At 37.8% G+C, this 284,476-nt stretch overlaps 5 protein-coding genes and 1 non-coding gene across 9 annotated transcripts; 5 read left to right on the top strand and 1 right to left on the bottom strand.

Moving 5' to 3' along the window:
* Positions 1-11,686: 11,686 nt before the first annotated feature.
* Positions 11,687-15,086, top strand: sox7 (SRY-box transcription factor 7). Its single transcript, XM_007256634.4, has 2 exons — positions 11,687-12,230; positions 13,420-15,086. The coding sequence occupies exons 1-2, from the start codon at positions 11,996-11,998 to the stop codon at positions 14,376-14,378; spliced, it is 1,194 nt and encodes a 397-aa protein (XP_007256696.2). The 5' UTR covers positions 11,687-11,995; the 3' UTR covers positions 14,379-15,086.
* Positions 15,087-36,069: 20,983 nt separating this feature from the next.
* On the top strand, positions 36,070-36,152 carry trnal-cag (transfer RNA leucine (anticodon CAG)). Its single transcript has one exon. It is a non-coding gene; the product is annotated as a tRNA-Leu (tRNA).
* A 15,636-nt stretch (positions 36,153-51,788) lies between these two features.
* rp1l1b (rp1 like 1b) lies at positions 51,789-66,495 on the top strand. The gene is made up of 2 exons (XM_049482496.1): positions 51,789-51,959; positions 52,288-66,495. Exon 2 carries the CDS (start codon positions 52,449-52,451, stop codon positions 64,590-64,592), a length of 12,144 nt encoding a protein of 4,047 aa, XP_049338453.1. The 5' UTR covers positions 51,789-51,959; positions 52,288-52,448; the 3' UTR covers positions 64,593-66,495.
* A 19,362-nt stretch (positions 66,496-85,857) lies between these two features.
* Positions 85,858-100,222, top strand: blk (BLK proto-oncogene, Src family tyrosine kinase). Of its 3 annotated transcripts, none has more exons than XM_007256635.4 (14): positions 85,858-87,756; positions 88,392-88,473; positions 88,698-88,782; positions 88,902-88,935; positions 89,411-89,504; positions 89,779-89,877; positions 89,994-90,097; positions 90,817-90,966; positions 92,324-92,476; positions 94,736-94,915; positions 95,268-95,344; positions 96,031-96,181; positions 97,798-97,929; positions 99,857-100,222. In XM_007256635.4, exons 3-14 carry the CDS (start codon positions 88,699-88,701, stop codon positions 100,057-100,059), a joined length of 1,461 nt encoding a protein of 486 aa, XP_007256697.2. In that variant the 5' UTR covers positions 85,858-87,756; positions 88,392-88,473; position 88,698; the 3' UTR covers positions 100,060-100,222. The 3 variants fall into 3 exon arrangements, with proteins under 3 accessions (XP_007256697.2, XP_007256699.2, XP_022519472.1); XM_007256637.4 differs by having other exon boundaries at positions 88,374-88,473; XM_022663751.2 differs by having other exon boundaries at positions 88,344-88,473.
* Positions 100,223-121,866: 21,644 nt separating this feature from the next.
* On the top strand, positions 121,867-186,869 carry fndc4a (fibronectin type III domain containing 4a). The gene is made up of 6 exons (XM_007256639.4): positions 121,867-122,546; positions 142,363-142,478; positions 149,419-149,623; positions 179,517-179,606; positions 180,936-181,069; positions 184,055-186,869. The coding sequence occupies exons 1-6, from the start codon at positions 122,471-122,473 to the stop codon at positions 184,094-184,096; spliced, it is 663 nt and encodes a 220-aa protein (XP_007256701.2). The 5' UTR covers positions 121,867-122,470; the 3' UTR covers positions 184,097-186,869.
* A 3,130-nt stretch (positions 186,870-189,999) lies between these two features.
* On the bottom strand, positions 190,000-272,537 carry si:dkey-71h2.2 (low density lipoprotein receptor adapter protein 1). Of its 2 annotated transcripts, none has more exons than XM_007256640.4 (10): positions 272,200-272,537; positions 235,155-235,297; positions 230,350-230,462; positions 213,947-214,061; positions 211,754-211,826; positions 210,344-210,418; positions 208,998-209,122; positions 207,793-207,827; positions 196,373-196,401; positions 190,000-193,213 (listed from the first exon to the last, which is right to left on the bottom strand). In XM_007256640.4, exons 1-10 carry the CDS (start codon positions 272,282-272,284, stop codon positions 193,167-193,169), a joined length of 840 nt encoding a protein of 279 aa, XP_007256702.3. In that variant the 5' UTR covers positions 272,285-272,537; the 3' UTR covers positions 190,000-193,166. The 2 variants fall into 2 exon arrangements, with proteins under 2 accessions (XP_007256702.3, XP_007256703.3); XM_007256641.4 differs by having other exon boundaries at positions 196,364-196,401; positions 272,200-272,535.
* Positions 272,538-284,476: the final 11,939 nt, after the last annotated feature.

Genomic DNA, 284,476 nt, shown 5'->3' with positions numbered 1-284,476 from the left:
ACAGAAAATTAGATGAAACAGGGCGTTGCTCCTTAGACTGTTTGTTTTTCATTTAGCTAAAATAGAGATGAGTCTTGCTTAAATTATTTCTTCTTCCTGGTATGATGAGTGAGGCATTGTAGCCCACACCTCAAAAACTCACTGTTACATTTAAAGTCATTTTTGGCCATGCATCACTTACACAAAGTTGTCAAACCTGCTCTTTAACATTGAGTATGAAAACCCACAACTTCCGTTCAGATCCATGATTATTATTATTATATTATATTATATATATATATATATATATATTATATTATTATTGGCACTAACATATAAGTTTTTTATATATATATTATTTAATAGATTTAGGGGAAAATGGTGTAGTATTAGTTTTTTTATCTATAAAAAATATTGTGGTAATTGGTAAGAAAAAAAACACAATCATTTTAAATCTCTCAAATTTCATAGACAAAGGTTTACCAGAATAAGAAAAACTGAGCGTAAAAAATTGCCACTCAACATACTATTGTGAAGACTTAAAATAACCCACCATCTACAGTACAATATATTAAAAATAAATCAGAGAATCTGTTAAAAGAACCTGTGCATAAGGTACAAGGCCATCACTCAGTATTGGATACTGCTGATCTTTGGGCCCTCAGGTCAGGTGGCACAAATTCAAGTTAAAGATGTATTTTGCAAAGAAGAAGCCATATGACGACGCTTCAGAAACGCTGCCGTTCTCTCTGGGCCAGAACTCATTTAAAATGGACCAAAATTGAATACTGTTCTCTGGTTGGATTAATCAAATGTGGCATTTTAAATGAGTGTTGTGGAAACTCTCTAAAATTTTCATGAAAAAAAAAATAAGTCAAAGGCACACTGCTGGGGAAAAATATTAAAAAGCCTTTAATGTGTCACGGCAAGTCAATTTAAAAACATTGAGGCCGAAACAATTTTTTTTGCCCTGAAGTAGGCCAAGATGGCCGCAACACATCAGCCTCAATGTTTTTAAATTTACTTGCCATGACACATTAAAGGCTTTTTAATACTTTTTCCCCAAAAGCGTGCCTTTGACTTATGTTTTTTCATATTTAAATTTTTGCCCGGCTTCAAAACAGCACCTGTTGGAGAGATTCACAATTCTAATACTCCTAATAGCGCTTCTTTGTCTTTAAAATGCTCTTTTTATTCACATATATGAGTTATTTGCAAATGAGTTTCGCTTACTTTTCCAGCCTTTTGTTCAAATCAAATGGAGATTATTTTTAGAACATCATTTACAACTAATGTCACAAAGCAGAATTACAGGGATCTGGTAGCAGGATGAAAAATCTAATAAAACTCCCTGTGAGTAATAGTGGCGAGCTGAAAAAGTAACCTTGAGAGTAATCAAGACTACCATGGGGGTCCATAATGGTAATAAAAAGTAATGATGGATCGATTTGATGATAATAATAATAGCAACAACCGCAATAGAAACAATTAGGATATTTTTTGTTTTCTTTGAGTCCATGTAAATGTAGGTGGGGAACTAATCCAAGACTGGTGTAATAAACTGGACGGTGGGCAGCCGGTCTGTGGCGGGTGACAGGGTTGCCAAATGTCCATTTTGGAAAAATGTATATCAAACCCAATAGCCTATTTAACTCATTTTAAAATATGAACTATTTACATTTAGATTGCAGTTTACACTTTACCATGCCGGATATGCCCTTTGACAAACACATCACACTGTAGTCTTTTCTGGTGATTTGTAAGTATGCTGTGGATCTCAAACATAGCTATTGTAAAATGAATCTCATCAGCAGTGCTAAATAAACAGTGCTTTCTTTGGAGGATTGATGGTGAAGAACAGGGTGTTTGCCTTGGTGGACTGTGTAATGTGGCTTAGAGAAATGTTTTCAGTGAGATTGGGTGGCTTATCTGACAAAGAATATGTCATGTGTCTAAAGTCTTTTCTGCTAAATATAGACCGAGTCTTATTTAGCGGAGGATGGCTAGTAACAAAGACAGCGTGGCAGCTTGATGACTTTGCCGAATGGTCAATATTGGTCCTCCAGTTATCCTCTATACAAGTGGATGTCCTATTTTATGAGCTTAATCGAATTCAAGGGAGCCGTAGCTCTTAGCTGTAACGGTTATTCATTACCATCCATCTCCTGAGACTTACTCAAAAGGAGCTTGTCCTGAGCCTAGACAAATGTGCATGTTTTTTTTTTTTTCTTTTTGGAGTAAATAATGTCGGCCTAGACTTGACATAATTGTGCAAGATGGTGTATTTGAAAGAGTCACTCAAGATGTCACAGAAATCCCAACAAGATAATCTTGTTTACAGTTTGAGTGGGTGTCTTTCATTGAAAACAGGGAAAAGGAAGAAGACACTGCTTATTTCACTGAAAATAATGATGCATGCAACACACACCAGCAGCTTAGTCAGTTTGTCAGCATCGCCTCTGACAATGATATTTACCTCATAGAGAAAACAGGGAGGAAATCTCTGAGCTGTGTGGTTGTAATAATGGTATTAACAGCCCACTTCTCTTAGTGTTTTTTTTCTGTGAGCAGATAAGAGGGAGGACTATTGGGTGGATTTGGTAAATCAGATGGGACTCAAATGTAGAAGAGTTTATAATAAACAGAACTGGTACAAATTGTTTTGGTAGCGCAGCAAATAGTGCTTTAACCTGGGCCACAGGTGGAATGAAATGGTCCAGAATTTGTCACCACAACAGGTAGATATCTCCCCAACAAAAGCACCAAGAAGTTAGCACCAAGCTACCTGAGCTTTATTTGAACAGTACTGAAAGATGGAGCTTATATAAGTAAACATAAGTTCAAAGATGTAGGAGCGGGTTAGACACTGGGGGGTGACACATTTGCTAAAATGAATTGAAGCTACCCTAAATTGACTTAGAACAGCATTTGCGGAATTACTTTAATGACAAAAAAAAAAAATGAAATACATTTTTTTCTGTAATTCTGTTTATTATTAGTTAAAGGTGACTTTACAACCTAAACATGTTAATCCACATTACATTTACTGCTGTTAGAAAAAATCTGCATGCAGTATCTGAATTATATACATGTATGACAAAAACTGATCAGTTATCACCTAATATTTAAAACAACAACAGAGTTGGTTATTTTTTATTATTTTTAATATTTATTAGCATGTTAATTATGTTGTATACTTACAATTTCTCCGTTTTGGGCACTGTGTTTTTAAATTACATTTCTGAACAGGCATCTGATCTCAAGCCTAAAAAAAAGTGAAAAACCACATAACAACCAGAGCCAGTTGCTAACAACAAACACGGCATGCAAAACGGACTTTCAAAATAAAAGTTTATTTTTTAAAACAATTTCTGCTTTTTCTGCAGTATTATTTTTGGAGGGCACCAATCCACCTATCTCTGATATTCATCCCTCCCCCAGTTGCTACACTAATGCATAAGTAGTAAAATTTGGTAAACAGAAATGTACATTTCTTGCTAAACATTAAGACTAGCCACCCATTATTTTTACTGAACTCATCAGCTGCAGAGGATCAGACCTTTAAAGATGATTTTGGAGATGGCTGTCTTATTTAAACCTCAGGCATTAGTTTGGTTTGACTAGATCCAGATCCAAGGTAAGTTTTTAGGAAAATCACAGTAGTCAGAGAAGTGGTGGGATGTCTGTTGTAGCCATATATCTATCAATCCATCCATCCATCTTTTCAACTTCCTGGTCAGGGTCATTGTGGGTCCTGAGCCTTTTTACAGGATATCACACACATTCACTTAATCACACCAAAGGGCAATTTAGCATAGCCCTTAGTTCTGGGAGGCAGGAAACTGGAGTACCTGGAATAAACACATAGAGAGCACAACAGATGCTAAGACTGAGCCCAAAATACTTCCAGAATGAATAACTGAAGATCTACTTAATGTACAGATTAATTTAGACTCTGTTGTCCGGGACTTGTACAGTTAATGGTGACTATATATTTTCTATTTCACTTGATAAGTATTCTTTTTTGTTTTACCTCTTTTTTACATTTTTTATTTCTGCTTTTTATGCACTAGCATTTCTTTCAGGAATATATACAGTGCTGTAAAAAAATATTTGCCCCTTACAGATTTCTTTTGTTTTTGCTATTTTTTTTTATCATACTTGAATTTCTCAGACTAGCAAACACATTATAATATCAGACGCATATAGCCTGACTAAATATAAAAAGCAGTTTTTAAATGATAATTTCATTTATTAAGAAAAACATCTATATAAACCATTCTGGCCCTATGTGAAAAAGAATTTGTCACCTAAACATAATAACTTGGTTTGCCACCCTTGGCAGCAACAACTGCAAATCAAGCATTTGTGATAACTGGCAATTCTTTACAGAATTGTTTTAATTCAGACACATTAGAGCGTTTTCCATCATGAACGGCCTGTTAGGGATCACAGCATCTCAATCAGACTTTGTCTAGGCCACTCCCAAACCTTTACTTTGTGTTTTTTTTAGCCATTCTGAGGTGGACCTGTTGCTGCGCCTCAGATCATTGTCCTGCTGCAGAACCCAAGTACACCTGAGCTTACAGTCACAAACTGCTAGGTGGACATTCTCCTTTAATTTTTTAGAGGGCAGAAATCATGGTTCCATCAATTACAGCAAGTTGTTCAGGTCCTGAAGCAGCAAAACTGGCCCAGACCATCACACTACCACCACCATTTTTGTCTTTCAGTATGATTTTTTTTCTCAAATTATGTATTTGTGTTCTTTTTGGTGAGCAGTGGTTTTTGCCTTGAATATTTCCCCTGGAGAACATTTTTGCCCAGTCTCTTTTTTATTATTGAATCATTAACACTGACCTTATCTGAGGCATATATGGCCTGAAGTTCTTTAAATGTTGTTCAGGGTTCTCTTGTGACCTCCTGGATGAGTTGTCCAACTTTTGGAGTCATTTCGATCGGCCAGTCACTCCTGGGATGATTCATGTCCAGGGAGTGTTGCATGTTTTCTCTTTGTGGTTTTCTAGAGTTCCAAAACTTTACTTAGTAACCTCTTCCAGACTGATGTCAATGAAATTTAGTTAATCCCAGTTAATTACATTTATTTCACATAGAGTCAGGTGGGTTTGGATTGTTTGTTTTTTTTTACCTTAATATATGAAGTCATAATTTTAAAAACTGATTTTTGTATTTACTCAGGTGTTTGTCTGATATTAAAGTCTGATATTAATAATCTGTAAAATAAGTATGACAAAAAAGCAAAAATGACAAAAAGTTATGTTGAAAATTGTTTATTTCTTTGCACAAAGGGAACAAAAAATTTAGTATTACAGAAAATACTTTGTTTAGATATTTTGTTTAGATTTTTTATAAAATTATTGGCAAGAATAAACTCTCTTTTTAATAAAATCACTCTTAATGCACCCTACCTAAACAGTACCAAAAAACATAATAATAGTTGTAATAGTATTACAATAATTTTTATGGTAGGACTGTACTCAATAATAGAGTTACCTGTTACAGCAGTGATAGCATCAATTTCAGAACAGATTTTGACCACTAGATCTAGTGAAAAGGTCCAGCAGCTGTGTCTGGCCTAGTTTTTGGTCATTTATTGCGGATGTAGGCCAGGTTTGGCCTCCAGCTTTCCTGTCTGAGATCTTACGCTCTTTCTGATAATCATAAAACAAGTTTACTCAGGTCCCTTTCATAAAATTGGATAATTAGCCATCTTTGGTGGCCCTGTGGTTACATGGCTGGTTATTTGAGGACAGATGAGGCAGGAGATTTTTTACAGATTTCACCATGTGTTGGCCTCCCTCCAATCAGAGCCGTCAAGCTGCAAGTGATCATGATCTTCACAACATGTGCTAAACTGATGCACAGCTGATGAACTGGACTCTAGATTGATAGCAGGCCACATATAAGCCGTATCTCAAACAAAGCCCTCAACTGGAAACCTGTTTGTAATCAAGGGTGGTCCAGCAACTTTCGAGGAAATCAGTACCACAACATCTAATAGTGAAAAGGAAAATTAGTCACATGTGAGGTGGCAAGCTTTCAGCACCAACGTGACACCCACACACACACACACACACACACACACAGACAGACTGTCATTTCTAGGCAGGGCGATGAGAGCAGGAAGTGAACAGCTTTATTTTGTGGTAAATTTGCACAATCTGGGACACTAAGCTCCAACTTCTCCTCCTGCAGAAAACTGATCCCACATTCTAATGCCCCAAGGGTTCAGACACACTACAAACAGATTGCTCATAACGCAGATCCAGAAGCAGTTTCATCCTTTTAATCACTGAAACAGACAATGTGTTAGATTAGGCTTCTGAACCCAGGTCTCACAGTGCCCTTGTCCTGCATGGTTCAGTGTTTTTCCTGCCCTGACACACCCACTTTAACTCAGGAAGAGCTTGCTAATGAGCTGAGCAGTTGGATCAGGTGTGATGGAGTAAGGAAACACCAGAATATGCAGGACATGGCCAGGAGTCTTGGCTGGAAGGTTTTACAAAAAAAAAGCTTTCCTTACATTGGTACATTGTGGAAAGCTTCTTTAAATCTTAAGAATTTACTCCACATCTACAGTACCAGTCAAAAGTTCTCATTCAATGTTTTTCTTTATTTCTATATTTAATTTATTTTCTACATTGTAGATCAATATTAAAGACATTAAAACAATTAATGGACACATATGGAATTATGTGTTAGTTAAAAAGTGTTGGTCCTGATCTAAACCTGATGATCTGAGATGTTGATTTGAGGTGATTTGCGATGAGCTGGATCTTCTCAGCTTGAAGGAAAAGCAGCAGCTATTGTTTAGCTCCTCCAGTAACTCCTTCAAGATCTTGAGAAAACTATTCTAGGTGATTTTACCTCATGAAGACACGGAAATTAAAATACCAAGAGTGTGTAGATCTGTCCTCAAAGATAAAGGTAGCTACTTAGAAGATTATAAACTATAAAACATATTCTAGTCTGTTTATCTGTATAGCTTAAATGTCTTAATTTGTCAATAAATCATAAAGAAAGAAAACACATTGAATGAGAAGAGAAGTGTCCAAACGTTTGACTGGTTCTGTTGTACAGAAATGGTATTTTGTTTCTTGACAGTTATTAGAATGTTTGGTAACACTTTATTTGAAGGCTACCTACACAGGGGCTTCATAACGTATTCATAAACATTGAACAATTTATTTATGAACAACTTATGCCATTACTCGCAACATGTGGATGAAATAAATGAGACTGTATTGATATAACATGCATGAATAGATACAGTTATTTTAGGCATGGAAGAACATTTTTGATATATAACATGTCTACAGAATTCTGCTTTGAAGCTGTTCTGAGTGGAAACTGAAACAAACACTTTAGTTTAAGAACCTTAAAAAATGATTCATAGTTATATTGCAAGTAATAGAATGAGCAAGTCATATATATCCAAATAATGCTTTATAAATACACTATTCAGTGCTTATGAATGTGTTATGTAGCCTCTAAGTAAGTAGTCTTTAAATAAAGCATAGCCAAATGTGAGTATTCCCCCTGCCCCAACACAAATGATGCAACAAATCCATGCAGAGTTTCCCAAAAACAAATTAGCACAAAGATGATTCTTAAATGTGTCAAACTGAGCACAATGTTTAGGAACTGAAAAAATCTTATTGAAAATATACACTGTAAAACTTAATAGGTTCACTTAACTCAAAACTTTTGTTTTAACAGATTACATAAGAAATTTAGGTTAATGTAATAGCATTTTCAAGCACAGTTATCTTAGCAAATATATATACATATATTTTTAATTAAGATGTTTGTGAACTTATTATTTTATTTACAAAATTATTTATACTACGTTGGTTTAGTATTAACCAGAACATAAAACATGTGATTTTCAAAACTCAAAAATGTAGTGTTCCTGAAACGTTTCACATAATTTAGCTATAGAGTAAACAGCATCGAGAGCTCAGCCAACAAAGAGTTACTACAGCTCAGAAAATGATGTTTGCTCTTACAGCCTATAACACAACGGCCAAGCAGCTAATCACAATGTATGATCTACAAGTTTACATAAAGTAGCCCAGGGGAAAAACTGTGCATCTGAGTTATATGTGATTTACAAAAAATCTCTGTTACAAATAATATTTTTAAAAAAATTCTACATAATTTTCACCTATGGTGTTAAATAGTATAATGGCTTTACAGTGTGATGTGTGTAAAACTCTCATAAAGTGAAAGTAGATCACTCCATTCCTTGTTACCTGCAATTCGTTTGCCTGCCTCTCTTATATTATTGGTCATGAGGCTTTCGTCTTCATTAAGGTAGCACAAGCCTTGGCACTACATGTAAGTAATGCCTTTAAAATGCTGCTAATTAAAGGTAAAAGATGCGTTTTAGGGGCTTGAAACTTAACGTCTTAAGCTTTTAAGGTGGAACAGAACATACAATTAGAATCCAGACTTAGTTTTATGTGGACTGTTTGTCATTTCTGCACATCATTATAAAAATGTGTTAAACTGACACTGAGGATTTTTTTTGTCTTAAATGAGTAGTTCTACAGTAAACTTAAATAGTCATGCAGTAAATCATGTGTGTGATGTGTGTACATTTTTATACTATATGAAATATTATTGAAAAGTTACTTTATTTCAGTAATTCAGTTTAAAATGTGAAACATCTTCTAAAAGTATTACACACGGGTGATCTACTGTAAGAGTTTAATTATTTTATTGTTGATGATTATGGACAATGAAAACCCAAAAATTATTCTCCGAAAATTTGAATATTAAATAAGATTGGTACTTTTGGCAGTGTGGATCAACACCAGCAGATGAAATGACTCTCCAAACCATCACTGATCATCAGTAAATTTTACATTTCATTTGGAAAACAAGGGAGCAGAGTCCAAGCTGCTTGAGGTCTAGTGTGAAGTTTCATCACAGGTTTACAATCAGTGGTGGTTTGGAAAACCTTTTTGTTTTTCACGGGGCCTGATAGCAGTTTTGAATTTTGAAGACCAATATATATATTTTTTCATGAACAATGAGTTCATGTCTTTAGAGGTTACATAATATCTTCAGAGGTCTAGACTCAAGATCATTTCATGATAATGATAAAATGTTTTGAACAGGTTCTCGCAAAAGTCTCACTGTGAATCATTTTTTTGACACCAACTATTGTCACTAAGTCTGCATGTCCCTTCAGGTCCATTAGTTTCTTGAGTTATAGCTTAAGTTAAAGATTACGTGTCCAAAGGATCATTAATATATGTCTGACCTGAACTTGCCTTTAACCCTTGTGTGGTGTTCATTTTTTTGTTACTCGTTTACTTTGTTACTTGTATTTAATTCAGCAAAATTAAGCAATTTTACATTAAAATGCTTTACACATGCTTGCTTCACCTAAATTGCAAGCAATAATAATATATATGAAAAAATAGGTCCCACAAACCCTACACAAGGGTTAAAACATTGAATTGCTTTTCTGGTAGTATACAATTAAAAAAAAGTCTAAACAAAATTTGCTTAATGAAGTCTATATTCTTTTTTATTATTGTCATATGTTATATGGCATTTTCAGGATAATGAACTTATACCTAATATTTATTTGATACATTTGTTATTGTATAACTGACTGAAATATTGGTGAAGTTTGTTTATTTGTAATATTGAGGTTTTGTCCATTTATTGGACGAAACGTTATTATCACAATTATTGTGACAGGCCAATGGACTATCTATAACAGTGTGGTATCTAACCAGTTGGACTTGGATCTAGAACAGTATATTTTCAGTTCAAGTTCTGGGATACCACTGACCCACACATTATAAAGTTTTCCCTACACCACATATTAATTTAACCACCTTATTAACCTTCACCTTATGAACACAGAGTTTATTTAGGTTTCTTGGAGGAGTACACTGAGCAAAAAAAGCAGCACTCAAGGGCCAGGACTGAGAACCGGTTTAGTTGGTCAGAAGCCACTCTCCTCAGTGTCTTTTGTGCGGTTTTGTGGTATTCTCTCAGCTCTTCCTGTCTCTCCCACAGCTTCCATAGGGGCAGCCGCTGATGGAATGTTCTGTCAACAGGAACCCTCTGTCTGATAGGGACCTGCGCTGTCAACTGTGGGGAAACCACCTCCATAAAGAGGCACAGCGTCACTCCAGCACATGCATTCATCTCTGACCAGGCCCATTTTTTCAGGTCTCGGTAAGGATGACTTGTCACCTTATTTTCCAGGAAGTTTGTAGAGACACCTTCTTACCTAATGTTTATCCTGAAATATGAATGATATTAATAAAGAGTGCATCCTCCTTTGTTGCAGTAATGCTCGCAAGCTTTGGAAAACCTTTACACTGCAATGAGGAGGAAGAACAACTTTGTTAGCAATGGATGCCTCTTAAAAGTGGCATTAATGTCTCAGGGTATGGTAGGAGCACTGTTCTATTGATCACAGGGTTGTGGGTTTGATGCCTGTGGTGATACCAGTCTCAAGTCTCAACAGCTGTCACTGTTGAGCCTTTAAAACTGTCTGCTCTATGGGAACATTAACAAAGCTGACATTGACCTTGACTGACCCCAGCTTTCTAATAATAAAAATAAAAAATAAAAAAGTTATTAAAATAGCACAGTACCAATACATTGCCTAATGATGATAAGGATGGAAAGTCCTTGTGCAATATGGCTCGTCACTGTCTGGTCTGAGAACACAGCAGAAACTGTTTCTGTGTGACTGAAGGGGAAGGGGACAAAAAAAAGCTTTGCTGCTTCACTCCTCACTAAAGTCACTCAACCACATCCGTGACGGCATAATGAATAGAGGTGCTGAAGTTTGTAGTGCGCGTGACGTCATCCACCGGCTACATTTTTTTTTTTACAAAAGTTACAAATACAAACACAGGCCAAAATATACTAAATACAATAAAAAATCTAAGTTGACAGATGTTTAAATTTAAATGTAATCAGAGTTATCAGGTGTGGGGCAAAAAGTCATAAGAAAAGTTATAAGTTTTAAATTGCGTCGGCAGGAAAATGTGGCTGTTTTTTACTGTGTAGATAGACAGGTTTAAGATAGATGGATAGTTTTAAGAGTTCAGAAATTAATATTTGGTGTAATATCCCTGTTTTTTAATCGCAGTTATCATGAATCTTGGCATGTTCTCCTCCACCAGTCTTACACACTGCTTTTGGATAACTTTATACCACTTCTGGTGCAAAACGTCAACCAGTTCTGTTTGTTTTGATGGCTTGTGATCATCCAGCTTCCTCTTGATTATATTCCAGAGGTTTTCAATTTGGCAAAATCAAAGAAACTCGTAATTTTTAAGTGATCTTCTATTTTTTTCCAGAGCTGCATAGTAATGTGATTGATTGCAGAGCACTGATCTATGACCCAGCTCATCAACAGCAATCGTTCATTGAAAGTAATACTTGTTTGTGTAACAAGTGTTTGTTTAGATAACAAATTAATTCAGCAAATTGCACGAGTGGTCGTGAAACAATAGCGTCTGTCAATGGGCTCCCATAATCAAAATAACGAGGCACGGATTCGCAACCAGGAGCTAATGACGTGACTGTGTAGAGGATGGTGTTGAAATATTTTCCTCTCCTCTTTTTTCCTTGTCGCAGGTCTCAGGTTGCAATCAAGGAGGAGCTGAGAGTCCTGCGGGGCCTCGAGCTGGAAGCTGCTCTTCACATATAAAGCGCTTCCCCCCAGCACGCGGGGAAAGAGTGAATCACTGCTTTCTAGGAGGAGCCGCTCTCGCGCTCTCTCTCTCTCTCCAAAAAGATCCCTGCATCCCCAGCAGCTTCCCACAGCACCGGCTCGAGCCTCTTCAGCGTTCAGCGCTCCCGGCTCACTTCGCTTCGGTTCTGTTTTCTTGCTTCGCGCGCAGGTGATCAGCACACCTGAGTGCAGGTGCTCCTCGCGCACACACAGCCTACACGAGCTACGCGCGCACACCGTTCCACAACTTTGGCGGTGAACAGCGTGAGCGCGCACATGGCCGCGCTAATCACCTCGTACTCCTCGTGGCCGGAGAGTTTCGAGTGTCCCGCCGCGGGAGATGGAGACGGCGGGGACGCGCGTGGGGGCCAGCGCGCTCCCGCGGACCGGGCGCCGGAGCCGCGCATCCGCAGACCCATGAACGCGTTTATGGTGTGGGCCAAGGATGAGCGCAAGAGGCTGGCGGTGCAGAACCCGGACCTGCACAACGCGGAGCTCAGCAAGATGCTCGGTAAGATTATTATTATTATTATTATTATTATTAATAATAATAATAATAATGATATTATTCGACAATGCGTATTATGCGGTTTGAGGTTCGCTCAAGTTGCTAATAAAACTTTTCAAACCTTTTAAAACTTTTAAAACTTTATAGACATCACGGAAATAATTTACTTTCTTGTAAAGTTGTAAATGATCAGTTCATAATAGTACATGCATATTATTAATAACATTTATTGTGTCATTAAAATAATAATAATAATAATAAATACAATAATAATACAATATTAATACTACTTGCAACAATAACAATAATATATATTTTTTTATTATTATTTTAAAAGCGTGAAAAACAGATTTTTTTTTCTAGAAGACCGAAGCTCTAATAATGTAAACTCTTTGCACAAGTTTGACTTCCTGTGAAAAACAAATGCTTAATAATACTATTGAAGCTGTTGCGATGTTTAATAATAAACTTTATTTTATTTGATTAATTTTTTTATTTAAAAAATAAAATAAATATTTAGCAACAACAGTGAGGAAGTGGCCAGGCGGAACCAGCCGGTAATCAGCAATGGTACTGAAATGCCCTGCGTTACAAAAAAAATAACACACATATGTAACAGACTCTGTTAATCTATAATTTATTATAGATTGATTATATTAGATTATAAAATAATAAACCATAATGTTAGCATTTACCTTAAATGTTATTTCGCGTATTAAAAGCTTGTGCCTATAGGCAGTACAGAATCTAACTTTTACTCAATATACAGTTTGTTTGTTTATAGTATGCACTTGATTTAATTAAACCTCTCTGTTATGATTGACAAATAAAACAAAAAATACATTTCATAATGTTTTAATAAAAATAAATACCCATGAATAATTTGGATGGTTTTCTACTGTATTTAATCAACATAAGGTTTTTAAATCAGTGAATTTAACTGGACCAATAAGCAGGGTAAAAAGGAAAGAACAATGAAATTCAGGTATAAAATTGCTGCTAATTATTGATATATTAGTAGGAAAGCATGCATTAATAATATAAAAACATAAATTATTAGTAAATGTGAACATAATACAAAAAAGCATCACTGACAAAAGTTCTCCATTTTATTTTTTTCTGAAGTTGCTAAAATGTGATGTTGTTCATTCCAAGGATGGTCCATAACATTACCACTTTTTCTGTTTTATAGGAAAGTCCTGGAAGGCCCTGACTCCCTCACAGAAGAGGCCATATGTTGAAGAGGCAGAGAGGCTGCGGGTCCAACACATGCAGGACTACCCCAACTATAAGTACCGTCCACGCCGGAAGAAGCAGCTGAAGCGAATCTGTAAGCGTGTGGACCCTGGCTTCCTGCTGACCGGCCTGGGCCCTGACCAGAACTCTCTGTCGGATCCACGTGGCTGCTGTCACTCCATGGACAAAGATGATGAAGGTAGTGTTGGTGGCAGTGGTGGATTCTCCTCAACCAGTGCAACATTGCCTGGTGTGAGGGTCTTCAGGGACACTGCCAGCACCGGCAGCTTTGACACATATCCCTATGGCTTGCCTACACCACCTGAGATGTCTCCTCTGGATGCGGTGGACCACGAGCACCCCTCCTACTATTCTTCCTCCAGTTCTATCCCCAGCAATTCCTGCTCAGCCTCCAGTTCTGGCCCAGATGATCGACGTCCCACGCCGGTTCACATGAGCAGCCCGCCGCCATACCATCCTGACTACTCCCATCAGGCACCTCTCCATTGTGGTGGCACACACCTGGGCCATATCCCCATGCCTCACCAAAGTAGTGGACCGACCCTCATCCCCACACCTCCACTCTCCTACTACGGCACCCCGTTCCCTCAGGTGCCGGTACACCACAGCCTGCAGGGACACTTAGGCCAGCTCTCACCGCCACCTGAGCAGGGTCACCTGGAGAATTTAGACCAGCTAAGCCAGGCCGAACTGCTGGGTGAAGTGGACCGTGATGAGTTTGACCAGTACCTGAACTCCACCAGCTATCACCCAGAACAGAGTGGGATGACAGTGACTGGACACATCCAGGTAACTCCGGCATCTACCTGCCCAAGCAGCACCACAGAAACCAGTCTCATCTCTGTTCTGGCTGATGCGACAGCTGCTTACTACAACAATTACGGCATTTCTTAAAGAAAGAGACAAAGTGACAAAAGACACTATGTGTGGACAGAGACCATGGGCACTAAGTGGGTCATCCATGTAAACAAAAGGAGGACAGAAGGAAAGGAAGAATATACGGGATGTCAAGGGACACCTCAGGGATGCATAGATAAAGCTCTAAAGTTCATTCCCATCTTTGTTTCCAGGAAAAGAGAGGGCAAACTGGACAAACTGTCAGTCCTGCTGAAATGTTCTCAAGACATTGTTACAGATACTTGTACATTTGCTCTGCAGCTTATTTATGTATCTAATTTTTTGCGTATCTAATTTTTTTTTTTTTTTGCATTATTCCATATTGTATTGCTGTTTTCTCCTGTCCTAATAATCATGCCTTTATTACAAACCTCAGTTGTTTTACCTCAAGACACTGTATTTAAAGTGAGACTGGACTCTTCCGCAGATCTTCCATAGGACTCATGAAGGAAATAGTCTCCTTTTTTATAAATACCCATATGAATATATATATATATATTGTACTCATAAATTGTTACCAAGAAAATAATAATGATGGATATTATTGTATGCTGATTTAGGGGTTTTGTGACATTAATTTAATTGAAATAAAATACCAAATTTCTACTTTGATATCTCTGCAGATATCAGTGTCATATGAATGTCCGTGACTTTAATTATGTAATTTGAAGATCGACATTAAATGATGATGTTGAATGAAGGACATTTACGCATATTTGTGTATATTGTTTCAAGAGCACCACAACTACAGATCCCGCTGTCCTTCTGGACCAGCTAAAAATAATTTAAAGATACTTTGTAGATTCTGTTTATGGTCATTTGTAAAATATTAAATTAGATACAAAACGGACGCAGGGAATAAAAATAAATATAACATTTGGGCAGATTTAAAATAGACACAAGTCTCAAGCTTTGATAGTCACGGGTAGAAAGCCGTGTTTTCTTGGGGATTTCGTTTTTGTTTTGCGTGTTTTAGCTTCTTTTCTCTCTTTTATTCCGTTCAAATCCAGCGTGGATGCTCCCCTTTTTTTGTTAATCGGCAAATTACGCAGAACAGTTTTAGAGTTGCTTTCAAGCGAGTCGGTTTGTGTTGTAGGCTATAATTCGAAAAAGATAAATTTAGAATTGATATTTTATTTATTTTTAATTTTTTACTTTGGCTCTAGGGAAATGTCTACACTTCTATTTTCTTTCTTTCTTTCTTTCTTTTTTTTTTACTTGGCGCTTTGATAGCACATTACGCAGTGCTGCTGTGCTGGCGCTTGGATCAGGTGGGAGACACCCAACCCACCCGAGCAGCCCCGTTTTGCGCGTTCCCGCGTTTCCCGCTGTTAACAGCCCGTCTCGCGCTCAGTTTCACTCCTCCACAGTTCAGGGGATTAGTGTTAGAACAGGCTCGGCTGCCGCTGCCTCGCCGCCTCCATCTCTGCTGGCCTTTTGTTTCGCCCTGTCTTATTCTGGGTGCGTGTCTTTAAGCAACGTGCCCAAAAACACCCCCCCCCCCCCCTCCCATAACCCCCCTAACACCCCAATCTTCACCCCCACCCACCCAACCTTCTTCATCCCCCTCCTCCTCGCTCCTCTATCTTGCTGATGCAGACTTTCGTAATCTCTCCGCGAAATAAATAAGTAGGCTACACCTCTGTTTTACGCGTTCATCGTTTTTCTTTTCTTTCTTGTTCGCTTTTTTTTCTCTCAAATTCTTCATTCTCTTCTTTTTTCGATAAAAGGAATCTGGGAGAGGGAGGGGGGAATGCAGGGAGAGAAAGCGGGTGGTGGTGTTTGCGGGCGTTTGACAAATCCTGGAGTCTGGCTTGGTCTTCCTGCGTTTTTTGGGAACGGTTGAGTCGCGTTCCTTGTAAAGAGGATGTGGCGGAGGAGCAGTGTTTCCTGCCTGATAAGGGTAAAGCCTCTCTCCGTCAGGATGTTTGGGCCCCGGCCGGTCCCCGCATTAAAAGAGCCCGTGGCGAGGGAAAAGGGAACCTGCTGTTCGCTTTAGCCGGGAGGAAACATGGCTCTCACTGATTAATATCTCACACACCGCGGCTTTTCAGACCTCTTAATGTGACCCTTCTTTCTGGCCTGACCACACACATATACAGTATATATCGGACTTCCAGCAGCACAGGTCCTCCCTGGGTTCAGATCTACTTAAAGACTGGCCACCAGAGCTCTGTTGCTCGCTTCTTTGCTACTATAGTCAATTGTGCTTTTGATTCCCATCTCCTATATGCTCACCTCTGGTCAATCTGATTAAAGGAAATGAAATGATAACATTCATCATGTGCCACCGCCTGAAAGCCACCCTGTGCTCCACTGTGTCAGATCGTTATCCCTCTCGCCTGTGGCTGTGTATAAAATGCTTGATAGAGGTGGATGGCGTTTAAGAAACAGAGGCTAAAAAGGCCGTGCAGTTAGGCAGCCCTCAGGCCAGGGTCTCGCCTCGCCTTATCCCCCTCAGAGTCAGGACTGGGGGTCCCCCACTTTAACCCTCTGCCCTAGGGGTAGGGCATGGAGACACATGCTAAACAGCAGCTTGTTTTCTCAGTCCTAAGACTGGCCCACACTCTTCCTCTGCTTTAGTCCAGTAATTATTGTTTTGCATATTCAGCCTCTTTTGTTGTGAAGCACAAAGTTATCAACACACAGACACACACACAGTATTAATTGCCTAATTGTTGAAGTTCATTATTTATTATTCTGTTAATAAATGTATAGAAATGTAATTTTCTTTTGTAATGTTTATTTATTCATCTGGAACTGATACTCATTTCAGGTTATTATGTAATCAGGGTATGAAAACCTTTTTTAAATATATAATAATTGCTATATTTAAATTCTGTGACAATATAATATTATACCATTAAAATTAAGTTAACAAAATTTGATTTGAAGTTAACAAAATTTGACAATATATAAATAATTTCAACAACATGCATAACTAAAAAGGTTCATTTTGAGTTTATGTAAAAAAAATGATTTAATAAAATGTTAAATTTCCACATTGTTATAATTACAAATGTATTGTACATAATATGCTATATATTATATATTGTTTTATTTAAATTAGTGTATTTTTAAAGTTTGCTAAATTTACTGACTCTTCAGTTTTTGTGCTAAGACTCCCTTAGCATCTGAAGATCTGAAAAAGAAAGTAATGAGTAGGTTAGGGTGATGTGCTGTGCTGTTTAACGGTTACAAACATAATACTTATTTACAAATCACAAGAAGGAAACTTTATCTATGACTTTGTCAGAGAATTAACATTTCATGCCAGAACATCAAGACAGGCCTGAAGATATTTAGAGGTTTTTAAAGTCAAAATAATCAGCAAAGGTATGTTTAGAGAAAAAAAGGATCTGCATTTCATAGAAATAACACCCTAAAAATTGTGATTGTCACAATAAAAGGTTGGGTGATCTGTCATGCCTTGGGTTTGTTTTGCAACCAGAGGTGGCAGAAGTATTGCCCAGATTGAAGGTAGAATAGATTCCATACCAACAAATCCTGTTTGCAGATGCTATTTGTTAAATAAAAACTGTGAAATAATATCAGGTAAAAAAGGAGGAGTGTTTATATGAAATTACTTTGTGCACGGAGTCCAAACTTGTACATGGCACATTCACATTTTATTTGTTTCAAAAACTTTGTCATAAAAACGTTTTATGTTTATTTTTTTGTTATGCTACTAAAACTATGATCACTACTAATTAAAAACTAAAAACAGGAAAAAACTAAAAAAAAATAAATAAATTTGGCCAATGAAGCTCAAACATTTGCAAACACTGTATATCAACATTCATTAGAATTGCTCTAGAAACATGTAGTCCATTTGTGAACATATACGAGTGCAATTGTGCTTCACATAGAGGAGGCTGTTGACTCTGAGGAAATGAGGGCAAACATTCAAGTCATCTGCTCCAGTCCTTTCCTGTGTGAGGCTTGAATCTTTCTGAGCTTGAGCTAAGAATATACCGTTCTCAGTGTCGCCCAACCAGAGGCCCCTATTTCTATTCTATTTCCTAAATAGGCTAAAGTGATAGGTCGATCCCAGCTAGGTTGCTGAAAAAGCATGCTAATTGCTTGAGAGTGTGGCCTATATAATGTTCCACAGAAAGCAAAGCTGTGTAAAATTAAACTGATCTTATTAACTTAACTTTTTCACATATATGTTTTCTGTCATGTTAGACAACAAACTTAAAACAGTAAAACAGTATTTATTTTCGTGTATTTTTCATGTTCACATGTGCTGTTTTTACTGGAACCCTCAAGATGCACAGTACTTGTCTCTGCAGGAAACAGGCTGAGTAAACAAATTTCCCTTTTTTTAATGGCCTCTTCTTGTTTTTTTCTCCGTGATTGCTCCCTGGATTGGGTCCAGTCTCAGGTCAGCGCTGTGGAACGTGGCCATCAGGTAGTCTCAACTATTTCCTGTTTCCCTTGTGGTGACGTCTCATCGCCGGGCAGATAAACAAGCTAACCTTTGCGGTGCGAGACGTCCCTCCCATTGCAGGTATACGATGCTGTGACAGTGTGTGGGCGGCCCTGGTGAGCACATCTGGCTAAAATATTAAGCATCCTGAGGGAGAGGAGATCATACTTAATGACGTCCCTTATGGAGACACACTGGCTTGGGCTCTGACCGCCGAGCCTGCCCGGGTGTGGACAAAAGCTGCACGAACGCATTAGACCTTGTGTGGAAATGAGCATGATAAACATCATACGTATAGTGCCAGTCTTAAAGGAAGTCTGGAACTTAAAGGAAGTGACTTACTGGAGGTACGTGTCATGAGTGTAGTAACTTGGCTATTTTACAGATAAGGGGTTTAGGATTGACGGAGCATATACAGTATATCCACATAGTACAGCTAGTAACCTTGCAAGCTGTTTTCGGGTCACATTGATGAGCAAATAAAAATCTGACAAGGAGAAATGCTGCTGCTGTTTCTGAATGACATCACAGAATTCAAAGTTCTATGTTACAAACAGTCTTTTTAGGTCCACATTAATACAGTGCCATCCTATTCAGTCACTCCAGCAGAACATATCTTCTCTTCCAATCCTTCCAACCCGAACAGTAGCCTGCCTGGTGTGGTCACTCCGCAGACCAGCACATTCAGCCACCTGGGATGCAGAGCAATAATAACCTGCTTACTATTCATACTTGGCATCGATTACTGGTGGCTGGCGATTATAGGTCTAGCTATTCTCCTGCTCATTGTGGGGGAACAACAGACTCGGCAGGCAGCGGTGGTGCAGGCGTGGTGTAGGGTTGGTTGAAGAATGGAGCAGATCCGGCCCAGGGCCCTGTGCCATGTGGTGGAGCCAGCACACCCCTACAGATGGGGACCCCTGGAAAACTTGAGGGATGCTGCAGCCGGCCAACGGCCACCCACCTGTACCTGCATATGAATACGCCAGCAGTATGGAGTACAACACCTGTTTTCTGCAGATACCGGAAGGTGCCATTAACCAGGAAAATGAGGCTGGTTTTCTTCTGCCAGTCTCACAAATGGGAATACAGCTCTTCATTTGCGGCTTCAGAGGAAAGTGACTCCAACATTAACAATGTATACGCCTTGTTTGCTACTGTTTATCCAGTAGTTTTGCCATGCATAGCAATTATGGGATTATTCTGATTTGGGTTTAACATTATGTAAAAAAAAAAAAATGCATAATTACTATGGCATAAAAAAAGAGCAATGTATAGAACACATTTCTGAAAAGTAACTGATAACACCAAAATTAGCTTTGCAAAAAAAGGCATTAGTAATCACAAGTAAACACACCTTTGACCTAATGCTAAAAAAAGCTGTCCGCTAATCTCCGTGACGTGTGTGTCAGGATCTGCCTCACTTTTGATATGAAACACACATGATGAAATGATGTGTGTAGATAATTAGTGGCTCTGAGCCATACACATGGCAAATGGCTGATAATACTAATGTGCACCTCCTACCAGGGTCAGTGTGAGTAAGCAGCACAGACTGCAGGTTTGTTTTTGTGCAGCAATGAAGCTCCCCGGGGTGCCATAACTCTTAACCCCAATGTGGAGGAGGATGTTCCTATTGTGCTTCCTAATTGCAATGTGGATCTTTCATTTAGTCTCGGCAACAATCTCGTCACATCCTGTTCTACCACTGGCAAATAGGTCTTGGTTGAAACTTGGTTGAAAAAAATTGCAGTAGAATTGCGTTGACTGGCTGGTATTGCAAATAAATTAGTGGTTCTTTCCAGAACACATTTATCTATTAACCAACCAGTGTGCATAACCAATAAGAATGTTCACAAGTGAAAGTTTTTCTAAAAATCCAAAAGTTGGATCATTCCCATGATAAGTTCTGATATGTTACTAAACCCTAAACCACATATTTTTCATTAATGTATAAAATGTGTTTTTTTGAAGTTATAGACATATAACATATAGTCCTAATAAATAATAAAAAAAATCCTAACCTTTAAAAACGCTTTTATTGTGGTTATTTCTGCATCTGCGGCACCCTCTCAGGGTTAACTGTGGTGTGAATAATTTTTCATGTACTTTGGTAGGTGGACACTCACAACATGCAAATCAATCAATTATACCACCTCTTGCTGACGTCCAACCATCTGTCTCACCGCTATTAGAGACACACTGCTCAGCCCAATCAGCTCTCCCTCCTGCTCCGCCCCTAAACCCATACATCACCCAGTGCCCCTCCCAAACTACTCCTCTAATTTATATATATATTTTTTATCACTTTTCAAATTTAAGCTGAGAGTGAAGTCAGCCTAAATCAGGGGGTTTAGCTACTTTTTAAATGGGTAATTCTCCAGAAACGCACATATTTTGGAATGACAAAATGTCTTAAATTCTTTTTCCCTTTTCTAACATTTAAACTTAGACTATGTTATTACATATTGGCTGTACAAATAAGCAGGAAAGACAGCTTAATCATTTTTGCCTTTTTTGTGCATTTATTTAAACATTGTTGGTAACAAAGGATGGTAACACCAAGGTCAGTAACTCCAGATTTTGCATGCAACTGACCACCAAACCATATTATTATTTATTTTCTATTCTAGTTGTATTGAATTTGTACACAGTTTCCTTAAGAAAGTCATACCAATAACTGCAATTAAAAGCTTCACATCATTAGCTAAATTAAAACATTTTAGATAAATGAAGAGAGTCAATAGGTTTTATTTTACACATGTTTAGAAAAAATGTAAACAGAAATCAAGTAAATCAATGAATTATGAATGAATTAAATTTGCCATATGGTGGATGACTCCACAGGACCACAACATTCCTAATATTTGTTTATGTCCTATAAATCACACATTTTATGTATGTGCAGATTATTGTAGCAAACATTTTTAGAAAAACATGTGGATCATCAAATATGGATTCCCTTACACATCACTGCGAGGAAGAGCACATGTATTTCTTGGAATAGTATAATAAAAAATGTAATTTATGACTCAAAACAGTTTAATTGTTAAAATATTTGTTAATTTTATTACTTTTTTAAATATAAATAACATCCCTAAACACTATACTCTGCTCAAAATCTACGAAAGCATTCATACAGAGGAACAAGTACAATGTTCTGGAATGATCATCTTAGTTCCCAGACCAGAATATTATTGGAAATCTGTGGTGTGATTTAAAGCTGGCTGTTCATGCTCAGAAACCATCAAACCTGACTGAACTGGAGATGTTTTGTAAAGAAGAATGATCCAAAATACCTTCAATCAGAAGCCAGACTCTCATTAGAAGCTATAGAAAGAGTTAAGATGCTGTTATATCTGCAAAAGGAGGATCTACCTAAATCTGTCTAATTTGATTTAAATAATTATTGCACACTTTATGTAGATCCTATAAACTTTATGTCACTTCTCAAATATCACTGTGTTCGTCTGTAATATGATATATGTAACTGAAATTACTGATCTGAACATCCAATTATTTACAAAAGGAAAATCATGAAAATGATCAGGGGTACCCAAACTTTTTAATTTACCACTGTATTTGTAAAGGCTGACCTTTAAAGTTCAGTCATGTCACACGTCCACACAGCTTCCTGTAGTAATGGACATCAGATTCAAACCCTTATTGCCTACAAAGCCAAATATGGAGCAGACCACTCTTACCTGACAGATATATTATCTAAAACATTTTCATATTTAGAGGCATTCAAGCTTCAAGTACATCATAGCTTGACTCATCATCCTTCAAATCCACCTTCAACACAAATATTTAATTATGATTCTTTTCTCTTTAGGAGTCTTAACCCTGATCAGCAAAGGGCTGGCCTGAGTGCAAGTTTAATTTAAGTTATTTAATCAGTTGGTCAATCTTTAATCAGCTGATCACATGAGCTTCTGCTTGGCTGAAATGAAAACCTGCAGCCACATCAGCTGGATGAGATGAGATGTGAAACCCCTGCTCTGGACCGTTTAAAATCAGTGTTCAGAAATGTTCAGGGAATAAAGGAGTGAATGTTGCTTTAAGCAAATGAGTAAAATTGAGTTCAGACAACATTTTCAAATTCAACAAAACAATCTGTGTTCACTCAGCAAAACAGGGCATGCTTAATCCAGTGAGCATGCAGACAGGAAGGAAGACCTAGGCTTCCCATCATTCCTCTGGGTATTATTAGCTACATATGTAAGTGATTTTTATATATCTTTATACATTTATATATCTTATGTTTTAATTCTAAAGAATTAAAAGTGTATATCACAGTGGTGCTTTGTGGTTCAGTTAATCAGTTTAAGCTAAAACAACATAAGACATATTCTACTTCCACAATGCATAAAGTATTATACACTTTTCTTTAAAACCATAATGAGGTTTCGAGATATCAATATTATTCTTACTTGCCAAAACCAAATTTCTAAAAGTGTTTTTTTTAGATGAAAAACTGCACATTTGCCATTCAGCCATATTTACTGAAAATATGGCTGAATGGCAAATGTGCAGTTTTTCATCTAAAAAAATACTTTTAGAAATTTGGTTTTGGCAAGTAAGAATAATATTGATATCTCAAAACCTCATATCTTGAAACCCTTGTGTCGCAACAACAAAGCTAATGATTCAAGGCATATACCTCTGAAAGTGTCCTTTAGTATCTGCCACCTTTATGAAAGCAGCAGATTCTGTAAGTTCTGAAATTTGGATCAATGGTGGTTAAGAAATATAAATTAATTAAAAGAATAAAATACAAGAAAACCTTTAAATGCTTTAAAAACTAAATGTTTATGCAGTTAACTATCTGAAATGTATTATAACAAAATTTTAACAGAACATTTTTGAACTAATCAGCTAAAACATACAGTTGTAAAACAATGGTTGGTTATATTATATTAAATTAAATTATATATATTGTATATTATATATATTATATATATATATATTTTTGAATGAAAATTATTTTTAGTTTGGGATATTAACACTTCCTATTATTATAACTATTATTCTGTGATGTTGGTGCAGGCTTCTTGTTAATAAATATTCATTTGAGAGTATCACCATTAATATAACTTATTATAAATAATATTGTGCTCATTATTTCTTTAATTTGTTACATTTCTCATCATTTACAAATATACGTTGCCGCACATTTTTAAATGTGTGTCCAGGCACCTCCCTGGACTAAAATTAAATACAAAAACAACACTTCAATCCCTTATATTCCATATCTTCTGCACCATCCTGTTTTTAAAGAAAGGAAAGAAAATGAGCTTTTGTTTACACAACTGATTTCCTGAAATGGTAGTAATGATCATGGTGAGTGATGTCTTAAAGTGCTCCATCCTGCTGAGTGTCTATCACAAGCAGCACCATTTCTTGTAGACATATCAAACTGGCAGTGTGACCTAAGTGCTAAACAAGTGCTTTATTTACTCCTTTCCTTCTGAAGTATGTCTAAATCAGATAACTTTAGGTACGAGCAGAATTATGTTTAAATAATAGTCACAGTATGTACACAGTATGTAAGAACTCCTCCTTAACATTACTTAAAAAATAGTTTTACAGTCCAGAGCAGTAAAAAAAAGTAATTTCCAGCACCTTGATCCTACGTTTTTATGTGTGGCGACAGCGGGAGGAGCAGTAGCATGCTGACCTTGGCTACTGCACAAAGTAGCAGCACTTCCCCACATGTGTGCGGACATTTCTGTATGAATGTTGTTGATGTCTGGATGTTGTTGATGTCTGTTAGGAATCTCTTCCTGGTGGATGCTCAGTCTCATTTCCTTTAAGACTTCACATCAAATGAAGCTCCTGGAAATGACTCATATGTCCCCAAAGCTTGACAGTGTGTCATGACAGCATCTTGACAGGTGCAAAACAGGATGTTCAGATTTTTATGCATGCTGTGAGCACCATATGCAAGATTACTTCTTCTAGGAGTGAGAAAAGTTTTTTAAATTAGTGAAAATAACTGTTTGATTAACAGATTATACTTAAACACAATGGACCACCACCCACATTTTGCTTAATAGTTCAGTTTAATGATGGAAAACAGAGATGTAAAACACTATTGTTTGCTGTGGCCCTTAAAGGTCTCCTTCCGCTAAAATTTTTTTTTTCTTGTTCTATGTGAAATACTATAGGTCTCTCTGAGTTGTATATGCATTCTGCATATGAAACTGTTCCACAGCCTCCATTTTGTGCAGTAGGTAGTAAAAGTAAATGTTCAGAAAAATGAGTCGATCAGGAAAAGCACCCATGTCTACAACTACTGTTGGCCAATCAAAGGCGATATGTTTGCATGTATGAATACTCATGAGCAAGAGCCAAAATACTACATCCCTGCCCCCCAAACCTCTACCGGACTAATGCAGTGTTTTTCACAAAAAAACAGCTCACATGGCATTCAATTATAAAAGAGATCACAACTAGACATTTTAAAATTAATGGAAAAACGATGAAGGACCTGGGTTAGACATCATGGCTGCAGTTTTCTAGTACAAGCTCTAAAAACTTGCTTGTTTATTTCCAGAGTGTTGGTAGGTTATAAGTTCTTAAATTAGTAGCCCAGTGGCTGAATTACTTATTAATGCCGACCCCATACCAAGCACCTTTTTAAGTAATTTCACAATTTTAGTCTCAGCTTTCAGCCAAAGGGTTGTGTGCTAATTCTGCAGTGCTTTTTTTGAATGCTTGCATTGTTCAACACTTTGTCAAAAATCGCCAAAAGTTGCAGTCTAAAGAATTGTTATTTTATACAATTCTCACTCTTTACAAAGTAATGACGGATTGCGTTTAAATGTGAGAGACTGTCAGACTTTAGTTTATTAAAGATTTTTTCTGGGTCTTCTGGTCTATAGTTGGTTTTAGTCAAAGGAAAGACTCAGACAATTGATTAATTATTAATTAACAGCACCTGAAGAAGCCTGAATAATTAATAACACCTGAGAAAGGTGACAGAACGGAATTGTTTAGCTGCTTCTCTTCAGGTAGCATTGCTGTCTTACAAAACTGGTGAGTAAACTTCCATAAAATAGATTTTTTTTTTATTTGATTTGCTCTTAATATTTAGTGCATTGTGGGTAAGGTTTTGTTCCTTGTTTATATATTTTTTCTTTGGATGCACTTAAATTCCTTTTTCAGAGACTTTTTTCATGCTACCCAAGTAACCTACAACCTTGTCTTTGAATGGCAGTTTCATTTGGCAGAGCAGGCGTCAACATTCATGCATGAGTGGGCATGATAATAATAAATATGACGGTGGAGTATGGAGTATATTAAGGAAATTGAAGATGAGTATTGGGGTTTTGAGAAGATGGGCAGGAGCATTGAGGAGTTAAGGTGAAGTAATGTGAAACTAAGCAGATGGGTGGGGTAACTGTGTATAGGTATGATTATGATTATATTTCACTCCAGCCTTAGTTACTAACCTCAGAACATGGGAATGCATCTATTGGCTCAATGCTAGCTAACAGCCAAACTCAATATAGCAATATAGTCTTGGAGCATGTTAGCACCCATGCTAACTGTTTTTTTGAGATGAATTGATCGCTATTTTTTTTTCTGATTAAATCAAAATGAATGCATTAACGTCAGCCCTAGTTTAAATACCTATTTTACTCGTATGATGCACTTTGACATGATCAGATAGTTGAAGACTGTGGATTAAAATCTGAAGTGCACTACTTCATGCAAACTAAAGGTTTTACAATATTTTTTTGCAATTCCTAGACCTAGACAATCACAGTGCAAGTTGATCACTTGTATGGACCAGTAGTGGCCTTCTAAAAAAGGAAAGAAAGAAAGGAGAGAAAGCTAACTAGCTAGTCAGTTTCAGGTGTGTGCTACATCAGGGCAGGTTCGGTGACCAGTTAAAGCTTACTGCTCTTCTAGGAATAAAGAAACATCTACAGAAACATAATGTATTTTACCTTTTAGTGCATGTATTTGAACACTATGGATATCAAAGAAAGGTAACACAAGTAACATATTTATAGAAATGCACTTTTCAAAATGTCTGTATCACTTGTTGTCCACCAAGATTTATCTGCTCAAATATGTTATTTAAATTAGTACTCTATTTTTTTCAGTTCACCAAGAGTAAAATTGGTTAAACCAGTGACCTAATAAGCATTGTATGAAATTATGAGACAAATGAGAAAGTGAACTGAAACAGTAGTAAAAGTTAAATAATGCCATCAGTGTGGTTTTAATTTCAATTTTTTTTTAAATCTGCCTGAATTGACAGTTCAGGCAGTTGTACAATTAAGTTCTTGCTTTATTTAAAAAAATAGAAATAAATGTTAACTCTAATGTGTATTCAAGTGTAATATATCAGTAAATGCTAGGGACACAAAATGAACACTGTAATTCTAATATAAAGGAAAAACATATTATTTAAGTGACTCAGAAAAGTGTTTTTTTTTTTTTTTAGATTAATATAATAAGAAGTTGCGCGAACATTTATATCTCGCTGAAAAAACGTTATCTCAACACCAGGTGCTGCTACCTGCTACGAGGCTGAAGTTGGTTTGATATTCGCAGCTCCAGATTCGTTTGGCTCGATATTCGCAGCCTCGTATTCCCCGGCTGAAGTTGGTTTGATATTCGCAGCTGCCGCTTCACTGAACCACCGTGAACTAAAGGGAGCGTTCACAAACACCCGCTGTTTATATTAAACACCTCACAGATCAACACTGAAGGAGATAGAATGAAGAAAAGCAGTACATCTGTTTATTAACAATGTAAATATACAATATATTATTAAATATAATTTTGTATATTGTAAAATATTTATTTTAATTACTGAATTTATAATTATATATTACAATAAATAATTAAATATATATTTAATAAAATTATATTTTAAAAGCCATTGCGCTCAAAAAATATGAGGCAGATTTTCATGTGTGATTTTGAAGAACTTTTTCATGTTGGGCCAGACCAAATACACATGATCTGAAGAGTACTAGTCTTCTACTTTAAGAAAAACCTGGAATTAGCCTGGCCCAAGCTGATTTTATACTTTAAAATGAACTGGCAAACTTTGAAAGACTTTTTCATCTTGGGCCAGAACACATACACATCAGATGAAGAGAACTACTCTCACACTTTGAGGAAAACCTGGAATTAGCCTGGCCCGAGCTGATTTTATACTTTAAAATGAACTGGCAACATAGCATACCAATCAATAATGCACAATTTTTTTATGTAAAGCTGATGTTCTAGTGTGATTTTGAAGGACTTTTTCATCTTGGGCCAGACCAAATACACATGATCTGAAGAGTACTAGTCTTCTACTTTAGGGAAAGCCTGGAATGAGCCTGGCCCAAGCTGATTTTATACTTTAAAATTAACTGGCAACATGGCCTACCGATCCATAATGCACAAAAAAATTTACAATTGTTTTTATGTAAAGCTGATGTTCTAGTGTGATTTTGAAGGACTTTTTAATCTTGGGCCAGATCAAATACACATGATCTAAAGAGTACTAGTCTTCTTCTTTAAGGAAAACCTGGAAGTAGCTTGGCCCGAGCTGATTTTATACTTTAAAATGAACTGGCAACATAGCATACCGATCCATAATGCACAATTTTTTTTTTTATGTATAGCAGATGTTCAAGTGTGATTTTGAAGAACTTTTTCATGTTGGGCCAGACCAAATACACATGATCTGAAGAGTACTAGTCTTCTACTTTAAGAAAAACCTGGAATTAGCCTGGCCCAAGCTGATTTTATACTTTAAAATGAATTGGCAACATCGTATAACGAGCCATTTTGCACAAAAAAGCCACTGTTCCAGTACAATTTTGAAGAATTTTTTAATCTTGGGCCAGAACAAATACACATGATCTGAAGAGAACTAGTCTTCTACTTTAAGGAAAACCTGGAATTAGCCTGGCCCGAGCTGATTTTATACTTTAAAATGAACTGGCAACATGGAATAACGATCCATAATGCACAAAGAAATTGAATATAAAGCTGATGTTCTACTGTGATTTTGAAGGACTTTTTAATCTTGGGCCAGAACAAATACTCATGATCTGAAGAGAACTAGTCTTCTTCTTTAAGGAAAACCTGGAATTAGCCTGGCCCAAGCTGATTTTGTACTTTAAAATGAACTGGCAACATGGTATAACGAGCCATAATGCATAATTTTTTATGTAAAGCTGATGTTCTAGTGTGATTTTGAAGGACTTTTTAATCTTGGGCCAGACCAAATACACATGATCTGAAGAGTACTAGTCTTCTTCTTTAAGGAAAACCTGGAATTAGCCTGGCCCGAGCTGATTTTATACTTTAAAATGAACTGGCAACATGGAATAACGATCCATAATGCACAAAGAAATTGAATATAAAGCTGATGTTCTAGTGTGATTTTGAAGGACTTTTTAATCTTGGGCCAGAACAAATACTCATGATCTGAAGAGAACTAGTCTTCTTCTTTAAGGAAAACCTGGAATTAGCCTGGCCCGAGCTGATTTTATACTTTAAAATGAACTGACAACATAGCATACCGATCCATAATGCACAATTGTTTTTATGTAAAGCTGATGTTCTAGTGTGATTTTGAAGGACTTTTTAATCTTGGGCTAGACCAAATACACATGATCTAAAGAGTACTAGTCTTCTACTTTAGGGAAAGCCTGGAATTAGCCTGGCCCAAGCTGATTTTATACTTTAAAAGTAACTGGCAACATGGCCTACCGATCCATAAGGCACAAAAAAATTTAATATAAAGCTGATGTTCCAGTGTGATTTTGAAGGACTTTTTCATCTTGGGCCAGACCAAATACACATGATCTGAAGAGTACTAGTCTTCTTCTTTAAGGAAAACCTGGAATTAGCCTGGCCCGAGCTGATTTTATACTTTAAAATGAATTGGCAGCATAGCATACCGATCCATAATGCACAATTTTTTTTTTATGTATAGCAGATGTTCAAGTGTGATTTTGAAGAACTTTTTCATGTTGGGCCAGAACAAATACACATGATCTGAAGAGTACTAGTCTTCTACTTTAAGAAAAACCTGGAATTAGCCTGGCCCAAGCTGATTTTATACTTTAAAATGAACTGGCAACATGGCCTACCGATCCATAATGCACAATTTTTTTTATGTAAAGCTGATGTTCTAGTGTGATTTTGAAGGACTTTTTCATCTTGGGCCAGACCAAATACACATCTAAAGAGTACTAGTCTTCTTCTTTAAGGAAAACCTGGAATTAGCCTGGCCCGAGCTGATTTTAGACTGCACAATTAATTGGCAACATGGCAGCACAAAAAAAATATTTCCAGGCTTTCCTTAAAGTAGAAGCCCAGTACTCTTCAGATCATGTGTATTTGGTCTGGCCCAAGATTAAAAAGTCCTTCAAAATCACACTAGAACATCAGCTTTACATAAAAAAATGTGCATTATGGGTCGTTATACCATGTTGCCAGTTCATTTTAAAGTATAAAATCAGCTTGGGCCAGGCTAATTCCAGGTTTACCTTAAAGTAGAAGACTAGTTCTCTTCAGATCATGTGTATTTGTTCTGGCCCAAGATTAAAAAGTCCTTCAAAATCACAGTAGAACATCAGCTTTATATTCAATTTCTTTGTGCATTATGGATCGGTAGGCCATGTTGCCAGTTAATTTTAAAGTATAAAATCAGCTCGGGCCAGGCTAATTCCAGGTTTTCCTTAAAGAAGAAGACTAGTACTCTTCAGATCATGTGTATTCCTTCTGGCCCAAGATTAAAAAGTCCTTCAAAATCACAGTAGAACATCAGCTTTATATTCAATTTCTTTGTGCATTATGGATCGGTAGGCCATGTTGCCAGTTAATTTTAAAGTATAAAATCAGCTTGGGCCAGGCTAATTCCAGGTTTTCCCTAAAGTAGAAGACTAGTTCTCTTCAGATCATGTGTATTTGTTCTGGCCCAAGATTAAAAAATTCTTCAAAATTGTACTGGAACAGTGGCTTTTTTGTGCAAAATGGCTCGTTATACGATGTTGCCAATTCATTTTAAAGTATAAAATCAGCTTGGGCCAGGCTAATTCCAGGCTTTCCCTAAAGTAGAAGACTAGTACTCTTCAGATCATGTGTATTTGGTCTGGCCCAATATGAAAAAGTCCTTCAAAATCACACTGGAACATCAGCTTTACATAAAAAAAATTGTGCATTATGGATCGGTATGCTATGTTGCCAGTTCATTTTAAAGTATAAAATCAGCTTGGGCCAGGCTAATTCCAGGTTTTCCTTAAAGTAGAAGACTAGTACTCTTTAGATCAGGGGTCACCAACCTTTTTGAACCTGAGAGCTACTTCTTGGGTACCAATTAATGCGAAGGGCTACCAGTTTGATACACACTCGTGAAATTACAAATTTTCTCAATTTACCTTTAATTATATGTTATTATTAATAATTAATGACATTCATCTATGTGAAGACACAGATATCAATAGGCAACACTATTATTATAAATCTCTGCAAGTGTTTACATTTTATATTATATTTTAATATAATATTACATATTATATTACATTATATTGTATAATAATATATAAACTATAGGCTATCTCTAAGCTAATATTAATGTAATATAATCTAAAATTACATCAATGCAACTGTGATTTAAAAAAAAAAAGAATAGCAACAAAAATGCTATTTTTAGACCAGGCCTGCGGGCTACTCATAAGGTCCTTGCGGGCTACCTGGTGCCCGCGGGCACCATGTTGGTGACCCCTGCTTTAGATCATGTGTATTTGGTCTGGCCCAAGATTAAAAAGTCCTTCAAAATCACACTAGAACATCAGCTTTATATTAAATTTTTTTGTGCATTATGGATCGGTAGGCCATGTTGCCAGTTAATTTTAAAGTATAAAATCAGCTCGGGCCAGGCTAATTCCAGGTTTTCCTTAAAGAAGAAGACTAGTACTCTTCAGATCATGTGTATTTGGTCTGGCCCTAGATGAAAAAGTCCTTCAAAATCACACTAGAACATCAGCTTTATATTCAATTTTTTTGTGCATTATGGATCGGTAGGCCATGTTGCCAGTTAATTTTAAAGTATAAAATCAGCTCGGGCCAGGCTAATTCCAGGCTTTCCCTAAAGTAGAAGACTAGTACTCTTTAGATCATGTGTATTTGGTCTGGCCCAATATGAAAAAGTCCTTCAAAATCACACTGGAACATCAGCTTTACATAAAAGAAATTGTGCATTATGGATCGGAATGCTATGCTGCCAGTTCATTTTAAAGTATAAAATCAGCTCGGGCCAGGCTAATTCCAGGCTTTCCCTAAAGTAGAAGACTAGTACTCTTCAGATCATGTGTATTTGGTCTGGCCCAAGATTAAAAAGTCCTTCAAAATCACACTAGAACATCAGCTTTACATAAAAACAAATGTGCATTATGGATCAGTATTCCATGTTGCCAGTTCATTTTAAAGTATCAAATCAGCTTGGGCCAGGCTAATTCCAGGCTTTCCTTAAAGTAGAAGACTAGTACTCTTCAGATCATGTGTACTTGATCTGGCCCAAGATTAAAAAGTCCTTCAAAATCACACTAGAACATCAGCTTTACATAAAAAAATTGTGCATTATGGATTGGTATGCCATGTTGCCAGTTCATTTTAAAGGATAAAATCAGCTCGGGCCAGGCTAATTCCAAGTTTTCCTTAAAGTAGAAGACTAGTTCTCTTCAGATCATGTGTATTTGTTCTGGCCCAAGATTAAAAAATTCTTCAAAATTGTACTGGAACAGTGGCTTTTTTGTGCAAAATGGCTCGTTATACCATGTTGCCAGTTAATTTTAAAGTATAAAATCAGCTCGGGCCAGGCTAATTCCAGGTTTTCCTTAAAGTAGAAGACTAGTACTCTTCAGATCATGTGTATTTGTTCTGGCCCAAGATTAAAAAGTCCTTTAAAATCACACTAGAACATCAGCTTTATATTCAAATTCTTAGTGCATTATGGATCGCTATTACATGTTGCCAGTTCATTTTAAAGTATAAAATCAGCTTGGGCCAGGCTAATTCCAGGTTTTCCTTAAAGTAGAAGACTAGTACTCTTCAGATCATGTGTATTTGATCTGGCCCAAGATTAAAAAGTCCTTCAAAATCACACTAAAACATCAGCTTTACATAAAAAAAATTGTGCATTATGGATTGGTATGCTATGTTGCCAGTTCATTTTAAACTATGAAATCAGCTCGGGCCAGGCTAATTCCAGGTTTTCCTTAAAGTAGAAGACTAGTTCTCTTCAGATCATGTGTATTTGTTCTGGCCCAAGATTAAAAAATTCTTCAAAATTGTACTGGAACAGTGGCTTTTTTGTGCAAAATGGCTCGTTATACCATGTTGCCAGTTAATTTTAAAGTATAAAATCAGCTCGGGCCAGGCTAATTCCAGGTTTTCCCTAAAGTAGAAGGCTATTACTCTTTAGATCATGTGTATTTGGTCTGGCCCAATATGAAAAAGTCCTTCAAAATCACACTGGAACATCAGCTTTACATAAAAAAAATTGTGCATTATGGATCGGTATGCTATGTTGCCAGTTCATTTTAAAGTATAAAATCAGCTCGGGCCAGGCTAATTCCAGGTTTTCCTTAAAGAAGAAGACTAGTTCTCTTCAGATCATGTGTATTTGTTCCGGCCCAAGATTAAAAAGTCCTTTAAAATCACACTAGAACATCAGCTTTATTTTCAATTTCTTTGTGCATTATGGATCGTTATTACATGTTGCCAGTTCATTTTAAAGTATAAAATCAGCTTGGGCCAGGCTAATTCCAGGCTTTCCCTAAAGTAGAAGGCTATTACTCTTTAGATCATGTGTATTTGGTCTGGCCCAATATGAAAAAAGTCCTTCAAAATCACACTAGAACATCAGCTTTACATAAAAAAAAATTGTGCATTATGGATCGGTATGCTATGTTGCCAGTTCATTTTAAAGTATAAAATCAGCTCGGGCCAGGCTAATTCCAGGTTTTCCTTAAAGTAGAAGACTAGTTCTCTTCAGATCATGTGTATTTGATCTGGCCCAAGATGAAAAAGTCCTTCAAAATCACACTAGAACATCAGCTTTACATAAAAAAATTGTGCATTATGGATCGGTAGGCCATGTTGCCAGTTCATTTTAAAGTATAAAATCAGCTTGGGCCAGGCTAATTCCAGGTTTTTCTTAAAGTGTGAGAGTAGTTCTCTTCATCTGATGTGTATGTGTTCTGGCCCAAGATGAAAAAGTCTTTCAAAGTTTGCCAGTTCATTTTAAAGTATAAAATCAGCTTGGGCCAGGCTAATTCCAGGTTTTTCTTAAAGTAGAAGACTAGTACTCTTCAGATCATGTGTATTTGGTCTGGCCCAACATGAAAAAGTTCTTCAAAATCACACTAGAACATCTGCTATACATAAAAAAAAAATTGTGCATTATGGATCGGTATGCTATGTTGCCAGTTCATTTTAAAGTATAAAATCAGCTCGGGCCAGGCTAATTCCAGGTTTTCCTTAAAGAAGAAGACTAGTTCTCTTCAGATCATGTGTATTTGATCTGGCCCAAGATTAAAAAGTCCTTTAAAATCACACTAGAACATCAGCTTTATTTTCAATTTCTTTGTGCATTATGGATCGTTATTACATGTTGCCAGTTCATTTTAAAGTATAAAATCAGCTCGGGCCAGGCTAATTCCAGGTTTTCCTTAAAGTAGAAGACTAGTTCTCTTCAGATCATGTGTATTTGATCTGGCCCAAGATGAAAAAGTCCTTCAAAATCACACTAGAACATCAGCTTTACATAAAAAAATTGTGCATTATGGATCGGTAGGCCATGTTGCCAGTTCATTTTAAAGTATAAAATCAGCTTGGGCCAGGCTAATTCCAGGTTTTTCTTAAAGTAGAAGACTAGTACTCTTCAGATCATGTGTATTTGGTCTGGCCCAAGATGAAAAAGTCCTTCAAAATCACACTAGAACATCAGCTTTACATAAAAAAAATTGTGCATTATTGATTGGTATGCTATGTTGCCAGTTCATTTTAAAGTATAAAATCAGCTCGGGCCAGGCTAATTCCAGGTTTTCCTCAAAGTGGGAGAGTAGTTCTCTTCATCTGATGTTTATGTGTTCTGGCCCAAGATGAAAAAGTCTTTCAAAGTTTGCCAGTTCATTTTAAAGTATAAAATCAGCTTGGGCCAGGCTAATTCCAGGTTTTTCTTAAAGTAGAAGACTAGTACTCTTCAGATCATGTGTATTTGGTCTGGCCCAAGATTAAAAAGTCTTTCAAAATCACACTAGAACATCAGCTTTATATTAAATTTTTTTGTGCATTATGGATCGGTAGGCCATGTTGCCAGTTCATTTTAAAGTATAAAATCAGCTTGGGCCAGGCTAATTCCAGGTTTTTCTTAAAGTAGAAGACTAGTACTCTTCAGATCATGTGTATTTGGTCTGGCCCAACATGAAAAAGTTCTTCAAAATCACACTTGAACATCTGCCTCATATTTTTTGAGCGCAATGGCTTTTAAAATATAATTTTATTAAATATATATTTAATTATTTATTGTAATATATAATTATAAATTCAGTAATTAAAATAAATATTTTACAATATACAAAATTATATTTAATAATATATTTTACATTGTTAATAAACAGATGTACTGCTTTTCTTCATTCTATCTCCTTCAGTATTGATCTGTGAGGTGTTTAATATAAACAGCGGGTGTTTGTGAACGCTCCCTTTAGTTCACGGTGGTTCAGTGAAGCGGCAGCTGCGAATATCAAACCAACTTCAGCCGGGGAATACGAGGCTGCGAATATCGAGCCAAACGAATCTGGAGCTGCGAATATCAAACCAACTAATACCGTTATTTCTGGTTAAAAGTGAAGGGTGAGGACGGTTGTCAGGACTCGTCTTTTCAAACCCTGGGAACATTTTTTAAACTTCCAATTTAAATCGGAATGTAGTTTTAACAAACAGAACTGGCGTGTCAACATCTTCTGGAGAACCTACAAATTCCCACACTGCCAAAAAGTTAATAACGTTAAGTTACTGCTTTTAACAGTTACTGCTTTTTTACTGCTTTTTAACTTCAGCGTACGTTACTACTACTACTCTCTAGCTACAGGATTACCGACTGGCTGAGCTCTCCTGCTGTATTTTAATACGATATAATGACACTATGTAAGCAAAACGATTCTTAAATCCCCACTTATAAAGCAAATACTTCATAGAGTTGTACTGCGCCTGCGCAGAGCAGTTAGGATGGCCGAGCGGTCTAAGGCGCTGCGTTCAGGTCGCAGTCTCCTCTGGAGGCGTGGGTTCGAATCCCACTTCTAACAGTCCATAACTTTAATTATTTTTTCTCTATAAAAAAATACCAGGATAAAAAAATACATAAATAAACTCGAATTAACAGCCAAGCAACAAGAAAAATATTTTAGATAAATATTTTAACATGTTTATATTAGAATATAGTCATACATTTGAAATACTGATTCTGTTACTTTTTATTTTGTTCAATTACTTACGAAAGCTGCAAATTAAGCTGAGAAATATATTTTAAAGTGAAATGAACCAAAAAAAAAAAAAAAAAAAAAAAAAATCCACAATATTTAACTAAATCCAGGAGAAGTTTACTTTACACACAAAATTGTTTTCCATATACAATAAATTTCTCATCATGAAATAAAAGGACAGTGATCATCCAGCCTTACAGTCAAATCTGACATGTTATTGAGCCTAGTTTTATACATTATTTGTAGTCTTACTACTGCACCGACAATCTGTGTACATGTGCATCTCAAAAAAAAAAAAAAGAATATCAGTAAATTTATTTCAGTAATTATATTCACAAACGTACTCCTTGTCAGCCTCCCTCAAAAATGTTTTCTTTCAACTCAACTTTCCGTTAATATGCTTGGATACAACAGTCAAAAGCTGCCTTCTGGACAACAGTCAAGTGTTTCCCATGATTGTGTAGCTTACTAAACCAGACTGAGGGACATTTAAAGAACGTCCCTTGAGAAACTTTGGCAGGTGTTTTGAGTTTGTTAGCTGATTAGACTTACACCGTAAGTTTACTTTTTTTAAACATTTTCTAAGATACTTATTTTTTGCTAGTTTTTATTGGCTGTGAGCCATAATCATCAATATTAAAACAAATAAATGCTTGAAATAGACCACTTTGCATGTACTGAATCTATATAGTTAATTTTTTTGAACTGAGCTACTGAAATAAATTTACTTTTTAATGATATTCTAATTTATTTCAAAATGCACCTGTACTGCTCAAAAGGAAAGTAATATATTGAAGCCAATAGTTTTTGTAAACGTGTTTGACTTTGCTATTCCAAAACTCTCATTTTTTTTCGTTTGATTCACTGCTAGGTGGGGCTGCTCCTAACCGGGTTACTTCTGCTCTGTGTTGATTGTACTGATGAAGGAAGACATCAGTAGATTGGGCTTTCAGCCTGCATAAAAAGCACACAAGACAGACAGGCTTCTTTTAGCCGGTGTGCTCTTTTTTAAGAAAGGAGATTGTTTTTTTGGAAAGGAGAAACAGTACGTATCATACATAAGGACTGAGTTTTCATTCACCTGGTAGTGCATTTGTGAGGTCAGAGATGTTAGACAAAAAGGTCTGATTTGCTGTCTCTGTTTTAATTCAAGGTGTTCTACAGTCTACATGATTGAGTTCAAAGCTTGAAAGTGTCCATATATATGCAAAAATATTAACGTCTTCTATTGTACTAGCCTGTGCTTCTTAAAGGATATTAACAATTGCTTACTAAACATATTAATGGAAACAATATATTTAAGACATATTTTATATGTACTAAAAACATTGAAAATATGCAAATATCAAAGTGCATGCAAATTATATTTATTTTAGTTTCACTGACTAAATCATTAACTGTATCAATCACCACCATTTTTTTTTTGATTACTCATGATTCAGTTTCTTTAAATGGTCGCATTTTCCCTGTATTTTTTAAGGGAGACTGTAATAATTTGGAGCATTGTCTGCAATTTGCAGTCAGTCTTGCGATGAATTCCGCCATCGTGTACAGATTAAACACTCCTGTGATACAATAAAACGAACAAAATACGCTGCACTGCCGGTGTTCTGTCGAGTTATGCTACCCATCGATACGTGCTTCCTTAAGGTACTGCGCATGCCCTGACCTACACTATTTTTTGTATTTTTACAGTTAAATATACACTAGCACGGTTTGACGGGAAACACAATTCGACAAAACACCGGCTTGTGTTGTTATATTAGGCCAAAAATGTAATCCAATAAAAGGACTAAGTTGTGCTAAGAAGTCCAGTAAACGGTTAACATTCAAACCCTTATTTCTTAATTAGCATTCCCCCATAACACAATTCGCGCCAATCAATGAGTAAAAACCTACTAAAAACATAAAACAGTGCTTTTACTTGGACTGAACATAACCAGTTCAGTCCAATTAACTGCTTATATGTTGAATTTAGAACATATATTTCAGCTTTTGAGTACAAAATCACCGAGCTGCGTTACCTTCTCGTAAGATGGAATTTACCAGAGAGGGCGAGAGTTAGGAACAGGGTTGCCAGGTCCAACCAAAACATCCAGCCCAAACTCTAGTCTAAAACCCACCCTTCTGGAGCTTAAACTCACCCAAAATATATGTCTGTCTCACCTTCGAAGCAAATGGCAAAACAACTAGGGTACGACTTAGTAATTTGTTTAGAAGGGATATACAGTCATTGCTATTTAAGTCATTAATAATATTGTAACATTAGTGTTTTATTAGTTCTTTTATAGCAATCTTATACCCCAGTCAAAAATATTGAATAGTAAAATTGTTAGCGAAAAAAGAAAATTTACTTCTACTTATCCATTTCTGTTCTTGCCCCTCCTGAACTTTTTCATCTCCTCTTTAATTTCTTTTTATCGTCTTGTGATTTCTGGTTACATGTGATCTCTCTCTCTCTCTCTCTCTCTCTCTCTCTCTCTCTCTCTCTCTCTCTCTCTCTCTCTCTCTCTCTCTCTTTTTTCCTTTTCATGCTGTTCTCCTTTATGTCGTTATGCTCACCTGGTTCTTACATTCCCTTTTTTAATTATATTGTTCCCACGCTTAATTATATTGTTCCCATGCATTAGGAATTGGTTCCTAAACCTTAATTATCTTGTTCTCACGCCTTAATAAGTCGAGGTCACGCTTTTTTTTTTACTTGATGTCACCTTTGCTCTGTAAAAAATTAAATAATATAGTGGAAAACATCACACTGCCACACATGGTCCACCTTTTAGTAAAGATCGTTTCATATTATCCTCAAACACCCTCTGAGAGTTCACAGATCAAAGAATAAATAATACAGATTCATATATTCATTTTGTGCAATACTTTTTACTCGACTGTATTAGTAGTAGTAGTAAAAGTTAAGAATACTGTTAAGAATAACACAATCTATTAGCTAAATTCACTGAATATGCATTCTTTTCATTAACCTGTTTAACTTTCAAGATGAATAACAATTAATGGAAACAGAACAGACTCAGATAAATGCAGTTATTGGTATGAATGAATGAAACAACATTACCTCTGAGCATTCCAGATTATTCTGGATGCTTAAACTCAAGTACAAGCTCATCCCTATGTGTCCTAATTATGGTTTCAAATACACACAGGGCATTCACATACACACATATTCACTAAGCATTAAAAACACTGGCTGGTAAAGTGTGCTGAGCGTGACTATTGTTTTACCGGAAACAATCATCTTTTGCAGCTATTGTGATGCAAATATGGGTTTAAAATTACAACACCTATATTTTGCTAATCCTCTAAGAATGCAACGGCTGTGCAGTGTAATATGAGAAGATAATTGTACAGCTCTGTAAAAACAGCCTTTACTGCATATGAGAAATTTAAAATGGGACGATGCATGAGGGGGTTTAGGGTTCCACCATTGATTTTTATCATACTGCTCAGTATGTATTATCTCTGCAGTATGATGCTTGAGCCCAACAAGGGCAGAAAACACTAAAATGATTGGCGTGTTAACAGTACTCGTAGCCTAATAGTGTATCAACATGGTATTTAATTCAGTAAATTCACAAATTTGACTTGTAGAGCAGGGGTGTCCAAACTACGGCCCGCGCGGCATTTGCGGCCTGTTTCCTTTTTTTGGAAGGGGCCGCAAGGTATTTTAGAAATAAAGTGAAAGTTGGCCCGCTGTAAAGCAGGCTTTTATAATGTGAGATTAAAGGCTTAAACGCTAGGTGTCGTTATGACAAACCCGATTTAAAACGCTCCACATCTCATTTCCTTGCTTCGTTATGCCTACATTAAAGTTTCTGAGCTTTTGAGAGAACATGGCAACTCCAAAAAATGAATGCAGCAAATGCAGAAGATTTCAGCCATGTTGGGAAATGACAATTTTTTTTAACTGAGTTCAGGGGGAAGTGTGTATGTTTAATATGTCATAATAATAGACATTGGGAAACAAAACATCAATTTGAAAAATCAACACTGTCAAAGATACTGAAGTAAAATGATGTGTAAATTATAGTAATCAAGAAATTTGTATTATTACAAGTAGTATATTTCATTATTTAATTATTACAGAGTCTGTGGCCCGTGACTGCACACATATTTCTCTTTCTTTCCCCCAAAAAGAAAAGTTTGGACACCCCTGTTCTAGAGTGTATCTGCTGTACTTTAGTAATCCTCAGTTTAAGAAGAAAAGACAGTGGCCACTTTAACTGCAGCTTGTCAAGGAGGTTCTCAGTAATTAGGATTGACACACCTATAGAGGCGGCAGCGGCTAAGCCCAGGTGTCAGTGTTCACGTGTGGGCCAGAGAATTAGGTCTCCTGCTGATGCTTCTCCGGGCCGCAGGTTACTGTACTGTAAGATCTATCTAGTGTTTCTGTAAAATTATAATAATTAATAATTCTGTCTGTGGAATATTTTTTGTGTTTCATGTGTACTTGTGAGATGTCAGAGGAATTAAAGGAACTCAGGAAGAGGGTTTATCACTGAGAGGGTTCAGCAGGGGTAAGTGCTGGTCAGGACGTCAGCTCCAGTTCCTCTGACTCAGGGTTGGCCTCCTAGGGTCTCGCAACACATGACTCATAATAAAATAAATCCACCAGCTCATTTTGTCTCGCCAAGCTCCTTATGACATACACACAGACGGTGGAAATAATGTTCGCCCTTGGTATGTGTAATGGTTCTTTGTAGGAAGGGGGTCCCTTCATAACACCCCCCCCCCCACCCCACCCTCCGCCCCCCACATTACCACTAAAGACTTTGCATTGGTTTGTTTGGAATGGTCTTGCAAGCTGCAGGTGCCTGATAAGGAGGACATCAACACATTACTGGCCCTGAGAAATATTTACACAGAGCCAGTATTCAACAACAAGCTGTTTCCTACTGTTTTGACTGCTTATGCATGTGGACCCCCAATGCCTCATCACAACTAATTATCCAGTTCAACACATTTACAAGCTGTTCTTTTAAATAAAAAAAAACTTTAGAGACAGCTCTTAAATTGCACTAATTGGCCATTTCAGCTTTTTCCAAATTACCAGAGTTTTAAGTGATGTGGAATCCCCCCAGTCCCTTTCTTATGTCATCTCAAAGTGTCATGCTAGTGACACTAGCAGACTTTTGTGTTGCATAAGGTTGTAAATTACCCCCGATAGCAAAATGATCTTAACCCATATCTTTCCACACTCTTCAAATTTTCCACTTTCATCCAAACAAGTGGCAATTGAGCCACATCAACTGTTTTCATTTAGCCTACTCTGTGATAAAAGTGGACCAGATATGTTTTAAACCATGTGGACTATAATAGTTTTTATACGTGGGCCACCCTTGACTAGCACAGTTTTTTTTTAGTAGTCAGCAGTGCCATATCTGTGCTAGAATCAGGCCAAATATGGTTCAGTACATGTGGACCAAATGTGTGTTTTCAATATGTGGCCCACTTTTAGCTCAAACACAGTTTTCAAAAGACAGCACTGCCATATCTGTGCCAAAAAGTGGAAAAGATATGTTTCGGTACATATAGACCAAATTTGTGTTTCAATATATAGGCCACAGTGCTGACAGTGGACCGGACGAGCAGCGCCATATCTTTGCCAGAAGTGGCCCATATCAACATGCAGATACCAGTCAATTTGTGGCCTAGATATGGCCCACACTTATACTTCCATCCAGTTCACCTCCAACCAGAGAACAGCAACAAAGACTATCTACATTTGAGACTACAACACCTGTCATGTTGTGGGATGTATGTGGACCACATATAGCATTGTTATTATTAACATATATTATTGTGCTATAGCCTATGGTAAAATTTGGCTCAAAGTAAACAATTGACATTACCAAAACTGACTCAAAAGTGCTTTACTTGGTCATATCCGATCCAAATTAACAGCTACCTGGGAATTAGTTGACAAGTTCCCTTTTCTAAATATTGTATGCTCCTTGAATCAACAACGGATTCCAGCTTGCATTAAACACGCCAATAACTTAAGAATACCTCAACTATTCGCTACAACAGCCAGATAAAGTGTTTCACTTCATTGTATTATTTTAATGTTAATTTATACAGCGTGTTTATGTTACTAATGGGCTTGTTTTATGCAAGTCTGCTGACTTTTCCCCATAACATAGTCATGTAAAATGCAATTGTCTCAATAAGTGAGGCTTTTGTCCACTAACCAGCATCTGGGCCACCCACCAGGTTAACAAGATCATCCTGATCATCCTCTAAACTGTGTTCTCTGTTCTGTGGTTGATGTTTTCCAGCAGTGCTGTGTTATTGATATTATTGTTTAAGCCAGTGTTCTTCATGTGTTGTCCTGGAGGACCATAGCTGATTATTAAAATCAGATTAATTTGAGAAACTAAGCAATTGTAGTAAACCCTACATGTGATTTTCTGTAATTCCTCACACATGATTGATATACTGTATGTGTCTAGTACATATACATTGTATGAAGTAATTAAAATTACATCAGTTGCCTGTAAACTGTGATTAACTCACCCTGGTTTTAAACACTGAGTGTACAGGCATAGTCGCAAATAATTAATCTTAATGCATTATAGGAAATAGGAAATTATTATATAGCTGTTCAGTATGGAGTAGAGCTGTCCGGTACATTTGGTGTCCATGTTATTGGGAAAACAACATATTCCATGCTCATACAAAAGCTAATTACATGTCTAGCCTAAATCGTCAATTTAATTACTCAATATGAATTTCCAATACAAATCTATGCATCAGTTGACTAGTTACAGTATTAATTGTGAGGGGTGGGAATTTATGCAACTTATTTTTTATTAGTTTTCAAGATCTTAGGCCCAAGTGTCAATAGTTCACAGAACCTGTAGTAGGACCTCTATGCTAAGTTTGTCTCCTTTTTATGCAATGGTGTATGTCTTATCATGTGTGCAAAGCCTCAGTAGACTTTGATGCAATCAGGGTGATTAGTAAGGCTTTTCGTTCTATCCTTAGCTTCCCAAGGCCCCGATTAGCAAGTAGGCCCTCAGTTGGAGGAGGGCTTTTGAACTGGCAGTTTGCTGCATCTTCTGTTACTCCCAACTCACTCTGTGTGGAGTCAGTTTGGAGGAGCCATTCCACCTCTATGGGTGGTTTCTCTAATTTCAGTTCTTTCTTTGCCAGCTGAATCACTGTGGTTCTTAATATGGTGAGTATTTTAGTTATATTAGTTTGTGTATTTGTTTTTTTTTTTCTCAAAATTGTGAGCTCCAAGTTCACAAATTGTCCAGTATTATCTTTTTTTTTGCTGAATAATTGCTTTTGCAATGTGAATCGTAATGGCTGTAGTGAATCTTTTTCAAACATTTTAGAGCATTATGCAAAACTTACACTTTGGGCTTTGGCATTGGGCTTTGCAGTAAATGAGGCTAAAAGGAACTGAAAATGATTTTAAGAACAGGAAAGATTTATATTAAATATTTATGAATAAGATATATAATAACATTTAAATATAACATAAACTATTATGTATAAAATATACCAACATTGCAGACCCAATTTTCAATTTTTTTGCGCCTAAAAGAACTCAGCATTAAAACCTCAGCACATCCATTTTGAACTACAATACGAGTATTAACAAAACTTTAAGACAGAAAACAGCTTTTTTCGGCATCTGTTACTGATAGAGCCTGTATCCCATACACCACTGACATCACTGCTGTTGTTTTGGGAAACATAATGGCTTTCTTATGAGTTGTGTTTTTTATTGACACTATTCTGTGTCATTGCTCCCATCAAAAGCACAAATCAGATCAGGCCTGTTGGCAATTGAAAGAGAATCTGTGATGTCTCTGCCAGAAGAGGAGGATGTGGATTTTAAGATTCCTCAGATCACCCTTTGGTTGCCAGTCCACCTGAAGGCACGGTTAGGTATTCTGTGAATCTTCTGTAAAGTTTATCCCACATTTTAGTATTTCTCTTTAGCAGAATGAGAGTTTTTAAATGTGCCACACTTGCAGATAGAGATATTTGGGTTTTAAATAATAACTGCTATTGGAGAATTTATGCGCATTACAATTTGAAGATTTTTTTTCTTTTTTTTTGTAAACTGATATAATTTACACATCTTAAATTACAGGGGATACAATTTTTGATGTAAAAATCTATTTGTGCAAGCTGTTAAAATCTAATTAATTTATAGCCTATGAGACTTACAAAACCTTTGAACAATCAGTTGTTAGTTTGTTAATGTCTATATTTGATTTAACAAAAACAGTGTACATTTGTAGGACAGATATTTGAAAAAAATAATTCAATAATGATTGTGAAAGAACAATGTATGCTTTTTTTTATAACTGAACAGCTTGTTGATGTAAAGAATTACAGTAACCCATTATGTCAATTTAAAGTTGAACTTTTTTTTATCTAACTTTTTATTCCCTTTTTAATTGTATCATACTGATTGGTAAATACATGCAAAGCAACACAAACTGGCTGAGGTATTCTGAAGTTATAGCATTGGAGGGAAAAGCCGGAAACGATTAGTGGTTCTTAGAAGTGGTAAAATCTTCTAACTGCAGTTTAAAACTCTGTCAGTCTACTAAATAAATACATTAGTGCTTTATTTAGTGCTTTTATACATTTAGTTTTTAACATTTATTGGTCATTGACTTAAAAATAAAATAAAATCTAACTGAACAAAGTATGGTCAGAATATTTTTATGTTTATAGCTTACATAATATCCTTATAAATCTGTCTGCTCTGCCTCTTCTGAACCCTCAGCTTGTTACCTGGGCACATCCATTTTTTCCCACGCAACTGTAGATAAGCTCTTTACTTTAAGTCAGACAAAGCTCCATGTCTGCTCTTTTTATCCCTCGTTACCTTTAGCCTGATGCTCGTTTGCTGTTTACTGTGTCTATAACATAATGCTCTTGTGTCAGGTAATGTGTACTGTATCTTAAATTGCTTGTAGAATTTTTCTAAACAGATTTTTGTTTTTGCATATCCTGCAGAATTACTTTTAGTGACTTTTGGCCTTGACTTCTGGATAGTATATCTGTATAAACGTGATGTATTAAGAAAAGACTGCATTAAGGAAAATGCTTATTAATAGAACAAATTTTACAATTATTTAGATTTTTTTTGCTGTATAATATTCCACAGTATTTTTTAGCTGTTTAATATAATTAGGTTAAATTAAATTAAATGAGCTATAATTTATAGCCTTGGGAACTCACATAATTTACTCACATAATGTTTATTTAATAGTCTTTTAAAAGAAAACAATCTGACATACCCAAATCTGAGGTTTCTGTGATGTTAACACAAGCGTGTATTATTTATTATTAATTTTACTATTCATTTAATTAACATATCTGTGAATCCAGTCAGATCGTATGCTGTATTTTAAATCCTCTACACACTTATATATAAATATATATATATATATATATATATATATATATATATATATATATTTTCACTTTCTCTATTTTGAATAAGATATAATAAGATAATAATATCCTTTATTAGTCTTACAGTGAGGAAATGTACAATAAACCATTCCATACTGGGAGTTGAACCCAGGCTGCCTGGCTGTTAACCCTGTTAACTGCTATTGTTGGCTCGTACAGGGAGTACCACAAATAGAAGTTGTTTAATCTCGCAAGTGTGGCTAGGAACAGTGTTTCTAATTAAAGATACTATGTTTATGATCATCTAAAATAATCAATAAATATTAACAAATATCTGGTGCAGGAGTTACTCTTTGCATTTAGTGAGAACATGTTTAATATTTCAGTAAGTTGGAGATTAATTTCATTTGTTAAAACTGTTAAAAACAGTCATGTAAAACATTCAGATAAAGAACACATTTTTTTTTACTCATTGTGTAATTAATTATCTTTTTTCAGCAAAGAATGAAGGAGAAGAGAGTGACTGTACGTGGGACGCCAAGCCACAGGTGTGCTGGAGGAAACTAACACCTACGGCCTGTTCTGACAGCTGCCCCTTTGGCCAGTAGCCAGAATGGCCTCTCATAAGCGCAGCTTCCAGTGCTTTGATGCCATTGTGGACAGCTGCCCTCACAAGCCCTCTTTTCCTGTCAGTCATCGTTTTGGAGCACCTCAAAGAAGCTCTCATAGCTCAACACGCTTGGAGCCAGTGGAGGATCATGGATGCTACCTGTGTTCAGAACATCAGCAGCCCGAGGCCTCTGGGGTTCAGCCCACTCCCTGGTATCAGTATCAGCCCCAAACCAGTCAGCAGAACCAGTATGCACAAAGGAGGCCCACAAGGCCCGATGGAGAGCCTGTTGAGAGTGCAGCACACCACCATCAACACCATCATCACAGGCAATCCAAGAGGATTGTGCTTGTGAAGAATAGTGACCCATCCATTCAGAAGACCATTGTGCTGCACCACAGGACTGTGCGAAGCCTTGGTGTCTTTTTGGATGATGTATCTGAACTTATGCAGTGTCTCATCAGGAAGGTGTACACACTGGAAGGCCACAAGGTAAGAAGAACCCAGGCTGTAGTGAGTCTAGCATTTCCATTTTATATGGAAAACGGCCAAGAAAATGAAAAGCTTTCAGACACATCGTCAAATTGTCACCAGACAGCATATGATCCCACCTGCTATGTTGAGTAAAAACTCAACTACATGAAAAGAATTTATGTTATAAAGTTAATTACAAACAATATAGACTCATATATTAACTGTAAGTAACACTCAATGGGATTTTTACTCTATAGGTAGAACATTTAAAATGTATTTAATTTTTGCAACTTTAGACAGTGTTTATTTTAACTAACGTTCAATATTTTTTCCATAAAAGGGTAGTTCTGTAGTGGAGACCCTTATCTAACTTCCAATCCAACACCAAGAGAGGGTGAATAACACTCCACCAGTGTAACCACCACAACTAAAAACATTTTTCAAAAAGCAAATATAACACACACACACAAACCCTCACAAACATCATAAAGCCCACCAATAACTCTATACAATGAAGATTTAGAATTTTTATTTTGAATTTTTATTTTTGCACAAACAAAAAACAACAACAGACACAAACTGCAAACAACAATAAAATACAGTGCAGGTAGAGGCAAAAACCTAACATGGGCTTAAATAAAGGGTTTACCTTAAAATATATTATAACGAACATTAACATAATCAAAATAATATCACATTCCAACTACATAACACAAAAAAACAGAAACAGTGAAATGTTTATGCAAAAAAATATCACATTACATTCATCATATGATATTTTAAACATCATTTATAATGTTTTACAGATGAACATTTTTTTTGCCAAATGGTTGAAATCATTCCACAGTTTTGTCCCCCTATATCTTATCAAAAATTGACTTTTTTACATTAGAGAAATTTAGAAAGAGAAAAAAATATAAAGACTGGCGAGTTGAATATTTATGAACCTCAACATTTTTGTAATAAAGTAATTTATGAATTGCTCTGGGATATTTTCATGATTTTAATACATTTTATAAATAAAAATACATATTTTAAATATAATAATATTATAAATCGAGAGAATCTTAAGTTTCTGAAATAGAGGAGCAGATGGCGTGGATAAATTTGATTGTGTTGCGATACGAACAAATAGTTTCTGAAAAAACAGAATTTTACTAAGACTGATGGGAAGAGGCATAGCCTCTAAGACAAAATACAGTGTGGGCAGTTAAAAAGGCCAATGATTAACTTTGAAAAAATAACACCAACTATGTGGATTTTTAACTGAAATGTTAATGTTTGCACTGCAATTGTGACACTGTTAACTTTACTGCACTGGATTTGTCATAGACTTTAAGGCCTTATTTCTTGAGTAGTTCTTGATAAGTTTTCTTTTTCAAATGTAGATAATATTTGAAGAAAAAATAGTTTTAAATATATATATATATATATATATATATTTTTTTTTTTTTTTAATACATGCATCTAATTAGGACTGGACTACAAGACAACTCAGTGTAATACAGAGGCCTCTTGTGGTGAAAGCTGGGAACATGTTCTACAGTTGTAACTAATCAGTCTCTTGTATTTCTCCGAACACATTTAATTTTAGTGGTGAATTGTATATGTATATATATATATATATATTTAAACTGATGGTGTTATTTGACCACATGAAGAAAGCCATTTGTTCTGTGTGCTCTTGAAAAAGCTTCTGTCTGCATCATAGATCTATAAAAAGGAAAGCAAGCATAAAACAAGAAGACTTACTCACACAATCATGTAATATTTGGTACATGCAGTCTTAAATGGGTAATTTATTAATTGTATTATTTGTAAATATTTTGTTTTTATTTTATTAATGAAATTGAACCGACTTTTGTTTCATGCTCAGAAGAGATGTGACAGGTTGGCAAACTTGGTGACTCACATTTGCGGTCAAAAGTCCTAACTTTTTTATTCATCTGATATGACTGACATGATAAAACAATAATAACTACAGGGAGTGCAATCCATTTATCCAAAATGTATCCAAAAATTTGAGATTAAAATATTAGGGATAAGTGCAGTGAATAATCAGTAAAAAAATATATAGTCAGTCATACAATTTATATAAGTGTTAATAATATAAGTACATAAGAAATAGTCCCATTGGGACAGCGCAGTGGAAAAGACGCCGTTAGGGTTCAAGCTATAAAACATAATAAGAAAAGATTTGTCATACAATTTGTTAAATTGTTCTTGATAAGTTTTTTTTTATTATTATTATCTTTTTAATATAATAATTAGCCTTTAGCTCTATAAAAAGTGAAGTATAAAAGAAGAGGAATCACTAATACAATTATGTAATATTTGGTATCGGAAGTCTTAAATGAGGTCTTTTATTAAGGTAATTGTATTATTTGCTTTTTTTTCTTGTTTTTTTATTTTATTAATAAAGTTGTATCGACTTTTGTATGATGCTCAGAAGTGATGTAAGCCTGTGACTGGTTGCCAAACCTGGTGACTCACATTTGCAGTCAAAAGTCCTAACTTTTTTTTTTACATTTTTAAACAGTAAAAACTATAGAGAGTGAAATTAATGCCAGCCTTTAGCTCTAAAAAAGGGAAGCGTAAAAGAAGAAGAACTAATAAAATTATGTAATATTTGGTATATGCACTTTTAAATAGGGCCTTTTATTAAAATATATCAGAGATATGTGCAGTGGATGATCAGTCATAAAAATATAGTCAATCATACAATTTATATGAGTATTAATACTATTAGTATTAGAATTAATAGTTCCATTGGGACAGAGCAGTTGAAGTTGTAAAATAAAAGTAAAGAATCCATTAGAGATTCAAGCTCTAAAACATAACAATGCACAAGCTGATGTGAGATTTTTGCTTCGTTTGCTTTTCTGCAATTTCACTAATGTTCCTTTAAGTAGGTTTCTTAATTTGAAGCTTTTCTTGAGGTCATCTTGGCTTTTCCTGCTCCTCAGAGCTGAAGTGACCAGGGCTTTCTGGTTTTGCTGAACACTGCGTGTCTCTGCGGGTCTGGTCCAGGCACATCCTTTTAGCTCTGCTACAGGCATGTACTTCCCAGAGAAAACATGCTGTAAGGCAGCACACACCCCTCCATGGGGACCTGGCTGATACAGAGATGCCACTGGGAATGCCACAAGGACAGTACTGCAGCACGTCCTACAAGCACTACAGCTAAGACTTTGTTGTCAGCAGTTAAAAAGTTGAACTTCCAAGAGAACAAGAGATATAACAGAATCAAATGGACCAGTCAGCAAAACATGTGGTGTCCGAGATACAGTGACCACGGTACAGTCCACAGTTCTTCAGGAGTAAAGATACACTGAATAGAAGTCTGTAGGATTTTTTTTTTTGTTAAACCAACATGACTTTCTATATAAATTCAAGGCTACTCTTTCATGTAAGAGTAATATGGCCAATTATAATTTGTTTAATCAACATGACTTCTTAGATAGATAGATAGATAGATAGATAGATAGATAGATAGATAGATAGATAGATAGATAGATAGATAGATAGATAGATAGATACTTTATTTATCCCGAAGGAAATTTAGACATCCAGCAGCACAACACAATACAATAAGAAACATACTCAGACAAATCAAAACACAGAAGAATAGAAAATATTATACTGAACTGAAATATTTTATTCAGTTAATATTGCCTATTGTCTTTACAAAATTTATAATTTAACAATAACTACCTTTACAAACAATAAAATCAAATTAAATTAATTAAAAAGAGGAGTAAGTGGTAACTTGCTCTTACAGCCTTCAACATTGAGAACAAGCAAGCACAATTAACACATTTCAAGTATACACATAAAAAGGAGCCAATAGGAAAGGTGTGAGATTTACGTATCAAGGTTGGACTGCCCATGCATAAATTCTAAGAATAAAGCCACTCTTATGCCCCATTTTAAGTTACACCTAACATATAATGATTCTATAATGACTCTTTATATTGTATTTAGAAACCTTATTATACTGTATGTGTGTTTTTTATTCAACAGCTCACAGTAAAGAATTAACAACATATCTTATAATTGTATAAAACATACTGTACACCCTTGAGATAAAATTATGTAATATAATAATACTCATAAAATACTTTTCAGTATCAGTAAATTTCAATCTCATTTTCACTCAGTATTGCCTGAATATATAATCTTATGGGTCCCTCTGGTTTATTCAGTCTGCTGCATGTCTCATCTGCCCTACTATCTCTTTGAGTGACTTCTTCCTACATTGTTCTAGTCAGAAGCAATCGGGATATTCCTTCACCTGTATTTTTACATTGTAGTGATGTTCCAGCACCCTGGGAATAACTATTAATCTTACTCAAATCAGAGCTATTTTGAACCAACAGAAACAGGTCAATGGCTTAAAAACACACCGTTTGAGATGCTCAGAAATGTATCTTTAACAGTTCCCATTAATAATCTTGAAACTCCCTGAAAATGAAAATGAAAGTTTATCAGAACTGCAATGCAAGCATATCTGGCATGAAACTGGCACTGTGTTAAACTGTGGAATGTCATTTTTGATATTTCTACTCTTATGCAGCTTTTATGGATCTTAACCTGCTCATTTTGTGAAGCAACATAAGTAATTCTCCACTTTTATGCCTGAAATGAAATGGCAACGCTAACATATAAAACCCTTTTTCTCTGAACTTTTGTTTATAGCTTTACAATATTGTTTTGAATATGTTGTTATAAATCATTTGCAAGTTTGATATTTTCTAAATGATTGCCAGAAATGTTTTCCACTCATCATTATTTTTTGGCAATGTAAATAATTTTTTAAATAAAAATCTAAATAAATAAATAATAAAAGTAAAAAAGGACACTGGCAAAACTTCTGAGTACAGGCTGTGGAGCATATTTTGAAGCAGTAGTCAAATATAGGTTTTATAACATGTATGTAATTTTTAAATATTTTTATGCTTTGTTTCAGATTGACAGCGTTCAGAGTCTCTTGCAGTGCCCCAGTATCTTGGTGTGTGTGGGCCGTGAACCATTCCACCCATTGTTGTTGGACAACTTCCGAAAAACTTCTGACAATAAACTCCCAAAGCTTATCTTAAAGTCGCGCTCCAGTGCCTACAACGAAGAACCAGGATGTAAAAATGGTATATTACTGATGTTTTACTGATTTCTCTATTTGAACTGTGTAAAAGTAATGAATGATGAACAGATGCATACTGAATATGTTCTTAATTTCAGTATAGTGACAAACAAAAGACAGCAATAGTGTTTTATTCCATAAATTAATTAATAATTATTAATGAGCTTTCTTTAGGATTAGTAATTTAATTATTTCATCCTTATGTGCACATTAGGGATGTTGTTATTAGAAAGCGATAACTCATTTTAGATACTGTTAGCAGCAGTTTTTACATATATAGCTAATGTTATATATCACCCTCATACTTACATTTATTTGTGTTATATTTATAGCAGATTTTGGACTGGAGACCAAGAAAACCATCATCCATCCAAGATCACATGCAAGTGACAAATCAGCCAGACACACTGCGTCATCAGAAAAGTACTTTCCAAATGGTCTTAGCTCAGTTCCACCAATTCATACTGGTCCTTTTTCTCAAAAAAGGGAAAGTATGATGGATGATGACATTGAAAAGCGGGTTCTGGTCAATAAGGATGGCAGCTTGTCGATGGAGATGAAAGTGCGATTTCGGTTGCTAAATGATGAGACGTTGCACTGGTCCACAGAGATAAAGAAGTCTTCAAGCACTTTAAATGAATCTGTCTCAGGGTATAATGATGCTTACTACCTCCAACATGCCAATTCTGAGAGCTTTTCGGAGGCAGAGTCCCTTCCTGAAGCTGATAATACCAAACTTCATCAGAAGCATACGGGGGAGCCTCACTGTCAGCACTGCTGTGCTCACTGCCAGGAGTACGACATTTGGAAAAATCCAACACTTGGTGAACAAGGGCCTGTGAGACGAATTATATCATCTAGTTCGAGTGAATCCTCACACAAAATAGTCTGCAAAAAGGCTTCGGTTGACAGCATGGGTTCTATGTCTAGTGAGGAGTATACAGAGCAGGTGGTATCAAATGCAACTTGCATTCATCAGAGTGTTGGGGAGGAGTGTGATACCACAGTTAAATATTGTACCATCAGTCGCTGCTCTAATCGCAGTGAAGTGTCTGCAGTGTCTTCAAAGAAAGCCTACACTGAAGAGGAATGTAGAAAAACTCAGAATATTCGAGCACTGACTAGCAATGACAATAAACCTGAGAGTTCACCTACTACTCCCATTAAAAACTTTCAAGCAGACCAGGTAAGTGTCCAAATTACCCAGGTCTTGATGGGAGAACACAGGTCTGTATCTGTTGAAAGCAATTCTTCACAAGTCCTGGCATCCCTTAAAGAAGATCAGGATGAAGAAGAAACTGGTGGCCCTCCAAGTAACTTGAGAGTTGCTACTTCAAGTCCACATTCTATCACATCCTGTAAATCACCTGCATCTCCAAACCAACAATTATCACCTAGACCTCCAAGTAAATCTTCAGGTTCTTCAGTGAAATCAAGATCAAGACACTGCCAGTATCAAAGATCAAAGGATGTGGTTGTGGCTGATGAACATGAACCATCTGAGAGCAGTGCATTCAAGACAAGCCCCCAACCCAATGCAGATGACTTACATGACACCAACATGGAAGATGTTGGAGATGATACTACTACGATACAACCTATTGAGACCAATAAAAAGGAGCGGTCATCAAGTGCCATGTCCACCAGATCAAATGCCTCTGCAAAATCAAACAAATCCAAAGGTAATGTAGTACCTGAAGAGGAACACCCCGATACCAAAGACAATGCTGAGGAGAGAACAGCAAGTGCCATGTCAACCAAATCAAATCTCTCAGCCAGATCAATTCAGTCTGATCTACCAGATGTTTCACTTACAGAAGCAAAGGAAACTGAATCAGAAACAGAAGAAAGAGTACAAAGTGCCATGTCTAATACCTCTGTGAGATCAAGACTTTCAGAAGTGGCAGCTGATGACTTTGTTGAGGACCAAATAGAAGAAAGAGTTCCAAGTGCAATGTCAGCAGTTTCAGCTAAATCACGTTCATCAATAATATCAGAGCTGGAAACCTCCGAATTGAAAGATGAAGATAATGAAACAGAGGAAAGATCTGCTAGCGCCATGTCTATAAAATCTAATGCCTCTGCACAATCAAAGAAATCCTGTTTATCAGATGTAACTCCTGCAGTACTTGAAGAAGCTCAAGAAAGAGTGCCAAGCATTATGTCCACCAAGTCTAATGCATCTGCAGCATCAAAGAAATCAAATAAATCACAGGGAACACCAGCAGACACTGTGGAAACAAGTGGAAAAGAGCTAGAAGAACGAGCACCAAGTGCCATGTCTGCTAAATCAGATATCTCTGCGAGATCAATTAATTCCAACATTTCAGAAGCAGTCCCTTCAGTGACTTATGAGGATTCGAATGAGCACCATGAACGAAAAGCTGGAAGTGCCATGTCACAAACCTCTGGAAAGTCTAGCACATCAAATATTATTGCAGAGGTGGACTCGAAAACTAATGAGACAGGAGAAGAAGCATTAGAGGAACGAGCCCCAAGTGCAAGATCTACAAAATCGAATGCTTCTGCAAGGTCAAAAAGCTCCATGTCTGCTAAATCTGCAACTTCTGAAAGATCAGAACAACACAAAAAGCCAGTCCAAAAGTGTAACAAGACAGAGCAGACCCTGCAAGAAAGAACTCCAAGTGCTTTGTCTATTAAATCCTGTACTTCTGAAAGATCGGAAACGTCTGCAGCATATGGAACAGTGGCTGTTGAAGACCAACCTAAAGAAAGAGGTCCCAGTGCAATGTCCACAAAATCACATGCCTCAGAACATGTTGCAGATGTTGAGGAGGAACAAGCTACAGAACGTTCTAAAAGTGCACTGTCCTCCATATCTAATGTCTCTGCAAAATCAAAGAAATCTAAAGTATCAGAACAAGTTAAAGATGCTCCCGAAGAACAAGATACAGAACGATCTACAAGTGCACTGTCCTCCATATCTAATGTATCTACAAAATCAAAGAAATCTAAAGTATCAGAACAAGTTGAAGATGCTCCTGAGGAACAAGCTAATGAACGATCTCCAAGTGCACTTTCCTCCATATCTAATGTATCTGCAAAATCAAAGAAATCTAAAATTTCAGAACAAGTTGAAGATGTTCCAGAGGAACAAGCTACAGAACGATCTACAAGTGCACTGTCCTCTATATCCAATGTCTCTGCAAAATCAAAGAAATCTAAAATTTCAGAACAAGTTGAAGATGTTCCAGAGGAACAAGCTACAGAACGATCTCCAAGTGTGCTTTCCTCCATATCTAATGTCTCTGCAAAATCAAAGAAATCTAAAATTTCAGAACAAGTTGAAGATGTTCCAGAGGAACAAGCTACAGAACGATCTACAAGTGCACTGTCCTCCATATCTAATGTCTCTGCAAAATCAAAGAAATCTAAAGTATCTGAACAAGTTGAAGATGCTCCTGAGGAACAAGCTACAGAACGATCTACAAGTGCATTGTCCTCCATATCCAATGTATCTGCAAAATCAAAGAAGTCTAAAGTTTCAGAACAAGTTGAAGATGTTCCCGAGGAACAAGCTACAGAACGATCTACAAGTGCACTGTCTTCTGTATCTAATGTCTCTGCAAAATCAAAGAAATCTAAAGTATCAGAACAAGTTAAAGATGCTCCCGAAGAACAAGATACAGAACGATCTACAAGTGCACTGTCCTCCATATCTAATGTATCTACAAAATCAAAGAAATCTAAAGTATCAGAACAAGTTGAAGATGCTCCTGAGGAACAAGCTAATGAACGACCTCCAAGTGCACTTTCCTCCATATCTAATGTATCTGCAAAATCAAAGAAATCTAAAATTTCAGAACAAGTTGAAGATGTTCCAGAGGAACAAGCTACAGAACGATCTACAAGTACACTGTCCTCTATATCCAATGTCTCTGCAAAATCAAAGAAATCTAAAATTTCAGAACAAGTTGAAGATGTTCCAGAGGAACAAGCTACAGAACGATCTCCAAGTGCACTTTCCTCCATATCTAATGTCTCTGCAAAATCAAAGAAATCTAAAATTTCAGAACAAGTTGAAGATGTTCCAGAGGAACAAGCTACAGAACGATCTACAAGTGCACTGTCCTCCATATCTAATGTCTCTGCAAAATCAAAGAAATCTAAAGTATCAGAACTAGTTGAAGATGCTCCTGAGGAACAAGTTACAGAACGTTCTACAAGTGCACTATCCTCTATATCTAATGTGTCTGCAAAATCAAAGAAGTCTAAAATTTCAGAACAAGTTGAAGGTGCTCCCGAGGAACAAGCTACAGAACGTTCTACAAGTGCACTGTCCTCCATATCCAATGTATCTGCAAAATCAAAGAAGTCTAAAGTTTCAGAACAAGTTGAAGATGTTCCTGAGGAACAAGCTACAGAACGATCTACAAGTGCACTGTCTTCTGTATCTAATGTCTCTGCAAAATCAAAGAAATCTAAAGTATCAGAACATGTTGAAGATGGTCCTGAGGAACAAGCTACAGAAAGATCTACAAGTGCAATGTCCTCTATATCCAATGTCTCTGCAAAATCAAAGAAGTCTAAAGTTTCAGAACAAGTTGAAGATGCTCCCGAAGAACAAGCTACAGAACGATCTACAAGTGCACTGTCTTCTGTATCTAACGTCTCTGCAATATCAAAGAAATCTAAAGTATCAGAACATGTTGAAGATGCTCCAGAGGAACAAGCTACAGAACGATCAACAAGTGCACTGTCCTCCATATCCAATGTCTCTGCAAAATCAAAGAAATCTAAAGTATCAGAACAAATTAAAGATGCTCCCGAAGAACAAGCTACAGAACGATCTACAAGTGCACTGTCCTCCAAGTCCAATGTTTCAACAAGATCTAATCTAATTTCAGATTTTTCAGGGTTTGAAACTAGTGACACTGCAGAGGTAGGCCATGACACAGAAGACCAAGCTCCAAGACCAACCTCAGCCAAATCTAACACTTCTGTGCAATCAAAGAAGTCAGCTGTTTCAGAATCTGCCTCTATAAAAACTGGAAAATCAAATAATGGGGGAAATGCAGTCAAATCTTGTGTTATAGAATCATCTGAAAAATACAGAGTTATAGAAGCATCACCTGACATGCTGGCAGAGGAAAATGAAGAATCCGGAGAGAGAGCAGCAAGTGTTGTATCTGCAAAGTCCAATATCTCTGTGAAATCTAAGAAGTCAACAGGCCAAATCGGTGAAAGATCACAAAGTGCACTGTCAGTAAAAACCAATGCTTCTGAAAGATCTACACAATTAAAACCATCAAAGGCTCCTGGGCAGCATGTTGACCATGGGGTTAAGGGGGAAAGGGCACCAAGTTGCATGTCTTGTAAATCTAACAAATCAAAAGTTTCAGACACAGAGGTGAATGAGCCTGTAGAAATTGATAACAACACAGAGGAGAGAGCACCAAGCACAGCATCAGCTAAATCCTGTAAAAAATGTTTAGAGGAAAAAGCTGAGAGATCGCAAAGTGCTCTATCTGCTAAATCTAACACTTCAGTCACATCAAGGAAGTCAAAATTCTCTGATGTGCAGTCTGGACAAGTGGAAGAAAGACCTCCAAGTACTCTTTCTATTAAATCTGGTATATCTGAAAATGAAAAAATTAACCCTGTAATAGTTGACCCTGCTGAATCTGCAGAGACGATAAGGTCTACTGCTTTGGCTGATTGTAAAGATTGTACCAAAAGATCTTCTAGTGCTCTGTCAACTGGATCTGTAAAATCTAAGACATCACAAACTTTACAGAAAGAGTGCAGTAATGAAAGGAACCCTAGTGTGTTGTCAGTCCAATCAAACACTTCTGAAAAACGGAACATTTCAGAAGTGGAAAGATCAATAAGTCCTGTGTCGGCCAAATCTAATTCTTCTGCAAAATCTAAAGAATCTACCAAGTCTGCAGTTCAGAATAAGTCAAATGTCTCATCTAAAGTTGAAAAAGAGAAGGAAAACAATAGTATCTCACAGAACAACACAGAAATCAGTGATACAAGAGTGAAAAGTTCTTTTTCAGACCATTCAAATGCACAAAGCCCAGCTAAATGCATATGTGGGGGCTTGATGAAATCAAATGTATCAGAAAATACATTTAATAATGAGGAGAGGTCTCCCAGTGTCTTATCAAAAAAATCGGATGTATCTGCAAAGTCTAAAGCCAGTTCGGAAAGAGAACCAGCAAGTCCTTCTGTTTCCATTGGGATCGTAGAGGATTATGATGCTGATAATATTGAAGAGGAGACTAGCATGTCTGTGACAACCACTCCTGTTCCATGCATGAAATCCAAAAATGAACACATGCAAACACCATGTGACACACCTAAACGTTCACTGTCAGCAAGAACCAATGCCTCATATAAATCCAAGAAGTCTGAAAGTGCTCGTAGCAACACTGCCCAGCCGGCGTCAGATACTGTATGTGGGATGGAGAGCAATGAATCTGTGACAAAAAGCACTAAGGAAAATGAATCTTCAAACAAAGAAGTTCGGTCATCTAGTAAAGCCTCCAGTGTTTCCCAGTCTAAAGAGAAAAAGCCTGACAGACCAAAAAGTAATATGTCCAGTGCATCCCCTTTTCTGGAAGTAAAAGTCCAAAAGAGTCATTCTAAAAGTGACCTTACAAATGCACAATCAAAAAAGGCACATAATACAGGGAACACACCCACTAAAGGAGATGAAAAAGACACATCAAGACCTCCATCAGAGAAATGCCTCAGTCCTGGCCCATCAAAATCCCTAAATAAATCTAAAAAGCCTGCTATTGTCCTAGGGGGCTCTAATGATAGTGTAGTGTCTCAAGTGGTTTCAGCTCCAGAACAACAGAATGAAAATTCAAAGTATTTGAATACTACAGGAGACATGTCTGAGAGGACAAATGCATCCGAAAGAACTTGTAGTGGACCTCCAGATGCTATTGATTATGGCAGACCTGCCAGTGACAAAACAAGTGAAAAAAGCAGTAAATGCAGAAACAGAAAAGGAAGCAGCTCTTCACAACAGAAGGTAGATGATGAGATCTCTGATTTAGTTCCATCAAGTTTACCGAATGCATCTCCAACTGAGGTAGTGAATGAATGGTTGAATAAAATTCCTCTGGACAGCACTTTATATGACATTGGGGATGAATTCCATGAAAACTGTGAAGAACTAGAAACTCCGAACACAACAAGAGAGCCGACACCAAATGCAAGAGGTCATGAAGCTGAAGGAGATGTTGCTGGTGTGTTTGAGCCTCAAATTGAGAAGGAAGAAATTGACAATAGCAAGGACAAAGAAGGTAACGTTGAAAAAAATACTAAAAAAGACCTTGCTGATGCTGGAAACAAACAGTCTAGTTTGGAAAAAGATGATGTCCCAAAAACTTTCCATACTTCTGTCCAAGTCATGAGAGTTTTGCTGAGTCCCAAACTTGATAGGTGCAATAGTTTACCAGAGGTATCTTCTGTATATGGACAAAAACTCAGCACCTCAGCAAGAGGACTCTTGGACTGTCTTGTAAATCTTCAGTTGATTGATTTTGATCCCAATGATGTAAACGGAAAAGCTGAAAAATACAAGGACCTCATGAACTTACTTCAGACCCTTTGGCTTAGTGACCCTTCTGAGAGGAGGACAGTTACACATAAAAGTGAATCCAAAGATCAGCAATCTGTGTACGATGAATTGAAAGCCAAATCATCCTCAGGGGTCGATGTAAACAGTGGATCATCTGGCTCTGGAAAGAGCAGTGCTAACGATAGTACCAAAACTCATAAATCACAAACCAATGCCGAAGGTGAGGGCTTTGAAACACTGACCAAAGTACAGGAGGTTGATGAAACAGAAGGAGAGGGTTTAGAAGTGGCAGACACAAAATCCAATCCAGCAACTCCAGATATTGCAAGTCGAGTCCAGTGGACCTCTGAGAATGAGGCAGAGGGTACTGTTGAAGAAAAATTAAAAGATAGTAACGTTCCAAACTCAGACGATACAATTAGGAGTAATGATAGTCCCAGAGATCAACTCGAAACACCATCTTCATCCAACAAGAGTTCCGGAAATGATAGTACTGCTAAACAGAATGAAGATGAAACTGAACATCAGGAAGACACAAGTTCAGGTACTCCTCCTTCTGTGCAGAGAGCCCAATTAACAAAAAAGGCTTCTCAAGACCCTGATCCTGTCTGGGTGCTGAATCTGCTAAATAAACTAGAAAAGCAGTTTATGACACATTATGTCAATGCAATGTCTGAATTTAAAGTCCGCTGGAACTTAGATAACAATGAGCAGCTTGATGTCATGATATGTGAATTAAGAGATGAAGTTCATAAGAGGATACAATTTAGCATAGACAGAGAACTCCGGAAAATTCAGGGTCGTGCAGGAAGACCAAGACCCCCAAAAGAAGCCATGTCACGCGAGTCAACTGTTCAAACTGAACAAAGACGCAGACGTCTGAAAGGAATGGTCAATCAGTCAATCGATCAAGCAGCAAAAAGTGATGATGATTACACAGGTACAGGGACTGATTTTAGTGATCAGCGCAGCGATGATGAATATTGCCCATGTGACACATGCATGAAAAAGAAAATGGCATCTAGGCCTGTGTTACCTGTGGAGGTCTTTAATTCTGCTCCAGTTATGATGGACTTTGACTTGAGAAAAATTCTCAATCTTAAAAGAGAAGCTCCCACCCATAACAAAGAAAGAATCTTAGAGGTGACTGAGAATGTGGAGTTTAACACAGACGCTAAAGGTTTGGATGAAGATGTTGTGCTTGAGGTTGTGAAGGAAGAGGAGGAGGAGGAGCTCGAAAAAGCACAGGTAACTGAATGTGAAACAGAAATGGCGAGGTGTGAGGCAGAAATGTGCATTGAAAATATGACTGATGAGCAAGAACATGCAAGAGATATGGATACTGCTGATGATGAAACACCAGAGCAGGGTGAGACAGCTGAAACAGAAAATGTAGAGGCAGCCAAAGCTGATACAATAGCAGAAGAGGAAATCGCTGAGGGGTTACCAGCAGATGAGGAAACAGTGGAGGCCACTGTGGCTGAAGTGGCAGAGGATGAGGAAAAAGTTGATGATGAATTAGCAGAGGGAAAAGGGTCTGTGGAAAGCAAAACAGAGAGAGAAGAGCAAACTCCACAAGCGGAATCTCTAAAAGATGGAGCTGAGGAAGAAGAGGATGAAATGGCAAAAGATGAAGAGGCCAATAATGATGTAATTACAGAAGACAGAGAAACAACAGAAGGTCTAGAAGAGGAAGAAATAGTAGAGACAGCAGAAGATATGGAGACAAGTACAGCTGAAGGTGCAGAAGATGAAGAAAAGGTTGATGAATTAGCAGAAGGAAAAGACAATGAGGAAGCAGCTGATGATGAAACACATGAACATGGAGAGACAAATGATGACGAAACAGCAGAAGATGAAGAAGTAGCTGATGAAACAGCACAAGATGGGGAGGCATCTAAAGCTGACATAGACATAGATGAGGAGAGGGCTAATGAACAGTTAAAAAATGGAGATACAGCTGAGGATGAGACAACCAAAGAAGAAGAGGCATCAGGAGCTGAAATTGCAGAAGATCATGAAGAAAGTCAAATAGTTGAAGATGAAGAAAAAGCTGAAACTGAAACTGCAGAGGATGGAGAAACAGCTGAAGATGGAACAGAACATCTAGAAACAGCAGATGACCAAGCAGGGGATGATGACACAAGTCATGAAGCACTAGAAGATAAAGAGCCAGATGTAGCTGAGAGGACTGAGGGTGGAGAGAGTGCTGTAGATGAAATAATAGAAGGCAGAGAGACAGATGAAGCTGAAAAAGGGAAAGATGATGAAACAGTCGAAGATGAAACAGCAGAGGATGGAGAGACAGCTGATGGAACAACTGAGGATGGAGAGGCTGTTAAAGAAGAAAGAGCAGAAGAGGTAGAGGAAGATGGAGGGGCAATTGAAAATGAAATAGCAGATGATAGAGAGACAGCTGATGAAGAAACAGCAGAAGACGGAGAAACAGCTGATGAAGGAATAGCAGAAGGTGGAGAGGCCACTGAAGGTGGAACAGCTGATGATGGAACAGCAGAAGACGAAGAGGCAACTGATGACAGAGAGACAACTGATGGAACAGCAGAAGACACAGAGGCAGCTGACGAAGGAACAGCAGAAGACACAGAGGCAGCTGAAGAAGGAACAGCAGAAGACACAGAGGCAGCTGAAGAAGGAACAGCAGAAGACACAGAGGCAGCAGATGATGGAACAGCAGATGGCACAGAGGCAGGTGAAGAAGGAACAGCAGAAGACACAGAGGCAGCTGAAGAAGGAACAGCAGAAGACACAGAGGCAGCTGAAGATGGAACAGCAGATGACACAGAGGCAGCTGATGATGGAACAGCAGATGGCACAGAGGCAGCTGATGATGGAACAGCAGATGACACAGAGGCAGGTGAAGAAGGAATAGCAGAAGACACAGAGGCAGCTGAAGAAGGAACAGCAGAAGACACAGAGGCAGCTGAAGAAGGAACAGCAGAAGACACAGAGGCAGCTGATGATGGAACAGCAGATGACACAGAGGCAGCTGATGATGGAACAGCAGATGACACAGAGGCAGGTGAAGAAGGAATAGCAGAAGACACAGAGGCAGCTGAAGAAGGAACAGCAGAAGACACAGAGGCAGCTGATGATGGAACAGCAGAAGACACAGAGGCAGCTGAAGAAGGAACAGCAGAAGACACAAAGGCAGCTGAAGAAGGAACAGTAGAAGACACAGAGGCAGCTGAAGAAGGAACAGCAGAAGACACAGAGGCAGCTGATGATGCCACAGTAAAAGATGCAGCTGATAATGGAACAGCAGAAGATGTTGAGGCAGCTGAAGATGAAACAGCAGAAGACACAGAGGCACCGGTTGATGATGGAGAGACATTGGATAAAGAGACATCCAAAGATGGAGATGCAGATGATAATATAACAGCAGAAAATGAAGCAACAGCTGATCATGGAACAGCAGAAGATGAAGACATAGCTGATGATAGCAGAGCAGAAGAGGGAGAGACAGTTGATGATGAAACAGCAGAAGATGGAGAGACAGCTGAAGATGGAGAGACAGCTAATGATGGAACAGCAGAAGATGCAGAGACAGCTGATGATGGAACAGCAGAAGATGGAGAGACAGCTGATGATGGAACAGCAGAAGATGAAGTGACAGCTGATGATGGAATGGCAGAAGATGGAGAGACAACTGACGATGAAATAGCAGAAGATGGAGAGACAGCTGACAATGGAACAGCAGAAGATGGAGAGACAGCTGACGATGAAATAGCAGAAGATGGAGAGACAGCTGACAATGGAACAGCAGAAGATGGAGAGACAGCTGACGATGGAACAGCAGAAGATGGACTGACCGCTAAAGATGAAACAGCAGAAGATGGAGAGACAGCTGACGATGGAACAGCAGAAGATGGAGAGACAGCTGATCGTGGAACAGCTGGAGATGGAGAAACAGCTGATGATGGGACAGCAGAAGATGGAGAGACAGCTGACGATGGAACAGCAGAAGAAGGAGAGACTGCTGAAGATGGAACAGCAGAAGATGGAGAGACAGCAGATGATGGAACAGCAGAAGATAGAGAGGCAACAGATGAAGTGGAGGAAATTGTTCAAAGTGATGTGGATGAAAGTGATACTACTCAAGGGGAGGAAGAAGGGAAAGAAGAAGCTGGTGAAGAAGGTGAAGGTCAAACCAGTATTGATAATACTGATGGTCATGATGAAGTAACTGAATTAAAAGCTGAAGCTGATAAGACTGATGATGAAGATGCACCACTTAAAAATGAGGGGGATGTTGTTGTACACAGCATTGATGGAAACACAAGTAATGAAGGAAGCAAAGAAGAGCATGCAGATAATTTAAACGCAGAAGAAAGCTCGGTGGTGTTGAGCGATAGTCAAGACAAAAGCCAATATCTTAATGGCCAGTATTTTGTAAATCCCGGCGAATCAGCTGAAGGAGGGGATGAAGCTGAGGATGAAACTGAGCCAGATGTGGAAACAGATGATGGAGAGCAAGAGATGAAGATCCCTGCTGCACCATCTTCTAAACTGAGTGAACAGGAAGATGACCCAACTGATGTGACAACAATGGCATCATTTACTGCTTCAGTGAAAATGTACACAGGCTCTGAAGATGGAGCAGAAGCTGATGTTGAAGATTCTGAAACAGAAGTGCATAATGCGTATGGAAATGATGAGAAGAATGTTGAAGCAGCTGTTGCACACAGCTCTATGGAAGAGAACGAGGCTGAAGGTAGTAGCGCAAAGCTATCAGATATTGCAGAAGATGTTGGTGAAGATGAGGAGGATGGGGAAACAAGTACTGATGGTGGGGAAGGCTCAGCTAAAGATGGCTTGACAAGGCAAATCACAAAGTCCTCCATGGAGTCTCAGCCAGGTTCTCTGGACGAGGTTTTGGATGAGGGGACAAGAAGTCAGGCAAGTTCACGCCACCTCACTGTGAAAGGCAACTGCATGTATCCCACTACAACTTCAGAGGAAGAGAACAAAGACGCACAAGAAAAAAGTGACACAGATTCTGCTGTTACCTCAAAGAAAGATGCAAAAAAATCCAGCAAAATGAAAGGCATCAAATGACACTGACAATAACTTTTTTAAAACAATGCTTGAAAACATTGGTATTATTTACCAAAGACTGAATACTGTGTATTAAGCACTTTATAAATAACTGCTATGGTACTTGCACACATGCACAGCACAACTTACACTGGTAAAGGGAATTACTGAAACTTAATAACTAAAAAAAAAAGTTAAACACAAGAAACACTTACCTTGTAAGTATTAGAGCCATCTGGATTTTTGTTTTTGTATTAAGCTGCATTTACGTTATTCTTTACATGTCGTACTGGTCTGGAGCCTTAGCCTTTATATTGTTTAATCTAGGAAAGGGAAGTATAATAATACTATTCTATAGTCTTATACGTGTGAGTGTATGTGTGTGTGATATGTGTGTCCACTTCATCATTATACTGTATGTAAAATTGAGGTATATATAAACATTTCTTTATCCTTTAAACATACCTTTATCTGTTTTTGTAAATGAACTCTTTATATATAGGAAGAAGTTCAGGATTACAATGCTATTAAGGAAGAAAGGTGAAGATTACCAGAAACAATACATTATGAAATGGAAGTTGTAATACAACTCAAAATGAAGTGGTAGAGGTTCCTAATGGTGTCTGATTTGGCAGTTGTCTTGAAGTGTTTTCTAATAGCATCCCACTTACTTTTAAATTGTTTTTTGGGATATGTTGTTCATGGTCATCCTTATCTTTCTTTTAAATGACATTGCAGTCTGACACTTTATGGTAGCACTTTTTTTGGATGGTCCAATATAGATGCCTCATAGATGCTCATCTGATATTTAACTTAACATTCAACTGAATGTCTATTCAATGCAACTTATCATTGAAGTGAATGTTAATGATGCACAATAGAGCCAAACGCTACATCCAACCCTAACCCTAAGCCTAAACTTAACCATTTATCAAACCTGAAACCCAGCATTAACTCAAATCTTAATCTAAAACTTAATCTAACTTTAAGCCTAGCCTTAAAATACTAAGATCAGGCTTCAGGTTAGAGTTGGTTGTTGGGTTACGTTCAATAGAGAATCATTTACTTTTACATTATAGTTCAGTTGCAGTTAATAGATAATATGCATTTGGATGTTAGGTGAATATTAGTTGAGCATCTATGAGGAGCCTATAAAGGACATTTCTAATCAAGTAAAACCTCCGACACTTCCTTACTTGGTATATATACTTATTATCATTTAGCATTTTGGAGCAGAAAAACAAACTAAATGTATAATAATGAAATAAATGAATAAATAAATAATTTAAAAAAATGCTCCTTGGAAAGAACATGACATTAAGTTCAGCAATACTTACATTTATATTAAGTGTATATTGATCTTAAAATATGTGTTAATCAACTAGTAGCCTGGTTTACTTGAGCAATTAATACATTATATTGACATTATATATATAGACATTACAAATATAACACTAAAACACTACAATGACGTACTTGATTTTGATGAAGAATGATGGGCATGTACAGTTTGAATCCAACTTCAGAAGCCTTAGGAATTCTTAGGAAAATATGCCTTAGATGCTTTGCCACATGCACCAGTGCAAGGTATTATAACCTCATCTATGACCCTCATCTATGCTGAAGAAGGCTGCACCTTGCAATGAAGACTATTATGTCGTTTCTACCATCACACTAGAAAAGTAAAAACAAAATAAACAACATTACTGATAAAAGAAGACAGGAAGACAACATCACACACTGAATTTATATTTATTTTGCCCTGTATTTGCTAATTTGCACCTCACACATTATATTATAGGTGCACTGCAGTGTGTGGTGGCTACACTGAGTAATAAAGTATGTATGTAGGTTGTCCCCTTCATAATCATATTGTACTGTACCAGTACTGCTCTGGATTACCACCGTTTCTGTGACTTGAATGTACAGATGCTCTCAATAAAACACATTTAAGGTGAAAACTATATGTCCTTCAGTTTGTTTTGACACAAAATCAGAACTGTGTTGGTAACAGAAATTTGTGTGACTGAATGGAGTTGTCTATAGAAACAGACAATAATAACAATATAGAAAATCTAAATGTTACATTACAAATACAAATACACTATAATTCAAAACAATTATTATTTTGTGTTATTATACGAATTACATGTAAAATCAGTGATTCTTTACATATCATTTCTCTGATAACTGAGTACAGTGAAACTGAAATCAGGAAAGGTGGCACAATTAGGATTCACAAACATAAATCTATTCATAATCCTATGCTACTGTGTTGCCTACATGTACACTTAATGTTCCTTTTTCTTTTTAAGTGCACACATTTAAATTAATTACACTATGCTTTTTAGTTTGCATTCATATGTTTTAACAAAACACAAAATTAGATATTAAAAAAAAATCCATCCTTAAGCACATTGCTGTATTAATTAATGCACTGGTATTATTATATACAGCTCTGGAAAAAAGTAAGTGAACACTTCAGTTTCTGAATTAGTTTCTCTGATTTTGCTATTTATAGGTATATGTTTGACTAAAATGAACATTGTTGTTTTATTCTAAAAACTACAGACAACATTTCTCCCAAATTCCAAATAAAAATATTGTCATTTAGAGCATTTATTTGCAGAAAATGAGAAATGGCTGAAAATAAAGACGTAGATCTTTCAGACCTCAAATAATGCAAAGAAAACAAGTTCATTTTCATAAAGTTTTAAGAGTTTGGAAATCAATATTTGGTGGAAAAACCCTGTTTTTTTATTACAGTTTTCATGCATCTTGGCATGTTCTCCTGATTTTGGATAAATGTACTTCTGGTACTTCTTTGCACTTCTGGTGCAAAAATTCAGGCAGGTCAGTTTGGTTTGATAACTTGTGATAATCTTCCTCTTGATTAAATTCCAAAGCTTTTCAATTTGGTCAAATCAAAGAAACTCATTATTTTATATATAAATTTATACTTTTTGAATTTGACTTTGTTTTTTTTGCATTATTTGAGGCCTAAAATATTTTTGTTATTTCAGCCATTTCTCATTTTCTGTAAATAAATGATCTAAATTTGACTATTTTCATTTGGAATTTGGGAGACATGTTGTCTGTAGTTTATAGAAAAAAAACAATAATGTTACTGAAACATATACCTATAAATATAGTACATTTTAGTAAATTTAATAAGTCTTGTAGTGCCAAGTCTAGTCACTTGTGTGTCTAACCCTGTACTTATATTGCAGTGTGTACTCTGTCTATTCATATCACTCTGTCCTTCATTTTTTTTCTGACACTGTATATTTCACAGGTTTTAAATAAGGGAGTAATTATTTTGAGAGAACACTTTATTTCTGAACATTCAATAGATCATAGCGTGACACCCGTGACAAATAAAAAATGCTTCCCCAAAACATTGAAGGAGAAAATCAGCAAACTATTAATAATTTGCCCCACCTCATCCATCAGCCACACTCCCCCTAGTTAAGAGTCAATTCCCAGCTATTGCAACACCTCAAGCATTTTTTTGTTTTTGTTCCTTAACTTGGTTGCCTTAACAGACCGGTCAGTTCATTGGATAGGGACAGAGCCCAAGGATCCAATACCCTGACAACTGCAATTACTCAGGGCACCTAGCAGAGTGAGGACATCGGGAGTCCACTGCGATAATGGATGGTCTGTGGAACATTTTACAGAGGGGCGCCTCATCTAACTTTATTCCATCATATCAGAATCTAGCAAACCTGTTAATTTTTAAATTATATTCAGTGTAATTTTAGTTTATATATAAATTAAATGCTATCTAAAGCATTTCTTTTTTTAAGCTTAATAATAAACATTTTCCATTTCATGGCAGCGTTAGATTCGTTGAGAGTTCATTGTTTTTCCTCACACTGTCATTTATATCAATTTAGCTGAAAAGGAGCTACATTATATAGGCTATGCCTATGTATATTTTGAAAGCTTTAATTAACGTCTGCCTCTGACAGGGTAAGTGCGTGGCTGGGTATTTGAAACTGTCCTAGGAGACTTCATTCCCCACCTACGCTGTGTTGGAGTCAGAGGTTTGCAGCCCCACTGGACGAGCTTGATGGATAGTCCTCTCTTTGTGAGTTTCCATCCACTACTTCCGGAGGGGATGTGACATAAATAATTGGTGTCACTTCCATCGACCGAGTGCCACACTTGGAGAAGGGGCTGGAGTGACTCACATAACACCACAGCCCAGTCCCCTCCCCACATCCCAGAATACCTAGAGTGTGCTTGCAGAAAAAGTTTGTGATAATAAGATAGATTACACTGGGTAGAATGCATCACAGTAACAGGTGAAGAATTTTCCATTTGGAGTAGGATAATTGGCTGAGGATTTTACATATTGCAGTATTCTCATTGTCCTTAACAGTCCCATTTAATATGATTGATCACTAATAACTGTGTAGTTACACATTAATGACTTTTGTAACAACCATATAACTAATGGTGGGAAGAAATGAAAACATAAGAAAATTCAAAAACTTCAAATTCAAGAACATAATTTAAAACACATCAAAAATCACACAAATAGTTTGTAGCAAAAGATTTGTGATTGTGTGATTTTTGAGCTTCCTTCTCATGTGTGACTTTATCTGTAAAGAGACACTGGGTTAGGAGCTACAAGAACTCCTTTTCGTGTTTAATCCAGTGTCTGTTTTCCTCATTGATGACATCTCTGGTCTAAAATCACAACTGAAGTTATTCTAAATGTGCATTTGCATCATGTATAATGGAACACTATCAGCAACATTTTACAATTTTCTAGAGTCCAGTACTTTTAAAGAAACAGTTTAGCACAGCAGTAGGCAAAAGTGGGGCTGGAGTTCAGCACAGTTTGCTGATTTTCCTGCTGTAACAGACCTAGCAAAATGTTAATTAACAGGTCAGTTGAATCAGGTGTGCCTGAACAGAATAAGCACAACATTTTGCAGGAATTCAGCTCATTATAATAAGCCCATATAATACAAAAACTCAAATTTGATACCATGATGCAATAATCCTATGTCAAATCCTGCTTTTATTTATCACTGCCAACAATATGGCTGTCACGCGGCCGTGTTCTCCTTCCACGCTACCTGACTCCATTTCCCAAGATCCCATGAACAATAACGTCAACAACACACGTTCACCTTCACCCAATCATGTTACGCTCCGACGCTCAGACTCACCTGTGTTCTGAGTTAGTTCCGGTTCATTCCCCTCTAGCTTCCTGTATTTAAGGCGGCCGCTTGTAAACAAACTCCGCAAGGTATTGTTAACTCATGTTACATACTAAGCGTTTTCCTGTGTATTGTTTTTGCCTTCTCGTTACGACCCTGTTTTCGGATTATCGGTTTATGTCTTTTGTTTTGCCCTTTCTGGATTTGATGTATGGTTGGACTGTTTCTCGGTTACGAACTCGGACTGTATTTTTGACTACGTCTTCTGTCATCGGTGAGATCTTTGTTTGCCTGGCTATTCTGTTAGCAGTATCTGTTAGCTTTACTGCTAATAAACCTGTTTGTATTTTTAACTTGGCTCGCGTCACTCCTCACTCCTCACTACCGTTACAGAATACCTCGCCTGAAGTGATGGCCGAGTTTAATGATCTCCAGCAGGCAGTCGGGAATCAGGGGAGGGTTCTCGAACAGCATAGCCAGCTTTTTGAGAGCCTTGCTAACACCGTTACTGCTCTTACTACCCAGCAGTCAGATCAACACTCTCAGCTAGCTCAGATAACTGCTAGCCTTCAGGAAATCGCTACTCAGCTTGCCCAGCTGAGAGTGGCCACTCCAGCTAGCCTAGCCTCTGCTAACCAGGCCCCGGTTAGCTCTCCTGCTATCGCTCCCTCGGCAGCCGCTTTTCCGGTAAGCAAACCTGATAAATATGATGGTTCTCCAGATTTATGCAGAGGCTTTCTCTTGCAGATGTCACTATTTTTTGCTAATTCAGCAGTTAGTGCCGACGCTGCGCGTATTTCGTTTTTTATATCTCGTCTTACCGGCAAGGCTTTGGATTGGGCTACTGCTATTTGGCCTAGTATTGAAAATAGCCCATACGAGCATTTCCTCAGGGAATTTAAGTTGGTTTTTGATCACCCGCATCATGGACAATCTCAGGGAGAGTTATTGGTTCAGTTACGTCAAGGAAACCGACCCGTGTCTGATTTCGCTCTCGAATTCCGTACTTTGGCTGCTGGTAGTGGTTGGAATGAACCAGCTCTACGCGTGATGTTTCGAAATGGACTCAGGGCTGATGTTTTGGCCGAATTAGCTTGCAAGGATGATGGGCTGCCTTTGGATGAACTTATATCTTTAGCCATCAGACTTGATCAGCTCAAACAGAGCTCAGTACCTGGCCGTAGAGCTGCTGCTACTTCTCCTCATTTTGCTACGCCACGCGCATCTGGATTTACTCCACGGACCACACTCAGGGATGAGGAACCCATGCAAGTAGACGCTACCCGTTTGTCAAAAGAAGAAAGAAAGCGACGATTTCAAGCGGGATTATGCTTCTATTGTGGCAGAGCAGATCATGTGTTGCGAGATTGTCAGCTTTGCCCCTCCCGAGTTCAACGCCAAGATACTTCAGGCTCGTCCTACGGTGGGCTCTCCCATGGTTATCATGGCAACCCGGACCGTCCATATGAGCCATCTGCTACTAACTCGGGAAAGCGTGTGGAGAGGATTCCACACGCTAAAGGGGTAAGCCGACTCAGTCCTGATATGTTTTCAAGATCTTTTATTATTTCTGTTGTTCTGTTCTGCCAGTCTTCTTCATTTGTGTTTCCAGCCCTGATTGATTCCGGTGCCGAGGGGAATTTTATACACGAGCAGCTGACCAGACAACTCCAGATTCCGTTCGAACAATTGGAAAATCCTATGAGACTGTCTGCGGTGGATGGGACCCCAGTTGGCCGAGGAGCTGTTTCCCACACCACCACACCTGTCAAGCTCAACGTCAGCGCTCTGCACTCAGAAGAGATCAGGTTTTTTGTGATGAAGGACACTAATTATCAAATTATATTAGGACTTCCATGGTTGAAAAAACATAATCCTCTGATTTCTTGGTCTAACTGTGAAATTATTTCTTGGTCTCCATACTGTCATGATCACTGCATTACTGTTCCGAAATTAATGATCCAATCTACTACTGTAGAGAGTCCTGGCCTGGAGTCACTTGCACATATTCCTCCTGATTACTCTGATCTGAATGAAGTTTTTAGCAAGTCACATGCTACTCAACTTCCCCCACATCGCTCCTATGACTGTGCTATAGAGCTTATAGACAATCAGATACCTCCCAAGTCACGTATATATCCTTTAACTCAAACTGAGGAACGTGCTATGGAGGAGTATGTGCAGGAGGCTCTATCTCAGGGGTTCATTCGTCATTCCACTTCTCCTGTAGCCGCATCCTTTTTCTTTGTCAAAAAAAAAGGATGGAGGTCTGCGCCCATGTATCGACTATCGACAACTAAATGCAGTTACCAAAACTTATCCCTATCCTCTCCCTTTAGTACCTGTAGCGCTTGAACAACTACGCTGAGCTTCCATCTTCATTAAATTAGATCTCCGCAGTGCCTATAACTTGGTGAGAATTAGAGAGGGTGATGAGTGGAAGACTGCCTTTTTCACCACTAGGGGGCACTATGAATACTTAGTTATGCCGTTTGGTCTCAAGAACGCCCCGTCCGTATTCCAATCTTTCATAAACGATGTACTCCGTGACATGCTAGGAAAATTTGTTATAGCTTTTATAGACGACATTCTAATTTATTCATCTGACTTGACTACACACATTTTCCATGTTCGTGCTGTATTGACCCGTCTTCTCCAAAACCAGCTTTTCGTTAAAGCGGAAAAATGTGAATTTCATCTGTCTACCATTTCCTTTTTGGGTTATGTTATTAGTGCCAGAGGCATTACTATGGATGATAGGAAGATTCAGGCTGTAGTTAACTGGCCAACCCCTAGATCAGTAAAGGAACTACAAAGATTTCTTGGTTTCGCAAACTTTTATAGAAGATTTATTCGTAATTATAGTTCTGTAGCTGCTCCACTGACCAATCTATTGAAACGAAATGCTAGAAAGTTGATCTGGTCTGAAGAAGCATCAAATGCTTTCTCTTCTCTCAAAGAGGTGTTTACTTCAGCTCCCTTGTTAAAACATCCAGATCCTAGAGAGCCCTTTGTTGTTGAGGTAGATGCATCCAGTGTTGGAGTAGGTGCTGTCCTGTCCCAAAATATTGGCTCTCCCAGTAAGATGCACCCTGTAGCCTACTTCTCCCACAAACTCTCCCCAGCTGAACGGAACTATGGTATTGGTGATCGTGAACTATTGGCCATTAAATTAGCTTTAGAAGAATGGAGACACTGGTTAGAGGGAGCACTACATCCTTTCGTGGTAATAACTGATCACAGAAATTTAGAATTCTTGAGATCTATGAAAAGTATGAATTCACGTCAAGCACGTTGGTCTGTCTTCTTTGCTCGTTTCAATTTTGTAATCACTTATCGACCTGGCTCCAGAAACACCAAGGCAGATGCCCTCTCACGAATTTATGAGGAAGATAATGTAGAAACCTCAGAACCCTCTACAATTCTAAAACCAGGTATAGTTCTAGCTCCTATCAGATGGGATATCTCGGAGGAGATCAATCTAATTAACTCTACATCCCCTCCTCCTTTGCAGTGCCCCCCAGACAAATCTTATGTACCAGACCAGTGCAGAGATAGACTCATTACTTGGGCACAGACTTCTCCTACTTCAGGACATCCTGGCGAGACCCGCACTTTTCAATTATTAGAGAGTCGTTTCTGGTGGGAAAATATGCGATCTGACATCCACAATTTTGTATCCTCCTGTACTGTGTGTGCTCAGAGTAAAACTCCCCGTACTCTACCTGCCGGTAAATTAGTACCTCTGCCTGTTCCTGCTCGGCCTTGGTCTCACTTAGCTGTCGATTTTGTTTCTGATCTTCCTGAATCTATGGGTCAAACAGTTATCATGACAGTTATAGACCGTTTCTCTCGCGGAGTTAGGTTCATTCCTTTTAGTAAGATGCCTACGGCCCTAGAAACTGTTGAAGCCATTTTTATTCATGTTTTTCGTGTTTTTGGTATCCCTGAAGATATTGTCTCTGATTGTGGTCCCCAATTTATTTCTCAAGTTTGGTCTGCCTTTATGAGTAGTTTGGGTATATCTGTTAGTTTATCTTCTGGCTATCACCCTCAAAGCAATGGACAATGTGAGAGAATGAATCAGGAGCTAGGAAAGTTTTTGAGAGTCTATTGTTCTAACAACGTCCATGATTGGGCCAAATTTCTCCCTTGGGCGGAACTAGCTCAGAACTCACTGATCAGTTCCACTACTAAAATGACACCTTTTCAATGCTTTTTAGGATATCAACCACCCATCATGCCCTGGTCAGCCGAACCCTCTAATATTCCTGCGGTAGACGATTGGATGCGTCGGAGCGAGGAAGTGTGGGAGGAGACTCACAGACGCATTGAGGCTGTTTTACAACGGCAGAAACAACAGGCTGATCGCCTATGCCGTGAGACCCCCCTTTACTCTCCTGGTGATCGGGTTTGGCTATCTACCAGGGATTTCCGGCAACCAGATGCTAATAAGAAACTTTCAGTTAAGTATATTGGTCCTTTCAAAGTCATTAAGAGAATTAATGAAGTTACCTACCGTCTTGATCTACCCTCTCACTACCGTGTATGCCCTTCTTTTCATGTGTCTTTATTAAAGCCGGTTATCCCTGGTCCGTTGGATGAGACATCGCTTGGGGCGTCTCCTCCTCCTCTGGTGGCTATGGACGGTGGCCCGGTTTATGCGGTAGAGCGACTTTTGGACTCCAGGAGGAGAAGGGGAGCCCTGGAGTATCTGGTGGACTGGAAGGGCTACGGACCTGAGGAGAGAAGTTGGGTTCCGGCAACTGATGTCCTGGATCCTTTAATGGTGGATGACTTTCACCGGTCTCATCCATCCCGTCCTGCACCACGCCCCAGAGGTCGCCCTAGGAGAAGGTCTCCAGGTCCAAGAAGGGGTAGACGCGGTGGTTCTGTCTCTGTCCGGTCCCTCAGTTCGGTCCGCAGTCCCAGGAGGTGTCGTCCCAGGTCCAGGGCTTCCATCCATTCCGTTCCCGTTTCTGGGCCACCTGTTCAGGACTCCGCTGAGGTTGGGGGGGCTGTCTCCTTGTGTCGTCCTCATCCTTCGGATTATTCGGACTCTTTGGAGGGGGGTACTGTCACGCGGCCGTGTTCTCCTTCCACGCTACCTGACTCCATTTCCCAAGATCCCATGAACAATAACGTCAACAACACACGCTCACCTTCACCCAATCATGTTACGCTCCGACGCTCAGACTCACCTGTGTTCTGAGTTAGTTCCGGTTCATTCCCCTCTAGCTTCCTGTATTTAAGGCGGCCGCTTGTAAACAAACTCCGCAAGGTATTGTTAACTCATGTTACATACTAAGCGTTTTCCTGTGTATTGTTTTTGCCTTCTCGTTACGACCCTGTTTTCGGATTATCGGTTTATGTCTTTTGTTTTGCCCTTTCTGGATTTGATGTATGGTTGGACTGTTTCTCGGTTACAAACTCGGACTGTATTTTTGACTACGTCTTCTGTCATCGGTGAGATCTTTGTTTGCCTGGCTATTCTGTTAGCAGTATCTGTTAGCTTTACTGCTAATAAACCTGTTTGTATTTTTAACTTGGCTCGCGTCGCTCCTCACTACCTGGCGTTACAATGGCTTCATTTTGAAGAGAATCTTTATTTAAAAAATATTTTTTAATAATACACCAATACACCAATACACCATAAATGATAAATAGCAAATTACGAGTTTCTTTAATTTTACCAAGTTAAAAACCTCTGGAATGTAATCAAAAGGAAAATGGATGATCACAAGCCATCAAACTAAACTGAACTGCTTAATTTTTTGCACCAGGAGTGGCATAAAGTTATCCAAAAGCAGTGTGTAAGACTGGTGGAGAAGAACATGCCAAGATGCATGAAAACTGTGATTAAAAAACAGGTTATTCTAACAAATACTGATTTCTGAACTCTTAAATCTTTATGAATGTTTTTATTGTTTTGTTATTTCAGGCATTTCTCATTTTCTGCAAATAAATGCTCTAAATGACAATAATTTTATTTGAATAAAACAACAATGTTTATTTTATTCAAACATAAACCTATAAATAGCAAAATCAGAGAAACTGATTCCGAAACTGAAGTAGTCTCTTAATTTTTTTCCAGAGCTGTATATAAAATCTATAAATTAAATTAAATATATAGCTATAAGACTAAAGAAACAAAGCAAAGTCGCTTGTGAATAAATCTACACTGATTGCTGTGGTGTCTGAGGTGTGTTCAGTAACATTTCTAGCATATTGCTATCTTGGCAACGGAAAACATAGGTGTGCTACTGACTGAAATGAACTAGCAGTTAACAGTCAGATGTCCATTGCTATCTTGGCAACGCAGGCATGTTATAAACAGAAGACACAATAACATAGCATGGCTGTTCCCATTATTGATCTGCTTGCATGCCTTGACAGCATAAACACACAGCTTAGTTTCCTCTGCTGAGAAGTGCAGACGCAATGCATAATTAAAATACCAATCTGCCAAAGTCAGAGTGCAACTGGCTCTTAAAGAGCTTAGTTGGTGACATACTGATTATTGGTTTATTTCAAGTTACGCCTAAACACACCCATGACTATTTAAAAGAATTAGTTCAATTTCTAGCTGCACAAGTGCATTTCCTGTTATTACGTTAGCAAAGATGCACTGACACGCCCTAAATCAATCAAGCAGCATGATGCACTGTTGACGGCTCGCTTATATATCTATAAAATAAGGCCCAAAGTCTACAAATTAGCCTATGCAGGACACTGTAGAGGGAGATAGCAATGTAGTCATCCTCTAGACAAGCAGATTTCCTAGAACACTGATTCATCATTGATTCACTCATTATGAGCTTTCGTAAGACACAAGAAAAAAAGGGCATGAACAAGTACCAGTATTTCCAGTATTTGTTAAGCAGTCAAATTAAGACCTCCAAGAACTGTGTACTGAATCTGAAGTCTGAATCTGAAGTGCCTGAAACTGGAGCCTGGTGTCCACAGTTGCCCAAACCTGTCCGCTAATGTAGACAAATAAGACGAAATGCAGGAGGAAGCACCTGCTTTGCTGACGAGGAGCTATTTCCACCCTCAGTGCTGGGAGACGTGGAGCTCTGTTCCGGTGCATAACACACGGGGCTTTCCCCATTTTCCCTGTTTACCATCAAGTGTGGTGCCAGTGGTCAGCTGCACACAGCCGCTATGCAGCAGCCCTTTCTCCCAGGCCTCCAGATGTTTAAAACAAACAAGTGTGCCAGCCTGTTGATTGGGAGGGGAGACATGTGACCCCTCTGCCAGAATTTCCTGCTCTAGACCTAATGCATTGCACAGGTGGATGTCACCACATGGTCACAAGTGTCATGTGGTGCAGTTGCCCATTGTATATTAATAATTGTGCATGTATAAAAAAATTGGCTAAAAAAGATGGATGGATAGTCAGAAGTTCAGAAGCATCATTGTATCTTATTGCAATTAGTCTTACAATTGAACATGTGTGTAGTGCTGGAAGAACACCTATAAAGACACTAATTAAGAAGATATTTATTTTTCTTGCTCTAGAGTACAATTTTGTACAAAAAAAGGAATACCCTAAAGGATAGATTTTTTTTTTTTCATGTAAAGGTTATGTTGGCACACTAGAGGGCACTTTCATGACCCGTTTGGCACTTTGAACTAAACTCTATGCTCTATGTGGTCCCACACTTCAGTTCTTCTCTCAGGACTCTTCTCTCAGGACTCAACAACTTTCCTGAATAATTCATAGAACGTAGAGGATAATCAAGTTTTATAAAACATTTTTGTTTATTCCACTAGACAGCAAAGTCGGGAAACTCTGATGGCCATGCTCATGCACATAGTACTGTTCTAAATTGTGAGATTTGATTTTTATCGTTATGTTATTGTAGAAGCTTAGGTTTTTGGGTCATAAATGCTTTCAGATTGTCAGACGATATTTATTGAAATTGATTCTTGATTTACCTGTGCAGTGTTTTCTGTGCCTATGGCCACCACGCAACTTCAATACATGACAAATGTACCCTTGTGCTTAACAGTTGCCTTTGGTTGTTTTAACAAATGCATCCTCTTTTTTGTTTTTAATTATAATAAAATCAATAACATTTAATTTAATTTAATAGATAGATAGATAGATAGATAGATAGATAGATAGATAGATAGATAGATAGATAGATAGATAGATAGATAGATAGATAGATAGATAGATATCAACCGATAACTAGACAACTGACTACAAATACAGCCACAAACCCTGAATCTGAAGTTTAAAATATAAAGAAAATAAAGAGGTTTTTGTGTTTTTAAGGATGTAAAACAACAACACTGTTTTTTATTATTATTTATTTTTCTCCCTTTGTAAAGCCAGCCTTAAAATGAAAAACTCTGTAATAAATCAGTTTATACGGTTTAATAGGTTCAATTAATTTTACTCCAGCTTGCTATAGCATTTCCTTATGTTACCATTTTTCAAAAGAGCATCTTCCATATTCACCCTGTGTAATTCCGTTATAGATTATGGCATCAAAGCTGGCATGACCTGACCTTCATTTTTTATGATACAGGCCCAACGCCAAGGCCACGTCTTCTTAAGCCATCAGCTCTGGACAAAGACCGATTCCATAGAGGAAGCGCAATGTGTGAGGTTGTCCCGGCAGCCACGGCTAAACAACTGGCTCTGAAAGTGCATTGTCCAGTTTATTGCTGAGTTGATATGTCCACCGTCTCGTGTAATAATGGGCGAATGAATGAGCGAGGCCCTGTCCGGTTTGATGTGTGAGACAGTCAGAGGAGTTTTCCCACACGGTGAGAGGAAGAATGAAAATGGTCCCACACTATGCCGCTTCACCCCCCTCTTCCCATTTAGGAAGCCCCCTGCGTGGCTGTGAATGGGGTTTGTCCTCAGATTGGCACAGTTTACACGAGGTGCGTGAGTATGGGAAGGTGATGCGGATGAGAAAGCTGGGCTTCACTTTTACCATGCTTTTCCTTATTGTTTCTTGAAAGGTTTTGCCTCCTGTCCAACATTCCCAAACACCAGTAGAGCCATTCAGAAAGTTAATAATCATAGTCAGTCATATTTAGAAAGGATGTTTTGGGACAGAGTGCTGTACTGGGAGCTGTGAGGGTTTGCGTTACAGATGTTATACTCACACAAATGCGTGAATACACACACACACACACACCTACACACTCTCTCACACACACAATGGAAAGTAGCAGAAGGACAAATTTTGCTGTGTTAGCACATGGTTGACAATATGGGCAGTCTTTCTTTTTCTCTTCTTTTCTCTTTCTCTCGCCCCCTTTTCTTTCCCAGCACTATTCAGGTTATACAGGGGAACAGGATGCAGCGTCTGGGGACCTGGCTTGTGGGGATGCGGTATCCGCAGACCCTGGGAAAAGCAGGGTGAGAAGAAATGAATACATAACCAGGACACCCTCAACAAAGCTCCCATCACACACCTGCAGCAGATGCTGTCAGTGAGGCCCCTCGTGCTGAACATCACAAACACAGGTGGTCAACCAAAAACCTGCACTTGTTCCCCCACAAAGCCACGCTACTGCAGCGTTGTGTGATCAGTCCGTCAAGAAAAGGAAGTAAAACAAATATAAACTGAATATGAATATAAAATTTCCCATAGGAAACGAAACATGTAGGAAATATGTTTGTTGTTCGGTAAGATTTATAGTTCCTCTTTAATATGATATTGTTCGTGTAAGTTTTCATATTAACCTGATAGATGTCTTCCTGATTTGAAGAAAGAAAAGCACAGACATTTGTTTGGGATGAAAACATTCATGAGAAACTCATTGTTTGATGAGTGTTGTATTTCCTTCCCATTGTTATTCATTGAAACAAATCAAGATGAATAATTTGACATTAGAGCCCTTGCAGAGCCCTTCTTTACACATTCTTAATAAAAAACATTTTATACCTTCTGTTTGTCGTCCCTAAGCCGATCAACGGTTATTCACCAGTGATAATATAAAATTAATACTAAAAACTAATAATAATTAAAACCAGTAAAATAAATATGTAAATAAATAAACAATTCAATAAAATTAGATTAAAATAGATTGAAAACCGTGAGCAATTCAACAAGCAAACTATTCCTAATTTACCATATAAAAATTAAATGACATATTAATTATTTTCAATAAAATATATGAATAAATATACAAGAAAATTGAACCATAGAATAAATACAAGTAAACTTACAAATAATTCCTTATGATTGTGTAAGTGAGTGTGTTCGCTCAAATGCTACGGACTTTTGAAGTCTAGTGGAGTGATTTACTTCACCCTCTATCTCTTTATGTGATTTGTGAGCTTTGCTTCCCTCTAGTGGGTATTGTTCTAAATGTACAGTGCCAGTCAAAACTTGAAACACTAAATTCAGTGTTTTTTGTATTATTATTTTAAGATTTTCTGCATTGTAGATTAATACTTAAGTCGCTCAAACTATGAAGGAAAACATATGGAATTATTTATTAAACACAAAGTGTTAAACAAACCAGAATATTTTAGATTTTAGATTTTTAACAGCTGTGCTGAACTTTAATGACTTGTTACTGAGTTCATGACTTGAATTTCTTGTTCTCTTAATGTGTTTAAGAGCATCAGTTGTAAATTTGTGAGGAGGTAGAGTTGGTTCTCATCAGGAGGGCCCAAGGAAAGGAAGACCAAGTGTTTTCTCTGTTGTAGAGGATTTTTTGATGGTTTGTTTAACACTTTTTAAGTTATTTCATGATTCCTTATGTGTTCCTTCATAGTCTAGACGACTTCAGTATTCATTTACAATATAGTAAAAAAAACATTGAATGAAAAGAGGCGTGTCCAAACATTTGACTGGTACTGTATATTGGAGTGTGTTAAAAGGAAATTCCTGTGACTCAGATTCGCCCATACTCAGCATATCCTTTAGAGGGTGTGGGGAATTTGCAGAAACCTTTAGTCGCCACTTCACACTGTACACTACAAAGATCAGTCACAGGATCACACCAGGTGTCATGACACATAGGCCACATTACATGTGAACTAGTGATTATAAACCCTGTTCTGTCACTGTAGCTCTTCACATTGGCCACATCAGATGTTGACACTTTAGCTGAAGCATCTTGAAATTACCTTTGAAGCAGATTAAATATAATTCTTTATATTTTACGACTGTTTTTAAAGTTACAATTTTGCATACACATGAACTCACCATGGAATGCTGTGGCAATACTGGCCTTTTAATGTTTTATTTACAACATATAACAGGAAAAAAACTAATTTTTCTCCAAATGAAATAAAGATAAAGAGCAGAATTGGTAGCCACCAATATTACTGAAATATTCCTGGCAGTGCCCTGAGGTCAGAACATATTTAGAAAGGTCATTCCAAACACTTAAAGCTCAGTCTGCTTTGTTTATTCCACAACCATTACCAATGTGTGTCTGGGGTCATTGTTTTTTTGAAACACCCAATTATGCACAAATACAATTTTCTAACTGTAGAAGAAGTAAGTTATTTTATTCCATTAAAATTATTTTATCCATTTTGTGCATTGCATCTGGGTTGAAACAGCTCCAGAAGATGTTGCTACTGTCACATATTAGCCTGTCTGTCCTGTGTTTTTCCCTCTTTTGGTTTTCTGTGCTCCTGCCCTGTTTTCCTGTCTTGTGTTTCCAGCCATGTGCTTTTTTGAGCACATGGCATTGTTTTGTTATTGTTCTGTCTCCACCCTAGCCCCGCCCTAGCCCAGCCCTAGCCATTAGTGTTGTCACCTTGTGTCTTGTTTGTAACCCCGCCCCCTCATTACCTGTCTTCACCCTCCTTGTGTATAAATAGCCTCTTGTATGAGTGTTGCCTTGTGGAGTCTTTTGTATCTATGTGACTGTATATTCGTGAGTAGAGGTTGTGTTTTGTGTTACTTAGAATCTTGGTCAGTTGTTTTGTATTTTCTAGTTAATCTTTGTTTAAAGTTAGAGTTTCTAGTTTAATTAGTTTCCTTGCATTTGTCTAAGTTTAATCCTTATCCTAGTCTTGTTTTTTTTGTAAGTTTTTCATAAGTTTTTAGCGTTACCCGTGTTTTGTTTTCTGTATTTATTTTTCTTGTTTATTTAATAAATACAATTATTTATCTGCACTTACGTCCATCCTCTCCATTCCTCTCATTCATGACAGCTACCACCACCACACACTTGTGGTTTAATATTTTACCTATTACTCCACCAAACACTTTCCTCCATATGATGTCTTTTTATGTGCCCATGTGATTGGTGGTAAACATAAGCTTAAAGATGTCTTTGCTGAAGGAAGGGCTGATTTTTTGGGACAGCAATTTCTTAGTCTATAATGACTTGTAATTTGACTGTAAACAGTTAATTTTTTTTTCAGAAGCCTGAACAGACCTGTGGCTTGCCCTGTAAATGCAATTCCCTCTTAACTGAGGGTAACAGGTTACAGTAGAGTGGCTACACCCCCCACAAAAACATTGCGAGACAGAACAATAAGTTGAACTAATTGTCATGCAATGAGACAATAGTTGTTTAGAAGTGTTTGTATGATACATTTCTTACTCGTACAATCAATGCTGTCATATAAACCCTTTGTTTCTGGACCAGCTGTAGTCAATCATGAGTTCAACACAAAAGAATTTCAAAAGTTTTTACAAAAAACTTTCAGCAAGACTTAATTAATTACCTGGGAGACACTTTGAATTACATTGGGTTTTGAAAAGTGTGATAGTTTCTAGATTTTTTATTAAAGGTGTGCGAACAGTTCCAAAATTATTTTAAGCTCATGACTGCCATGACATGATGAGTGATGAGTATGTGTGAACTTCTGACTGTAGCTGTATGTCTAGTTGCTAGACAGACACAACATATTCTAAACAGTACAATAAAACACATGCAATCAAGTGGTGCACAGGTACCCCAGATAGCTTTGGTCGGTATGAAACAGCTCGCTTTTTAGATGCACACCACAATAACGACCACAGAAACAAAGCAAACTCTGTGTGTGTGCTGTTTCTTTCTACTGCTAACCAAACCGGAGGAAACAGCTGCCTTTTACACTTTCAATACACTTGTCTTGTTTGCCCATATGAATACAAAAAAAACCCAATCAGTTATATTTTGTATAGTTCTAGAATGTTGTACACTTTTATTTGCAAATTATTAGTTAATTATAAACACCAAGTAATGTTAGTAGTGCATGAATGTGCTTGGCTTGCAATGCCCCTCATATTATGTATACAATACACAGCACTGGAAGACTGAAATTGGTGATTAATGGCTTTGTTGTGCTTTTCAAAACTCTAACGTGTAGGGGTGGGGGAATACCTAGTTAACTGAGTGTATTTTTTATTTTTTTACTTTTAGAACTATCACATCCCAATAGAGTCACTGCTCAATTTATTGTTCTATAGAATCAACTTAAAATTCACTTAAGCTCTACTGATTCTGAATTCTGTTAATTTTGCAAAATGGTTTGGTATGAGAACTGTAACATTAAACAGCCAAAGTGTCCAGAAGAAACATTTACTTCCATTTACATCCTGTAGGGGGCATTAGAACCTGTACATGTTTTCACCCAACCATGTCCTGAATCATTAAAGCTTTTCAGACTTTTCAGACTTTTTTATTTAGAGCATGTGTAAATTCATAACTCAGTTTGGTTCCCTAAGGCAGACCTTAGATCCCTCCCTTATTTTGTATTTTAACATACATCTTACAAGACATCAAAGATAGACAGGAAAGTTGCTATGTTTCCCATGTGTCTGTGTGGGTTCTCTCTAGGTACTTTGGGTTTCCCCCTACCTTCCAAAAACACAGTCTGCGTTTGTGTGGAACCCTGTGATGGACTGGTGTCCTGTTAGGAGGTGTTTCTGCCCTGCACAATGATTTCAGGTAGGTTCTGATCCCACCAATGATTTTGTTTTGTTCTTGCAAGAACATTGCTTCTTTCAGTTTATCCTGGAACAATGAAAAATGTGTAAAAAATGTTTGCTTTGTTGATTAAAGACTTAAAAATGATAAAGGAACACATATGGAATAGAACTACTACATATGGAAGTTCTACGCTTTCGTAAAAACTCATAAATACATTATATGTTTTACTTTTGTATAATTACAGCTCCAAAATGTACTTACAAATTATTATATATATATATATATATATATATATATATATATATATATATATATATATATATATATATATATAAATAATTCTAGAAACAGAATGTAACAAAAGAGGATATTTTGTTGAAAACAAAACATGCATTACTGGGAAAACGAATGTATACATAAAACAGAACCCCACATAGGTTGGAAAACCCCCTTTTTCAAATATAATTTCGTTCATTATTTTTAATATTTTAAATGTTTCCTGCCACTACTGAGACATATCTAATACATGTATACTGCAGTATACTTTACATAAAGTTGTATTAAACAGCTAATTATAAAATTGAACACACACTGTAGATGTATAGCTCAGCTCAGTTAACTGCTTGGTGGTTAGACAGCTAGCAAGCTAAGTAGCTAACTGCACGGTGATCACCCACACAACTAATGTGATGTTAATTAGAAAAGATGAAAATAGACCGGAGGAATATTCATGAGCGTAGGAAGTGACGTCGCTGTTCCTAGGACACTTCCGTTCAGCGGTAAACAGCGTTCAAAACAGTGGACGTAACTTTTTAATTTAACATGAATGCAAACTTTACCTAATCTGAGAGTCACAAACATTGAAAATTAGGTCAAATTGTTCTTTGAACAAGTAAACTATGGAGGACCAAAAATTACATAAGTATAAATAAATACACATATAAATGTATACATATGTAAACAAATAAATGAATAAATAAATTAATGTTGAAATTAATAAATATATATAGAAATGCACATATAAATGTATAAATAAATAAATATATATAAATAAATAAATACGTGCACAAATAATTGTATAGGTAAATAAATTAATTAATAAATACATTTCTTATTTTTATATTTATTTATTCATTTATATGTGCATTTATCTATGTCAACATTTATTTATTTATTCATTTTTTTATTTAAACATTTATTTATTTATACTTATGTCATTTTTGGTCCTCCATAGTAAACACGTCTGCTTTTGTTTTTCACACTGCTGACCTGCCTGCAGTTACAGTGTCCGCTCACAACTTCTCCCACCTTCTTATCTATAAACCATGCAGAGTACGTTTTGGATAGCGTTTGACTTGCTCCAACCTCACCATACACTATAGTGATGCTTTCTCTACTACAGGAACAAATATTTTTTTCCACTGAGAAAGTAATTATATGCTCCCAAACTGCGGTGCGCTTTCACTGCGTCATTTTCAACAAGGTAGTGATCACATCTGGGAAGCGTTTTAAATCAGAGGAAAAAAACTTCCCTTTTTTCCCTTTTCACTTTTTACTAATTTCTGACCATATGTTTGCTCTGTTTTCGGGAGATTTGCGAAATATGCGCTCTCATTTTGACAGCTATATACTTGAAAATAGCGCCACCGGAAGCGTCGGAACAGACATGCTCAGTAGCTTTGTTATTGTTTTCCTCATTAAAACGGTAAATTTTCAAGTTTTAGGGTCTGTTCAAAGCATACCCGAACTTTATCTACTAGTTAAAAAATGAGCTGGACAATTAGCTATTGTTTATACCTACTGGTATACGTAGCTATGCTAAGCTAGCTAGCTAACTATATAACTATATTTAAACTAATTTTTACCACAGAGATTCACATTTGCAGCTCACTGTCTAGCTGTCTCAGAGTGTGTGAAAAAGGAGAGCCGAATGGGCTTATTCACGCACACAAAAAAGACTTTACCTTTATTTTATTAAAAAACTGATACTTACTGTAAATGTACAGTTATTTTTACAGTGTGCTTAACTGTGTTGGTTTTCAGTTATTTACTGGTTGTGAAGATACAGTTGTTTAAAAAACTGTTGAAATGTTGACCTCTGTGAGTGTCTCATTGAAAACAGCAGATTGTCTGAGATATCTAAATGTCTGATGTAGGAAGTAAGGTTAGAAGTAAAACAAGTTAAGTGAAATAATTTATTTAATATATCATATTAAAAAATTTACCTGAGTACAGTAATGAAGTGCATATACTTCCTCACTTGCCATCTCTGGTCTTTAAAGACAACGGGAAGTCATATCATATTTAAAAGATGGAAGGCTAGCATGAACTGAGTTATATGATGTGAGCCATCACATCTTAGAGAACTGCTGCAATGGAGGGTCCATTAACAGGCTGCACTGTTTATCATTACCTTATTTTTTTGCGCTATAAGGCGCACTGGATTATAAGGCGCACTATCAATAAACGTCTAGTTTCTGGTCTAATTACATACATTCAGACTGTTTATTTATGTGAGTAAAGCGCTTCCCTTTATTTACAGTAAGCTTAGATTTCCAAATTTTCACTATAGCTGGGTGCAGCAGCATTAGCATTAGCAGCTAACCGCTAGTGCTAGCAGGGAATGTTAATCTACATAGATTTCTCTCCTGAAAAATGTTTATTTAGGTGAGTAAAGTGCTTTCATTTATCTACAGTAAGATTAAATTTCCAGATTTCTACTATAGCTGAGTGCAGCAGCATTAGCATTAACAGCTAACCATTAGTGCTAGCCATGGTAAGTGGCTAATGTAGGCCAACAATACCTCTGAACGGCCAAAAAGCTAGCACTTAGCGCGATTAGCAGCTAATGCTAACACTGCTGGAGAACTAAACTGAAACTCCCGTATAAAGCTGTAATGCAATTCTACCAGGTATGTTGTAAGGAGCAGTAAAGTCAACTTTACTGCTCCTTACAACATACCTGGTAGAATTCACACATAAGGTGCACCAGATTTTAAGACGCACTGACGATTTTTGAGAAAATTATAGGGTTTTAAGTGCGACTTATAATGCGAAAAATACGGTATAAAAAAATGACAGGGGAGAGAGAGGGCAATCCTAACAAATTAGATCCACTTTTGCTCGCTGGGAATAATTTTTCTCAATTATTTTCTATATAATGTTTGTAATAATTGCACATTTAAACAACACATAAACATATTTAAACCCTGTTTCTAAAAAAAATATATTTACAATTTAGAACATACTAGGGGTAAATGAAGGTATTTTAGTATAGGATAAACATATCAGCAAATGTACTGTAACTAAAAGAAGAAAACCACATCGGTCAAAGCAGGAAATATATATCTGTGAGCTAAGTCACATCCTGTGATGCAGTGTATTTTAAGAGCTACTGAAGTGGTCTCACTAAAAACAACTTGCTTTTATCTTCATGTCTTTCACACTCCTTCACACAGAGTGGACTGTGAAAAAGAGGCTTATGAACAACTGATTAATTCATCAGCTATAAATCATGACCCGTAGTCGTGGTCAATGTATGATCTAAAAGTAGATCTGTGTAGGATTAGGGTTAAGGTTAGGGAAGTTTATTAGCCACACCAAGAGAACTAAATACGCTGTATAACTCCTTTAGAATTCCGGAAAGCTACTCCCTCAAGGAGTTCCACAGATGGCCAAAAGATATACTCCAATCAAACCAAATATTATGTTGTTATCAATTATAAAATGTTAAAATGATTGCTTTACACATTACAATTGGTTTCTCTAGTTTAGTTTTAAATGTGTCTTTTGTATTTTCTCTGTTCTGTATTTTGTCTTTGAGTGTGATGTAAAAGCTGAGTGAAGAAGCAGCAGAGTTTGTGAATTGAGCTCTGGTGAAGAGGAAAGGGAGGGGATAAGCAGACTAAATAAACACAACAACTGCTCTGCATTTATCTAATTCCACTAATGTGGTCTCCCAGAGCACGCAGTGGGCTTCAGCTGCTTTTCAGATGATGATCATAAGGGTGCATGTAAGCAAGTGAGAAAAAAAAAACAACTAAATAAACAGAAAGTTAAAAAATAGAGACAGAAGTTCCTCACCTCTTCAAGAATTCTCTGACAGAACTGGATTCTAACTTACAGCGAATTTAAGGCGGCAGAAGATGTAGGTAGGTACCTGAATACATTTAATTTTTTGTTTTAACAAGAATCAATATTTTGAAATGAGAACAGATATTCTGGTATTTGATGATTTGGACATTTTCAGACGTACCAGAGGTAAGGTTTCTAGTGTTTGTCAAAAGTCAATTATGGGAAATTCTTGTGATGCTTTATAAGAAAAAAATATATATTTGTAATATCCTTATTTAAGTGTCCCGGATGTTAAATCTCAAAAGTCACAGAAACATGCTATTTAAAGATCTTTTTTTATGGTCCTTATTATAGCGCTACTGGGCCAGAGTCATAATGAAGTTTAAGATTCAGTACATTATATTCACAAGATGGATATATGACTACACATCATTAAAATAATTAATAATATAATAAAGAATAAATAATAATAAATAGTCTCCAGGGCTTTGTGTTAAATATTGGTGCTGGTTATTATTTCCACATTTTTTGACTATCTCTATTGATTTTCTTTATTCTTGTTTCTTTAATTTCTATAAAATGTTTCTTCTGATGTCCCATTTTAGTTACTTTGCTTTTTGATTTAAACTTTGCCTTAAGCTTTGTGTTATGTTTCATTGTGAAGAGTTTGACTGGAGCTTATCCTCATGCTTAGACCTCATTATGAGTGCAGATGCTCATATGGACTACAGAGCTGCGTGCTGACGGGAGTGGAGACTGACATTAAGCATTAAAGATCGGGTGTGAGCTGGCAGGTAAGATGAACTGCTTTAAAATCTAAAACCTTAAAATTAGATTTTAATGTACTGAAGTATGGCTAGCCTAGGTCTGCATGAGATGGATAAGATGCTATAGGGTCAGTTTATCCGGACAGGATTTAAGCCTAGTCATAATCCCTGTCTGGGAAAATGATCCATAGAATTGCAGCTTTAAGAAATACCTAAAACTGTACGCCTTTCTCTTTTTCTGAATTTTTAAGAATGGGCTGTACTTGCAGTGGTCAGAAGAAACATAAAGAAAAGGGACATCTAAACAATAATTCGGCAGCCAACAACAAATCACACGTACGTATTCCTAACTGCTGGTTCAAAAAAGCAAATGTATTAGACAACAAAGAAACATTTATTGCTGTACATGTATTTAAAAAAAGTTTAAAACATTTTTTTTTCACATTTATTTTCAGCCAAGACAACTTGGGCAGCGTTCTGCAGACTATGGTAATGATCTTAAAGATGTTTTCTAAGAGTAAACGCTGCTGTAGATTTTTTTTTACCAATGTAAATGTGAATGTTATTTGGAGTGTGGCAGCTGATCATGTCTGGAGCTACAAATACTCACTATTCAAAGGAGCCTTTTTAGCAATGCAAGGCAGCAGCTGAGTCACATGAACTGCACTATGGTCATTATATCACTGTTTGGTCATTCTGGCCTGAAGCATGTAGTCAATTCTTCTAACAGTTTAGTGTAAGAAAGCATTGCTGCTGCCACACTTTATCAAATGCAATTATTATTGCATGATAGTATAGTATAGTATAGTATAGTATAGCATAGCATAGTGTAGTGTATAGAAGAGTGTAATATACGGCTATGTGTTACATGAAACGGATGTCGATTGAGTCTTCAAAGCAATTGAAGAAAATTATAAGAACAAATGTGTTCATCTGCTCTTCTGCACTTTGATTTTATATTTAGATGAGGATATTGTGATTGCTCAACATGACTTCAAACCAAACAACGATAGCGATCTTCCATTTAAGAAAGGAGAGAAACTCAAGATCATTCAGGAGTGAGTATTTATAACTTAATCTTCATTTATATTTTATCTGCTTATGACTTTTAATCAGTTCTGATGTCCTTAAGATTTAAGATTAATACCACATGTTCACAGGCCTACAAGTCCAAATGCATTTCAGGCACTTCTAGACCTTACGTTAAGTTAAATTAAACAAACAATTAAGGATTATGGATTTAAGGGGGTCACTAACACGATCCATAAAAGAAGAGTATGAAAACAGTGCTACTCCAAACCTGACTAACTGTAACTTCTGATGATTTGTAAGAAATGGAGACTGGTGGTTGGCTAAATCTCTTGTCACTGGAGATGAGGGATACATTCCATGTACCTATGTGGCTCGAGCTCACACTCTGGAGGTGGAAAGGTAAGTTGCTGATTTCTTTTACACACAATTATTCACAGTCACTGCCGTGTAAAGTTTACATACAGTAAAAATCTATTCTGACAAAACAGAATAAGTGTTTTCATTCTGTGTTCCAGATGGTTTTTCAAGGATCTAAGTCGCAGAGAGACGGAGCGTCTTCTGTTAGCTCCAGGGAACAGGGTTGGTTCCTTCCTTGTCAGGGAAAGTGAGACCACCCCAGGTCAGTATCAGAACACTGCTCTTCTTACAAACATCAAGCATGATGTCACTGCACACAAAGGTTTACAGCTTGGCCTCTGGAAGCCACAATACAAATTTGTGAAAACAGATCAGGCTGATACATTCTATAAAAAACAATAAACAAAAAACTTTAGCACTTGCGTAAAAACTCATCAACATTTACTGCTTAGAGTTAGATACAGCTTCACTTTGGTCATATTTAACCTTTTAACTTCTGCTTAATGCATTTGAGTCACTGCATCTAATAAAAGAATGTGTTTAACTGAACTCAACATGATTGTACTTACTCTACCAATAAGTAGAGGTATGTTAGTAGAGGCTAATAAAATCCACTATAGCCATAGTTCAATAATATAGTAAGACTACTATAGTGACTACAGTGGTAGTATTAATTGTTTTCAGTATTGTTCTAAAAAAATACACAATTTTTTATGGCTTTTTTTGTTGGTGATTAGGTTAAAGGTTTAGACTCTGTATTCTGAGCTTCTCTAAGCCAAGGTCATTATGGTGAAGTTCTGGGAGGGTGGTTATTATGCACAGACACACATTCTAAATAAACAATCATCCAAATATGTCTTTCTATAAATATTTCTGATATTTTTTATCTTCTTTATTTCTCTCTAAACCAATATTGCCATTGAAAATGTATAATGGTACTCAGGACATGATGAAGCTTCTTAAACAAGTTCTTGTCCACAGGTGCTTTCTCCCTGTCCATAAGAGTCTCTGTTCCAGAACAAGGCGATTTGGTCAAGCACTATAAGATCCGTGCTCTTGACAAAGGAGGCTACTACATCTCTCCCTCCCTGACCTTCCCCTCTCTGCAGGAGCTGGTGCAGTATTACTCCAGTGAGTAAAATGATCATCTCACTCAACAGTAGCTTTTTTAATTTTAGTCATATCCAGTTTCATCTCAGTAGCTACAATTTTCCAATGATAACACATGAAACAAGCAACTTCTGATTAAACTGCTGTGAACACAATATTAGACAGCTTAACACTTTTAGAGGAGATCATTGGGTAATTGACACCCACACTGGCTAGATGATGCTAGCCATTGTGGGTGTCAATTACTCAATGTTCTCCTCTAAAAGTGTTTAGCTGTCTAATGTTGATGGGGGAGAGGGAGAGTCAGTCTGCAAACCCAGAGAGAGTGATTATTACATGTAATCAAACTGGTCCTCAGTGATACAGAGGCCAATGTTCTTTCAGGATTTATATGGTATTGTCTGTCTTTATATATATAGAAATGTACAGAATTTTCATATTATTTAAAAGTTAGAATTATGGTTATTTAGCTTAACCTAAATTTATGTAATGTAGTAAGAAATTTCACTTATATTATTTAACACAATTAAATACTTAAATTTGAAATCTACCATTTGCAAATCAACAGTCTTATTTTATTGGACAAAAACAATATTTCACAGCATTTCAAACCTCCACTTTTTGCTTTTTGTAGTGAACTCTTTATGGGAGTTTTTTAGGAGTTTCGCATATTTTGCCTCTCTGTATTTATTTTTTTTTTTTAATTTTTGGCAAAATTTCCAATTTTTTGCAATTGGTTATTTCCATTTAGTTACAGTTTGGCCATTACCAGTACAGCAGCAAATCTAGCTAAACAAACTGATGTTGTGTGCACCACAAACCTTTAACACAGATGAGTTGGAACAGTTCGAAATTCAGTAGCAACCGTATATGTCTTCCATTACACTTGATCAGAGTTACTTTGCTTTCGCATCGCATGTCTTGAGCAAGGGGCCTCATCTCTGCTGTGGTGTACGCTTCCTGTGGTATCTGAACATTCACATTTAATCTAAACCACCAGATACGCAGACCAGCATTAGCCTTGGCTCATCTCAAGTGGAAGATTTATTTTTATAGATCTGTTTACAAGTAACACCTCGTACCTCTGTCATCTTCCTGTTTCTGCTAATACTACTTGTTTACACATTTAAGTCTATAAGAAATATGCATGATACAGTTACAGTAATTAATGTTTTCCTGAAATGTGTTTTTTTGCCATTACGTCAGAGACCTACTTTGTCAAGTACATCTTTAATACTCATCAGAAACATCATCCTTCATGCTCATTATGTGGGCTTGATTGCTTAATTATCACAAACATCATTGCAGCGGCAGGTGGAAATTCCATTAAAGCTCGTTTCCATGGGTTAATTTACTCTTGGCTTGAATGTGTTGATAGGATCGGCTGATGGTCTGTGTCAGAGGCTTGGAAGCCCCTGTAAAACTGCTGCTCCACAGAGGCCCTGGGCTCAAGATGAGTGGGAGATCCCAAGGGAAACGTTAAAAATGGTGAAGAGATTGGGTGCTGGACAGTTTGGGGAAGTCTGGATGGGTAAGACACATATATTATTAGGATACATACATTAACCCTAGAACACTAACATTAAAATTAGTAACACCACTACTAACGTTGGGTACACACTGTATGGCAAGTTTTGTAACCCTTCTTTAATATTACAAAAATCACATAAAACAAAATAAATAAATTAAATTGCCCTATAAAAATGCAGTAAAAATATGGGAAAATCAGGTAATCCTTAACAGGTAATGTCCTACAAAATAATAGTAATGCTGCTGGGAACTTGGTCTTTGGTCCACGCATTCCTGGGACATGTGAGCACCTGATTTAAACACACAAACACTAAAATCAGGTATATTATACCCGTAAAAAATGTTTTTCTCTGCCACTAACAGCGGATGAAAATTACCTGAATGCATGCCTTTCGAAAAAAACATAGAAGGGAGGAGGGAATCAACCATAACATTAAAAACATCAATGAGCGCCCTAAAGCTTCCCAGAGTCCCATACAACTCATACAGCAGAAACAATGGAAATCTCATGAAAACATTGTGTGGATGAAAATCACCCAGCATCAGCCTTTTAGGGTTAAGGGGCAGCTTCCCCAACAGGGATTAAGACTAAATCAGAACTACAAAGCATTTTAAGTGGAGTTTTTTATTTAAACATAAATATAATCTAAATGTTTGAAAGTTTGAAAAGTTTGAAAAGACCTGTTCTGTTCGATCAACGTATCTTCTGAATCAACTATGTAATGCTTCTTTGCTGCAGTAACTATTCTAGAATACCTATTACACCAAATGTAGATGTTGGTAGCTGTGAGCATTTGACTGCATTCAGCCACAAGAGCTTTAGTCAGGTCAAGTATCGGTGTCGGCTGATTACTGTAGGTCTGAATCACAAACTCCACTCCAACTCATTTCAAAGATATTGGATGAAGCTTGTGTTGGACAGAATACAGAATACCTTCACTCTAGAAAAGGCAGTTTCAATGTTCCACTGTCCAAAGCTGGGCTGTTATTTATACCCCACTAAATATTAGATGTTGGCCATTTAATGTAATTTAAATTTTTAAAACGTAAGGGCAATGATGCTGAGCCATATAAAATGTATGGCTTGAAAGTCACAAAATTGTGGTAGCATTTCACAGCATCACAGGGTCTACTTATACCTTTACAAACAAGCAAGAGTTCAGTTTAAGATTTATTAAAACATACTTTAAACAAAGGTTTACAAATGAGTTTTCCTTTACTATACTGCATCCACATATTCTATATATTCCCTAATTTATATATATATATGGACACTCCAAAATGTTACACTTATACTGCAGATTAAACCATGTGTTTTCACTGGGTCCAACAGGTCAAAACAAACTCAAAGCAAAGTATGCACTTGCTTTGCTCTTCTTCTGTTTTGATATGTAATGTTTTACGTTAATTAAAATGAACAGTCACTTCAGTAAAGTAAAATAATACACAAAAAGCCCACCACTATGTACTATGAAACAGACCAGGCTGATTGAGGTTCTGGTCATATAATTTCCTGTAAATCATGATGCATTCTCTGGTTACAGTCATGAATATGTGTAAGTGCTCGTGTGTCATGGTAAGTGATGCAGCTGGTTAAAGTGTTTGGCAAGCTAACCTTAATTTAGCTTCACAGTTTTTGTTATCTGTTTAAAACTTTTCTTTAAACAAATAATCAAACAGCGTGATCAAATCAAATAAATCAGATCTTAAAATAGCATCCTAAATATTGAAGAAGATGCTTTAATGCATATGAAAATAATACTTTATTTTAAACAACCCAAAATAATATTTGACATCACTATTTCCTACAAAAGCAAAATTAACATTATTAATTGGTAATGATTATGTCTCTAGATTCTTGAAAGCACTATGTGGTTATTATTGGCATTAAAACAACTAAAGGTCTTAAGACGTATAATGCATTATTCCCACCACTCCTAGCAGGTATTAGCAAGCATGCCAAAGCTTTCACATCTTAGCCTAATTTATCATTTTAAAATGTTTGCTTGCTACACCTTGATTTAGCTTGATTTTACTATTGTCAACATTGCATACATAATTTAGAGTGTAGTCTCACATGTGGTTTTAGATAGATAGTAAAACTGTATATTCATGTTACACAAATAATATAAACACTGTAACTCCTAAATCAGGTAATCATAAAAAAATATATTTGTTTCACATCAAATTACTCTGAAACACTTAACCACTGAATTCTGCAGTAGTCTATGTATTAATTATTGTTTTTTGTTTTTTTTAGGATACTACAAAAACAACCAGAAAGTGGCCATTAAGACTCTGAAAGAGGGCAGCATGGAGCCAGAGGCCTTCCTGCAAGAGGCGAACCTTATGAAGAAGCTTCAGCATGACAGACTAGTGAAACTTCATGCTGTAGTCACTCAACAGCCAATCCTCATAGTCACAGAGTTCATGGCAAATGGTGAGGATGATTTCATCGTCACTGTAAAAGAAATGTTAAAAAACAATATTATCAAACAAACTTTTCCCAAGGTACAATCACTATACCCTTAATTAGCTAAGGACAATGAAGGGTAATAAAGGTAATTAGGTATTTTTGTACCCTCAATGTTCTTGAGGGTCAATGTGCATCTTAGATCATTTTCAGAAAAAGGATATTTTTAAACACACAAGCAAAAAAAAAAAAAAACAGTTAAGACTAGTTAAACAAGTTAATACAGAGTGTACAGAATAAGTGCAGGTTATAAAATGTGCAACAGAACATGATGGCTGTTTGTGGATTTACTTTTTTTGTATTACTGCATTAATTTCAGGGAGCTTACTGGACTTTCTCAAAACTGATGATGGCAAGAAATTAAAATTACCCAAGTTAATAGATATGGCAGCTCAGGTAAGTGAAACTTGACATTTCTCGCTCTGCTCTGTTCTCCTTGAAGTGCACGTATATTATACATGACTCCTATTTTTATAGCAGTTAAATGTTGAATATTTCTAGATGTGTTTGATATGTTGGAAAGTAAAAACATTTTTTATCATGTCATGTCAGTAAGCAATCTATCAGACTTGAATATTTAGATATCCTCTCTCTGTGAACGTGCTATTTTGAGAGTGTGAGCCAGTCGCACAGTAGTCTGACAGAAGTAGCGGAAAACAGTGAATGCTGCTCTCAGTTTGTGGTCGGGGTATGAGTGTCAGCCTCTCAAAACCTCCCCACAACTTGATTATTAACTTCCGGACAGGAAGTGATGTCACTTTTTCCATCTAACCTCCTCCCCTGAGATGGCGTGTGCTCTATTATGTTGTTTGAAAGGCAAGGCCTCGCTTACAGTTCAATTACGTCTGTTAATTTATATGTGCACTGTGAGGAATGTATATATGAGAGAATATGTAATTCTTTTTTTTATTATAAATTATGCATTTGCATATAATGTTTGACATGACTATTTTTTTGGAAAAGTAAAAGGATTTTCTCTAAACCTATATTTCAGAATATCCCAATAAAAGAGTTTCACATTTTTGCATTGATAAACTATTGCTGTATGTGGTTTTACAGCATGTTTATCTTTTCTCTGGCAGATTTCAGAGGGCATGGCTTACATAGAAAAGAAGAACTACATTCACAGAGACCTTCGGGCTGCCAACATACTGGTGTCTGAAACTTTGCACTGTAAGATAGCAGACTTTGGCCTGGCCAGGATTATCGAGTCTGAGTACACTGCACAAGAAGGTACAGCTGTTATTATTTCTGCATTGCATTGCTTTTTCAATTATATAAGTGCTTTTTGTTTTTTTGTTTTCAAAGAAAACAGTTTTAATTCCGATACGCAAACGCAGTACATAAATATTCCACACACTCAAAAATGGAAAAAGCTACTGCTGCAAACAAACATTTCCATTGCATACAAATCCTGCTCCACTGCTAGTGTGGGTTACTATTAAGCTTATAACACTCAGTGTGTGTGTGTGTTTGTGTGCTTGGGCAAAGTGTAAAGAAATAAAAAGTTTGATTAAACAACCAGTAAAAGCACTTATTTTCATACATACTAGGGTGTTTATCATCCAGTTATTATAAGTCATATTTTTTTTACTTTGTCAGTAAGAACTTTTAAACTCTATTAATTTACATTGTTACAAAAAGTATATATCTAGACGCATACTTTGACTCAATGTTTTAAATGGTAATTTTGCAATAAATTTTTTTCCTGTCAGTTTGAGTGGTGGTCATGTACTTGTGTTCAGTGTTCAATGTTTCAACCCAGTGTCACAACCCTCTCCAGTACATTCTCAAAACAAGAAAGGAAATTAATAACATGAAGCAAATTTATATTGCAAGTGGTAAAACGTGATAACCGCGTCAATAGTGTTCTACAATTATTGATCAATTCATTAAGGAGATTATAATAATAATATATTGAGTGGAGAATTCTTTGCTCTCAGAAAATATGCGGTGCTTCATAGAATTAATTACACAAGATGTAGGAAAAGTCATTTTATATTTATTGATCACATCACTCAATTCCCTCAAATCTGCCATCGCTTTACTGTGAAGCAGGACCAGAATCAATCAGTCAGCTCCTCTCTCACACAGGTAACCTGCAGAAGTGATAGAGAGAGAGTGATGGAGATCGCAAGAGTGAGGTAGCTCAGAAAAGAATAGAAAGGCAACAAAGAAGAAAACATAAAAATCTTTCTTCATAACAAAGTGCTGCTTCGAAGCAAAGACATAAAGTAAAAAAAAAAAAAAAACATTTACTGTATTTACAAAGGTTGGATTCTGATTAAGTGACTGAGAAAGCCACAACCGAGTTTATTGCTATGTTCATTTAGCCAGTTTAAATGTTTTATGGTTCAGTATCATGATGAAAGTAGCCTTTAGAGGATGGGATAATTGTTGTCATGAAGGGATGCATAAGGTCAGCAACAATACTCAAATAGCATGTTACACAGTTTCCACACTGTTACAACACCTCCACTGACCTGGAATGATGACACAAAACAGCTTAGGGTCCACAGATTCATGTTGTTGGCAAAAATTCTGATTATGTTTGCAGAAACTGAAACTGATTGGATCAGGCTCTTTTTCCAGTTAAAAACGCTGAAAGTTAAAGTTAGGTGATCTGTGCCCACTGCAGTCCCAACTTTCTGTTCTTTTCTGACAGACTATCTAAATTACTGTAGCCTTTCTGTCACCTCAAACCAATCTAGCCATTCTTGGTTGACCTGTCTCATCAGCAAGACTCATGGAATAATTTTAAATTATGAAACTATCCTGCTTGAACTCAGAGACACATTTATTCATGTTATATCTCTCTCTCTCTTTTCTTTGCCTCTGAATTTGACTAGGTGCAAAATTTCCAATTAAGTGGACAGCCCCTGAAGCTATCAACTTTGGCACCTTCAGCATCAAGTCAGACGTCTGGTCCTTTGGTGTTCTCTTGACAGAAATAGTGACCTATGGACGAGTACCATATCCAGGTAACAGGCTTCACAAAAAACAGCAATAATGACAGTAGATACACAAATAAAGACATGTTTTTTCTTACTTTTAAAAGCAACAAATATAGTTTCTAAAGTAGTATGATAAAATTACCACCAGTCTGAATAAAAATAAAAACTGTATTTAAAGAACTATTGGTTATAACTTACATCTGTAGGCTATAAGAAGTCAGCATAGACTGTGTAGTTTTCAAGTTTTAAACGTTTTAGTAATGATAGTATCAAACGGTTTTCATTGTTTTTTCATCTTAAATGAAAGGGTTTTATTATAAGTATATTTTATGACTACCTTACCCTGCATGTTGAGGTAATTCTAGGAAAACCTGTTAAGTTTTATGCTAAAAATATAATTTAGTTGTTTTTCTCTGCTCTTCAACATTTTTTTTTTACCAATATAAGGAACCATTGTTGTTCTTTTCAGAACCTTTATTTTTAACAGTGTAATTAACGTACTTTAAAGGGGACATGAAACATTTCAGTTTGTACAAGTTTTCTAAGGTATTAAATATAATGGAATTTATTTGGGGGGGATTTTTTTATATAAAATGTTTACACACTAAATTATAATATATTTATGTTTGTTATGTTTGAGCTAGGGCGCCGCCATGTTGCCCGTGCAGCACTGGTGACGTCACGAGGTTGGTTGGTTTAAGATCCCAGGCATATAACTAGAGGAAAAGAGCTTATTGTTTGTCGAGATTATGGATGAAGACGAAGCTGAACTAGGCTAACATGGAGCATTTGCTCAGAGATCTTTCCTGTATAAACCTGAGCAGAACTTTTCAGATGCTTTTCTGAGAGCGAGACGTTTTGGGAGTGTTTATTCTCTCTCTACGTGGAGCCGTGCAGAACCCTGCAGCGCGTCCACAGCAGGTACTACCATCCAGTTAACCAGCTATTTTATATACATTTAGCTATTTAACATGCAAAGTCCAGAGTCTATTAAGACTGAATGAAACGAACATGATTTAAGTGGATATTGAAACATCCAGGCGCTGTTTGGTTGATAAACCGTTCAGTTTAGAAGTTAGAAAGCTTACTGGGTTACTTAGCTTCATCTAGTTAGTGTTAGCTAGTTAGCTAGCGTTGGCTAGCTAGAATAAGATAGCTAGCTAAGTAGCTAACGCTAGCTATGTTATCTTTAAATTGTCATTTTATCTAGATTTTCGGTAACGGTACCTCTCGCTGCTCTGCTGGGTGGGCGTGTTGTTTGGCTGGTGCGGCTCACAGCTGCTGCTTTCATAGTAACGTTACCATCAGTCGGACGGTCTGTACATTCCAGCTGATCAGAGGAAAAATAAAAAACGGAGGTAAAAAGCCTCGGACTTCAGCTTATTTATCCGGCGCTAATGCTCCTGACTCAAACCCCTCTCCTTCACATAGTCCTGGTCTAGAAAGTGCTCGCCACTAACCCCTAGCAGCTAACCGGAGGATTCTCACGCTTCAGCGCTGCGAGCCCCGCTGAAGGTATGAAAGTGAAAGTAAATATTTCTCATTCCTCACCCTATTAAAATTCACTACTCCCAGTATTACTACACACAGGGACAATACAAAAGTGCCCCCCGCTCTGCATTGAGTTTTGGTTTGGATTTTATTATTTATTGAGGAGCTAAATTACAGTATTCTCATAGATCATAGTAGTGAGGCGTGCGAGAACCAACCTCGTGACGTCACTTTCAGCGCTGGGACAAGATGGCGCTGCCCTTACTTAAAAAAATGACATTTAGATTGCTTATTATTTTAATTCCGCTTCACTGACAACTGTTAAACTTATAAAATTTGTTAGAGTGAAAATACATCTTGTGAATTAAACGAAATACTTGAAGTGTTTCATGTCCCCTTTAACATACAATAAGAACAGCTAAGATTATCTGTGAATTTTGAATTCACCTGTGTTTTGCTACAGGAATGACAAATCCGGAGGTGATCCGTAACCTGGACAAGATGTACAGGATGCCATGTCCGGATGACTGCCCTGAGGAGCTGTATGATATTATGCAGATGTGCTGGAAAGAGAAACCAGAGGACAGACCCACATTTGAATACCTGCAGGACACACTTAACGACTTCTACATCGCTACTGAGGGCCAGTACGAAATGCATCCTTAAGCTTTGAGCACTCTTACAACTGGACAAAGAACTTAAAAACATAAACTTAGATGTTGTAGAGGATTCAGTGGCTCACAAAAGCAATTGATTCATGGATGCAGCATGTGACAGATGTGTGCTGATTAAGGGGAATGTGTTCCCTGTGACCGGACCGATTAATGGATTTCATGCAATGGATTAATGCGTTTCATTCCTGAGTTCCTGTGGAAATCTTTGACCACTGACCTGACTTCTTGGATGAAGGTAGTGTGTGGTAACTTGTGGTACATTTAGCGTTATACAGTGTGTAGTCTGTATTACACATTTTTAAGCTACAAATCAAATACATTGCAGGTTTAGCAATGTATTGCCATCAATCATAGGATAAAATGTGCAACAATCCCTGTAAACCAAGCACAGTGCTATCAAATAACTTTGACGATCTAACCAATCAAAACACTTTGTTTTTTTGTGTAGCACTGGAGATCCCAGAGCTGCGAGACTGGTGTATTTTTACCCTTAACTTAACCCTGAGATTTTGTTTCATTTTTACGCCCAGAGTTTTTGCTGTTACATATTTCTCTCACTACTAAATGTTTGAATATATATGAAACTTTAGTCTATTGACACTTGAACAGACGGTTTTTCCATTTATTTGGTTGTTAATTTTTTGGATTAATAAATTTGTACAATACATTTAAGTCTGTTGATGTAAGTTTACTAGCTTTGTATATTATTGTAAAGTGATTTCCACCCATTATTCCTTTGGCTCAATGGCCACAGTTAAAAGAATTGGAACTTGGAAAAAAAAAACTTGGAAATCACCCTAGTTAACTTAATAGAAGAAGCTGAGTCTTGTAGTTTCTCTGTGTCATTTGCACTTTGCTATAGTTAGATGGAAATCACTTTGAGCTAAGTTTATAATGGCATATTGCTAAATTGCTAACAGCTTAACATTTCTGGATGGAACGATTATGAATTTGGATCTACATCAATCTTCACCCGTCTGTATATTCTCACAAGATGAGAGTCTAGCTGAAATAACAGTGACATTCACAGCGCTTTGGAGTCCAGAGACCAAAGACTCTAGTTAAAGATCAGTGATTAGAAGATTTTTGCAACTTGTGCAAGAAATTGTCATGTGCTTTACTATTCCCATATTTACTGTGAACAACTATATCTGATCAACCAAGTCTTTGAAATTTTAGTTGAAAGATGCTCATAAAATAAATACTTACTTAGAATGTTTTCTACCTAACAGAAAGGATTCTTTGCTGACATGCCATATAAGAACTCAACTAATTATTAATTGACACAAGTTACTAAACATTGATAAATTTTAATGCTCAGAAATGCTGTAAATTATATTATAATTAATTGAGACTTTAGTTAAAAGTTTGTTATGACCAATAGTGTCTTCACTACTTTCAATTAATAATAAGTTGAGTAATTCTGTCGTAAGCACTGTTAATTAATGTACCCATAGTAAAGTCTTACCAATATTTTCATGGAAGCATCTTTAAAAACAATAGGCTACGTTAACCATCTTCTTACATACCTAACTACACATTCAACAATGTTTTCTCATTTCATAATTGATCAGTTTATGGATAACGGGCCTTTTATAAACAACATAAAAGAACTTTCTCTCAAGAACACAGTAAAAAAATCTGATAAAAAAACATACTGATAAATGAGACACAATGTCTGTGAAAGAGATTTATAAAAGTTTTTTTTATAATATTTCCTAGTGCATCCTGCAAATGAAGAACTATTCAGTCTATAGACATTCTGTTTAAGAGTTCTCGGCTACATTCTGGAAAGGAAGCCATGAGGGCAGGAAGAAGTGTATGTCAAATTAGTGTTCAAGGCACACCTAAAGCACCCCTCCGTCCTCTTTCCCTCCAAGCTCCCCATGAGCTTTAAATGTTTGCAGATAAGCGAGGGAAAATGATACCAACACCCTAGAGTCAGTCCTGAGGTTTCCTGCTCAGCTGAAACAGGAAGCAATGAGTAAGCATTCCTCTCATACCAGTGAGAGAGAGCACACACTCGCTCTCTACCGATAAAAGCTGCCCGCCCTGGAATTCCAAATAGACTTGAATGTCTTTACTTAACATTTAGAAAATGAATTTGCTGTATGGTTAACAGAATGTGCTTGTTTTTATGATAGAATTTGAGAATTTAGGAGGGTACTATCCTTAATGAGATTCAACATTTTGAGTGTGTGAAAGAGAAAAATGGGGCCCCACAATGTACTGTATTTTTCGTACTATAAGGCATACTTAAAATCTTTTAATTTTCTCAAAAATCTGAGTGTGCCTTATGTATGAATTTTATCAGTCAGGTTGTGAGGAGCAGTAAAGCCACTCTGCTGAAGTCCAGCTTTATAAAGGAGTTTCAGTTTAGTTTTCCAGCACAGGGGCTGGAGTAGCATTAGCATTATTCATATACTGATATTTCACTGTTTAGAGGTGAGTATTATCTGCCTGTACCCTGCTGCTAACCCTAGCTAGCACTGCTGGAGTAGAATTAGCATTACCAACTAACCGTGCTAAGAATTAGCTCTTTCGCTGTTCAAAGATGAGTGTCCCGGACTGTAGTCTGAACATTTACCGTGGTAAAACAGGCTACGTGGGACGAACCGCTAGGTAATATCGCCCTGGCTTAGTGGAACACTCAGGGTTCCTCAGTGTAATGCTGTCAGGTGGCATTAGCCACTAACCGCTAGCGGTTTGCTGCTAATGCTAATGCTCCAGCCTTAGTACTGGAGCTTTACACAACCAAATAAACTGTTTTCAGGAGAGAAACCCCCCCCCCCCCCCCAAAAGGAACATACACCCACCCCACTAAGAAAACCCTTAGTCAAGTCACTAGATTCTAGTTAGGAGAATAAGTGTGACAATGCAAACCAGAAACTTAAACAGGGTAACTTAAACTTGACACAATATGCTGCAAAGTGGAATCCATGCTAGACTAAAAGCTAAAGGTAGGTGACGCTACCATTCCCCCTCTGTTTAATGTCGTCTGATGACTACCAAAAAAGTGTGAAATAGTACTGAAATATTTTTTTTTACCAGTCACATACGGCTCTTCGTATCACATCATATATTTCTGCTTGTATTACATCATTATAACTATTTTACACCATGCGACTTCTTTGAGCTATTTTGGAGCTACAAAGTTAGAATTAAAAGCTAATTTTCCTACAAGTCTTACATATACAATAAATCAGCGTGATTCTTTCTGAGATAAAATAGCATGGTTGTAAATAAGCTTGTTAAAGAACTAGGCATTTTCCACATATGTACTATTTATACATCAAAAAAACTACTTAATAATCTCAGTGCAGACAGTCACACTTTTAAACCAAGCAGTGAGCATCCTATTCATGTAGTTTTCAACCTTCATGTGGTGGGAAATATTTAACCTTTGTGAAGCAGTGTTTGAAAAAGTATTCGCAAAGGCGTAGGAGCGTGTTTGACATTGGGGGGAACACATTTGCTAAAATGAATCAAAGCTACCCTAGTGGCTTTCATTTGCGGAATTACAATTTTTTTTTCTGGACTTCTGTTTTGTTATTAGTTAAATCCAACCAATGGTGACTTTACAACCTAACAATGTTACCTCACATTACATTTACATTTAAAAAATTATGTGTGAATGTGTGAATTATATACATATGACAAAAACTGATTAGTTATCACCTAATATTTAAAATAAATAAAATTTGGTTATTATAATTGCTATTATTAATATTATTATTATTATTATTATTAATTTTATGTATTGGCATGTCAATTCTGTTGTATACTTACATTTTCTCCACTCTTTTTAACATTAACTCAGTAGCATTGGGTTCTGTGTTTTTAAATGACTGCAGGACATTTCTGAACAGGCATCGGAACTCAAGCCTAAACAAAGTGAAAAAACACATAACAAACAGAGCCAGTTGCTAACAACAAACACAGCATGTTAAACAAACTTTAAATATAAAATGTTATTTTAAAATAATTTCTGCTTTTTCTGTGGTATTATTTTTGTGGGGACCAGTCTTCCTATTTCTGATATTGGTTCGTACGTCAATGAGTATATGAATTAATTTTCCAAACAGCTAGGATAAGCCCTAATGAAATGATTGAAAATTGTGAGTATGTTCCACTGTCATACTGTTCAACATGTCATTTGATGTAATTTTGCCAGTGTTTCAGGCCACAGCTCTGCACAGCAATACTTCCTGACTCAAGTAACATTAAACAAGGCAGAGATAAGTGTGTGTGTGTGTGTGTGTGTGTTTACTCCTTGATCTTCTCCCAGATAAGATGAATAGAGGGGTAGAGCCTGGTTGGTAAGCTTACTCTGTGTGGAAGCTCCATGATTACTGAGCTGATACATGCTGTATATTCCCCAGGCAAACGATTTTAATGAATGCTGACAAATTGCTTATCTTTAAAAACTCACCCAATTATAGTGATTAAAGGAAATCTCTACTTTGAAATATAAACAATGACCAGAGCTTTGATTTAAGCATCCATATAAATATTTTCTGTATTTTCCCCCAAAAGTTCATCATTTGCATTTGTTCCCACACTGTCTGAAGTATTCATTATTTAGCATTTATAGAAAAGCCTGTGGATGCAGAATTTATTCAATTTTCTGTCCATTAAAACCCAAGGGCCTGATTGTAGGGTCACACTTTATTTTCACACTTTCCTAACTAAATAATGTATTTGTCTCACAGGACTTAAGAACTAATTTATACAAGTTGCTAAGTAACATAACTTCTGCATAGTTTCATCACTGATATGGAAACAACTTTATTTTTTTATGCGGTGATAGGAACTCAAATCACAATTTTTTTTTTATCTGAAATGACTGGAGAAACGGAATGCATATTCTGGGTTTTAATGTGTGATAATGATGACAAAACTTTCATAGCACAACATCTACAACTATTCAGGATTTTTCTGAACTTTAACCTTTTCCATTACTCGTAGCTGAAGACGTTTTTTTGTTTCTGGTTAGAGTGTTTACATTATGAGCAAGCCAAAGAGTGGACGTTAAAAAAAACATGGCCAAGAATACTATGTTGTACGGGTGTTTAAAAAACTTGTGGTGACTGTGTTTTACCAGAGCCCCACCCTTCCACGCTCTCGAAGTGGGTAGATGACATGTCTGTGGCTGAAGTTAGCTATATTGATATAGTGAACTACATGGTCTTTTCTAAAGGGCGTAGATGGAGAAGAGCTACGGAACTGTAAGAGCACAGAGTCATAAAACTTCCTTTAGAGCAACAAAATAGGAGCGGTATTGTATAAAAAACACAGTGACCATTTTTTTGTAAGCTGAGGTACACTCTAAAAAACAGAGGTATGATATGAGTACTTTTTTTGTACTCAAGAGTACATTCTTCATTATTGTACCCTCAAAGGTACAATACTGGTCTTTACAGGGTCAGATTTGTTCCCTCTGAAGTACAAAGTCATTCCTAACAGCAATAAGTACAAAATTGTACCATTTATTCGGCCAAGGTACATTCAGTATTCTGTATCACTGTACTAATAAACAATATATATTAATTATACATTTTTTATTTAAAAAACAGACAATTTTGGATCATCAAGTTCTTGACACATATTCAGTTGATTATAAAGTTTATAATCTTTATAATCTTTACTGGCACAAAAACCATGGGTACAAAAAAGGACTTTCACTGAAAGGTACTTTTTTGTACTTCAATATATAAGGTACAGCCCCAGCGACAAGCTTTGTACTCTTTTAAGTACAATCTGTACTTATATTTCTTCATCAGGCATGGGTAATGCTAGTCAAGCTAGTGGGCTGCTCATGCACTGCAGGGTTGGGGAAGTCCTGCAGCCATACAGCAGCTGTTTATTATAATAATATGATAATTAAATATAATAATAATAACACCAATTGTGCCAATTGTTTAGTTGAGACAATTAATTTTTCATATGTATAAAACGGCAAATATTAAGTCTCACCAACTTAAAAAATTACTTTATGTTTTTAGTTGGCCTAATTTAAGTTCTATGAAATGCAAATTTAAGTTACTGCTAACCATCCTTTATGATGAACTAAAAAATAAATAGGTTGTGTCAATCACACATTTTACATTAATCAATTTTTTATGTAGTGGATGCAACACTATAACTTCTTGTTCATTTAGCTTAGCAACTTATGACCACTTTGTGTTGGACTTATCGTCAGTCATATAAGCGTGCAGTAATGCAATTGGGACCAAATGAACCCAGCCAGCATAAAAAAAGAAAAAAAAAGAAAAACAAAGCAACTTGCTATTATAGACACTCACAATACGCAAATCAAGCAATCGATGATAATAGGAAGCAATCAATAAAAGCATCTCACTGCTTTCAGAGGCACACTGCTCTCCTTCCTGTCCCACCCATAAACCCATACATTACCCAGTGCCACTCCCAAACTACTAGTCCCTTTTTTAGCATTTTAAAATTTTGAGCTGAGGGTGGAGCTAAAATCAGGGAGTTTACTTAACCTTTATGTTTGTTTTTACAATGAACCTACAGTAACAATCCAGTTATTATATTTTCACTGGCTTTTGCAACACTGGCTGCTTGCAATATAGGCTCTCAAAAGCTACTTGATGAGAGATTTTTGAAGTGTTGACTCCCATTGCCATTTTATAGCAAGACAATACGTGATAAAACACTGCATGGGTTTCCCAGGTAGGTCTCTGCAAGATTGCAATACTTCCTATGCCTGCCTGATCTCCAGATTTATTGCCAGTCAAGCAAATGTGTGTGCAGGATCTGTATGTCCAGCTGCAACATCAGGGGGCAAATTTATTCAAGTATGCCACTCAGAACCAACAGGGTACTAGAAGCTCCTGTCAAGTAAACCTTTTTACCTAACAAACCTATAATTTTAAGTTGTGATCATTATTACATTCACACATATAACGTTTAATTCCATCCCAACAACTCCTTCTTAGTGTGTTATTTTTTGTTAAGAGTGTATTACTTAACTTCGATAACTTCAGTGGTCAAGGGTTTAACATAGAACGCTTGATTTCATATAGAACATATTTGATATAGAGTGCTTGTTTCATCTGTAAAAACGAATACTGTTTCTTGATTTCTGCACACAGTGATTCTGCTTAGGCACTGAACCCATGACAACCCTGCCTAGGAATAAGCAGTAAACAGTATGGATGAATAGATAAGTGACTGCAGCTGCTTCAGTGTTTAAACCTCAACATCATACATGTCCAGCAGAGGGCAGTAAAGTATAAGCCCATAGATATTGAATTATGGTTTGAGACATTGAAAGAACACACTGAGCCCTCCACTTTATGAACATGCTATAATGCTTCTAATTTAAAGAAAGTAGACTACATTAGACCTATAATAGGATTACAAGGTATTACAGGTAAAAGTCATCATTCAGCATGTTTAAGGTTTACATACTATATGATTTTAATCACACTGAAGTTCTAAGCTCCAGATGATACTTGAATGTTTTAATGAGTTTCTACATTTAATGCTTTCTCATTCCCGCAGTAACTACGTCACTGGCAAATTCCCACACAGAGCAAGTCTGACTAACTGGCCATTAGAGAGAGTGCTTTGACATGGTGAGAAAGGTCAGGGCATAATCATCCCCTCACATACCCTGCATCTATTTTACAGATATCTCAGCTTTTAGCATAAAGATGAGCCGTACTCCTTCCCCTGCGGTTGAAGCCATATCTACCCCTAAGCTCCCCAGCTAAATGAGTATGCATTAGTGTTGCTGGAAGCCATTTATTTTCATTTCATCTCTGTGTCTCTGCTTCATATTGTGCATCTGAAAACTACTTATCTTTTTGCCACATGTCATATTCCTAATGGGTTCTAATGGGTGTTATTATTATAACACTGAGAATTATTATTACAGTAAAGCAGCTTTTACAGTATTTCGGGTACAAAATTGCCTTTTTGTTGATACACAATTAATCAACACCGCTCTGGATTTTTTTTTTTTAAACCAAAGGACCTCAGCACAGCAGTGACATCTATGAAGTGTTTGTTTTTTCAGATACAGGAGTATTGATGTTACTATGCTGAATGCAACACTGGTGCATTGTAAATGAGTAACATAACTATTTTCTCAAATAATATTAGTGGACTGCATTTATTTTATTAATTTTCCTAATGGTAGTGGTGGTGGGAGTAAACAAAACTGTAATTTAAAAAAAACAAAACAAAGTCAAATGAGCGCTGGATGTTGATCTACACAGATTTCTTTCCTGAAAACTGTTTATTTGGGTGTGTAAAGCGTTTATTTACTGTAAACTTAGATTTTCAGATTTCCAGTAAGGCTGGGTGTAGCAGCATTAGCATTAGTGGCTAACAGATAGTGCTTGCCTTTGTTAGGTCCACATAGCTTGTGAACACACAGGCTACAATCTGATATACTCGCTTCTAAACGGTAAGAGCTAATGCTACGCATGAGTAGCAGCTAATGCTAATGCTGCTCCAGTCTGGGTGCTGGAGATCTAAACTGAAACTCCTGTATAAAGCTGTATCTTCAGCAGAGTAGCCTTACTGCTCCTTACAACCTGACTGGTAGAATTCATACATAAGGTGCACCGGATTGGGAAAAATTTGGGGGAAAAATAAAGGATTTTAAGTGTGCCTTATAGTGCGAAAAAAATGGTACCTAAAGATATTTAAATAACAAGTTAATTTCGTGGAGTTATGTATCCATAACTAAGTTTTGGGAGTTGATCCACGCCCTCACTGCTCCCACTTCCTTCCCTATTTAAACCGTCACTTCCTCTGTACCTGCTCGTTGAACAACCTCGCAGTTGAACGACCCCGCGATTGATCAAGCCTTGCCTGCGGCGTTGACTCCCGCTCCTTACCTGCACCACGATGGTACTCCTCTATGTCTTCTGCGGCTGGAGTCCAACCTCGCACGACCAGCTGTTCTCGTCCACACCTACTCCTCCATCGCCACTGCTGCCGGCTGCCTTCCTTGATTACGATGCGTCTTTCCCCAACCGCCGCGGCTGGTGTCTGCTCTCCTGGCTCCTCGGCCCGCCCAGGCTCCTCAGCCCGGTCTGGCCGCTACCGGAAGGTTCCCTCCGGTCTTCTTTCTCTCTCTCTCACCTCTGCCGCTCCCGGCACCCTCGCCGTTCCTGCTGCCGCTGCCGCTCCCGGCACCTTCGTCGTTGCCGCTGCCGCTCCCGGCGCCCACGCCGCTACCAGCGCCCACGCCGCTCCCGCGGCCGTTTTTTTTCCCCCTGTTTTCCCTTCTAACCTGCGTTCTTCCGCCCGGCCCGCTGGCGGGCCGTGACTCCGCCTTCCTGCAGTCCATCGCCCCTGTCTTCCCACTCCATCTTCCCACTCCGTTGCCCCCTGTCTTCCCACTCCATCGAACTCCATCTTCCCACTCCATCGAACTCCATCTTCCCACTCCATCTTCCTACTCCATCGCCCCCTGTCTTCCCACTCCATCGAACTCCATCTTCCCACTCCATCTTCCTACTCCATCGCCCCCTGTCTTCCCACTCCATCGAACTCCATCTTCCCACTCCATCTTCCTACTCCATCGCCCGCTGTCTTCCCACTCCATCGAACTCCATCTTCCCACTCCATCTTCCCACTCCATTGCCCCCTGTCTTCCCACTCCATCGAACTCCATCTTCCCACTCCATCTTCCTACTCCATCGCCCCCTGTCTTCCCACTCCATTGAACTCCATCTTCCCACTCCATCTTCCTACTCCATCGCCCCCTGTCTTCCCACTCCATCTTCCTACTCCATCGCCCCCTGTCTTCCCACTCCATCTTCCCACTCCATCGCCCCCTGTCTTCCCACTCCACCCCCCCCTCCCCCCCTCCCCTCCTGCTACGTGATGTGCGTCAGTGGCTGCTTTTTGGGGCTTTTAAACTACATGTACACCATGTGCATCTTTCCACAAAGTCGTTCAACACCATCTTTCCACTTCAACTGCTTTCTGACTCCTAGGACCTCACCCTCTATGCTGTTATTCCAGCACACTCCCATACTTGAATAGGCTGGCAGCACCTTCAAACACTTGAATTAATTCCCTACCTTTCTTTCCTTTGACCTCCACACTGCTTTCCTCCATCAGCTTATCCACTGGCTTTCTCAAAGACTACAAGGTCGCACTTCCAACACTCAGACGCTGGAGTTCCCAAGCCTTTCACAGTCAGACCTCTTCTTAAATCCTTGCAGTGGTCGACAGTTCGGGAAAGTGAAGCTGCCCCGAACTCCACCCCAATACCCTGAGTTCGCTCCCCCTCTTTTCTTCTTCTCTGCCCAGTCAAGGGTGTGGGTCAATACTAGCAAAGTGGAGTTATGTATCCATAACTAAGTTTTGGGAGTTGATCCACACCCTCACTCCTCCCACTTCCTTCCCTATTTAAACTGTCACTTCCTCTCTACCTGCTCGTTGAACAACCTCACACCCACCTCCTCCCCATCTTCCTCCTTCTTTAATTTTATTTAATTTTTTCTCATGTTTCTCTTCATGACGGGGGGGCTTCGGCTTTACGCTTTACAGCGAAGCTGCCCCGAACTCCACCCCAATACCCTGAGTTCGCTCCCCCTCTTTTATTGTTCTCTGCCCAGTCAAGGGCGTGGGTCAATACTAGCAAAAAGTTCTTTAGTGTACAGAGTAGCAGCTCTGAGTTTTTTTGGTAAGTTATTAAACTTGTGAAATGATATGTCACACTTTGTAACTTGTAGCTCAGTAAAGTATATTTTAAAAAATTGTAGCATCACATTATCACATGTATCTTCCCTACTGGTTCTTCACATCATTTATTTGCATAATGGGAGTGGCCTCCACCACTAAGTAACAGTCAGTGTGCAGTCTTTCCCCTACCACTGCTACCTTCCTATGTGTATTCAGTTCATGGGTGGTGCCAGGAAGGGGGTTGGTTGTAATGCCACCCTTGGGATAGCCAATATTCATATACTTTTTTATTATTTTTAATGTGTAAATACCATAATGTATAATTTGAAAGATGAATAAATTCATGTATAAAACAAATGATTGTTTTAGGCCAAGACAGGTAAACATCATGTTTGACTTTTAGTATGATATTCTATTTCTGAAATTATATTTTTTAAAACTCCTAGGAATTTTGGAGTAATTTTGGTAGGGCGAACCTCCTGGGAAGGTTCACCAGTTTTCAGTGTTGTCTCCATTAGTGAATAATAGCTCTCATTTAGCAGTTTTCCACCAAAAGAACTCTGGTTCTTGATCCAGTTCCGTTCAGACTTAAAAGAACCGCAGTGTTTTTCACGAACAGGCCCACGTTTCCACCAGTCATCTGGTTAGCTGATCTACTGCCCAGCACGCTGTCCAGCACATCATAAAATACGGTACACTTCCATGCCCAGCTCCACTCCATTTTTAAGCTTTTTCAGCTTGTTTATCACTTGCTCTTTCGTTTAGAAATGACTGTGTAACATTTTCCAGACTGATAGATGATCAATGACTTTCTCATCTGTTTTTGAAATTCTTCAGATTGGGGCATAATGTGTTTATTTTTGAGATCTTTCATCTGCTTCATGTTGTCAGGTTCTATTTAAGAGATTTCTTGATTCCACAGGTCTGAGTAATCAGGCCTGGTTGTAACTAGTAAAATTTAACTCCACTTATTAAAAAAATTAAATCTACAAATAATTTTATGGGGACAATTTCTTTTTCACATTGGGCCAGGTTGGTTTGGATTAGCTTTTTTCCCCCTTAATAAATAAAAAAAAACATTTATATATTAAATGCATTTTATATTTTCTCAGGATATCGTATTTTTATAAAATAAAAATTTGTTTACTAATCTGAAAAAATTTAAGTATAATAAAAAAGCAAAAACAAATACTTTTTTACGGCACTACATATTATGTAATGGTTGACTGTCTGGCCACTGTATTGTAAGCCATAAGTGCATGTTACCATTTGCAATGCTTAGATGAGTAGAAGCTGTTGTGGTAAAGACCACACACTGATAGTAATATAGTGGTAGGGGGTACACACCTTTTATGCAAATAAATGATGCCAGGAACCAATAGTTATATTATCTTTGGTTATATTAACAGTGGTAGTTTCCAACACTTAAAAATTGCAATTTATAGTTACTATGTTATATAGCAGTAAAAAGAAGATATTTTAAGTAAACATATTTTGAAAATAACAGCTATTTCTATTTAACTTTTGCAAGGCAATTCCAAATTCTAATAAGTAAAATCAACTTATCAGATTTTCCAGTGTGCTGTAGTTAGATAAAAGGACACACACTAAACAGTGACCTAAAGTCTATAATGGTGCACCTGCAAAGTGTCCCCAACCAGATATACAGTATAATTTACTAAAGAAGAGGTAGTAGGGAGTAGAGAGTAGAGAGTACTAAAGATCGAAGTAGTCTATCCCAGATTTTGCAGTAGATGTGCTGTTAGCATGTCTATTAATTTTGTACTGTTCAGAAGGAAGAAAATGTTTACCAGAAACAAATAATTATTATACATTTAGGCTGATATAGGCAATATTTATTGAGCTACACATATCGAAGCATTGTGTAATGCATGTGTAACACAAGCTGCTAGTTTTCATGAGGTTGTAGAGGTTCCTAATGGTGTCCTCTGACAATCTATGCCAGATTTTGCGATTTGTTTGTAGATTTGTTGATGGCATGTCTTGCAATTTGGCACAATACCAGATCACCTGTGGTCTTAATAGACCTATAGAAATGCTACAGAATGTCATTAGCCTAAAACGATTTAGAGTAATGCTTTTTTAATATTCTACAGCAAACAACTTTACTCTCTACACAAAACTCTCTATCTATATGAGATGAGAATTTTCCACCAGCTGAGCCACAGTATAATAATATTCACACTAGATGAACAGAAACTCCCGACTGTGTTCAATTTCAGTGCTTGCCAGGGTCACTCATCTGCAGTCTTTTACCACTGAGCTCAACAGAACTCAGAGTTTATTCAGAGAAACTGCCTTCAGTGAATCAGAGCTGAATGAAGAGTCAAACATTCAAGCCATGCCAGTGAACAGACAGTGTTTATGGCTCATCTCATCTCTGTAAGTGAAAGCACTCCTGAAACCCATTACTGCAAACAATACTGCTTTTATCATCACCTTGTTCAAATTGATTCATGACTAATTAAATCACAGGCTCCCATAGGAAGAGTATAAGGAGACACTAGGCTGTTTCCAGCTCGCTTAAAGATTCTTTTTGCATGATAGCTTTGTCCTTGAGGCAAAGTCTCAACACTTCGTTCAGTTGTGCTCCCCAGACTAAAGACCAAAATATTCCTTTCACAATCATTCTGTTCCTGGAAGGGGTTTCTCTGCCGCCCCCTCCCGCCACCGCTACCACCCCCACCCTCTGGGCTGCTGTCACCATGGAGAACTGGAGATGAATGCCAAATGGGAATGAAAAAAAAAGGTGGTTGAGTAGAAAGGAATTCATTATATCTCCCCAAGTGTACAGATTTATACTGCATAATGTTGCTCTTGTTTTTATAAAGATTCGCTAATTGAGTTTTCTTAAGTGAAGCCATAATACTCCTGACCTGATGCCAGTTTTGTCCGCAGCTTAGAGAGTCCAAGGGAAGCTCGCCTGTCTGGTAATTTACTGGCTGACTGACATTTTTATTGAACCTTTTAGGGCATGAAGCAATAATGCAGAATTTTATCAGATAACAGTTCACTGCCAAGAATTTATGAATCTGCAGCGTTATTGCCTTATTATAAACACACTCAAACTTTAGGAACAATGGATAATATCCCCAACGCTCCATACACTTTAAAGAGGCCTGGTTAACCATCACTTTTATGAATTTGCATTGGAATCCCTGCCCAGCTACCATGTTTAGCTGAAGAAAAAATACCTTAAACCATCTTTTTCCAACTTTTTTCCAAATTTTATGACTTTCCTAAAGGCACCCCATCAGTAGAAAGAGTGATATTTTGTTTTTGTTTACGTTTTCATGTGGGCTGTACACCAGTAGTGTACAAAGATTGTCTTATGGTTCATTTGTGACCCATGAATTATAAAAACATTTAAACACCAGAAAAAAAGTATAAAGGCCACACACACAAACTCTCTCTAATACACACACACAGACTCTTTCTAATACACACAGCATCAAACGTCATAAGAATGACTCCAGGGCCAACAGTGTATTCAGCTGCCCATGTCCAGCACATTTCATCCCATCCACCTTTCTTCTGTTCATCACACCAGCCATCCAAAAAATCATCCTGGAGAAAAAAATTTGGAGGATTCAAAATTCAATTAGCCTGCTTTATTTTGGGGCTTTGGTAGGGCGGGTCATTTTTGACCCTTTAGGACAAGAGGAGTAAACAGAATGTTAAGATTGCACAAGGGTTAAAGTGCACTTGTGTTCAGTCATGTCTCAATGTTTAAGTGGCATTGTGTGACACTTAATCCTGAGTAAAAAATGACACTGTAGGACTTGCCTAGAACACTGTTTTCAATAAATATGGTTTATGCATATAAATATACACAATGGTGCTTGAAAGTTTGTGAACCCTTCAGAATGTTCTATATTTCTGAATAAATATGACCTAAAACTTCATCAGATTTTCATTGAAGTCCTAAAAGAAGATAAAGAGACCCCAGTTAAACAAATTATACAAAATATTATATTTGATCATTTAGTTATTGAGGAAAATGATCCACTATTACATATTTGTGATTTGCAAATGTATGTGAAACTTTCCGTTCAGTATCTGGTATCTAAGTGCTTCTGATAACTCTTGATCAGTCCTGCACCCCGGCTTGGAGGAATTTTAGCCCATTCCTCTACACAGAACAGCTTTAACTCTGGGATGTTGTTCAGTTTCCCCACATTAACTGCTCGTTTCAGATCCTTCCATGACATTTCAAAACATTAACTTTATTTTGTGGAAGAAAGACTTGTGTGCTTAGGGTCATTGTCTTGCTGCATGACCCACCTTCTCTTGAGTTTAAGTTCATGCTAATCCTATAGGTGTGGATCTGTTCATGTGGACATGATGCTGTTCATAAAGATGTGCAGAATATGTGTCCTTGTTTATTGGATCTGAAGCTAATCTAAACAACTTTTTTATATCCCTTGTTTTAAAATATGAACTGCAGATGCATATTGAATGGTTTCTGTCTGTTTTTACGTTAATTCTTTACTTCTACACCAACCGCTGCCTGAGGAAATCCAGAAGGATCATGAAGGACCCCTCTCATCCAAGCCACTCCCTGTTCTCACAGCTGCCGATGGAAGGAGGCTTAGAAGCTTGAAGACCAGAATTAGCCGGTTCCGAGACAGCTTCTTCCCCCAGGCTGCCAGGCTGCCCAACCCACCCCACTGATACCCATACAAACTCTGCACCCTGCACTTTACTTTACAATGCATCTATCATCTATCAGACTAACATATTATACAGCATTCTGCCCCTTGTACTTTCCCACTCAACTCATTCCTTACTTACTCGTTACTAGTTATTCTGTCACCTACTGGACTTTCCTTACTTCCACACACACTCTAGATATCTGCATATCTACATAGCATCATATATTTACTTATTCAGTCTTACTTAACATATTTTTGTGCAATATTTGTGTATAGTGTAAGTTATGTGCATTGTTAATGAGTGTACTGTGTATATCACAGTACTGTATATCTTTTTTGATACTATATTTCATTTTATTATTCTTCCTGTAAATATTATTCTCTGCACATTGGTGGGAATCTGCACTCTCACATGTCAAATTTCACTCACATGTACACCTGTACTCTGTGACATGACAACAAAAACCTTATTCTCCATAATCTGTCTTTAAGTTGTTAATATATTGAAAACCAAAAGACTGATACAAAATTGCCTCTGGAAAGCTCTTAGCCTCACAAGGCTTCCATATGACATGCAGTACGCTGATGCTGTAGGGCTGTTACAAGGGCTATGTTACATAGTCATGGTGCTTAATACTCTTCTGTATCTTCTGAGGGAGACAAAAGCTCTGCAACACTGCAGAAGGGACTTGGGGCTGGATTCCGCCTGCTACTATTCTCTGTGGATATTCACAGAAAATGTTCTGCCTTGTCATGTGTGAATTATAGATTTTTGGCACAATCACCTGAAGAATGGCTGCTGTGTCAGCTGGTATGTTACATAAGACCATATCGAGAATGAAGCCATGACGTTAAAGTGGTGCAGTTCTCATTTCCCCAACGTCCTTTCCATTTGTGTCTGGTCTGAAGGTTTCAGGACCTGGTCCTGACCTCTACTGACAGCCTGTCAAGTTAAAAGGCACTCCTCATTACTGCCAAAGCACTGCCAGTAGTTAGTGAGCCCAAAATCAATCTATGGGAATAATATTCGCTGCATAAATATTCATGTTTCATTGACCTTGAGAGCTGTCTTCTCTCATCGTGCAATTGACCACAGTTGCTTTCTTGCTATTACTGTGAAATAATTGGAATCGTTGAGGAGCTTGTTGGGAGTAAAGTCAATAGCTGTACGTGCTTGTTATTTCAATATTTCCCAAAAAATAAACAAGGCTACATGTACTGCGCTTCAGTGTGTACATAAAAGTAAAATCTATCACCTAATCCTACAGCTAATCAAGATCTTCAGAGGCAAAGGATTAGCAATTTCAAAGGTGCCAGAGACATTATTTGAAGTTATGCATTTCTTAGAATAACTATTGGTTCTCTATATAATTATTGTGTTTATGATTGATTAAAGAGAAGTCTGTGAATTAGGGCATAGCAGGGGTGGGGGCTAAGTGTTATGGTGTACAAGGTGGGCAATTTCTACCCAGAAATGTCAACTGCCTTCCCAAAGGACCCACTGGCCATTTTGGGAAAAGTTTCTGTATCGAAAAAGGATTTGTTAATTCAAATCTGTGAAAAAAGATATGGACTGGAATATTAGTGGAATTTAAACAGTACAGTCAGACACACCTCTTTTTATTCAATGTGTTTTCTTTCTTTTTATGATTTTTTTACATTGTAAATGTAATATTTAAGACAGTAAAAAGTGCTAAAAAACAGAATATGTTTTACACTTTAGATTCTTTTAAGTACCACATTTATCTTTGAGGACAGATCTGCAAACTCTTGGTATTTTAATCTCAGTTTCTTCATTAGGGAGTGTCACCTGGAATAGTTTTCTCAGCATCTTGAAGGAGTTCCTGGAGGTGCTGATATACAGTTACTGCTTTTCCTTCATCCATCTCAAATCCGAATCACCCATGTCAAGACCAAACAGTTTTTGTTTACTATATTATTTTATATGTGTCCCTTAACTGTTTTCACGTCTTTAATATTAATCTACAATTTAGATAATAACTTAAATAAAGAAAACATTGAGTGAAACAAAGCTGTCCAAACTTTTCACTGGTACTGTATGTATGCCAGTATTAAAGGCTTTGCTTTCCGCTATGAAGACAATCTAGATATGTAATATTTGATAGTATAATTGAATAATATGGATAAAAATGAATGAATTTCTTTAAAAATAGCAATACGATTATGTCATATTAAATCCTCCTCTTAAGCTCTATTCAAAGTCCAGATTGGCAAAAGAGATGTCAGGCTTGTGAAGCAGTAGAAAGGAAAGGACGTGGAGAGCGGACGCAAATGTGAGGTATTTATAATAATAAAAAAATAACTAAATACAAAAATAAACAAACAAAGAACCAAGGCACACAGAGTACATAGAAAAACACATGCAACCTTAGCAGAGGTTGAAGCACCATCACTGGAACTGGAAACACACGGTCTATAAATACAGACAGACAACAGGAAACAGCTGATGACAGGTAACGACTGGGTGGAGCTACAAATGAGATGAGGTGTTAACACTGAGGGTGGAGACAGGAGGATCACACAGGAACTTGTGGACATGAGCACAGAAAGGAGGACAGAAACAGAACAGGCCCAGGACGTGGCAAGAGACCATTAAAGTGTATAACACTCTTTGCAATTACAGCCAGTGTGTGTACACTAATGTTTTGCATCATTTACTTTAATTAACGCTTTGTAGGGTATGATATATTTTTCTTAATTATCTGTCTTTTTATATGAGCTCAAATGAATATAAATGGCTCTGAAATACTACACTTTGCCTTACGGCAGCTCTGACTTTCTCAGCAAAAAATAATGGTGCTATAAACTAGCCCTCACTAAACATTATTAGACAGGCTGCTACCATAAGCACTGCTAACAGTGTAGGACTAATGAAAATCTGACGTTTTTTTCTCACCATGTTCGCCTTATATTTGAGCATTATGTCTGGATAATAAAATGCTTATCGAACTGTGACAACTACAAAATAAAAGACTCCTAGATTTGCCCACACAACATATTTAAATGCTTCTGGTAAAATGCTCCATACTGCATGTGTGAGTGTGAAAAACTCTTTTGAGGTGTTTAAAAGAGCTCCAGGCAATGTAGCGTTTCTATATCAATTTCTCTTGTGCATATAGAGTAATAACAACTTAAAAATAATTAAAGATTCCCAGGAGCAGTGGGTGCAAAGTGTGCAGGTGTAATGAAGTGGTGTAATCTAAAATGTGCCCAATTAGATAATAGGCTGTGTACAGTATTTGATTAAACTTTATCATATACTCTTTTTACAATATTCAACACGTGGCCACCTGTGCCTAGTTCCCTTCTGTCAGCATGGACTGTGCCATGTAACCAGGATCCATGTGATTGATGATTCAGTTATCCTTGCCAAAAAATTCCTTTTAAAACAGCATGCTTCACAGTGAGCCCTCTTTCACAATGGGTTTCAGAGTATAAAGCCTCAGATGGCAGTACGGTGGATTAACAGAGGTTGCTGCAATATTGAGACGAAACTGCACAGGATGTAGTAAATAAAAAAGCTTGCTATTCAAAAGATTGGTTATGATTTACACTAAACCCTTGCCCTCTGTCCTGCTTTCAAGCTGTATTTCATCATTTCCTATCCTTTCCTGAGTGCTTATATGAGACACTGAATATAAATCAGCTTGAACCAGTCTGACCGTTTCTTCTATGCATGTACTGTATAAATGCTTATGTAACCAGAGACGATGTACAATATATATGCTTTCATGTGATTATTGAGGTAACATTTGCAGAAGCATAGTGAATCTGAATATGTAGTCATAAAAAGGTCAGAAGCCAGAAACCAGAGAAAATGGGCCCCTCTCCACAGATGTTTCATTCAATCTTTTCACTGTGAAAAGATGACTTAATGCTGATTGACCACAGAGTGACTGACCTCAACACCACTGAATGTGCTACAGGTATTACTTGAAACCTCTAAGATTGGATTGTGGAGTTATGGCAAAATAAACCTTTGGAGAAGTGAAATCAATCTCCTGAAAATAATGTAAGCTGTAATAATGGTAAAGGTATAAACACAAAACACTGAAACATCCAACACCATGTTTAGTTTTGAGGGTTTTATCTGTATTTTCAGATAGTTCAAGTGTCTGTTCTGTTCCAAATATAAAAAAGTGGTCGGGCTGAGTTTCCAAAATATTCCAGTATATTTGTGTAATAACTACTCATTATTCGCAAAGTGCTTTTTTGGGTTTTGAATACTGTTCAAAATGAACAAAAATAGAGGAATAGTAAATATAAGTTGTATTCTCCCATCATTCTGCACTCAGAACTCAGTACAGTTATAAGCATCATGTCTGGAGGAAGCCAGGTACTGCTCATCACCTGTCCAATACCATCTCTACAGTGAAGCATGGTGGTTGTGAAGGACATTAGTAAGACCCAAAAGTTTAATAGTTTGCTGTATTAATTATATAACCACCTTTGTGGTGTGTTTGAGATCACTGTGCTTGTAGTTACATTACATTACATTACATTACATTTGGCAGATGCTTTTGTCCAAAGCGACTTACAATAGTCAAGTACAATGTAAAATAAGTTTAAAGGTAAAACATCTTTGGATAGGGATAAAAGGAGGTCAAAGGGGAATAATAGGATAGAGGAGTGAAGGAGAGGAAGAAGGAAATGGGGTTAGAAGTAGTTAGTGTGTTAGAGGTGTTAGGAGAGTAAGTGCTCTTTGAAGAGCTCTGTCTTCAGGAGTTTCTTAAAGATAGCGAGAGATTCTCCTGATCTGGTAGTGGAAGGTAGTTTGTTCCACCATTGGGGAACTCTGTATGAGAACAGTCTGGATTGCTTTGTGTGAATGTTTGGTAAAGCGAGGCGACGTTCATTGGAGGAGCGCAGCGGCCGGGAGGTAGCGTAAGCCTTCAGGAGCGAGTGCAGGTAGGAAGGAGCCTGTACTGTCATCACCTTGTAGGCGATTGTAAGAGCTTTGAATTTGATGCGAGCATCAACTGGTAGCCAATGGAGCTCAATGAGCAGCGGGGTGACATGTGCCCGTTTGCTGGTGCCCGTTGGCTGGTTGAAGACCAGACGTGCTGCTGCGTTCTGGATCATCTGGAGTGGTTTTACTACACAGGCCGGGAGGCCAGTTAGCAGGGCATTGCAGTAGTCGAGGCGTGAGATGACGACCGCTTGCACCAGGAGTTGGGTGGCCTGTTGCGTCAAGAACGGTCTAATTTTTCGGATGTTATAGAGCGCAAAGCGGCAGGACCGAGCAACTGAGGCCACATGGTGCGCCCAGTTTTATCAAAATTACAAGCATCTTACTAATTAGTTATTTATGTTGAAGAACCCTAAAGTGGTTTTCCTTTGTTATTTCATGCACTTCATGCAAAGTCCATGCTCTACTGGCAGCAAAAGAAAACACACCCCAGAACATCCCATTAAACAGTAAGGTGATGCTTAACAATTGGTACAGTGTTCTTGTAATTAAGTGATATTTTACCGTCAGTCCTCCAAACATCTATTCATATTTGCTCCATCTGACGATAAACATTTTCTTTACTTGTGTAGTCTGTTGCAAACTGAATTTAACATAAAAGTTGTTATTTTTGGAGCTGGGAATTTTAATCTAGTTTTTTAATCTTTAATTTTTAATCTTGCATCTAGTTTTGTTAAACTAGGGTGATTGTAAACAGTGACACTGGTGGTTTCAGCAGGCATTCATGGCATGCAAATTCATGGCGTGCCTATGTCTTGAAAGCTATTGGGTTGTTCCTTATCATCCAAACCATTTTAGATTATTTGTAGAGTTGTACTGCCAAGTTACGAAGTATATTTAAACACTTGAAGTCCAAGGATCCTCAACTATCAGTTAATGATATGTTTTACAAAGAGCTAGATTGGTTTATGTAGTTTTTTTCCCTTAATATACTAAATCATCATTTAAAAAGTAATTTTTATATTAAAGCCTAGTGTTGTCATGACATTCGTGTCCATCATCAGAACGACCTGTTAAAAGTTTTTTTTTTAACTTTAAACATATTTACATATTTACACTCCCTTCATGGCAGGAAGAATCTACAAAAGTCTACAAAATGTTGTGAAGGTTTTGGGGGGAAATGGATGCTATGGTATTTCATCATGATTTAGGCCATGTTTACTGCAGTGTGCTTTTAATGTAATACTATTCAGACCTGTCACAGGTTGCACATGATTAAGATGTGTTACATCATCCACATCTTTTTTTTTCTTTAAAAAATAAATGAAAAACGAGTTAAATGGCTTGATTTTTTTTTGTTATTTCAGTAAATGTTGGTATGTCGAAAACTTTGCGTTGAGTTTTTTTGTGGGTTTTGAAGGTGAAGTCAGATGAAATCGTTACAGTCTTTCACCTTGAACTGGTTTGATAGGCTGTATTGAGACAAAACGTGTTTCTGTCTGTGGGTTTGAAGCAATTGGTCGCGTCAGGATCGAGTGACAGCAGCGGGCAGTGACGCTGGGCAGCATTCAACGGGAACGGGAGCGTGATTGAATGCGAATTTGAATCGGCTCCGGTTTTGGGTTTATATGCAAAGTGGAGGAGCTGCAGGACGGCGAATAGGTGACGTCCTTAAAGCACGCTTCGCCCCAGACTCGCATTAAAGAAGCTCAGCCCACCGTGGAGCTGACCGCGGTGCTGAGGAGAGAGAGAACGAGCAGCGCTGCTGAGGAGTTAACATCATCATCATCATCACCGGTCTGTACGGATACACCATCTCAGCTCCATGAGGAGAAGAGCTAAAGAGCTGAGATAGTGTCAGTCTGACACTGCTGTTCTCCCTGATATGTGGTGGGGGAACAACCTGCAGCGACTGCGAGGCTTACAGCCGGACTGAATCCAGCCCTGGAAGATTTTCACCTGGAGACTGAAAGACCTGATTGAATTCCCACATATGAAGCAGCAGTCCGGTCGACACACCTGAGGAGGAGCCGTATGAAGCTCAGAAAGTGCCCATGAGGAAGAATGACCTCTGGAGAAGTTGAGTGACTTTCTTTCATTCAACGCGTATCAAGCAAGACATGGCTCGCCTCCTCCTTCTGTTTAACTCCGCCGCACTGTTGCTCCTCGGCACTGACATTTTTTTGGTCGGAGCAAGTAAGTTCACACGCGCACACACACACACGCTTCACTAATGCAGTTTTAATGTAGTCCACACAACTGACCTTCAACGTTGAAATGTGGTTGAAATATGGTGGAAGTAATGTATGTTGTTGTTTCAACATTTAATGTTAAATGCTTGTGCAGACGTCACAATTTTAACATTGTGTCAACACAATGTCCTAAACCTTCTCCTTTTTCAATTAGCATTTTACATGTCATCACCAATTAAAAAGAAAACGGTTGGATGGAGGAATGAAAAAGTGGTTTTATTCCATTTATTCCATTTGCAGTAACAGCTTTTTAATTAGGCACCAATTCTTGTTTTTTTTTTTATCAGATTGGTAGTGGTGGGTAACATTCTTTATACTCATCTTTATTTATTACAGTAATGTAAGTTAATTACTAACACTGTTCATCATAGGATTTTCTTATTTTAGTGAGCTATGGTTTGCTATACCAACGTTGATTCAATTTTCAAATTGAACACCAAATCCAACGTTGATTCAACCATAACATCAACGTTGATTCAACTATAACATCAACGTTGAAATGCCAGCTGGGTCGTTTCTTTCATTTTTCTTGCATTCAGCCACAAATCCAAATGTTCTGCTACACGTGATTGTAGCCTTGTTGAAACGTGATTGCGAGCGGTCAGCTGATTCCCGCTTCAATGGACGCTGGAATGCTGGAATGGTTCGCTCGCTCTGGGTGCACGATTTCTGGTTACTGTGAGGGTTCCATTGTAATCTGATTGTAATGAGGGGCTTTATTTGAGGCTCAGTAACAGCACAGTGTTGATGAGCTGTATAAGCTGGACATGCTTTTTTTGCGCATCGCATTGCTGGAGAAGCATTTATTTAATTTTTCTGACTATTGAGTCATAGCGTCAAATGTTAAGCCACAGAAGACCATTGATTTTTTAAAGGGTTTGTGCCTGTTGATATGTCTGTTTATTAGACAACACAACAAGTCTAAAAATATTAACAAAAATACATCTAAACTAATCCGTATTTTTAGATAGATAGATAGATAGATAGATAGATAGATAGATAGATAGATAGATAGATAGATAGATAGATAGGTAGACAGATAGACAGAAAGACAGACATAGCTCTGAAAGAACACAAAGGGCCCCTTAAAATGATGAGTTTCTTTGATTTTACCAAATTGAAAACCTCTGGAATATAATCAAGATGAAGATGGAGGATCACAAGCCATCAAATCAAACGATACTACTTGAATTTTTGCACAGGAGCGACATAAAGTTATCCAAAAGCAGTGTGTAAGACTGGTGTAGGAGAACATGCCAAGATGCTTAAAACACTCTTAAAACGTTATGAATATGAACTTGTTTTCTTTGCATTATTAGAGGTCTAAAAGCTCTGAATCTTTTTTTATTTCAGCCATTTCTCATTTTCAGCAAATAAATGCTCTAAATTACAATATTTGTATTTTGAATTTGGGAGAAATGTTTGGGAGAAATGTTTAGATAGATAGATAGATAGATAGATTTCACTTTTTATGAATCAATATGCGTGGACTAGACAAAACCTTGTTATATGGTTTAAAATAAAATAGGCTCGCTCTATATATAAACTGGCAGTTCAATTATAGTTGTTCAGGAGGGCAAATAAAATGAGGATTATGCATGTAGGAATATAAAATGAAGTTTAATAATAAATTGTATATCTGTTAAATTTTATTTTTCGTCATTGGCAGCAGTGGCAGCAGGGTTAATGAACCAGTTCAGATTTCTCCTGCCACAGTCATCCACGCATTTTTAATAGACAACAAGTTCCTGGCTCTTCCCCCGTCTTGCTCTGTCAGAGAGCCCCCCGGGATCTGGAGCTTTTGATATGGAGGAGAATCGCGCGCTCCGCTCGCTCCAGCTCCGTCTGCGTGCTGTTTGAAGTCCTCGCGCTCCCCCGAAGTGAAAAGTCGCACGCGCTGTATTCAGAAAGCGGGGCAGGTGTGCATCTTTAATCTGCTCCTGGAAATATAACACACCCCACGAGCTGCTGGCAGAATATGTAAGCATTCAAATCCGATATTTCACCAGCATGTCATGCACTTAGTGATAAAGCGGGACTCGTGTATTAAATGATGGGATTTGGCCTCCAAAATAGGATGCTGGATGTTTGAACATTGCATTAGAACATTTAAGTAAAACGCTGTGGAGAAAATGTATTAAGGAAGCATTTGCAATGCAGTCCAATACATGCAAACAAAGCTGCATTCACAATGCAAGTGCAAATGCATCCAGACAGCCTCTTTGCTTTGTGAATCGTCTACTTTAAGGTGCACACATTCCATGTCTGTTCAGATGAGATCTCAATAGAAAAGCATTCAATAAAATAGGATGCAGCATAGAAAGAGAAACTCCCTATTAATAACTATTAAATACAAAAATATTGGATGAGCAGGTGTCTACATAAAATTAGGGTTGTTGGAAGCTGAAAGTTTCTGAAACACTTGTCATGGACATTAATGTTATGGAAATACTGGTCTTTTATGTGTTTCTTAGAATTGTTCTTTTCCGAGGGTAGAATACAAGACAATATATACAGCTATGAAAAAAAGTTGAGACCACTTCAGTTTCTAAATCAGTTTCTCTGATTTTGTTTTGTATAGATATATGTTTGAGTAAAACAAACATTGTTGTTTTATTCTATAAACTATGGAAATATTTATTACAAATTCCTAATAAAAATATTGTCATTTAGAGCATTTATTTGCAGAAATAGCAAAAAAAGATGCAGAGCTTTCAGATCGCATATAATGCAAAGAAAACAAGTTCATATTCATAAAGTTTTAATAGGTCAGAAATCAATATTTGGTGGAATAACCCTGATTTTTAATCACAGTTTTCATGCATTGGCATGTTCTCCTCCACCAGTCTTACACACTGCTTTTGGATAACTTTATGCCATTCCTGGTGCAAAACGTCAAGCAGTTCAGCTTGGTTTGATGTTTTTAATTAGGTAAAATCAAAGAAACTCATCATTTTAAGTGGCCTAATTTTCTTTTAAAAAGTTATATATATATATAAGTTATGGTGCGACTTAATTAAAATATAACGTAATTACAAAACATATTAGATATGCAGTCACCAAGGTCTGGAAGAATACCAAACCTGCCGCCCTCTGACAAGAGGGAAATCGTTCAATGGTCAGAAACAAACCACAAACCACAAAGGCACAGACCTGCCATGAATTGGAAGTTGCTGGACCATCAGTGTTACTGTCTACAGTCAAGCAAGTTTTACATCCCCATGGAGTGAGAGGCTGCTGTCTAAGAAAAAATCTCCCGCTCCAAAAATTTACACTTTCAGGCTCTACTAAAGTTTTCCAACCACAAGAAAAGTCTTTGAAGGAAAGTTCAGATGAAATGATAGACAGTGACAAGACAGAGATGTTTAGAAGAGTAGACATGAGGCATTCAACCCCAAGAACACAACATCAACTGTTAAGCATGGTGGTGGTAACATAATGAAGCTTGTACATTGTGTAAAGTAAACACAATAATAAAAAAAGATGACTATGTTCAGCTAGGTGGTTGAACTTGTCGTGGTGGTTGAAGATGTGTGTTCCAACAACTTAATACTGTATGTGGACTTGAGAATCAGGTTCTTGACTACAAAACAACACATTTACTCCATCAAATCTGTGGTCGAATTTTCAACCAGAATTCTTCCCCAGAAATGTGTTGATGTCTACTAGTAAAAGCTTCTGGTAAAATTGTGTTTCACTACAGGACCAAAAATTTACCATTAAAAGACCAATACAACTATGACATTCATGAACATTTTATGCCTCAATTTGAACACAACTGTGCTTTTGCACATGGAAGATATTCTAAATAAATCTTTATTAGTTTAGACTTAGTTTATATTCATTCTATGACTTCTATTTATACCATATTCGACTTTTTCTCTCTGTGTCTCTCATGCAGAGAAAAGCAAATTTTCTTCCTGATTATTTTAAAGGTGACAGAGGGCAGGAGGAGAGATGCACAGAGGAGTGTTGTCACTGATTGCATTAACCTCAGCTTGGCACCTTGTTCCATCTGGGTCCCTTCTAGAGAGGCATTTACATGCCACAGATAGAGCGAACACACACACACACACACACACACACACACACACACACACGCACACACACCGGCCTCATGAGTCAGACTGCACCAGAGGTCACTCATCAAAGAGGAGATGGATTTATATTTGTTCAGTGGTGCATGGTGGTATAATGGAATATTGTGTCCAAGGAAAAGCACACATATAGCCATAAGGGAAGGCTGGATGATGTTGTATTCATAACATCATCATGTAGAGTTAAGCCTCTATTAATCAAGGAATATGACAGTAACTCAAAGTGCATTACACTCTTAAAGGTACCAGTGCAATGACTGGTCTTTGGAATAGGGCTGCAACTATTAGTTAATTTAATCGACAATGTTGATTATTAAAATTTGTTGACTGCAAATTTGATTGTCGACTAATCGTTTATTTGTTACAGTACTGCATTACAAAAAGTGCTGGGGTTAGAAATGCAATGGAAGATGCAGTAAAAGCTTACTTACACAGTTTACATTTAACTCAGACTGTGTCTCCAAAAGTGCCCAAACACAACAGTTTAAATATTTACTCACTAAACATCAGTACTTTCCATGTTTAAACATCATTTAGACATTTAAATGCCTTTTACATTTCATGATCAGCGGTTTCTATTGCTTTTAGAAATGAAGAACATGGCAGAAATAATCGTTGACTAATCGACTAATCAAAAAAAATTATCATCAAATTAGTCGACAAACAAAATAATCATTTGCAGCCCTACATAGGAGCGATGCCAGCTCTCCATTCAATCCTACACATCTGTAGCACATGGTTATATTTGTGAAAAATCTTTGAATCTGTGGTCATATTCCTGGGTTCATTACACATTTTCTTACTCACAACTTCATAACATATGATATCAGTCAGCAGGATCAGATGGTTTCGAATCATAGTGATGTCCAAAAGAAGATCCTCAAGTTGTAATCTGGGCCAACAAAAGATCCCAAATTCTTTCCTTATAACATTTTCCCTCTCAGAGTGTGTGTTCTGGTCTGTGGTTTTATTCTTGTGTCTCTGAGTGAGTGATGAATATAATTTGTCAACTATTTACAAAAGTGGTGGCTCAGCAGGAGACTATGACACCTGAGGTGTAAACTTGACCTGAGATGTGCCTGTATACCAACTAAGAACTTTTGAAAAAAAAAAAAAAATCATCTCACACCATTTAAAAAAAGACAAACACAGACAGACAAGGGCGTCTAATATTTATAGCATGGCTGCAAGTTTTTAGTCCAAACAAGTCAAAGAACCTTCAGAAGCATATCAGTACCATTTAAACTCAGCCTTTAAAAATGTTAGGTATTCTGCTTTTTTTTTTAAATCCATCCTTGTCCTTTGCAGAAAACAATATTTGGTACTCTGTGCATGTTTTTAATTTTTAAAATGTCTTATATTTTTAAAAAAGTACATTAATTCAAAGCACAATTGATCTTCATTGTGGTTTATTTGCTGAATTAATGTAAACATTACATAGTGCTTTTACTTTTACATCATTCTGATGTTCCACTGACCTGTAACAGGGAGATAACGAGAGCTATTTAGAAAGTCTACTCCAAGATTAGAAAGTTAGAAACTGCACTATGTAGGTCTGAATAGCTACTGTTTTAGTGTTTTGACCAGTACTCAGCAGCTTAGCTGTTCATCATCTGTTGAATAGTGTTACTTTCTGGAACCTGTAGCCATGAAAAATGATGGTGAAATGGAAAATAACCCCAGCTATGTCGGTGTAAGCATATTTGCTGATGCTCAGAAATCACCCTATTCAAAATTTGTATTATGAAAAAATATTCATAAAGGAAATATGCACTGTTTAAGTAAATAATGAGGGAAATAATGTTAGTAGAGGCACATGTACTGAGGTACAATGGATTAATTTTTTTTTTATGTATATGTATAATTCCTTTACTTAGCTTCAGAGCTGATGTCTTATTATTGGAGAATGTCCATCCCCTTTCATGTTATGCATATTTAACAAAACAAAAAAGAAATTGTGGACCCTTGATTTTTCAAGGTCGTGTAGAACACTGGTGCAATGCTTACATTTGGCTTCAGGGGACAGTTTTGTTCTCCCCTTGAGGGATAATTGCAGCTTTCTATGCTCTGCAGTGATAAAACAGTCTGAAACACCATCTGGGAGCATGGCGGGAGTCCTGGTGGGATCAGGAAAGTATGGATCGGAGAAAGATCTAACAACCAGCAGAGACAATTGGGAAGATTTAGAGTTAACCCCTCACAGACTGCACTGCAGTATGGATAGAGATATTTTGAGAATTTCAGTATGATAGAAATCAGAGAAGGAGAGATGGAGAAATCCAGTGTGTAAAGGACTTGAAGGACTTTTAGCCAAAGCTCTCAACAAACTTGCAATGCTAGAGATAGGGGCATAGTGCTGTCCATGCAAAGAAATCACTATTTTTACACCATTAACACTATTAACAAACAGCACTGAGAGCTGTGAAAGTGCACAGATAGTTTATCGAAAAATACTGTTTACTCCAGGTGCTATCATCTTAAAGTTAATTCAAGGTATGTCGAATGATGAGCACAAAGAATAGATAGAATAGTGTAACAGACTGCAAAATTATTTCTGTGGAAATGCATGAATATTATAGTGATATTTTTAGCAACAGCTGGGATTCATGCATTTCCACGGTGCCTCGTTTTAAATGTCAGGTCCCTTGGAATTCTACCAATAAAGTGTGGAGAAACTTTGAGCGACTTTGAACTTGTTATCATGTTTCTCTACAACCCAAGTCCATTTCAGACTTTTATTTCTCCTTTAATACAGTTCTAAACATGTTCATGTCAAATTCTTTTCTATTTCCCCATAGGGGGGATTTTCTATTACCATTTTATGAGATGTTTCAATACTCTTAACAGTTCATCTGAACTTCCATAAACAGAAGTTTTTTGACCTTACCTCAAAAACACATCTCTTTCAATTTCCTTTTCTACACCTAAATGAGGTTTCACATAGTAAATAAGTTGCAGCATTCAAGACAAATTGTTGGAGTTTGTGAGAACAATATTAGAAGCAATAGATTATCTTTGACTATGTATTCAGCAAGTACACTCCCAGAGTTTTTATTTTTTATTTTGCTTTGCATGATTAATTAACGGGAAATTATCTAAATTTGCCTTTAAGCAAATAGCACACCATACAAAATTTACAAAGCACAATTCACTATTGTACAACATAATAATTATCCACAACTTATAGCTACTTACATCAGCAGCTTATAATTGCATTGTAAGGCTGCTGCATTGTAAAAAAAATTAGGAATTCTTAAACAGCATTTTCTATAGGACTACAAAATGAAAATATGTGTCCTACCTTATAAAGCACCTTGTGGTTGTGTAGGTTTGTGGTGAAAGACGGCACTAGTGCTTTAGATATTTTACAAAGCACTCAAAGCAAAAAGAGGGAGAGAAGTCAGTATTCAAATGTTTTTAAATAATTTATTACAGGCCAGTAGCTGAAATATAGTTCATGTTTGTATGGGTTTTTGTAATTAAAAGATTCTCTGAGAGGCTCCAAGTGGTCCGGCAGACTAAACGCTGCCACTATGATCAGGAGATGACCGGTTCGAATCCTTATCATGTAGCTTGCCATCGGCTACTGGAGCCCCGAGAGAGCACAATTGGCCTTGCTCTCTCTGGGTGGGTAGATGGTGCTCTCTCCCCACATCACTCCAAAGGATGATGTTGATCAGCACAAGGCGTCTGTGAGCTGATGTATCAGAACCGAGTCGCTGCATTTTCCTCCGAGCGCACTGTGATGCTACTCGGCAATGCTGTATCAACAGCAGTTCGGAGGCATGTGCTAGTCTTCATAATCCTGGTGTTGGGACATCACTAGTGATAGGGAAATAAAATGTTCCCACCTTTGCTCACTGTTTTTGTCCACAAACCACTTTTATTTAAATATGCCTTTAGCAGCTGCTTTCGTGCTGCAAAGCTGAGTTTAACTGGAGGCAGTCATGAACCTTGGTTGTTATGAACAACCACCCCCCACCCCTGCTTGCTGGACACACAGATACACCCTGTACCCAAAATACAGCATGTTCCCGTGGCTATGCATGCAGGACTTAGACTGGCAATCATGATAGGCTACTTTTAAGCTCTATTTGTGCTTTGAATTTAATTCTCTTTAATCTGTTCTGTCTTCATAACCTTAATAGGATGTATAACAAAAACCCTCCACCTTACCGCCCTCAAGCCCAACTGTCATCAGATCCCTAATAAAACCTGGATTTATTGTTAAACACAATATGGTACCCATCTATAGCAGTCAACAGCGATAATGGCTGGCTAATAGATGGTGTAGGTGGCTGCAGTTCTTCAAAACAGCAATTCTGCTTTTGTCAGTCCAATGATGTGCCCCCTATCAAAGTCTGTTAACTGGGCAATTGAGGCCTGTCTAGTAATGTACAGTATATGATCACTTTCACTAAGAGGTACACTTCCCAAAAGTAGACTGTGAGAGTCTTTTTACAGGAAAGTGGAGAAAGCACTTTTATGGGTTCCACTTTATAAAAAGTGTCTCTAATAACTGTGTAGTCACACATTATAATGTGACACAATCCATGTGATAATGCAATGTTACATATTACAATTGTACCCGTTATATAATTGCAAGTGTATAAAGGTCAGTTAGACAATATTTTGTCAATCGTCCCACACAGAATTCTGAATAATAATTGTTGGTTTTTAAAAACGATTACAGCTCTACACACCATTACCTGTGTATTTTCACAGTAGTTACACTGTTATTACATGGATCGTTCATGTGTAACTACATTGTTATTCGAGACACTTTCTGCCCTCTTGTTTCTGATCAGACCAATACTTTGTGAATCTTTGTGAAATAGATTTAATGTAAACATTGCTTTTCACTTTTGCAGCAATCTGAGTGTCATGGCGGGGGAGAACTCAGACATGTGCTGATGTAAATTAAAATATACTTTATTTACAAAAGTATGAGACAGAGGAGATGATATAGCACAATAGAAACAGGAAACAGTCTACAGGTCATACACCAGCAGGGCAGTATCAGAGGGCAGATAAAAATTAAGGTTGGAAAAAATACAAAGCAGGGTCAAAAAATGAGAAATCAAAAATACAGGCAAGAAAACGAGTTGTACGATTACAAACCATCAATACTCAAAGCAAAGGACAGGTAGAACTGAGTCCCTTAAATAGGGCCAAACACAGCTGATTAGAATTCCGGTGATTTGCTTTCTGAAAGTGTCATGTGCTGTGTCATGTGAACGGAATTGGGTGTGATGTCAGTGTGTAGTGCATCCTGGGTAATGAATACCTGAGACTGAAGATCGCAGGCAGAGCTGAGTGTGGGAGACATAGGAGCTCTTTCAGTGCCAGGCGTGACACAGAGGTTCATTTATTTTGTCAGTGAGTATAACACAAATGAGACAAAAACATCACCATTAAAATAACTACTGTGTTTGATTTATAAGAATTTACAAGAATTTTAAAAGCAGTTTAAGAAGTTCAAGGAGATTCAAGGAGATTTTATTGTTATTTCACATCACATGTGGTACATGAAGTGGAAATAAAATTGTATTCCCGCGGTCCAGTTTACACTCAAAGAGCAATTTATTTAAAATAGATAAATATAAATCAGCAACATAAAGTCCACGTGCAGGTTTACTATAGCTGCATGAATGATTAGGAATGAATATCACTAACATGAAAAGTGATAAAGAGTCTCAGTGCGAGTAAAGAGACAGTGTCTTACAGCTTCTGGAATGAAATTAAACTGTTAACAGATGCAAAAAAGAAAAAACAACAATGCATGATTGTCCTTCTTAACTTAAATCTTAATGCAGAAAAAGCAATTTAACAATCAGCAATCATGTTGATCATTACTGTCTTCTTTCAGATCCTAAGTTAGCCAAGTCAACCTCACTGAAGTTTTCGCAGAGTCATTTCGTTTTCTTCCCTCTCCCACCTTGCCCTTATGCAACAAAGGTGCCCTTGTGTACCTCGCAGGCTCCATGTTCTCAGTTTATAAATTACAATCCCTATTCCATGTTTCCATCACCATCAAACTACAGCCTCTAGCAGTGACATTGCTGAGAAGTACATTTGCTAACATCATCACACAGGCATGTTTTATACCATGTTTGCACCAAAGGATATTTAAAGTCCAGCTCAGAATGGGTGCTTGCATAGTTTTAGCAGAAAGAGAAACGTCATTTCAGTTTAAAGTTGTCAGAAGGCCCATTAATCAGAATATGTTTGACCAGCATGTACTTTCTGCTCCTTTGATTGTGTTGCAGCCAGATTTGCCATGAGTTCAAGGCATTTCTGAGCTACCTCTGGGGAAGTGTCTTCCTGTGCACTCAGGACGCTTCTTGAAGAGCAGCTAATGTGCTGCAACAAGCCCATATCCTACGATTCAGTCTGACAGGAAGACTGTGCCCCGTGTGGCCTCTCGCTTTTTTCTGTATACTCTGTGTCTTACCCAGGGTGACCTGTGTTTGGTCTGTTGGTGTGTTACATAAGCGAATTGAGCATGCCCGACTCACTTGGTTAAGATGTTGTGGATATAAGAAACAGAGCCTTAAACGACTATTCAAGATTATATTTTCTGTAGAAACTCATAACATGATCAGGATGTATCATCATATATTTTTTTCATATAGTTTAAGCACTGGCAGCTCTTGTCAGCAGAGCTTAAGCCAGTATTTTCTTATTTGAACTGTGTGGTACATCATGGAAATCTGTGAAGGATGTCCCCGGTGCTGCTGGTGTTTTTAAACACTGTCTTCCCTTACTGTTGACTCAATTAGACACTCCTATGTATAGCTTCTACACCAGGGGTGTCCAAACTTTTTTTGTTGGGGGCCAGAAGGAGAAATATATTTGAAGTCACGGCCACGGTAATAAAACAAATAATGAAATATACCACTTTAAACAATACTTTTTTCCTGATTATTTCATTTACACACCATTTTACTTGACTAACTGTCTTTATCTTTGACAGTGTTGTGTAAACTAAGATTTTTCAAATTGATGTTTAATTTCATGATGTCTTTTAATATAAAACTCCTTAATTACGGCAACTTTTAGACTCTTTGGCCCGTTTTTCTGCGCTAGAAATGCGCAACCTCTGCTTTTAGACCCTTTGGCCGTTTTTTCTGCACCAGAAATGTGCACTCTCTCCGCTTTTAGACTCTTTTGCCCCGTTTTTCTGCGCTAGAAATGCGCAACCTACGCTTTTAGACCCTTTGGCCAGTTTTTCTGCGCAAGAAATGTGCACTCTCTCAGCTTTTAAACTCTTTTGTCCCGTTTTTCTGCGCTAGAAATGCGCATCCTCTCTGCTTTTAGACTCTTTGGCTCGTTTCTGACACCTAGCGTTTAAACTTTGAATCTCACATTATAAAAACCTGCTTAACCGCGGGCCAACTTTCATTCTATTTCTAAAATACCTCGTGGGACGCTACAAAAAGGAAACGGGCCACAAATGGCCCGCAGGCCGTAGTTTGGACACCCCTGTTCTACACCCTGTAGATAAATAAAAAGCCAGAGTCAGAAACTCATCTGTGGCTGCACAGTTTGAGTTGATCATTCTCTAGTCCTTCATCATGGTCATAATATTCTGGTAGGATGGTGTTATAACCGAGCAGCCACATACAGTTTGTTGGAGATGTAATTGCATCAATCATGGATTGGTTGAAAGAACAGATGTATGCTTTACATTTTTTAGATTTGAAGCAATTCTGTAAGTATTTCTTTGCTTTCAGTGACAAAGAGCACTAGTGAGGTCAGTATGTTGGATTATCACCACTTTTATCTCACCTCTAACTCATCCCAAAGGTATTAGATGGAACATCTTCATTGCAGAGAACGCAGTTTCACTGCTTCACAGCTCCACAGACTCTATAGTGCCAATAGATTCATGTTTGTCTGCTGCAGAAAGTCCTATTCTATTGGCAGTGCTACAAACTACAATCTGTGGCAGCAATTGGCGTAACCTAAAATAGCTAAACATATTCATTAGAAGGAGTGTCCACAAATATTTGGACACCTAGTTTAGAATCAGTAATGACATCTTAAGATAATACCTAAAGATCACCCATGATTCTACCTTCAAACGTGTGTCCTCTGCCTATCCAATTAGCTTTTGCTTAGCACAGCCCTGAGTGGCTGGCATTACATAAGCTCATGTCTATAACTCATGTCTACTTCTATCTAAACGATAATTTCCTGTATCAGCACAGGGTTTATGCCCAGCCATGGATCATAGTTTATTCTCTGCTTGCTGCATCCCTTCTTTAGGCACTTGTAACCCCTATTACTTAGAGAATAATGAGCTATCCTTTTGATATATGCTTGCTGAGCAAGGTAAATAACATGATTAATCCAGAAAGATGGGCAATGACACTGAAAGATCAAAGAAGCCCAGTGAGTATAGCTTGGGTCCTTTAATCTTCACACACATAAGATATAAAGCATAGGAACATTTGCATTCAGTGAAGTACACACATACATGATTACACTGATGTGTGGGCAGCCATATTGATAAAGGGGATCAGCTTTCTAAAGCTGAAATCTTGTGGCATTATCTCTTTGGAATTTAATGGATTATGTAATTATAAAAATCCATAGACAGTAGTTATGTTATTGCTATGTTATGTAATTGATTTTTGACACTTGTTTGACTGGAATAATGCCATGTTTAGCTAAAGGGATCCCACATATGTATTATATTCTTGTCATTTTAAATGATCATTAAATGATTGGAGTAAAATTGATTTTGTTTGCTTTTTAAGTGATTTTGTAAAAATAAAAAAAGCTTTTATTGTCATTGACTCATTTCTTCAGAATCCTGGTGCAGCAAAGAACAAACAGTATAATTCAGAATATAGAGAGTGCAAATGTGCAAACATAAAACAAGAACATTACATTCAAAACAATAGATGATCTGTTGACTCGAGAGACTCAAGAGATTCGAAAACATTTGCATTTGCATTTATATTACATTATAGTCATTATGGCTTAAAAAAATGTCTTTTGGTGAGAGGGTAGTGCATTTTAGGACCCTGTGGAGAGTCCTAATCTTTTGTCCTTAATGGCAATTTTTTTACCCTTTAATTTCCTTTATTTTTATAATTTACATAGTTTTGAAATCAGTACTTTTACACTTTTCTTAAAACAGCTTCTACAAGATTATTTTTAAACCCTAGTATCTATACTTTTACCTGAGTAATGAATGTCATTACTGTTGACACCTTTGTGGATCAGAGATCAAATGAGCCCATTGACTAAATCTAGAGTCCTTTAATCTACACACACATAAGAAATAATGCATATGAACATTTGTTTTGAGTAAAGTAGATACATGCTGTATACACTGCCTGGCCATAAAAAAGTCACCACCTGGATTAAGAAAATAATGTTGGATTGTTGCTGCAGTAGGTCAGGTCTAGGTTCAGCAACAGTATGTGCTGAAAGAATGAGGTCAGCTGACTACCTGAATATACTGAATATAGACCAGGTTATTCCATCAATGGATTTTTTTCTTCAATGATGTCACGGACATATACCAAGATGACAATGTGAAAAAGTGATTCAGGGAGCATGAAATCATCATTTTCACACATGAATTGAGTTCAGATCTTAACCTCATTGAGAATCTTTGGGATGTGCTGAGAAGACTTTGTGCAGTGGTCAGACTCTACCATCATCAATGCTGCAAGATCTTGGTGAAAAATTAATGTAACATTGGATTAAAATAAATCTTGTGACATTGCAGAAGCTTATTGAAACAATGCCACGGTGAATGTGAGCTGCAGTCAAGATGTGTGGGCAGCCATATTGCTCAAGGAGATCAGCTGTCTAACTTAAATCACCACTTAGTGCATTTGAAATGAACTCAGACTGCACAAAATATCCAAACCTAGACTACAACAACAGAGGACCCAGCCAAGAACAGAAAGCAGAGGCTACAGTGGGCACAGATCACCTGAACTGGACAATTAAAAATGGAATCAACATTCCATGATCTGATGGATACACAAATGTTAAGGTCAGAATTTGACACCAACACACACTAAGAAAAGTAAGTACAGATTTGTACTTAAAAAAGTACAAAGCTTGTCGCTGGGGCTGTACCTAATATTGAGGTACAAAAAAGTACCTTTCAGTGAAAGTCCTTTTTTGTACCCATGTTTTTGGTGCCAGTAAAGGTTATAAAGATTATAAACATTATCCTCTACTGAATATGTGTCAAGAACTTCATGATCCAAAATTGCCTGACTTTCAAATAAAAAAATGTGCAAATAAAATATATATTGTTTATTAGTACACTGATACAGAATACTGAAATGTACATTTTGGCTGGTTAAATGGTACAAATCTGTACTTATTGCTGTTAGAAATGACTTTGTACTTCAGAGGGAACACATCTGACCCTGTAAAGACCAATATTGTACCTTTGAGGGTACAATTATGAAGAGTGTATTATGAGTACAAAAAAGTACTCGTATCGTACCTCTGTTTTTTAGAGTGCAGCATGAATCCATGGACCAGAATACAGCAAATATTGTAGAATCATTGCCACTGTGGATTACGAGTGTTTTGAGAGCAAAATAAGGGTAGGCATTAGTACAGTGTTGGTGAGTGTATGTCCAGGTGCAATTGTTGGAGAAGGTCTTGGATGTATTGAAAACAGAGGTCAGTGAATTATTCGTTGCCTCCTTTTCAACCTCTAATGAACTGAGATATCCATCAACCTGACCTCACCTTATGTCTTACACACACACACACACACACACACACACACACACCCTTGTGACAACAGGCTCTTGCATCTCTAATAAAGATTACCTATGAAGCCGAGGCAGTTCATTCAGTCAGCCTTTCTCTAGCTCTAATTTACACAGCCTTTACTGACAGCCGCAGTCAGGAGGCCTCTGTAATGACCTTGTTCCTTATAGTGTAGAGTCATAGACTGAAAGGAAATATTGACAACTGACTCACATCCCCTGATCCCTTGGTGCCATTATCATTGTGCATTGATTAGCAGTCTGAAACAAAGTGTGATTCCTATAGATTCCATTGCACTGGAAGGCAGGTCATGGAGTAATACTCCAAACTGAGTTCTACCAGGAAGACTCCAGAGGCAAGTGTGCAATTATAACAGCTTTAATTTTGATAGTATTAACAATGTATTAGATAAAACATGTATGTAAAGTTAGTCTTTGCCGTAGACCCTGTCATCGGTCCTGGTATGCAGCATCTGGACCCTCGCAGATCCTGCCGTATGTTGGAGGCAGGGGCGGAGCCAACCCCCGGGCAGCCGACGGGACCAAACTAGAGGTGGTGGGGAGGAAGGAGGGGAAACGAAACAGAGAAGTGTGTGTAAGGGGAGGTCTTATAAACACAGGTGGAAGCTGGTGATTGTTTTATACACGAGTGACAAGCACAGGAGTTTCCTGCTAGAACTAGCGCAAAGCTCATGGATCTCTTTTATGTCTCAAAGAAAAATCATATTTTCATTTAAATTCCATAAGAAATCACCAGAGATCTTTATGGATATTTTATGAATAACAAACACTTACACCTTTTACACGACTGGCCTGGATATAAAGTGTATGTTTTAACTGATACACACTGATATCTATATATTATGAGATGCGCTATAAAAATTTGCTCTCTATATTTGCTTCTGCTAGGTGTACGGTCTCCTCACTTTGACATTTTTTTTTAGGGGATATTCCTGCTTTGGCTCAGTTATTCTAAATAGGTTTCAGACCCATCAAGACCCTGAACAGGCAGAAGCAAAATAAGAATATAATTGACAAACTGTATTTTAAAGGCAAAACAACTTAAGGATTTAATAGGAAACAAACTAACATTTTTTTTATTCTATGCTATTAGACAAAAATATTGTATAGTTTTATTTAATCCCTTTTTTATCACATTGTCTTGTTGCATTTTAATGGTTAGAAAAACAAATGTTGTGATTACTGTAATTCTAAAGACTAAGAAATGAAAAATAATATTTAAGACTGAACTGGGGATTCTCAGATTCAGTTAAAATGCTAAAAATATAAGTTAAAATTAAAGGACTATTAAGGATTATATTTTCTGCAGTAACATAACATAATCAGGACGTATCATCAGATATTACAATTATTCAAGCAGAGCTTTACCAGTATTTTCTTATTCCCCCAGTCCCATTTCCACACTTCAGGGATGCCAGGTATAGACAAAAGCACACAAAAAAACATCCTGCAGCCATGGCTGGCTATTTTATCATTATTATTTTTTTGCTGAACAGGTAATCACTGAGCTTCAGTAATGTTGCTATCCATAGCTGGGTGATTTACCATCACTTATCAGCTACATTACTGCTTGTTCACATAAAAAAAGGATCTTCACAGCAATAAATTGTAAATGTAATATAATAAACATTTGCTGTTATTTTTTTTTCCAGCAATTACTGAGAACAGCTAATCCCCAATACATACGTATGTCTTTAGTCACAAGTCTTTTATGTCACAAGTCTTTAGTCTTTCATTTCTCTATATATTATGACTAAATGGTACATCCTTTTTTATGATGGCAGTTAATCCATTATTATAAAGTACTTATTAAGTATTTGAATGAAAACGTTGTTGTGTTGATATTGGTGCTGCCAATATTGAGTGTATGGACGCTTCTTTGGAGCACCTTAACATAATAGATACCAGATACCAGAGTCTAGATACCAGGTAAACAGTGTTTTTTTTTATATGTATCATTTTCAGCACTCTAAAACTCTTTACTGCTCATAAGTTACAGTATGTTTAAATGATGCTAGAGCTGTTGTTTTCTTTGTCACAAGAAATAAATGTAATATTGTGTTGCAGTATAATAGCAGTACTTTGTTTACAGCGCAATGTTTCAAGCAATTCCATTGTAAGTGCTGTTATGATGAAGGAAAGAGGGTCAACAGACAAAAGCATTTTGAATGTAATCTGCAGTGCAAAATGTGCTTGTTTGTTTGTTTTGGGAGATGACAACCATTTAAGCTGTCCCTCTAAAACACAGCTAGTACAGAATTCTGTATTTCAAATCACTGCGCATTACTGAGCGCAGACGCAGACATTACATAAAGTGGTAAAGTGTAGAAAGCATTTGCTGTGCTTAACACGAGTGTGTCAACTAAATTAGCGGAGAAAAGAGAAGTAGCTCTATCTTGTGGTTTTTTTTGTTTTTTTTTTCAGTCACCCACACAAACACATAAAGTCCATTAGAGTGCTGCTTGGAGGAGCTGTTAAAAAAAATGCCAGCGCTAAAACACACGGTTCAGGCCGGTTCACCAACTTTCTATTTTCTGCCTGGTCTCTGAGATAGAGGCATGCTCCCTGGTATTGAATCTGTCAGTGTGTGGTCTCTGCCTAGGAGTTTGCCTTTTGTGAGACTAATTAGCTTGTCTATTGCCTGCTAAATCATGATAGAGCACCCAGCGGCAGAGATTGAAAGAGAGAGAGAGAGAGAAAACAGAGAAAGGCACAACGTAGGGCACAGTGTCCGGAATTCAATCAAGCTCTATCAGAGAATGCAATTCAACTGAAATGCAGCAGTGGAGAGAGCATTTCACCTGAATCTCATTTCTTTTCCATTTCCCCTGTATTGAGTTTACTGAGTTTATCCAGACTGATAAGTTTTGATTGAATTCCAGTACATGTCTGTAACAATGCACACCCAAAAAAATGGAATTCCATACTCTCCTTATCGCTTTTCCTGGCATTCTAAAAAGAACGAGCGAAAAGAGAAACAGACAGCATTTAAAAAAGACTGACATTTACACTCATGTGAACAGACAAATGCACTTAACTTTAGGCAACAGGTTTGAAAATTGATTTGGACCCTCTCTCTTGCCTTAAGGTGCTCTCAGAACTTAAGACACAGCCTTGAGCAGAGCATCATTATAGTGCTGGGGATATGCAGGCTTACACTTGAGACTTCCATTAAAAAAAATGTAGCAGCCTCCACTTAAGCAGTGGAGTGTTCGCCTGCAGGGGAAAAAAAGAGAGATTAAAATCCCAAAACACATCTTGGAGTGTTTCTCTTAAAAGTGTTTTACTAAAAGTGCTTTAAAAAGCATCATGACCTCAGAGAGCTTGAGTTAAAAGGGGTGTGGGTGGGGAACAGAAAATGGCAGCAGGTGCATGTTTTACATTCCAAAGCCAATTGGCCAGATTGGATGGCATTCTTGGCAGGAAACCCAAATACTTTGGGGAAGGAAAACAAATAAAAAATGGATGCACTGCAACATTTTTCAAACTTATGGATGCCTGTTGTTTTCCAAGAGATTGTAATGGCTTGTCCGTGACGCTAATGGAACTGTAGTCTAACAGGGAGTCGTGATTGGGTACTGGCTACTGTGCTGGGAACAGGATGAATAAACATACTGTTCTGCTTTTGGGTGTTATTTTCAGCCCTGTTATTATGTATTAAGTAAAAATACTGATATGTAATAGTATACGAAGAAGACCATAACAATTAGTTCCACAGTTAATACAGTAAAATAACATAAAAAAACGTCACAAGATTAATATGGTATGAAATTTGGTGTATTGTTCATTTATCTTTCATTGCTCTAAGACTGCTTATAGTCTGCTTTTGCAAGCCTTTGTCTGCATATAGAGATGTAATATGTATCATTAATAAATGATACGTAAATGGTAGCTCAAAATGAGTGTGTTCACATGCACTTCATATTAATCCATTTACTATAGAACATTAGAGTTTGTCAGAAATCTAATCAGAAAAAAAATTGGTATGGGCTGACCTTGGTGGCAACAGCTGGAATCTAGTCTTTCACATCTCTGTGGATGAATTTGGCTCCACTCAGACACATGAATGGCCTGTTTAAGTTCAGACTTTGACTAGGTCACTCCAAAATCCCATTTACTTTTTTGGGGGCCATTCATAGGTGGCCTTGTTTGTGTGCTTCGGATTAGTACATCTGAACCTGATTTTATTAACTGGCGGCTGGATATTTTCCAAATTGGTAGATGTCAATGACATGGTTTTCTCATCTGTTTTTGAATTCCTTCAGATCAAAACATAATGAGTTGCTTTTTGAGATCTTTTAGCTGCTTAATGTTGTCAGACAGGTTCTATTTAATTGATTTCTTGATTCTACAGGTCTTGTAGCAATCAGGCCTGGTTGTGGCTAGTAGTGAAATTAAACTCTAGCAGTTGTTGTGCTAATGCTGCTCCCTTATTTCCAGTACCACGGTCTGTTTTCATGCATGCAAAAACTGAAAAATCTGAGAATAAGTGAGTTAAAAGCCAGCTGTCTCGTATTTCTTCACCTTACCACAATTTAAGAAATTTAAGAATGCTGTTCATATGACTAATTGATAACAGCCTAAATATGTTTAATGACATTATTTAGTGCATTTAAACTCTCGCTGCCTTCAATGCCGCCTTGACCTAAAGGTTAAAGTAGTGGGGTGAACATTCAAAGCTAAGGTGCCCTTAAGCAAGTCACCTAACCCACTACTGCTCCCTTGGTGCCTCTGTTTACTAGTCTGTGAGTGTGTGTGTTTTCACTGAAGTGGATGGGTTAAATGTGCTGGTTGCATTATTATTCTATATTATACTGCTGTGCCAATGGATGACATAGAATGATCAAAAATCTCTAAGGTTTATCTCTATTCTGTTTCCTAGATCGCCCCCCTGCACCAGTAAATGTATCAGTCATGAACCTAAGAGCTGATTCAGCTACAGTGTCGTGGGAGGTTCCAGAGGGTGATGTCATCATTGGCTTTTCTGTCCTGCAACAGGTCAGTACCATAACTCCCCTTTAGCAGTGTTGGTGGAGGTTCCTTGTTGATTATTTGTTTTGTTTGCTTGCTTATCATGTATATAGTGTTAGGAAATCCGAAAATTGAAAAGCCTGGCTTAGAATACAATGGCTTAGATATACAATACTTACCTTTTACCACCACCAAAAAAAAAAAGGCCACACTCTAATATTTCATTGGACCGCCTTTATCTTTGATTGCTGCACGTATTCACTGTGGCATTGTTTAAATAAGCTTCTGCAATGCCACAAGATTTATTTCAATCCAGTGTTGCGTTAATTCATGCATAATATTCTCAATGGGGTTAACCCTAAGAACCCCGCTGACAAAATGGCGCAAAAATCGTGCAATGTATATACAGCTTAATTACTCAGGAATGCCTAAAAGCACCAACATGATTCATACATTCTGACAAACAGGGAATCCTATTGTTTCTAAAAATAGCACTGACCTCACAATGAACTGAAGTGTTTTTGATAAACCTATTGTGAAATGTACCTGAAGAATAAGCTTACCTTCATATTTCTATGCTTTATTCTTTCATTATAAGCATCTGATATACACTCTAATCTAAACTACTGCTGAAAAGAAAACTCCTGTGTAAATTGATTTAAAGTCTGTACATTCAAAAATAAGTAAAAAAAAAAAAAGGGGGGGGGCTTGGTAAAATTTTGATCAAAACACGATAAATTCCATGAAGTCTGGAAGCATTTACATCTCAAATGATGACATTTTTGAGCAGCTTAAGGTCTTCTGTTATAAAGAAAAATAACAGCATGTGGCTGTCTCCTAACATTACTGTGTTATAACAAGTAAAAGAGGAACTGACAAAAACACACCAAAATAGGCTGGGGTTCAAAGGGTTAAGGTCTGGACTCTGTGGGGACCAATCCAAGTGCGATTGAGCTTAGTCTAAGCGTAAACTGCGTCAAACTGCAATGTAAACTGAAAACTGGATCTGGGTCATGGCACCAATTTTAGAATGTGGAAAAGAGTCTAGAAGCCCATTCGTCAAGTTTTCTTCTGAAATCTACTGTAATAACAAGGTGGTTGAACCACCATTTGTTGAAGTAAGAGCCTTATCTCTACTAGGAGGGCTTACTCTAAACGCTGGCACACTGCTGTAAGGATCTGACTGGAAAATTTAATTATTAAAGGTCAGGTTAAACTCTAGATCACAGTAACAGAGACCCCTAACAGAGCAACAATAGTACAGTTAAATTATTCCACAGCAGCTCGATACTGAGCTTTTTATAGCTTTAAGCAACATTTGGTACTGGACATGGTGACTCCTCCAGAGAGAGCATCCAGTTCTATGAGCTGTTATTTGCTATGGAGATCAGACATAATGTGTGCTGTAAAGTAACTGAGGGCCACCATGTTCTCAGCAAAGTAGTTCTTTTGCCTGGAGCGGAATATCTTATTTTGCAGTTCTCAATGGGTACATTATGAAAGAGAGGGTTAAGAAAACAGTGGGATGTTTTCTGCAAAATGTAATTTTTCAGATGTGGGTTCTGATTACTATGTGCATTTGCCAGTTCTCCAACTTTTCTTTTAAAAAATGTTCTTTATTTTCTTATTTGTTTTTTATTTATTATTTTTTTTATGTGCCAGGAATATAATTTCTGTCTTTGTACTGTTTGGCATTTAGTGTATTGTTTATATACCCCCATAATTCAAGTGCTATTAATTTCTTTGTAGATGGCAGAGTGCATTTCACATGCAACCAATTACAGATCTAGCTGTACATCACGCTATGCAACAGGCTGTCTCTAGCTCTGGTATTAGATTTGGGAGATGTGCTCTTGGATCAATGCGTTATTCATTACTGAAGAACATAATGAGGACCTCCATCAAACTCCTCCACACCTACAGGCAGCCTCAGGGGGCGAATATGGACTACTGAAACGGACCCATTTGGATAACTGTGCTGTATCCACAAACGTGAAGCATTTATTCAAATGCAGCACTGAAGTGAAAAACCTCCACTGCATATACTATGTGTTAGGCTTTAATGGGAATTTTCCATTAGTGTCTAAACAAGCAATTATACTGCATTAAAGGAAAAAAATACATCTACTGTAGCTGCCATTTTCAGGTGTAGGAGGTAAATCATAAAAGAATAAGCATGCAAACTTGTTTTTATCCTAAACTTACATGAACTCTTTTAAAGAAAAGGTGGGTTCTCTAGAATAATGACATTGAAGAACCTCTCCTGGTTTCTTAAATAAAGACTATACATGTTTGAAGAACATGAAAACTACACTGTAAAATATAATAGCTGTCATGAGTTAAGTAAAGATTGAAATCTTTTACCAACAAAATGCACTGGTTACAGTTACTTGTAAGGTGCAGATAAGGTGTGATTGGGCAGATTAACCTTTATAAGTAAAATATACACCTTTTCCATTGGCTCTTGGCACAGTTTACTAGATGTTTCTTCCTCCCACTTGCCCTTACCATCAATGTGTAGTCATTTCCCTTTTTCTGATCCTGAGAGGGGCTTTATGTCGGTTAAAGCTTACAATCTAAACAAAAAAAACTCTAAAACTAAAATAAACAAACTAAATTTGTTACGTTAATAAAAATTGAAATTGTCATTTCAGTTTACACAGTTTCACTTGACATGATTTAGCTTTTTAAAATAGTAATTCTGAGGAGACTGAAGTCAAAAATAAAGGAAACTAAAGGGAAAAAATATTAGTTAAAGTTAAACTCAACTATACTTCAAATCATTGGTTAATATAGCATACAATACCTGTTGCTTGCTTTTTAAAGTAAGGTTACAGGCCCTTACAGGCCTTGGAACATACAGTTTACAAGTGTAGATGATACAAAACCCTTTTTCTCTGCAGTAAAATGTAAGGTCCTGGCCCTGTTTCCTGTTTCCTCGTGCCTGTGTTGTCCCACGTGACCCGTGCCCCTGTGTTCTGCCTGTGTTTTTCCACTCACCTGTGTTCTTTTGTAGCTCCACCCCTTCCCCAGGTGTTTCCACTCCCAGTGTGTTTCCTGTTTAGTTAAATAGACTTCCTCTGTCACTTGTCCTCTGTCGATCCTTGTACGTTTATCGTCTGTCAGTGTTCCATGTTTCCCCGAGTTTCCTCAGTCTTGTTTTCAGTATATTCCACGTTTATTTTGTATTTTTGTTAATAAATCCCCTGTTGTTTGCAATTTGCGTCCGCCTCCTCGTCTACCCTGCACCCCACCCTGACAGAAGGATCGACCCCAAAAATGGACGCAGCAAACCGCTGGACCGGCTCCAGGTTGGCGATCCGCCATGCACCATGCGGGACCCCGGCGTTGGAATCCCCGAGGCCTAAAGGACGCCGCAGGCCTCGGGGTAGACGTTCTAAGGGGTCCCGCCAGCATGAAGAGGATCCCTTTACGGGGGAGGATTTGCTTGGGGGGGCGCTAAGGGCTGATGCGTTGAGCCTCGGGTCTCATCCCGTGTGTGGCAGTAGCCATGAGTACACGAGGCAAGTGGCGCGCAGCCCGTGGGACTACCTGGGATGTGCGCCCAGTAGCTCCGAGGAGGAGGAGGAGCTCTACCCCGCACCAGCCCATACTCCATTGCCGTTTCCCCCAGGGGCTGTACTCTACCCGCGCTCGGTGACTTTCGCGGCTGAGATGCCGCGCTCCGTGAAGCTAGCGGATGGGACGCCACGCTCTGTGACTCCCGTGGCTCATCCGCGCTCCGAGAATCCCGCGGCCGAGAGGCCGCGCTCCGAGAATCCCGCGACCGAGACGCCACGCTCCGTGAAGCCAGCGGATGGGACGCCACGCTCTGTGACTCCCGTGGCTCATCCGCGCTCCAAGAAGCACGCGGCTGAGGCTCCACGCCCCGTGACTCCCGTGGCTCAGCCGCTCCCCGAGACTCCAGCGGCGGCCGCGCCGCTCCCCGAGACTACAGCGGCAGCGGCAGCGCCGCTCTCTGAAGCTCCAGCTAAGCTAGCTAGCCTGCTGGCTTCACCGCGCTCCAAGAAGCACGCGGCTGAGGTTCCACGCCCCGTGACTCCCGTGGCTCAGCCGCTCCCCGAGACTTCAGCGGTGGCCGCGCCGCTCCCCGAGACAGCGGCGGCGGCAGCGCCGCTCTCTGAAGCTCCAGCTAAGCTAGCTAGCCTGCTAGCTCGACCGGCTTCCAGCTCTCCAGCCCGGCCGACTTCCAACACTCCAGCTCGGCAGGCTTCCAGCTCACCAGCCCGGCCGGCTTCCAGATCCTCGACTCCGGCTCCGGAAGCAAGCTCCGGTCCGGTGTTTACAACCACGCCCACTGCTGAATCTGCGGCTCCAGTCCGGGTCTTGGCGGCAGCCGCACTCTCAGCTCCCGCTGAAGCGGCTTCTTCGCCAGCGGTGCCAGCCGCCCCCAAGCCCGCGGTGCCAGCCGCCTCCACGTCAGCGGTGCCTGCCGCGCTCACGCCAGCAGGACCCACCGCCTCTGTTTCAGCGCTGCCCGCGGCTCCGGCCGCCTCTGTTTCAGCGCTGCCCGCGGCTCTGGCTGCCTCTGACTCTGTGCCCGCGGCTCCGGCCGCCTCTGACTCTGTACCCGCGGTGCCTGCCGCGCTCACGCCAGCAGGACCCACCGCCTCTGTTTCAGCGCTGCCCGCGGCTCCGGCCGCCTCTGTTTCAGCGCTGCCCGCGGCTCCGGCCGCCTCTGACTCTGTGCCCGCGGCTCCGGCCGCCTCTGACTCTGTGCCCGCGGCTCCGGCCGCCTCTGACTCTGTGCCCGCGGCTCCGGCCGCCTCTGACTCTGTGCCCGCTGCCTCCCCAGTTCACGTGCCTGGGCTACCCGCCTCTGCTCCTGTGCCTACTCCCAGGTCACAAGCTCCTAGGATCGCCGCGCCTGCTCAAGCAGCACCCGCTGCCCCAGCTCAAGCACCAGCAGCACCCGCTGCCCCAGCTCAAGCACCAGCAGCTCCCGCTGCTCCGGCCTCAGCCTCAGCACCTGCAGCTCCCGCTGCCCCGGCCTCAGCCTCAGCTCCAGCTCCCGCTGCTCCTGTATCTGCTCCTCGAACTTTGTATACCCCCAGGCCTGCCCCAAGGCCCCCTGTCTTTGCCCCCAGAACTGTGCCCAGGCTGGCTCCTTGGACTTCCCTACAGACTTTTGCCAGTCCTGGGCACCCACCAATGTTTGTACCCCTGTCTCTCCCTATCCTGGTCCCCGTATCTGTGTCAGTTCCAGTTCCTGTCCCCGGTGTTTTTTCTGTTCCCGTCCCAGTCACTGTATTTGTTTCTGTCCCCGTCACTGTTATGGTTCCAGTTCCCCTGTCCAGTTTTGTCCAGTCCCCGTCTTCTGTTCGGTCTGCTGCCCAGTCTCCATCCCTGTCTAGTGTCCAGCCCCCTGTCCAGTCTCAGCCCCCTGTCCAGTCTCAGCCCCGTGTCCAGTCTCAGCCCTGTGTTCTGTTCCCTGTCCAGTCTCAGTCCCCAGTCCAGTCGTTTGTTCAGTCTGAACCCCCTGTCCAGTCCCAGTCTCCGTTCCCTGTCCAGTCTCCGTCTCCTGTTCGGTCCCCTGTCCAGTCCTTGCCCCGCGTTCAGTCTGTGTCCAGTGTCATGCCCCAGTCTCCTGTCCTGTCCAGTGTCCAGTACGGCCTTATGTCCAGTCTCTGTCACCTGTCCAGTCTCCGTCTCCCTTTGTGTCCCCTGCCCAGCCCCACGTCCAGTGTCCGTTCCCGGTCCTGCCCCCGTTTCATGTCCGGTCTCCTGTCCAGTTCCCTGTCCGGTCTCCGTCCTAGTTCTGTCTTGTCTTGTTCTTTGTTTTCCGCCCTCTCCTGACCTGCTCCTGGGGTTTTGTTTTTCGCGCCCCGGGAGTTGCGCGTTAAGGGGGGGGTTATGTAAGGTCCTGGCCCTGTTTCCTGTCTGTCCTCGTGCCTGTGTTGTCCCACGTGACCCGTGCCCCTGTGTTCTGCCTGTGTTTTTCCACTCACCTGTGTTCTTTTGTAGCTCCACCCCTTCCCCAGGTGTTTCCACTCCCAGTGTGTTTCCTGTTTAGTTAAATAGACTTCCTCTGTCACTTGTCCTCTGTCGATCCTTGTACGTTTATCGTCTGTCAGTGTTCCATGTTTCCCCGAGTTTCCTCAGTCTTGTTTTCAGTATATTCCATGTTTATTTTGTATTTTTGTTAATAAATCCCCTGTTGTTTGCAATTTGCGTCCCCCTCCTCGTCTACCCTGCACCCCACCCTGACATAAAATAACTTATTTACATTCTGAAAATTTGAGGGCTTTGAAATCTCCTACAGGACACCCAGAGACGGAACCTGTTTTCTCTCTACTTCATTGATTAATTTCAAATCAGTAACAGGAATTAACCCAAATTCTGTATGTTTGAAAATAGACATAAAACTAGAAAAATAAAACGAAACTAAAGGATTGGAGAGATGAAATGTTTCATTTTATTCAGGAAACTATTGGTTTTAAAATGAATTTCAGGAAAGTGCCAATTTTATGATCCTTATTCATTTTATTTTGACAGCTGCAGATTTACTTAAATTTTTTTAAATAAATTTTAATGTAATGCTTGAATATAAATCTTCAAGATATAAGGTTGTAATATCTGGCAGAAAATTTGCCAAAAATGCTGGCCTGCTTAGGGGTAACTAAACTGATTTTACAGTTTGCCTTTATACTGTTACCTTTTCCCTAGAACCACATTTCTAAGCCACAAATCATATAAGGGTGGAGAATAGCTGACACTGGAGGGTACTTGAGTTTAGCAGACCCAATCAGAGTAAATGAAAAACCTCCAGCCAAACTGGCAGAAGGCCTAAGTGTTATTTTTCCTCCCGTAACAGAGTGAGGTGATCTGATCTTGGTAATGGGATAAAAAGGTGGTTTCTACATGATTAGAACAGAAAAAAATGTTGATTGAGCCATTGTGTTTCAACATGTTTTACTGTGTTTCACTGTGTTTGCTGTTGTTTTAGAGGCAAGATGGCCACATGCAACGCTTTATCAGGGAGGTGAACACCACCAGCAGGGCCTGTGTGCTTTGGGACCTGGAAGAGGAGACAGACTACATAGTTCAGGTTCAGTCTATTGGTCTGTACGGAGAAAGCCAGGCCAGCAAGCGTGTTCACTTCAGAACCCTCAAGAAGTCTGACCGCTTCCCCTCCAACAGCTCCAACCAAGGTACTGTTCACTTTAAGCTAAAAAAAGATCTAACACTTTTATTTTAATAGTGTCTGGTTTAAAGGGTCTTTTTGATGATGAACATCAACATATATTGCGCTGGATTATAAGGAGGGGTAGATCCAAGATGACCACACTATTGTTCTTTCAGGTTGTTGTTTTTTTTTTTTGGCAAAATGCAGCAGAAATATCACACACATGTACATAGACTGTCCGAAATCTTATGCCATTTGCAAAAGGTAGCTCAGCCTCAATGGGATTTAAATTTAATAATAAAAATTAAGGTATTTCTATTTTAAATTTCATATTTTCAAACAAAAGCCAATAAAGCTAAAACTAAAAATAGTTTATCTATGTCTGCACTTTTATATCTCTGCATATTCATTATAGGTCTCATTGCATCGTTTTTCATTCATTTTAAAAAGTGTAGTCGTTGTCTCTAGTATGAATGAAAGCCATGTGAGCCGTTTTTTGTGGAAAAAGAAAGGCTCAGGTGTTTCCATTTAGCCACTATATTAGAGGTCTCTGAAGAAAGACAGGTTTTGGCTCTTGCTCTTGAATATTCATACATGCAAAATATATTGCCTCTGATTGGCTAACAGCACTGCAGCAGAGAACGCCTACCTGTTTTCCCCCACAGTCAATTTTACAGCTCTAAAACTCAAAGGATAAAATGTTTTCAGTAGTTAGAGGTTCAGCCTTAGTTATAGATAGAAGATACAGGACTGAGAGCTAGGTAAAGTTAACCCTTAAACTTCACTTAACATCAGAGTCGAGCGTAGGCTGCCCACCGCAGCATACGGTCTTGGTAAAACTTGGAATCAACCAGAGATCCAATTTATACCTACAGTAACTTACACAAGATAGCTAATGCTAACTAGCTGGGGAAAAAATGTTCAGCTATGTCAGTGGGCGGTCTTGAGCCGGGGTGGGCGAGGCCATGAAATCACTGGTTGACGTAGACAACCTAACATCTCTCTAATCAACTTGTATTTCTGAGGAATTTTTTTACTAGCTAGTGGATTTTAGTGAAAGTACACCTTTGAAGCTTAATTTATCCTTAACTTATCACTTCTAACCAAATGAGTGTAGATTTATAGTTTATTATTACTTTGCCATTCATGATCAATCAAATACATAGTTCTTCTGGTCAAAATATATATATTTTTTATTAAAACAATAAAGTACAACTCTATACAGAGAGTACACTTCTGTCCTTTATAGCATGCATGACATTTCCCAATATCTTAAATTTGGAAATTAAATGAAATGCCATGTTATTAGTAGAATTATTATTTTTTTGCATAGCATATTAACAAAATGTAATTTCAACAGGGCTGTTTAGCTTATAGCATAAACTTATTAATATTGCTACACTAATGACTGTAAAGAAACATATCGTAAACCAGTTCTAAACATTATTAATTTAAGGTGAAAATACTTCCCAATTTAAATTCATGTCTGTTTTCTGCTATTATTGAATACTATTAAATTTTGGGAAATCCATGCATGATAACTATAGTTAATAGAAATAACTCCAAGAAAAGTTTAAAATCTGACTAGAGGTTTTTAGTTTCTCTGTTCAGTTCTGGGAACCTGCTCTATTACAGCTGATTCTGCTTATTGACTAATTATAAACCCCGTCAGGCGTTGAATCAAATGCTCTATTGATCATTACTTCATTTATTTTGAAGCTACTGCCAAACTAAGTCATTTGCACTGACTGAATCAATGAAATTCAAAGTATTTTAAAATGATTTTTAAAATGACACTCTGATCAATTAGTGGGTCCAAATAACTTTTGAAGGACCCATTATTTTTTAGTATTTTAGAGGATCTCTCTCAGAATGCATTAATATCACATTAATGCCTGGACAGTTGTAAGATATTGCATGTCTGAACTGAAACCAGAGATTTGTGTACAAACTTAGACATTTCTTTAGCTTACACTGCTGTGCACTGTAGCGGGCTCAGTGGTCTAATACCTGGTGCTAATTGAGATGTTGAAATATTTTTAATTGGGCGCCAGTTATTAAATTAATTTAATTAGATTAATTAATAAATTAATTAATCAAATTAATTAATAACACAAGACATCTCAGGGTGTGGTTTCTACAGGTGACAGAAATTTTCATAACCAAGTTATCCAGAAAAACACACTGAAATTACAGGTTTTGTAAAATAAAAGTATTTTATTAAATCACACAGATATGAGTAAATAATTAATTAAAAAGTCATAATGTAGCCATTATATATCAAATCATAGTGTAGAATAATAAATGAGAAATAAAAGAACAAACACGTTATAATGCTGACATGAAAGGAATAGAGATTAATAGAACTATTAAGTGAATATTTCTAAGTAAGGGTCTAAATGTAATGAGGTCAAACTAATCAAATGAGAACACTAAAATAAGTAGATAAGTAAGATATTTTACGGCCTACAAAGATCATCCCTTTCGCCAAATAACTAAAAATGAATCTATACTAAGAAGAGAGTTAAGAACAATAACCAAACTAGACTTGACCAACCAAAACACCAATTACTGAGAGAAATACCCAAACTGCCTTACTCTGAGACGTCTACAAAGGGGGTCCCCATCGGTTCGGTCCGCTGTTTAAACCTCTTGTTCGGCTGACATCCTGCACCCCTAGAAGGTCCAGTGTGGACCCATCCGCAGGGTAAAGATGGTGCTCTGTGGGTCAGCGGCGCACCGGGTCGACACCCACTTTAGTCTCTGCACAGGGAAAGCCTTCCTGGAGCTGGCTCGGCTGGCGTACCCTCTCGGTGATCTGTCGGTTGGTCTAGTTGGTTTACTGAACTATATTAACTATCTTGGCGAGTAGAAGAACTCCGTAGATCATAAAATAGCTTAGTTATTTAAACTAGGATAGCTAATATTAATATACTTGAAGATTAAATGCACTAGTCTAAGAAAACTAACTTAAGATGACTACACTAACAGTCTATCCTTTCTCCATCTCTGGCCCCCTAACCTCTCTCCTCTAACTGTTTTCCTCAACTCATCTTCTCCAACTCCTTCTCCCACTCCTTCTCTAACTGCTTCTCCTCCAACTCCAAACTGAACTGAACTGCCTAAACTCAACTGGCAACTCTAAAACTGGAAACTGAACTGTGTCTGCCCAGTTTAACCTATTAGTCTCTGTGGCCTGTTTGGCCCCTGAGCTATGATTGGCCCTGTGGCCCAAATGTCTGTGTTTTGATTGGTCTAGGAGCAATTTCAAACTTTGGTGGGGATTCACAAAGGGCCATAAACCCCCCCTCCTCACATGGTCAACATGCTTCAGCTAGTGGTCTATGTTTCTAATAGACCAAACCAAAAGAAAACTCAACTAAACAGTGGATCAAAATACATTTTTCAGCATATCAGTTTGTGATGATAAATTCAGGAAACACAATCTTACAATTGAATCACAATAAATGTAATATATATATATTTTGCCCACAAACAGTTTTGTAATACTCAAGATAATCTTAGGAATACAATGATGGATGGTACTCTGTCAGAAAGAGATCAAGAGTCATGTTATTATTTAAACCCAATTAAATCACTTAAAAGATAATACATGGTTAAACCACTGATAACCAAATAAAGCTAAATTATCAAATGCTAGTTAAACCTTGTTGATTCAGACTTGAATGTGTAGGAGAATTTAATCAGGACACATCCAAACACATATACCATATACCAGACACATATACCATTATCTAGTAAACATTCTATAAAACACCTTTTTTATATAGTCAATATATATGTATTTTAAGCAAAATCTTCTCAGTGAGAAATTCCTCTCCCTCTGCTGTGTTTAGATAAGCGGCTGTCGTCGGAATTTACGACCGTGGGGGAAGTTGGTGAAGTTGGTGTTGGGAATGTAATTTCCAAGCTAAGAGCATTCATTTTAACTTCATGAATCTTATTTCTAAGTGGTTGCAGAAAGCACAAACCCCTAAATTGGTATAATATATTTGGTGAATTTACAATTTCCAAGGCATTCATTAAGTTTTGAACCCTCTCTCAAGTCCCGTAGTCCCGTCCTTGTCCTGGTGATTGTGCTGTTGGCAAAACCACAATTGTGCACAGTTCCAGATGTTTAAACATTAACGGTCCTAAATCCAGATTTACGACTGACAGCGTCTGAAGGAATGTCAAAAAAGAATTTAAAAATGTTTACCCTGACTTGCATTTAGGGTTCTCGAGCGAGGCTGAGTGAAGAAATAGTCAGGAAATGTCATTTTGAAATTTAAGGCTGTTTGAAAAAGATAACTCCAAGGCTTTTAGAGTGTTCTGGGGGTTGAAGTTCCTTATAGACCATAAAGTGGGGGTAGTGTGTGTGTGTGTGTGTGTGTGTGTGTGTGTGTGTGTCCAAGCGATGCAGGAATCCTCTGTTTAATCCACTACATTCCCCCCCCATCGATCGATGGGCCACTGGACGTTGGGTCATCGGTCGATGTCAACGTGGATTTCTGTAGACAGAGCATGTTAGGGTACATCTTTCATGCAATTGGTGTCTTGTTGGTCATGCTTTCTTAAAACAATCTACTACAAGGTCGCTGACAGAGTTTTTGGTCTAATGGATATACAATTTCTCTGATGATCAGTTTTTTTTTTTTGTTGTAGCTATTGGCTTTTGGTTCTGAATAGAATAGTTAATTTAATGTGATAGTGTGGCAACAAGCATATGAAAGGGTCACAAATAGTTTGCTAGCTATTTGTTCCTTTATAACTTTATCAAGACAACCTACCCATAAGGTATGCTTCAATAATTAGCCACTACTTAGTCAACAATTGAGAACAATATAGCGGAGCAAACGTAGTCAGAAGGGAAACAAAATATGTTTTGGGCACCTGAAGAGAGGAGAAAAAAAAAAATTGGCACCCCCCCTTCTCCACGTATTTATTATACTGCTATGCTAATGGTTTGAAATGGTGATTCAAACTCTAGGTTTAACAAAATATCCAATTTGTTGTGGGTTATGCTACTCGGATAGGTGAGTTCCAGACAATGAATGTGTGGTACGTTCTCAATTTAACAATTGCGTCAGGCCAGAAAATGGTGGACAATGAACACTCAGTGTGTGTAGGTATTTAGCCCCGTATTATGATTTAACCTAGGGCATTATTGGTCCCGACTTGTCCCATGGGGCTTTTGCATAGTTTAATTGGGTTACAGTGAACTTGTTTGAGAATCGGTTTAATAAAACACTGACGATGCGGGATTTGGTTCCAGATGCGAGGCAGTTTGTCTGCCCCTGCATGAGGACCAAACCAATGAGACCTGAGCTCGCGAATTGTTTTGCCAGTGCTGTGCTGGGACCTCACCAGTAGCTTCTCAGCAGTGTAGCACAATGGTTGGTATCCAAGCGTGCTTTTTCCCAGTTTTGGGTGTTTCCGCAGTTCTCCGCTAGAACGGTGAGATATACCAACACCTGAGAAAGTGTGGTTCAGCGAAAAAGTTGTGGCCTGAGCCATTTCAATAGGGTCTGGGGGACGTCCCCTCCATCTGGCAAATGCACCTGCCACAGTGATGCGATGTTTGTTCCTTCGAACAAATTTCATGAGTCTTTCGACCCAATCCATTTGTGGAATTGGCCATATACCACACAGATCTTCTGAAGATTGGGGATGAAAACACACTAGCCTTTCTCCAACAAGTGGCAGATATGTCAATTGTGGGAATGCTTGGTGTGTTTCCCCCATCATTTTGTGGTCCACCCATGGGTGATCGAGGGCCTGGGCCAGGCTCTCCCCCCCATGGCGCTGAGGCACCACGAATGAAGATGAAGCGTGTGTATCTGGGGCATAAACAAACAGGCCCTTGAGCATCCTGAAAGACGCACAGTAAGTGGCAAGTGGATCAAGTTGAAATGCCAGTGTTCTGAAAAAAGTGTTGCCACATGCACCAATTGTCATGTTAACTTTCCATTTGATCTGAGCATTCCGAAAAGCACATCCATCTGTGTAGATGGTGGGAATGTTTTTACATTCATAAGAATCCAAGGGACTGTGTTTGTCTGGAACCACTGGTGCAGGAACACGAAGAGAACAATCCTTTTGGTGCACGAACAGAGGATCACAGTTAGTCCGTGGCAAAGAACCTGCAGGTGGTCTGTGAACAGCTGACTTGTCAGCCCATGGAACAAAGATTTCACCGTTGACCGTTGTGTTAAGAGTGAATGACTTTCCAGCTTTTGGGTTGTACTCATCTACAGCCGTAGAGGGAGTCAATGCCCATGAACAGGTGTTTTGTTTTAGAGTCATGCTAGGGGACTCTGAAGATGGTGGTTTCAGAATCCTGACTGTGAGCTTCTCATTGATTTCCGTGGAATTTGAAGGCTCAATGAGCTTGTGTGGCTCAATGTTGCTAGCAACATGATAGCATTGAACTCTATCCTGTGCCTTAGGACAGGGCAGGGGTTCGCAAACCTGTGCCCAGATTCTACGATGCTGAAAGTCAATCAATGGTTTGAACCGGTCAAGGAGGTCTTTGCCAAAGAGCAATGGGACGTTCTCCAATGGAGAAATGTGAATTGGATGGGTGAGGCTCATTGGACCGATGGCAACGTGCACCAGGGCTGCAGAATGCAGAGTGATACCAGTGTGCGAATATGGTTGAAGGTGAAGAGCACACTTTTTCAGAGGTATCTCTTTGTTCTTTCGGCGGGCTGTCGCCCTCACCTGGTCAAAAAGTGAATTTGACATTAAAGAAATGTCTGACCCCGTGTCCAAAAGAGCTTCATACCCGAACACATCTTCCAGCCAGGTGGCTAGGTAGAATTTTGGTGTTGAACCTTTCTCGGTTAAGAAACCCAAGAATTGTTTAGGTGTTGGGTCCTCCAGGCTGAGGGAAGGAGCTTCCTCAGTGTGGTTGTTTTCAGCGTCTGGCTGTACAACCCAGGCTGCATTGGGGTGGATGGATTTCGCACCCCCCCAAGCAGGTTGATCAGGAGCTTGGACAATTGGCAAGAATTCAGATTCAGCATTGTCCTGCTTGCGTATTTCGTCACGAAATTGTCTGAGCAGACTGCCGTCTTTAGTGCTCAGGTTAGTTGGATATCTCTCATGCTTGTGCCCTTTAGGTGGACACCAACGTTTGTGGTGCTTTGGGCTCTTTCTCCTGAGCGGAGATTGAAGTTTGCTGGAGCTCTGTGCTCGAGCATGGTGCTGTGAGTGTGTGCCATTCCAACTGCGTTTTATCCTACCTTTCCTTCGATAGGAGGGCTTTTGGTCACTTTGCTTGGCCCAATGTAGGGACGAGCGACGCCAAGAGTGGAACACTCTCTGGTTTTTGTGGTTTAACTGGGTCTTAGGTGGCATTGGAGCCTTGTGTGCCCCTTTTTGCTTGACGTGGGAGGACTGCTCATTAATTATCAGGACGTCATTTGACTCTGATTTTTTATTAATGTTTTGTTGGAACTTAGCAAATCCTCTGAGAGCCAAATCACGCAGCTGCCGGCTTGTTAGCGTACGAGGGCAGGCTGCGACTCCAAAAGAGTGACTGGTGGAGGGATGGAGGTTTCTCACGAACAATGTTTTGAAAACTTCCTCTTCCTCCATTCCAGGCTCATTTCTATAGCCGAAATAAGCGTGCCTGAGGCGGTGATAGTACTGTAGGGGTGTTTCCTGGCGACTCTGCTTTATTGCAAGAGCTGCAGCAAGGCCGGTTTGAACAAGGTGGTTGGAGAACTCATTCTCCAAAGCCTTGCAAAGAGCAGGATAGTCTCTCTTAACCTGGGGTGGTTGGCGCTCAATGAAACGTCCAACTTCCCAACTAGAGGACACCTTAATGAGGTAGATTTTATCATCTACCGTGGCCTTGGGGAAACGGCGTAAGAAGAAGTCAATGTCGCGAAGATACTGGTGGACATCATTAGAACCGTCCGGTTCTGGTTCAAAGCGTGGGATGTTACGCGCAATTTTGTCCAAATCTCTATCAGAGGGTGCTTGAGGTAGCACAGAGGTCCCATATGGCTGGGAACGCTGAGTGAACCTTGGTTCTACTGGCGCTTCAGCACCTTTAAGGGAGACTAGAGGGAATGTATTTGTGGATGGTTGTTGCTTAAGATCCGGAACCCCAGGGGTTCCTGATTTACCAGCTGGATTGATGGGAGAGTCTCCCTCCATCATCAGCTCAAATGTTAACTCTGTTTGGTCTCGAGTTAATTTTACTGCATTGTTAGCATGTGCTAATTCAGTTTCTAGCTCAACCTGTTTTGCAATAGCATGTTTTAGTTTTTCCTGTGACTGAGCTGCAAGTTGGGTAGCTATGTTGGCTTCCTTTTGAAGCAGCTGCACTTCGGTTTTGAGGTCTCTTTGGTTCATTTCAGACTGTACAGTTTTGTTCTCTAGGTCTGCAACTTTATCATTTAAAGTCACAATCTCTGCTTGGAGATTTTGAATGGTTTTGGAGGAAGCAGCAAGTTGATCCTGTGACAACAGCAGTTGTTTCCACAGTATTAGGGAAATCGGATCCACTTGTTGCTTGCCCTCAAGGATTTTAGATACACACTCATTGAGGCTTTTGGCAATTAGTGCATGGAGACCCCCACTGTCCATTTGTTGGACTGGGATGGTAAGTCCTGGGGGTAGACCAGCTGTAAGCTCTAAAAGAGCTTTTTCGGTGGCACACATTTTGATTTACGTAAAGCACGTGGAATCAAACAATTTTGATGACAAACAAGTTTATTTTATGTTCGAGTCAATTAGCATTGTGCCTTTTCTAAGAAGAAAATCTGTTAAAAGTGGGCGACCTAAGGTTACAATTAGTAGATTAATTTTAAAAGAATAGTTAGATTTGTTGTCAGTGATGCTAGTGAACAGTTTAATAACTGTAGGGCACTATACACAATGTCTAAATCTAAATATGGGTATAGTTATTAACTATGTACAGGATGGGAGAATTTAACTATGTATTAAGCACAGGTGTGCTGGGTATATGGTTGAGTAACTGATAACTGGATAGTTTTTTTTTTTTTTTTTTTTTTTTAATGGTTAATTAATTAATTAATTTCAATCAGTTATTAATAATTGATCTTAATCGATCAATAATTAAGCTTAATTTATTTGAAGATGGTTGAATTAAATTGAAAATAATTAATTAACAAAAATTTAATTAACTTTACTTAATCAAATTGATTAAAATGACCAGTTAATTATTTTATGTTGTGATTAGTTACCCAATGGAGATAGCTATTTAGCTTGGTTCAATGTAACATAAAGAGTAATGTTTGAGAGAGCAGACCTGAAACTTAAATTTAACTATTTAATATTAACCGATTAAATGAATGCAGTTATTTGTTTACTTATTCACATACCATTTAACCCAACCACAATGCAAATTCCCTTTATTAACTTAACAAAAAGTTTGTTTGAAATTGGCACCCTCTGGCGACAGAAACTCTAAATGCACTCTACAGGATGATAGCAATTACACAAATACAACACCAGGTGGCGACACAGCTATATGGCTAAGTGGCTCCCTCTGGTGGTCAAACAAATGAAATGCACCTTTCTGCACTGTATGCAGTTAACCAAATCAAACACCAGATGGCGATGTGGCAGTGTACCCCCCCTAGTGGTGAGGGGTAGTAAAACACCCTTTGAGTTTGAGTGTAAATAGTCAGGCTGTCCACCAGATGGTGGCAGAGGCCGACTGGTGGGAGTGGTCACGCCCACTGATGATGCCACGTTAAGGACCGCCCCTTGGGTCTGGGACCTGGTCAGCAGATTTGACTGACTCAGTCGACTGTGAATAGCAGAGGAGAAGGACACGGCTGTCCGAAAGTTTAACACAGCAGCAACACACTTCACAAGATGAGCAAAGAGGATTTACATCCTGGCGTGGTTAGTTTAATCACGCACACAATAAACTTCCTGCCACTCAGGGTGGTGTTACGTAAAAGTTAGCTACTCTTTTACGCACGTGGAAGTGTCCAGTACTGCAGGATTTTACGGATTTCGCGCAAAAACCGGCAGTTTTAACTGGAGCGCGGAGTCGATGAGCCGGAGATCCGCGACTCAGGGCTGCGCGAAGGCCTTATCAGATCAACACTGGCAAAATATGTCTATTTTACCGGAAACAGTTCGAACTTTATGTAAGTACACACGTATATACACGTATATACACCCGGGTTTAAGGTTACCCACACACGGCGGTGTGTCAACCAAGCTTATTTTACAAATAAGAGTAATGTTTTCAAGAGCGCTCACGTACCACACACACACAACTGTACACGTTATACAGACACACAGGGGACCGTGCGGGCGACGCACACACAGCGGGGGACTGTGCGCGTGACACAGACAGGGGACTGTCCAGTCCTGAATTGTAAACAAAAACACGTGTGTTTCTAACACGCTGGGTTTATGCAGTTAACTCCAGCTAGGCCAGCTAGCCAGCAGCTAACGCATTTAATAATAACAACAAAATACACTTTATTCTGCAACTTACAGCGCTATTTTCTGGAACTGGTTATGAAATGTGTATATATTCTGGTCTCGCGGCGGAGAACCAATAAGAATATAATCCTGCCCCACGTTGGGCGCCAATTATGTAGCGGGCTCAGTGGTCTAATACCTGGTGCTAATTGAGATGTTGAAATATTTTTAATTGGGCGCCAGTTATTAAATTAATTTAATTAGATTAATTAATAAATTAATTAATCAAATTAATTAATAACACAAGACATCTCAGGGTGTGGTTTCTACAGGTGACAGAAATTTTCATAACCAAGTTATCCAGAAAAACACACTGAAATTACAGGTTTTGTAAAATAAAAGTATTTTATTAAATCACACAGATATGAGTAAATAATTAATTAAAAAGTCATAATGTAGCCATTATATATCAAATCATAGTGTAGAATAATAAATGAGAAATAAAAGAACAAACACGTTATAATGCTGACATGAAAGGAATAGAGATTAATAGAACTATTAAGTGAATATTTCTAAGTAAGGGTCTAAATGTAATGAGGTCAAACTAATCAAATGAGAACACTAAAATAAGTAGATAAGTAAGATATTTTACGGCCTACAAAGATCATCCCTTTCGCCAAATAACTAAAAATGAATCTATACTAAGAAGAGAGTTAAGAACAATAACCAAACTAGACTTGACCAACCAAAACACCAATTACTGAGAGAAATACCCAAACTGCCTTACTCTGAGACGTCTACAAAGGGGGTCCCCATCGGTTCGGTCCGCTGTTTAAACCTCTTGTTCGGCTGACATCCTGCACCCCTAGAAGGTCCAGTGTGGACCCATCCGCAGGGTAAAGATGGTGCTCTGTGGGTCAGCGGCGCACCGGGTCGACACCCACTTTAGTCTCTGCACAGGGAAAGCCTTCCTGGAGCTGGCTCGGCTGGCGTACCCTCTCGGTGATCTGTCGGTTGGTCTAGTTGGTTTACTGAACTATATTAACTATCTTGGCGAGTAGAAGAACTCCGTAGATCATAAAATAGCTTAGTTATTTAAACTAGGATAGCTAATATTAATATACTTGAAGATTAAATGCACTAGTCTAAGAAAACTAACTTAAGATGACTACACTAACAGTCTATCCTTTCTCCATCTCTGGCCCCCTAACCTCTCTCCTCTAACTGTTTTCCTCAACTCATCTTCTCCAACTCCTTCTCCCACTCCTTCTCTAACTGCTTCTCCTCCAACTCCAAACTGAACTGAACTGCCTAAACTCAACTGGCAACTCTAAAACTGGAAACTGAACTGTGTCTGCCCAGTTTAACCTATTAGTCTCTGTGGCCTGTTTGGCCCCTGAGCTATGATTGGCCCTGTGGCCCAAATGTCTGTGTTTTGATTGGTCTAGGAGCAATTTCAAACTTTGGTGGGGATTCACAAAGGGCCATAAACCCCCCCTCCTCACATGGTCAACATGCTTCAGCTAGTGGTCTATGTTTCTAATAGACCAAACCAAAAGAAAACTCAACTAAACAGTGGATCAAAATACATTTTTCAGCATATCAGTTTGTGATGATAAATTCAGGAAACACAATCTTACAATTGAATCACAATAAATGTAATATATATATATTTTGCCCACAAACAGTTTTGTAATACTCAAGATAATCTTAGGAATACAATGATGGATGGTACTCTGTCAGAAAGAGATCAAGAGTCATGTTATTATTTAAACCCAATTAAATCACTTAAAAGATAATACATGGTTAAACCACTGATAACCAAATAAAGCTAAATTATCAAATGCTAGTTAAACCTTGTTGATTCAGACTTGAATGTGTAGGAGAATTTAATCAGGACACATCCAAACACATATACCATATACCAGACACATATACCATTATCTAGTAAACATTCTATAAAACACCTTTTTTATATAGTCAATATATATGTATTTTAAGCAAAATCTTCTCAGTGAGAAATTCCTCTCCCTCTGCTGTGTTTAGATAAGCGGCTGTCGTCGGAATTTACGACCGTGGGGGAAGTTGGTGAAGTTGGTGTTGGGAATGTAATTTCCAAGCTAAGAGCATTCATTTTAACTTCATGAATCTTATTTCTAAGTGGTTGCAGAAAGCACAAACCCCTAAATTGGTATAATATATTTGGTGAATTTACAATTTCCAAGGCATTCATTAAGTTTTGAACCCTCTCTCAAGTCCCGTAGTCCCGTCCTTGTCCTGGTGATTGTGCTGTTGGCAAAACCACAATTGTGCACAGTTCCAGATGTTTAAACATTAACGGTCCTAAATCCAGATTTACGACTGACAGCGTCTGAAGGAATGTCAAAAAAGAATTTAAAAATGTTTACCCTGACTTGCATTTAGGGTTCTCGAGCGAGGCTGAGTGAAGAAATAGTCAGGAAATGTCATTTTGAAATTTAAGGCTGTTTGAAAAAGATAACTCCAAGGCTTTTAGAGTGTTCTGGGGGTTGAAGTTCCTTATAGACCATAAAGTGGGGGTAGTGTGTGTGTGTGTGTGTGTGTGTGTGTGTGTGTGTGTGTGTGTGTCCAAGCGATGCAGGAATCCTCTGTTTAATCCACTACAGCACTAATGTGCAACAAACATTCTATTGTCATTGTAATATCACACACATGTACACTTAATGGGATTTAAATTTAATAATAAAAATTAAGTTATTTCTATTTTTTTATTTCATTTTTTCAGTTGTCAGCACAAAATAATAGTTCAATGACCAAGTTGAAGACCCATTATTTTTTAGTAATTTAAGGGATCATTCTATTGTCATCGTACCTGCAAAGCTCAATCCACTTTTCCAAATTTGGTTCATTATTGATGCATTCAAACCTGCCTACAGGTGTATGTCTGTTTCTGCTGCAGGTTTTGATCAGTTTTCCACCGCACCGCACCAGTAGAATAAATTTCACATGCTCCTTGTTGCTATGCTGATGAATGCACCTCAATGTGACAGGCCCAGCCGGATGAGCGTATTCTAAGCAGCATTCTCTATACAAGCTTGTTTGAGACACGGACTAGCTGGAGCGCTTACACTGCAGCAGAAATAGCAATGCCACTGCCATTTTACCAGTTTTGGAATATATACATATATATGCATATGTTAGTGGTGTCAATCAATTAAAAAATGTAATGCGATTAATCATGACAATAGTCTGTGATTAACTGTGAATATTCGTACTTGTTTATAGTGGATATTAAATGGAAATAAAAGAATGTAAGAAATGTAAAATGCACTTATATTTATGCTAGTGGTGTTATTTGAAATATTAGTATATCCTTGTATGTTTGAGGGAAGATAAAGGCAATGTAGAGTGTTGCAATAAAGAATGCATGACAAATTGGACAGAGGAAACTTTTTTTTTTATTGTAAGCATCTAAGCTTGGTTGTAAAGTTTTCTGGAGCTCAGACATGTGCACACCCCTGTACCTTGCAAATATCTTTTTAATATGCTTTGTCCCGTATACAGGGTACAGGTGAAGGTGATACAAAACTATTTTTTCTGCAGGCAAATAACTTACAGTGCGCTCCAATTATTGGCACCCCTGGTTAAGATGTGCCCTTTAGCTTCTAATAAATTGAGTTTTTTTTCTAAATAATACACGATGGAAAAAAGAGTAAAATCCAACCTTTAACTCAACCTTTACTATCAAATCATGTGTGCCACAATTATTAGCACCCCTATTAGCATCACTGATCCTCCACCATTTTTCACAGTGGGCATGAGGTGTTTTTCTGCATACTCAGCTCTTGTGTTACGCCAGACCCACTTAGAGCATTTGTTGCCAAAAAGCTCTATCTTTGTTTCATCTGACCAAAGCACACGGTCCCAGTTGAAGTCCCAGTACTGCTTAGCAAACTCCAAACGTTTGCATTTATGATTGTGAGTGAGAAAAGGTTTTCTGCCTCCCAAACAGCTTGTTGACAACACAGACAGCGCCTGATGGTTGTTTTGGAGACTTTGTGACCCCAAGACGCTACCATTTGTTGCAATTCTGTAACAGTGAGCTTTGGAGAACTTTTTATTTCTCTTATCATCCTCCTCACTGTGCGTGGTGGCAAAATAAACTTGTGTCCTCGTCCAGGCTTGTTTACCACTGTTCCAGTTGTTTTAAACTTCTTAATAATTCCTCTGACAGTAGATATGGACAGGTGTAGGCGAGTAGCGATTTTCTTGTAGCCATTGCCTGACTTGTGAAGGTCAAAACACATCTGCCTCACTTGAATGGTATGTTCCTTTGTTTTTCTCATGTTGAAGAGAAATGGCCTCTGTGTCACATCATATTTATACCCCAGGAAAACAGGAAGTTGTGAATTACTAATTAAATGTTCCTACATACTCTGATCAACTTCGTAAACTACTGTAGAAGTGACAGAAATACTTTAATTACATTTATTTACTTAGAATTGTTAGGGGTGCCCATAATTGTGGAACAGGTGATTTTATGAAGAATTATTATTTTTTTCTATTTCTTCTAAAATTCACTTGAGTTAAAGGTTGTTTATTTTATTCTTTTTTCCATCGTGATCCTGTATTATTTAAAAAAAAAAAAAACTCAATTTATTAGAAGCTAAAGAACACATCTTAACCAGGGGTGCCAATAATTATGGAGGGCACTGTATTTACATTCTGAGAATTTGAGGGCTTTGAAATCTCCTACAGGACATTTGGAGAAGCTGCCTGTTTTCTCTCTACTCTAAAAATTCCAGATCAGTAACAGGAATCACCCTAAATTCTGCACGTTTGAAAATGGACATAAAAGTTAGACAAGCATAATGAAACTAAAGGTTCGGAGAAAATTAAATGTTTGATTTATATTCAGGAAAATATTTTTTGATTTTGTTTATTATATTTTGACGTTAGCAGATTTACTTCAATTCTTTTAAATATTGTCTATTAACCCATTTCAACCCATCGGTCACAATTGTGACCAAAAAAAGTTTTTTAATTATAAGCCTCTAAAAATGTTACTGGTTAATTTCCCAATACTCTATAAGGAAATATTGAAATATTACAATGTTTCAATTAAATGTGGGCAGTATCAAATGTTTTGAGTAAATTGTCACATGACCAGAGCTGTTTACTTCCTGGTTGCATCTTGAGAAGAGGATGGCTGCCTCAAAGCTCCCAAATAAAAGGCTGGTAAAGTATGTTAAAATAAACATAGAAACAAATATTTTTGTACACATGCTCTCGAAGTTGTTTAGTTATGATATATGCATTCGTAATTAGTCAAATGTCTTTGGTGTGTTTGCAGAATGAGTAAACATGTAAACAGTCACAATTGTGACCGGTGGGATAGAATGTTGTATCTAGATGCACACATACTAAATATACAAACAAATTTCTTGTTGCATCTTACCTATATATATTTTTATTTTAGGATGACTAATTTTAGGCATGCAACGTTGCTATCATACCTCAAAATGAGAAAGATGCTATTATAAGTGATTGTGATAGTGATGGGTCAGATATGGATTACCATATCTGGGAACTTTATTTTCTAAGTTACTGTAATACAATGTCTGACTGATTGTTGAACAGAATCAAGCACTTCGCTCAGGTGCCTACCTAGTTATGGAGGCAAGTAACAAAAGTAACCCAGTAGTTACTTTTACTGGCAACTAGTTACTTTTATAGTGGAGTAACTTAGTAAGTTAGTAAATCAGTTTCCTTTTCGGAGAAGTAACTACTAACTATAACTAATTACTTTTTCAAAGTAACGTGCCCAACACTGGTTACTAATAGTATACACAACAGTTTACATCGTTCCTGAAGTTTTGAATGAAGTATTTGACTGTAATTTATTTAGTTGTAAATGTTGTACTAAAATATTATACCAACATTAAAAGATTTGCAGTAAAGTACAATTTAAAATGTTTACAAATAAATGTTTCAATACATGTTACACTAAAGTGATGCTGTTGCAATTTGTATTTGAAATAATTAAACAAGGTTAACATATTTTGAACATATTTTGCCACGGGTCTTAGTGTTCCTATGGTGTGGAAAGTCCCAAGTTCCTGATCAAGTATTCTGTTTCAGTTGATTGCTGTCAGAAGGCCCTTATTTCAACAAAAAAACTATTTGAGCAACCTTTCATTGAGAATACGCATATCATCCCACAATCCCACAATCATCCCACAATTGTGACCGGTAATAAAACACACTTTTTCATCTACTTTTCTCATTTTTTTGGAGGAAATAATTCTTGATTATTTCAAAGGGTTACTAATAACACATGATTTGCATATTTGCATGTCTGGGAAAAAATTGGGCATAAATGGGTTAAAATTGCAATTATGTTTTTCAGTATTGTTCCTTATCAAGCTTTTTATGTAACGCTTGAAATCCTCTAGATTTAGTGGTCCTTGCCTGTTAAGGGGATATGGGTGAGTCTCGTGTGTAACACATGCACAGCTTGGTGCTGCAGGTGCGGGCCATGTGAATGGGACCCATGCAGACATGCGCTTCCTCCACTCCCTGCTGCCCCGCTGCCCCTGCTGCCCTCTAAGGGTTTCATGGAGGCTCAGTGGCGCTTGAGGCTGATTCCCAACACAGTGAGCAGCTGTGCACCACAGCTCACACAGAAGCAGGCGAGGTCATCCACACGCACACCACACCAACAGCACAACCAGCAGCAGCACAAGCAACAGCAGGCAGCCCAGGATCCACTGCCGCATGTTTATAAGCGCCAGATTGATCAGCTGGGCAGGGGTGGGGCAGATTACAGCAGAAGTTGGGGTCAAACTTAACTTGCCTTAATAACTGCTTACAGATTCCAAAACATTTTGCGAGCGTTAATGCTTTAACATTGACAGTCAAAAAATATATTTCAGAAAATTCCAGGTTTTAATTGAAGTGTACTTTATTTAAAGTAATTTATGTATTTTAGGTGTTTATAATTATACAGGTGTATTTCATTGCTTCATTACTGCAGGCATAAGATACCTAGGCTTGTTCTAAGCTTTAAAACATGGTTGAAGGACAAGAGCTGTGTTAATAGAAGTCAAAAAAGCTATTATAGGGTCTGTAATGGCCATTGTTGTTTGGAGTCATTAATTGCTTTTATTCAACATGAGGGCAAGAGCTGTGCCAGTGAAAGTCAATGAGCTATTATGGATCTAAAAACGAAGAATATAACCAATAGAGACATTAGTCATATACCCTGAGATTGTGTGTAGTATTTTTAAAAAGAAGAAAAAACACACAGGTACACTCTTTATTCATAAAAGGACTGGTAGAACAAGGAAGTCCTGAAATGATGGTGATGAAGTGGACTTAAAAAGCATTGTAATCTTAACATGGTAAAACTGAAAGGTGTCAAAATACAGGGGTTGGACAATGACACTGAAACACCTGCTTTTAGACCACAAAAATGTATTGTATCGACGGACAGTTCTGGTGGAAACAGGAGAGTTGAGGTGCACAATGAATTCTGCCGTGATTTGGGCAGCCGAGGTTTTATGTTTTTTTGGATACAATCTGGGTTAGCTCCCAAACATCCCTTTCAGACAGCTTCCTTTTACAGCGTCCACAGTTAATCCCGTTGGATGTGGTTGGTCCTTCTTGGTGGTATGCTGACATTACCCTGGATACCGTGGCTCTTGATACATCACAAAGATTTGCTGTCTTGGTCACAGATGTGCCAGCAAGACGTGCACCAACAATTTGTCCTCTTTTGTACTTTGAATGATATGTCACCCATAATGTTGTGTGCATTGCAATATTTTGAGCAAAACTGTGCTCTTACCCTAACAATTGAACCTTCACACTCTGCTCTTACTGGTACAATGTGTAATTAATGAAGATTTGCCACCAGGCTGCTCCAACTTAGCCATGAAACCTTCAGTTTTAGTTTCATTGTCCAACCGCTGTATATTTAAATTACAGTAAGGAATGTGATCTTCAATCACATTTAGTTAGTTTTGTTAATTTTTTTCCTGTCTGTGTAATTGTCTAAACATTATGGAGGGACTATATATTTTTCCATCCGTTTTATGTTTTGTCATATAACCAAGACCATAATGAGACCAATATAAGACAAAATACACACATAAAGTCCATTTTCTTTCATTAAATACTATATATAAATGACAAAATATCTTTAAACAATCTAAAATATCTAAAATAATTTATTTAGATAAGCAGAATGGTTAGTAGTAAAACATATAGTTTTTTTAGTCAACTGTTTTGTCCCAAAGACTCATTATTTTTATTTTATTTTTTTTTTTGCTGTTTGGGAGAGGTTTGCTTCTGTGAATTAACCATGATAGTGAATGTGAATTTCACATTCTAGTGGTGGTGGAATGAATATACAGCTCTTAATAGATAGAGATCAACAATTTAATCTTTTAATGCTTGCTGACTCAGGCCTGCATTATATAAAAAGTGCAGAGAAATTGAATTCCTTTGAGATTGAGGACTCAGAGTGTCAGTGCACTTCAATTAAATTCCATTTCTAGAGCTTTTTTTACAGACAGGGTCACACTCTCTTTTACTCTCTCAGTGTTAAATGCTTTCAGGGCTCTTTAAAGGTAGCTCTCACTGGAGCCATAAGAGTGAGCATAAGGCTAATGCCTCAGTTCAGCTGGATGCTGCAGAGCGAGGACAAAGGTCTAGGTCTCATTTTATGCTTCACATTAAATGTTCACAGCTTTAGAAGTACAGCAACACTAAAATAAAATAAAATAAAATAAACTTTCTAAAGCTAATGCAATGTATTAAACTGATGCTAATATAATAGTATATTGCAGAGGTGGAAAGTAATGAATTACATTTGCTCAAGTTACTGTAATTGAGTAGATTTTATGAGTAATTTGTCATTTTTAAAGTAGTTTTTAAAATAGGTAATTTTACTTTTTACTCAAGTACATTTTGACACAAGTAATTTACTTTGCTACATTGGACAACTCCCCGTTACTGAGTAAAAATAAAATGCTGGGAAAAAAAAACAATTGTCAGAATAAAAAAAAAAAATGGCATAATAATAATAATAGGCAATAACTTCCTCATGCAATGCAAAATGTGCCTGTCTCGCCGGACAGAGCTGACAGCTTTCAAAACTTCCACATCAAACCTAAGAAAGCATGCGGTGTAAGTACTTATCATTAAACAATCTGCTTAAATGTTAAAAAACATGTAAATAGCAGTTAAAGCATAGCAATGGCAAGTTAAAAAAAATAATAATGACCTGTAAAACTATAAAAATACAGTTTATAGTCACCTATATGACCATAACCTTTTAACAGTAAAGAAAAAAAATGGATCATAGAAACCTATGCCACTAAAAATGTTTTATGGGGTGGTCTGAACAAATACTGCCTGAAAGGTTTAAAATATTATGTGGAACAATAGTTTATTAAAACGATTTAATTTATGATTTGTTTTTCCTTTTTTACATCAAATAACTAAAAGTAACTATGTAACTTTTACTCAAAGTACATTTTAAATTGAGTACTTTTTTACTTTTACTCGAATATATGTTTAGATGGGTACTTTTACTTTAACTTGAGTAGAATTTTAGCAAAGTAAAGGTACTTTTACTTAATTACAATTTTTCAGTACTTTTCTACCTCTGTTAAATTGTTTCAGTAACATGACTTTTAATATAAATGTCTCAATATTCTTAAAAAAAAGTTTTTAACACATTAATAGCTGTATATAGTTTGTGATTTTGAGGCTACCCTGTGATTGACTGATGCTCTGTCCCAGTGGTATCCCTTTTTTCTGTCCAGTGATTCCAAATAGGTTCCAGAATTGCTAAAACCCCTGATCATAAGATGAAGACTTGAAGAGTGATAGTTAATCAGAAATACTTGCATAAATTCTTATAAAAACAACCAAAGTTGCGCTTACCTGCACGGTAGGTTTATTTCAGTGCTTGAGGCCTTGAAGCATATGAACAACAATTTAAAAATCTATATATGCATCAACTTTTTCACCTTGTCTGAAGCCTAATAAACATGAAGCACAGGCAGAAATACCTCTAGACAGAGAGCCAGTCAATTACAGGGTACAAAACCATCTTATATGACAGTGTAAATTTAAAACACTTGTGCTACAGTGCAGTGTCTTTCTAACTGTAAATATGTATTACACTATCACTATGGTTACAGTTTAATAGCTGAAATATCAAACTTTGATGACCTATATATCTCAGACAGATTCATTAAATATTAAGATCTTTGCACACATGGTTGTATAAGGATAGAATCTGTTGTAGCGATTTCCCTTTCTGGAGAAATTCAGCACTGAATCCATCTAGGCTTTGTTCAGGCTCTAGTCACATTAACTTGTAGAATCATCATCAAAAACAAACAGTTAAACCCAGAGACAGTTAACCAACAGTAATGCAACTTGGTGGGTAGTTCATCTTCAGTGATCAGTCCCACTTTGTGGAGACAACTAACTAATCTATGAGTAGGTTACAATCAGTCCAGAAGGCCTGGTGTCATGTTGCAGGTTGCAAATTTGTACCTTAAAGGTTCTTTGACAGCCCAAAACTGTTCCGAATGCACATTCTGGTGAGCAATTTCAACAAGACAATGCTCATCCTCATACTGCTGCCATCCCAAGACAAAACCTTACCTTGAAAACAAAGATGATATGCTATAGTTAAGCACATAACCAGTCCTATCCTTTACTGAAAATGTGAGATGCAATTGGACTCTCGACACTATCCACTGTCAACTCTCCACCCTGTAAAATCTGCAGGAGCTGCAGGACACCATCAGGAACTCTACAACTGAACGCTGAGATGTCTGAAATGTCATTTACACACACATTACACAATATTTCTGTATTTTCCTGGTAAGCAGCAATTCTGGAGTAACACCCCACAACTGTCTTTTGATCTCTCACTCTCTCTCTCTTTCTCTCGTTTTAACAGCTGAAACATTATCAACTCTAAATGAAAAGCTACTCGTTAGAGAAATGCAATTAATTTTTCTTGTATTTTTCCTGTATCTTGTATGTTTTCTTTTCTTTGTATATTTCCTCAGATCAGAATGTGTGTACATTTAGATACTGAATTGAATCGCAGTCCGATACTCCCTTCTGGGTGCAACTATTTTTCCAATCTAGCGTATTTTTTGTACTATAAGGTGCACTTAAAATCCTTTTCCCAAAAATCATCAGTGCACCTTATGTATGAATTCTATCAGTCAGGTTGTAAAGAGCAGTAAAGCCACTCCACTGAATTACAGCATTTTACAAGAGATTCAATTTAGTTCTCCAGCACAGGGGCTAGAGTAACATTAGGATTAGCCGCTAACCACTATTTTACTGTTCAGAGGTGAGTATTATCAGCCTGTAGCCTGCTGCTAACCCCTGCTAGCGCTGCTGGAGCAGCATTAGCATTACTCTCTAACCGCCAGCTCTTTAGTCATTCAGAGGGGAGTATATCTGTAGCCTGTAGCTTGCTGTGTTAAAACAAACTACATGGGACGAAGCAGTAGCTAATATTGCCCTGGCTTACTGGAACACTTTGGGTTCCTCAGTGTAGCGCTGTCTGGCGATAATGCTAATGCTCCAGCCTTAGTGCTACAGAAATTTGGGAATCTAAACTTACTGTAAATAAACGGAAAGGCTTATCTTATTCCAATAAACAGTTTTGAGGAGAGAAATCTGTGTAGATGGACAGCCAGCGCTCATTTCACTTTGAAAGAAAGTCATTTTCATTACAGTTTTGCTTGCTTAGCTTAGCTTTACTTAACAAAGTTAGCTACCCCCCAACATCACCCAGTGGCGAGACCTCTTGAATTTGAAGTTCCTTATAGTGTCTCTTAAAATGCGCCTTATTATAATAGACATTCATTTATAGTGTGCCTTATAGTGCAAAAAATATGCTGTTTCTTTGATGATGAGTGGAGAGTATATATTGTTTTTATAATTTGTTATGTACTGTTTATCATCTAGCATAACTGTTGCATTTACAGTGCATAATCTTTGCCTCTAACAACTTTCAAAGGCAAGACAGAACAAGAGAACCATATTTACCATAATTGTTCTGGACACAGACAGAATGTAGCCTCCACCTTTAGCTCATACATGCAGTGTACACACACATACACACTAGCAAGCACACATACATACATAGTTATACAGTAAGCTTATGTGCCCAGTGCAGTGGGCAGTCATAGCTGTAGCACCCGGGGAGCAGTGAGGGTTGGGGGCTTTTATCAGGGGCCCAATGGTGGCAGCTTTCCGAACCTGGATACCGAACCCATAGCCCTGTTATCACCCCAGTGCTGTAGCAGCTGAACCACCACTTCCTCATGATAGTTAATAATAACAGTTACATTCGGTAAACTAATCAAAACCAACAAAATATGACACAATAATAGCAATTCATATCTGGACCAACCCAGTGTATTTTGTAAAACACTAGAGCATTTGAGCGTTATGCAGTATGTGCCCAAATCAAACTGAATTAAAACTTGTATGTAGTACTAGTAACATTAATTCTCCATTTATTCCATAAACAAACAAAACCACATCCTGCCCAGAACATATATTTTTAATCACAAATGTTTTATTACAGCACAGGTAGCGTACTGTCAGAAGAGAATTACCACATTTCTAATTCAGCCTCCAACAACAAGGTTACCTAACCACAGCCTCCACAATGCCATGACTCAGTAATGAGCACAGTGAGGTGTAATGAAATTTCAAACAGCCTCCTCAATAAAGTGTCACACCGGTCTATTTCATGTGCTCTACAGGATTTTAAATTATGTTTTTTCTCTTTCTTTTATAAACCTTTTTTTTGTTGCAGCTGCTGAGCCTTCAAATAGCTCTTTTAAAGAGCACCATTACAAACCACCTCCAGTCATTTAAGATCCATTGATTAGGTGCACATTTATAAGCATTTCAATTAGTTTGAGAATCAATAAGGTGGATGCATCGCTAACACAGCATCATCCGTGCTATAAAAATCAGGCACATCACCATTCAGATTTATTAGGTCGTATTTGCTACACAAAAATCACACAAAAAATGTTATTGCTAACTGATAGGAAGAAGCTGTTGTCGCATAACTATGATAGAATATAAATCTCTGTTTCTTTTAATTAAGGAACTTAAATCGCTTTGAAACAGAACATTGTAGCATTTTCTCTACTAAATGGGAAAAGGGATTTAGCTCTGCAAATCAATAATTCCTGAAAAGACAAAAAAAAAACATATGTGAGCTGTAGAATTACATTTATTCATTACAAAGTGCTTCACAGATCCTATTTGTATCATAAATCTTTTATAATGGTTAAAGTGAATGGAGTAAATGGTAATACTGACTATACCAATAAGAATTTACTTACCTCTTAACATGATTATACTGTGAGCCACTTAGGATGGGACTGTCTGCCAAATGTCTGTAATGTACACTACCAGTCAAAAGTTTGGAGCACCTCAAATTCCCCGGTTTTATTGACATCTAAATGCTTCAAAGGTAACTAAATAAAGGTAGCTTTCAAGGAAAAATGAACTAGAAAAAAAAATTTAAATTGTTAAAAAAAGAGGAAACATTTTTTTTTAGAGAATATGGCATTTGTTAACAATTAACAACTGCTCTGTACCAATCAAAAAATAAATTGTTCTTTGACAAATTATACAGGCATTACAATTTACTACATTCTCTACCACAGTATTTACACAACATGCTAACTTAAGCTATCATAATGATTAGGAAAATCAAACTTTTAGAACAGACAAAAAAATGCTTGTAACAGTGAAGGTTTTAAAGTTGACAGTTGAGGTGCTCCGAGTTGTCCAGCAGACTATGGTGAGGTTTGCGAGTCCAAATCCTGGATCATGCTGCTCGCCATCAGCAGCCAGAGTCCGAGAGAGCACAATTTGCGTTGCTCTTTCTGGGTGGATAGATGGAATGTTCTCCTCACAACAGCACAAGTGTGATGTTGGTTAGCACCTAGCGCAGTTTAGATTATGTATCAGAGCTGGGTTGTTGCATTTTCTTCTGAGGGCCCTGACTACACAGTGATGCTGCAGCATGTATCGAAGGATGCACTGCCATTGATAGAGGGAATCCTAATGACTGGGTGGGATAGTTTGCATTTCAAATTGGGGAGAAAATCGGATACACTTTTAAAAATATGTATTTTTTTTTATTACTACTAAGGTAGCAAAATTATACCTATGTCTGCCTGGGCCATGCAACACAACACATTTAACCAGCAGTTTATTTCAAATAATGTTATTAGATATGTGACAGATATGTGATTTATGACATCTATATCTATAAGCTAATTTTGGATTACTAATTACACATGATTTGAAAGAAGCATGTGAACTAAGGTGGAACAGTAATACTCCACAATATGCCTCAACACAAACATGCTTCTGTCAGGTTATTCTGTATTATGCAGTTCTGGTGCAGCTCAATTAAAGTTTCATAGTGCAGTTAGTACCAAAAAATGCCTGTTTTAGGTCATAATTTAATGTAAACGTATGTGAATGTATTGTTCTCAGTATATACATGTACACACCTTCTGATCTGAGGAAATATACAAAGAAAAGAAAAATACAAGAAAGTTTAAATGCGTTTCTCTGACGACTAGCTTTTCATTTAGAGTTGATCATGTTGTCGCTGTTAAAGAGAGAGAGAGAGAGAGAGAGAAAGCGAGAGTAAGAGATCAAAAGACAGTTGTGGAGTGTTACTCCAGAATTGCTGCTTTATATACCACAATCTGAAGTCTTTAAAAGATAATGAATGGGGAAGCACACTTCACCCATTAGCAGTCTGACTCTCTGTCTGCAGACCTGTCTCACCTCCCCCTGCCCGCTTCTGCGCTGTGCTGCAATAACAGTAACTCTTTTATACAGTGCCAAGCTCAACTCAATACCATTCCCTTTAGATACAATTACCTGGATGCTTCAAAGGAAAGCTGAAGACTGTCTTTGGAAATTGAGTCTACAGGAAAAAGAAAGAGTGCCTCAAAGTTGTAGCAAACCAAGCAAACCCTCCAGGTGAAGAAGTGCTCTATCACCTGAGCTGATGCAGAGTCATGACTGCGAAAGTAAAACTCACAGCCCATGGCAAGCATTCATAAAATTAGACTTATTCATATTCTCCCTTTATCCTTTTCAATTGCACCAACACTGCAGTAGCAGTAAGTTAATACAGCCAAAGCAGTGCTGCATTATGCCATTTAAATGTTTTGTTTAGGTCTGTTACAATAACAGATAATATATCATCCCAATAAAAATTATAAGTGATAAACAACGTATATATACATAATCTTAATAAACCTTAAAAAAATAATATATATATATATATATATATATATATATATATATATATATATATATATATATATATATATTTCACTTTGCACTGTAATGAAGATTATGTAATGTAACAGCACATACAATTAAACCCTTTTAAAGGACAAAATTACTGTGATACAATAATAGTTTGGAAGACGTATACTTTATGTATACATTTACATGTTACAGTCCACTGTGTGTATGCTGTTATTGATGCTTTGGTCACTAAACATAGATGAATTTTTTTGGTATGTAAACAAACATGCAAATAAACACAATGGACAATATCAAGATCAGCTATATCAAGGTTGTGTCCATTTGCTGTATGAAAGGTTGAGAGAAACAGAGTTGGGAATAAGTCACTTAGTTGGAAGTAACAAGTAAATCTCAAGTCCAGAGTCAAGTTTTTGTGAAGTCATCAATTACTCCCAAAATTCTACAGAAATATCTCTTGATACTCAAACGATTAATAGTATGCAAAGTATTCTTCCCGGATTAAAGGCTGTCATTTGAATCTGTCCAAATCTGGTTCATGCAAAACCAAATGTAAGTTTTTCCTAAGATGACTTTGCATTACTACTTACTACTTATTGCTACAGTAATATTACTTAAAACGTACAACTTGAATACATAAAAAAGAGCTTAATGGATTTAGTGGTGTGATACGATAACTCATTGATTTTTTATATTTTATATAACTCAACAATTTTCCTACTTTCGCCATTCCAAAACGTGTAAATTATTTTGGTATTATTACTTGAAACATAATAAATAACATTACAAGTGTTCCTCTGTGTTCTTTATTTGATAACACCTTGATTCCTTAATAAGACTTTAAATAGTGGTGTTTGCATAACGTAATGTTTAAATGTACAGTGGATTTGACCTGAAAACAGGTATATTTTATTTTTAATATGAGGTCTGCAGCTGTCTTTATGGAGTATAATTGTTGATTAGACATTTTTAGATTATGTTTATTTGGCTGTAAAACTCGCTTCGCGTGCAGCTTCTCTCCTAGCTCCGCTGTGCATGTGGCCACTATAAAACAGTTTGCAGTAATGTAACACTATACAATCAATACAAAATGTCTTTTTATATCAAGAAGCTCAAGACGGATTGCAAGCCCAAGTTGCAAGTCATTAAATTTGTCACTTGAGGCAGACTCGAGTCTATAAGTCATGTGACTCAAGTTCCCACTTCTGGTTGCTAATGTTATTATTGTGACAGTCCTTGTTTTGTTAATCAGTCGTGGCATATTTGACATATATGCTTCTGCTCTCTGTTCTTTAGTCTTTAGTTTGTTTTCTTCTTCTCTGAGTCCAGATGTGTACACGCGTGTGACAGCATTTTCTCACAGGCAGAGGTCTAGAGGAACTAATGAACAGATGCTTGACTCTGAATTTGTGCCAATGTGCAGCAAGGCCGCATTATGTTGTCTGGCATACCCTCGCATCATCTAAACACAAAACACGAACTCGCTAATTGGCAGAGGAGCATCACCATGTCGACGGCAAAAAGCAAAAGCATGGCCTCCCCCATGCGGCACGGCCTCCTTATCTCAGCAGACAAACAGTAGCGGAGCCCTGAATATCTCTTACCATTTAAATACTGAAGCAGAAACAGCTGCTCAATCCAATTCATTCGTTTATGCCCGCGCTTCTATGGGCAGGCGAGAAATCTCAGTATTCAGTGTCATAAATATTCATGGTGGCAGGCGATGAGAGGAATCGGCCTGGCTGTCGCTCATTCTGACTCTTTATCGGCGGAGAGCGAGAGCGTGTCTCAATACCGCTGGCTCTTAATTGGAGAACGAGGTGATACAAATGACCCTCTCTGTAATTGCTCGGGCTGAGTCCACCCCCACCCCACCCTCCCCCTCGAAACCCCCATCCTACACACACCATCCTCTTACCTCGTCCAACACCACCCTCCCTGTCTTCATTTATGACAGCTAGAGGATACGTGCCAGCATCGCCTTAATCCACTAAAGAAGATCAATTGGGAAGAGTGGTGCTCTGGACTCATTCCACACAGGTTAAAAGATGGTAGGAAGAGGAAATGTAGCTACAGTCAATCCCTTTAACACAGGATTAATGATTTAGACAGATGGCTGGATAGGCAAGCACTTCCTCCAGGCTCTGGCTGATTGGAGGGAATGAGGATGCTGGCAAAATCGACCAGCGCTGCACTACATGCTAAAAGCTGATCCAGAGTGGAATTAATCACAATTAGTCTCAGTCTGCAAACTGAGGCCATGTTTTAATCATGCACAAATCTATCTTTGAAAACAAATGCTTCTGTTCCGGTCTCTGCTTGTACGTTATCCTCCTCAATTTCCAGAGCTTCAAACTATTTGTTCTGAGAAGATCTTCAGTAGGAGAGCTCTGTTTAAGTCCTACTCTAGCCAACTATAAAAAGAAACACCAAGGAAGACATTAGTGGTATAGCAACAATAAAACCCCACTGCCAAAAAGTTAGGACTGTTGAAAACTGTAAACACATGAAAATAAAAAGAGAATTCAAAGAGTTGCAAATCTCAAAGATCCACAATTATATATATTCATAATTATATTGATGGAAAATATTTAAAACTTAATTGCAGCAACACCTCAAAAAAGTTGGGACAAGACAACAAAAGGCTGTAAAAATAAGTGGCCTTGTCCCTGGATTTGTGTACATGGATCTTGTCGCTTTCAGTCAGCCTACTCAGGACACTGAACAGTGAATACTCCATTTCCCAGCATGCTCACTTACTGGACGTCCCTGACTCTCCTGATTACATGAAGTTCACGCTCACCAAGCTTCTGATTTCTCACAGAAGCTACTAAGCATTTCTTTGGATTGTTTTTTCAGTGTCACCGAATTCTTTTTGTATTTTTTGACTAATATTTTGCCTGGCCCTTCCTCTCGTTTGTTTTTCTTTGCCAACCCATTTTTGTACTTAAAGTACCTCTTTTTTGACTTGCCCTCTGACATTTGGATTTACTGTGTATGACCGTTTTGACTGCGCTCTCTGGTATGTTGTTTGTTATAGCTGCCATTTTGATACTGACCCTGCCTGTCTCTGACTACCCTTGTCAGCCTTATTTATTGCCCAAATGTAAATGCAGCTTTTTGCAGACTGGTGAGTACATTTTCAATTCTGAAAAACTCTTTAAAATGCTCCCAGTCATGTCAGGTGTTTATTATTATTATTACAACTCACTTTTCCAACTTTTTTGTTGGTCCTTCCTAACTTGTTTGAGATGTTTTGCTGCTATCAATTTCTATAGGGCCTATTTTATAGATGTATATGCAAGTCGAGAAAAGTACACCTTGCACGGCTCAAAATTTGCAAAAGGCATGGGTGTTTTGGGCTTAACATGAAATAAACCAACCAGCATGTTACCTGCTATTCTCTTTGACGTGTGCTCTGACTTTGGCAGATTGCTATTTTAATAGCGCAGTGCTTCTGCACTTCTCAGCAAAGGACACACAAATGTACCTGAACCTCGCTTCCAGACCACTATACCAGTCAGCATATAAGCAATGAGCAATATTTCTAGCAATGAGGTTTCTGTTTTCTACTGTGAGTAAAATATGGGTCTATTAGATTTGTAAATCATTCGCTTCTGTTTTTTCCTGTATATGTATTTCCAATATACACAGTCCCAACATTTTTAGAATTGGGGTTGTAATAGAAAGATTCATTTTCTCAAGCTCAAGAAAAACATAAAAAACAACACACACACACACATTTCTGAAGCGGGCCAGATGAAGGCAGAAGAACATTTACTAAGTGCACATTTGGCTGGTCCAAATAGAGACCTTTGAAGTGGGTGATAGAGTTCCATTCATCTCAAGAGAACTCAGAGCAGTAAAGAACAGCCATGTGCACAGAAGCCCTTTAAGCCATGATTTAGAGACAACACCAGCCCAGAAAACTTCCCAATTCTGATATGGAATAACTCAGGCAGTGGGACTGTGAAATACCTCAGCTTCATTGTTGTAGAATCACATCGACAGTAGACCTGTGCAACACCTAATTATAGTTAATTATATGATGTATATGTATGGTTATATTTAAATATATACATTTTCTTTATTGAGTTATAACTCAATAAAACTTACCTCAGTCTCTCTTTTCATTTCATCAGATGACCCAACAGTTCAAGGCCTGGATAAGTCCAGAAACCTGCAGACTGGAGAGATGATCATCATTGTAGTGGTGCTGCTCATGTGGGCAGGTAGGGTTCTGAACTGGAGTCACACTGAGGCTGGATGTCACAAATAAATAAACCTGATATTGATGTTTCTTCACCACTTCTACTAGTACTGAGCTTTGAACTCTCTAAAACAGACTGAAGCCACCTCTATAAAAAGAAATGCCACAGTTGCTGCAGTGCAATTAACCCATCCATTATTAATCATGACAAATGACATCGATCTTTAAGTGGATTACTAAAACGTTCTTGCGCGAGAGACCCATCAGAGAATCACTGTAAAGCAGTCCTTTAAGTATTAAAAATGATTAAAAATTCATTTGTATTACTCATACACTGCCCTAATGTCTGCTGAGCAGTGTATAGGTCAGGTGAATGTGTTTGTACCTAATCTGTATGGATAGAGATGCATTTTATCACTGTCATACACACACTGTTAACATACAGTACATACAACTCCTGAATTTAAAAGAATATAATGTCGCTGTGCAACGAAAACCACTTATCTCCAAAAGAGCAACTTTACAGGAGAGAGAAAAAACCTTGTAAACTTTCAATAGAAGTCAATGTAAAAAGAGTTTATTTCAGGTCATTTTGAAGAGTTTCTATTGGTCTGTTTATCAAGAAATTTTGGCACAGTGTAAGGGAGAGTTTGTCTGTTTAAATTATGTAGTAAACAAAAATCAACAAAAATGGAGATAAATGTTTTTAATTGGACAGTGACAATAAAAAAATTATATAGTTGATATTATATTATATAGTTAACATATGTATGTTTTTTTGTGTTTGCTTTTTTAACACATGCCCTATATCATTGCTGTCCAATGAAAAACATCTCCAAAAGTGCAACTTTACACAAGAGAAATAAAACCGTATTATCTTTCAATGGATGTCAATAAAACAGAGTATATTTCAGGTAATTTAGGAGACTTTCTATTAGTCCATTCATCTAAAAAAAATACACAGTATAAGGGACCACTGCTGTGATCAAATTATGTAGTAAACTAAAAATCTGGACAGCGGCAATATGCTTTATATTATATCTTATAGTTAAATTAGTGCACATGCCTGTACAGTATATAAATGCTAATTTACACTAATCTTACTTGCCTTCCATTATTTATGTTTAATTATATGCCTAACTTATCAGTTATAATCATGTTATTACCATGTTGAATTACTGACTACACCAAGAAATAGATTGAGACAGGTCTGTAATGTCAGTAACAATATGTCTGCGCCTCTAACCTCGGAGTGAATGAGGCGATGATGTGTGAAGCTCTATCTCTCTGATCGTTGAGGGTATCTGTGTGAGGTGAGAGTGACAGATGTCACTTGTTTTTCTCTTCACAGCGGTCATTGCCCTCTTCTGTCGGCAATATGACATCATCAAGGACAACGACAACAGCAACAGCAAGGAGAAGGTCAAGCCCTCGTCTGAGAGGAGCACGCCAGAGCATCACAGTGGAGGACTTCTCAGGAGCAAGGTAGAGACCCTTTAACACTCACAAGGAAAAACATTCCACTACAGTTGGTTATATTGTATATCGGTGATGTTCAATGAAAAATAAGTATCCCCAAAACAGCAACTTTACAGGAGAGAGAAAAAAAACCCTTAGAATTTTTAATGGAAGTCAATGTAAAAAGAGTTTATTTTAGGTCATTTTAAAGTATTTATACTGGTCTGTTCATTAATAAATTTTGGCACAGTGTAAGGGACAGTTTGTCTGTCCAAATTATGTAGTAAACTAAAAATTGACAAAAATAGATATACTTGTTTTTGCATTGGAGAGCGACAATAAGTACAAATCAAATTCAGTACAAATACAATACGTTTAAAAAAAATAACCGCACCAAAGAAGTAATGAGTTTGTAAACACAATTACACACAATTTTGATATCCACCTGTTTTCTTATTTGGGATTTGTACAACTGGAAACCATCATTATAATAGCATAAGATATATAATAACAATCCTGTGATTCAAAAACACATAAATCTGACTTAGTTTGGATGTCTTTAAAGAACAAATCTAACACAAAAAGTAAGACACACTAATACTTTAAGTTATAAATTATATATAGTATTAATCCTAATAATGTGCTTTTGGCAGCATAGTACACAAAATATTAATAAATTAACCCAATATGGAACTAATAGGAGCTGATGATGTCATTGTTATGTCTTCATATGTTACTGTGAGTCTTCCTGCTACCCCTGCTGCTCCACTTGCATCATTCTTTACTAATTATTGACAAACTTTGAGACTTTTAAGTAGCTACATACTTCATAACTAAAAACTAGTTAGTATTACTAATTAGTAGACAACTGGGATATAACCATGGGGGCCTTTTTTGTTGCAGTATTTAGGCAAGCCGTCAACCATCTAGCTTGATTTAGGGTGTTAGTGTAATTTTTTCTATCGCAACGACGGGAAAAGTAATTAATCATGGGGGTGTTTTGGTCGTGATGTAAAATAAACCAATCAGCGTGTCACTTCCAATTCCCTATAGCAGCGGACCTGCTTGTTTACGCAGTGAAGGTGTATGAGCAGGTCGTTTACAGGAAGAGCAATCTTATTTTATATATATATTTTTTTTTATTGTGTTTTTTTTTATGTAATAGTTGGGTTTGTGCACTGCTGTATGTCCATGTGTGTGTGTGTAACAAGCGGGGTGTACATGCGCTGAACGCGCAGCACATCTGCATCCCAAGATAGCTGTGAACGTCTGACAGTGGCGCACCTTTGTTTTCCATGGCCAAGATAGCGATACACCAGAAATTGACCTGAACACACCTTACTTCCAGACTACCACACAAATCAGTGTAGATATATTCGTATGCTCTGTATGCATATTAATTGGCACAGGCGCAAGGCATGAAAATAGACTGTTGGTGGGGTGGGAGATGGCAATGAGCCTTGCGACATGCCTTGCTTAGGGTGTAAGATAGGACCCATAGTGTCTCATAAGAAATGATATAACAATAATTATCCTTTCAGAATGTGTCTGTTAAGTCTGTTCTATTTGACAGACAGCCATTTTTTTCCAAATCTGGTAATTGAGATATTATGCTTTTTGTGCCAAGGTTCTATTTAGTCATTCTTTGTAGCATTTACATTTAAATTGTAGTGAACTAAACATAAGTACGTTTTTGGGGTTTTTTTTTGGCAGAGATTTACTCACATATTTTTGATCATTCAAAATGTAAAATTCGTTTCAAATCTAAATTACTTTAATTGCTTTTTGGCAAACAGAAGCGTGGGAGCTTTTAGAGAGCACATGGGAAGAGAAAAAAAATTACACAATCCATTTCCACACCTGTGAAAGGGAATAGATAGAACAGGGATAGGACAGGAAAAACAGAGAGAGAGAGAGAGAGAAAGAGCAAGAGAGAGAGAGAGACCAGGAGAGAGAGTGCACCTTTTATTGCAATCGATTGCCTTCACTTTTCTCAAAGGCACTCTGACCGGCTGACCAGGAGCCGTCAATGCGCCTGATTGATGAAATCTCAGTGTTTATTTATTTATTTACGTATTTGTCTGTTTACTTTTGCGAGGAGCATGCGATGAAGATGAATGCACAGTCAAGGGCACAGTGGGTGCACATCAAAAGAGCTGAGAGAGAAAACAAACAGTTCAATCTGTCGAGCGCGAGCACCAGTTAATCTCGGAAACAGCAGTAATGGATGGCTGGCAACATCCAGCCAAGCACCCCACATCTGTTAAAGCACAGAATTTACCTCATGAAATGTTATCCTTCACTTCACCCCCCCCAGAGAGGTCTCCCGGTCTCCTGCCTTGATAACAAGACTACAGGGCAACTTTAGCATTGCAAATGTCTTGGCTTTAAAACTGCAATAGATAGTGGAGCTACTGACCTACTTCTAAAATAGACTCTCTTCTCGGGAGATGCAGCAGTTCACAATGAAGGCCTTTGATCTTTCTCCTGTTTCACCCATCTGCTTCTGTTTTCTTTCTTTGTAAATGCTGTTTACTGGACCTCCTTCCATTTTTAAAAAGGCTCCTGATCGTTTCTTCAACATTGTTGTAAATTGTTGTCATTAATAACTTCTTCTTCTCTTTCTTATCTATTTTGGTGTATAACGTGCTTCTGTAGCTTCACAATGAAGTCATTATAAAACCATATAAGGATGGAATATGCTATTAGAACAGTCTAATGTCACCCATAATCATTTAGCATTTCTGCAACCTCTTGGTTTAGCTTTATTCAACTAAAGTGAATGCATGGGCATTCCATTTATGCTCCATTTGCTGGTCTAATTTCTTTACTATGAGTGTCCGAAGCCACAGTGTGGCACAAACTCTCACAGGAGCCATCCATCAGTGTTGTGCCGCGATTATGGTGGCCACCCGCTCCCTGACATCCGTACAAATGGTTGCAGAGCTTAATGAAATTGGCCCCTTTGAGGAGAGTCACGTTTCTCTTTTTTATTTCTCCTGTCTGCTGCAGTTTCATCAGTCTGTGCCATCTATCAACATCATCGAGGTCTAATGGGAGGAACGAGGACTCCAGATTCACCCACGCTGCTCTGGACTTGGATGCTACATTGTTTTAAACCGTCTTCAACCACAGAGGAATCCCACGAGGAGCAAACCATTAGCTAAACCATTAGCTACATTGACTGCCATTAAGCTAATTTACCAGAACGTCTGAACCACAGCTGTGAATACACTTGTTTCCGCACATACAGTACATACACGCCACACATACACACACACTAGCAGTGTGTCTAAAGCAATCTAATCCTGTAGAGTAATTGTACATAAAGTGAAATGTGCTGCTGCTGTATTATGAGAGCCCGTTCCAGTTGGAATCAGTGTTGATTTGTTGCAGTGTTGTGTTAATGCAACTAGATGACTGCACTGTATTTTTGATATGGTACTGTAGAACTTCAGCAGGGTTTTTACTTCTATTGCGAGTTGTTGATTGTGTGTATGTGTGTGTGTGTGTGTATGTACGTGCATGCACCTGTCAGAGTCTGAGAGCAAGGTGAAGCTGTTGAGTGGAGCCAAGCGTGCTTGGCAGTAGGCAGTCGAGGCTGTTTTCATGACTCAAGCCCCGCAGTGATGGGAGAACTCTGTTCAACAGTGGAGCGTAATAAGCTCAAGGACTCAGCACATGTACTGTACCTGTAATGAGTTTTCTCCAGAACAGCCAAATGAAACAGAAAAGAACCGTTCAGAACATTTGTGTCTCCACTGGAATGGCTTTTACTTTGAAATGGCTACAACTTGCCTGGTTACATGGTTACAAAAAACTGCCAATCTGAAGAAAGATAAACATTGAGCAAGCTGCTCTCAGAAACATGCAGAATTACATAGATCTGATGTTCAACACAATCCTTCAGAGCTTGGATTCTATTGATAGAACTGTCTATGTAAACGTTTCAGTGTTTCAGTGAGATCAGTGAGTACAGCCGAATAGAAGAACAAGACTAATAGAAGTTAGGCCGCATGCTTTGACTTTGACGTGTATATACTGTAATAATTCTAATAATAAGGAATGCTTTCAACATGACTAATTGTAAATATGAGAACTGTCACAAGAAACAGCTTTTCTGTTATTTCAGGGTTTCTGTGGGAAGTCAAAAAGAAACATTATGGACAAATGGATTTTTTCCATTAGTATTTTTTCCAGCAATAAAATAAACATAAATCATCTGTTTAAAAAAATCGTTTTCAGTGCATTCTCTAAAAGTAATTCATACAATATTTAGCCCAAAAGGTTTTTGGGAAACTGGGCATTTCTTTAAGCTGTGTAAATACTAGTGTTGTAGTCAAGACTGTTAGAGTCTGAGTCCGAGTCAAGACCAAGACCGGGACTTGTCAAGTCCAAGTCCAGACCAAGACTTTTAGTATTTAAGTCAAGACAGAGACCAGGAAAAAACGAGACGAGATTAAGATAAAAAAATATCTAATTCAAATTCCATTTATTTTTATTCTAAAATAATAAAAAAAAAAAAACAAACAAAAAAACAAACACAATTTGCCTTTAAAAAAGCTTATCACTAAGTTTAGTTAGCCAGTCACTAAGGTTAGCTAGCTCGTTGCTACCTTTAGTTCTCCTCCCGGTACCATTAGTGTGTAATTTAGCTTGCGGCTAAGGTTAGCTAGCTCCTCACTAAGGGTAGTTCTCTCCCTGGAAGAATTAGTATTTTAGCTAGCTTGTCACTAAGGATAGCTAACTCGTCGCTAAGGTTAGCTAGCTCTTCACTAGCTTCAGTTCACCTCCCGGTAACATTAGTAATTTAGCTCGTTGTTAAGGTTAGCTAGCTTGTCACTAGCTTTAGTACTATCCCAGGTAACATTAGTATTTTAGCTAGCTAAGATCATGTAGCTAACTTGTTGCTAGCTGTAGTTCTTTTCCCGGTTACATTAAAATCTTAGTTAGCTTGCTGCTTCGGTTAGCTAGCTCATCGCTAACATTAGCTAGCTTGTTGCTAGCTTTACTTCTCTTCCTGGTAACATTAGTGTGTAATTTAGCTCATTGCTATGGTTAGCTAGCTAGTCACTTGCATTAGTTATCCCGCTAGTTTGCACTTACTTCTCCTTTTGCTTTCTTTCTAGATATCTGGAAAAATTTATCGTGGTCCCCGAGGTCACAATGATTCACATAAACAAAGAGTATAACTCCAGCCAGCTGGTGAAAAAGAGGACATTTAACTTAACATCCGACTATTAACAATGAAGTGTTCACTGATTGGATACTAAACAAAAGCGGGGGTAGCTTGTTTTTTGCTGTTAGGTAATCTGTGTGCAGATTTTAGGCACACAGAGAAAGGATTGATTCGGTCTGTTTGAATAAATAGTTGATGTTCAGTAACAATATAAAAAGGTTCAGTTTATAATAAACTTCACCTCGGATAGAGGACTCGGACTTGGCGAGTCTCGTCCACTGTCTCAGACTCCACCCCACCCCAAGACTGAGTCAAGACTCATTCCAAACAAGAGTCCAAGACGAGACCAAGACCGGACTTGAATACTACAACATTAGTAAATACTCCTATATCCTCTAATATTCACGTTTCTGCTGATATTAAAAACAGTGCTAAATATCATAATTTAGACCATGTTACCATTATGATGGAACCAAAAATGACCAAATATATATTGCATGCACATAAAAAAAATATATATATTGACTTTAGTTTTATATGTGTTGTTCTGTTACATTTTTCATATGTGAAAACACAATGAGTAAATTTTGGTATCTTCTATTCCACTACATGATTATGTTTCAATAAAGACTGATGAATGATTTATAATGGTGTCAGTCCTGTCTTCACCTCCTTTGTTATGCCACACAATCAATAGTGAAGTTTTTTTTTTACAGGGTTTCGAAGAAAAACTGCAACTTTTAAACATAGCTAATTTAAAATCAATTACATGACTCATTTGCTAAGTAACTTACCAAGTAAAGCATTTGAAGCAAATGGCAGCAAAGAGAATACAAAATAGCCCAATTTAGCTGTGTAATGTACTGAAACAAAACATCTTTTTTTATGGCAGCTGCAGGCTAATTTCTGGTTCGTACCTAATAAAAAGTTTATCGGTCTTCCGATGGTAATGTAGGTTGAACTGGGCAGTTTTTAGCTTTTTGCCATTAACAAAATAGTCCAACAAATGATTCATTTCTGTAATGCTGATGAAGTTGGATTTTATATTTTGTACTTTTTTACAGGTAGGGCTCACCAAAAAACCTCTTTGTTTCCTCCCTTTAATATATCTTGTAACACTAAACTGTTCCATTTCTGTCCAAATCAGTCACCATATTTAAAGATCTAATATACAATAACAATAAAAGGATTGGACATATTTTAATATTTTGTTTGTTTCTACATTATAAATGAATACTGAAGGTATCCAGAATATGAAGGAACAAATAAGGAATCATGTAGTAACTTAGAACACTTAAACAAACCAAAATACTCTGTGAAGCATTTAGGTGCTCTTATCTGATAACTTACGGTTTCTGAGGCTGGTAACTCTGATGAACCTATCCTGTGCAACAGAGGAAACTCTTGCTCTTCATTTCCTGAGGAGGCCCTGATGAGAGCCAGTTTCATCGGTACCACTTTTAAATAAGACTACCTTTATAAAGGGTTTATAAATGGTTTACAATTAGTTTATTGATGGTTACTAATTAGGTTGTAAATGCCTTCAAAATCATTAATAATCAGTTATAACACATACAGTAGAAAGGGCAATAATGACCTGTTGTTTGCCAAAAAGTGAACCCACAGCCATCTATATTGTTGCCCTTTCTACGCATGTGTTATAAGTGATTATTGATGATTTTTAAGGCATTTACAACCTAATTAGTAATCAATTAATACATTGATTGTAAACCATTTATAAACCCTTTATTAAGGTAGTCTTATTTTAAAGTGGTACCCTTAAAGTAATATTTGTATTTACTTAGTTGAGCAGTTCTTGTCATAATATGGATTAGAACATTACTCAAATAGGTCTATAGATCACTGTATACCAACTCTACCTCTTCAAAACTTCAACAAAAACAACAAAAAATTCAAATAATTAACTCTTGACAAGTTCAGAAGTTTCAACATACCCTAAACACACCAGTGATGAACGCAGGATGGATAAAGCAGGCTAATAGTACGCTTTTGGAATGGTTTTCGCAAAGTCTCAAAAAGAACGTTCAAATATCCAATAATAATTTTGATATTTTTTCTGCATAAAGTTGGTGGTCTTGGTCAATAGACCTGTAACAAAATACTAGGTGAACTGTATATTTATTTGATCCATAATCATTTCATAAAATAATTAACATGTTAAACCTTTTACACTAAATCAAAGTTCACATACAGCTCAGGGAAAAAAAATTAGACTACTTAAAAATGATAGGTTTCTTTGATTTTACCAAATTAAAAACCTCTGGAATATAATTAAGAGGAGGATGAATGATCACAAGCCATCAAACTAAGCTGAAGTGCTTGAATTTTTGCACCAGGAGTGACATACATTTATCCAAAAGCAGTGTGTAAGACTGGTGGAGGAAAACATGCTAAGATGCCTGAAAACTGTGATTAATCCACCAAATATTGATTTCTGAACTCTTAAAACTTTATGAATATGAACTTGTTTTCTTTGCATTATTTGTGGTCTGAAAGCTCTGCATCTTTTTTGTTATTTCAGGCATTTCTCATTTTCTGCAAATGAATGCTTTAAATGACAATATGTTTATTTGGAATTTTGGAGAAATGTTGTCTGTAGTTTATAGAATAAAACAACAATGTTCATTTTACTCAAATATAAATCTATAAATAGCAAAATCTGAGAAACTGATTCAGAACCTGGGGGGGTCTTATTTTTTTACAATATTTTGAGAAAGAAATATTTTAAGAAATATTTTGCCTCCATAAAAAAAAAACATTTTAATAATTAGAAAAACATTAAAATCACGGAAGGAGCAAAATTGGCATGAAATTGATGTCCATGATGCATGAAATCCTGATAACAACAGTAGAAAACATTTAGTTTTAGATACTTTTATAAAATATTAAAATATAGCAGAATGTGGCAGAAAAAATTGTATTAAATTATATCAAATAATACAATAATACATCAGCAAGAACTGCAAATCAGTGCAGCAAAGCCGGTACCACTGGGAATGAACACCAGTGAAACTATTCCAGTGAGATGACCATAATGAACGTATTACATTTTGTTCTATATTTATATTTTCTTTTACATCACATTTCAGAAAAGATATGAAGGAACTATTAATTAAAAAGTCATATATATTCTCTTTAAGATAAATCTTGTTATCTGGAACACCGGTGGCAAAACTCTAAGGGCCCACTCTACTGACTGAACTGTAATCAAATGAAATGCTCAGTAATAGCAGAGGAGTGTGGAGGAATGGAAGAATTCCCTGTTGAATCGATTTAACACTTCAACCCAGAGGGGCGCTGTAGGAGAACAACACGAGTCAACAGAGATCATACAGCCTGACACGGCTATAAATCTCACCACCAATTATCACTGCAGCAATCTGAGAACATGTTCAACAGCTCACAAAGGAAAATAGGAAGCATGACTCTGCACTGCACTTTTTATATCACTCAGAGTCCCAGACCTAACTATTTATTATATATTTATTTTACTCCTTCTAAACTGCTTTAAGAAAGTCTAAGGTCTTAACTGCGTTAAGAAGAACATTTTCCTTAAACCATATTTCATTTTTTTATTGTTTTTTTTTATCTGCACACTGGATACAATTCCATATTCAATGGATTACCAATGATAAGGTAATCATTTTTCTTTCTAGAAATATACATTTTGCATAGATTTTTTTTTTAATAAGCACCATTCTTAACAAGATTCAATTTCAATTTAAAATCGTATTGAAAAAATGAACATAGATTCATCTGAAAAAAACTAAGCTGTAATTATTCCAGTTTCTACACTCAGATATACAGATCATTTCACAAATTAATTACATCATATTCCACATGTTATATACACAGTTAGCACTTATGCAATGATGCTCAGACATGGTTTAAGAAGCTGACATGACCAACAAATCCATAAAGATAAGAGCAATGCAATCAAATATAAACATAAAAAACTATACATGAAAAAAGTACACATATGAATGTAATACAGCCAAAGCAGTATGAAATGAACCTTATACATTTCTGAAATTACAAAGGAAAAAACTTTGATTTGGTGTTTCAAGTAGGACTTATACTGAATATATATATATATGTCTATTAACATATTGCAAAGAAAGGTAGAACCACACTGTTTTGAACATCCAGTAGAAATGAAGTAATTTAAATATTATTTTCAAAGAACAGAACAAAAAATTGAAGACCAACAAAGGGACGTTTCTTAATATTCTACTGACTAAGGGAACAGCGGGGCCTAAACTAATGTGGGGGAAAATGTAATGTGAATTTTACCAAACAAGGAAAATAATGTAATATGTATAATATCTCTCATATTCCTGCAGAAATATTGTCTGTGAATTTGAGATCATAGTCCGACATTCATCCAGATCCACCCTGAAGAACAGTATTTTTTGTTTTTGAAACATAATTACTATACTATCTTACTTTACTGACCTCATTTTTTAGTACATACACTGTTGCTGAACATTGACCTGACCAACTGCAGCATCAACCCCATAAAATTTACTTACTTTAATCCAGGTTGCCACTTGGTCACAGAAATCATATTCTTTGTTTTTTTTTTTAATTAGCCTGTTGGTTCTTGTGAGAGCTATAGCCAGGCTAAAGTATAACCTCCACACAGTAGGGTGTTCATGTTTCCAGAAAAACTTAGGAATGTATGAGATCAGCACTTTGTGTTGGCCAGAAGAAAAAGCATTAGTAGAGTGACTGAGTGATTACCTAATGTAATGAACGCAATTATTACTGAATCTTATTTAGCAACAAAATGTAATTTTTTACCATGTGTGTAACCCCTATGAAGAATGCTTACTCTGTAGATGATCCAACATCAGCAAAACAAGAAATCAAAGAAATGTAACAAATCTGTTTGTAATTCTCAGCTTCAGGACAAATAGAAGATAAAGAATAAGAAAACACTCAAAGTATAGATGAATAAAACAGCACTATAAACCCCTGCTGCTATCTGCTGTAATTACACATACACACAGTTTACAGATAATGTGTACAAACACAAGGATGATGACTCAGTTCTTAATGATTTCTTTCCACACTTCATCACTGCATCACTGCCAAAAGAGCGACCTTTGTGTCTTCTTCTGTGCCATTCCCCATAGTGCTCTATCAATTACCCTGTTACGCCTGCGTCATCATCACGGAACTGAGGTTCCAGGGATGGAAAACTGGAATAATTCAGATTCGACACAGTTGTATTAACCTTCACCTCTAAGGCTGGTGCATCTGTGTAAAAATGGTCGATAACCAGTAATCAAAAATTTCCATACACAACATGGAGTTTCTTTAAAGGAGCATTCTTACATTAGCACAAAATATAAAAGTTAAAAATCTAAGATTTTAGATTTAGATCTAACAAAAATCTTACAAATGTGTAAACTTTGCAGAACATATCATCACTCTCACACAACATTTGTCATTCCTCATTTTTCACTTTTTGATATAATGTGAATCTGCAGTTGTTATATACAGTGTTTCAAAAGATCGTGATGAACGAACCAATAAAACCAATAAAAACGAACAAAATGACTTAAAATATATATATTTTTAAATTGACTTCCAATGAAAGTTAGGAACGTTTTTTTTTTCAGCTTAAATACCCTCATCATTATCATCATCATCATCATCATCATCATCAAAAATAATAAAAATAAATAAATAGTTGCACACAGAAGGAAATGTCAGATTGCAATCCTGTTCAGAAGGAAGATAAAGGTTACCAGGAACAATAAATGATAATGAATTAAGAATTTCATGGGTTGTATAAAGTCCTAATAGTGTCCTGCAATAATCCATCCCATGCAGAAATATTCAAATATTATACCACAGTTAGTTCTGACTCTGTAGTGACCCTCCAGGTCCAAGTGCAGGTTCAGGGGTGCCTCCCAGAAAAAATATTTTTGAAACTTGGGATGTCTGGTCTAGAGGTAGTCCTGCACTGTGCATCCGTCTGCCAATGGTGTTGGCACTAACAGGATGACTCATGGAAGTCACCACTAATTATCCACTTCCACCAACAGTGTGCTAAGGTAATATCTGCTTGGCTGGTGTGATGCATACAACTTCGAAAAGACAATCCTGCTTCCTGGAGCCTTGCCTAATTCACTTTCAAACTCATTTTCAAAATCCTGTCCTACGATATCATAACTACCCACTACAGTCTCATATCTGTCTGTTGATTCCTTCTGGGTGCAGCTATTATTATTTATTTATTTTTTAATGAAGGGTGTGCTGTATATACATTGCAAATATGGTTGAACTTTAACTTTTTACTTCAAAACCAAACAAAGATCTTTGTGCTCAAATAAAGTGTGTGTGAGCTCAGATCTCTGCAGTCTGCTCATCTTCGTGTTTTGATAAGACCTGTGCAATTTTTGTCTGGATCAATATGGGCTTAACAAAAAGGGCGTTTTGCAGTACAACGGCAGCTCCAGGGTCTTAAGAGATTATGGGAAATGTAAGAGCCAAAAAAAAGTACTTTGATGCGGAGTGCCTGCAGAACAGATCTGAGCTTGAGATGGGAGAACACAGTTCGCTGGTTAGGCTTTGACTGTCAGAAGAAGAGAACACATGTAGGGAGCTCTTTTGTTGTGGACATTTACTGAAACATATAAATATTCTCTCTCTATATATATTTGATCTTAGGGAATAATGCATCTCCTATACTTTCAGTCCAGAGATAAAGGGCAGTGGTCTTCTCTGCACTCCAGAAGTGTGGCAATTTGTAAAGAGTTCTTTGTACTTTCTGTAAAGTAGTAAAGTGTGGCATGAGGGTTGTTGACAGCAGACTGGAGAGTCAGCAGACTGGCGAGTGTGTGAGTTTGTGTATGTGTTTGTGTTTAATCAGACTCTTCACCGCTGAGAGACGTGAAGTCCTCTTCAGAGGGCTCACAGCTGCATCCTCAGACACCGTTCTGGAGCGGGACTCTGCCAGTCTGACACCCACAGAGAAACGAGAGGAAGATGAAGACACACTGATAGTGTTAAACGCCTACTTTGACTTTTGATGTGGAAATGTGTTTCTCCAATTAGGACTCATTAAAACCCTATTTTCATAATCATAAAACAAATAAAATCTAAAGGCTTTCCATTCCAAGAGCAACTTTCCTCTGTAACATGTATTTAAATGACAATAAAGTAATTTAAATATACATATACATAAATATACATACATCAAAACAAAACACTATTATTTAAATTCACTCCCTGTGGCAGAAAAAAAAATTGCCCCTACAGATTTATTTATATACTGATATTTTGTTAATAATAAAGCAAACTTTCATATCAGACAAAGATAACCTGAGTAAATATAAAAAGTCCCTTTTAAATGATAATATTATTTATCAAATGTAAAAAAAAATATCCAAACCAATCTAGCCCTGTGTGAAAAAGAGATTTGCCCCTAAAACTAATAACTCGGTTGCGTCATCCTTGGTAGCAGCAACTGCAATCAAGCTTTACAGATACCTGGCAATAAGTCTTTGGAGGAATTTTGGTCGCATTGGAGGGTTTTAAGCAAAAACGTCCAGTTTAATATCTTGACACAGCATCTCAATCAGACTTAGACTTGGCCACTCCAAATTTTGTCTTTTTTTGAACTCATGTGTTAGTTTTGCGGCAGATGTAACAGGACACACACTTTGTCATATCAGCCCAAATAAAAAATAACCAAAGTCCTGCAGTTCCATGTTGTTCTGTGTTCTTTTGCAACCTCCTGGATGAGTTGTCCATGTACTTTTGGAGTAATTTTGGTAGGCTTCTTCACTCCTGGGAAGGTTTACCAGTGTTCATGTGTTCTTTATTTGTGATTAATAACTCTCACTGTGGTCCACTGGAGTCCTAAAGCCTAATAACTTTGTAACCTTTTCCAGACTGATAGATGATCAGTGACTTTGTTTTCTGATCGTTTTTTAAATTTCCTCATAATGTGTTGCTTTTTGAGATCTTGTAGCTGCTTCATATTGTCAGACAGGTTCTGTTTAAGTAATTTATTAATTTTACAGGTCAGGCCTGGTTGTTGTCAGTAAAATTGAACTCAGCTTTCCAAAAAGTGTGATTAATCACAGTTTTGTCCCTTAATAAACAAAATCATAATTTCAAAGGTGTTTTTTAATATGTATATGATATTTAAAAAGTTATATTTGTCTGATATTAAAGTTTTTTTGATAATCTGAAAAATGAATGTATGATATCGTACTTTTCCTTGCTGGGATTTGAATTTATAGACTTATGAGCAAACACTTTGACTGTAGGGCCACTCAAGAGCTGTGAAATTACCCAACATAAACATACTGAGTAAACACAAACATTTCTGAGAAACTTTACATCTATATCTATCTTTGTTATGCAAAGAGTTGTATGTGGTTTCACAGCTCTGAAGTGGCACAACAGTCTCCATGAATTTGACAATAGAAAGACCCAATCTGAAAAAGCACTTTGCAATTAGTTATGTTGTCATTTTAAGATGTCATAACATTTTATATTTCTACAGTGCATACATTATCTGCATTAATTTGATGTGGCTGTATCTCCATGCTAATTTTACATGTTTCATACCGGGACATACCAACTGTGTTTCGTCCTAATTTCAGTCTTCTGACATTTATTTCTTGCACATTCTGAGCTTTAAGGAATGGTTTCATTATATAGACTGTGTAGACTATTTTTTTTTTCAGTGTGTCAGTGCAGATGAATTCTATTCTGTTCATGACAAAAAATGGCTCTGATGAGAATGATAACATCTGTCTTACACTGAACAATGGCAGAAATAAGTCAGTTTCTACCAGTAGGCTGTGCTGGAAAAGGACATGCCACACATTCGGCACTGTGTTCAGAGATAAAGCAAAGAAAACAGCAATAATAAGGGTATATGCAATGGGTGCCGCAAACCATGTATTGTTAGAAACAGTAAACAGAACATGTTAACCAACATTCTTAAAAAAAACATACTACATCCTAAATATTATATATAATAACGATGAAATATGAAAGAAATCTAGGGTGAAAAAATACTGTTTTTTCGCACTATAAGACTCACTGGATTATAAGGGGCATTATGCGGAACTAAGAAAGAACAGCAGTGTCACCCTGTTTTGTTTTTAATTCAGCAGGTCACACTGCTGGGGGTGGTGGAAAATACTAAGGTTAAGTAAATAACTTAAATAAAACTGTAATTCTTAGTAATAAAAAAAATTAAAGTCAAATGAGCAAAGGATGTTCATCGATACAGATTTCTCTCTTAAAAACTGTTTATTTGGGTGAGTAAAGCTCTTCTGTTTATTTATAGTAAGCTTAGATTCCCAAATTTCTCCAGCTTTAAAGCTGGAGCATTGGCTAGTGGTTAGCAACACTGAGTGTTCTGGTAAGTCAGGGCAATATTAGCTAGCAGTTTGTCTCATGTAGCTTGTTTTAACATGGTAAAATCGCTAACTACAGTCCGATATACTCACCTCTGAACGACGAAAGAGTGGTTAGCAGCTAATGCTAATGCTGCTCCAGCAGTGCTAACCGGAGTTAGCAGCAGGCTATAGGCCAATAATACTCACTTCTGAATGGCAAAAAACTAGCGCTTAATGCGCTTAAGAGCTAATGCTAATGCTAATGCTGCTCCAGCAATGCTAGCTGGGGTTAGCAGCAGGCTAACAATAGTTAAAGTCTATCAGTCCAGAAATTGGGTCAAACAAAATACAGCCCCACTCACAAACACTATCAAACATAAAAGCCTTATTAAGTGACATACGATGAGAAAATAGTGTTCTGATTATATCACACAGATATACAGTTCTAAAAGGAAATGAGACCTAGGCCTATAAAAAAATCAAATAAGAAAGCAATAGGATGTGGTTGAATGGAATGATAACGTTCACGTATACATGCTTTTTTTATGACTTTTTGGTACATAAACCCACACAAATGTCATACATAGACATCAAGGGGAAATGCAAGACCTGTACAATACAAGTATGCCCCCTTTAACAAAGTTTACAGAGGCTTTCTAATGATGAATGATGCAGTAAAGCACACCACAACACAGTGCTAATGCATTATGCAGAAGAAAGAAGATTATTTTTTTTTTTATCTCTCACCTCACTTACCTGTGTCCATCTCCTCCACCTCCATATTGCTGCATGAAAGATTACAAAGATATAATTTGACACAAGCAGACACTGAGACATAATTAAAACATCATATCACAGTGCAGAGTATATATCCTTAAACAGATGCAGTTCTCACAGCGGTGTATGAAAGTTTGTGAACCCTGTATAATGTTCTATATTTCTGCATAAATATGTTATAAATCTTCATAAGATTTTCACACAGTTAAAAAAAGATAAAGAAAACCAAATCAAACAAATGAGTCAAAATATTAGATTTTCTCATATGTTTATGATACAAAATGATCCAATATTACGAGATTAACTGACAAAATGACAAAGGGACAGTATGTGAAGCTTTGCTTTTTTTGTGCAGCAATAAGAAAATTAAACATATGAAAAATAGAAATTATACATATGCAGTCACTGTTAACCAGTCCTGCACATCGGCTTGGAGGTATTTGTACCTATTTCTCTGTATAACTGCTTTATCTCTGTTATGTTGGTGAGTTTGCGAGCATGATCTGCTTCTTCAGGTCCTTCTACAACATTTCTGTTCGATTAAGTCCAGGACTTTTAATTTGCCATTACTTTTATTCTTGTTTCATTCTTTGGTAGAACAAGTGTGCTTATAGGTCATTGTCTTGCTGCATGACCTCTTTTTTGTGAATAACTTTTTGTTTATGGAAAAGATTAGCAGTGAGAGAAGTCAGTACAGTGGATAATGTGAAACACAAATATAGTCCATATACACAGTATCATAACAATAGAAAAATAACTGAGAATTTAATTGAACTGAGATTTAATATAGGGGAGGATAAAAAAACTAAAAATATATATATAATTGTAGTTTTAAAAAAATTGAAAATGGTTGATAATATCTGACCATATATTAATGGTTTTAACTGAAGCTCCCTGAAGTCTAGTGCATAGAAGTCTTGTTTGTAATTAGCAATTGACAGAGTATTGGAAATCCAAATATGGAATAATATATATATTTTTTTGCAGCTGTAAGAGTAGCAAGGAAGGATCTGCACTGTGAAAGGGAGAGCCGAAGTGAAGAATCAGCATTAAAAATAAACAAAGAGTGTGAGATTCTGATCGTAGTATCAGAATCCCTTGTATATCCGATAGAAAACAGGATACTTTAGACACTTTAGATACTTTTCTGTTGATATTAACCTTGACATTAACCTTCATGATTTGCTTTTCTAAAATTACGAATTCATTAATTCTAAAGGTCATGGTTTACATACTTTTTTAAGTTAAACATATGTAATATTAAATATTTTTCCTTCACAAAAAGGACAAAGTCTAATACTATTATTCTGAAGAAGTTTTAGATCAAATTGGTGCATAATGTAGAACTGTACAAAAAAGTAAAAAAAAAGAGTTCACCCTCAACCTCCACTTTACTTTAAGTTTGTAAGGTGATCCTCATTGCTTTTCTGAAAACATCACTAAAAGATTATTTTTTTGTCTGGGTCTGAGAGAGCTGTCCGCATGCTGCTTTGTGCCAAAATGAATGGGAGAGATAACTACTTGGATTCATCTCATTTGAAGTGATTTACTTAGGTGACTCATGGCCACTTTCCTCATTACATTACTGTAATAACTGATGGCCCCACTACCAAAATGAGAGTTGATTTCTACCTGCTGGATGACGAAAAACAGTGATAAACTCACATTAATGCACTGGCCTGACACCAACGTCGACAGATACCGTGGGCAGTAGTGAACATGATTCATTGCTCTGATGATTTATGTGGACAGTGTTTCTGTAACTTTTCCTAAAGAGGATGCTGGATAGCGTTGTGTTCAACATGCCAGGATCCATATTAACAAGACGTCTGTAGTCGTAATCATAACCTATACTATACTGTTACTACATAGACATATACAGACATCCCGCATCTCCCTGAAGTTGCAGGAGTCTCCTATACATTAATGGCAGCTGTCTGATGAACATACATTACATATAATATCCTAGAAATAGATTTGTTTTGAACAGGAGTGAGTGATATATATTAGAGTGAGAAGAGAGAATGAGCAAGAAAGCAAGAGACACACATAGAGAGACACAGAAAACCTCCTGAGCCTCCTGATTGGTTCTGTCTTTTGCTAAGTATCAGTGTTCTCAGTGGGTGAAATTTACAGTCAACCCTCATTTTTTAGTGTCCATCAGTTTAGTTTAATGTCCTGCTGCTCTGTGGAAGAGTGTTTAAAAACAGAAAAATAACACACCAGCCCTGTGAGTCAAAATATTCACAGAGTTTTTCATGTCTGCAACACTGCCTTTTTAGCCCTTTTTAAACCACTAAAACCCAAGTCATTATTTAATTAGCACAGCTAATGTTTTTTTAAACCAGCCTTCTGACGGAGCTTTTTTTATTCATTTCCTACATAAAGCAGCAAAACTCACTGTAAATTTAAATAGAAATTTCCATTTGTAAATGAATAAAAAAAAAGACTCAGATTTGTTACAGAATAAAAAACCTCCCTGAAATTCTGAAAGGCTGGATTGGAGTTATACAAGAAATGACATATACATATATATATATATATATAACATTTGCTTCACTTTCCATACTATGGGGTTTGAGTTTGATAAGGATAAATGTCAAACACAAGGCAAAACAATGTGACAAAATATTTCTATTTTTCAAATACCAGCTACTTTAAGTATCCTTTAATCACTTTATTATATATTAATAAGTGATCATTGTCTACGTTGCATAACCCACACTCTTTTAATATTCAGCTCATGGAAAGATGTCCTGACATTTACCATCAGAATTTGCTGTTATACTTCAAAAATCATTGATTCAGAAAGCCATGGGTTACATACCTTTTCAGTCAGTCACAGATATGTAATATTGGATCATTCCCTTAAATAAATAAATGACCAAGTCTAATACTATTGTTTCATTTGTTTTGATTTTGTTTGTAGCACTTCTGAAGAACTTTTAGGTCAAATGTATGCAGAAATATAGAAAACAGAATTTAAAGTCTTTTTTATTGTTCTTTTACATTTGTAAACGTGAGATTTGCCTCATCATGTAGGACATGAATAGAATAGCTCTGCTAACCAGCTGGTTTAGAAATAATGAACACTGCTACTGTAGATCTCTTTCAATCACTTTGGGGGCTGAAGGTTAATATTTTCTTTATTTTCTTTATCTGACACACTTGAAAGTGCGCTATCAATGAACGTCTATTTTCTGGTCTATTTTCATACATAAGGGGGACCTGGTTATAAGCACATCATGTGACACTAGTAAGGAACAGGGCTGTCGCAATGTTTCCCTTCTAATTCAGTAGATCTCGTCGCTGTGTGGCAGCAGGCTTTAGTCCAGTTTGTATGGTTAGCGGGTAATGCTAATGTTGCTCCAGCAGTGCTAACCGGGGTTAGCCTCAGGCGTACAGGCCGATAATATTTACTTCTAAAAGAGCTATTGCTTAGCGTGGTTAGCGCCTAATGCTGATACTGCTCCAGCACTGCTGGCCGGGATTAGCTGCAGACTACAGGTTGATAATACTCACCTCTGAACAGCCAAAAGACGTAGCGCTTAGCGTGGTTAGCGGCTAATGGTAATACTGCCCCATTCTCGAGTCTTGGTGCTGGAGAAACTTCACTGAAAGGCCTTATAGAGTGAAAAATACGGTAATTGTATTTCAAACTTCAGCTCTAAAAGGTCAACCAGCTGGATTTACCAGATAAACCCTCAAACTCAAAAGAAACATGTGATGTACTGGTCAAAAGCTAAGCTGCTCAAATAACCAATGTAGCCATCTTGCTTAATAGCATATAGTGCTTTTACCTGGAGTACTAACTTGCTAACCTTGACCATCAGAGGCCAGCTTAGATCATCCAAAACCAGTAACCAGCCGAGGCTGGAGTTAATCTGGATTTTAGTAGGTATGTAATAAAGGCTACAGTGCAGTAATTTTTCTTTATCTAATACTCATTGAATCACCACAGAGCTTCCTCTCCTCAGCTTGCCTTGACAATCTCAAAGGTGTGTGTGGGGGGTCTCAACAGATGAAGCCACGCAGAACTCCAACTTCCAATTATGCTGAAATATCAAACTTGGAATCTCCCAGTGGTAGGGTGTAGTGTAGGCAGTACCACTGCCTAACACCACTGATTATCAAATTAGAACATGCTTGCAGTGAACGCAGCTTAAGGGATCTAAGGCTCTCCAAGGGAACGGCAATGTGGATAAACACATTTAATGAACAAGAAATCCTTTAATCTACTTAAATAACAAACGCCACAGTTTCAGTTGTTTAGGAGCCAGGGACTATGCAATAACCAGATATGTATAGATTAATTCAATGCTTAAGGCAACACTCAGTACTAAATGAGAAGGAGTGTGTGAAATGGCTGATTAGTAAAAGTATATTTTAGCAATGTTTTTATTGTTTGTGCATTATAAAGAACTTTATATATGTGGATTTTATATAACTCTGTTTTAACATGATGCACCCCACACTGCATTAGCTAAAGCTCAAAGTTCTTGTTCCAAACAAACCAACACACCAACTGCTTTAAAAATACACAAGTTGGAGTAACTACTCAATATAGAGAATGGATCTTTTGTCACATACAGTATTTCTGTCACAGTTTTTGCTGCCGATGCAGTAAACAATTTTGGCTAGCCTGCTAGTTCGTTGCGACTGATATAACCAGGATAGTTCAGGTCACTTTTGGTAGCTCATACACTAGCTGCCTTGATAACCCAGCTGTACACGGTCCAATGCTGCACACAAATGATGAAACTACCTCTATCATCTCTATTATGCTAATGGTGGTGATAAATTAGCCAACTATGGTTAAATAACCTTACTAAGGCTTTGTGACTTCCTGTTTAGGTAAAAAAATATAATAAAGCCAGCTCTCCCGTTTCCATGGCTGCAGCATGGCTGTTTGCGGCTGTTGTGTTCTATGACTGGCATCCCTGAATGTGGAAATGGGACTGGCTGAATGGAGCTAGGCAGGTTCGGGGGCTACAAGCCACACAGTTTAGGGTAACAAACTAAACAGTTCAAATGAGAAAATACTGGCTGACGCTTAAACTCAGTACGTTTCCTTAATATCTGCTGATACATCCTGGTCATGTTAAAATTTACTACTAAAAAAGTATTATCCTTAATGGTCCTTTAAAAGTATTAACTTGCAAAATGAGACATTACAGTTGATTAAAGCTTTCTCATCTCACTTAAAAAGTGCAGCGAATGATAAAGATTTTCTTAAAGCAAAAAGTTCTTATCCTACCATCAATTCTACATATTTTAAAGTTCAAAGGAGGATACACTTTAATAGCAATGAGCACATCTTTTTTTCAGATGAGAGTAAATTATTGAATATTGCACTGCTCTGTCCGAATACTCCGTTAAATCCTGCTCAGTGCCCATCATAAGCACATCTGGCCTGGAACAGCTAAGTAAAATAATCTAATGCAATTTGTCTCCAGAGAAAGATAATCCATTTTGTGACACCTTTCTTCTTTTCTTAGCGTTGTTAAAAAGTTATGGAAGATTAAAAATTAACAGAAGCACTATGTTTGAACCCTCCACTCTAAGACTGCAAGAACAGCTGAAATAAAAACCTCCTAAGGCATTAACATTTCTGTGAGAGCAAAAAAAAACTTACATGATCCAAAAAAGAGAAAACTGCTTTAATAAAAAAACTGCTCAAATAATGCATTTTCCTGTACCTATTCAGCTGAAATCAACCTGACAGCCTTGAGTCTCAAACTCAGACCATAAACTTGGAGCTGCTACATGCGTTATCCAATAAAAAGAAATATTCAACACAATGAAATGATAAATATATATTGGATTTTTGCAGGTGCACCATGCACTGATCTTAAACCCTAAAGCACTACACTAATACTTCTCCATGTTCCTATAGCTGCTGGGGAATATAAAGGACCTTGATTAAGCTTTATGGAAACACTCAGACGGTTCAAAGGTTTTTCATGTTTAAATTATTGCATCCAGAAAGCCACATCCACTTGAAAAAGTTCTTAAAGCCAGCTGTTCTATTATTATATTAATTCCGCAGCTTCATATGTGGAGTGGGGTAATTTGGAGCACTTAATAGTGTATTAAGAAATTAACATCATGCATCTGACTCATAAAACACAATCTTGATAAACAACAATGAGCACAATACACCGGTGGTAGAAATATCTTGGAATCAGAGTAAATGTATCGTCTCTAAATGATGCTTATCAATTGATTGTTAAAAGAAAAATTAACTGAAGGGTTTCTTTAAAAGATCTTCTGGTTATGTTCAGTTTATAGGAGAGAGATGAAAAAAAATAAAGTAAAAATATATAGATTTGGATATTCTAAGATAAATCTCGGAAATTATAAAGCCAAATCTTACACCCATAAAAATGTTCTTTAGCTATCTTTTCATAAAGTTATATTATGAAATGAGCCAAGTCAAGAGTTTAACAAATAACTGATTTACAATCTGATAAAAGGGAGAAAACATGTTAATAGCGGGTTATTCCTTATCACTGTCTATTTATTCTGAATAAAATACTGATAGTGACAACATTGTTAATGAAGGCACTGATTGTGTCAATACTGACAATACATGATGAAGATAATTGCATACATCAAAGAAAAAAGGCTTTATTAAAAGGGTTCAATCCAAAAATGTAGTTAAAACCAGGCAAGTTCAGCAAAATTAGGCCAAAATTCAAAATACTAGACATAACAAGTAGCATGAAACAGTGCGGGGTCAGTACTTGGCAGGGAACAACAAAAGCAAGGCAGGACAACGCAGGACAATCCTAAACAATACTTAGAAATTAGCCAAGTAAAACACTGGGTATATATAGGGCTTAAAACAGGTGTGAATAATTAGAACTCTGGTGACCTAAACCTGGGTGGGGTCATATGATCGTGTATGAGCGTGAGTTCAGTGTCCAGTTAATTCTGTGCAATAGAGCTAATAGCACAGATTTCGCTGCCAGAGGAGGGTGCAGAAAAGTCAGGAGGGACAATAATGCTAATGAACACAGTGATTTAAATATGCTGACAATAAAAATATTGCTAATAAGCATACTATAGTGAATATGCCAAAATGAACATACTGATAGTAAAGCCAATTTAAAAACGTTTCAGAGCTTAAATCATTCATTACCTTGTTAAAAATTTCTTTATTAGGACAAAGAAATATTGCATTGTATTGATGTTGCTTGTATACTTTATGAAGGAAGAATGAATTCCACCAAACAAGAGAAAGTCCTGGATGCTAAAACTGCCAAACTATCTGAAAAGCTGAAGCTAAAAAAGTATGGCTTATACAACAGGATAATTATCCAGAATAGTCTTCAAAACCTCCGGAAGAGACACAAAATTTAGCCTTCAGAATGTCACCCCTGGTCCCCTAATCTAAATATCAGAACAAGCTGTGCATGCAAGAACACTACAGAATAGAGACTTGTCTTGTAAACAAGAATAGAAGAAAAATGTAACTACAAGAACTAAAACACACTTATCTGCTACAGTGTATGCAATCTGAGATTTTTGCTCAAGAGGGTTTTGAGCTGGTTGTGTAGTGACTCTGTAATGTATCCAAACATTAGCACAAACAACTTTAATGATTTTGATTTTGAAGATAAAATTTAATTTGGGTAGGAGCAGTACAGCTTTTCAATCGTCCTTTTTTTGAATAGTTTTTAGTTGATAGAAAATATGCTGACAGTAAATGTACTGATAATAAACATACTACTGTGTATATACTGACAATGGAGATGCAGGTAGTGATTAAACCAATAATAAAGATATTGTTAGGGGATGATACATACTATAAACATGTTGATAGTGAATAAACTAATAGAAGCCTGTACTGATAGTGAAGAAATACAGTATGTAATGAACATAAAGACTGATTATGATAACATTGTAATTGCATATCCTAATAATAAGTTATCATATTGGTAATAAACCTATTAATAGTGATTATTCTAATAATGAAGACAGAGATTATGAACACAAAGTATCTCACAAAGTGAGCACATCCCTCACATCTTTTTATGGGGCAACAATGAAGATGATAGTATGAAGAATACAATTTGTGCCCAAAGAGTGAATATATATCCTTTTGGGAAACTGCTTTACTACCTTGATCATCGTGCTGTATGTCAGTTTTAGGCAGTTAGTAGTCTTCTTATAGCCTAGGCCATCTTTGAATTTTCTTGCCAGATTTAACAGGCCTGCTTCCCATTCACACCTCACATTCACACCTTGAGACACTAATAAGTGGAGGTAAAATAGCTAATTGAGGTATACTCACTTGTTGCCGGTAGGTTAATGGCTGTATGTTGAGTTATTTTGAGGACACAGTAAATTTACACTGTTATACAAGCTGTACACTGACTACTTTACATTGTATCAAAGTGTCATATCTTCAGTGTTGTCCCATTAATAGATATAATATTTTTTGTTGAGATACTGTATAGTATAAAAAAATGAAGATACTGAAAGTGAATCAGCTATTGAAGATCATGATGATAATAAAGATAGTAAGAGCGATCATATTGATAATTAAGATACTAATAGTGATTATACTGATAAAGAATACAATTAATCGTAATACTGATAATGAAGATAGTGGAAGTGAATATATAAATAATGAGTCATGAAGATACTATTTAAGATGCTAATAATAATTACACTTGTAATCATGCTGATAGTGAAGATACTAACTATGAAGATATAGATTTATTGTATGCTTTTTGACTCCCTAGATGTGATAAAATATTGACTGTCTGCTCAGCTTTTTTTTCTCTAGATAAAGAACTGCTGTGTTGCCTGTTTTGGGCTGCACACATTCAGTAATTGTAAGCATTAGAGCATAAAAGTTAAAATACTGAAATATGGATGCATATGAATATGGATATTTGCCCAAGCTCTTCATGAAACCAAAGATACTCCCCAAACATGCAAAATGTAATACTGGTGAGAAATTATTCACAAAACTGCAGTAAAATCCGTCTTCTCTGCATTAAGAATGGATGATAATAATCACAGAGATCACTGTGCTGAGACAGCCATACTGAAACATCATTCCCCAAGACACTTTAAACAAAACCGGGGTCTCTAATGTGTTTCTGTGTTCCTGCTGTGTGACCAATTCATTCCCCTCTTTCTCTCTCTCCCCACTTTATGGTAAAATAGCATTTTACCTGGAGGTGCAATAACATATCAGGAGATAATATGAGGCTAAATGCTTTTCAAATTGCCTGGTTTGCTCATCAAACTCATGCAGAGCTGTTTCAGTGAAAAAATAAAACAACATGCCTCATCATTCTTTTATTAATAAGCATAAAAATATTTGCACATAGGCAAGCTGAGCTGTAAGTGTGCCTCTGCGTCTCATTATACACTGTATACTGACTTATCAGTCTCCCTGAGGAGAAGCGGGAAGAACTCTAGCTTTAAGCAGCTCATTCACTTTGCATTGCATATTTGGAATATCACAATAGTGCAGCATGTATTTGTGAAACTAGCTTTGTTGTGCTGAATCTGAAATGCTGTGCGCCTAAAATATGTAATCTTACTTTCACCCTGCAGAGCTTTATAGTAAAAGGGCTTGGGATTATTCCATGCAGTCTACTGCAAAATCCTTTCCTATTAGGTTTTTATACTTAAAACTGTTATCCACTTTTATCCACCATTTTTAGCATTATAGGGCGCACTCAAAATCCTTTCATTTTCCCAAAAATCGATAGTGCTCCTTAAAATGTGGTGCACCTTATGTATGAATTTTACCAGTCAGGTATAAGGAGCAGTAAAGCCACTCTACTAAAGTACAGCATTATACAGGAGTTTGAGTTTAGTTCTCCAGCAGTATTAACAATTATCCGCTAACCCGGCTGGCACTACTGGAGAGCAGCATTAGCATTAGCCGCTAACCACAGCGCTAGCTCTTTTGCTGTTTAGAGACGAGTAATTCGGACTGTAATTTGGGTATTTACCATGTTAAAACAAGCTATTATGAACCACTACCTAATATCACCCTGACTTCCCAGAACACTCACTGTAGCCCTGTCAGGCAGCATTTAAACCATTAGCGGTTAGCCGCTAATGCCCTAATGCTAATGTTCCAGCTTTAGTGGAAATCTGCAAATCTAAGCTCTTCTGTAAATAAACAGAAGAGCTTTACTCACCCAAATAAACAGTTTTTAGGAGAAAAAAAAAAAAAAAATATATATATATATATATATATATATATATATATATATATATATATATATATATATTAATTTTATTTGTCTGACTTATCTGAAAATGTTATTTTAAGAATTACAGTTTTGTTTACTAGCTTAGCTTAGATTTAGACAGGTTTCCCCACTGAATTAGAATGAAAGCTTGGCGACACCCCTGTTCCTTACTATTAGTTACTGGTGTCGCATAAAAATGTCAGCCGTGGACCTGAAAACAAAGCCTGTTCAACATCATGGTTTAGTGGAAGAGATTTCTGCTGCAATTTCCCTGTGAGGAACATAGTAAGGAAATGGAAGATCACAGGCACAGTTCTAGTTAAGACCCAAAGTGGCAAACCAAGAAAAATCTCAAAAATCTCAGATAAGCAGAGGAGAAGGATGGTGAGAACAGTCATAATCAATGCATAGACCAGCTCCAAACACCTACAGTACATCTTACTGCAGATGGAGTCACTGTTCATCATTAAACTATTCAGCACACTTTAAACAAGGAGAGGCTGTATGGGAAAGAACTGCAGAAGAAGCTTTTTCTGAGCACACACCACAAACAGAGTCGCTTTAGGTATGCTTAAGCACATTTAAACAATCCAGCTTCATTTTGGAATAAGATGCTGTGGACTGATGAATCTAAAATTAAATTATTTGGAGGGTGGTGTGCATGGAGGAAAAATTACACAGCATTCCAAGACTGACATTTGCTACCTACAGTAACATTTGTGAAAATATAATGATTTGTAGGTCATATATATGCAGACATATAGAACATTCTAAAGGGTTCACAAACTTTTAAGCACCACTGTAACTACAGTTTAGGCACAATGTAATCAAGTTATCATATAGTATTATATGGACATGACCTCAATTACCTTTTGCTTATTTTAATATTTTGTTTTTCTTAACAAAAAGAGCCCATTAATGTAAATGAGCTGGTATGCTTAATTTGTTTCATTTAATTTTATGTATGTTTTATTGACTTAGAATATCTAAACCGTTTACATTCCATTTCTAATAAAAACATTTTTTATATGACTGGTCTTCAAACTTCAACAATTTTGCAATTAATTGTGTTATATCATTCAAACAAAAAGCTGTTGTCATGTCATCTAAAGATATAAAGATGATGCACCCATTAAAAAAGTATTCTGTTATTAACGGAAAGCAGCTTACCTTGAAAACGTGTCTTCGAGGCCATCTTCCACATCCTGCAAGTCAAGAAAAAACATCTACATCTAAAACACATCTGGAACATTATTTTCAGCTTCTTATGGGTTGGCATTGAAATTGCCGTTAGCATGTTCTTAAGTCACATATTCAATCAAAATGAATTAAGCTTTAATTCATCCTCACCCAAAGAAAGCATGGACATGTTTTATTTTTATCTGTTACATGCTCTCCGTATACAATCTGAAGTACTGTAAACGCGTACCAGAACTCGTCTGCACAGTGAAAGAAATTCAATTATCACAAAAAAGTGTATAATTAACAAGAGCAGAGACTATGAGAGAGAGCAGACTGAGCTGCTGATGAATGTAATCTTAAATGAAAGACACCCTGGTGAGTGATTACACTGAAGCTGGGAGGCAGATGCCATTTTGCTCTGCTTGACCTAAAGAGCACAGATCTCCACCTAGTGGTTTAAACACATTTTACAACAAAAGAATTCCTATAGAGAGTGGAGTCCACCTAGTGGAGACATGCTGCTACTGCAGTTAACATGCCAAAAGTCTGTCCTCTGTTTTAGCAAACATGCACAAAATTGTTTAGTATTTTGTAGAGCTGCATGATATTGGAATGTATAGATATTGGAATTTATTATATAGTAAAGTAACTTTAGTAAATCAAATTAATTCGTGACTTTTTGGCGTTATAATAAAAATATGGAAATTTGGCACCAACAGAAATGATACAGTATATCACAATATAATTTTTTTGGTCTCACCCTTATTGCTTTTGCTTGTGTGAATCAAAACACCCTTCACCACTTCTGGACTGTTGTATTCTAATTGTTTGTGATATAATTAATATAGTTATTAATAATATAATTACATTATTTATACAATTACCTGTAAGCAGAGTGTTTTTTATTATTTAAAAACTGGCTGCAATTTTCCTTGTAGTAATTTACATCTGCAAATGCTTAGAAATCTATTTTATTAAATGCAGTCTGACTTATTGTTTTCTCACATCCATCATTGTCACAATACCCTGTAGTGACTGAATGACAAAAAATAATGTAAGCAAGACTGCCATACTGACAATAAATTTAGCATAGTTAAAAGCTACTATTTATTAGAACCACCATGCCTTAATAATAATACATTTTATTTAATAAAATATTGGTACATTTGAAAGAAGGCAAGCTGCTGTCATACCCAGGAGTCGTGTTTGATAGGCCGTCTCCGGGTAGGGTTACTGCGTGGAGATGTAGAATGGATAGAAGATGTAAAGAAGGGTTTCCTCAGCTTGTGCTCCATCAGTGCCTGAGTCTTCTCAGCCTCTGTTAGAAACAGAGACACAAGCGCTGCTCTTTTAGTTACTTTACATTAACAGCATATAGCATAATTCATTTATACATATGGTCTCTTTTAGTTTCAAAGCAGAATGTACACTTTACAATAAGAATAGCAGTGGTGTGCAGTGAGGCCCTTCTAATCCTTCAGAGAAGGGGTGACAACAGGTGCATTTAAATCATGACATATATTTTATCAGGAAATATATATTATAGTTATTGTAAGTATAAGCATGTATTTCAAAAATGAACTAAAATAAAAAAACAGCAACTAATTCAAGCATTAGTCTGTGTTGTTCAGTTGCTATATGACTCATATCTGACTGACAGCGGTTCTAACCAATCAAAACTGCTTTTTTAAAAATGGCTTCTGCCCCCCTGTGCGTCTGTGTGCCCCTTCTATTGATTTTTTGAAGGGTGTAGTTATGAGTCTATTAGCAAAGTCATAGGACAATCGAACCAATCAGATTCATGATTTTCACTACAGGGGCGGGGCCATGGCTGTCTAACCCTTTCTCAAGGGGCTACGCATTGGCTGGTTGTAAAACAGAGCGCACGCTGGATAAGTTGCAAATGAGACAGATAGTGTCATATCATATTAAAAAAAACTTTATAACAGGGTTCATACACGTTTCACAAGGTAAAATTCAAGCACTTTCAAGGCCCAGTTTTTTCCAGGAACTTTCAACTGTGTTGAATATATATACGAACATGAACACAGCACAGACTGGAAGCTAGCAGGTCTTAAACAAACTCCTTGTTGGAAGTCGGCTCCCCTTCAAACAGGCGCTTTTCTTTATTTCACTCGCTCTTCCTTTCTTCATAATGCTATAGAATATTAAAGTTTAAAAAATATATAAATTTAGCTGTATTTAAAAAAAACCACACATTTTAAAATGTATTTATTTATTTTAGTAAATATTTCTTTTATTTTCTTATTTATTCAGATAGTTATTTATTTTAAAGTAAATTTAGTTAGAATTTCAAGCATTTTCAAGTACTTTCTCCAAAATTCCAGCACTTTCCAGGCCTGGGAAACAGAATGTTAAAATTCAAGCATTTTTATGAACACTGTTATAAAGGCTGCCCTTTAATGTGAAACGGAAGAATAATACTAATGATTAGGACAATAATAGAACTTTAATTCATACAATAAACAACCACATAAAAATATAACACATCTCATGGCACTGTTGAAATGTTTTGTACCTGAATCACAGTGAGGTTTTATTTCCACCTGAGGGACGCCACCTGAACAGCATGTGTGAGCCTTCTTAGTTTTGTCTAAGAAGAATAAAAAAGTTTATTTTTTAAACACATGAGATATTCTAGGTACTAGTATTGCAGCAAAGATCATTAAATTAGATAAGGGCAGTAAATAAACAAATGCAATCTGAAACAAGATCAGAAGCAGAAAAAAAGGACACGTTTGTATTAACATTTAATGTACAAGCCAATTAATGCATTAAAATAAATACAATAAAATTACTATTCATATTTTCAGTAAAAATACATAAAATAACATTAAAACATTAAATGCCAATGATTGCATTTAAATTTAGCTCAAACAAACAAAGCACTTACACTGTATATTATTGTATGCATGCATTCTAAATCCATAGGCATCAGTGTTGAAGTGTAAAAGACTTGTTTTGCACATAGCATTAGCATTCATGCATAGCATGCTTGATTTTATACACTTGTTTTAAATGGACTGAATTAAACACCTGAAATAAGTGAAAGGTGTGTCCCAATACATTTTTCATATATATATATCATGACCCAAAGTTTTCTTAAGCTAAAAAAACCTAAATGTTCTTAAATTGGATAATTATAATTTTATTATTTAAAAACATTCAATTTCTTAGCTTAAGAAACCTTTGGGTTGCTTTGGGTCATGTTGCCTCATTTTTTGTATAGGAAGTCGCCCTTCTATTAGTCAACTATACATGCCCATGCCATAACAATGATAAGAAACTATAATAGATCTATACTATATCTATAATCTATAAAACACTTATACTATTTGTACATTTACTAGTAAATATATTTGTTTCATATAACTCAACACATTGATTAAATACTCAAAACTGATGTTATTAATGCTAACAAATATATTTTAATTAATGCATACATTTGTTTTTGCCACTACCATCACTGTGATAACTATGCTAAGCAACTTTACAGGAGAGAGATCATAAAAATTCCTAATTTTTAATGGAAATTTAATGGAAAAAATGTTGACAGTGTTATTTAAAATTCAATTCAAAGTGTCCAAATTATGTAGTCATTTAAAAATTAACAAAAATAAAGATACTTGTTTTTCATTGGACAGCAATGATATACAAAAACATATGTTTCAAATATTTACATTTTAATCCCTCGTTGCATTTTTCTGTAATCTCTCTGGATACTGAATTAGCATAGGTTTTGCATAGGTTATATAAACACATGTAACACAAACAAGGCATATTTTAGAGATTACAGTGCATAACGCTGCCAGCATATCAATTTGTTATTATTATTATTATTATTATTATTATTTTGCTGTCACAAACCATGCCGCCAGTAACTATGTTTAAATATCAAGTATTAAAACACATAAAGTTCAGTCCTCACCTTCCTGGGCAATCTCCCAGAGGTCCAGAGCCACTTTAAATGCCTGTGCTACGGTGAGGGTGACGGCTTGGGCCTGCAGAGGACACAACAAGCTGAGCTGACACCTTCACCACAGGTGCTGACACTAGAGAGCACGAGGACACCTCACAATCAACTCCATGCTAGAATAAACAGTGACTGTAATAGAGTGAGGTAAAGTGTAGTATTGTCCACCAGGTGGAGCTATGTACTCAATAGACTGAGGCCTCCAAAGTTCTAATAGTGCTGGGAGAGGAGATAAGCTACATGACAAAGTAATTAGTGCTGTCAGTATTAACTGTAGTACAATAACTGTGACTAAAAATCATGACAAATAAGGCAAAAAAAAAGTCTAAATAATCATGGGTCATTATAATTTAAAATAAACATTATGCAAACTGCCTTCGAATCACTGCTAATTCAAAAAGAAGATAAATGCTATAATGTATACTCTATGTTTATACACATTGGCACATTTTGCCTGACAACATGATAGCCATTGTTTTCACTTAAATGTGCACAATTTATGTATATATGAAGTTATTTTACAGTAGGCTACATGCAAGTGTAGTTTTGCATCAGTGACAGGCCTCCACCATTACATACAAAAACCTGTGATGAACCATTTATGATAAAATAGTCTATGGGGTCCTATGTAGGCGAACCATCAACCCTGCAGCTTGATTTAGGGCATATCAGTGTGTATTTGCTATCGTAACAACGGTAAAAGTTTGCCTTCATGGCTAGTAAGGTTATAAGGAGCAGTAAAGCTACTCTGCTGAAGTACAGCGTTTTATATAGGAGATTCAGTTTAGATCTCTAGCAGTATTAGCATTAGCTGCTAACAGCCCGAAGCGCTAGCTAGCTCTTTGGCCGTCAAAAGGTGAGTATTATCTGCCTGTAGCCTGCAGTAAACCCCGGCTAGCGCCGATGGAGCAGTATTAGCATTAGCTGCGAACCACAGAACTAGCTCTTTCGCCGTTCAGAGGTGAATATATTGGACTGTAGCCTGCGAGTTTCTCATGTTAAAACAAGCCACGTGGGACGAACCGCTAGCTAAAATCTCCCTGGGTTACCGGAACACTCAGGGTTTCTCAGTGTAGCTCTGTCTTGCAGCTTTACTCACCCAAATAAACAGTTTTCATGAGAGAAATCTGTGTAAATTAACATCCAGCACTAGTTTGACCTGTCTGACTCATCTGAAATGTATTTTTTAAGAATAACGGTTTTGTACGAGACCTGCTGATTTTAAAATATGGCAACACCCATGTTTCTACTACTAGTTACTAGTGTTGCATAAAATGCAATGCACCTTATGCATGAAAATAGACCAGAAAATAGACGTTTATTGATAGTGCTACTCATAATCCGCTACGCCTTATAGTGTGAAAAATACGGTACTAATTTTCTTACATAATCATGGGTTTGTTTTGGGCATAACCAAGGTGTGCTCTGAGTGTGGCAGCTTCTCAGTAGAGGAAACTGACCTGCACATTTACCATGTAAAGTTGCCAAGCAGGTAATTTACGGTAACAGAAATGTTATTTTATTTATTCTTTTTTTTTTGTTTTATTCTGTTTGTAGTTGATGTAAAAGTTGGGGTGGTGCACTGCTGCACGTCAATGTGTGCATAACAACTGTTTTGCCAAAATAGCAATAAATGTTTAACTGTTGACATTTGTCTATGTCGTATTCAGTGAGTTTTTCAGTTGCCAAGATAGCAATACACCAAAAAATTACATGAACGCACTCCACGAGTGTATAACGTGACTGTTGAACTTGGCAGGTTGTTTACAACACACTTTGCGCATTTTTTTATCTACTTAAAAACTTAAACATTTTGTGTCACGTTTTCTGTCTAAAATGATCATATTTGACTATGTAACTCATGTATCTTATAGGCACCAGATTATCAGTAATAATTGCACTTTTCTATTTCTTTTCTATTGGCACCCTTGATGGCAATATTTTTTACCATGTGACGGGTAGCCAATAGGGTGCTTTGTCTCATTTTTGCCACTCTTGAGGGCAGTTTAGCAATGTTTTTTTGTTTTTTTTTTACATGGGGGCACGAGGGGCCTATCCCCACTCTATGCAGCCAGTAGAGAATTTTGCATGTCTTAGCTGGAGTTATGACAAAAAATAATTTGTAGAAATAAAATGTAAATGACTCACGATTTTCTTCTTTTGGCAGAGGAAGGCATGGCACTCCAGAGTTTCATTGAACTGACTCTGTGAGACGTAGGCAAACACCTTATCCTGAGTTTTATCAGCTGTGCAGTAGGAAATTCTGTGGAGAAAAGCAGCAAATTTTATTAAGTGGGGTTACTTGACAATCTGAAGTAACTAATATACAGTAGCTGTGCGTATATATGTATAGTTTAGCTTTTGCCAGGAAAAATAAAATAAAACAACTACAGATCTGTTCTCATTAACTTGTGTTGTCATTAAGTTCTTAGAGAAGCATAAAAAATCACCTGATACTCTCCTGCAGTTTTGCAGCAGTAAATGTGTAAATAAACTATTCAGCACCTTGACTGCCCAAGGATTATGCAAAGACCTTTGCACTTCTGCTTAGTATTCTGTTCCATCATCTCACAATTGCTCCACCACAATCTCACCCCACCTCAGCATGTCTACATGTACACAGCCTGAGAAGCTGAGGAAACACTCCTCAGGTAATAAATTCACTACAGGTCAGAACTCCTCTGACAAAATCCTAAAGTTGGCAAGACCACACTACAGACAATGGTCTCTTGCATGACAGTAATGAGACTGCTTACAGGCAGATGGTCAAACAGCTGGCCTTCTGGAGAACTCACAGCTACCTAGAGCTGAACATGATCAAAACAGTGAATTCTACAGTGACTGCAGGATGAACCCACATCCCCTGCCAGTCCTCACCACTTTCTACGAGGTTCTGAGATTTTGTACGGCCCTGGAAAACACACCTTTTAATTGTAACTTAGAAGATGATATAAATGAAAATGAGGTTCTAACTGTTATTAAACTATTGAATAAGGGTAAATCGCCAGGTTTAGATGGCATACCAGCAGATCTATATCTTTCTTGTGCACAGGATTTATCTCACATTCTTACACGGGTTTTTAATGAAGGGATTAATAAGGGTAAGATGCATGACTCTTTCTATGAGGGTGTTTTGGCACTATTATACAAAAAAGGTGATAAAAACAATATCAATAATTATAGACACCTTACTCTAATGAACCTTGATTATAAAATTTTTGCTAAGATTATAATGAAAAGAATTGAAACTGTGTTAAATATAATTGTGGAGAAAGAACAGACATGTGCTGTTAAAGGACGTTTCATGTGGGACAATTTGAACACTCTGAGAGAAATAATTTGTAGTAAAGATGAGAATTTTTATGTTGTAGCTTTTGATCAAAAGAAAGCTTTCGATTATGTCTCTAGGAAGTATATTTTTGAAGTTCTACATATGTATGGTTTTCCTGAAGGTTTATTAATATGATTAAGTGTATGTATTTTGAATCTAATGTAAAGGTAAATGTAAATGGTCGATTGTCTGATGTTTTTAAAGTCCTGCGAGGGGTTAAACAGGGCTGCCCTTTAAGTTCAGCTCTGTACGTCCTAGCTATAAGTCCATTAATTAAAAAAATTAAAGAAGATAGTAGGTTAGGTGGTGTTATGATGAATGGTTCCAAATTAGTTATATCTGCCTTTGCTGATGATCTAACTGTATTTATAAAATCAAATGATGAATTAGATATTATTTATGATCATTTTTTAAATTATAAACTGGTTTCTGGTGCTGAATTAAATTTTGACAAGTCTGAATGTTTATGGGTTGGAGATCTAGATAAAAAATTTGACATTAATATTACAGAAAAAGTACACATTAAAATCTTAGGAGTATATTTCGATAATATGGGCTGCTTAGAACATAATTGGACTAATAAAATCTTAGAGATAAAAGACGAAATTAGTAAGTATACAAATTTTAATTTATGTTATAAATTTAAAATCCAAATTATTAAAACATTCATCTTATCTAAAATATTGTTTCTGTCTTGTATTTTCCCTCCTAATGAGAGCTGGTGTAAAAAACTTAACAAAATATGTTGTAATTTTATTTGGAATACCACTAGAGAGGTTACAAAGAGAGAAATTCTGTTTAAAAGCTGTGATTTGGGGGGTTTAGGAGCTATAGATTTAGGAGTTAAGACTAAAATATCTGCATGTAAAATAATAGCTAGTGGTATTCATAGACAAGCTGATTGGGTGGGCAACATCACAAATTGGAAAGAAAAAAAGGGGGTACAAAGATCTAAATTTCCATATTTTAAAATATTGTTCTCTGATTTTATACATAAGCACACATCTCTAAACATTGATTGGCTAAATAATGATAGTAAACATATTTATAAATTAATTATTAATTCTATATATAGTAATATGGTCGTTTATAGAGATTTACAACCACACGAGTCTAAAATAGCATGTAAGAACATTAATAATAAAATTCTGTCTGGATATATAAAAGATATAGCATGGTTAATTTCTGTCAGGAGGTTACCGGTAAGAACTGTAGTAAAATGGAGTTGTTATGTTAAAACTGTCAGATGCCCTATGCCGAATTGTATCCACGACGAAACCTTAGAACATTTTTTGTTTGAATGCTATAGATCCAAAGAGCTCTGGTTAAAACTTAAAGAAATTAATTTTAATATACCTATTAATATAAAAACTATTGCATATGGTTTATTTGATAGCTCTCTAACGAAAAAAGAAGATGAAGTTTTGTGGTTAATAATATGTATTGTTAAAAGCCAAATGTGGAAAACAAGAACAAGGATGACAATCGATCATGTTTTTATTTCGAGTGATGTTGTGTATAAACATGTTATAAGAGAATTGAAAAGAAGACGGACTATTGATAAAAAAAACATCAAGGAAAAAAATGGGACTTTCTATCCTTTTAACTTAATTTCTAATTTGTATGAAATGTGACATTGTTTATATGTATGAAATGTGATATTGTGTATTTGTAATTATATTTGTTAATTCTTCAATAAAGCTTTATTTAAAAAAAAAAAGAAAAGAAAACACAATCACAATCAACTTCTAAAAATCAGACATTGTGCTTTCTGAGCTGAACTTGCCCTTAGAGCTACACTCAGATCTGAAAAAATTCCACAATCCTTCAGCTTTAAGAAGCGAACTCAGTGCTGCAGATCTAACAGGATTTTCTACTTTGAAAATCAAGTGAAGAAGATGCTGTTGATCTCAGAACTCTGATGACGACAGACCTGTGTGTTCAGGATTACTTGGATGGTGAGAAGCAGAAAATGCTCCGACTTCTAAAACTGAACTTTTGTAAGAGTGCAAAAACATTGTACTAATTTACTAACTAAGCAAAAGCTGGACAAACTAAACATTGAACATTTTATGTTTAAATATAGTTATTAGAGCTTTTGTCCTGATGAATAAAAATGCAAAAACAAAGTCCTGGTTCAAAAAACTTGACAATTGGTTTTCTTAACATTATTGTATAAATTTTTTTACTTAGGATTTCTACAACTGCATACCCTGCAAGCTCTACAAACCTGTTTTGGTTTATCCAGAAAAAAAAACAACACCTTATTTTTATTTTACATTTGTTGCAGAATATTTGGAAGTGTGAAGGTATGTGGGTGTCTGCATTGAGATATTTGTGTGTGTGTGTGTGTGTGTGTGTGTGAGAGAGAGAGAGAGAGAGAGAGAGAGAGAGAGAGACTGACATGATATAGAACGTATGCATAGTACATTTTTTTGGTGTGGTGTCTATATTACTACTTATTACTTGGTGCTAAAATATTTGGTCAACAAAGCATAATACTGAACCTAAACAACAACAAATAATGATAAAATGATGATATTGCTATTCAAACTGAAGACCTTATATGTAACTTAAAACAAAAAACATTGTACTGCAACTTTTTTGTATACCTAGAATGTCTTACTCAGATTGATCATGAGCTTTTATGCAGTTGTTTTTTGTGAATTAATGAATTAATTTATTTTATGAACCTAAAATAAACCTCAAATATAGATTAAAATTTTAAGTCACATTTTATGCCTTTTATAAGATACATGGCATTAACCTTCACTGCAACACATTTTCTGCCCCTGTGAAACTGCATTAGACTCAGACTCTACAAAACTCAGTATAGGTAGATAAAGGATACAATTAATAGAAATCATAAAATTACAGCTGGCAACCATGAAACTCAGTGAAAAGATGCTCTCTGACTGAAAGTATTGGGTTTGTCATCTTGAAGCATGTGGAAAGGAAGCAGTATTGATTCTACTCTTTTAAGCATATTGAGTAGCCATCCAAATGATTACTATGTGAAACCGAGCATGAAAAATGTGGAAAGCAGATCTGTGCATCACATACAAATAAGATCTGTGCAGCTCTAGCACAGCATTGGATTACACATCTTCACTCTTTACAAAAGCATTTCTCATTGAATACATGTATTCCAACATAAAATGCACTGTCAACCACTTTAAAACCAAAACATGTTTTACATGACCAATTTACTGTCTACTGACCAAAGCCTAGGATCATTGTAGGCCTTATATTCATTTAAGGTATAACCTGAAGAGGTCATCTGTTGTAGCGCATCTGCCTTAGCATGTGAGGTGATTTCTAAGATGCTTTTCTGCTTAACACAGTTATACAGAACAATTACTGGAGTTACTGTAGCCTTTCTGTCAGCTCTAACTAGTTTGACTTTACTCAGTTGAATTTCTGAATATTAATAAAGTATTTCATCTGCCAACTGTGTTACTGAAGAGGATAAAATACTCCTAAAAAAGGAAATACCAAGAACCAATATTCTTCGCCACTGGTTTACCCTATTTATTTGATTAGCAACCCCACGTGAAGTAATGAAGCAGTAACTGTAGTAAATCAAATCAGGGGTGAGTCTGGTGGAGCCTATATTTAAATAAAAAATAGCAATATTTGACACCACGTATCGATAATGTATCGCGAATGAAAATAATAATGATAACAATATATTGCAATTTTGTTCCATCACTACTTTTATATATAACAGTGTTTCATTTGTAGTCTGCACTAGGAATGTAACAGTATTTTCATGATAACTATATTATTGGCTGAGTATCAAAAAACACTGAAATATATTTTATTGATATGCAACAAAATAAATGTTAGGTTTATTTCATGTAAGTATAACAGAGTCAAACATTCCAAAAATGTCAACTTTTCTACTTTGTAAACAAATGTAACTTAACAATACTCAGATTTTGTATACAATAATAATTATGTAACATAAAAACAATGGACTGCAACAAAAAAATCTAATAATACTAAAGTGAAAAAAAATCAGTGCATGCAATCAAACTAAAAACATGAACAATAAAACAAAAAATGCGCTTAAAGGTTTACAGTAAATAGCAAACCAAACACAAAATACACAAATTTCATGGTGGAATACTCCTATGATCATGCTATACTGTGTCCAATGCGCCATGGCCACCCCTAGCCTGCACAGTCTTAACACTACCACACCACACTAGTAACAAGTTAACTTTCTTACAGTGTAATACACTATGATATACTACAAAATCTTAGAATGTACTGAATTAAACTGCAGAATATCATGGCATAATATAATTCTGGTAGATCTCTCAGATAAATATTTATGCTAGCCTAGCTTTGACACAGTCATGTGTGTGTGTGTGTGGCACTGGCATGAGTGTACCAAGTACTGTGGTGTTGCTGGGGATTTTATAGTCATCAGAGTCCCTTCCCGCTAGGTTGAGAGTGGTCTGCCATCTAAAAATATTCAGCCAAGAGTGACTGAGTCATCAGAGATTAACCCTAGATATAGGGCTTCAGGATGGCTAACACAAATTGTGCATCAACGATACAAGGCTAAGGTGTTTCTAGTAAGGTGACCAGTAACTGTATATACATATTTAATTTATATCAATGTAAATGTAATGCTTTCAGTAAATTATTAAAATATTAAAAAAAAAATAAAATCATTGATAGGCCTGTCACGATAATATTTTTTTGTGGACGATATATATCGCGATACATGATATTTTTGTCATTTTAAGACTATTAAATGTCACGGAAATAATGACAACAGATTATATACACTTAAATTATACACTTTTTAAAGACAGCAAAAAAATTAATAATTGTTTATTATAATTAGTTTGGGAATTGTATACTTATGCCTTTACCTACTTTAGTCCACACTGTGTTTATGGAGTCACAGTTATTGAAGCATGATTGGCTAAAATACTGTTCACTGTTATATGTGTGAACAAACATACAAATAAACACAATAGACGATATCACGATTATCAAAAATTATTGAGGTCATGTTCATTTATTGTACAATAAATCGATATTGCAATTATTGTGACAGGCCTAATCATTGATGTTACAACCCCTGGTCGTATTTTGTATGCTGGTTTGTTTCTTGTGTGCAGTCCTGAAACTAGCCACCAGGGGGGCACTCTCTATAATAGAACCAGGAAAAATCCGACCAAAAGGAGATTTTAGGGCTTCTCCGCTTTTGTGAGCTGGAGCAACAGCCTGCTCGGACTAAAATGGCACCTCTATTTAGTTTCTGTTTTGTTTGTTTAACTTTTTGTTACACTAATCTTTTATATTTAAGTAAAATAGAGATTGAGTGGCATTTTGTTTTACGACCTGTTCTCCTGTTTTGGTGACAGGGAGTTTTGTGTGTTTTTTGGTTTCTTTATTTTTAGGTTTAGAAAGTTGTTTGTTTTGTAGTTGAGGTTTTTGGATACCTTAAAAATTGCTCTGGTGTGTGAATGTATGTCTAGATATGGATTGGCTGATTGGCTAAATTAAATTCTCAGTGCTCGATGCAGTCCTCCAGATGGACTGTTGTTTCGGTTGAGAGTACACTGTTCACAATTGGTTGTCACGTACACCAGTGTTTTTTGAGTGTGGAATGTATTTGTAATTGTGTAATTGTCCTTGAGTGGCAGAAAGGTGCTATATTAGTGTATTTGTAAATAAGTAATTGAACGTTTTTCTGTTGTGTTGGCTTATGCTCACCCCTGAAGCCACATTTCCCACATTGGCGCATTATGCAACACTAGTAAGGAACAGGGGTGTCACCATTTTTCACTTCTAATTCAGCAGGTCTCACCACTGGAGGGTGGTGGGTGGATAACTAAGTTAAGTAAAGCTTAGCTAAGTAAACAAATCTGTAATTCTTTAAAAAAAAAATTAAAGTCAAACCAGCGCTGGATGTTAATCTACACAGACTTCTCTCATGAAAACTTAAAAAAAAAAAAGCATCGGCAACCGGCTAGGGCTAGTGTTTAGCGGCTGATGTTTCCTGACAATGCTACAGCGAAAGAGCTAGCGTGTAGCACAGTTACTGCTCCTTATAACCAGACTGGTAAAATTCATACAAAAGGTGCACCAGATTATAAGGTGCACTGACGATTTTTGGGAAAATTAAACGATTTTAAGCGCTCCTTATAGTACGAAAAATATGGTACTGTGTTTTGAGTCTTTCTTCTGCCACAAAAGGGTAACATGCAGTTAAAAACTGTAAAGCAGGGCTGAGCTCTAGAACCGCAGGTAAAATCATCAAAGAGAATTTTAACTCACAGGTAGAGCAGACCTACTGGACATCATAAGATACAGGTGAAACCATGCGCTGTCAGGAGTAGTGGTTACGTCCAGTGTATATTTACACTCAACCCATTCAGCTGGGAAAAGGCCAGAGTTGTAAGGCTGCACTTCAAAGGGGGTTTGTGAAATAATTAGCTCTATCAGACAAGGCGTGTTTCAGATGCAGGGCTTAGATCTCAGTCTACGTACAACTGTTGCTGCACTATTCCTGATACACGACCTAAATAGCAATGCCCAAGACACCCTTTGCCTCTCTCCCTTTCTCTCTCTCTCTTCCTCATAGTTTCCCATTTCCCATTCCTCTCTCCATCATCAGTCTTATAATATTACATGTGGTAAGCTATAGCTTATTATCATCAGTGGTTCATCCCAAAACCTAATTATGAGCTGCTGCCAGAGTAAATAGAGCAGAAAGTCCAAACATTGGCCTCAATTAAATAATGAGTTAGGGAGGGTGTGCTTAAACTTTATGAATTAAAGAGCCTGTATAATGGCTTGTATAAACTACTTTCACATAGCTTTATAAGAGAGGTAGCATGTATATAAAGAGGGTTGAAGTGTAGGATATAGCGTTCACTCGCTTCCACATGGAGTCTATTTATGGAAAATAAGCTGCAAGTCCAGTTTTAAATTCACTGCACTGGGATTTCACAGAACCAAGGCACTAATAAACAGTGTGTAAACGCCTACACAGCCTACATGGGATACTTTGCGCTATTTAGTTTTATATAATAAGTGTATTATGTAACAAATACAACAAATAAACATATATCAACTATTTTTTCCTTTGGGAGATATTAGTTATTTTTTCTTTACTACTGTAAGTTATTTAATATTAAGTGCCTCAACGAATTAAGATATATACGTCTAAATAAAGCACATTTTAGTTTATTGATGTAAAAGTCGCTCAGAGGTAAAACTAACTTTTTGTTAAAAGGGCCCATTTATTCAAATATTTTAACCACTTAACAGATCTTGGCTCAAATATGGGCAACAAGTGTAGGTGATACAAAAGCCTTTTTCTCTGTTAAATAGGTTATTTACATTCAGAACACTTTGGAGACTCTTAAAAGACACTTGGAGACGTTTGTTTTCTCTCTACTCCACTTCATAACTCCAGATCAGCAACAGGAATCAAACCCAAACTCTGCATGTTTAAAAATAGACAACTGTATTGAAATTAAAGGTTAAGAGGACATGAAGTGTTTGTTGTATTTTATGACAATATAGATTTTAAAATGTTAAGCAAATGCCAATTTTATGATTTTTACTTTTGACAGTTGCACACTTAATTCTTTTTTTTTTTTTTTTTTTACAATATTTTCTTTTATAATGACAAGTAGCTTTTTCAGTAATGTTAATTAACATGTTATGCTTGTATATATTCCTCTAGATGTTTAGATAGGTGTTTAATATCAGGCTGAAATCTTTTAAGGGATTAACTTGGGATGCAAGCTTGACATTTCTAGTAAACAAATATTTTATATCCTTCCTTCCTGTTAGGAAAAGGCACACAGAAGGTCTCACAGAAATAGGAAAATAGACATATGAAATGTATTATGACTGCTGTTCAAATGTAAGATGCAGATAAATTCCAGGATGAGATCCACTGGCGGATCTCAGGATGAAAAACTCACACTATTTGTATAACATGTTACATTTTACATTTAACATTTTACTGTGCACTCCTAGTTATAATATTCAGCTTGCAGATGTAAAGGAAATCCAGGTCAGCTGGAAAAGATTATTACAGTTTATTGGCCTTGTTGCTGAGTTGAGCATTCTGCTTCTGCAGTGTGAAGATCCACTGGGGTACAAGCTCTCTGTATTCACAGCCTCCGGGCAGGGAGGCACACGGTTGTTAAATTTCAACCTTAACACAGCGCTTCTTCAGACGCAGCGGAGATTTTGAGGCAGAAATGTCAAATACAGTGATTTGCACTAGTGAAGCTCTGCATGGGCTGAAATACTGGTTTTCTGGGTTGAGTAATTCCCTCCGGACACAAGATACAGGACTATGTTCCAATGAGCTGGAGATGTGGAAACTAATTCTGAAGAGTTCTGACAAGGTTTTGTACTGACTCTGGTAGTTATTATTATTTCATATATTTTTAGTTATTTATTATTAAGTTTCTAACAGAAAAACAAATACCTGAACAACGAAAGTCTGCTTTCCTTTCAGATTTTTCCAAATGAGTAATAATAAAGTAAAAAAGAAACAAGCTGTGTCTGTCAAAAAAAAGAAAAGAAAAGTGTCTGTTCATTCTGAAGCTTTAGTAAAGGCTTAAATACATTACGCGTGTGAAGTGTGACACTGCCACACTTTGCTTTCTCCGTCACAGCAGGCTTCCCTTTTTGTACAGAGTGCATTAGTACAGCGAGTCGCACTGTCACAGTGGGAGCAATGCCAAAATGAGCTTTAACCTTTCTGTGAAATCCCACAGAGTTAATACACAAGCGTGCTGAATCTCATTATACAAATCACTGAGCAGGATTAAGGAAAGGAAAATAAACAAAGAAAACACATCATATACTATAAAATATACTATATGCATTCATGCTATTTGCATTAAACAGTAAAAAGACCATAAGCACAGCGCTGAAATGAAACTAGATGACCACCAGCTATTTAAACAAATATTTGCTTTTTTTTTACACTACACTTCTCTTGGAATGTTGCAAAGAAAGAGAGACAAAGACATTGGCACAGAAAAAAGGAAAATAGACAAATTAGAAGCATATACCATGTTTAAAAGCAGAGATAAGACATACAAACATTAATTGATGCTGTTGGCTAGCAAATTATTCTTTGTCTATTACTTAATTCTTGTTATTCGTAATTATTCTTAAGCCATCACATTCAGTTCACTCACAAGACCTTGGCCTAATATCAGATCCTCCTTTTAGAAAAAATAAATGCTGGAGGAAACCAACTTTGGAACAAACTTCCTCTTAATATTCATTCTTCTGTCTTTAATATAGACTGAAAACTTTTCTCTTTACACAAGCTTTTGTTTAATAGAAATGTTGTATCTTCTTTTCTCTATTGCTATAGCCTGCTGACATATCACCACTGCCCTGTACCACTCTGATTTTGTATTACCACGGTTCTATCATGACTACAGTCCTTCTGACCACTTCCCTTGCAGGTGCTACACCAGATTATTCCAGTCTTTCTTCTCTCTTCCTCATGTCCTGAGGCTCAGCCCATCTCAGCAGTGTGTCACACAATCCTCCAAAGCCCTTTTTCATTCCATCTTTTTCTACACTCTCTATCTCTTTCCCACATATCAAGATGCCCTGTTCCTCCTGTTCTCTCCTGGTGTTGCCCAGCTGTCCTGCTGTCCTGCTCTGGATCTCTTCATTGATACATTCCCGCCGCACTGCACATCTGTACATACAGCTGTGTATCCTGCACCTCTTCACATTTTCATAATTTATAACCTGTTTTTACACTACTATAGCTCCCCATCATGTCTGTGTACAGTTATTTTTGTTAAGTTTTTATGTCTGTGCTGGTTGGGTTGGGTCCTCTCAATGTGAGAGAGTGTTTTCTTGCCACTGTTAACTTTGTGCTTACTCGTAAGAGGCCACGCCCCTAAACCCATACATCACCCAGTGCTCCTCCCAAACTACTCCCCCCATTTTTGAGCATTTTTCAAATTTGAGCTGAGGGATGAGTCAGTTATTATAAGGGGATTTAGTTACCCTTTAAGAAATGTGATGAGAGATGCACCTAACCTTTATAACTTAAAGAGACAATACAACAGCAAACTACATTAAAAGAGGTAAATACTGTTGAAGACTCGCTTACAAATATTTAGTATTTATGGAAGAAACTCTGCAAATATACCAGCTTTAGATACACTGCTCTAGGATTTTACAAAACGCATTAATATACAGTATACCCACCTATACAGGCTTTATTTTTCATAGTGAAAACTGTTAAAAATGTTTATAATGTTAGAAAAACTGAGCTCTTCTAACAAATAACTATATATCAACAATTTCTTTCTTTCGGGAGTAATCTGTTTTTTTCTAAGGTTATTTCATTTTAAGTGCCTTCATAAATAAAGAAAAACAAAATAGTGTAATAAGTACAAATATGTACTAAGTACAGTGTCTAAATAAGTAAGTGTAATAGTGACAATGAGCAGGATATAGGGTTTAGTAAAACAAAACTAACAACTAACACTAAAATACTATATGCATCGAAAATGCAGTTATTTACAGTTAGATGTCATTTTTCAGTAAAACAAACAGCAAAATTATGATACGAACATTGCCAAAACATGCTCTAAAAATAAAATGAAAAAAAAAAAACAAGAAAAATGAAAAATGTTAGATAAAGAAAACACATATTGGATTACTCCGATTGCAGCTAGCATAACTGACACGAAGATGACTGACAGCTCACTCTGAGCCAAGACAGACACTGATGAAATCTCTTAAATCATATCCACCTAAAAATAGAAGACATGTTATTTGATTTTCCTCTGTGTGTAAACTCTGCTGCAGAAGGAGTGGGCTGGACTAGAGGGAACAACCAGGCATGATGAGAAAAAAACCCATACAGATCATTAAAGCCAATCTGCTCCTGCACTTCAGATAAAAGGATGCTGAGATTCCCTTTCTCTCTTCTATTACGTATCTCACAAAGGAATTCTCATTATAAGCTTCTATAACTGTGCATCTGTAATTTCTATAGCTAAATGTGTCATTTCTAAAGCTCCTTATAACAGGTAAAAATCATACTCCATGCCAGAAAACAAATGATCTCCTCTGTGATCTCTGAGCATGATTTCTTTCAATGCTATATTGAAGTACACAGGATGTTTGAATTGGATTTCTTGAAATATGTCTACTGGGCAGAAATTCAGATCCATATTCTGATCCATTCTCCTTTTAACAAGAAAGTTCCATCTACAAGAGGTTTTCCATCTGTGTGTAAAAAACAAACATTTTACCACATAAAAAAAACTGAACCAAACCTGGTTATTCTATTGTATAGATCAAAGAAAAATTGCTCCATCTTTAGAAGTGCAGTTTTTCCCTAAACCTTCAAAAATGTTTTTTTTTGCTATGTATTTTATGTTTGCTATTACTTTATCTTGTTTGTTTCAAATAATTCCACTAGATATATCATTACTCTTCAACCAATCTAAAACAATGCAGGTTAGCTTGAGCTGAGGCAATATGCTCTCTGTTTGGCCCCAAAATATTTATTTTAAAAACAAACTAATTAGTAATTACTTACTTATTACATACACTTACTTTAATTAAGAACTTTTACATAATGTACTCTCTAGTGTTTTGTATAGTACTGAAGAAAAGCAATTTAAGGCACAACAACAGAATTATTTTCAATGCTATACAGAACCAAATTTAAAAGGTTCTTTTAGGAACCAACTAAAATACTTTTTTTCACTGTATGAAAAGAAAATGCCAGACACCGAACGATTTATGCATTGAAAAGGTTCTTTTGAGCTCTTCCATGGTATAGCTAAAATAACTGCTATAACATCTTTAGAATTAAGTAAAGGTTTTTACTTTTAAGAAGTAATGACCAACAAAAAAGCAATTTTGTTTTTTGCAATTTGTCTTATTTATGCAAAAACTGCATCTTATTTTTGTTATAAATAATCTCACACTATGTATCATTACTCTTCAAACAATAAAGCAGCTTAGCATGAGCCGAGGTGATATGCTCTCCGCTTGCCTCCAAAAGGTTTATTTTCAAACCTTCAAAATTTATTTTGAATTTATTTTTATGTCTAGCTGAGTCTCTGTGATCAAAGCCTCCACTGACCACGTTCAGAAAGACAAAGACAGTCCTGTGAGGAGCAGGATGTTCTCGCAGGGCATGATCCACCTGAGCCAGAGCAGAAGAGAACGAAAAACAGTCCTCCACACTCTAGGATAGGTACTAATATGAGCTACTCTCTAGACTACAGTCGAGGTAGGATGCGTGGCAAACAACTGGCAACACAAGTGAGAATCTCTCATAGTAAATATGTTCAAATTGTACTCAGTTGTGTTGTTATCCCTCTAATGCTATTGTTATAACGTGTGAATGGGGAGCAGGGCCTGTTAAATTTGGTGTTTTGGGTATGATTCTCTCAAACTGACCACTGGACATAAAACATGGCACTTCATAGCGAAGAACTCTCTGAGGATGTGAGAAGCAGAATTATTGCCCTCAACAAATATGGCCTAGATTATAAGAAGAATGCTTACACTTTAAAACCAAGGTCAAACAGCAGTTTTCCAGAACAGGTTCCACTCAGCAATCCTCCACAGGGTCGACCAAAGAAGTTGAGTCCAGCATAATATCCAGAGTTTGGCTTAAAAAAATAGATCATGAGTGCTGCCAGTATTTCTGCAGAGCTTGAAAAATAGAGTTTTACCTGAATACAATTGGTGGATTTGTCGACTCAGTAGGCTTAATGGTTTTTCTAATAAAGTGCTCACAGATTTATGTAAATAAATATCTAACGAGGCCAGGTAAGTTTTGGAAACGAGTTTTATGGTGTGATAAAATCAAAACAGAAATCCTTAATCAAAAACAGCAAAGGCTCGTCAGAGAAAAAATGCATTCTATGAAATAAACCATTTGCCTGTAAAGCATGGTGGTGGACTGATCTCGTTCTGAGGTTGTGCTGCTGCCAGTGGCAATGGAAACCTTGAATTGGAAGAAAGAAAACTGATTCAAAACACCATCAAATTCTAAATGCAAATGTCAAATCATGAGCTGAAATAAGGATGTCTAAAAATTCACTACAGAAATTCTGTGAAGAAAAAAAAAAACACTTTTAGCTGTTACACATAAGTATGAGAGATGAGAGAAAGTGTTTGTGTGTGTGTGAGAGAGAGAGAGAGAGAGAGAGAGAGAGAGAGAGAGAGAAAAAGAGAATGGAACAGAAAGGATGGGTCTCCTGAAGGGGGAGGATGAAAGGCATTCATGATTCTGATGGCTGTGTATCTGCTGCTACTGATAAGCAAACATCCGCATGAGGCCAGCCACAGACCCCTTCCCCACTCAGTTCCCTCAGCCCCTCCAACACACACACACACACACACACACCTGTCTTCCTTGCATCTTGACTTAACAATCATCCACCGCCCACAGAGGAGTGCGAACCAGCCGCACTCTGTTCAGCGACGCTGCTGTTCTGTTTTGCATTGTAAAGAGTCTTATATCCCGCTGAGCTTCAGATCCAGCACAGAAATACAAACGAACAAAACCCTTTCGGTTAACAGCGTTAATATTTCAACAGTAACACTTTCAGGCTATTTGAAGATACTTTGAAATACATGAAAACAACCGCATTCACTTTAACAGTTAGGATGAATAAATGTGTGCCACAGGATTTAAGTCATTTTCATTCACCTCACAGTGGTGGTGCTTAGAGCACTGAGTTTTCTTTACTACAGTGATATCTGTACGTCTCCTTAATATAACCCCACATCAGAAAAGATTAAGACAGCATTGAAAGAACACATAAAAAATAAGTAGTGTTTATTAAAGTTTACTTTAACTTTTATTTGATAACAGACAGTGTGAACACAAGATATTTCATATTTTGTCTGCTTAATATAATTTTATTTGGAAATACACATCTATTCCTGCATTTGAGGAAACATGAAATGTGCTAACAACCCCATACTGTACTGTGTCACACCTTCCAATGCTTCTACTGACTTTTCCACCTTTACAAACTCCAACTTCCAGAATGCACCTCTCAATCATGTGTGTCAGCCAGCCAATCAGTTCCTGATTGTTAGATCAGATTCACCTGTGTACTGAGTAATTACTGGGGTTTTTCTGTGTATAAATACTAGTCTGTTTGTCCTGTTTTTCGCAGTAATTACAGTATTGCCCCTGTTAATCAGCAGACCGAGCGTTATTTCTTTGTTTATCTTTTTCCGTGTATGACCTATTTTTTGGCTTTTGTCTCTGATTTTGTCTTGCCCTTTTGGTTAGTTTACTTGGCTGTTTTGTTCTGGTTTAGACCCTTATTTCTTGTTTATTGTTTAGCCCTTTTTTACTGTGATTTGGCTCTGATGTTTTGGTCAGTGTTGTTTGTGGTTTGTACTGTTGTTAGTACTCCGTTCAAGCTTGTTGGTTTAGCTCTGTTTATTAAAGATTCTCTTGTTTTTACTGCAAGCGTCTCACTCTTGTTTGTGGTGTCACATACTCACATACCTAAAGATGTGTTTGTCTTTTGTGTGAAAACATATTTAAAGTGTTGTGAGAAAAATAGCAGGTTTGTAAAGTGGGAAATGCTTTACCATCTCAACTTTTGAAATGCAGGAATGAATGATTATTTATAAGTTAAATAAAGTTGAGCAGACAAAACTTAAAAAAAAAATTGGGTTAATTTAGTCTGCAATATTTTTTGTATTTTACGTACTAATATTAATGGCCTTGTCTCAGCACCTAAATGGGTGTCAAACGTTACCAAAATACCCAAAAGTACATAAAATATTTCAATATATTGGTTAATCACCTCAGTTTGTCTACACACAGCTAAATTAACCCACCATGTTTGAAGACATTAAAGAAAAGATTAAATACATATTAGCTTCTCACCGTGACCTTTAGATGATATGTTTGGTGAAGACTGTGTTAGAAATTTCTAATAGCACACACAAAAGTAGGAACAGAGAGGTAGCACCACTTGTGATACATTCAGTAATGCTTGTTTATGAATGAGAAAAACATGTTACTGCAATATCATTTGCTCTGCAATGTATATTTAGTGATATGTTCCAAAACTCTGGCCTATAGTGGCTGGCAGTTTGTAGACCAGACTTCATACTGTCTTTTGTTAAACTGTAGTTTTGAGTGTAATTGATTTGCAGTGTAATGAATCTGTGAAGCTGTGGGTACCTGTAAATAGACACGTTCTCAATAAGGTCGCTGGTCTCTGTGTCTGTAAGTATGATTCCTTTAGGAGAGACATTGAGGGTCACCTTCCGGAACTTCTTCGCACTGGCACGAGCCTGTCAAAAACCACAAACACAACCATGATCTCTTTATACCACTGAAAAGAACGTTTTAATCAGTGTTTCTCTGTATCTTATGCATTTAATCAAAACAACACATAAGCTAATTAAGTACAGGTGTAATAGTTATTAACATTAACACTGAATATATTATTTGGAGATGTTAAGAAACAGATGCCAATAGTTTGAATTAAACACTGCTTTAATTATTGAATTAACTTTCATTAGACAAAAAGGAGAAGGGGCAGGATTTACATTTTTCCTTAAGTCCTAAAAGGAGAACCAATTAAAACAATGTGACAAAATATTACACTTGGTCATGTACTTATTTATTAAGGAAAATGCCAATATTAAAATGTCCATGAGTGGCAAAATTATATACAGATCAACTTTTTGTTTCAAGCAAATGTGTTTTTAAATAAATAAATAATAAATTAAAATTTAAATAATAAATTTAAATAAATAAATAAATTGGGAAATAACTTTTTACAAAGGTAAACACTGGACTACAAAATGGTCAATTTTGGACTTTTAAAGGAAAAAGAAAAATATATATTATACATGTTGTATTGACATCTTTTGCTGTAAATTGTTGAAATAATTAAATAAAGATAAAAAAAGTATATAAACCCTTAGGATTCTTCAGTCTGCGGCTCTTCAATCTGAAAACTTACAATATCATACTTTTTGATAGTTGCATCTGGACCAGAACAACTTGCCATTACTGATGCAACAATACAGTCAGAATTATACCAATAGGCCTCTAATTAGCAGTTATTTATTAAGGATGTTTTGATTGCTAACAATAAACATCTAATCAGCTTATTTTATCAGTCAACTGTGTGTTATGTAAGGTTACTCATAATTGTGAACAAGGCTCTGACACCCATATCCAATACAGTGTGCCAAACAGAGCATGGGAGACGGCACAAGAGAAAGAGAGAGAGCACAATACGGCGAGTGAGTTCAGCTCAACAAACAGTCTTTAGCATCACAAAACACATGAAGCACATTAGAACCAGAGTCCATTTTTCACATACCGCCATACCACTAGAGGTGCTGTTGAGCATTGAAGAAGCACACTTGCAGAGCTCGCTAGCTAACGTTAGCCAGTTAGCATAACAGGCTAACACACTGGAGTAAAGGTAGTTCAGCTCTGTGGAGTCTCTCACTGTTCTGCCTGAAGAAACATGAGAACAGAACTCCTGGAGCTTCTGCTGCTGCTCCTTACAATATGAGTAACTTAAGCCCTTTTTAAATATATTAATGCTGTACCTTAAAGAATAATATTAATACATACTGAACTGAATTTATTTGTTAACTGGAGAACCAAGAAAATTAAATGCTTTAATGCCTCTTATGGCTTCAATAATAATATATTGTAAATTGATATTAAACTTGTGAAGTAAAATATTTGAGTAATATATCTTTGAATACGTACATTTTGAGTAATTTAGGACCATTTATAGTGTTTGTGGAACTATTTAAAATATTAATTTTGTAAAATAAGTATCTTTTTAAGGTCTATTATTTATATTCCTCAGCTGTTTTTCTGCGAATTAAGTCTGATTTCTTCATATATTGTGTAATCTTATAATAGTAATCAAAGCCTTAATTTAAAGCCTTAGTGTTTATATTATATGTAAAGTCATGCAAAAAAAAACTATAAATATTATATGTATACAAATTAACAATTTAACTGCTGTATTGCACTACTTATGTAGTTATCAGTATGGCCAAGTACAAAAATACTTACACTTGTACTTTTACTCGGTCACAAAAAAAAAATGGTATCTATGCATACCTAGAAGAAACAAGGCCAATGTGAGAGAGAAGGGAATATAGCTTTGTTAAATTAAAGAGAGAGAGAGACCTGGAGCCTTTTCAAGGGCAAAAAAAGAAACAAGGAAATCAGGCAAACCATATCTTGAGGGTCTTTGAGGGCCCAGGAGACAGCAGTCAACGTGTTCAGGATAAAACTCAGAGACACAGGAAGACTGAAGCTAGTCTCTATTCTCCAGCCCTCAGAATTTACCAGGAAGAGTTTGTCTGGAGCAAAACTTCCTCTGTCAAACACATTCGACTGCATACCACAAGGAGAAAACAAATCTGCTGCTGTAGTGCATTCTACTGTCCTCTCTGGAGCCTCAGAGAATACACTGTGTTTAAGAATGGAGTAAACTTGACTTCAGAAACAACAAGCATCCACTGTAATCCAATCCAGGCAGCTCAGTTTCCATGGGAATATGGAGACAATTGATGGCTTCTTTCTTCTTTTTTCTCTTTTTAAAGCATATAAACCCACTGAGAGTCACAGACTGCCAGGTTGGGTCCGTGCCTGGTTCTAATTTAGAGTCGCATTTTGTGCTATTAGGCTTCTTAAGTGCTTTGCAGGTCTCCAAAGAATACTGGTGCACATACTGTGACAGAAATTGACTTCCAGCAGAGACAATTGCAATGTAGCTGTGTGCGTGTTTGTGTGTGTGTGTGTGTGTGTGTGTGTGTGTATTGACAAACAGCACATGGACTGGAACCATGTGATTCTGCAACACATTCTAGTCTTTTGTATAAACTGAGGTTTAAGCAACCCGAGTGTTTTTAGTCACCAACAGAACAATGGCGTATTGACTAATCAGATGTATGCTATGTACAACATATAATGAAAAAACAGAAGTAAAAATGGGTTTACTGTATTATTCATGTCAGCATTTGACAAGCTATACTGATAAACACTAATAAGCACTTTTCTCTACAAACTAAATCAAAAAAGATGTATTTAATTACACTACAAAAGCTGTAATGCCAAGAGTGGCCAAGAGTGCCAACACCAACATACATATGTGTTTCACCTTAAAGGTTCTATATATGATCCTCTGTCACTAGATGTCACACTAGAGCACTAGCAGTTTAAACCAAATCAGATTCTTCATATTTAGATATGCACTCAGCATAGTATTGTGAAGCCCAGAAGAAAAGGTTGTTAAACACAGACAAGTGTAATGGAGAAGTAATAATTATTTGAACAATATCAAGTGAAAAGAAAATCTCACATTAAAAATATTGTCCTGCACTCTGCCATGTTGCATGTGCAATGCTGTCTGGCCCGTCACTGTCTCGTCTTTTGTGGAGTTTCGATTTTCTTCTCTCTCTAAATAAAAGGCCTGTGCTTCTTCTGTGTTGCACTGTTCATTAACATCATTCTAAACAAACTTTGCTCATTAAAACAACTCCAAATTGTAGTTAAAAAGGTCAGTTTACAATGGTTAAAATTGGGATTGGGTTTATAAAGACAGTTCACGGGGCAGGCTTAGTAGGGCTTGGACAGAACATGTCATGACATGACATGTCATAAGTCATGAGTCGGGTTGGATTTTTATGAGCCGCATTTAAGGCGCATCTAAGGCCCTAAGACGCATCGGTCAATTGCGGATCGTGCAGCTGGATTTATGGCATTTCGGTGTGCTTTTGTTATTGTGTAGGGGCAAAAAATAAACCTTGTTCAGCTCAAAACGTGCAAAAGACAAGTGCTAATTCTCTAAATCAATCATGGGTGTGTTTTGGGCATAACGTGAAATAAACCAATTAGGTGTGCTCCGACTTTGGTGCTTTTATATCTTAACAGCGCAGTTCTTTTTTGCGTCTCATCAGAGGATACTGACCTGTGTGTTCATGCAGTGAAGGTTCGCCAGCAGCTCATTTAAGGGAACAGCAATGTTGTTTTATTCTGTTTATTGTTCAGTTAAAAGTCATGTTTGCAGCGCACCTGTGTGTGTGGTATTTTTAACGAGCGGAGGGCATGGCGCTCCTATAGGAATGGACTCTGTTGTCTAGCTTCATTTAAGTCAGTGGAGCACCTGTGTTTTCTGCCACCGAAATAGCAACACACCAGAAATTTAGCTGAATACACCTCACTTTCACACCATCCACCCATCAATGTAGATTAATTCCTGAACTCTGATACTATTTAACGGCACAGGCACAAGGTGTGGAAATAGACTGTTTTTGGGGTAGCAAGGAGATAGCAAAGATCTGTTGAAGAGAACAAACATTTATACAGGCTGGGACTAGCATGCAAACAAGACTGGCTATGAAAACAAAGACCAGAGAACAAAATAAAGAGGGTCTTTACATTACATTATATAGTATTATCTTTACATAGAAATTAATGGTTTGCTGCTTTTCTAATATACAAAATGTTGTGTACATTACATATAATGATAATAGTGCTTGAATTGGTATTATATCTATTGTATGTGTTATGTATATTATTTTTATTATATTGAAATATAAGTGCTAATAATAGCTTGAATGATGTGATGTGTTAACTATAGCTTATCATGAGGCTTCTCAATGCAACCACATGCTAGGAGGAAGATTGGTCCCTAAAGCTTATTGGCACATTCTGTTCATTTAAAAGTAAAAAAAAAAGTACCACAAAGTTTTACATTTTAGCAACAGATTTATGATGTCATAAAATAACAAAAAACAGTGTTACTTCAGGCAGATTTTAGCGAGAGACTGGAGTAAAAATGCTTGGAAAACAATCTAATAATATGAATGTAAGATACGTTTTCATCTTCATATTTATTTAACAAACCACAAACTTTAAAAGTGAACTTCATATTTAAAATACTGCTTTGTAACATCCAGGTATACATTCCACAGAATCTTGTGATTATGGTAACTGACCGTGGTGACAATCCTCCGGATAGCTGCAGCTGCCATGTCCTCTCCTTTTGGCTGGCCCACCAGTGTCATGCCCAGGTATTTCACATTAAAAACCATCCCCTCCAGAAGGGTCTCTTTAGTGTCCGTCCAATTCTCTGGAAGCTCTGAAAAAAAAAGAAACACAGATGCTTTCAAATATTCAAATTCAAATAAACATAGTTCACCAAGCAAACAGGCAAACATGATGGTACATTTCTGAGCTCTAAGCTGAAATTAGGCATTAAAATCTAAATGTTTGCATGGTGCAGTTTCTGCAGTGAGTGCAATTTCTGAGCCTTTCCCTCTGGAGAAGTGGGGCTCGTTCCTAGGTTCTGTGAGATGGTAAAATGTGTGCCACACAGCGTGCTTTAAATAGGCCTTGGTCCCATTTGGGCACAGGACAAAAGCCTGCAGGACAGCAGAGCTGGATCCTGTTCCACGGAAACAATGATGGCACGGAGACTCGGTCTCTACTGTGCGCAGTCAATACAGGAATCTATGTATTGAGCTGAAGCTACAAGATAGTGTAGTGGTGTCTGAGAAATGTCTAGACAACTGATACCACTGTGTTATTCTGCAAGCAATGTATGTAATATGCTTTTAAAATTGAATATATAACATGTTTTTTTTTTCTGAAAATGTGGTTCAGTTTTGGTTCAGTCTGGTCATTTATACTTTTTAAGGTTTGCATTGGTGCTTTTTTCATGAAAGCTACCCTAAACAAATGAGCTTAATAAAAAAAGCAAAATCAGATTCCATTACATAAAAAACGCAATTGATTTTTTTATTATTAAAAATATATATTAATATAGCAAATTATTTAAATACTGTGCTGAACAAAAAATAAACCTTCTGTATTACAGATACAGACACTTTTAGAGTCCTATCTTGCACACTTCGCAAGGCGCATTGCAATAAATTAAATCATTAAATCATGACAGAGCTTACAGTTTACTATGTATATATTTATGCTAATTGGTGTGAACCTGAAAGTGGGGTGTGTTCAGGTAAATTTCAGGTGTATTTCTATCTTGGCAAAGGAAAACACAGACTGATTAAAACCTAGACAAATGTCTACAGACATTCATTGCTATCTGGACAAAGCAGGACCGCCGTACAAACAGAAATAGAGCAATAAACAGAATAGAAAATAAAAAAACACTGCTTTTCCCATAAATGAGCTGCTCGCACACCTTCACAGCGTGAACAAGCAGGTCAGTTTTCTTCTGCTGAGAAGCCAATACCAAATCCTATCGTCTATTTTTGTTGATTGTCTATTGTTTATAACACTTACTGTACTTTTGCACACTATAAGGCACACCTATTAAGGCATACTATTAAAGAATGTCTATTTTCTGGTCTATTTTCATACATAAGTTGCACCAGATTATAAATCGCATTTTAAGAGACTCTTTAAGGAACTTCTAATTCAGCAGGTCTTGCCACTGGGTGGTGGTGGGGGAGGGTGAGTAGTTAACTTAGTTAAGTAAAGCTAAGCTAAGTAAACAGAACTGTAATAAAAAAAAACTTTCTTTTAAAGTCAAATGAGTGCTGTATGTAGATCTACGCAGATTTCTCTCCTGGTGAGTAAAGTGCTTCCGTTTATTTTTAAATTTTTGAAGATTACCAAATTTCTCCAGTTCTAAGGAGCAGACTACAGGCTGATTATGCTCACCTCTGAATGGGGGAATAGGGGTTAGCAGCTAATGCCAATGCTACTCCAGCCCCGGTGCTGGAGAACTAAACTAAACTTCAGCAGAGTGGCTTTACTGCTCCTTACAACCTGACTGATAAAATTCATACATAAAGCTCACTGGATTAAAGGGCACACTGACGATTTTTGGGAAAATAAAAGATTTTAAGTGCGCCTTATAAGTGCCAAAAATATGATACACTATTAATAGTATATGAGAGTCCCTTATTATATTTTATCAAGTCTAAAAATAGTAGGCAACAAATAAAAATAATATTTTTTTTAGGCAGTAACTACAGTGCATAAAGCTCTTTTACACTTATGTGTATTAAAAAGATCTGCAGTTGCAGGTTGTGGTGAGTACAAAAGCATCTCAGAATGCCAAACCTTAGCAGAAGCAAAAGACAATATTGGGATCCACACAGTGTTTCCAGTAAAGTGCCCATTGAATGCATGCACTGTTATAACCTGACAACATGATGCGTTTGGAAAACATTGTGATAATGAATTTGCTGAGTCTTCAAAGCACTTCAAAATTTCAAAACTCCTTTTTGAGACGCTGCTCATTCTTACAACCATCTATTGACTTGAATTTTGTTGAGGCATAACTCTCTTCAAAATCACACATTGCAGAAGACAGTCTTCTCTAATAGCCACAGTGTCTACCAGTGAGAAAGGATACCTTATCCTACATGTTAGAACCCAGTGTGTCTCTCTGATAGAGCTGTGTTCTTGGCCATCTGGCCCTCGCAGTCTGTACCAGATGTTTGGAGCACGGAGGACAGGATTCACATAGCTCCTCTTCTCTGTGGGCGTGAATTTTATATCCACACTGAGATCAATTTAATGAACAGGAACACAGCTAGCTTAACACAGACATGCACACCATAACCAGCCCTGTTCCAAAAGAGCTGTGGTCCAGAGAGGAATGAGAGAATTGGACCAATATCTTAAAGCAAATGTCATAGCGGCCATGTAAGCCAATTATACATCCCAGTGACCATAAGTGCACACCTGCTGTGCTAAAATCCGCAGGCAAACTGCTGACACACAGAAAACCAGCGCCAGGAAAACACTTTCCCCAGCAAAGGCATGTCCCTTAACTCAAGGGACATTATCACACCTAGACCAGGCTTTGCATATGAATTATTGAACAGATCACTGTTGATGCTTGGGGCCTTTGCTCAGATTACTTTAAGACATGAGAGACATTCGCTTTGCCTTAAAACCCTTCCCTGAGATACTGACAATAGAGTGAGGCCAATGAAAGTGACAGATAGAAATAATCGGATTGGAGCAGGTTTATAACAACAGGAGGTTTCCATAGATGGCATTAGGACTACTGGGCGCTTGGAGGGGGGTGGGGTTAAACACTGTATAATTTAATGTCTGCACTGGTGTGTGTGTGTTTGTGTACGATAGAGTGATCTAATTTGTTGAAACATGAAACAAGATTACCAGGGGCTCAGATACTGTAAACACATTTGCGTCTGCATTAGACAAATGCTACAGTGCACCTTTCCAAGCTAATGCTGGCATGGTGGAGAAATTTACAATGCAATTCAAAGCAAATGTTATAAAGCCAACATACAAGTGCTTCTCAAAAAAAAATTAATATTGTTGAAAAATTACATTATTTCAGTAAGGTGAAACTCATATATTATATAGATGTATTACACAGAGAGTGATCTATTTTAAGCATTTATTTATTTTATTGTTGGTGATTATGGCCAGTGAAAACCCAAAAAACTTTTACATACTGCTGAAAAATTAAATCTGCATCTCTATAAAAGTTGTCAGCAGAGGGAAGCATGAAGTGCTGTAAGATTTTCTAGGAAAACACTGCACTCCAACCTATTCATTCTAACTTAAATCTGTTTATCCTTCCCACTCTCAGTGAAGTTTAAAACAGCCCAGTCAATCAGAACAGAGAAAATTTATTTTTTATTTAAGGTAGAAAGAAAATGTTTAAGGGGTTTGATCAAGAACTTTAGGACTTTAAAAGAAGCAGTAAAATCTCTCATATCTAGTCCTCACCACTGATAACTAGGACTGGAGAAGACTGAAACTAGGTGGCATTGGGTGAGTACTGCAGATACCAGCAGCTGCTTTATCCGCAACACATGCTTAATGCTTAAAAAACAATATAACACATTAAGAACCGAGTTTGCTCCATAACTGATACAGTTAAGATTTACACATGCACACAAGGCAGTTGCCCTTAGCAACACACAAATCCCATTTGCACAGGGCAGAAATTGCCAGGGGACTCAATATGGTTGACTTCCCACCAACACTAAATCAGATATCAGAGATTATATGCCTGCTTTGAACACATGTATATATATAGAGACTATAAAGTACAGTACAGACAGTGTTGTTTACACCGACTATTTATTTTAAAAAATAGCCAAAACTCACTTGCTGTCCATTAAATTGGGGGATTCTCCTCTATTGCCTGCCTTGTAGATTCTCAGCATAATGAGTCTTGAGAAGAATCTAGGACATTACCTTGACAGAAAATAGGACATGAGGAAACCATAATGGGGAAGAGAAGGGAGGGCAGGGGGGAGGAGTGAAAGAAGTGATTTCATTTAGTTGTGAAAGAAACCCAGACTCAGTCACATTTGAGAAACAAGAAAAAAGCTTGGTTAACTCAGTGGATGTGGAATCCTGAGTGACTGTTTCAAAGGCATCAGGGTTTCAATCGAGGTTAAGTGTTGGTGAAATTTTCAGTCTGTGCCAAAAAGTGTCAAAAAGAGATGAAAAAAAATACAGGCCTGACCTGTACTATGCACTAGAGCTTAGATAGTGCCCAAAAAATCCAACCCAACCTTAGTCTGTGCACGTTTTGCCCGAGCACAACCCAACCCATAAACTGTGATTATGAGCCTGAGTACGATTTAAACCACACATTTTTTTGTAAGAAGAGCACTAAAATTGAGCTTTTTAAAACATTTTTGGACTTTTAAATAAGCAAAATCTGTTTAGAATGATGTTAATTAACATTGCAACACTGAAGAAGTATAGACCTATTATTTAATAACAATGTTTATTAAGAACAGCTACACACAGCACTACAAATCAAGTGTGGACAAGTGGAGGAGCTCATGTGTGTGTGAGCCCCAGAGCTGTGTGATTTTAACATTCTAACTGGTGTAACTTTTTTTAAAACACAGTTTGATTGATTACTTAGCTATACTGTGATTATCACACCATAGCCTTTATATAAAATAAAAAAAAAGCATTAAAATAACACACTCCTACATCACAGACTATTTTCTTGAGCCCAACCCGAGGAAAGTGGTGGGTCAGGCCTCGGGTCGGGTCGGGTTCGGGCAGAGAATCTAAGCTCTAATATGCACACTAAGCAATAAGTAAATGCTGGTAATACCAGTTTTAAGGTCATAAAAATCTCAGAATTTAATATATTGTCCAATATACATATACAGACATCACCCAATCACTTCTCAGCCACTCACTAATCACTAATCACCCAATCACTACCTCCCTCTGCGCTGTCCACTATGGGTGTTGATGCCTTGTGTGATGTATTCCAAGTACACATGGGACCCTGTAAACTGGGGAATGGTAAATGCCTGCACAACTTCAGAAACGGAAGGTTCCCTTCATCTGATACTCACTATCAGACCTCAGTCCAACTCTGCTAATTTACAAAGCCACCTTGCCATGAACATGCTGGCCAGCCAGTGTTCAACCCCACTCACAAGACAACACCTCACAACTTATACAGGTGTGCAAATTCCCAAGCCACCATTTTAAGTAAACACTTCATGATTTTAATTTATATACTGCTTATTTATCAGCACTTATCATGTTTAATGAATAATTGTACATTTAAATTTTAAGAGTGGAACACAATGTCAGACAGTCATCCATGGTTGTTGTTTTTTTTTTATCCATGGCCCTCCCACTCACATAACCACATTGCTAACCAGGTAATTGTAGGTACAAATGACTAAAATAAGAAGAAAAAAATGTAAACAATGTTGATCTGTAACTTTATCATAATTAGCTTTCTTATTTTTGGTAAATCATTTAATATTCCCTGGTAAAGAGTAGTTTTAGATACATTTGATGTGATTTATTGGCAATATTTTGTTCTCCAGTCTATAAGTTGACAATTTGCTGTGATTTTTACAGACATGTGACCAAGAAATCTGTGATTATCTAACACTGATTTAAAGGGGTTGGAAAAGCATTGCCAAAGTACCCTCTAGAGTGGCAAAAAGAGACAAAGTGCCCTACTAGCTTCTCTACTTGCCGTAAATTCCCTTAATGCCAAACATTAATTGCCCCTTCTTGCAATAATATGTGTGTGCTCTTTCAATCACAATAATTTGCTTAAGTGCCTTAGTGCCCATATGGTCGGCCTTGTATATTTTCTATGCTACCCCTAGTAGACAGTGTCTCAAAGGGTGCTCTTTCTAGCAGAGAAGTGGGATTAAATTGGGATCTCCTACAGGTAAGTAAGCTTTATGAAGTGCCCAGACAGCTCACCCTCTAATGGAAAAGTGCTCCACTAGTGGATTAGGTGTCCTATGAACTGTAGTTGATGGGACAGAGCCAAGTAAATTGTTGTCAATGATGGCACAAAGTTTCAAAAACCTATTCCTATTGTTAATCTTGCATCTATTACATTAATAGAATATATATAGAGTTCACAGGCCCATGTCATGCAGAAGGCGTCTTTTGCAGAAGTCCATCTCTTGTTTCCTAAAGTCAGAAATGTCTTACAATATATTGTGAGGCATAATTATTTTAAAAAGTGCTTTAATTGAACAATACTTGGCAATAACTTTTTGTACCTCAGAACTGGATGATATCTGCTAATTATTAACCAAACTAAGAAGATTTCCAGTTTGAATCCTGTTCATGTAGCTATATTTTCCTACAATAGGTTTTCTGTATATATAGATTTATCATTATTTGTATTTACCTTTTCCAGACCTGTTTCTCTGTCCTTTACTCTGCACTGCTGTAACATGGTAAATTTCCCCATTGTGGGATTAATAAAGGATTATCTTATCTTATCTTATCTTGCCATCGGCTGCCGGAGCACAATTGGCAGTGCTCTCTCACTGTTGCTCTCTCTCCACACATCACTCCAAAGGGTGATGTCGATCAGCACGGGGAGTCTGTGAGCTGATGTATCAGAACAGAGTCACTGCGCTTTCCTCCGAGTGCGCTGTGATGTCACTCAGTAATGCAGCATCAGCAGCAGTTCAAAAAGAGGTCGTGGCTGACTTCATATATATTGGAGGAGGCATGTGCTAGTCTTCACCCTCCTGGTGTTGGTGCATCACTAGTGGGTTGGGTAAATGGCCTTGTAAATTGGGGAGAAAATGGGATAAAAAAAACTAAGAACAGTTTGAGTTAAAGGAGAAATCTGGTGTGAACTAAACTTAAAGTATAGTGAAACATGATAACGAGTACAAACTTTTGACATATAGCCACCTTTATTCACCCCTGGCCTGTTGGAAGCATTGGTTAAATCGCTATTTCAGAATGATGGGCATGAACGGATACTTATTATCATATTTCAGTACAATCCAATCCAGTGTGCCATCTTTAACTCTGCTCACTCTGCTTGGGACAACAGGAAGCAGCCCAAGAAAGGGTACCATGGAAGTGTCTCGGCTGTGCTCCGTTGCCAGGCAACAAATATAATTATTAGAAAGAGCAGACAGTTCCTCGATGGGGGAGGTTCTGTTTTATCATGTTGGCCAAATGGAAAGCAACTATTTACATACATGATATGCAGGAACATGACATAAACACACATATTTAGCTTCACATAATGACACAATAGAGTGCACAATATAGTACAGCATAATAACACATACATTCCACTGACATCCGCTAATGGTCTTTGTGTGTGCTTAATATATATCCTCATTTCCGTGGCTGTTCATTAAAGTGGCTGTAATTGACAGTTCTGTTTTTCTTAGTATATTCAGGGAGTTCCTTTTTAATTGAAAAAAAAAAATGTTTTCGCATTTAGCATGATGCATTAAGTAAAGCATGCACTTTACTCAGGGATGTTTAAAATGAATCTTTCAAGTGTATCCTGATAAAGGAGCATCCATGCCTTTTCTTTTCCCACCACATCAATTTTCTCATTTTCTGCTTGGCAGTGGGGGTCCAGGGAAACCATGGTAGCTTAGACAAACACAGCACAAGCCTGCATCCCTGAAAAGCAGTCATAGTGACTGAGCCTGGGCTTCAGGAATTTCAGGAATAATCCCTCATTCATTTCAGATTCCAATTAATTCCTTTCACTTTTTAGCCAAGTCATATCTGCAAGAGGCCTGTAATTATGACGAAGGTTATCAGCTGTAAGCATGACTGCGCAAATGGAATTAATGAACAGAGGAAAAAAAGAGACTTATCTTATGGCTGGAAGACACAACATCAGAGACAACATCACTTGCCGGAAGGCTGTGGAGGGAATTTCCTCGAAAACCTGAATGAATTAATGACTTTCTGCTTGATTTGCCAACCAAGTGAATTTAATACGCACTGAGCTGCTTCAACGACGTGACTGACATAACATTCAGAAAGTGCTCTAATAACTTTTCCAATGTGCCGTCATACAAATAACACCTAATGGATGCTCTCTGACTGGATGTAAAATTAATATGGCTGCTGAGGCATCATAAATGAATGCATGCATTAACTTTGTTTACATTGTTTCAGTTGTGATCGACAATAAATGAATCAAACAAAGCAAACAATGAGAGAAACAATGAAGGGAAAAGAGAAGCCAATAACAAATAGGCTTCTTTCAATAAGATTTATTAAAAACAGCTTTATTTTGAGCCCAGTGGTTTGGGCTGCAGAGCATAATCACCATGAAATTGATCCATATGCCTCCATGAGAAAATTGCTTATCACTGTGGCGTCATGACAGAAAAGAGGATCGGTCAGGCTGCGGGACGTCTGCTTTACAGAATCATCAAAAACAAGACATCCTGGGTCAATACTGGGTCACAAATTTACACCAAAATCATCAGAGTTGATTTTAAAACTGGATATCTAAGCCGTTTCACTCTATGCTGATTGAACATGTTTAAGTTTCATATCAATATACACTGTGATAAAAATATTTCAATATAGGTTACATGATTTTCCGATATTTTAATGTACATTATGTACAGCATCTATCATAGATAATTCTTATTTTTTCATTTGTAGGTACAGATATACGCTGTGGACATACTTTTTTAAAGCTTTTTTCTATGGTTATTATACTGTTCATATAGATTTATGATTTATATTCTAATGACTAAAATTAAGATTGTGATATAAAATTTTGTCCATATCATTCAGCTCTAGGTGTAGTTAATCAAAAACATGTTTTTTTCAAAAGACTATATATACCAGTTTTATTGCTGACCCTTATTTGATTTTGAGATGAAGATCACAACCAATAAAACAAAACATTACTAATAAGAAACTGTAGAAAATCTGTCTATAGGCAAATCAAATTTTTGCAAGTTAATTTTATGCAAATCAGACCTCATTACCATATCAAAACCATCATGACATAAAGAGATTTATTCAGTAACATTAAGTATGTGACATGGTGAGCACAGAATTGCAGACACGTGCAGATACTGATAAAACAATACGTTTATTATAAAAATAAACAGATGTAAGACGTGGTTGATACAGAAAATGGGTAATCACCAGAAACCAGAGCAATGTAGACAAAACCATACCATAAACGAGAGACAGTCCAGAGTTCATACACGAGATATCCAATGTCAGAGGTAATCCAAGAGGCAGTAGTGAAAACACAGTCCAGGTAATACACAAGCAATCCAATATCAGAGGCAAAGGCAATAATCGGCGTCGAGAAAACAAAGGCAAGGTCATACACAAGATAAACTGAGACAAGAGATAAAGTAACGCTTTGTAAAGAGGAGAACCTACAATACGCGGCGTGGGTGTTTGTGTGGAGTGCTCTTATATAGTGCCAGTAATCAGTATTCGGGACTTCCTGGAGGAAGCAGGTGAGGTGTCACGTGATCAGGTGAGTGCGTGATGTCAGCGGGTGGTGCATTCTGGGTAATGTAGTTGTTGACCTGAGAACCTCCATTAGAGCTGGGTGTGGAAGGGACAGAGGAGCTAACAGCACCAGACGTGACAGTATGTGACCATATGCTCCAAGAAACCTCTTGGCTCACTGTTACCCTTCTCCTTAGTACATGATTCATGAGGTCAATAAGATTCTAATTTAATTTATTGAATAGTTTAATGTGCTTGTTTGCATAAAAAAGAGATAATACTCCAGTGCACCAATTACGGAAATTGCAAACCATATAAGGCATTGCTGCACCAGAATGGAACAACCTACTAATGCAAGCAAATACCCCACAGCACTGCCAAAGTCTGACTGGGCTATGTTTTATTTTTACCTTACCGTAATCAGGAAACCAGCAATTACCTAAGCCAATACTTTCTGAACAAGCTTAAGTCATATCCTTTAAAATAATATTTTGAGAAAATGTGTGCATTCTAGGGCTGGCCCGAATAGCGTTTTTTGAGCTCCGGATATTCGGCACTGATTCGAAGCGAATATTCGAATATTCGTTTTTAAAAAAAGAGGTAAAAAAAATAAATAAAAAAAAGCAAATCACGGCCCCTTTAATCCACTGAAAAATGTTCAATTTGCTCTGACCGACGAGACATATTCACCCCGGATTTTTGTTGTTTTTATCCCCCATATTTTTTCTGTGTTTTTAGCTCAGATTTCTTTGTGTTTTCATCCCGGAATTTCTGCTGCCCCACACGCGGCTTATCCGCTGCGTAAGCAGGCTAGGAGGCTGCTGCTGCACGGTTTCTCCGCTGCGCAAGCCAGCCCAGTAAATTGCTGTTTGTGTTTTCACACTTAGGCTATTTGCTTAAAAAAACAAACAAAAAAAAAACGTTTGTTCAGGAAGTATTTTATATTCTTAAACATTGGTAATTATATTAGAGGACAGTCATTGTAAACTGTACTTGGTCTATTTCGGTTAAAGGATTGTGCAGGGCATATTACTGATTTTGTATTTTTGCACTTGGGCTATAAGCTCAATATTAAATATTTCGTTTGTTTAGAAATTATTTTATATTTTAAACCATGTTAAATTATATTAGAGTAGAGGAAAGTCATTGTTAATGACGTTATTGTACTTGGTCTATTTCGGTTTAAGGATTGTGCAGGGCATAGCCGTATTACTGATTTTGTATTTTTGCACTTGGGCTATAAGCTCAATATTAAATATTTTGTTTGCTTAGAAATTATTTTATATTTTTAAACCATTTTAAATTATATTAGATAAGAGGAAATTCGTTCAGACATCATTTTTGTAGGCCAGGCTTTTGTAACCGATTTAGCCCCTACTGTTGCCACATTACCCCTTACGTTTTATTATATAAATCAGTTTCGAAGAGCCTGCATTTTTTTTATCATGTATAATAGAGGTCTGCGCGCTCCCGCGTTTCTGTCTCGTTACCGCTCCGCAAAAAAATTGCTTCTTTTAATCCCGCGCCCGCCCGCCACATAGTGCGGTCCCGTTCCTTACCCCAGTCCAAACACCATCGGTGTGTGCGTGTGTGTGTCGGTCCATCCTGCGCGTTGAGAGTTTTCTTTAGGTTTTTTTTTTTTTTTTACAATTATTACAGTTTTCTTAACTATTTATTAATTTGCTCCCGCATCGTCTGGATTAAACTCCCGCTCCAGCCAATAACAGTTCAGTTCTGTCCCGCGCGCAAGATATTCTGACGGGACCCGCGAAAACAGAAGTGGTTAGAGTGAGGTGGAACTCTGGAAAGGAGAAAAAAAACGAATATCCGAATACCAAAATTAAAAACCGAATACCTACTCAACGAACGAATATCCGAATATTCGGGTCCAGCCCTAGTGCATTCCTTAGTATACAGCACAGATACTGTTGTTAGTCTAAGATACTAACAACAGAACACACATTTTCACTTTATAAGGTGTACCAGATTATAAGGAGCACTATTATATATGATATTTTCCTACATATGGCCCACTGTATTATAAGGCACATTATGCAACACTAGTAAGGGACAGGGATGTCACCATGTTTTCCTTCTAATTCAGCAGGTCTCACCACTGGGTGTCAAGACCCTTAAAGCTATGGTAAGTTAAAGCTCCACTAGGTAGGATTGAGATTTTGTGATCATGGGCTCCCCCTACAGTTGCAGAGTGTAATAAATGTTTCAGGCGGATTAGTTTCTCTTTCTTGTTTTCTGGCTTTCACAGACATATTCGGTCTCTTTCCAGCTTCTGCCAGAGTGTCTGTATGTTAGTTTGTAAGGAATGAACCAGTAGTCCTTGTAGAACTGTTAGAACTAAAGGTCGGAAAGCAGGTCGCAGTTCTCGCGAGCGTTGGTCTGGTTTGGATCTCAAAAATCAAGGAAATCCTACCTAGTGGGGCTTTAAGTAAACTTAAAGTATGTAAACTATAAAAGTAAAGTATAAAGTAAAAGTAATTGTAAAAAAAAAAAAAATCTTACATTCTTAAAAAAAAGTCAAAGGAGTGCTGGATGTTAATCTACACTGATTTCTCCCCTGAAAACTGTTTATTATGCTTCCGTTTCCTTAGAGTAATCTTAGATTTCCAGATTTCCACTAAGACTGGGTGCAGCAGCTTTAGCTTTAGTGGCAAACCTCTAGCACTGGCCATGGTTATCACCTAATGCCGCGGTTAGCACCCAATGCCACGCGCCAGCGCTACACCAAGGAACCCTGGCGATAGAATGCGGTAAACACGCAGGCTACAGTCCGATAATACCTCTGAACATCGAAAGAGTTAGCGTTTAGCGCAGTTAGCGGCTAATGCTAATACTGCTACAGTCTGGGTGCTGGAGAACTGAACTGAAACTCCTGTATAACGCTGTATCTTCAGTGCAGTGGCTTTACTGCTTCTTACAACCTGACTGGTAAAATTCATACATAAGTTGCACCGGATTTTAAGGCGCACTGACGATTTTTTGCAAAATCAAAGGATTTTAAGTGCACCTTATTGTGTGAAAAATACGGTATCACCTCTCCTACGTACTAGAGCCTCTTGAAACACAACAGGGAGTCAAAACAAACTCACCATGAGGAAATCTGGAGGAACAACATTGCAACAGTTTGATGTATTACACACTCTTCAATTGCCACCATGGGAAATGGGCCTCCAGTATAGGTATTATAAATGATCCTATACCCAGTTCACCATTCAAAGAAAGCTCTAAGGCTGTTATATCACCAGCCACTGTGAAGCAGCTTTCCACGGGTTTCCAATGCAGTAATGATCACATGCAGTCCCGTTCAGCGCACCACACTAGGATAAAACTCTCCAGTGATTCCATCGATGAACAACAGGAGAACAGCAGAAAAATCAATATGTGCCCCTAAACCCTTAGGCTATTCATTACAGAAATACTCCAGAGTTTTCTAGCCTAATCTTTATCTTTTTCATCCACAGCATACAGTCGATAATCACATAAAATAATCTCTCTGTTCTTAGCAAAAGACTAGAAAAGCCTTTTGATCCAAAACACACTTAAGTGCTATTGGCTTCCATTGATTAAATGTTGAAATTATTACCAGTCTAAGGCTGCACTCCAGTCTATATATTCACACACTTTCACCGGACAGTGCTTTCTGAAAATGATCAAGTTTTCAAAACAGGGTTTCTGCAGGTATGGGGAAATTAAATTAAATATTTTAACAACACTTAGAAACAGAATTAAGACAACGTTTAGAACAAAAAATGACAAGAAGCACAAAATTAACAATTAACAGAATTCTAAGACCTTTGCGTTGTGAATTTAACATAATTAAGACAAGTCTTAAGATAAGACTTATTTTTTAGAATAAAATTTTAAAAACCAACACTTTTGAAGTATTCACAGACCCTGCAAAAGTATCTCACTGTTAATATCACCTTCTGCTTGTGGGAAATCAGCCCTGTACTGTTGGGGCTGTAAGGCTGCAGGCAGTGGTGTAGACTCCACTTAGCTACATGTACAGGCCATAGCCCAGGGCATTTATTAGGGACCCTCTCTTTATAGAAGGTGTCATGCTAGATAAGTGGAGGGCACAGTCTGAGACTTTTGCCAGACAGATAACAATGTTCAGGTAAAAATCTGCAGCAACAGAAATGGATGAGAGTCAATGTGTACTTGTCAGTTGTATAACATGTCAGGACATATGTAACTGCAATGCTTGCAGTGATGCTTAGGTAATAACTCTGCAGCATGATTACATAAATGCACAGCATTAAATAAATATGCAATAAATAATAAAAAGAAAACATGCTAAATAAAATATGCAGAAATATACAATAAAGGAAGGTCATAGCAAACAGAACTTTCCACTATATACAAATACATTAAGCAAAGGAATCTAAAAGAAGGAAAAACTGCAGTAATTGTGTACAATATTATAGTAATAAGTGAAAGTGAAATATGAAATGTGCTTTTTTTAAATAAACATTTTGCGCAGATGTAGACATATAATAGGAGTGTGAATAGTGAACGCAGCACGTACGGCGTGTGTAAACAGCATGGAATGGAGACGTTTGTTCATAGCTTTGGTAATTAGTGTTATCTGGGTAATATTTCAGATTAAACTGCACCTTATCAGTAGTTTAGCTCAAATAAAAGAAATATATATTTTATAGGTGGGTCGGATCAAGACCGAATAACGTTCTCACCAGGGAACAATCCGGAACAAATAGTGCTGGTGTGAAAACTCCTTAAAGTAATGTTTTAGGAGAAGGACCACATCCTTACTCCTTCTCCTCCTCCTTCTTTTTCTTCTCCTCCCTGTGTAACATCCCACTTACTCTCAGCTCATTATCATGCTGAACAACATCTCACTCATCTCCTCCTTTCTTCATCAATATTTACTTTAAACCATGGGGGGCTCAGCTTCATGTGCCACCTTGAATCCTCTTTGAACTCCTGCCCAACTGACTCCTGAGTTTTCCTCCTCATGCTGCAACATAGCGTGGTCCCTACTCGCTAACTGTACTATTCAAACTTTAAGCTAAACACACACTAGATGACTTTGAAAAGAGTCTGAAAAGACGTTTAACACCCTCTCACCTCTAAAGACAAGTCACAGACCTTTTACTCACAGACTTTTTACTCACAGACTTTTTACTCACAGACTTTTTACTCACATACTAAGATTTTGCAAAGACTGGGGAAGTTGCAGGGTCACTATTTGCAAGACTGCAACTAGATTCTTTCTAAGATTATTTCCCCATCATGCTTCTGCTGAAGTTTAACAGGAAGAAAAGCTGATAAACAATGGAGCAAAAACAAAAGCACCTTTTTGCGGTCTTCCTTTGTGTGTGCAGTGATTTGCTCAGAAAAACAGCACTCCATGAAAACCATGGTTTCCGAGCCATCACCAGAGTATCATCCATGTCTAGTTTTGCTACCATCGCTATCCTGGGCGTCACGTAGCTCTCCAATTGGTTGTTTAGTTCACGGAATTCGTGAGTTCATTCCTTGGCCCTAACCAATGAACCCAGGTAAACAATGCCGAAGAGCAGGTTTTTTGGATTTTAGCATAGCTATCTAGCTAGCTAATTCTCCTTCTGTCCTTCTTTCTTGTCCTACTCCAGCTGTTGGTAGGCGGTACGTCACAAACCCTGACTCCACACACAAACTGTCAAAACCACCCCTATCTTAACTTGTGCGCAAAAACCTCACTCGAGCAAAAAGAGACACTGCAGGCAATTTGCAGAGCGCGCGAGGACAACTGTGAATTCAAGAGAACAAAAACACCACAGTAAAATTAAACTCTGGAGCGATATTTTATTCAGCGCAAACATGATCCATTCCTTTTTTTTTTTGCTTACTCACAAGAAATAAATTCACACACGCAAACTGTTAAAACATGCAGGTTATTTTTTTCACGTGGTATTTTTGCACCCATGACTTTTGACATTGATGTGACGCCATACGCAACTAGACTCTAGCATGATTCTCATAATTTTATCCCAACATTGGAAATTTGTCTGCAACAGTAATAGCACTTAAAAATTGTTTGGTGTAAGGTCGAGATTAGACAAACTAAAAGTCTACTTGAGATCCACGATGAATCTTTTTTTTTAAATTGCAGAATTGTTTACAGCTCTGTTCTTATAATGATGGATCCCATTCTCCTCATACTCTAAACAAATCCCAAATATTAAAACACTGGGGAATGAGTTTGATGAAGATTTTGTTTCCTTGCATCATAACTGCAGGCCAAACACTGATAAAACAACTTTCCTCACATTGTACAGAGTGAACATCTTAGCTATGATGATCAACCTGCCTCCTGCCCCACCCTCATGTTTCCTACTGCAGTTCTTTCATGTGATCTAGGCAAGGGCCAGCATCCACCGCCAGCCCTGTTATCTGACAGGAGCTCATGTGTGCAGGAGGGCCTCAGCTGGTGTCTGCAGCATCAGAGGCCTCCCATGGGGGTTCAGCTCTAAAGCTGTTGTTGCTGATTGGTGGGTTCGTGGGTGGTTCCACACTGGGTCCCCCACACATTACACACTTTCAGTAATGGCTCAGGTTAAAGGTCCACGCTGGGAAAACACTGCCTTGGGAGAGTAGGAGGTCTCTAACAGCCTCAGAAAGCTTAACACAGCAGTCCACACACACACACACATTCACACACACACACACACACACACACACACACACACACACACACACACACACACACACACACACACGTACTGTACTCTCTTTTCATGCTATGACTCCATTTCCACAGTCCATATAATGAAGCCTCTTTAGAGCTTTATTTGACGCAAAAACAAACAGCATCAAACAAGGCCTCTGCATGTCAGCCTGTTCATTTCAAAGGCACACTTCCTTTGTGAGATGGGGTTTCATACTGGGTGCTGTTCTGTGGTTTACGTTGAGGTGGCATCTTATGTGGAGGTGGATCTATGGAACCATTCCTTCTGACATTTCATATCAAAATATTGCAATGTCGTACAGGAGTAAAATATAACACAAATGATACAATGTGAAAGAATCATATACAGCATACAGTGGTGCTTGAAAGTTTGTGAACCCTGTAAAATGTTATTTACAAGTCATAAAAGTAGATAAAGTAGATAAACAAATGAGACCAAAAAATTATACTCGGACATTATATTTATTGAGGAACATGATCCTATATTACATATATGTGAGTGGTAAAAGTATGTAGAGCAGTAGAGGCAATAGTATTGCTTTAACGGCCCTATTTATTCAATATTTATTAAATGTGTGTTTGTATTAAATATGTATTTGTTAACTAAATTAAGATCACTAAAATTTATTTTAATAAGATGTGGTGAATTTACCGCGCCATAATTAATTTGCATAAAGTTGAGAAAATGTCATGTCGCTTGTCGCTCTGCCACTTTGTCAGCTGTTGCTTTTGCATGTCGTGGCAACAAATCGCTCCCTGCCATAGGAAATGAATGGTCGCCTGACGCTTTGTCGCTTTCTAGTGTGAACGCAGGGTGAGACCCCCTCCACACGTATCGGGGACACGTACAGCGAGTGGACCTGCTGTTCACCAAACTACAGAGAACTTTTTCTTGAGGGTCTGTTACAACAATTTACTGCTGAACAAGACATTGTTTACTTCAGCAATGTATTTGTAAACAGTAAAACCGAAGGCTAAAAACATCCCCGTTTGTAAACTCACATGAGGCTCACTAGAGTGCAGGTACACGTAATAAAATAGGGTCCTAGCAAAAGTATCAAAATTTGGAATAAATATAAACATAAAATTAAAAATGACATTACACCTTAAAACAATATCCAAAAAAGCAGCTAATTTTGAAGATTTTGCTTTAACAGCAGAAAGTCGCTCTGCTCCCCAACTCTGGAATTCCTTACCACCTGACATAAGAAATATAAACTCACTTTAACAGTTTAAATCTGCACTCAAAACCCACATGTTTAAAATTAGCTTTTTTCCATGACTCAACTGCATTGTAATTAAATTACATTGTCATTTTTTAACTAGTTTTAAATCTTTATTTTATTTATTTTATTATTTTTTTATGCATTTTACACTCTTTGTACGGTGTCCTTAAGTGACAGAAAGGTGCATATGAAATAAAATTATTTATTATTTATAATTATTTATTATTATTATTATTATTATTATTATTATTATTATTATTATTATTATTATTATTATCATTAATTAATATGCAAGAGAATGAACCTTCATTAAAACACAAACCTCTCTCCTCATAAACCTGCAGAGGATGAGCAGGATACTGATGTTGAAAGTTCATTTTCATAATTACATGGAGCATCCACCAGTACGTGCTCATTAAAAAGGCCCATCTACTAATCAGAAAAGAAAATAAAGAAAACATTTCAGTACAGGAAGCTCCACAGAGGCTGCTTTGGATGTAAATGCTTTCAGAGAAAAAAAAAAACTTGCACCGAATCTCACACATGACAGCTGGCTCGATATGCCCCAGTTTATGAGAATCATAAACATGCTGTGTTCATTAATTATTCAGATAATTCAGCATTATGCATTTATGTAATTTGTGATAAAATATAAATGTGCTTATTTTGCGCACTCACAAACAGTCTCATTATGTGAGATGCAGGGAATGTCAGTCATGAGTCAAATGTGCATTTTTGCGCTTTTCTCTGCATTTCTCTCCTCAGAGTCTTTGAAGCAGAATCTAACAGTTCTCACAGAGCTTCACTTCACTTTCTCTGAGTGTGATAAAAGCTACTCCTGATAAAAATAGAGAGGTAGGCTGAGTGGGAGAGGAAAATGTGGAAAAAAAAAAGCAGAAAAGGTGAAAATGGGAGAGGGGTGCAGCTTCTCCTTCATGGAGGAGTGCCGGTGCTTAAAATGAAAGAGAGAAAAGTGAAAGGGTGTAGCAATAGGGTGCAGCTTCAAAGGCAGAGGGGTCCTGGTAGCTGAGAGCCAGAGGCTGGGAGAGAAATCGTGATGAGGGAGAAAAAGGAAGGGGGGTTGAAGGGCTGGCATCATATTTTTCTGACATCTGTCCAGAACATGAAAAGAGGAGGGCTTGGAACTTACACATTTCTCCTCCCTTTGAACAAATCAGCTCAGAAGTCTGAATTCTTCATTCAGAACTGCATAATTAACTCAATGCCACATGACTTTCCCAACGCTATTAGATCTGTCTGTCTGTTGGGAGTGAGAGACAGACACTGGATGGGTTTGTGAAGGAGGAGAGTGGCAGTTTTGACATTAGACAAATAGGCAGAATTATTAATGATTTGGGATTAAATTCCCTGCAGTCAAAGAATAAAGATAAATAATAGAAAACTCTCTGGCTGAAAATCAAATTTGCATTCTTTTACCCCATCACTGAATGCTTGGTGTTATAAATTATTATCTAATTATTTGGTCACAAAGTATGCATGTATAACTATAGCTAACTGCAACAGTGCTCATATTTTTATGTTGTTTTATTTGCAGATAATGTCATACAGCACAGGCTGAACTACAGCTTTGAAAAAAATAAGGGACCACTTAAAAATAAGAGTTTCTTTGATTTTACCAAATTGAAAACTGTAATATAATCATGAGCACAAGATGGATGAGCACAAGCCATCAAACTAAGCTGAACTGCTTCAATTTTTGCACCAGGAGTGATTAAAACCAGGGTTATTCCACCAAATACTGATTTCTGAACTCTTAAAACTTTACGAATATAAACTTGTAGTATTTGCATTATTTGAGGTCTAAAAGCTCTGCATCTTTTTGTTATTTCAACCATTTCTCATTTTCTGTGAATAAATATTCTAAATTACAGTATTTTTAATTGGAATTTGGGAGAAATGTTGTCTGTAGTTTATAGAATAAAACAACAATCTTCATTTTACTCAAACATAAACCTATAGTAAAATCAAAGAAACTGATTCAGGAAGTTGTTTTTTGTTTGAATTGTTTCCAGAGCTGTGTATTTAAGACATCCAGAAACAAAGCATTGCTGCCAAAAACTGAATGGTCAACATGTCACATCCTTGTGTGCTTATAAATAAGGGTTAATAATCTACAGTTACAGTAGATACAAGCACCACAAACATAACTGTTTGCACTCATCCTACTGCGTGGCGTATACACAAGCAGGACAGTTACATTTTGGCACTTTTTACTGGTTGTTTTTATTCTGTGTTGTTCTTTATTGTCGTTGGAAGCCTTTTTTTTATTTGCTGTTTCTAGAGTAAAATTCACTGCACTTTAAACACCTGTACAAACCTCAGGAAGATATTAGGACTAATTCTCTTATCATGGGTGTGTTTTGAGTTTACTGTGAAATAAACCAATCAGTGTGTCACTAAATATTCCAGGTGTGCCTTGACTTTGGTGAATTGGTACTTAAATGGTGCAGCTACAGCTACCTGGACGTGTCCAACGTTTCTCCTCAGAGATACTGTCCAAGCAGGTCATTTTACAAAGGTACAGTAATATGACAATGACCTATTTTTTGTGTTGATATATAATAACAATATTTTATTTTGTATTCTGCCACACGCTATGGGTTTGTGCACTGCTGCATGTGAATGAGTGCGTAACAAGTTGCACAAGAAAATCACTGCCAAGATAGCAATGAACGTATGTCTAGGTTTATTTCAGTCAGTGGCACACCAGTGTTTTCCATTGCCAAGGTAGCAATAAACCAATAATTTACCTGAACACACCTTACCTCTAGACCACCTTGCCCATCTGAATAGATAAATATATTTACAAGCACCACTGCTATTTTAATGGTGCGCAAAAAAAAGAAAATATTGGCACGGTGTAAGAAAACATTTAACATCAGGACATGCCTTGCATAGTGGTTAGGGTCCCATAAAAACAACAAAATAAGAAGAAAAAGATTATTTCACTCGACTAATTCCAGGAACATTTTCTCCTTTTCTGAAACCCAAACAAGACCAAGCTAAAACACCATAATTCATTGATAACAACCACATAAGCAGCCTGTGTGAGGTGGGTTGATGGTGTGTGGTGATGATTCAGTTACACAGTTTACATAATGCTAATTACAGGCTATTAGCTTCTAGAACTCAAAGAGCGCTACAATTATCCTTGTACAAAGCTAAAGAAGCAAACACCAGACATGCCTGATTGACTGACTACATTTGTGTAAAGGGTAAATGTACCTAAATTAGATTTTTAGGGTGAACTATCAATTTAATGATATAGATAATACAAAGAGCCTCTCAAAGAGGCCTTTTCACTGCTCACTGAGCCAGCTAAATGTCATCTTCACATAAGTGGTGAGGCTTAATAAAGTGTAGAAGACCTTTCTAGCTGACCTTCCCGACACTAGAATCAATACAGCATCACAGAGACGCAATCACAATTTAGCAAAGCTTAATCATATTAAAAGGAGGGTTCAATACAGGGAAATAAAATAAAGAATGATAAATAGTGCAACAACTTAAAAACAATCAAACAAACAACTAATCAACTGATATTTATGTACATAATATTGGTGCACTGAGAAAATTACACCACTTAATATTGTAAATTTGTAGCTGCATAACTATTAATATGGAGTCTGTCCCCCTTTTGTAGTTATAACAACTGCCACTCTTCTGATAAGACTTTTTACAAGGCATTGGAGTGTGTCTGTCAGAATTTTTGTCCATTAATTTGGGGCGTGACGAGATCGTGTGCCACGAGATCTTGCGAGACTAAAGGATTAATTATCTCTTTGAAATTTGCACAGGTAACCAAAACAAATGTTTGATCATTTTGGGCAGCAAACAGCAGCAAAAAGAGATCCACACACACACACACACAAACACAAATACACATGCCTTTCTGTATCTGCTGACTTTAACATGTTCCATGTTCCATTATTCACATGGTCCACCTCTATTCCATGGTGGAATAAAGACAAAAAAAAAACCCTTCCAATTAAACAGTAGTACTACGCTGGAATTCACTGAGCTCTTTAGAGCCACCCATACTTTCACTGATGATTGTATTATGCAGACTGGTTTAAAGACTTAATAGGACCTAATGGGACTGATTTAAAACATCTGAACTCAATTATTTTGTCTATACATAACATTAAATTGAACTAATATATGAATATGATATATATAAAAAAGTGATGAAGAGAGTTGATATTAAAATAGTGCACAGTCAGTGTGAAGCTCTGTTAAATGATATCTAATATCAGTAATGCAAACTTGTCAAGTCTCTCCGAAGTTGCGCAAGTCTACCGCATATCAATAACGGCTCCCTGATGCCAGATAAAATCTCCTGGAATCTAGAACGAGCCACAAACGTACACTTAGGCAACGACTTTTTTCCCAATCGCGTGTGTGAAAGAGAAGAAGGGTGTTTTTTTCCCTCCAGGACAGGATGCATTTTACTACTGACTACTCTAAAGTATATCCATGTCTGGTAAAAGTAAAAACCTATGAAAGTCTTGCCCACTGTACAGTATGTAATAGTGGTGTTAGCAATTCGGCAAGGGATGGGGGGGTGGGGTCACAGTCCAGGTTCAGGGGTACCTCCCTGAAATTAATTTTTGCAACTTGGGATGTCTGGTAATGGAACCCAGCAAGCAGTTTTAGTACCAATTTCAAATCCACTTGAACTTTCTCTGCAAGAGGGATAGGCCTGTGTTATTTACTGTGCGTGTGCATGCACGTGTGTGTGTGTGTGTGTGTGGTAGATATGCTCATCCCTCTGTCATCGTCTTCACTCTGCTAAATCCTATTGTCTTCCATTATGCACTACCTGCAGGGGATAAGCTGCAGGGATCCCCCACATACTCAGACACTAGAGGAAAAAATAATAAAAACAGTAGGGGTGGAATGAGTGGGGGGTAGGTGGGTGAAGTTGGGAGAGCGCTAGAGAACAAAGAAAAAACAGAGATTGTATTGAGAGTTTTTGTATTTGTCTTTGCACTGAACTGTTTACCATGTAGAACTTACAGCACATTTTATGCCCATGTCCTCATTTCAAGGCGTCATAACATTTAGGACACAGGGCTTCACAAGTTTATGTGGATATTCTGATGTTTTTAAATTAGTACTGTCAACATTATAGCGTTAATGCACGCAATTAATTTGAAATCAGTAACGCCTTCCTTTTTAACACACGTTAATTATGCCCCCATAATTAAGTTTGACCCCAACTTCCGTTGTAATCTGCCCCATTCTTGCATTGCTGATCAACCTGGAGCTCGTGGACCTGCTGTGCTGCATCATGGACTGCCTGCTGCTGCTGCTGCTGCTGGTGTGCGCACGTCCAAACTCTACACCTACAACTCATTCGGTCTCTTTCCAATGCTTTTGTCATGCATTCTTTATTCCAGCTACCCATGTTGTTTTTTTCTCCCCTGAAACATACAAGTATATACTAGCATTTTAACTGACACTGCTAATATAAAAATAGATACATTTTACATTTCTTACATTTCTATATTTATTTACATTTAAATATCCACTAGAAAACTAGAAAACAGCTTCTGACAGCTGGAAAGTCTTAAGAGATGTTTTTTGCTTATCTATAAACAACATTAAACAACATAATGTTACAGATAAACAAGAATAACAAAGCAGTAAAAGAATGTTAGGAATATAATTAGATCAATAAAGATAGCATGAGTGACAAAGTGATTGACAGGTCATATAAGATTTCAAAACTGATGAAAAACAAAGCTGAGAAGTATTTAAAAGAGCTAGAGTTCCTGAAAGAAAGATGATGTGAACAGATGAGGTCAAGATTTATTTGCATCAGAGTGACGGCAAAAGCAAAATGGGGAGACAAAAAAAAAGAAAAGATAAATCTACAGCTCTGTAAAACGTGGTGGTGGTTGTGTTACGCCCTGCATCTGTATCGTTGCCACAAGTCCCAGCTTAGTTATATTAACTCAAATTGAAGGATAGCAAAACTAAACTTAAGATGTACAGAAATATCTTCTCAGCTGAAGTTCAGGAAAACATTGCAAACAGAAAGAGAGAGAGAGAGAGAGAGAGAGAGAGAGTTTCCCTGTTTATTTGCTTATTCTGAGAAACATTCAGAAAACAACAGCTCTGAGCTCTCCTGCCTTAGAGATAAAAATGGAATGACAAAAGGCAGCAACAGAAGTCTCTCAGAGGAATGGCAGAATTGTGCTTTTCCACCTCCTTTTGGAACAGCAGAACATGCTGTCACACACTGCTCCTAGAGCTGCCACATAACACAGCTGCCACACATACAGGGACACTATTAACTGCAGACAAATCACTCAGGGCCAAAACAGAACTACAGAATACTTCCTTCTAGCACAATAACTAACCCAGTTTATAGTCAACTTAAAGGGATGTGATCTGTAGCTGTATACCAGAGCCTAGGCTGCGTAACTGAAGGCTGTTTCAAAATGAGTAAACCTTGCAAACGGGACATGCAAACGTTTGGAGCGATTCCCGAGGCTGCAACTGAAATTTCCTTGTATAGATAATACAGTTTTCCAGTCTAGGACATTGTTTTCATATAAAGACTGCATGAACTGGGGAGTGAAAGGTATGCTTTCGCACTACAACATAATTTTCATTAAATATACTGTATTTTTCACGCTATAAGGGACACTAAACATTTTCCCCAAAATAGACAGTGCACCAGTGTATAATTTCTACTAAACAGGTTCTAAATAGGAGTAAAGTCACTCTGCTGAAATACAGTGTTATACAGGAGTTTCAGTATAGTTTCTCCAGCACCGAGGCTGGAGCAGCATTAGCATTAGCTGCTAACCACAGCGCTAGCTCTTTCGCAGTTCAGAGGGGAGTATACCGGACTGTACCCAGCTTGTTTACCGTAGCACTGCTGCTAACCGCGGCTAGCGCTGCTGCTAACCGCACTGTTGAAAATATTGAAAATCTAAGCTAACTCTAAAAAAGGGAAGTGCTTTTCAAGAGAGAAATCTGTGTAGATTACTGAGTGACACCCCTGTTCCTTACTATTTCGCTCATAATCCAGTGCGCCTTATGTATGAAAATAGACCAGAAAATACGTTCACTGATAAAATAGTCTGTAAAATACAGTAAGTGTGAAAAATGGCCCACAAATGCTTTAATCAGTTTACAACTACTGCATAAGTGAACCCAGAGAAGCACTTTAGATTCTTCCTACAATACAGTATGAATACAAATGAACAATACTCAGCTCACAGATTAGAGAGAGAGAAATACACACAGACAGACACTGGGTGATGACGTGCTCTGTACGCACTACTGTATCACTCTTCAGAAAGTGCCAGTGAAGAGTGCCAGTGACTATAACGTTCATGATTAGTGTGATCACTGTCAACTCAGCTGCTGCTTGTGTTACAGTCTGGTACAACAGTGTGAGTGTAAGTTTCCCAAAAAAAAACACACACAAGTTCCTCTCTATCTGTAACACTTTCTCTCTCATCCACTCTCTCTTTCTCCTTCTCTCTGAACTGGTCTCTCTTGTCACTTTCTCTTCTACCTATATCACTCTGTATGTCCCCCTTTTTGGCCTCTTGTTCTCATTCCAATTTTTTTATCACGCTTTCTGTCTGTTTGTCTGTCTGTAGCATACCACCAAATCTGTTAAACATGGTGGTTTCTGTCACTCTCTCTTCTCTTCCTGTTTTCTTTTTAGCTATATATTGTATTTCTCTTTGTGTCGCCCTTTTTGCCGGCTTGCTGTCTCTTCTGTTTTCTTTTCCCTCTTTCTTTCTTTCTTTCTTTCTTTCTTTCTTTCTTTCTTTCTTTCTCTCTCTCTTTCTCAGAAAAAGCAGAAAACCACTTGAAACCTGATTTTTAGTTTTTTAAGATTGTATTGAGATTGACTTCAATAGTCTGGACAGCAGAAAAACACATAAAACATGAAGTTTAGTATTTCACAGTGACCAGAAACTGAATCCCAGTCTTTCACAAAGTGTGGTAGCTGACTGGAAGTCAGTGAGTGGTGTTACTCTCTCTCTTTCTATCTCTCTCTCTCTCTCTCTCTCTCTCTCTCTCCGTCTCTCTGTCATTATTTAATTAGGCAGCAGGGCAGAGGGTCTCTGATTGCTTCATGCTGGTTCTCCTCTGTCCTCTGTGCCTGTGTCTCAGGGCGACTGCAGTCATATTTAAATGACCTGCAGCAACAATAAAGCAGAGCTCTGCAGCAAACCTGTACAAAGAGACAAATCTACACATATACATCCATCAGCAACATGCAGGATTTAAGGAAAATTCTAAAAAGATCCAGAAGGTGTTTTATAACTATGTGTAGTTCTAGCTGAGCAGGCATATGAGCTGTTGTAGTATGCCTGCAGGCAGTGCGGTATTCCTAGCCAGTATGTGTATGTGTGAGTGGGTGTCTTATCTACTCTCATTAACTGTAAGAGTGTCACAGAGGACAGTACAGTCGTCAGCATCCCGTCCTTCAGAAGCTTTTAAACAAATGCCTGACAGCATATTCGCATATACCCTAAACAAGCTCAGCCGGGACTCCACAGCCACATTGTTCACTTGTCCAATTGTGCAACCCTGTAGCTGCATCCTGCATGATGCAGATAAGTGATGAATAAACGATAGTGGTGGTTCTCTGCAATACAGCTGGCTGTACACATAGCTGAGGAATTCTCCTCCGACATATTCAGCAACAATTACACTACAATTAGTCTACAATTAGTTAAGCCAGTCATCATAACAGTGGAATACATAAATAACTTGCAGTGTACTGCAGCACACATACACACTGTGGCGTGAGGAGGCGGGGGAGTTGGTCCGCCCACGCCAACACGCTCAGTTCTGCCTGTCCCCAGCTGATCTGCGGTCCGGACTGATTAGCAGATCAGCCGGGACAGGCATATCAACTCAGCCTGAGCTCACTCCAGAGGACGGCACGAGAGACTGCACTGGAGAGCTGAGAGGGCTGAGGCTGCACAGACTCTAAAAAAGAAGAAACGAATAAACTCTAGAGCCCCACTGGGCCATGTTTATTTAAGTTTGTTTTGGGTGTGGTGGAGGGCATTTTTAAGCCGAAATAAAGGTATGTTCTGAGTTAATTCACTCCTCGTGTCTGTGTGTCTATCTGCGCTTCCTGCTGCCGGGTCACAGTGGTCACGCCCCCATCCCCAGGGGCGCGCCACACTGGTGGAGAATGCGGGTACCGCCCCTTTTGGGCGGGGTCCAATGACCCGGTGGGCAGGAAGCCGCGGAGTGGAGCACGGCGCGGGGTTGTGTTGAGCTCAGGTCATACCTTTGTTTGGCCGCCCGAAGCCACCCCGCAGTTTTTGTTTTGCCATTTAATTCAAAAAAAAAAAAAAAAATAAATAAATAAATAAATAAATAAATGCCTCGCGGGAGAAAGAGAGGGAAGCCCGCCCCCGGCTACTCACCACTCTGCTCCGGTGACGCAGGGGATTTCCCCTTCGCCTTCCTCCTACTCGAGGAGGAGCCCGTGCCGAGGGAAATGGCAGCGGGGTTCTCGGAGTGGCTCCACCAGCGCCTTGAGGAGGGCCGCGAGGAGCGACGGCAGCGGCAGTGGACGCCTCGCCCCGAACTCGGCTGGTGTGAGTGGTGTCCTCAACCCAGACACCGAGAGGCGGACTGCGCTCACACCGGCCCGGACTTCTGCTGCTGCTGCGTCTTCCCGGAGGAGGAGGACGAGCTCTGCGACTCTCTGCCCGGGCGGAGGCCTGACTCCGCCCTGCCTCTCCGGCGGGACCCGCCGGCGGCCGAGACGGAGTCGTGGAGGAGGGAGAACGGCCACGAGGCCGACCCAGAGCCGCGAGCCACCGCTCAGCCTCCTGCCCTGGGGCTACAGAGAGCCGCCGCTGCTCCCAGCCCGGCCCCGCGAGCCTTCGCTCAGCCGCCTGCCTGGGCGCTACAGAGAGCCACCGCCGCTCCCAGCCCGGCCCCACGAGCCGCCGCTGAGCCTCCTGCCCTGGCCCTACAGAGAGCCGCCGCTGCTCCCAGCCCGGCCCCGCGAGCCTGCCCACGAAGAGCTGCCGCTCCACCCGTTCCGGTGCAACGAGCCGCCGCTCCACCCGTTCCGGTGCAACGAGCCGCCGCTCCACCCGTCCCGGTGCCCCGAGCAGCCGCTCCACCCGTCCCGGAGCTACCGAGAGCCGCCGCTCATCCAGCCCCGGAGCTACCGAGAGCCGCCGCTCATCCAGCCCCGGAGCTACCGAGAGCCGCCGCTCATCCAGCCCCGGAGCTACCGAGAGCCGCCGCTCATCCAGCCCCGGAGCTACCGAGAGCCGCCGCTCATCCAGCCCCGGAGCTACCGAGAGCCGCCGCTCATCCAGCCCCGGAGCTACCGAGAGCCGCCGCTCATCCAGCCCCGGAGCTGCCGAGAGCCGCCTCACCTCCCGCCGCGGGGCTGCCGAGAGCCGCCTCACCTCCCGCCGCGGGGCTGCCGAGAGCCGCCTCACCTCCCGCCGCGGGGCTGCCGAGAGCCGCCTCACCTCCCGCCGCGGGGCTGCCGAGAGCCGCCTCACCTCCCGCCGCGGCGCTGCCGAGAGCCGCCTCACCTCCCGCCGCGGGGCTGCCGAGAGCCGCCTCACCTCCCGCCGCGGGGCTGCCGAGAGCCGCCTCACCTCCCGCCGCGGGGCTGCCGAGAGCCGCCTCACCTCCCGCCGCGGGGCTGCCGAGAGCCGCCTCACCTCCCGCCGCGGGGCTGCCGAGAGCCGCCGCTCATCCAGCCCCGGAGCTGCCGAGAGCCGCCTCACCTCCCGCCGCGGGGCTGCCGAGAGCCGCCTCACCTCCCGCCGCGGGGCTGCCGAGAGCCGCCTCACCTCCCGCCGCGGGGCTGCCGAGAGCCGCCTCACCTCCCGCCGCGGGGCTGCCGAGAGCCGCCTCACCTCCCGCCACGGCGCTGCCGCGAGCAGCCGCTCCGCCCGTCCCGGTGCCACGAGCCGCCGCTGCGCCTGTCACGGCGCCCAAAGCCGCCGCTCCTCCTACCGCGGCGCGAGCCTTTGGCTCAGAGGCTGGGAGGTGGGCTGCCATCTCCCCGGGCCCCATTCTGGAGAGGGGGGCCCTAGCGAACGAACTGCGTCCCCCGCTCTCCTCACCCTGCCTCTCTTCGTTCGCTCCAGTCACCAGGTCACGCCTCACCTTCGACCATGGTGGCTGGAAGCTTAGGGGGAGGGACTGTGGCGTGAGGAGGCGGGGGAGTTGGTCCGCCCACGCCAACACGCTCAGTTCTGCCTGTCCCCAGCTGATCTGCGGTCCGGACTGATTAGCAGATCAGCCGGGACAGGCATATCAACTCAGCCTGAGCTCACTCCAGAGGACGGCACGAGAGACTGCACTGGAGAGCTGAGAGGGCTGAGGCTGCACAGACTCTAAAAAAGAAGAAACGAATAAACTCTAGAGCCCCACTGGGCCATGTTTATTTAAGTTTGTTTTGGGTGTGGTGGAGGGCATTTTTAAGCCGAAATAAAGGTATGTTCTGAGTTAATTCACTCCTCGTGTCTGTGTGTCTATCTGCGCTTCCTGCTGCCGGGTCACAGTGGTCACGCCCCCATCCCCAGGGGCGCGCCACAACACACATACAGTATGTTCCAAAAAACACACTTCCAGTGCTCAAGAGCTTGTAATTGCTGGGGGCTTTATTCCCCTCTAGTGGCTGCTTGACAATGAGCAAGGTGACTTCGGCTATGTTTAGACCGGCAGGTCAAATCTGATTTTTAAAATTGCTAGATTGCATTTGAATTCATTTTTGATAGTCTGGACAGCAGAAAAACGACATGGAATCAGATTTTTACTATACTGAGATAGTATTTTAACTGATTTTTGGTATTCTGGATAGCAAAAAATACCATAAAATCAGATTTTTAGTATATTGTGATTGTTTTCGGATTGATTTTTAATAGTCTGGGCAGCAGAAAACCCTATGAAATGTGAACTTTAGTAAATCAAGATTGTATTCGGATAGATTTTTGATATTCTGGACAGGAGAAAAACACATGAAATCTGATTTTTAGTACATCAAGGTTGTATTCAGAATAATTTTTGTGTGTGGTACAGCCAAATACCACATAAAATCAGATTTTTAGTATATCACGATTGTATTCCAATTGATGTTTGAAAGTCTGGACAGCAGAACATCACATGAAATCTGATTTTTATTATATTGAGATAGTATAGTATTTGGACTGATTTTTGGTAGTCTGGACAGCAAAAAATACCATAAAATATGATTTTTAGTATATTGTGATTGTTTTCGGATTGATTTTTACTAGTCTGGACAGCAGAAAACAACAAAAAATCTAATGTTTAGTTTATTAAGATTGTTTCTAGATTGATTTTTGGTAGTCTGGACAACAGAAAAATACATGAAATCAGATTTTTATTATATCAAGATTGTATTCGGATTGATTTTTGATAGTCTGGACAGCAGAAAACCAAATGAAATCAGATTTTTAGTATATTGAGATTGTATCCAGATTGATTTTTGATAGTCTGGACAGCAGAAAACCACATTAAATCTGATTTTTGGTAAATCGCGATTGTATTCGGATTGATTTTTGATATTCTGGACAGGAGAAAATCAAATGAAACCAGATTTTTATTATATTATGATTGTATTTAGATTTATTTCAATAGTCTTGACAACAGAAAAACACATGAAATCAGATTTGTAGTATATTAAGATTGTATTCAGAATGATTTTTGATAGTATGCACAACAGAAAAACACATGAAATCAGATTTGTAGTATATTAAGATTGTATTCAGAATGATTTTTGATAGTATGCACAACAGAAAAACACATGAAATCTGATTTTTAGTACATCAAGTTTGTATTCAGAATCATTTTGTATAGTCTGGACAGCAGAACATCACATGAAATCTGATTTGTAGTATATCTAGATTGAGATTTGAGGTTCTTTTCACATTTGGAGGTGGTCTGAAATGCATTACAATCAGATGGGCACTCTGGCTGCTTAAATCTAGAGTTCATCCTAACAGAGTAACCTACATATGCTGCAACACACCACGAAGGGAGAGCCTCAGCCTCAGCAGAGCAGTAGAAAATATGGGGGGAGGGGGGGTGCCCTACTGCTCATGGCATTCAAACTGACCTTTAGAACAGTCACTTGCATTTCCATGACACAATCAGATGAGACAGAAGCCCTTCTCTGTGGGCACGTGCCCCAGCATTCCTCATGCCAACCACCATGACCTCGACAGATGATGGCCACCAGGAGCCCCACCAGGATATGCTTAGCTTTCACATTCGCTCTTGGCACCAGAAATGGGAACATGGCAGTGGACGCCCCTGCTTTGACTTTACACTTCTTTTTTTTTCAGTGGAGCGAGACTAGATAAGTGCTACTGAATATATTCATCTGTGGGGGAGAAGTTTAATGCCATCACTCAGTTCTGCTTCAAAGCCATGGCTGGAGAGGCATCGCGTCATGAATATTCATGATTTCCATGCAAATACAAACAATATTGTTTAGCGATTAAAGTTTTCACACTATTCCCTCAGCATCGGCAGGTCTCGGCAGTGAGCAGATTACAAATCACACACGGCTCTGCTAATTTACATGGAGGGGCTGCGCTTGATCACTCAGCTGTCAAGGCCGACAATCACTACATTTCAGGACCGCTTCAGACGACGTACGCATACTAGCCGCTCACTCAATATCTGCATGAATATTGAACAGATTCCAGATTTTAGGTGTTAGCTGCACCATTAGTACACAGTTCACAGATACATACTGTACTGATTAATTTTCTGCAGGACACCAGCCAGTGAAACAGATTGCACACATTTATTCAGAAGGTCAGAACACAGAATTTCTTATGCTACAGTGCCAAGCGTGTGCATAAGGGTGCACAATTATTATGCGGAAAACTGAAAAAGCAGACCTTTTACCATACTGCTGGTGTTCTTCTCACAATCCTGCTACTGCTTCAGGGTTGGACACACTAAACAAAGCACTGAATCCACATAATGTTGGGAGAAATGAGTTCAGTGTAGGTTTAGAGTAAATATTATTTTAATTACACCTGTGTGTTAAAAGGCCTAATGGTAGGAGTGTGACGAGGCACTAATATCAAGAGACGAGACGAGACACAATACTGGGTTCACGAGAAAGAGACGAGACGAGATTTAAAGAAAATGTCAAAAATGAAAAATGGCTGAGTTTTATTTGACAGAATCATATAAAGCAAACTTACCAGACTGGTTTCACTCACACATTGATTTTATAAGAAATAGAAATAAGAATAAAAACTAAAAAATAAAACTTTTCTAGATCTTATATAGTGTAAACAATAATTGCAAACCACAACCAGTCAGATTAAGCTTATGGTTTGTGTTTATTTCTCCTAAATCTCTTGTAATTTAACTATGCATAACCATAACCAGTCATATTAAGACTATGCTTGAAGTGCAAACAGAGACAGTACATTTTTTTAAATACAGTACAGAGCTAAGGGATTAGTACAACTGCCTATAAAACAGTCACGTGTAGGATTTACTTACAGTATTTACATATGGTTTGTGTCTTGTTGGTCACTCTGTTACCGTTTATTGTTTCCACTGGAGCCAAAATGCAGCCAGACATACAACTTAAAAGTAGCAGAAGCATCTTCTATGCAAATTTTCCTCTTCTGCTGAGAGCTGCTCTTACTGCTCAGCCACCACACCCGCTGCTATCGCTACTGTCTTGCTACTGTCCTGTTTGAAAAGTCCACATTAAACCCACAAGACAGGTTAAAGCTTGACGAGAAATATCGAGATCTCGTCACACCCCTACCTAACGGTGGATAAACTGTTAGTGCTTTTCCAACAAAAGAACTCTGGTTCTTAAACCAGTTTTGTTCGAGCTTATAAGAACCGTAATGCTTTTCAGTGAGCCAGCCCACGTCTCAACCAGTTTTAGTGGAACCGCCAAAATGTCACATTATACATCATCAACAGAGAGGGTTAAACAGCGGCAGTGAACAGACGCAGAATAACCTAATATCCTTCGGTTCCAACTGCAAATGAATGTTCTAGGTTTCGGAACTTTCTTTTGTTGGTGGAAACACAGCAAACGGTTCAAAATTTAATAGGTTTGTGAACCAGAATGAGTTCCATATCAGTGTGCCTAAAAGCTTTATCTTTCACCTAACTTATATACTTATTATTATTTCTAATTTTACTCATTTTATTCCCAATTTGGGAGGCTATTCACCTAATCCCCATTCATTTGTTCATTCATAAAGGAACCAAAAAGACCAGCACATACGTCCTCCATCTCATGTAAAGTCAGACTCCGCCTCTTTACTAACTTATGCTGATGCAGCATCACTGAGTAACCAGTTTGCTCTGAGGAAAGCACCAGATCCCCAGCTCCACTACAACAGCTAACGGGTGCCTGCACCATCTACCCACCCAGAGAGAGAAAGACCAGTTTTGGTCTCTTGGACTTTGGCTGCTGATGGAAACCATGATCCAAGATTCAAACCAGTGATCCACAGATCACAGTGACCTCGCCTTTGACCAAATCAAGAGGTTTTCACATCTTTAATAAGTGTCCATATCATGCAAAGTAGCACTCATTAGGTCTCTTTCAAATACTGCATGGCTTCATCTTCTTTAAATCATTTTCTTTTGTACAACACTATAACTTATGGTTTACAAACATATACAATGGGAAAGACTGCAGCAACTGATTAACAACATCCATACACATTCACTTTGAATGCCACTTAAAAAGACTGGAACACACCTTTTCAAAGCAGATTTTTTTATGGATTCTTTAGAAAAGCCACACTGGCACTATATAGAACCATGGGAACTCAACAAGCCAACTGACGTGAAAAAAAGGAGTTCTTCGCCTGGTTCGGAAAACCTTTTGTAAATAGTTTGTCACAGAACTTTTTGTTTAGACTGTCTCCCTACAGGATGATATACTCACTTTTGACCAGCAAATAAGCTTGTGTGTAGTGCGGTTAGCGGCTAATGCTAAAACTGCTCCAGCCTTGGTGCTGGAGAAACCTCATTGAAACTCCTTTATAATGCTGTAATTAAGCGAAGTGGCTTTACTGCTCCTTACAACCTGACTAGTGAAATTCATACATAAGGCGCACACCGGATTATAAGGCGCACTGACAGTTTTTTGGGAAATTTTAAGTGTGCCTTATAGTGCGAAAAATACGGTACTCATATGCTGCAATTTCTCCTCACACTTACAGGATTTTTTTTGTCAAAAAGTAATGTAAATTTGCAACAGTAGCACAGATAAATGAGTCATATTAGCATGGCTGGTAGCAACAGACAGGGATACTGTAGACTTGGGTCTTATTACTATTATGTTAATGATGCTGGTGATTTTTTTTTTATAATAATTAGTGTTCTGAAGTTGAGTAACATGTATATGATGCGATAATCATGCCTTTAGGAGCTAGCATAACTGCTGAACAAGCCATGAAAAAGAACTGCAGTGAACTAATGAGCAATTAAGAAGCTACCAGTCCAGCTCTGTAACTACTAACCCATGGCAATTACACCCAGAACTGTATGACCCCAGCCTGCTAGCCCTGCTTCACAAAATGTAATGTAGCACTTGAAGGACAGGCAAGCGCTGGGGAATCGTTGAAATTTAATCCAATGACAGCGTATCCAAATTACACTCGCACACACACTTGAATTTAATAATTAATTTGGCTAATTTTCTAATGTGTCAGTCAGAATGTTTTATCAAGCCTCGGAAAGCGGGCGCCTCTAACTGCACAATTTACATTTCGATTTGAGCCGTGTGAAACTGGAAAGGCTTTTCCCCCAAGAACGACTCTCGTAGCTCGTGTTTCACACATCAGAGTGACAGTGTGTAGGACCGCAAGCTACAGACTGCCACAAACTCCTCACTGCCTGTCACTCCACATGTGACATGAACACTTTTATGGAGGGAATGAGCTCGTTCTCTTCCCCTCTCACCCCAACTAACCAACAGCTGACAGCACAGCTTACACACAGACAATCACCCCGCTAAATTAGCCATCCGCCAAGAGATGGCCTGAGGACAGTGGTGTGTGATTCTAAGGGTGGGTATGATTCATGAACAAGGACCCTCATTTCATTTGGACATTGAGGAATTGCTGCTGGAATAACACTTTTTATCTCTAATACAGGCTAACAGGGGGAACTTTTAACTTTTAAAGTACAGTCAGGTAATGCATAGTCAGTTAAAGTCAAACATTTTCACAGCTATTTGCAAAATTGGCTTCAGGAATTATAGCCATATTTCATGTTTACAGTCCCTTCATGTTTTAGGCTCAAAAATCATTGGGCTAACTATTGTAACTAATCATAAAAACAATGAAAATATTTAATACTGTCTGACTGAAATCTAAATTCCATCCACAGACATCACCAAATTCTGAGTTTCTTCCTATAAAAAGCTTCACCAGCTGCCTTCAGTTGCCACTTGTTTGTGGGTGTTTTGTATTTGGTAAGAAACAAAAAGCTGAAGTGTGTTAAGGTCAGGTGACTAATTTGGCCATTTAAGAACATTTTTTTGGCTTAAGAATCTCTTGGATTTATAACATGTTTTATCTGGGTCATTATGCATAATAAACACCATTAAACCAGGCAGTCTCATCAAGACTGTTTCTTTACCTTATAAATAATTATATGGTCTTCAGTGGTCATCCAGTTTGTTACTTTGTTTTATAAATGTATCAAACTGTTGTTTTTTTTTAGTTTAAAGATGGGCACTTGCATCAGTATCTCTTTGGATTGCACACTAAAAGTTCCCAGAGTGTACCCAATAGCTTGTAATCTTTGATAATTGCTTTTATGGCTGTAAGAATTAAAAATCTTTGCAAAAAATAATTTCATTCCTAAACAGTAAGTGCAATGTTTTGATAAACCATTTAACAAAACTGAAAATACACAATTAAGTTGCATCTTGTGAATAATCAAAATTACAATACAAATCAAATCATGTCTACTTATATAAGCATTACACAACCAAAGTAAAGGGTAACCTTCACATTTCAAATGATCCAACTACTTTAAAATATGTAAAAAATAAAATAACAGAAATATCATCTCCATTTCTGATTAAGTTTACTGTGCAAAGGTAGAGACAGAGTAGCTTTTAATATAAGAACAGGATATCACACTATTGTCCTGGGGACTTGGACTAAAAAATGTCTACTCACTGATTTTTTTTTTTTGACAAGACAGATTGAGGCACAATTCTTCAGTGATGGAGGGGAACATATAGTTTGATATATTTCAAACATTTCCACTTTATTTTAATATCCAAACAACCACTGAACCAGTCTACATTCTTATTATAGTGAGTAGAAAAATATAAAAAAAAGCTTTGCCTCGCAGTGCATGAATCTCACCACCATACTGAAAAGATTTTTTGATATACTGTATGTTTTAGATATTTCTTATCTCAAAACTAAACATTTTCTTAAATGAGGTTGTGTGAAGTTAGCATTTAGAAGCAATAAACTCATTAGATGTAGATGGATCCCTTTATCAGCAAAAGACAACAACTAATCATTTCACACTCAACCAGTCAGAAAGACTTCTAACTGTGGGCAGTATAAGAGGATACAGTCAATAAAGGATTTGCCATTGTTTCTTTGGTGGCGTTCATAATTTATATATGAAATATATTTGTACACAGCATAAAGGATTTGCTATGATTTCTTTAGCTCCTTTAATTTCTTATAAATAAAAAAGATTAATAGGAAATGGAGGGTAAGGACGGATATATAGAAATTTGGATTTTGTCTAAAACTTGTTTTGTCTTAAAGCTTTTAGAGTATCTCTACTTTCTTTCTAAATTGGAAATCCAATTACCCACCCACATGCCTCCTCCACCACCCCTTTAACAAAATAATATCTGAAACTGTTTATTCCTGAATTTTCCAGCTGACCTCTCTCTTTAAAGAAGAGCTCTCCTGGATCTGGCTTGTGGCTCCCATGTCAATTAGGACTGATTTCCCTGACTTAAAGATATCTGTACTAGTATTAAAATGTGTTTTCCTGAAAAAAAGGAACTTTTTAAACTTATGTGCAGCTAAACTCACCTTCACTCTCCAGTATTATACACACTTTCCAGAGAGGCTCCCTTCCAGGAAAAAGAGTAGCTTTAGGACCTGATCATGTTCAGATACTTAATTCAGGTAGAGAGAGGTAAAGCCAGTATTGGACTGGTGGAAATCTCAGCTTCAGTTAAAGGTTGCTGATGCTGATGATCTCCACAGTGTTAAATTAGGGTTTACAGGCTCTAGTCTCTTTATGAGCGTTAATCACATCGCATGCACACACAGCAGCAGCAGCTGTACTCACTCTCGTGCTTGGTGGTTCCCCATGTGTGCCGCGGGACTCCCGGACTTTTGATGATGGCTCTGCCGGCGGATTTGAGCGCGTCCATGCTGTGGAGGTGCGCTCGCCGTGTGGTCAGGTGGGCTGGTCCTCCTCCTCCTCGTGCTCGTGCTGGAGTGATGTAGTGGGAGTGTGAGGGGGAGAGGAGCAGTGTGTGGGGCTGGTTGGTTGGTTGGTTGTGTGTGTGGATGGAGGGAGAGCTGCTCTGCTGAGAGAGAGATACTGCGCTGTTAACCCCCCCTCTCCTCTCCTCTCCTCTCCTCTCCTCACTACAGCGCACAGCCCACAGTGTGAGGACCACCACAAAGGTGCGCTCGCTCTCTATCACTTGCCACGCCCCTATCCGGGGCAACGTCATCCGAGGGGCGGAGTCGAGTGTGTGTGCACGAAGTATGCTAATCACTACAGTAGATTAATAAAGCGAGTTTTAATTATTTATTGAAGTTAATAATATGAAACCAGTAAAAAAATAAACAACTAGAAATTTTTCTCCCCAATGTGATTTAAACAAAAGTCATCTAAAAAAAAAGAAAAATATTGAATTTTAGTGTGAACTAGAGTGAAGTTACACTACACAATTTCTAGCCTGAGTTTAACCTAGGTTTCCAGTTCTTGTAAATTCTGTGCTATCTAGCTCTAGTCTGTGGACTCTGGTGCAGTCAGAGTGAAAGTCATGTAGTGTACTCAAGTTTTAGCCTCAAAATTGCTTCCAACCTCAGAGTTAGAAAATTAAACAGAATCTGGTAGTGTAAACTCTGGCTTAGTGATTAGTACATTTGCCTCCCAGTACTGGGGTCTTTGGTTCAAGTCCCTATAAGGGTGGAAGTTCCATATTCTCCTTGTGTCTGCGTCAGTTTCCTCCAGGAACACCGGTTTCCTCCCACAGTCCAAAAACAATAGATCCAGTGAACAACAAAGGTAAACTATAAAACGGCCAAACCATACATATTAAATCATGCTAGATTGATATTACTGAAGTAACCATTTATCTATGGCAAAAACACACAGTAAGTCACATACCAAGTAATTACAGTGTAATTCATATAACGTTAGCTCTCTCATGTTCGTCGTATGTTTTAACTTTTTTTAGACGTTCCTGTCTTTGTCCTGCTTCTCTGCCTGTTTTTATTTCTTCTCCATGTGCTACACTAGCACATGGCCCTGTGTTATTGTCCTGTCATTGCCCTAGCCCCACCCTGTCATTAGTGTTCCCACCTGCCTTGTTTGTCTACAGGTTCTACCATAGTTTTGTGTTTTTGTGCTATTTTGAGATAAAACATTTCCCACTGGCTCTTGACAACATCTGTTTGCTAGTTGGGCGTGTCATTGCACCTCTCACTCCCCATCAGGGTGTAACCAATCCCCACCTAGGCTGCCTTCTCCCATATATGTCTTATATAAAGATTATCTGTCTGACCTCAGTGTTGAAGGCTATAAAAGCAAGCAGCCAAGTTTTTGACTATATGCTGGCTGGATCCAGCTAGTCAATCTCCCATTACTGCAAAATTGTTTGTTTGACATTTCAAGTCAAGTCAAGAGGCTTTTATTGTCATTACATCTGAGTACAGGTACACAGTGTGATGAAATTACGTTCCTCCGGAACCATGGTGCAACATAGAACAACAAGCAATAGACAACATAAAGTGCAGGAGTGACGACAGTGCAACATAAAATTATAAAATTATAACACTAAATAACAATAAATACAATAAATACAAAGGACGAGACAATTTAAAGACAGGACAGTGCAGTACCGATACGGTATAATAAGTGTATAGTGGGGATAAGGTGTGGAGATGTGTGACATACTGTAACATATATAATCACAGCAGTTACTGAGGTAGAGTTTATAGTTTTTAAGAGTGCAGCAAATAAAGTCATGTCAGCCTCTGTGTGCTGACTGGGTGTGTGTGTGGGTGAAGTTCAGTTCTTGTGAGTGTAAAGGGGGGGGGTGTACAGTTTAGTTTTGTGTGAGTGTGTTGGGTGAGTGGTGTGTGGGGTGGGGGTTCAGTTCTGTCTCTGTGCGTTGAGAAGTCTGACTGCCTGGTGGATGAAGCTGTTGCAGAGTCTAGTAGTGGAGGCTCGGATGCTCCTGTATCTTCTGCCGGACGGCATCAGACCGAAGAGTCCGTGTGAGGGATGGGTGGGGTCGTCCACAATGCTGGTGGCTTTGCGGATGCAGCGTGTGGTGTAGATCTCGGCGATGGAGGGAAGAGAAACTCCGATGATTTTCTCAGCTGTCCGCACTATCCGCTGTAGGGTCTTGCGGTCTGAGGTGTTGCAATTCCCAAACCAGACGGTAATGCAGGTGCTCAGAATGCTTTCTACAGTCCCTCTGTAGAACATGGTGAGGATGGGGGATGGGAGATGTGCTTTCCTCAGTCTCCGCAGGAAGTAGAGGCGCTGCTGGGCTTTCTTGGTTATGGAGCTGGTGTTGAGGGTCCAGGTGAGGTTCTCTGCAATGTGAACACCGAGGAACTTGGTGTTATCCACAATTTCCACAGCAGAGCCGTTGATGTTCAGCGGGTGGTGGACACCTGGAGCTCTCCTGAAGTCAACAACCATCTCCTTGGTTTTATCCACGTAAAGAGATGTTGGTTCTGCACCAGTCCGTCAGCCACTGCACCTCCTCTCTGTATGCTGACTCGTCGTTCTTGCTGATGAGGCCAACTACAGTTGTGTCATCAGCGAACTTGATGATGTGGTTTGAGCTGTACTTTGCAGTACAGTCATGAGTCAGCAGAGTGAACAGCAGTGGGCTGAGCACACAGCCCTGGGGGGCGCCAGTGCTCAGTATGGTGGTGCTGGAGGTGTTGTTTCCAATCCTGACTGATTGTGGTCTCTCAGTCAGGAAGTCTAAAACCCAGTTGCAGAGGGAGGAGTTCAGGCCCAGCAAGCTCAGTTTTCCGACCAGATGCTGAGGGATGATGGTGTTGGATGCTGAACTGAAGTCGATGAACAGCATTCGAACATAGCAGTCTTTGTTGTCCAGGTGGGTGAGAGCCAGGTGGAGCGCAGTAGAGATGGCATCGTCTGTTGATCTGTTTGGACGATACGCAAACTGCAGAGGGTCCAGTGAGGACGGGAGCTGGTTTTTGATGTGCCTCATGACCAGCTTCTCAAAGCACTTCATGATGATGGGAGTAAGTGCAATGGGACGGTAGTCATTTAGGCAGGACACTTGAGACTTCTTCGGCACAGGGATGATGGTGGTCGTCTTGAAGCACGTCGGCACGATTGCAGTACTCAGAGAGATGTTGAAAATGTCCATGAGAACATCCGTGAGTTGTTCTGCACATCCTCTGAGCACTCTGCCAGGTATGCTGTCTGGTCCTGGGGCTTTCCGTGGGTTGACTCTGAGTAGAGTTTTCCGCACATCAGCTGAGGACAGGCACAGTACCTGATCGTTTGGAGGAGGTGTAGTCTTCCATGCTGTCGTGTAGTTCTGTGCTTCGAACCTTGCGTAGAAGGAGTTCAGTGCATCTGGAAGGGAGGCATCACTGTTACAAGCAGGGGGGGGTGACTTGTAGTTGGTGATGGTCTGGATGCCCTGCCACATGCGCCGAGTGTCAGTAGTGTCCTGGAAGTGGGCGTGGATTTTCTTTGCGTAGGTGCGCTTTGCCTCTCTGATCCCCCGGGAGAGCTTGGCTCTAGCTGTTCGGAGGCCAGCCCTGTCCCCTGATTTAAAGGCCTTGTCTCGGGATCTCAGCAGCACACGCACCTCTGCAGTCATCCACGGCTTCTGGTTGGGGCGGGTTGTGATGGTTTTGGAGACAGTAACATCCTCAATGCACTTGCTGATGTAGCCAGTCACTGAGTCTGTGTACTCCTCCAGGTTGATGGAGTCATCAGAGGTAGCAGCTTCTCTGAACATGTCCCAGTCAGTGTGCTCAAAACAGTCCTGAAGAGCAGAGATGGCTCCTGGAGGCCAGGTTGTAACTTGCTTCTTCTCTGATTTGGCACGTCTGATGAGCTGTCTGTATGCTGGGATGAGCATGACAGTGATATGATCAGAGTAGCCGTAGTGGGGGCGGGACTCTGCTCTGTACGAACCGGGAATGTTAGTATACACACAATCGAGCAGGTTAGCTCCACGGGTTGGAAAATCCACATGTTGGTGAAAGCTGGGCAGCAGAGCCTTCAGATTACTGTGATTGAAATCACCAGCAACAATAAACAGTCCGTCGGGGTGTGAGTTCTGGAGTTTGGAGATAACAGTGTACAGTTCTTGCAGAGGGTTAGCATTAGCACCGTTAGCATTAGCACTGGGTGCTACATACACTGCTATTATGTACACGCTGCTAAGCTCTCTGGGCAGGTAGAATGGCCTGGCTCTGACTACAGCAAACTCCACCAGCGGCGAGCAGTAGCTGGAGATCAGCGCAGCGTTGTTACACCATGCTGTGTTGATGTAAACACACACCCCACCTCCACGTACCTTGCCCGAGAGGCCGGCGTCGCGGTCCGCGCGGTAGCATAGCATGCCGCTCACCTCAATCGCGGAGTCCGGGATGGAGTTCGTTAACCACGTCTCCGTGAAAACGAACACACAGCAGTCTCTGAACTCGCGCTGGGATGTCCGCTGGAGCCGGAGATAGTCAATCTTGTTCGGCAGGGAGCAAACGTTGGAGAGAAGGAGAGATGGAACCGCTGGCCGGCTGGAGTTAGCCATTAGCTTAGCGCGGACACCGGCTCTCTTACCGCGCTTTCGGCTCCTCGCGCAACGTTTGCGGAGAGACCACTTCCGGATAGCAGGCTCAGGAAACGCCGCGGATCTTAGCAGGCGTAGCGCGCGTAGCTCAGCTCGTAGACCGTCTGTAAGTACAGATTTTTGTTGATTTTGCAGGTCTAGCAGGGTCTGTCGGTCGTAAGTTGTTCCCATAGCGAACTTTTGCATGATTGCGAGTTCAGATCGGATTATTTACACAGAAAAACAAACAAAAGCACCGTGTTTTGCTTCCGGAGTGGCCGCTGCGACTGCTCGCGCCGCCGACAGGAAGTACTAAAGTATTTAGGCAGATATGTAATAGTTATAACTGTAAGGAATAAATGAGTAAGATTATCATTAAAGATTTTCAGTTAACTTAAATCAACACAAAATATGTTGTTTTTTGTTGGTCCTAAAGGAATGTCACAAGAACATAAATTAACCAAACTTAAATAAGGCCAACTAAAAATATAAAATATTTTGGTGAGACCTTTTATTCACAGTGTCATAATATGTTTTATAATATTTTTGTTGGAACTCTTGAAAACATAACATTTCAGTTTTTTTATAGACATGAAAAAAATGATCATACTTAAACATTTTTAGTTAGGACAGCTGTTGATGTTTTTCTTCAAGTTTAAGTTCAAAATGAAACAATGTAGTGCAGTAAATCGCCTCAAACTTTTCACCTTTTTAATTTTTACAAAGTACAGTTACCAGGTAGCACACTCTTTGCCAATTCTGATGAGTCAAGTTTTTCAACATTTATTCTTAAAATTTCTGAAACACAAAACACAAAAATCCTCCCTCCACCACCCTTAGTCCCACTTCCTGCCAGTCCAGGGAATCAAACCAATAACTTAAGCACACCTTTCTAAGAGGCACGCACCTAAATTTCACCAAATTTGTTTTTAGCCATTATTACACATGAATTCAATGAAATACTTATCATGGTTAGTATTGGGTTGCTTTTCGCGGGAGTTATTTTGGCCACATCACCCCTCTTTGCGTATTACATCACATGTACAGCCTCTAAAAGAGGATCCAGCTCAGTTTTACCTCAGTAGCTCATTCACTCATAGTAAAAACAAGGAAACGAAGGAGTAAATTTTCTGACTGAGCGCTCTCTCTCTCTCTCTCGCTCGCTCTCTCTCTCTCTCTCGCTCGCTCTCTCTCTCTTGCTGACTGAACATAACCTGGAATCGGATTTATCCGCTCTAAAAGAAGACCACATTACACCTGCCCAGTTTAAAATGATTCTTCTGCATGCTCGGTGCAATTACCCATTCTCACCAGAGAGGGCCCTCAATCCCAAAACTTATGGACATCAGCTTTAAAAGGTATGTGGTATGATATTGTTCTTAAAAATAGAAACTGGCAGCCTGTCTGTGTATACGATTAAACACCCCACATAGGGGAATGAGACCTTGATTAATTCTACATGGAAAAGCTCTGCCTGTAGAAATGTGTTCTGTGGAGTGATGTTGCTCCATCATGAGACTCCAGTTCAATTAGGATGAGCTATAGTGACATTTGTGATCCAGAACTTCTATCCAGCATCAGAATCCGACCTTCCTCATACTTAGTCTATAATTGTGAATGAATTCCATCTAAACTAACATCTTTTGTAAAAGATTTTCCAAAGTTAGAGACTAACTACAGCAAAGAACAGACAAACCCTCTAGTAATAAACTTTATTTTAGAAAAAAAGATTGGATTAGCAAGTTTCTGCACACGGCTGAAAATATCCAGCACATCCTCTATACTATTTGTTTTATTATTAATATAGTACAAAGGCAATGTAATAATTTGTAATATTATTTTGGAATTATATTACAATTAGATTACCATTAGAACAATGTAAAGAGCCACTTCGTACCAGAAACTTCTTAAAAGGGACATATTATGCAAAACATATTTTTGCATGCTTTTGTATTTTCCTCTTGGGTCTCAACTGCCGCTATAAACACACACACACAAAAATTCTTGTCAAGAATCATATGCTTCTATGAGCCGTTTGGTTGGCTCCCTTATTGTGAGGTAACAATTAGGAAACTTGCGCAGAACCACATTGGCCTCACCCCTCAGCCATGAACCCCATCAGAGCACCACCCACTAGATCAGTTGAAGAAATGCCGTTTTGGTTTGCTTGTTGAAAACCTCGGACAGTACACAGCAGGATAAGCCAACAGACTTCGTCTGATGGAGGGATCGATACCTACTGTCTGTGGCAAGTCAGCAGATGAGGGAAATGTAGGTACTTTTAAATAATGAGTTTTGTGTTCTATCACAGTTAAGCATAAACTAGCTTGTTTGTGTTTTGCCATTTAGCAAAAGCTAACAGTAACATGTGTTACATGCTCTGTGAATACATAGCATGGCTAGCAACAGCTTATCTGCAGTGACAGAGTGTCTGTAAAATGTTCCTGAGCCCTTACAGTGACTTTTTAACGCAGTGTCACCTGAGGGCCTGAAGATACTGACTGTTGGCCTTGCAAACAGGTATTTCTTTAGGTTCTCTGAATGTTTTGATAATATAATAAACTGTAGATGGTGTGATATCCAAAGGCTTACGTTAAAAATGTAATTTTTTTTAACATCACTTTTAACATCTGATCTGTTACAATATAGATATAGGTTTATGTACACTTATTTATATTTTACACAGTGTCCCAACATTTTTTTAATTGACGTGAACAGGCTAATTTGTAAGCTAATTTGTAAAATTTCACAACTTGTTCTTATTCATATGTACAGTATTCAGACCATTCTATTATAAAATTACAATTCCAATATTCCAATACAATTCAACCTATTTGTTTTAGGTGACGAAGTGTATCTTGGTGTTATTTTAGGACAGGTTAGGAGGCCACATTAATGCCCCTGGTCTACTTTAAATGCCTTTTTGAAGCGCAAAAACTGCTTAGAAGATTTGCAGTTTTTTTATTCAGAATGTTGTTATTTAAAACATCCTAAAATATCAGGTCAGTGTGGCAGTAATCACTTTTATTAAGAGTTTTAGTAAATGCTGTATCTGTGTAAATGCAAAAGGGTTTTAAGACTGAGGTCTGTGTCTAATTTTCTTATTTAATTCACAAACTAAGGTTATTTCCGGTGGCAGTGGAATGCCTGTATTCGTTCAGTTCTTCCATCAGCACTTCTCGGTCTGTCCTACAGCGCCCTCTTTGTGTGCTGTGTCGTTACTGCAGCATAACATTTCAAGTATTAGTCAAAGACAGCACAGGTAAACACAAAATGCTATTTTTAAATGAAGGTGTTTATTATTAGGGGAGAAAAAAATCCAAACCTTAATAGCCCCTGTGTGAAAAAATGATTTCACAAACATATCGTCACTGTGGTTTCTGACACCTGAGTACACCGTCTCTAGCCACACCCGGGCCTGATTATTGCCACACCTGTTCTCAATCAATCAACGCTGTAAAAGACTCATTGCAAGTTATCGCAAACGCTTGGTCGCAGTTGTTGCTGCTAAGGGTGGCCCGACCGGTTATTAGGTTTAAGGGGCAATTACTTTTTCACATAGGGGCATGTAGGTTTGGATTTTTTTCTCCCTTAATAATAAACACCTTCATTAAAAATAGCATTTTGTGTTTACCTGTGTTGTCCTTGACTAATATTTAAATTTGTTTTGATGTTCCGAAACATTTAAGTGGGAAAGACATGCCAAAAAATCAGTAAATTAGGAAGGGGGCAAACACTTTTTTTCACTCCACTGTATTTGGAGGGGTTGACTTAATTTGAAAGGATTCATGTCAAAAGACTGGTGTGATCCTTACTTTGAAGAGATGATGCTGTTATCAAAATAAAGGACATGAATCCATAAAGTTTATCGTCGCTTTCCGAAAAAAAAAAAAAAAAAAATCTCCATTTTTGTAGATTACTAGATAATTTCTTTATGGAAATTCCTTTATGAATGGACCAATAGACATTCTTTAAAATGACCTGAAATCATATATTTTGTTTTACATTGACTTCCATTTAAAGTTAAAGTTAAAACATGTCAGACATGTCAAAAATGATGGGCTATACCATATTTTATACCATTTAAGATAACTAGTTATGGTTATTATAATGTTTTCTGAATGTTATGATTAACTTTCTTAGAGCATTCAATCTATGACTTTTTTGGATGTTCTTCGAATGTTTTTATTTATTGTTTTATCTGTTCTGGTAACATTCCTGGAACATTATTTCTGTAATGTTACATGCTAACCTTCCTGAAACCTTAACAGTTACATGACACTGAGAGCCAGAAAAACTTGCAGAATGTAGATCAGCTCAGTGTATTTTATTTTAGTATTTGAGTTTTATATGGGTTATAGTCAGTGTTGGGAAGGTTACTTTTAAAATGTAATCCCTTACAGATTACTGATTACATCACTCAAAATGTAATTTGTAACGCAATCAGTTACATTACTTCAAGTGAGTAACGTAATCTGATTACTTTGGATTACTTTAAATATTGTCATTTTTTTAAGCCTGAATGAATGTAACAAATAGATAAACAAATAAAACAGCCTTTTCAATCACTCTATAAAAATACTTATGAAACCTTTTCATCAAACAATTTTATAAAACACTTCTATAAATTGATGATAAAACCATTTAAAACCAAACAATGTAACAACAACCGTAAGCTATCTATTTGCAGGTTTGCCTCCAGTGTAATTTTGACAACAAATTGTGATTTAGTCTTAGTCATAGTCTTGTGACGAAAATAGTATTTAGTTTTAGTCACAATTTATTCATCTGAAATGTTTTTAGTTTTAGTCGACTTAATGTCATAAGAATATAGTCGATTAAAATTACAGTAAATTTAGTCGACTAAAATGTAAAGGGTGTAAATGTAAATGCTTTTTCATCAGTTCCCTTGAATTATTAACTCTACATGTACACAAAATGAAACGTTTAATAACCACTTGAGTAATATTGTTAATGTTTGAAAGTGAAATATATTTATATATGATTTAATGTATATTATTATTATTATTGTAGGTGTGTGACTATACATATTTTACATTTAAAATTTTGCTCTAGAAATCAGGTCATAAAACATCTGAATAGTTAAATTATAGTTTGAACAGAGCTGTAGATGCAAAAACTTTTAAAGGATCTAGTTTTATCTCCAGCACTAACCCAGCACACCTACTGTAGCTACAGTCTATAAATGAACACACAAATGTGATGCTCTCAGGATGTACAGAGAGACTTCATGAGTTAAAGTGAGAAACTTATGAGAAAGTGCTGTAAGGAACTTTACACAGACTTTTGGGTTCATAGATTCACTTATTTTATTGTTTTATTTTCGTTATATTATTGAGTTCCTTTCTGACCTGCTGCTGATTTAACACTAGCTATATCTTTCCCAGTGTGAGACTAAACAGATGATCGGATCTTAATGAGTGAGTTCTGTATCAGTTCTGTGTTTTAGTGCACTGCTGAGTTAAACACATCAGCTCATGAAATAACATCAGTATTAAAACGCGGATCTATGCATGGAGATCTGTGTGACTCTGCTCTGCAGAAGCTGAAAGATTAGTGGTGTTTTTACCGGTAATGGAGTCGCTCCACGCGGTTTACACGTTATCTTGTTTTTCGCGACGTCAGAAGAGAAATATATCGCCTCTCCCCTCTCTCTCTCTCCCTGCTGAACTCTGTCGAGTTAACTTCCAGTCGAGCTCCGTATCGACAGTTTAATTCCGCGCGGCGCTGCTGCAGGAGAGGCGGGTACTCCACCTTCGCTAAAGTAGCAGTGATTGGATCTCTTCCTAACTGGTCCCTACCTTTCACAGACCTAAATCAGTTCTGATTGGATTTCGTCCCTGCCAAACATTTTCGTCTCGTTTTTATTCGTTGACCAAAATGTCAGTTAATTTCGTCTCGTTGTGTGTGCGGAGCCGCTGTGAGCCGCTGCCCCTCCTCCCTGTGTGTGTGTGCAGCGAGACGGGAGGAGGAGCAGACAGTTCCCTGTCATATCAGAGCGATTCACCGCAAAATGTTATTTGCGTTTTGTCAGTGTTGGATTGGAAGAGCAAAAATAGGAAAGTACCGCAATGTAACCCTTTTATTTTAGCAGAGTAACTGTAATCTGATTACCACTTACTGAAGCAGTAACTGTAACGGATTACAGTTACTCATAAATTGTAATCTGATTACGTAACGCCGTTACATGTAATCCGTTACTTCCCAACACTGGTTATAGTTTATATTGTGTTATAATTGTTTTAGTGTTTATAAGCATTTAAATGTTTTAGTGTGTATAAGAATTGTAGTGTCATAGCTTAAAAAGTGCACTTTCAATTTTGTTGTTAAGTGTAATGACAACAAACACTTTCTATTTAATTGAATTCAAACTGTAAATTGATCAATTGATCATGAAGAGTTACCTCAGAGTGCCAATTAGATGGAAGATTCCATTTCTGAAGTTGTGGAGGCATTAAGCATCCCTCAGTCCACAGTATCAGGTGTGTACCAGGAATATGTCAAAAAGGGCATTTTCACCCACAGTGAACAGGGCAGTCAGTGGTTATAATTGTGGTAATCAGCAGGATCTAGTTAAAATTGTCTGTGCAAACAGAGAAAGGACTCTGGACGAGAACACATCCACATTCAATGCAGGAGAGCCACAAATGCATATCCCTCAGGTCAGTGCAGCATTCTTTACCTTTCATGGGAGATGGCAAAAGTCATGGGACAAGATACTAGTCACATGTCCCATGACATTTGGCATGTTAGTGAACAGCCTTGGGCACATCATTCAATCAATCTACAGTGTATCACAAAAGTGAGCACACCCCTCACATTTCTGCAGATATTTAAGTGTAACTTTTCATAGAACAACATTGAAAAAAATACACTTTAACACGATAAAAAGTAGTCTGTGTGCAGCTTATATAACAGTGTAAATTTATTCTTCCCCTTAAAATAACTCAAAAAACAGCCATTATTGTCTAAACCACCGACTACATAAGTGAGTACACCCCTAAGAGGCCACACCCCTAAATGTCCAAATTAAGCACTGTTTTCCCTCCAAAATATAATGCGACTTGTTAGTGTTACTAGGTCTTAGGTGTGCATAGGGAGAAGGTGTGTTCAATTTTGTACTACAGCTCTCACACTCTCTCATACTGGTCACTGAAAGTTCCAACATGGCACCTCATGGCAAAGAACTCTCTGAGGATCTCAAAAGACGAATTGTTGCGCTACATGAAGATGGCCAAGGATACAAGAAGTTTGCCAACACCCTGAAACTGAGTTGTAGCTCAGAACAGACTTCACATTGGTCGTCCAAAGAAGCTGAGTGCACGTGTTTAGCGTCACATCCAAATGTTGTCTTTAAAAGATAGGCGGCGCAGGAGTGCTGTCAGTATTGCTGCAGAGACTGAAGTGGTGGGGGGGTTCAGCCTGTCAGTGCTCAGACCATATACGCCACACACTACATCATATTGGTCTGCATGGCTGCCACCCCAGAAGATAGACTCTTCTAAAGTCTGAACACAAGAAAGCCCGCAA

Source organism: Astyanax mexicanus, chromosome 1 (assembly GCF_023375975.1).
Source record: "Astyanax mexicanus isolate ESR-SI-001 chromosome 1, AstMex3_surface, whole genome shotgun sequence".
NCBI lineage: Eukaryota > Metazoa > Chordata > Actinopteri > Characiformes > Acestrorhamphidae > Astyanax > Astyanax mexicanus.
Note: the sequence above shows the minus strand (reverse complement) of the source record. Positions and strands in the feature narration are given on the sequence as shown.

Bases quoted from the DNA above. Each gene is read 5' to 3' on its own strand.
- sox7 (XM_007256634.4), top strand. From the start codon at position 11,996: ATGGCCGCGCTAATCACCTCGTACTCCTCGTGGCCGGAGAGTTTCGAG. The intron at 12,231-13,419 runs GTAAGATTATTA...TCTGTTTTATAG, and splicing joins GGAGCTCAGCAAGATGCTCG to GAAAGTCCTGGAAGGCCCTG.
- fndc4a (XM_007256639.4), top strand. From the start codon at position 122,471: ATGGCTCGCCTCCTCCTTCTGTTTAACTCCGCCGCACTGTTGCTCCTC. The intron at 149,624-179,516 runs GTACTGTTCACT...TCATTTCATCAG, and splicing joins CTCCAACAGCTCCAACCAAG to ATGACCCAACAGTTCAAGGC. The intron at 181,070-184,054 runs GTAGAGACCCTT...TGTCTGCTGCAG, and splicing joins GAGGACTTCTCAGGAGCAAG to TTTCATCAGTCTGTGCCATC.
- si:dkey-71h2.2 (XM_007256640.4), bottom strand. From the start codon at position 272,284: ATGGACGCGCTCAAATCCGCCGGCAGAGCCATCATCAAAAGTCCGGGA. The intron at 209,123-210,343 runs GTACAAAACATT...TGTTTCTAACAG, and splicing joins AAAACCTCACTGTGATTCAG to AGGCTGAGAAGACTCAGGCA. The intron at 196,402-207,792 runs GTAAGCTGCTTT...TCTTTCATGCAG, and splicing joins CTCGAAGACACGTTTTCAAG to CAATATGGAGGTGGAGGAGA.
- blk (XM_007256635.4), top strand. From the start codon at position 88,699: ATGGGCTGTACTTGCAGTGGTCAGAAGAAACATAAAGAAAAGGGACAT. The intron at 88,936-89,410 runs GTAATGATCTTA...TTTTATATTTAG, and splicing joins GCAGCGTTCTGCAGACTATG to ATGAGGATATTGTGATTGCT. The intron at 97,930-99,856 runs GTAACAGGCTTC...GTTTTGCTACAG, and splicing joins TGGACGAGTACCATATCCAG to GAATGACAAATCCGGAGGTG.
- rp1l1b (XM_049482496.1), top strand. From the start codon at position 52,449: ATGATGGATGATGACATTGAAAAGCGGGTTCTGGTCAATAAGGATGGC.